Source organism: Colius striatus, chromosome 6 (assembly GCF_028858725.1).
Source record: "Colius striatus isolate bColStr4 chromosome 6, bColStr4.1.hap1, whole genome shotgun sequence".
Taxonomy (NCBI): Eukaryota; Metazoa; Chordata; class Aves; order Coliiformes; family Coliidae; genus Colius; species Colius striatus.
The window spans coordinates 40062082-40350439 of record NC_084764.1 but is presented as its reverse complement, the minus strand read 5'-3'; the positions used below and the strand labels follow the sequence as shown (position 1 = coordinate 40350439).

Sequence of the window (288358 nt, the reverse complement as noted above, 5' to 3'; positions counted from 1 at the left end):
TATGATTTTCACTAAAGCCAGGAGATTTTCCATCAGGAGAATTCCCAGTCGCAGTCTCAGACGCAGCAGCTGGTCCTTGCTTACAAGGTGGCTCACTCAAAGTAGCAGCTCTCAAACCACAGCATCTTCTTGCTCAGTGTGTAAGTGCCAAGTCAAAAGTGATTGGTTTAGAGGTGGAAAGTCAGATTCTAGCAGTGCTCACTGCTTTGCAGATGATGCCATACCATGGGAGTGGGGAACAGGAGCCTCTTCTCGTTTTGTACTGCCCAAGTGAATGAATGGTCAAAAATGTAGGGAGAAGGGATTTAATAGTGAAAAAAGAGGCAGCACTTAATGACACAAGTAGTTCCTGCCACTATGGCAGCTCAGACATCCATGGGCTTCAGTCAGGATCAGAGCCCTTCTGTGCCAGGCAGCATGCAGCTGCATATGCACATAACGTACATAAAACCAGCCCATGCCCCAAGCAATTGGCAGAGCATGTAAGACTATAATTAAGTGAAGCAAGAGAGGAAAAGGGAGGAAAGGCAAAGATAGCGTGTTATCTTCAGATTTCCTGGCTAGAATGAGACCACCCCATCCAGCCACCCCCATATCAAAACCTCTTGTCTCCCAGCATTTCTCCCTTCTTCATCCTCACATAGAGAGTGAAACCAGTGAGCCTGCTGAAGGCTGACACAGAGATCCTTTCCCCATCACATCACGCAAGGTGCTTGAGGCAGAGACAACAAATCCCAAGGTCTGAACCCAAATTTCATTCTGATTCTCTCTTTCCAACCTCCTCTGGAAAACATTTGAGACTTGGTATAGGTAATTTCTTCCTAGAAAAAAAACAACAAGGGCCTCAGGATGTGTCCCAGGGATGACAGAATCCTGTGACACCTAAAGGTGGGCAGATCCACTTCTCTGCCTTAAGCCCTATCTGCAGTTGTGCAGCTTTAACAGGATTGTTCACAGTTCCTTCTCAAGGCATACACTGTTAAGGGGAGCTGAGCTCACCTTTTGTTAATTGTATCACTGGAGGAAGGTCTCAGATATTAAGAAGAAAACAGCACACTTGCTGCCTCCACCTTCTTCTTAATTCCAATTGGATGCCTGCTTTTCTGCACTCAGCTGCTGCATGGGTAAGAGCAACTCTTGAAAAGGGACAAAAAGATGCTTGATCAGCTGAAAACCTTGGAGGCAGTAATTAGGAGGGCTGTAGGTTTATGCCTGCAGCAAGTGGTGGCAGTTCCACCCCAGGAGCCTAAGAGATGCCAAAACTGAGCCAACATAAAATCTGTCCAAGAGAGATGTATATCAGAGCAGCAGTTCCAGTGCAATCAGCTCCAAAGAGGCAAGTAGGGCAGGGACCAGGTCCAAAATCCCTTGCACAAGCACTCCACATGCTCTGCTGGGACTGACAGGCAGTGCCATGACCAGGCCCTGAGGATGTGTAATCTCTGGTGGGTTGCTGAATGTCTTACCTGTATAGACTCTTGTAAGATTTCATGGTAGTCATTTCTGCCCAGGAAGTGCTTGTGAGCTGGTAAAGTCAAGACTTGGGCTGGCAGGAGCCAGGGCATACAGTATCTAACAACATTACAACTGCAGCAAATGTGTGCAAATGTTAATGTGCTAGTCACTGTACATAGAATCATAGAATGATGAGGGTTGGAAGGAACCTTTAGAGATCATCCAGTCCAACTCCCCTGACAAAGCAGGGTCACCTAGATCAGGTCACACAGGAACATGTCCAGGCAGGTCTTGAAGACCTCCAAGGAAGGAGCCTCCACACCCTCCCTGGGCAGCCTGTGCCAGGGCTCTCTCACCTCAGCAGTGAAATAGTTTTCTCTTATGTTTAAATGGAACTTTGTGTTCCAGCTTCATCCCATCACCTCGTCCTGTTGCTAGATACAATAGAAATAGGGGAAGCCTCAACCTCCTGATACCTTCCATTTAGATATTTGTAACTATTAATGAGATCCCCCCTCATTCTCCTCTTTTCTAGACTAAACAGCCCCAGTTCCTGCAGCCTTTCCTCATATGAGAGATGTTCTAGCCCCCTGAGCGTCCTGGTGGCCCTGTGCTGGACTCTCTCCAGAATTTCTCTGTCCCTCTTGAGCTGGGAAGCCCAGAACTGGACACAGGTCTCCAGATGAGGCCTCACCAGATATTTAATACAAAAGTCTGAATATATAGGTTGTAAAGTTTCACACACGACAGTAAATATACAGAATACCACTGGAGTGCCCCTTAGATTGCTGAACTGTGGCAGCTCCACTGCGTTCCAGACATACTTGGAAGCGAGCTCAGGCAGGGATGTTTCCCTCCTTCTCTGCAGGATAGCCAGTCCTCCAGGAAGAGTTCAGAGAGAGGTACTCCTCACTGCAGGGAGAACAGCAGCACATCTTAAACCTACCTCTAAATAAACCCATCAGTCTCTCCAAAAAAAGGAGTTGGTTTTCTTTGGCAGCAGCTTCTGTTTCACACCCAGATACTTTCTGTGCCCACCCCAGCAGACTCAGCCCAGCCCAAAATCCATCAGGGTCTCTGACAGCAGCAAAACCTACAGAAGCCTTTCACTTCAAGATGCACAGAAAAATCCCTTCCTCTCTGCAATGCAAATCCCAGCTCTTTCCACATCTTTCACACTCTCTTCTCTCTGCTACTATCCTTGAGCTTAGCTGCCACCAAACTTGACTGATGAAAGGTGACAGCTCTATTCTATTAATTCCCCTAGAAAATGGGGGGAAAAAAGTCTTGCATGCTTTTCATTTCAAACACATTTCAGAGTTTCTCTGCATGCCGTGGCTGCTCTGCTGCACCAAACATGGCTGTTGAGTAGAGTGCTCCCCAGACTGGAAGATGCTCTTGTCAAACAAATGGCAGATTTTCACTTATTCCTAGTTTCGTATTATGCACACATGCAAGATTAAGTATGCTTGTGCTATCTTTGGCTGATCCAATATGATAGCTGCCCGCAGCTGCTCCAGTCTAATGGACCCAAGCTCTGCCTGCATGGCCTGAAAGGTCTGTTTGTAGAAGACAGCCCTTAGGCTATAGTGCTCCAGTACATGAACTCACACCAGAGACCTTGTCTCGTCAGAAAATTAACAAAAGCAAAAGCCACACATTTTCCCAAAGTAGGAAAGTTTTCTCTCCAAACCATCACATTGTACAAACTCAAATTAAAACACTTGCTATAATTGCATCTTCATTTTAATGACAGCCTGCTTCAATCCTCCCACTCCTCTGCCCATCGCACCATTATGGATGCTTCTTACAGCCTAAACACCATCTTGATATCAGCTAATTGCACCAATCCATGCAAAGCTTCAACATATGACTGAAATTCTCAACACTGTCATTTGATCTCATGTGTCTCAAGTCTGTTGAACTCCCTTTGACAAAACCTGTGCTCTGGCTTGCACCTCGCAAGGATCTGGACCAACGAAACCGTCTTGCCTCATAAAAACCTTATTTATTGACAACCTTCTCAATTTATTCAAGCCAAAGTCCATTGAAGGACACAGTTGTCTCTAGTGTCTTTAGGAGTTGGCCACACTACTTTTGCTTCCTAAGTGAGGCAGCTCACACGCCCCTACTTAGAGCTGGGTCTTTCTCTGAGAGCACCCTCAAACCTACAGCTGTCTTTTCAGCATCTTCTCCAAGTTTCCAACCAGGCCCTCTGTCTCCAGAACAAGCTCAACCCTGGCACAGGCAAAGCAAATGTCCCCAGGCCACCCAACTCATGTCAGGAAACTGGCCTGGGCAGACAGCTTTGTAATAAGCACGAATCAGTCGGAAGAGCTGAAAACACTTGACCGTGTACAAAGGAAAGAGCAAATCTCCCAGACTCCAGTCATAGCCCGAGGACTCAGGAGCGCAGCGGGTTCCAGCTGAGCCCCAGTGAACAGAAGGCAGCAGGATACGGAAACTTCCCTTGGCAGCCAGACATGCCTTTTACAAAAGCAGGGGAACTTATTACATTTTGCCACTCCTCAGTTTTGGGCCAGCTCCCAAAGCCTCTTTGTGCAGCGCAGGGCAGAGAAAGCCGACCACCCAGAGGAACAAAGGGCTGGGGGACAGCCCCAGCTTCAGGCAGCCGCCGCTCCCCTTGGCAGCAGCTTCTTCCCTAAAAACCCCTCCCCAGCCTTTTCCTTCAAGACTTTGTCTAAAATCCTCCACAGTTTGAGGGCTGCACGCCATTCAGTGACCTTGGAGCCAGCCCCTTCCTTTACATTACCCTGCTGCCCACAGCGGTAGGGAACGGCTTTGCAGCAGTTCCTGGGAAACTAAGAGGAAAGGCAGCGGGCGGTCAGACACGGCTCAGACACGCATCACCTCCCTGATACAGTTTTCTGGTGCAGTCCAGCCAGTGCTGCTCGATGCAGGGGAGGCAAAAGAGGGTTATTTTAAATTCTAACACAGAGTGATAGTTCTTCTTGCTACAAAGGGGAAAAGAGGAAGAAGGAAAGTCTCTTCTGCAGTAGTTTTGCAGGAGCCAAAGGGGAATCGCTCTTTACTAGCTCAAAAATACTTTGCTAGGAAGAGGAAGAGATGCACATTTTTAAAGTGATTAAAGTGGATGCACATACAAACATGCACATTTATCCATCACTGCTCCTTGGGGTGTTGCAGCCAGAAGTCCCACAGAGGGGTATATCCATTAAAACGGGCTGGTTTGGGGAGCTTCATGGACTCCCAAGCACACAGGAAAGTAGGGTTCACCGAAAAAGTGTGATGTCTCTCTCCATATCAGACCCCATCTCCTGCTTCACCTCCCCAGCACAGAAACATCTCCCTAAGCCTGCCCAAGAAGTCCTTTGAGTTTGTCAGTGAGGCCAAAAACCTAGAAAGGACAAAGGGAAATCATGAGGATGTTTTTACAGCAAGGAGACACCCTCCCAAGCAACTTCACACAATGGCCAACAAAGAGATCTCCTTCAACTGCCATCTGTGCCTGCTGACCTCAGAGGAGTCAGAAAATCCCAAAGCTTTTTTGGATGACAAACTGGAACATAACTGGAACATCTGCATCTGTCAAAGTCAGGCACAGGAGACAGCGTGGGTGAGCAGAGGACACGGAGGCACTTGGGGACAACTGCTTTATGCCGTGGCTCCAGCGCTAATGTACCAAGCAACTTGTGATAAATCACTTCTCCTTCCAGCTCACTGTGGCAGAGCTGTATGTGTCCAGTGTCTGCTGGAAGCTGAGCCTCACCTCAGCTGGGTTCTTCAGACCTCACTGGAACAAAACACACAATAATGCCTCCTATAAGGACAGGTGCTCACATGAATTTATTGGTTCAGGAAATTCTTCCGTGAGTGGGTTTAAGGAGGAGGAAGGTACCACACCATCACATCATCTGACCCCTTCACACAGCCCACCTCTGCCAGGCCACTGTAGCACCACCTGTACTCCTCAAGCCAAACCCAAAAACCATGAAAATAAGCTTCTTGGCTGCCAGAAGAGTAGGAGGCTAGTAAACTCTCCCACTGTGGCCTCTGTGACAGCATTTAGGAGGTTATTTCCCAACACCTGGGGAAATCTGGCTCTGCTGGGGTTGGGATTTTTGCACCTTGCTGCCCTCCTGCTCCAGGCCATGGAGCTACACAAGGCAGTGCTAACAGAAGGGTGAAGCTTTGCAGCCCTCTCTTTTTACCTCCCTGGGAAACCTGCACCTGATATATTCGGTGTTTCTATGGCATTAATCTGTATTACGAGCAGCGGTTCAGCTGCTGACTTGGACAAAGAAGTGGGGAAGACCAGGACTGTGGTTTCTTCCACAGCTGAGAGATCCCACGTGCCTGAGGAATTTCCCTCCTTTGCTCTGTTAGTAGCAGTAGAAATGAGTGATGGGGGCAAACCTGTTATCATATTACAGTGTGAAGCATCTGTGCTTTGCCACTGGATGAGAAATGGGAACACCTCTCCCTGACACCTCACGACCCGGCACAACGATACCGGCAGCTCCAGCGTGGAGGTGGCCAAGGAGAGGGTGTGCAGCATGGTTTGGGTTTCTTGCCAAGGGAGCTCAGGGACAATCCAGCATGGTGAAAAATCATCAGAAAGGCTGCACTTTGAACTCCCTCTGCTCTGTCTCTATCAACTCATTCCTCATCCAGCTGCTGCAAAAAGAAACTCCTGGAGTGCTCAGAGGTTATGTGCTGTGCTTTGGCTCTTTGCCAGTACAGTGAGGCTTTTTTTAAAGATTAAGGCCTTAAAACTCCTGCTAAGAACTGGATCCTACAACACAAGCCTTCATTGCTAGGGCTTAGCTGCCAAAACATTGCATCAGCTGTCACAATAGCCTGGCACCAACTAAAGAAACACTGCATCTTCTCCTTGTGCCCAGCTCAGGTCACAGATATCCAAGTCATCAGTGGCTGGAGCTGCTTGGAGACCTCAGGATGATACCAAAGTTTTGTCAAAACATCCAAGTCCCCTGAAACAAGACATATTTTATTCAAAGCCTCTCAAGTCTGATAAACACTAACTTGGTGCAAGGCAGAGGTTTCCAGTGGGTCAGCAATGAGAGCTGGGACCAGTCCGAAGGCAGGTGATGAATGCAGGCAATACTGCAGGGCCCTAGACAGCTGTGTAATGTCATTGCAATGTTGGCCACCATCCTGATAAGAAAGCTGCTTTCACTGAGCAGCTGCCTGGACTAGGGAGATCAACTTTGCCAGAAAACAAAGTATTTTACTTACCATCATAGTGAGATCAAGAGCAGACGTACAGAAACCAAAATCTCTGGCCAAACAGACTGCCTGGTTTCCAAGCAACTGTCTTCATGATCTCAGATCCAGCTTTCTACCTCCTGCCCCCTTGCACTCACCTCATCCTCACTAAGACATCTAACCTTCCCAAGGTTTTCTTTTCTTTTAGATTCCATGACACTCTTTTGTCTCGTTTTTTACTCATACCTCCCTCAATCTCTCTGAAGATGCTCCCCACCTTCCTTGTCCCCCGATGTGAGAGCCCTGTTGGGTTCTACCCTTGATGCTGCCTTCTTCCACTGCAACTTGCCCTCCAAGACCACTCCCATCTTGGACACAAGTGCAGCTCTTTCTGTCAAGGTGGCTCCTGGGTCAATCCTAACTTCAGACCTGCTCAAAGAAAGTCCTGCACTGTCTCTCAACTGTGAGCTTAGACCAAATCTCTGAGGCAGACTCTAGCCTCCCTCATCTTTCCATGCCAGACCCCAGTAAGGTCACCCTTCCAGGGCTATTTCCACCAATGGCTTTCCCCAGGACCAGCAGCTCCAAGCTAAACATTCCAGGTTCAGTTCAAACACCACCAATCAGGCATGATCTTTTCTGCCAAAAGTCTAACCAGATTCTCAGCTTCTCACTGCAGCATCATGCCTTCTGCCCCCCACAAACACAATCCTCACCCCTTCACAACCACTCTGAATGCAGATGCAGAGACCCACCACTCACAATTTGCACCTATATGCCCCTCAAAACTTCCCCCAGGGCACTGACTCTAACACAGGTCACTTGCTTTTCTTTTCCACCCACTCTCCCCACTACCTATTATCTCTGGACCAAGAGGCCACCTCTAGGAGCTCAGCCTACCATGCAATTTTCCACAGCCATGCTTTCAGATAGGCACTCTGATGCTTTCCACACCTTACTCTGCAAACTGGGCTGATCCTTCAGATTCCCCTTTGCCGCTGCAATACATCCAAAAACCTGGGCTCTTCATAAGCTTCTGCTAAGGTGCCACCACAGCCTGCTCTGCTGGTTGGTATCACAGCATTGCTTCCTTGTGTTGCCCCATCTGTTCCTACCTGCCTGCTGTTGCTAATCCTATATTTAGGCTGCAAACTCTGTTGGACAGGGCTTGGGTTTTGCTCTTTGTTAATACAACATCTGGCACCTTCAAGTCCTGAATATGTTAAGAGAAATGCCTGGTAATAGTAATAACCATAAAATATCTATCCAGACTAGTGAACTTCATTCAGGTTTTGAAAAAGCTTTAAAGGCACCTCAAATTTTGTCAGTTCCCCTTTCTTCTTAAAGCACTTTAGCCTGAACATGCTGCTGCTCCCTGTCGCTCTTGTCCCACTACAGCTTCTCAGAGCCCACCAGCATCAGCACTGGTACCACAGCACAAACTTGTCACACCCACCTGCACAGCACTCAAAGCACAGGCAAAGATCCTGTATCCTGTCAGCACTTCCTGAGTATCCAAGACATTTTCTACATGGGAATCCAGTCAGCTGCCTTGACCTGCTTGAGAAAGATATGCTTGTCCTACAGATAGAGTAAGGTTTTATAGGCTTTGATGGAGTGTGCCACTCATGAGGGTTTATGAGCCACAGCACCATGCTTCCACCACTGCCATCCCTGAGCGGGAAGTCATTTGGCAGCTACTTTAGCCTGTGTCCAAAACATTGCTACTAGTATTTATGATGCACAATGTGTTAGTACATAATGTCAGGCTTGTTTCAACACACACAAAATTGAGCAGAGGACAAACTCTAAACTGATCTTGTTTCACGCTGTCACTAGATCCAAGTTTGATTTCGACAAGCTGTTCAACTCAAAGACCAGAGGTAGCTCCTCATGCTGTTTTACGGACTCAGCCCAAATGGTTCCTGCTCCATATACTCATCATCAGACATTGTCAGTCTGGTCTCTGTAGCACCTACAGTGGTAGGAACTGTAGGATCAGTGGGGTGGGTGTTAGGGCTATGCTGTGTGGTGGAGTTTAGCCCTGTGCTGAAATCCATGCTCCCCATGGGAACAGGCTAGCAGGCACAGCAGCACAGAGCTGCACCAGGTGGAATATGTCCCTTGCTGACAGAGTCCTGGTGCTCAGTGCAAGCCAGTACTCCTGCTTCCAGCAGCAGACTAGTGTTGCTGTGCAGCCCTGCTCTCAACAGCCAAGTCATCCTGCTCAGAGGCACCTGGTGAGCTCCACTCATCTGATGCAGAAATGCCCTTGGCCAGCTACAGCTATGATCCTGCCTGGAAGGGCTTTACATGACATCAGCCAGACAAGAAGATTTGAGTTTGGGTCATTGCTGACTACTTGTTTTCTTTTTTCCCCACCCCAAATGCCTTTCCACCCTCCCTTTTCCAGTCCCAAAAACTGTCCCTCTCCCTCTCTCTGTGATTTGTAGTTCACCGCATAGCACACTCTTACCCACTCTTTAGTTCTCCTTTGCATCCCAGCTTGACATCTCCCAGATGTCTGACTATACTGTAACAACATATTCTCTTGTGAGTCTTGCCCTTGTTATCCTTGCCAAGGGCAGAGACTGTCTCAGCTCCAGATCTATTTGCACACTGATGGAACACAGTGTCAGGCTGCAACGCTTCTAGGTTTGTCAATAGAGAACTAATCCAGGTTTCCAGGCTTGGACTCTTTCACGCTCTCGCTCCTCACAGGGTACATGAAACATAACGGCCACAATCGCCTGGAGAAACACAAAGCAGGGAAACCATAGTCATGTGTGAGCAGGCCAGGGAGTGCTGGAGCTACCAGAATGGGTACACACCTTGCCAGGATCCTGACCTTATGTTGGAATGAAACCTATTTATCCAACTTCCTAACGACCACATTTCCACCAGAAAAACATCCAGGCATTAAAAATAGATTTACAAGTCAAAAAAACCCAAGTTTGTATTTCCTATGCAGGGTAGTTTCCTTTAGCTAAACAAGACTAAGGAAAAAGAGCTAAGAGAGTGCAAAGCTGAGCAGACAGCTAAAATAAATACCCCAGGGCAGAAACTGCTGTGCTTAGATGGGGATGTCTGCATCTGGTCATGAAATGCTCTATGAAGACAGCATAGACAACAGCCCAGTTTGTGGTGGGAACCAGACATCACACAAATTAGGACTCAGGACAGAATGGAGATGGGGCAGTCAATAAGTGCACAGCAGAAGGGAAAACCCACAGGGATGGTAACAGAAGCATGGACCAAGAAGAACCCTCAGCTGCTCCTATCTAGATGTCAATGAGTCAAAGGAGAATCATCAAGAGACAATCTCACTCAACAGAGGCAGTCAGACACCAGGAGTAGATCTCCGGTCAGTAACGATTATGCAAAGATACACAATGCTAGTTCAAAGGCCAACATGCCTGAAGGATAGAGGTATCTCTAGACCACAACAGGATGGCAGTAAAAGCTGTTCTTTTGGGGTGGCTGGCATACTGGCAAGCACTGAGTGCAGCAACTCAAGAAACACTTGCACAAAGCTAAATAAGTAAATTGATATTAGCAAAAGTCACAGTGGCCTGCCTGTAACTGAGGGAGAGGCATCCAAGTTGCAGAAGGGAAAAAACTTGAGAGAAGCAACCAGGGCAGTACAAATGCCATCTCCAGGTACATTTTGGAAATACTTCTACTAATAAGGAACCCATGTCATTGTACAAGAGAGTCTGTGTCATATCATAGAATGGTAGGGGTTGGAAGGGACCTTTAGAGATCATCCAGTCCAACCCACCTAACAACACAGGTCTCACCTAGATCAGGTCACACAGGAACGGGTCCAGGCAGGTTTTGAAAACCACCAGAGCAGGAGCCTCCACACCCTCCCTGGGCAGCCAGTGCCAGGGCTCCCTCAACAGTCAAATAGTTTTTCCTTATGTTTAAATGGAACTTCTCGTGTTGCAGCTTCATCCCATCACCCCTTGTCCTGTTGCTAGATACAATAAAGTGCTGCCCCAACCTCCTGACACCCACCATTTAGATATTTGTAACTATTAACGAGATCCCCCCTTCAGTCTCCTCTTCTCCAGACTAAACAGCCCCAGTTCCCACAGCCTTTCCTCATTAGGAAGATGCTCCATTCCCCTGATCATCTTGGTAACCCTGCACTGGTCTCTCTCCAGAAGTTCATCCCCCAGCACCCAACAGAATAGCAAAGGGCCTCCTATATAAGCACCAATTCTGCCCAGATCATTTTTAGCTCATGAAGTTGTTGCTGCTTCTGAGTCTGTACTTCAAAGCAGCCAGGACAAACAAAGTTCACTCAGATGTAAGTGAATAGAGGGTAAACTGCCTAGCAAGCCAAAAAATAAAGTCTAGGGAAAGGAAAATAATTTATGAGTTTTCTTTTAAAAGAAACTTGCATGGATGGAGGAAACAGCCTGGTATTGAGCTGAAGGGCAGCACCAGAGAAATGAAAGACTCTGGTAACAATGTCACCCAAGGAGAAACAGGAAAAAAAACTCTTCAGAGGAACGAGCTGGGGGGCAAATGAATATAAGGAAACAAAAGGAAAAAAGATTTCAGTGTTGAGGTGAGGGAGCCCTGGCCCAGGCTGCCCAGGGAAGGTGTGAAGGCTCCTGCTCTGGAGGTTTTCAAAACCCATCTGAATACGTTCCTATGTGACCCGATCTAGGTTGACCTGCTTCTGCAAGGGGGTTGGACGGTATGATCTCTAAAGGTCCCTTCCAACCCCCACCATTCTATGGCTCTATGAATCTATGGTGTCCCTGAAATGAGATTAGCAATTGATTATAAAAGAAAAAGGCCTTACTCTCCTCATATTTCCAGTCAAGAGGAGAGCATGCAACCAGCTCAGAAGAGACGGGCATGGCCAGACTCTGGGCCAGTAACAGGAGAGCCTGTACACATACAGCACATACACTGATTTCCATATCTGAGGAAAGCACATTGCTATATTTGATGGAATCCAAAATCTGACGATGGCAATTTGATGGGTGTGCAAAGAGAAGGCTCAGAGCATCACTTGGGTTTTGCAGTAAACAGGGAAAATGCAAAGGAAACACCATACAAAAGCCTCCAGCCACTGCTCAGAAACTGTGCACAGCTGGCAACATCGATTCTCCACCAGAGAACACTGAGATGAACCATTTTAAAATGTAGCTGACATACACCATCAGCTGTTCAGCTACTGTGAGGCCTTCTACAAACACATTAAGGCTGGACAAAGCGTATAAGGTAGAGTTCCAACCTCCCACTTGCACACAAAGACTCCACCCAAACCTCCACACTTCTGCCACATTCAGATAACATCTGCCTTCTACCAGGTTTTGTGTCTGTTTCTCCTTTTTGGTGGAAGTGTGGGGAAGTCCAGCCTGTCCCCACTGCTCTGAAGTTGGCTTTCAGAAACACAATAGCTTGGTCTTGGATCTCCTCAATGTATTGTAGCAATTCATCACCAGTGCTGTAAACCGTGTGAACAGACCTAGGTGTGCTGGGAGATGGGCAAATACAGAAGGAATAATTCTCAGGCTATGAAAGGAAAAGGGTTGGAAAGCTCCCAAAAAAAGGTCTCACCAGGTCAATACAGGAGGCTCAGCTCCGTGTCGCTGCGGGAGGAAGCGGCTTCGTGTTACTGGGAGGTGAGGTGTGTGAAAGTACAATAAAACGCCTCGGCTGCAGGACACTTTAGGTTACACTTGGACCTTTCATGTCACACCTCAATTAGTACGTCAGAAGTGACATTTGCGATGACAGTAATGCCACCGAGCTGCTGCAACAAAAGCACTGGGTTTTATTACACAAGGTTTTATGACACTTGCTTACAGAGACCTCTTTATGCCTGTCTAGCATTGGAGAATGGCCTTGCAGTGGACATAAACAACACCTTGTTCATCTCTCTGCCCTTCACACTGGCAGAAGGCTGCAAAGGGGCCCCGTAGCATAAACAAGAACTTGGTCCAACCTTTTGTCATAAAGGACTATGCAGTGTACATCACCACAGTAAATATTTTCTTCCATGAGCAACAAGATTGAGAGGACAGTTTCACAAGAAGCACAGTTTAAGCTTTAAGATGCTATGTCAGTTCTCTCATAGGGTCATCACAAAAATTTCCACCTTGTTGTGCAACTTTGTTGTATTAGTATTTTACTAACATTGCTGATGAATCCATACAGCACCTTCCAGACATGCAGCTGGATTTTCAGCTTAGGTACATTGACCTCTTCTTTTCCAGATGAATCTGTTTTTTTTCCAAAGAAAGGAAAAAATGTTAAACCCAACCAAAAAAGCCCAACAAATCAATGCTCTGTTCTTCCCTGAGCCTGGAGCATCTCAGATCTAGGTTAATGCAGAAAAATTAGCCATACTCACTCACAGATCATTTCTGCTTTCCCAGAAACTTCAGTGGGGGCCCAATATTCCACCACCAACCCCAAAATGCCCTTTCTAGGCAGCATGCTCTGTTTATGGGTAACAAATACAGCTACAAGCAGAGAGAATGTTTTCAGGGAGGCCCCAGTTCCCTCCAGGCGCTCAGCACCGCCGGCAGTGCGGGGTGCTGAGCGTCTGGCTGGCAGGCAGTGCCCTAAAAGCTGCAGGTTTGCACAAATGCTTGACAGTGTGTGGTCAGGAATTAGGTTAGCATTGATTCAGGCCGAGCTGGCAGGAGCATCCTTTGCTTTACCCATAGTCAAGGCCGGTCACATGAGGAACAGCTGGAGCGCACACAGAGCCTTCTTTAATTAAAGTGCTACTCGCCATTTTTCTGGCAGGGCTCCCAGAAAAGCAATAAAATGGCAGCAGAGAAAACAAATGCTACATAACACACTTCCACTCTCCTTTATGTTCCCAAGTCCCCCTTCTCCCTCAAGCATAATCTTCTTTCTTACTCTTTTTTCCTCTCTCTTGTTAATAATCATTCTTCATTTGTGACAAGCTAGGAAAGGAAAAGGTCAAGAGGGAAGAAAAAAGGGTCGGGAGAATTGAAGCAGCCATTCACTGCCATTCATGATTAAACATGTGGAACAATGTACCTGCTTATTAGGACATCTCCTGCTCCGAGAAAACATCTGCAGAGCACACACACCTTTTTAGGAGATGCATGTGCTGTAACACACGCCGGCACCTCGCGGGAACGTTTACAGCATCCACGTGTCAGTCGTTATGGAAACATTGTCTTCCCCCCCTCCCTCCCTGCTTTCTCTCTTGGATCTACTACTTAAACAAGCTTGGGATTGTCACCACACCAATAGCTGCTGTCATTTCCCAAATTAGCTGAAGTTTGTTGGGTTTTGCTTTGTGTTTCTCCAACCTCCGCCTCCCATCAGAGGAGTCTGAGGAGACGGTGCCCTGTCCTGTGGCACACAGCCCATTTCACAGACCAACTGGTTCCCAGCAAGAAACCTGTTGGTTGCTAATAATAACCAGGATGCTATTTTTGTTGTTGCTGATGTATTATTAGGCTCATTTCAGTACAAGGCATGGAAGGAAAGACACAGGCACACACAGAACAAAAAGTGTGGAACTAAAGACAGGTACACTTTGCTCCCATTATAGAGGAAACACATAATCATCTTCTGAATGAGAGCAAGGTTATTGGGGACACACGTGCTGAAACACAAAGGACATTTCACTCCAGGAAAGCACCTTGGAGCTGAGAGAAATCAGGAGCTGATTCAGTACATGCAGTAACTGCAGCTCAGTGGGACATGAGATCCAAAAGCCAACTCTCTCCTAATGCAAGGAAGACAGCTGGACCTAAATGAGAAACCAGTCCCAGATCCTCAACAGTGAAGCCCACAGCAGAGCTGATCTGACATAAGGAATGTTGGAGATGTGGATTTTAATTTTTCAGCTTGAGCCTATCTCCGTGTCTAAGATTTACAGTTTGACATGTTTATATTGAAACAAGATGGCTATAAATGCAGTATATTTCTCTCTCAGTAGAGTCTAAGGAGAAAAATGTTTAAAAGCACTCAGCAGGAGACTAGCACAGCTCCCAGTGAATTTAATTATAAACTCTCCCTGCTTTTACTCCAAGTAGTTTAGGCTGGGAGCAGTTAGGCTGCTTTTGAAAAGCCCGCTTTATTTGTGTAGAGCTGCAAATCTATATTTATATCAGCTGCGTGTGCATCATAAGAACACACACAAGAATGTATTTTTACTAGCGTGGATGAAGAATTTTCCATGCAGGACTTTTTCAATTTAAGGGATGAGGAAGAGAATGTGAAATTAATTTAGTACACAAGCAAAAAAACAGTAACTTTCACAAAACAAATTGATATTTTGAACACTCAGATGATTTTGCTTTAGCTCAGCTGGGACTGAGCAATCTCTTCTCCCAACTGCTGGCATGCCCACGTGTACTGTGGATAAAGGGAAGGACTTATTCTGCTCCACGGGCTGGGCTGTCTGGCCAGATCACATGCCCTATCATCCTTGTCTCATTACTGGTTTAAAAGCAGCCTGATATCATTCTGAATAAAAGCAACTCTGCTATTAACTTGTTGGGCAACAGTAGGAGTTTTATCAGATCTGTCAGATGATCCATGGCAGGGACAAGAACCTGTTGCAAAATTTTATCTGTGGCCATGTAATCCTATGTGATTATTCTTCCCCATTGTCTGAGCAGAGTTGTTTTGTCTCATAAGCATTTCTGGCCTTTCACTCTGCATGGAATGAACCAATTTTAAAAACAGAAAAAGGTTGGAGGCATAAAAGCTATTGTGGCTGCACAGAGCCCTTAATTATAACACTTCACCTTTGGAGAGAACTATTTTTCATTAACTGAACGAGTAATAGTGTATGGTGGTGATTAAGTTTAATGGAGCCGAGACCAAGGTAGGGAAGATAAAGTTACAACAGAGAATCCACTTTAAGTGCAAAACCAGCTTCTGTTTGGAGAACTGTTTGATGGAAAACTGCACTGCTTCTAACTAAATGAGGCTTAAATAGGTGTAATTTTATATGTATTAAAATTAAGAATCCTTTAGGTACCAACCATGCAAGTTTCCACGCAATTAACACTCCTGAGAAGCAGCAGAGAGCATACACCATAAACCAAATGTCACTTTTTCATTTTATAAACGAGACTAAACACATGCTTTTCCAATGGGGAAAGGAAATAAAGCCATCAATGAGCTAGTTTTAGCCAAAACAACTGAACAAACTTCAAAACCATTCACTCCAGTGAATTTTGTCTGTTCCAGACTAAGGGAAATGTTTTTCTTTCTGTCCCTGGTTTTCCAGCCTCTCTGCCTTAGTCCTACAGACCTTCCAGCTCCTTAGCCCTGTGGCTTACACACAAGGCTGTGTATTAATGCAGCCTTTTCGCATCTTTCACCTGCCCCTGCTCCCTGCATTTAACCCAGATGTTTATGCTGCGGAGGAAAAGGCAAATCCTGAAGTGGGAATTTCTCCACCACCTGTTAAATTGAAGTCAGCCTCCACGAGCGATCCCATCTCTCAAGCACCATGAAACACAGAAAAGGCTGTAACTTCTTTAACTATTGTCAGCAGACAGGGCAGAATAACAGAGTAAAAAAGGTGGGAAGATAATAAACAGGCACCATCTCACAAGGATGTCTTGAAGAGACAAATATCAGGCACGGAACAAAACACATCCCCTCTTAAGTGGCGTTTCTATATTTAACACCAAGTAAAATGTGATAATTTACACTGTCACAACATGTCTCTGAGAAACAGTCTCATTTTATTTGCAGTCAGCTAAAGTCTGGAACTCAAATTCTGACCTCCTTTCTAGTAGGAAAAAAAAAAAAGGGAGAGGAAAAATAAAACCCAAGGCAAACTAACATCTGGCAGAGCTGGGCATTTATTAGACTTTATAAAAGTCCACGCTTCTGTTAGACGTAAGATGGGCACGAAAGGGGCCCCCAAAGTGTTATTTCCCCATCAGTTTGAAACAAGTGGCTTATTCAGTAAGTTTTCAAAGAACAGAAGTAAATGGATTATCTCAAGGAGAAGTTAAACACAGAGAAACACACTGTAGCTTACTGTTGGGTTTAGCTGCCTGGTGGATGTGGAAGGAGGTGGGGGGAAATCTATAAAATCTATCATCATGGTGTCCAGCTGAGACTTTACACTTCTCAGGGAAACCTGAGCTGTGAAGCACTGACAGCTGCTTTTCTCCTGACTTGTGAAACCATCCACAGAAGGAAAGTGTTTTCTTAAGAAATTCTCCAAAGGCAGCGAGGAAGGGCCTGTTAAATCATCTGGCTCCTGATGCTGGGTAAGGAGCACAAGCTTTTTCCAGCCTAGTTGTGATGGTTGGGCACAACAAGGAGCAATTTGTGACTAACATAGCTGGATTGACAAAAGCCCCAGTCTGGGGAGAATCACACTTGGGCTTCTTTTCCTTCAACATGACCAAAACACAGGTTTCTCACTCAAGGCCAGGTCCTCCCCAGGTGTGCTCAACCACTTCCCCACTCCCAGCTTTATGAATATGGATCTGTTCCCAAAGTATGATCTAGTGTCCACTTCCCACCCTGACGTGGAACTCTTGTGATCTGCTTCAGTCACTGTGGCCAACACCTAAATCACACATGAAAAATAATGTTTTCTTCAGTTCATGGGGTCAAAAAAGCACTAGTGTTAGGTTGCAAATTTCAGTCAGCAAGAACCAGGAACTGAGAATGACCAGTAAGAAAAGGGATCATTTTTCTGCCTAATTTAGAAACAGCAAATCTGCTTTAAAGTTGGGCTTTTGTTACCACTGCTCTTGCTTACAAGATACCTTTTTCTGCTCATGCTGCCACCAATAAGGTGGAGATGGAGGAGGAGAGGTTTGAACTCCACACCTGGATGCAACCCTTCATCTCATACTCTGCTGCTGTTGCAAAGGAACAGGGGCAGCAACAATCACAGAATCACAGAATCTCAAGGGCTGGAAAGGATTTCGAAAGCTCACCGAGTCCAACCCCCCTGCCAGAGCAGGACCACCTAGATCAGGTCACACAAGAACTCATCCAGGTGGGTTTGAATGTCTCCAGAGGAGACTCCACAACCCATCTGGGCAGCCCCTTCCACTGCTCCCTCACACTGAAGAAACTCTTCCTTATATTTCTTCGGAACCTCTTATGTTCCAGCTCGTCCCTGTTGCCCCTTGTCCTATCATCAGACATAATTTCATGCATGTAGTGGGAAACTGCAGGTTTCAGACACACTCTTTGGAAAATAGCTGGTGTTTTTAAGGCAGGGAGTTCTCAGGTGGTGGAGAGACCAAGTCCAGCTGACCTCTGGCTCTGACCACAACACACGTGCCCCATACACGTGGGACAGCAACAGGGTGCTGAAGTCAAGCCCTTTCCTACCAGGACCCAGCAGCTCTGTGAACCAGCTGGAGTAATTAATTTTTCTTGTCTGCACTGAAGAAATTATGGCTGTCATTTGCCAAAAAAAGAAAAAGGCAGATCCTTAACAGAGAGATACATCAACTGGCTTGCAGATGGGCTGCGTTTCTGCTTGGCACAGCAGTACAACAGGCTGGAGGAGGCAGACCTGATCCAAGGAAGAGAATTTTTGTTGAAGCATACGGTAAAGCTGCTAAGAGATCCTGTTTCAGCCAACCTGAAACAGTTTGGGTTGCACTCACTGGGTACTCTTAAACGTATAAATAGTTTCAGGGCATTTGGCACCTTTCACAGATTGAGAGACACAGCTGATGTCTGTTCTGATGCAGCATCTCACGCATTAATCTCGGTTCAAATCCCATCCCTGTTGAATACAAGGTTTTTCTCCTCCAAAAATAGCCTAACCATCCAGCTATAGGGCACATCTGGGAGGGGGCACAGCAGGGTATCCCCACACATTGGGGCCTGAGCTTCCCTCCTGAGCCAGCCTGCCTCTTCCCCTCTCTGCCCACTCACATTTCACACAGACAGCAGGAGAAACAGAAAGCAGCCCACATCCACGGCATCCTCCTGGAGGCTCAAGGACTGAGACCCAAGTCTTCATCCCAGGTTATGTTCTCCTAAAGGAGAAGAGTGGGAGAAGAGAGGGTCATGGTGAGTATCGTACTTGTTCTGTGAGTCCAACCTTTCACTCTTATTTATAGGACTCATTTTGCATCAAACAAAGCATTCATTTAACCCTGAAACATCTTTTTACTTTCCCTTTGCAAACCTAGCACCAGTCAATTGGGGAACAATCTAGGTAATTGCAATAATTGCTCTAAGGTTGAGCTATTCACTCAACCTAAAGCAATTTATTCATTCAGCCTGTCCCCTTCACTCCAGAGTCCAGGTTTTACATCACCCATCAGGCGTGATACACAGCCCAGGGTGTCTGTACAGTGTCCTACCCCTTAGCAGACACACAGCCACCTTGCCCTATTTCAAGTCCCCTCAAAACAAATCCAAAGAAAAGGACCAAAACAGCATCCTTGCCTTATTCTGTCTGTAGCAGAGATGTGCCAGTTACCTAATGGCATCAAATTAACAAATGAACAGGTCTGGCAGGCCAATTAGCAGAGAGTGCATGCAATTTTCAAACAGGCTGCAATTGTCAGCTAATGACCTTGGAAGAAGCTCTCTTTTTTCTTTTCTTTTTTTCCTTTGCCTCCCTCATAAAAGTCCATGCTAGAACAGTTGAAAGCAGGTAAGTGTCACTTAGTCATGGAAGTGCACTGGCTGAAATTAATAAATAAATAACAGAGGACAAAATTAGGAGGCTGAGTTGGTGTAATTCAAGCAGCACCTCACTGCTTTGCCAGTCATTTAAGCAGGCTGGAGCTTTGTACCACACATATAGAGGTTTCTCTTTGAGAGCATTAGCTTCTCAGCTCCAAGTAATGCTTCTCACACGAGCTGCAGCCACCATGGGATGAGCTGTAAGCTGCTGTTTCCTTATGGACCCAGGTCATCCCAGTTGCACTGTGCTCTTTCCAGACTTACCAAGGGCTTTCATTAGTAAGAGACAGCTGCTGCCTTACACTGCTCAAGGAACGGCCCAGGGATCTGACCACTGCCATTCTTCCTGGCTTTAAACCAAACCAAAACACTGTGTGACACACAAGCAACTGTTCATCCCTCATCCAGGAGTAAAAAAACCCCATGTGCTACGCTTTAATGTCTCGCGGGAAATCATAGTACCAAACACAAAGTGAGAAGATAAATGTTTGCACACTAGAGCATCTTGTTTAGGACCACGGCTCCATGTAGTTTGGGTGTGTATCTTGTTATCTCATTTCTCCTGAAGCTGCAATCAGTCATGGACCAGTGAGAGAAATAACAGCCAATATCACACAAGCCCTCTGGGCTGAAGATGCAAGGCCAGGTTCTCACCTGGTCCAGGAAGCTCACTTCCTGGTCCAGGAAGCTGGCATGGCTCTGTTGAAGCCAACAAAGTCCCAGTGATTTGCATCATAGAAGAGGCATGACATGACTGTGAAGGGAAATCTCAAGTCCTTAGTCTCAATAATGTGGCAAGCAAGTGGGGGTAGGTTTCTAGTTTGTTTGGCATTCCCCAACCTCCTCTTCCAACAACTGGATTTCATGATTCCCAGAGAAGTTCCACAGGAGAGTTTAGAGAGGGAACAAAGTAGTCCAAGACAGTAAAACTAGAGCTAGTTAGTTTTCTTTTGTGCCCTGGATTTTGGCTTATCCCTTTGCAACAGTCCACATCCCTTTCCACACCAGCAATGTTCCAAGTTCTCTCCTATCTACCATTAATTCTGCCCACACCTGGAAAGGTCATGGTGGAGTCTCTGGTGGCAGCTCCCACAGGGCTTCCTCTTGCTTCCAGTTTAATAAAACTCCCAAGACCTGAATATCTTTGAGATCTCTGTCCTTCTGTCAGCTATGGTTGGAATCAACTGAGGGACTCACCCTTGTTAAAGGTCAAGGGGACGATAGATAGACTGTGGGCGGATAGCTCTTGCTATATGCCTTGTTCTTATAGGAAAGCAGGTTAAATATGGGGTGAAAGGGATTAAATTCTTTGAAAATGCTTCAGAACAGCCTAAGAAATATACAGCATATCAACAGCTCCTCATGGGAAGGAACAGATTAAAAGATTTTAACAGTAATTTGACTAGGAGGAAAAAGTTATGAATTACTTCTGGCTTGGATGCTCCTATGGGATCAGGCCAAAATGAGCCTGACAAAGCCTTTGTAATATCTCCTTACTATGAGGTACTAATAGCATCACCTGTCCTATAGCATCAGAACCACAGGTAATTGTGTAAATCAATAAAGTAGACAAGCATCTCTCATCTGAATCAGCTATTCTGTATGCTGTTTATTTGGTAGCACAATGACTCAGACACCTTGATTCTATTAATGAACCTGGTCCAAGACCTTAGCAAGCTCCTATGACTCACTTTTCTGCTACAAAATGGGGATATTAGCCTCAATCCAACTTCAGAAAGGGAGTCAAGGACTCTTCTGATAGCAACTGGGCTGGGGGTGCACAAGGTGTTGGAGGGGACATAGGTGGGACAGCTGACCCCAGCTGACCCCAGGGACATCTCATCTCATATGATGTCATGCTCTGCATACACAGCTGGGCGAACAAGGAGGAAGTGGGGAAAGTTTGAAGTGGTGGCATTTGTCTTTTCAAGTACCTGTTATAGGTGATGGAGTCCTGGTGATGGCTGAGCACCTGCCTGCTTGTGGGAGGTGAGGAATGAATTCCTTGTTTTGCTTTGCTTGCCTACACAGGTTTTGCTTTACCTATTAAACTGTCTTCGTCTCAACCCACGACTTTTCACACTTTGCTCTTCTGATTGTCTCTCCCATCCCACCAAGGAGAGTGAGTGAGTAGCTGTGTGGGGCTTGGTAACCAGCTGGGCTTAAACCATGGCAGGCTTCAAAACAGAAACTGATATTAAAAGGTTACTGTGAACTACCTCAAATCTCCTGCTGTCACACAGCCTTCAGTGTTAGCACTTTCTTGACTTGCTATTGCAATAAAATAATACTTCAGCACATCTCCACATACAGGTGCAGACAAGCCATCCTTTAGGCACTCTAAGAGCCACCAGAAGCAAAAAGAGCTCAAAATAAAGAGCAAAAATGAACCACTGTGCACCCTCTAACACTAGAGTTGCAGACACAGAGGTGTCTGATGTCCTGGGCTGGGGACTACTTCACTTTCCTCCTCCCCCAGCCTGCCCTGTTCCCTCTCTGGGGTTGGTGGGATGACACTACTCTGCTTCCCTTCTTTTATGGCAAAGTTGTCAAGGTAGTCATGAAATTTGCACAAGTATGATACAGTGTCACCAGTCCTGCTCACAGCCAAAGGATCAATCAACTTCACAAAGACTCTCCCAGCCTTGTTTTCTGTGATCTGTTTTGTGCTCTTTCCTACAGGCTCTATCCCCACATTGCATCAGGGAAGCTAAAGGGCAGAATCATTCAACTAAATATGAGCCAAGAAGATTCAGTAAGAGAGAAGACATTTTCTGCTGAGATAGGAAGTGAGATGATGAGCTGATAAGTACAAGAGATTTTATGTGTCTATGAATACATGGCGTTTATATGGCCTTATACCATAAGTATGAGTTAATAAACAAGATGTACTTATATGGCTATCTATCACATCCAGCTGGAGATAAGTACATTGTAATGACATAGCTATACATCCCATATATCCAGCTATAAATGCATTGCTTCTTTTGGCAATACACTCTGCTGTTTCTGAACAGAAGTGCATTTTCTCAGTATTTATTTGGCATACGAGCTCTGTGTGTGTGACTGACTACATTTCACCCCCTTTTCTCTTGAACACCTGCGTTTGTGTGCATGTGTTCATACCCCATGACTCAAACATGCTCAGCTCCTGCTGCCTCAAAGCTCACCTGCAGGTTTCTCCTAATATGTAGGGTTCAGAGCATGGCCAGATTGGTGCATAGCCTGAGGGATCATCACACCACAGAACCGAATACACTGATTTTTAGGCCAGGCCAGGCCATCACTTTGATATCACACTTAACAGAAGCTAGGGTAAGATAAAACCTAATAAAAAAAAAAATCATTCTGAAGTGGATCATCATATTTCAAAGGTTCTCAGAGACATCTATCTCAGACAGGAAAAAGAAGGGCATTTCACGTGGTTGTTGCAAGGTCAAAACCAACAGGAGAATCCCACCACCTTGGGGAATGAGCAATGTGGAGGCACTTACCTCACTGGGGGATTCCCTTTCTGCATTCTGACCTTGCATTCATGGAAAAAAAGAATGGAAAAAAGATAAAGGTAAGAAAAACCAAAGCTGATGCAGCCTATTGCTTCTCCTCCATAAAGTCAAAGCTCCCTTTGACTTTATCAAAGATGCAATGCCCCACTTCACAACCAGAGGCAATTTCACTAATTTCCCCCGGGCAAGAGAGCTCTCCTCTCTTTAGAAATGCAAACATGCAGTTGGGTGGCCCAGGTGCAGTCATCTCCTGTGCTCCAAAGGCATTAGCAAATGATTCAGCTACTAAACCATAAGCTGATCTTTTCTACCTGGGCAAGTGCCCTCAGCTTGAAGTCTTTCTGCATCCTTTGTCACAGGGACATGCAAATCACCGGCTCAACTCTTCTCAGGGCATGCACATATGTAAATGCAGGGTGCTCACAAAGGCCTCTTGATTGGGATCAGACCCAACTGAAATGGGTCACTTTGGGATGCAAATAGGCTTTAGGGGAACTGACACACCCGCTCCTCCTCCAGCTGTGAGAAATACTATGCTGTTCTGGTCAGCTTGAGAGGAATCTCTTGAACAGCAATGGGAAAGACACTGTCAGTGTGAGCACCTGCAGGAGGGTGTCCCCTCTAATTTCTTTGGCTATCTTTCATAAACAGCATTTGTCCTTCATTTACAGTGAAATCACTGGTTTGAACTTTTTAAAAGATAAAGTGCACTCGGGGTGTTCTGAAACATGTTTCAAACAGGTTTCCATTCCTCCCATCAGATGAAGGGCAGCAGTTTGCAAAAATGTCCTCATTTTCAGCTTTACTGCCTCGAAATCCCAAAACTTCTTAGCTCTAATTCTGAAATAAGAGTTTTAGATTAGATTTCAACAATATAATAGTGGGGTTAGTTTTGTTTTAAGAGCATTAGCCATGGGTTAAAACAACAAAAAGATCCCTTAAGCAAGAGCCTTCGGATTTATGTTTCGCACATCACCCCGTTTGTGCTGATGGAATAACTGATGAAGGGAAACTGTAAACTTGGGTATGCACATGAAAGCAGTGAGTTGCCCCAAGGACACCACTGCAACAGCCCTTCCTTTATACTGCCTTTGGCAGGAGGAGAAAATGTTTAAACCCATTAACCAATTCAAATAGGCAAAAGGAAGGGAAGTTACTTCCTTTAGAATCTATAATGCACTGTAAATCAAAGAAACTTTCTGTAAAATGTAGTAGACATGAGATAACAGATAAAAGACAAACCAAAAGAAACCCAACTTACTGCTGTAGAAAACAAAAGATGTTCAAACCCTGGTGTGTTAGATCCTTGTTCCCTGAGTGCAGGATTTTCCTTCAAAAAGAGAAGAGAGAGACATGTAGATCTGGTTTCTGTCTGCCTCAGTTCATCCAATGTGTACCCAAAAGATAACCAAGAGAGCTTGTCTTTAATATCTCAAGTAGCCGAAGCGATGTGGAAGACATTAGGGAAAAGAGCAGCCTTATTGGTCCACCTTTGATCTTTCACTCACAAGCTACACAAACAAAACGCTGCACATTAAAACTGGCTTGGGCTTTGAGTTTACTACGATAAAGCAGCAATGTTGAAGCACAGAGAGGACTGAAAAAAAGAGCAGGTGCTGGGTCAGAGGATGCAGAGCTCGACTGGTAACATTTGAAGATCGTTTTATACCAGACCCCAGCTGAGGTTTGCAGAACAATTTCACTGGAGGTACACATACCCTTTCATGGTATCCATCCAGCCACAGTTAATAGGTCTCCTGCATGGGCTGTAGGGCTCCATCTGCTAGTTTACAGTCCATGATACCCTTGAAAAACTTTGTAAGTGATTTTAAACATTGGAGAAAACCCTGAGCAGCATAGTTGCTTAGGGACTATCACCTTGTTCAGCCAGCTCTGCCCCAAGAGAGGTCACATCAGCCAGAAAAGTGGTGTAAGTAACTGTGGTTACTTACAAACCTGGTTTGTTTCCCTCAGCCCACCCTGCCAGGTTAGCATGTGTCTCAGCTTAGCTTTGATTGTCTTCACCTGCTTTTATCTGCCATGTGGGGACAAGGATCTGTGATTTAAATATCTGAGATGATCACTTCAAATTGTATATATCCCTGCTGAGAGCCTGAGACAGATGCCAAGGATACTGTTTGATAGTCAGTGACACCAAGGCTGACTCAGATTATGAGAGAAACCAGGTGCATAAAAGCTGGGAAGAGAAAAGAAATCCATTTGTTTTAGCTGAGAATCACAGTGTGATTTCCCCAGCCCCCACCTCTCTCCCCACTTATGATTTGCTCAGCATGGCTCAGTTGCCAGAGATTCTGGTCATGATGAAGGTTGAACCCTCCCAAGTGACACAGGACGTGTCAGTGCTGTAAAAGGTAAGGTAGTATCGACAAATTAGGCCCACTGCAGGGAGGTACTCAGCCTCCTTACAAACCTTTGCTCTTAATATCTCTTCAGCCCTCTATTCACTCACCTGGCTTCAATGGGCACAAGAAAAACCCAAGAGAGCTTAAAGTGAGCACAACACCTCACCCCTGGGGCTGTGCATCAAACAATGAGCAACTAAATATCTCCAATAGCTGCTCTGTAAGTGAGCATTGTCCCTTCACTGCATTAACTGACAGGCTCTAGTGGGAAAAATAGACTGTGCCAGGGTAAGTGAAGATGAGATCATGATGAATTAAGGTTGCATGAGTAACCCTGAGCCTGGCCTTCCGTAACACTGAGACCTGAACAACACTGTGAGCTGCGTGGGATTTCTGGGAAAGCAGCATTTAACAGCATACACTGAACAGGACAATAATCACAGTCATGTGGGTAAGGCAATTAAAACTAGAGTTTCAGAGTTTTTCTGCTAACTCCTTACTTTCTTTAAAAACAGACAGGAGTGTAGGACTTTCCCATGTTCCCACAGGTGCCACACAATTCCTCATCACAAATATTGCATTTCGACATGACATGGAACATAACAGCTAAGCCATGGGTCAAGCTGGACATCTGTGCTTCTTGGACAAAAGAATCATGCATTCACTGTGATTTCGTGGCTTCCTCATCTCCTTGATCTTCCTATCCTTGTCTCTGATTGTGGTCTTCTAAAAAACTGAAGATTTCTGCTTATAGGTGAAGGTTAGTTGGAAGTGTTATGCCATGGTCTTTGTGCCCCATGGGGGTGGAAGAAAGAGAACAGATGAAGAGTGTAGCTTGATTGGTTTAGGTCTAACAGTGTGAAATGCTTCCTAATGCTCAGGGCAGCAAAGCACCCATGAGAGCCCTTGGAGAAAAGGTCCTGGTTTCTCAGGTAAAACAGACACATCTTCCAGGAACAAATCAGGCTGAGGTGATCTCGCCAAGGGCCAAGGGAGTGGACAGAAGAGCTCCCATAGTTCCTTCTAGCCTTTGCTCCTGTGATTTGTGGCCACCACTAAGGCCTTAGGGTCAGAGATGTATTGCAGAAGTGAGGACATGGGTGGTTTTAACCTAGCTGAAAACATTACAAGATTGTAAGAATAGCCTTACTGGATTAGGCCATGAGTCTGTCTCACCTCATGTCCTGTCTCCAAAATCAGTCAGCCAACATCAGACGTGTAGGGAAGAGTAGAAGGATGGGGCAAGTGTATGGTAATACCTCATCAGAAAGCAATCCCGGCTCCCAAAACCTGCAATTTGAAAAATTCCCGAGACAAACCCAGTGTCATTCATGTTGATGAACTCCAATGGACTCTCTTCCAAGTGCTTCTCCATCCCTTTTGGAAATGCCTAGTGATGAGTTCCAGTGAAGCTATGAGTCATGAGACAAACCACTTGCTTTGGTGTACTTTGAACCTACACCGGTCTGGTGAAGTCTCGTGGTATTTTCTACAGAATTAGAGAGTAAAAAGGAGCTGGATGATGAATTATTCCTTATTAATCATCCCTGATATTGTAAGAATTCTGTCCCATCCTGAAGATCCCTCTCTAGCCAGGGGTAGGTCACAAGAAAGCCACTCCAAACCTCCCCTCATCTCTGCAGCGTTCTAGATCTGTGTATCTTTTTTGAGGTGGGTCTGGCCACAGCTGGAGGCAGTGATAGCATTGCAGAATGGCACTGCTGGTTTTGATTCTCTTCCTTATCAGCAATGATATGACAGGCTAGGCCAGGAAACAGTGCAGCTCCACCAGAATCAGCAGCCGGATTGTCAGCTTGATTTAAAACTTCTGCCACTGCATCTTTAAGGGTTTGCATTTCCAGCTTTAGCTAGATTAAATGATCACAGGAGGAGATCAGAGGTGCTCTGGGTGCTTTTAGAGCTTCTAATTCAATGAGAGTCGAACCCTGGGATGACTGTACCACAATCCAGCCCACAGCCCTTCCCAAATACAGCTCATTCAACCAGTGGGATTAAGACACACAGAAGCCTGTTGTCAACAGGACTTTTTGACTCAGAGTTTCAGCTCTGAAAAGCTATCTGGGAGCAGCAGGGTCAGTTGTTCATCACCTTTACCTTGCCTCAGGACTCAGGTTTCAATTCAACTCAGGTTTAGGATGGTAGGGGTTGGAAGGGACCTTTAGAGATTATCTCATTTACTCTCTCTGGGGACACCAAAAGGTCTTCCTTTACCAAAATGCACCTGAAAAAAGATAAATCAGTGAAATGACTGAGACAAAGCTAAACACAATGCACTTCTCCATAAGTTTACATTTTTCTAACAGCAGTCAAAAAGTCTAGTTCTACAAGGCCAAATTGTTTGACCACTCCTCCCTGCTCTCCAGGCTGTTAGAGCAATGCCTGTGCTAAGTGGAGTTTCACTTTGTTAACAGTATCCTTTCCTCATTCTTTTTTTTCCAGACCACTGCTCCTGTTCTTGGGGACATTTGGCATCTGTTTTATAATTTCACCATTATCTGATAGTAGGACTCAATGACCTTTCTAGACTTTAATTAAAGTTTCTTTCTTTTTAAATCATCTTCATCAAATTCATGTTTCCAAGCCACCTCTCTTGTGAATAATTTATCATTCTGACTGCAAGGAGATACATGACAGAAATATATTAATTACTTTTTATTTTATCCAGCTGATGAATTAATCTGTGATTTGGTATGAAAAGCATAGAAAATGTCTCCTGAAGTCTATATAGGTGTCGTGTTAGTAATTTTATGAGTCACTATACCGTTTTTACACTATTTGAGTTCTCCAATGCAAATGCAGGCTTTAGCAGTTCAAACTCAACATGTAACTCCCCCTCCTAGTTAAGCCTAGTTAAGCATTCACAGCATCTGGACTTTGCTACATCATGCACATAGCAGTGGGATTGCTTTTCTCTGCAGCATGCGCTTAAGATGGTAGAGAGGCGGTAACAAGGTCATTATCTATCCCAGATGGAGACATCAGGATGGGAGCAATGGGGATATGAACTCCAGGTAGGTGACCTGTAAGCATGGCTTGGGCCTGTTCTCCCTGCCTCTGGATTGTGGGGCTATCCAGACAGAGAGATGTTCCCCCTGATCCAGCCTGGGATTCCCTGGTGCTTGCAGTGGCCCCATTGGCCGGTGCCACTGATCTCTGCATGCAGGAGAAATACTTGGTGACAAGCTCCTTTCCTACTGTGGATTTCTTTGATGACTGTGAGCAAGACAGTCAGGCTGAGCTTTAGCATCTCTGCGTTGCTCCTTATCCATAAAACAGAGGAAGAAGAGGGGAACACGCTCCTCTGCGTTCCAGGAAGCTGAGGACAAACACATCAAACTCTGCCACGCTGTCATATGTTGTGTTTGTGCAGAGACATGCAAAATCACAGGCTTAGAAAGTCAGTCTCTTCTGAACAATCAGCAGGACAGGAGTGATTACATCTCCCCCTTTGCTAGCTTCAGAAAGAGACTCTTTCCTCCAGGCTGGGGAGGAAGGGAGGAACTACTGTTGTCCTCTTTTCTCCACTGAAGGCAACAGAGCCCCAGCGATGAACCTCAAGTGCAGATTGGGCTGCATCTGCTCACCAACAGTGGCTGTAAGGGCTGCTGCCAGGGTGCATCCCAGAGCACAGGCCTGTAAGTGCAAATGTCTACAAGAGCTGAAAGATGTTATTCAAATCAGGAACCACATTCCTTATTTAACCATCTGAGGTACAACGACCTCTTTCTCATGCTTGGAGAAGAGCATTACACGTAACTATTACAAAAGACTGTGCATTTAATATCTTGGTAAGATGATGTATGAGGTTTTACAAGACTATGGCCAGAGTGGAATCAAAGAAACAAGCAGCTTCATGTTCAGACTGTTAGTTAAATCATTAAAAAGAAATACTGCTCCATAAACCTCCAGGGAAAGCAAGAAGTGGGTAAGATGAGACCATCCCTCTCTAGTCCCAGAGTATGGTACCATGCACCCCATCTCTGCAAGCAATGGGGGGAGGACTCTAATGGACAGCACAGGCAGGTGTGGAGTGTTTTAACTTCAAGTGGCATCACATTTGTTCTGTGCCTTCCTCCTCTCCTAGATAAACCTCTTAGGCAAGAAAACTCCAGCTTCAGTTAACAGAGATTCCAGATCCATCTAAGGTAAAAAAAAGAAATAAAAACTGGGAAATTAAGTCCTGGATATTAAAAATGGGATCCTGGAACAGCATAGCAAATGACCAGCACACTGATACTCAACTCCTAGGCCTCTACATGCTAACTGAGCAAGCGCACAACTTGCCATGAAAGTTGCCATCACAGGAAAGGAAGAAGTAATTTTCATGTTGTCCAGCCTGCTGAGGAAAACTGTCTGGCATGGAGTACAGTGGGGAAGAGCATAATTGAATGATAGGGAGTTTGTAAAGCCCACTAGTTATTTGTAATGAGCAAAGGACAGCACAATGTGGCTAACACCCATGGAAAATCAATGCTTAGGTTGTCCTGAGCCTCACCACTGCACCTCTCTGCCTCAGGATGAGCTATGCTCAGGCAATCTGTCTCTCTGTTCAGATGTCCAGTACAACTATGCAGAGGATACCTCAGTTATGCATGAAATATGCATAAATTGATGCTTGAGGTGGGAGTTTTGGCACAGAAGGAGGGCTCTGGCTTCATGAATGGGCAAGGAGGGACAGGGCACAGAGCAAAGGCCACCTCTCCTCAAAGGCAGCGAGCCCATCAGGGTGGATGACAGCACAAGCAGGAGGGTAAGTGGAGGATTTCTGCATCATCTGGAAGCCAGACTGACACCAACTTCCAGTACAATAACCCTCAGAGACACTGCATGTCTTGAAAAATACAGAAATGAAACTTATCTTTAAACTCAGGAAGCAGAGACCTGTTTTTCATTAAAGCAGAGCAGGGAGCAGGATGCCTCTGTTCCTTGGTTTGCTGTAAACTATCCATGCTAATTGCTGAAGTGCTTCGTGCCTCAGTTTCCCCATCTTTGTGATTGAGAGGATGCTGTTTCACCCCTGAGAAACATTCCAGGAGTACAGACTGTCTTTAGGGATACAGTATCTTCTTAACACTTCTGGTACTCTAACCAGAGAGTGCTGTGCCTGTCCACCCGTCCATCCATCCCTCCGTCTGCAGGAAGCATGGCACACAGTCTGCTCAGACACCTTGTCTCTGTCCCCCCTGCTTTTGCATGCTGTGCCTCTCCAGAAACCCTTCAGCCACAGTTGTGCCACCGTTTCCACATTGCCCTACGTGTACCACAGGACAAAGCGATGCACAGAGCCTCAGCACTCTTTGAGACTATCAGCTGCTTTGAAAACAACCCTTTCCCCTCCCACGCTGGAGTCTGCTGCACATACCAGCACCTCAGGGAAATAACTCTGCTCCATTGCCTGCTGTTCACCTCCATGACCAATGATCCCACTGAGGGTTTCCTCCCACCAAGCAACTCTCCACTGGTTTTACGACACAGTCCAAACGAGCACGTTGCACTTTCCCCCTCCCCCCCACCACCTCTGGTTGGTGAAAGAGGAGTAATTGCATTTGTCACCTCTGATCATATACCCACAACCCACTGAAAGTGAGCCATTATTCTCATTTACAAACAGGTAGGTAATCTCTTCTCACATGCCCTTAAAAATCATTGTGCTATCAGAGCAGGCTGTGCAGATTAGCCGATACTGGGAGATTGTCTTCAGCAAAGCAGTAAAAGCCTTAAGTGCACTAGATTGGTTTTTGATTGACTTTTCGAGGAATAGTATATCAGAAGAATCCAAATAAGCTCTCCCTGTGGTATTTTAAGTGGATATAATGGTCAGAACTGACAGACAGTAATGAGCCTTGTAGACAGGGGCAACTGTATGTTATTTAATTTCCACTGAAGAAGATGTCTCAGCAAGGAAGCTCAGCTTTAAGACAACACACAAATACTCAACAGCCAGATTTTGTTTCCATTAATGCTGAAACACGGGGTGGTCCAGCTCCTTCTACAGCTTAAAATTTGGGGGCAAACATCTTAAATGTCACCAGTCAAGGAGTGTAAATAAAAAATGACTTCCTCTATGGAAAGGCTGAGCCAAAGCATCTCTTCTACAGCACCCCACTTCCTTGTATCTAATGTCTTTCACACAAACCGTTTCAAGCTGAAAATGTGAAATTGCTGATTAGTACCTGGGGAGTTTCAGCTTGGATGTGGGAGAATGAATCCCCTTTGCTTCAAATGTCAGACAGCAAGACACGGACACCCTGCAGCCAGAGGTGCTGTGGGGTGGGGTTTTTTTTGCTTTGAAGTTGTGAGACTAGAAGGAGAGTTTCTCAGAAAACATGGATTAATTACCCAGTCAGGCTCTCTGCACTGGGTCTCAAGAGGGTCTTCTTGGCTTTGCACTCTCCCCTGATTCAGAAGGATGACAAGAAAAATTTAAAATAACCCTTTAATGAAGATTCTTGATGACCCATGAACCATTTTCTAAAATAAATAGGGCCCGTTGGCTGCTTTCATCCACTCTAACCAAGATGTAAACAGGTGCTTGGTTCTGACTTCTGACATTGCTGTTGTCTAATAGTTTCTTCCTGACAGACAGAGACTGGATTTTATCCCTGCCAAGCTGGGTCAAACGGTGATGTAGGCAGAGCCAGCAGCACCACCCCATCCATACCCTGCCCAGATCTCTCCTGGGAAGGAAGCCAGGGCCTTGGCCACTCACTGCCTAGCCTATCACAGGCAAAGAGGTGTGCTCCTGCTCCCACCAACATTGGCACAATCACCAGCAGTGTTTTCATTGGGAAACAGCCCAGCAAACCCACCTCTCCCAGATTCCCTCCCAGCACCTCCTCCCACTGTCTGGCAGAAGCCGTTCACCATCCAGCTCCTTGCCTCTTGATGGAGGGCTGAAGTGGCAGGTAAAAACATTATAGTGCCTTTTTACCCCTATTTGCATACAATTGGAAGTAGTTCTAATGGATTTATGACCCTCCCTGCAGGGGCATAATGTCCTTCAGTTTGTACAGAGCTTGCAGAGGAACCTGTGGCTGCAAAATTTGGAGCTATTTTTAGTACTGTTTCCTATTTTTCCTGTTTTCGTCTTGATTATCACAGCAGTCATCATGTTGGTCTCTGCTGCTGCCTGCCTGCTTACTTGCCTGCCCTCTCTTGTGGCTTTTTAATTACAAGCAGCCAGTAACATTAAGTCCCTAAAAGATTTGGATAAAATGATCCTAAGACTTGAAAGCATGCCTTTATGAAGAGAAAAAACTTGGTACACCTCGGCCCTTCACTTATTGGTAAAGGCAGCAGTTGGTGGTACATGGTACATGTCCATTAGCCTGCCAAACCACAGGCATCCCACTCAGTAAATCTACTTTAGGTCTCTGCTATTTGGCCCTTGGATGGGGAGAGGACAGGGTGGGAGGTACAGCAGATAACAGGCTAAGGCAAAAGCTATAGGAATGTAGAAGGCATTCAATTCTGCTTGTTTAATGGGAGATTCAGGTGTTGCGGCTTTGTCTGCTTTCAAGGAAAAAAGAATGAGTTGCTCCTCAATCCATCTACTGCTGAAGCAGAAAGACTGATATTTGGAGATGCTGCTTGTATGCTGCAAGATGTATATCCACAGAGTCCTAGGTAAAATTTATGGACCTCTTTGGAAACAACAGCATGTGAGTACCCTGACAGCCTGTGCCTGGAGCTGCACACATGTACACGCTCTCCCAAGGCGATCTTCAGCCCACATGGCAGGACTGGATGGATGCTTTTCTGTGTCCCCAAGGGAAGGGAAAATGTGGTGTCAAGGAGCTCCTGTGGAGTTTAAAGCATCATTAACATGGCTCTGTAAAACTTACTTTTAGCATGTTGTGTTTTCAGCACAAGGACAGGAAGAATCCAGGGCTGGCCATCACTGCAGGGCAGGGCTGCTTCAGCAAGGACTGAAAATCATGCCCAGCTACAGCTGCTCTGAGGGGTTAGTAGCAAACATCCCAAGGTTTCAGCTGGTATTACAGGCAGAAGGCATCCCCTTGTGCTGTGTTTCTCAAAGACATGGTTTTGGTTCACATCTAAATACAATAAGGCTGCCTAAAAAGTGTGTTTCTAATCTCACAAAGCCATCATAATCTCTTCTTGCTCTTTAGGCGTTTTCCTTCATTTCTTTGATATTTTTTCAGATTTTGCAGCATTCTGCTCTCCACAGATGGTCTGAGACGTGCTGCCCATGCATGCTGGGGCTGCACTGGACACCTGTGACCTCTCCACCCTTCACATTCCCATCCTCCAACCCACACAAAAACCCAAATCATATTCACTTAACTTGGTATCAGAGGTGGCAGAGAGGCTTTCTCACTTCCCTTGTAGCTGGAGGATGTGACAGCTGGGAGATTTGACTCAGTCTCCATGAGTTAAATCTGATTTAGTGTGGTTAGATGTGAGCTGGATGGCCAGCATAGCCATCTCCAGATCTTGCCTTGACTATATGAGAAGATCTGAACGACAAAAGACTATTCAGTACATAAAGCCCCTCATTGTCCTGCCTGCTAATTACAATCCCAATATTCTAATATCTGCAACATCATGCAGAAACAAAAGCTCATATAGAAGCAGAATACATCATGGTGAGGTAGCTATGAAAATCTCCTTTCTAAGGCCATCTCCTGGTGCTTCCACTTCCCCTCCCAGGGTGATGAGAGCTCCTGCCTTCCCACAGGTGTTGCAGAAAAACTAACAGTTTGTAAGTTCATATTGTCCTGGTTTAGGCCCATCAGGGAACAAAAGACCACGATTGGCCTCAAGTACCAAAGACCTGAGGATTGCCAAAGGGCAGGGAGAACTTGATTGCTGGTCCAGGACAAAACAGACCAGGCTACTCAGCTTGGGGAAGAAAACAGAAAACAATTTAATGCAACACCAACTAAAGCATATCCATAAAACCCCAAAAGATAACCAAAACTCAGAGTCCTGATCCCAGTTGAACAGCCCAGGGAGGCAGGGAGTGGGGGTTTCAGTCAGTCTATTCCTGTTGGCTTCTGACATTTGTCTCTCCTAAGGACAGGTGGGCTCCTCCCTGCACGTCCGTGGGGTCCCTCACACACACAGCCCTGCACAGGCTGCTCCCACATGCATTTATCCCAAAGGCTGCAGCTCCTCTCTGCCTCTCGTGTGGGGAGAGAGAGAAATGTTGAGAGAGAAATGACAGAGAAGATGTGATAAGGGTCTATAAACTCACCAGTAATATGGAGAATGTGAGCAGGGAATTATGTCTCACTGCCTTCCACAGCACAAGAGTGAGGTGGCATCAAACTAGGGGGTAGCATGTTAAAAACAAGCAAAACAGAGGGATTTCTCAAAATAAAGCCCTCTGGACATTCCTTGCAGCATGGCCTCGAGCATTTGCCTGTCTTTGAGGTAAGAATGAACACATCTACAGGAAACAAATCTTCTGGAAATGGTTCAGTGTACAATCAGGCTTGAGAAGGCCCTCCGAAGAACACCAGTATGGACTGGGGGTTGTTGAGGAGAGTCATTATCCCATGTTTGCTCTGCTCTTCCCCCCTTCCCTGTTTGGCCAGGATCACAGTGTGCCAGCAGCCTGAAGGGTCCCATGTTCAGTCAAATCAAGCAATTCTAGAGAGTAGCCACTCCACTGCCAAGCTCATCTGGGGACACTTGCAACACAGAGACTCAAGGCATTGACTGACACCAAGAAGAGCATTCACATCTAAGTAATGTAATCAAGAAGTCTTTCCTCGTGTTCCAGTGGAACCTCCTGTGTTCCAGCTTGTGTCCATTACCCCTTGTCCTGTCACTGGGCACTACAGAAAAAAGACTGGCTCCATCATCTTAACACTCATCCTTTAAGTATTTATAAGCACTGATGAGTTCGCCCTCAGTGTTCTCTTCTCCAGACTAAACAGCCCCAGGTTCCACAGCCTTTCCTCATACGGAAGATATTCTTATCCCTTGATCATCTTGGTAGCCTTCCACTGGACTCTCTCCAGCGGTTCCCAGTCCTTCTTGAGCTGGGGAGCCTGGAACTGGACTCCGGATGAGGCGTTTCCAGAGCAGAGAAGGAAGAGAACTTCCCTCAATCTGCTGCCCACAGTCTTCTTGATACTCTCTAGGATCACACTTGTCTTCTTGGCCATGAGGGCATATTGTGGCTTATGATTAGTTTATTATCAACCAGGACTCCCAGATCTCTCTCTGCAGAGCTGCTCTCAGCAGCTGTCCTGGTGCATGGGGTTGTTCCTCCCCAGGTACAGGACTCTGCACTTGTCCTTGTTGAACCTCATGAGGTTCCTCTCTGCCCAACTCTCAAGCTGGTCAAGATCTTGACGACTGGCAGGACAGTCTTCCTGTGTGAGCCACTCCTCCCAGTTTCATATCTTTGACACAGAACACAAGTGATTTCACAAACCCCATCAGACAAATGGTCCAGAGTACACCTGTGGCTATGCCCTGGCCTAGATGAGGCCAGAAGCCATGCCAACGTGCCCCACCACACCACCTCATTGACTTCATTTTCAGCTGCAGATTCAAAGGAAAAATAGCATCAAGTGCTAAGACAGTACTTTCCATTTCCCACCGCTTTCTAATCAGCAACTAATTAATTCTCAATGCCCCTGTGAGGTAAATATATCTGTTTCATGCATTAATACATATATATATTATGTTTGATCTTTCCTTAACAAGTCCCCATAGGCTTGGAAATCCACACTGAAAACAGAGCAGGGGGGGAACAACAGCACCAGCTTTGAAATCCAAAAGATCTTCATTTGTATGTCAGATGGAAAGTAAAAAGAAAATAGTCTTTTGGCAGGTCTGTTCTCACTGAGGGATTGGTTTGCTTCAATTTGTATTTAATAAGTGTATCACCAACAAGTATTTAATGCATAATGTATAATATAACTAGCACTACACTAAATAATAACCTGTGACTTTAAACATTAATGACTGTTTGTGACTATTTCTTTGAAAGTTCAAGCTGCACAGAAAATATTTGTCAGCAGTAAAAATGAGCTCGGGAGAAATAAATAAAATACTGGTGCAATAAACTCAAGTCATGATGTGCCTATTTAAATGCATATATGCTTCTGTTTAATGAAGAACAGTGAGCATTGTTTTTGTGTAATGTTCTACTAATGTGTACACTACAATACAGTAATATTCAACATCTTTTCACTTCAGCTGCAGGAGAATTGCCACTCCAGTACAATATTTACAGCTGAAGGATGTGTTTGTAGCATCTCACTTTTTTAGCTTCTTGGGCTTTATGCAAAGATGAAAGAAACCCTTTCACCCACATGCAGACAGGAGACTTCACACCAAAGGAAATCTAGATGAGATAAATCTGATTGTTGCTGTTTTATTTAATTACAGTTTTTACATTTCCAGAAAGTGTGCACTAGGCTCATTCTCTTTCATAGAATCATAGAATGGGAGGGGTTGGAAGGGACCTTTAGAGGTCATCTAGCCCAATCGCCCTGCAGAAGCAGGTCCCACCTAGATCAGGTCACACAGTAACGCATCCAGGCGGGTTTGGAAACCTCCAGAGAAGGAGCCTCCACACCCTCCCTGGGCAGCCTGTGCCAGGGCTCCCTCACCTTAACAGCAAAATAGTTTTTCTTTATATTTAAATGGAACTTTTTGTGTTCCAGCTTCATCCTATTACCTCTTGTCCTGTCACTAGATGCAACAGAAAAAAGTGCTGCCCCAACCTCCTGACACCCACCATTTAGATATTTGTAGATATTAATGAGATCCCCCTCAAACTCCTCTTATCCTAATCTTCTCTTACCCTCCTTTACCCAAGGAGGCAACAGATTCCACAGAGACCTTTTGGACAGCAATGAACTGAGCTCTGGAAAGTATTTTCAAGGGTATGCTCAAGTCCAGTTTAAGTAATGTTTTAGTATACACTTAAGGATGGGAGCACATTTAAGTAGTATCCCAGCTAGGGCTGATTTGAATTAACTTCATAGCTGTTTCTGAGTCAGATCTTAAGCTTTTTTTATAAAAAAACACCTTTTTTTTCCATTTTAAATTAGACCCCACATCATACCCAGCTAGCAAAATAAGATACTCTGCTACAGCCTGAATGCCATGCAATACACAGACTTTTCACTCTGATCATTATGTAGGCCAGAGCCTAAAAGTTTGTCCCTCACAACATCTTTCAGTCCTTCTGTCGCTCAGAAAACTCACTGTCTCTGGGAAGCTGCCCCGAGTTGCCACTGGAGACCATCCTGAAGGACCCCCTGCGCTTCAAGCCAAAGTCACACTTGACAACACAAATGGCAGTTCACCCAAAGCTTTCATGTGGGGCACGGTGCCAGAGGCAAGACACCAAATTGGGTGCTCTGTGTAAAAACTTCAGCCAAAAATACTGAGGTGAAACAAGAATCTTCTAAAAACTGAAGTTTTCAAGATGGTCAGGTTTTATTAGCTTGGACTGAACTTCTTGGGTATGTTCCAAAGGAGAGGAAAAAAAAAGAGGAGTGCAATTCTTGGAAATTCAGGCATGAAATATATGGCTTTGTTTCAGACTTCTTAATGAAAAAATAACAAAGTTAAGTATCTGAGCAGTTAGACTTTATGTTCTAAGTAAACTCAAACATTTTGCTTAATATTTCACCTTGCAAAAATACTTTAAAAAAAAACCCACCCTAGTTTGAATTGATTTAACTTGAGCTTCCTTTTCAGTTTGATAATGAACAAAAAGAAACAAAGCTTTTGCACAGTTCTCTTGTGTTCAAATGGACATTCTATTTTGTTATGACCCCAAAAAAAGTTCTTTCACTCCTGGTGAAAGGAAGCATTGGCACCATTCACCTTGCCCAGCTCCTGTCAGGATATGGAATCTGGTTACAAGCAAGTGTCCCAAATGTCTTAAAAAGCCTTGGAAATTCTGCTTCCAACAAAAAGCTAAAAAGTGGTGAACAAATGCAGCTGATGCAGAGGTATTTCTCGGAGTTTGCTCAAAGCCTGGAGCAAAGGTCTCTGGAGCGTCTCGCTCAGATGATCAAGAGATGGCTTGCAGTGCAGCTGTGCTGTTTTACAGCTCTTCAAGGCAAAAATATCTCCATTTATGACCTGTCAATCTGCTCAAATAGGAACAGGTCAAGGACAAACTCATTTTGGTACGCAGAGGCCTTTACAAGTCACTCAAATTACAAACGCTACGAAAGTGCTGAGTTAACTTCTATGTTGGTAAGTGCAATTTTAATCCCTGGCACAGGCATTCTTGCAGCAGGCAGTTGTCAGGGTGGAGTCACAGTCAGGAAAAGATGGTTTCTGAGGCATTCAGATCTGTGCCACCGCTTTATTACACGAGAACCACTGATAGCTCTGAAGTATGGGCCACGTGCTGCTCTCTGTTATATTGGATGAAATCTGTAACCCAGAGGGTGCTAAATCTGGATTTACACTTGCTTCGAAAATAATGAGCCCGGCCTTTGCTCCTGCAAAGTGTCAGAAGGCACGTAACACTTGAGATGGACACTGCAGCATCCTCCATGACACTCCCCTCATCACAAGCACCCAACCAGCTTTCCAGCCAGTGTGTCAGAGAAAAACAACCCTGTGCCGACAAAAGAGCAGAAGCATTCCCAAAACATCAGCTACACAGTGGTTTAGTACGTTGCTGTGCTGATTTTAAAGAGGCCACTTCAAAGAGGTAGAGCGGACACTCTGTGCTTTTGACAAAGAGCTGTGCAACCTCCATCACCTGAACTTCAATTATCCAATTTCCCCAGTACCAGGAAAGGCAATGCATGTTAATTACAGAGAAAGTTATTTTAGTCCCTCAATCATTCAAATTTCGCCAGGCTTCTCATAAATTCAGAGAAGCCAAGGTTATGCTGCAGACATGGGTGTGTTCACATGTCAGCCTTACGTATCTAAAAAATTAAAGACTTGACAGCAATTTAGAAAATGAGTTCCTGGGGTTTTTTTTAAACACCAAGCAGATCAAAGCTTTGCTGCAATTTGGGGATGTGTTGTAATTGTTAACTATTTTAGAAGGGATCTCTCGGTCAGGCATTCAGTTGGAGCAATTACTTGCAAATGGAGAGGATCACTCTGTATCTTCCAGCCTCAGAACCAGCACAGAAATAGGTGGGTGATTTACTGAGGCAGGGGAAAAAAGCCCTCCTCGTTTGGAGTTGGGCTAATCTCAGAGCAAGACAGCTGAGGCAGGAAAAGCCATTTAAGTAATGTAGTGTTTAAAAGGCCTGGACTGACCTTCATTTCTGTCTATCTGCTTTCTTGCAGTGCTGCCTCTGAAGTGCTGTACAACATAAATAGCATCTGCCCTGGGATTTTTAGCCTGAGCTTAGCAGAAATGGCTCTGGTGGCTGTAATGCACCCTTTGCCAGTGATTAGTCACTGAAGTTTTTCAGTTCTGCTGCCATTTGGGGCACACGTTACACTTCTATTTATCCAGACATGATTAGGGAGGCGGCTGATGAGGAGTGACTGAGGGCACTCTCACTCAGCAAACCTGTGTGCCAGATAAAAATAGAAAGCACATAAAAAGGGAGGATGAGAACCGGCCCAGCAGAGAAGGCAGCTTTAGGACATGAAGTTTTCCTTCAGTCACCGAGTATGGTGGAGTTAAACCTGTCACCAGAGCAAAGTGATGAGACTGGCAGGGACTCTAATGACTTTCTTGCACCTCTCTGTAGCGTGGGAGCACAGATAGCTTCCCGGGACAGTTATGCAAGAAATCATTATTGCAGGGACTTGGACATTGCTGATATTCTCAGCCTCTTCTGCACTTTTCCTGCTGCAGTCGGTCTTTTTGGAAAAAAACCCTCAAAAAGCCTTTGGTGCTCCAGGATGTCAAGAAGCATCTGCAACCTCATGACTCCTTCTCAACATGACACCTCTCGCTCATGACTGCAGGAGCTCATCTCCAGAGTGGTCTCTGGCATTTCATGTGCCTTGGCATGATTTGGTGCTTCCCAAGAGCCAGATTGAGCCATGCAAAGCCTCATCCTTCCAGCACAAAGTGCACAGAGCTGGCTGGGGCTCCCTGCTCCAAGGCTGGCAGCCATCCTCAGCACACGAGCAGTTACTGACTGCTCTGTGTTAGCCTGGGAACATTCATCCCCATGCAGCCCAGCACAGGGGCCTCTCTCCCACCCCACAGCACTGGCTCATGTCCCATAGAAGCATTAGAGACTCTTCGGGTCAGGCAGAGAGCCCAGGACAGACAGCAATGCACAAGCACAGTCCCAGGCATACACAGCACACGTCACATGCTGCTCTTCCTCCTCAGAAGCAAGGCAGAAGCATGGCAGGGCTGCATCTCAGTAGGTCTTTGAGCCACCTCCCAAGCCAACCAGTCTTTTAGATGGAAGAAATACCAGTGTGGTTTCACATCACTGTGAAGCAAACTTCTATGCACAGCTCAAGCTGCAGCTGCTGCAGTTTTAGTAACACTTCTCCTCAGTTCATCGCCTCCCATCTGATTGCGTTTGCAGAATCATCTGTTCTCTGGCCTCTGAATGATGCGGTCACTGACTGGAGCTGGGGAACAACAAGGGTGATGCTCGCTCTTCCCTGGTGCTTTGCTGCACAAAATACTCCTGCAGCAAAGTAGGCAGAGGGGGAACATGGCTATGCCAGAGCAAGGGAGTAACACAGGGAGGGATGTTGAGATGGCCAGGGGCATGGCCACGCAGAGACATGGGCTTGGAGCAGGCACAGGAGCAGAGATGAGTTTCCAGAGGCACAAAGGGAGGCTGGTAAAACATCAAACCTGAACTGAAAGCAAAGCATAAACCAGACCAAATGCCAGGCAGGTGAACATCCTTCTTGGCTTTAATACTATACACTTTCTTAAAAACAAGCACACACTTAGACACTTTGTAACTGAGGGGCTGGGAGGTGGATGCGCTGCTTTCTTGCACAGGACAACCAGAACAACATCTCTTATTCCAGCAAATAGTTTGGGACATTTCCAAAGTCTGTCCGACCTTTTGGAGACCTTACAAAGTTTCTCAGAGCACTGGCAAGGGCAGATTGTATATTAAAGTCCAGCAATTCTTAACACATCCAGTAAGCTGACAGCACCTGATGGAGCAGAATCATCAGTCCTGACCGGACAGTGAAGTCATTCAGAAGCATTTAGCCTTAGGCACTCCCTTGTGACAGCAATTTGGGCACAAAGTGATTACAAGGTTTCTTCTCAAAGCATCAGGTGTTATATGGGGGAAAAAACCCAAACCACCGAATCACGAGACAGTTTCTTAATGCAAATCTAATCTGTCAAGCCTCTAACCCAAAGATCTAGAGAGCAAGAGACATCCATGATTCATATCTGACATACCAGGAGGTGGGAGCCTCCTGGAAAGCCTGGGATCCCTGCTATTTGCAGCTTTGTGCTTGAGTTCTCTTATGGCTCCTGCCTGGACTTAACACAGTTTTCCTAATATGCTCCACACAAGCTCATAGGCACCTCACATGAGCACGTACTGCCTGATGCCCTGCGTTTACCATCTCGGTCTCATGAACAGATGGATGAGTCAGGAGAATAGCAGCATCCTCAGGTTTCAGACAAGGTGTAGCCCCCCCTGGCAAGATGTGTTTTAGGCCTCCTGCACCTGGTATGTCAAGAAGGCAGCTCTGCTACAGCTGAGAGAGTGAAGATTCAGTAGTCCCCAGTTTTGGTGACAAATCCAAAGTTCCTCCTCCCCATCTGACCTCACAGCTCCAATTGCAAATGTGACCACTGAAATCATTCTGGGCTTCATTTGGTTTTTGTCTATGGTTAAAAGGGTGTATATCAATGAAGAGTATTTATAACCTGGATCATCTCAGGGACTCAGTATTCAGGGACTCAGTCATCACCAGGGCAGAGAAGAATATGACAATCTGGCCTTGATATGTCTGTATTTCTGTCACATCTAGATGTGAGCCAGTAGGCTCCACTGAGCCCCCAGAGCCCACAGAGACACAGAGTAAGCAGGAAGGGTTTGCAGAGGTAGTAGAGATACTGAGGAGTGTATAAACACTTTGAGTTTCCTTAAAACCAAAAAAAGCATGGTTCTCTGGTGTGAATGGAGGCCTGTCTGCTTCCTTCTGCTGAGACAGAAGTTCACATCTCTTTCTCTCTCTAAAAAGACCTGGAGCAATGTATGCCTCATGCAAAGTGAACTGTAATGAATGGGAGCCTGGTATTGACTTCAAAGGCTGAAACTTCCAGTCCTTAAATAAACAGAATATGAAATTAATACAGACAGAAAGAGCTCACCATTTGCAGCACATTTCCAAGGAGTGGTGTTTGTACCCCAAGACTGAGCAGAAATCCCAAGAAGATAGCAGGAAGAAGTTAATAAAGTTATTCCGTGCGATTTTTATCTGGTGTCAAGTGTCAGCCAGTTTGCCCATCTGGGATATTAATAATGCAAATAGTGCTAAAGGTTGCTTTGCTCAGAGTAAGCCACAGGAACTTATAGAGTTCATTAGACTCACATATTTCCTCTTCACCCGTTTAAACAAAGCGAGGGGATGCCGCGCCGTTTCCTTTCACACAAAACTGTTGGGCTTTGGCAAGGGTTTTACATTATTTAATTACCCCACTCAGATTTCACTGAATGGGGAATATTTTAGTGACAATAATGTCCCTCTCCTGCTGTGTATCAGAAGGTAGAAAATACAAAGCCCTGTCATGCAAATGCAGCCTCAGCAAACCGCCTAAGGTGGTCGGAAATCATCTTTTAGTCAGATTATTCTTCCTGCATTTGCCTGTGAATCTGAGGAAATGAAAAAGAGACAGAGTTTTTCACTCTGTCCAAAACCTGGAAAAAAAAGCCACCCCTCCATGTTTCAGCCTGACCCACTCTTGGTGCAGTATCCCACAAACCCCTGAAAATGCATCTTGCAATCATAGAATGGTAGGGGTTGGAAGGGACCTTTAGGGATCATCTAGTCCAACCCCCCTGCAGAAGCAGGTTGACCAGAAAGAAAAGCAACCAACACAACCCAACCCAAAACATGACAAGCAGCCAAAATCCCAATTCAGAGCCTAATGAGAAATATCCTTCTACCGATCATCAAAGTTCACAAGCAGACGTATTACTCACTGATTGATATATTATCCTCCCCTGCCAAGGCATCTGGGCACATCACAAAGGGGAAAACAGTACATTAATCTCTGTCAGAGGAAAATCAATGGGAATCAGGCACCTAATTCCCTTAGCTGCTTTGGGAAGTCCCGCCCTTTGTGCACTTATCATAAATCACATTTGCAATAAAATCTTTCTCAGCAGCTGGTCCTGGGGTGTGAGGACCCTGTGACATTGTCATGTTTCCCGAGGTCCATGGACGATGTTGCAAGAGGCTGTTATGGTTCTGTGCACTGAGAGTCAACTCCTCTATACCCAATCATCCCCGAGCAGGGAGGTACAAGAGGAAGTAAAATGAAGGTGACACCTCAAAATAAATATGGAATTGAGAATCAAACATTAATTCCACAGTCAGGTATCTGCTGGCTGAGTTATTCCCCTCTTCAAAGTGCTGTAGCTTCTGCCAGTGGTAGGAACATTTGTCAAAATCACATTTGTTATTTGGTTGGTACCGGTTCAGCAATTTAGATACATATCTATGAGCAATCACTTTCTCATTCATGGCTTGCCACATTCTGGGTAGCTTTTACATAAGAAAAGCTGATTAATTACAGGAATGGAAGGGTAACATCAACAGGGCTGAGCAAGATGGACAGCTGGCAGATTTGCCCACTGTGTGTTGTGGAGTTGGGTCCATACTGTTGCAGAACATTTTCCCTGCCCACAAGCTTCCCAAGTTCACTCCCAAATCCATGCCCAGTGATGAGCTGAGCAGATGCATGTCTCTCCATATTTTTCTGAGGTGCCACAGAGAATCATAGAATGGTAGGGGTTGGAAGGGACCTTTAGAGATCATCCAGTCCAATCCCCCTGCAGAAGCAGGTCAACCTAGACCAGGTCACACAGGAACCTCCAAGGAAGGAGCCTCCACACCCTCCCTGGCCAGCCTGGGCCAGGGCTCCCTCACCTCAACAGTAAAGTAGTTTTTTCTTATGTCTAAACGGAACTTTTTGTGTTCCAGCTTCCACCCTTGTCCTGTTGCTAGAGACAATAGAAAAAAGAGATGTCCCAACCTCCTGACATCCACCATTTATAAACTTGTAAATATTAATGAGATCTTCCCTCATCTCCTTCTCTAGAGAAGAGTTACACGTGGGACCAGGTTTCTGGAGGTGTCTGAAGAAAAGCTGGTGCTGCCTTCAGACAAAGAGGATACAAGTGGTCACCAATCTCCCTTTCCCACACCTCTGTGGCACTTAGTGTCCTAGAAAGCATCTCAAACCAAGCAGCACGAGTACAAAGTAGTTGCTCTGGGCCCAAGTGGGCCTTACAGCTATATCAGCCACACCTGTAGAACCCCAGCTGCCCTTGTTCCTGCTGAGATCCCTCCACCAGTAAAAACACAAGCAAAAGTTGCTTCCAGCCCTGCTTGTCCTTGCTGCCTGGACAAAGGAAATGTCAGTCTCCAGCATCCACTACTGAGAAGCACAGCCACTGTGGTGCTAAAAGCAAATGCATTCTCTCTTTTGTTCCTCAGGTGTTTTTATTAGTTGGGATTTTCTTTTTTTCTTCAAGAGACATTCACTCATGTTAAATTGTATAGAAATAATTTTCCTTTCACAGCACCGCCAAAGTCCCTCTCTGTCCCTAAGTCCCACCTCTATAAATCTGTTGGCTTCATGCCTATTAATTTTCTCCTTCAGAAATCAGCAGGAGGACAGGCAGAGACTATCCCCACAGAGCCAAGAGCACAACCAGGGGTGGGGAAGCACCCTAAGGCCCCAACTGCACCCATAAAATCACCCAAAGCATCAACACAGAGTGGCACTTCCTTATTTTATGCTCTAAAAGGTGTGATGTAAACACTTCCCAGCTGGGAACAAAAGGCAGGAGAGGATCAGGGGCAGGTGATTGCATTTAGGGCAGTGGAAGTAGAGCAGCTTTCTCCAATGCAGGGAGGAAACCTCTTTGTTCAGAGCTTATGCAATTGCAAATGCAGATTCAGATATACCCAAGGAGTTCACAGATCCGTGTCAGACTGGTTAAAGCAAAAGAGAACCCAAAGGATTCTCTGATGGGGGGGAAGTTTGATTACCATTTTATTTTAAAACATCCCTAACTTTTCAGAGAGGAGTTTCAAAAGTTTAAATAGAGTCCCTTACTATCAATGTTAGAGTAATTTAACATGCAATGTAACTTACATTTAAGTGTGTGTGGAAAAGAAACATCACGAAATACACAGCTCATCTGAAGTGAAATAAGATACCTGGATTTAGATCAAGCAAAATGTTTAGAACTGTGTGGGGATTATTTTTTTTCCCCTTCAGTGTTTTAGCTCAGCTGGCAAATCTAAACATCCATCATCACCCTGCTTATTCTTCCATCCTGTCTGAGCTCACAGATTATGCATCTCCACACGCAGATCAGAGGCAGTGGCTTCCCAGAAAGCCCACCTTCCAAACAGCACGACTAAATCAGCCTCAACAAACCCTACAAGAGCTGCCAAGGAGCAGAAAAAATACACAGAGAAAAATGAACTAGATCAAATCAGGGGCTGTGCATTCATTTGACAGGTTCTGTCCTCTGTAGTTAAAATAAACCTACTGTACCAGAGATGTTTTCGTTGTAGTGCACAAACATCAAGTGCTAAGAGCGTTTCAGTTTATTGCAAAGAGTCTGTTTCTCAGCAGCTGCTCCCAATTCGATCTCGTTTTTCTCTGATCTTGCTATTTTTGCATCTATCAGAGACTTTAGTCTCCTGCTATTTCTACAGCATCTTAAAACTCAGCTCTGACAAGCTTTGGGAAGCAGGACAGCCCCAAGAAAGCCCTGTCAGAGCAGGCCCTCCTCTTCCAAGCTGCTTTCCAGCAAAGCAGTTTGTTCGTGCTATAGCTGATATAACAAGGGTTTGCAGACATGTGAAAAAAAAAAAGTACATAATCACCCTGAAAGCAAATCCACCAGCTCACATACCTGCTCTGGTACAGTTCAGCAAATCCAGCTGGATAAGACAGAGACCAAGGTTCCCAGCTTTGCCTGTCCTGCTCCTCTCCCCGTGGCACAGATTCAGCACCACTCCACATAGATCTGTGCTCAGAAATGGAAGTGACAGCAGCAGCACACTGCTACAGCACTGTCTAGGGCTTAGGCAATGAATAACATGGTGCTCTCACCTCCTTGAGCTGGCAAAGCAGCATGTGCACTCCAGAGATGGGCAATGAAGCTGGTGAAGGGTCTGGAGAACAAGTCTGATGAGGAGCAGCTGAGGGAGCTGGGGGTGTTTAGCCTGGAGAAGGTTGAGAAGAGACATGATCACTCTCTATAGTTACCCAAAAGGAGGTTGTAGTGAGGTAGGGATCATGCTCTTCCCTCAAGGAACAAGTGACATGACAAAAGGAACTGGCCCTTAAATACTGCAGCTGGAACTGAGCATCCCAACTCAGTCAAGACTGAGCATCAGGCCCAGGTGGTGAGCAGTGACACCAGGCACCACCTGTTTTATGTGTTCCCCTGCTGTTGTTAGGGCTGTTTGTTCTTTCCTTGTACTGTTCTATTAAATTGCTCCTCTCTCAAGCCACAAAGCCTTACCTTTTCCTCCTGCTTGTCCTCTCCATCCCACAGAGGTGGAGAGCAGTGAGCAGCTGCATGGTTTGGCTGTTGTCAGCTGGGTTTAAACCACGACAGTCCTTTTTTTCTCTTTTACTATAAATACACTTAACAGTTTAGCAGAAAGACAAGCTGAATTTTAAGATTGTTCACATTTGAAAGTTGTGCTATGCTCTCTGCTAATGATAAGGAGCAGGTCCTGACAACGGAATTTGACATTGCAATTTTCATCAACAGATCTTTGAAGACTGGTTTTAAAGAGGGGTTAAAACAATCTTTAGATTTGCAAAGTTCTGAGAAGTCCATCTACTGCCCAAACTTTGGATTAAAGTCCTTATTTTTTTCCTTTACTTAGAGACAGGTATATACAGTGCTGTTGTAATAATGAAACAAATGTGAAATCTACTGTAAAGTTGCACAATACAGAAAACTCTTGCTCCATCTTCTACCACATAAATGTGTGACTCCACAGGTTAATAATGCTGCTTTGTTTTTTTTGTTAAGTTGGAATTATTCCATCACATCTAAGACCTCTCTTTAATTCCAAATCCTCCAGATTTTTCCACAGTTCTTCACGCTCTTTCTCTTTCTTCTTCTCACGCTGATGATGTGACTTGTAAGTGGCTGTCAGCTCGTCAAATATGGTACTGTTAATTTCCATAAATGCCTTCAACACATTGCAGGCTAAAGCCACAATAGCTGGATTCCAGTGTTCTTTAGAAATCCTATAAAGGCTGGAAAACATAATGGGAAGTATAACACTTGAATCCTTCTCTACCAAACTCATGATGTATTTGTTATCCCAATAGCACAGCACTCTTTCAGACACCTGAAAATGAAGACTAGACACACACTTGGCAATTTGTTTAAACAAAGGTTCCTGGATTTTGACAAATTGTGATGGTTCAATTATATCCAAGATTTCCTCCAGCTCTCCTAGGAACATGACCTCTTTCTGATTGCAGGTTTTTGGCCAGAATTTCATTAAACCTCTAATGACTGGTTCTGTGAGCGAGGGGTCTTTCTCCAGAAACTGTACTATGCAATGCTCCAGCTGTGCATGGAAGAGTGATAAACTCACTCCTGGCAGTATGTAAAGGGATCAGCACCTTCACCAGAAACTTTATGCTCTGCCTTAAGAGGTAAAGCAAACCCACTGACAATGCTTCCTAAAATTTCCAACAGTTCAGCTACACCATTGAAGTGTTCAGTTTCATAAACAAATCAGAGAAATACATTATTAATCTGGTTTTGGATAAATACTCTAAGACCTAGGAACTGGCCATAAATTCTGTGCAAGACTGCTTTTAGGTAGTCTCATTCTCAAGGGTCAAACAGCTGCAACACACATTTCTGATCTATGTACTTTTCAGCAATGCTGGGCTGAAATTCTTGGCTTTCCAAAAATCATATGAAAAACTCATACACAAACTGTAAATGAGGCCATGATGCCTCCAAGGTGGCCTCACCTTCTTGTGGATCAAATTCATCGCTGTCAGTAGGTGGGAGAGTTCTGAAGATATTGTAAGATACCATCCTAATTACTGCAGGGTAAGTCTGCTCTGTGAAACAGCCTCTGCTTATTGTAGTCCACCAGTTCATTAGGAGTGGAGCGCTTGTATTCTTTCACTTTAAGGTCTGAAAGCGTGTCCATGAAGTCAAAAATGACACAGCACTGTTGAAGTTTCTTTAGAAACAGTTCAGGCTGCTCTGAAGATGGAATGTGTTTTAGCAGAGGCAGGGGAGTTAACTCCTGCTGACTGGAGCCAGTCGCAGCTTAGCCCTCAGAGGCCTCACACAGCCGGTTATAGGCCCGATCCAGCACCATCCATTTTCAGGGGTAGTTGATTCAGCAGATGAGTTGTTACACACTCTTTAGAGGATTCCAATTTCAACAGCCACCACACTGCGGTTTAGATCAACCAACACCTTTTCTGGGCTCTAATGAGAATCAGCTTCAGGTGCCTTGACCCAGTGTTGGGTTACTCCTCAGCATCCACTGAGCATTCGCATTCCATGGCATAGCTCCACGCCAGAGACACAGCCCCCTTCCCTTACCCACTGAAAGTCTGAGGATAGGTTGAGATTGTTTTGGTCCCAAGACCTCCTAACCCTGTCCTGAGGCCACAGCCCACATATCAGGGTGCCTTTCAAAGTGAAATCATTCTATGATGTGTCTCTGGTACCCAGTAAGCGTTAAACCACCCCAGTCTTTTTTGGCGAGCCAGGCAGGAGATTTGGATTGTGAGGAGTTTGAGATACAGAGAGTAATTGGGAAAGGTAACAGGCAAAACGTGGACTGAATGATGTTAGAAAGTGGAATGACTGTGGAGAATTTTTATTGTTTTAATTTGTGGTGGTTGGAGACTGTGTTTGTGCTGTCCTCTCAGGAAAGGACTGTCATGGTTTAAACCCAACTGTCAACTACCAAACCATGCAGTTGCTCACTCCTCCCCACCTCAGCAAACCCAGGGCATCAGTGTTAGATTAGTGTTGGACTCAATGATCTTAAAGGTCTTTTCCAACCAAACAATTCTATGATTCTTTGATTCCTGGGAAAGGCAGACAACCCCACTTTGGATAGAGGCCCTTAATGTAAGTCGGGAAACTCCTGTTTCATTCATTGTAGCAACCCCCCTTTGCCCTCAGCCCTCACAGAGCCTGCAGCAGCGTGGGCAGGGAGAGCACGGGCTGAGATGTAACTGCTGTCAGGTTTGAACTGAAGCTGGGGACACATCTGTGAAACTGGATGGTGGCTTGGCAAACAGAATTAAGTAGATGTTATCACCTTCCCCACCCTGAGAGTGGCTTTCACAGCACATTAGCACTCACAACTTCTATCCTTGCCCAACATCTCACCTTGCCTTTGTTTGCTAGCTCAGCTGACAAGGTACTCTGGCACACATTGCACTGGAAATGCCATCAGAATAAATGCCAAATTGGTGCAAGTTCTTTTTATGGAGCCTTTTGCTCAGTCCCCATGAGAGGATCCATTCATCAATTGGCCGGTGTGACACTGCAATATGATGTGTGCTAGGAAGCAGTAGGTGGGAAAAGAACTGGCAGGGGAAAGGCCAGGAGCTCTAAAGGTTTAAGGAAAAAAATATGAGGTGAGATTTCAGCTGTTAGCACATAGCTTTATCTGTGTAAGTGCACTTGGCATCCAGCACGTGATAGGAGGGAGATGTGCTCATTGCATTCACAGGTCACCCTGCCAGACCTTGCCCCTCCTGGGCTGGCAGCCCAGGCAAAGCTCACATCTAACCCGCAGGCCGCAAGGGAGCTGAGTGCCAGAAACCCCGAGGGCTGGAGCCATCTCTGTTCCCATTCACCTGGTGTGCTGGGTCCAGTGGTGTCCAGATGCTGCTGCACAGGAGGGCAGCTCACTGAGAAACCTGCATCCACCATGGACTGAAAACTATTCAATTACACGCCAAGAATGATCATACAAATCAGTGCAATCCCATCCCTCTTCCCAGGACATTTTTCTGTTTGATTTGACTTCTCTGTTGATCTAACATTTCTTGGTTTCTAACCAGGAGAGGTTTTGCATCACTAGTGCTTGATTCAAACCACTGACAGAATCCAGCCCCAGAGGTGGGATGGGAAGGAGGGTGCTGCCTTTCAGAGGTGGAGGGCAGGGCTCAGGATCATTCATAAGGAGCAATCAGGAGCAGGATGGTCAGTGATGCTGGTGTGGACCTGATCAGCCATTACATTTCAGTCTTGTCCCCAGGGAAGGGATGATGAAGGGAACAGCCTTCATTTTGTTCTCTCAAGTAAACAGAAAATAAAACCAGGAAAGACTCCCTAGAATACCAACAAACTAGTTTTCAGCCTAGATTACTTCATGGTTAATTTATTCTTCTTGATTCTTATGCAACTTTGTTTTCTTTGCTTTTTCCTTTCCCTGGTGCTTGCCCCTTTGAAGTACTTATAGATTGAACTCAGATCCCCTCTTTGCCTTTGCTGGGTGAGAAAAGGCACATTCTTCCAAGCCTCTCGTAAGATAAATGCTCTGTTTTCTTACCAATCTGCTCATATTTCCACCTACATTATACAAGAGACCAGGACATGAGATCTAATGGCCAGAGGCACCAGGCCAGGGACAGCCTCACACAACCACCTCTTTTACCTTTTGGGCCGTACCTCACGGTGATTTCTCTTGCTCAGCATCCCACAGGACAGACATCCTTCCATGAATGGGATTCAGTCAATCTGTTCTCCCTAGTAACAAGCAATAGAACAAGAGGAAATGGCCTCAAGTTGCACTAGGGGAGGTTCAGGCTGGATGTGAGGAGGAATTTCTTTGCTCACAGAGCTGTCAGGCATTGTAAGGTGCTGCCCAAGGAGGTGCTGGAGTCACCGTCCCTGGAGGGGTTTCAGAGCCAGGTGGATGTTGCACTGAGGGAAATAGTCCAGTGGTTGATAGGGCTGGGACAAAGGCTGAACTCGATGAGCTTAAAGGTCTCTTCCAGCCAAAATGATTCTATTCCATGAGATCATTTCTGTCATGTGAGGTGACACCATTCCCACAATACAGCACCTGACTGGAAACACTTAAACCAGCACCAAAGCTGGGGAAGGGAAGATGCCCCAGACCCAGTGACGTGAGCAGGAACACCCAGCCCTCCTTCCTTCCAGCTGCAAATGCCTCTGTCCCTTGTGTAGGAATCAGAGCCTCCTACCAGGAAGCCCCAGGGGTTTGCACAAAGCTCCTGCACCCATCACTGCTGCTCTGGCTGTTCTGCTCACATCCCAGCAGCATGCAGCTCTGCAGCTCCCTCCCTGAGCATTTCATCTCCTCCTCTCTGTCAGGAGCACTTAGGGGGATTTCACGGCGATGAAGCTGCGCTGCGATCAGTGATGTTTGCCTGGGAAACAGCGAGCGGCAGAAATGGTCTAAATACTTTCAGGCCTCTGGCAGTTCACAGAGCAATACCCCAGGCAAAGAAAAAGATATCTTGATTAGAATAATTATAATTGTCTTTTCCTTCGTTCTTTCTACAGAAATTCCAGGCTAAATTATCATCTAATTTCAGAGAGCTCCATGACCGAGATTATCCGTGAGTCATTTGTAATTATGTGCCAGATTGTATTAAAGCATGAAAATACAAAGGTTTCTCATCAAATACCAAGGGAGGGAGAGAGAATCAAATTACACTGGAGCAAAATAACTGTTCCAGCCACTCTCTGATTCACAGCATCCAGCAAATGCAAAGAAACAAAAAACAGGAGAAAAAATTCTCATTTTAATAGTTGTGGAATTGTGAAAACTGACAAATCACAGGAAATTCCAGTTTAGGGCTGACATAGCATCGTCTTCCAGCGCTGCTCTGGAAAGCAGTGGAAGGAGCTTTAAGACTCTCCCATTCCAGCTCTGCACTAATTCCCACGGGAATTTCTACCGCAGCTTTGCCCTGGGCCTGAGTTGAGAGGTAAAAAGGGGATAAAAACTGCCCATTTAGAAAGGCAGCCCAAATCTATCCAAGCAAGTTCAGCTAGGAGCAGCAAACACGCTGTCTGCCTTCATCCACACCCTCACAATCAGCAGCAGGCAATGTCCCTGGACTTGTGCATCTCCCCAGCACGGCTCTCCTGGAGCAGGAGTCCCATTGCCAAACTGGGACTCTTCTCCCAAGGCAGCACAGCCATGGCCTCCAATCTGCAGCACCAAGTGATGAGCCCCAGGGCCAATCCTGGCATGCTGCATGTTGTATTTTAAACAGTGAGAGGGAGGCAAAGGTGAGAATGTTCCCTATGTGGAGGTGTGGGAAGGAGAGGAGCACTGGGAAAGGGGATGTGGGAAACAAAGTCATTGGTTGCAGGGGCAAAGCACAAGGCTGCATGTTAAGGAAGACCCAGATGACAGTCCTGACAAGGTTCTAAGATGTGTCCACTTCATAAACAAATGCACATGTGAATTTTAAATGAAATATTAACACTTTGGAACTCAGATGGGGCCATTTCTCTGTCCTGTTTTCCCCTACAAAAATCAGCATTATTGAGCAGTCATAAACAACAGGGAAATGTCTCAAACACTAACAGCCCTGTAAAAACAAACCACAAGATGCTGACGGCTCCTGACCCCACAGATTTCCATGCCTTTGGTTAATCTGGTTGCTGCTCCAGGACTCCTCCAGGTGCACTCACCTGCTGCATCCCAGGACAGCTCACACCTACCTCTGCTCTCCACAAACACACAGCAACTCAAACTCATCATCACACATGCAACACTTCCAGAGAGCTGTTTTGGGAGGGATTGAACTAATTTTGTCTGGTTTCCTTGGCTTTATTGATGGCCTCTCCCCAGCTTGCACTGAGAGCTCTGCCCCAGCTCACAGGGTCTCTGCATCACCCCCTAGCCGTGGGACAGTGCTGCACTGGGATTTGTGTCCCAGTGCCCAGCTCACAGGCTTGCCCAGCTCCCAAGAGACCAGCAAGAGAGTTACACAGATGCCCTAAATCACTCTTGGCTCACACAAGCCAGGTGAAAGTAAAATGTCAATAGCAGCATTTATTTACTCAGACCCTGTGAAACAAGGACAACCATCACAAGTGTTTGTAGAAGACAGGGGAAAAAGAAACAAGTTTGTACCCAGTATCCATATTGGGGCATGGGAAGCATCTCCCTCTCTCCTGGCCATACAGCTACCCTGTGCCTCGAGCCACCCCTGCCAGCTGACCCCTGGCACACCTCACTGTCCCACCTTTGAAACCTTCCAGAGGACCTGACAATTTTGTCTTCTGGTCAGAAACTCGTCCCATTCCTGTTGCCCAGGAGATGGCTTGTTGTTCTGCTCAACCAAAATAAGGAGAGCTTGCTGTCCATGGGATGCAAGTGTGCCCTAGAGCCTCATGCATCTGCCCAGCCCCTGAATGACTCCTTGCCCCAGGGAAAGACACAAATTCCCCTTTCCCTTCCCCCATTTCACTGGTGTGTCTCAAATGAACGAGATCCTTTAGGTGAAACTTCATTTGCACATGAGCTCTTCCATGCAGCATTTCTCTGATACGTGTCATTGGCACAAACATGTACATGGAGGCACGTGGGCAGCTGCTGAGTCCAGGTATGAGGGCAGCTGGTGCTGGGCCCTAATGAGCTCCTACCTTCCTTCCTCTTCTCTTTGAGTGCCTATCCTCAGTGAAACACCAGGTTCTCCCACTGCTGGAGATGCCCCATGATGGGTGTCAGTGCTGCAGACCACAAGCAGCTTGCAGGGACAGCAGCAGGCAGGAGTTTCATCTCCAGCTCCGTATGACACTGTAATCCCTGTGCAAAACAGGAGATGATGCAAAACATACTCTAGTTTATGGAGGGTGGAGAAAGTTCAGGGTCACCTTGACTCTGGGTCAAAAGAGCTCCAGAGGTGGTTGGAGCAGTCACTCCTGGAGGTATCAGAGCACCCTGGCGTTATTCCTGAAGGGCTTCTGAGGAGCCCAAGCCACAGCACAGGGACATAGGCACCACAGCTGTGGGCCAAGGGCAGGAGCTGATCTGTAGCATTCAGGATGTGGCTTAACTCAGCTCACATGCAGATTTCATCAATGGAGCCCAAATTAAACATGCACATGGGACATGACACAACTTCAGCAATAAAGCTGCAGTGTGGGAAACGCCAGAGAAAGAAGCTAACAGCAGCAATTAATGTGCAGGGCAATTAGGCCAGCTGCAATTTATTCAGCATGTGCTTCAGACATTTTAAATTGTCTTCATTCCTCACCAAGTTTTTGTGATGCCTGTAGCACGAGCATGTTTCAAATGCCAAATTTAGCTGCCATATGCATTGCTTAGCAGCCTCACAAACCCTCCCCTTGCCTATTGTGGAACAGCGAATAAACAAGTTATTAATCTCAGATATTTATGGTGCAACATTTTACAATGCCTGCTCAGCTTAGCTATATATTAAAAGCTCTTTTGTTTTGTTTTGTGGCACATGATGGCTGGTTAATAACAGAAGGGAGGCACACAAGCCTCTTGCTCTTTAGGACATTAAATGAAGGCTTAGACAGGTGGGAATGGGATTTCCTTAGCTCACCTTACTCCTGGTGCCTACAAGGCAGGCACTCTGTCCCAACAACTCACTAGCAGCTCCTCTATATTCAAAGGAAATAAACAGGTAGCTCAGGGAGTCACCAAGCAAAGATGATGGCTTCAAGTGAAGCAAAATGTTCCTAGAGAGCCTAGAGCTCTACAGAGTAGATGCCCAGATGTGTTTATGAGGGCATGGCTTGCACTGCAACACCTCAGAGCACAGAGTGGTGAATTTGGGGGTCAGTGGGATAAACAGGCCACAGTAAAGCTGTGTTGTCACAACAGAGCAAGGAGACGAGTCCTTTTACATTTTTACATGACCATAGAGAGGTGAGTCTGTTCCCAGAACAGCCTGGCCTGGAAACCTGCTCCTGTGCAATAACCTTTCTTCACTCACCCGAAATGACAGAGGCCCATCTTTCTCCTTGGCCACCACCCGAGTCACTGCTGCAATTTGAGAGGAGTTGGGTACTGCAGCCTCTGCAATTAGGAGCCTGGCAGAGCCAGCAGGAGTAGGCTGACATCCATTCTGCAAGAGCCACAACACTGTGGATGGCAATTTGCTACTCATCAGCCCTGGGACCACGAGAAGTGCATGTGCCAGGGCTGGAGAGATGTTCTCATCACACAGTACATCTGGCACTGGGGGCACAGATGCTTCTAGTCTGTCCCTGGCAAACCAGGGAATTGTTTTTCTATTGGCAAGCGTCCTTTCTTTCAGGATAGGCCTTCACAGAAATACCTGCTGTTGGGCAGAGAAAACAGCAGAACATGGCAAGTGTCTTTCTTACCAAAGAGTAGCCCAGGAGCTAATGGAGAGGACTGTAGGGGTGGGGACAAAGTCACAGTGGATGCCCCTTATTTGCTACTAAATGTTAGTATCGCAAAGCAGGGGAAAAGGTGAAGAGCTGGTGCTTCCTTTGGTACAGAGGCACCTTTGCTATGGAGAACCTGAGGGCAGTTCACCTCGGACTCCTTGCTGAGCTCCTCCTGAGCAGTGGGGCAGGGAAACACACAAGAAAGAGGCTTCTTTGTGTCAAGTCTTTGAAGCTCACAAGGCTTTTCACAGAAACTGTTAGGCTCCTAGGGGCTCACAAGTAGAGAAATTCTCCCCTGCTGGGTGTTAATGTCCCAGCAAACTTTCTTGGTTCCCTTTCTATGCAGTGGTGAAGGTATTTCTAACAAGTCCATCACTGTACCTCCTAGCTAGCTACATTACAGCATGCTATTTGCTGCTGCTGTGTGTAAGTGATCCAGCACACCCAATCTGGAGAGAAAAGGGAAGGCTTTCCTCAATGACCTGTGTAGTGCATATAAAAAAAGCCAAGGCTTTTCCAAACCTGAGGAATGGCTTTTGAGATTAGATCAGCTAGATCTAGAAAAACCAGAAGGACAAAGGTCTCCAATAGTGCAAAAAGCTGACACAGAAGCTTGGCCAGGTGTAACAGGGTCAGCAGTCCAGGAGAGGAACAAAGGGCTGGACAGACTAAGAAGGCAGCCAGGCAATTACTCATTTAGTAGGCATTTTCTGTTGCTTTTGTGAAGTATGATTCATCTCTTAATATGTGCAGGGACAGTCAATCTTCTTGCTGTGCAAATGAAACAACATACACTCCCCACTCCCTGCTCCCATGGGACCAAGATCCAGCCAAAACAAACCCTTGGAGGAAGAAGGCCTGAAAGTCAGCAACTGCTCACATAAAAACCCCACAAACAAGAACTCACATATTGAAAGGCATAAAAACTCTCTTTGTCATGGATTGGGTGTTCCAGATGTGAGTATATTCATTGTGAGATAGCTCACACCTTCAAAGAGCATAGCATTGGTTACTCAAGAGAGAAATACAAACCTGGAAGAACACTGAGGCCTTGAAAGTGGGGTTTTTTGAGAACAACCACGTTCCTGTCTGCTTTCACAGAATCACTGAATGGTGAGGGTTGGAAGGGACCTCTGGAGATCATCTAGTCCAATCTCCTGTTAAAGCAGGTTCCCCTCGATCACAAGGCACAGGAACATGTCCAGGTGGGTTTGGAAATGTCCAGTGAAGGAGACTCCACACCTTCTGGGCAGCCTGAGCCTCAAGTTCCAGTGAACTTCCCATGTTTCAGTCTGTGCCAGTTGCTCCTTGTCCTGTCACTGGACACTACAGAAAAAAAGACTGGCCCCATCCTCTTAACACCAGCCCTTTAGCTATTTATAAGCATTGATGAACTCCCCTCTCAACCTTCTCCAAGCTGAACAGCCTCAGTTCCCACAGCCTTTCCTCCTCAGAAAGATGTTCCAGTCCCCTCATCATTTTGGTGGCCCTGCCCTGGCCTCTCTCCAGCACTTCCCTGCCCCTCTTGAGCTGGGAAGCCCAGAACTGGACACAGGACTCCAGACGAGGCCTCAGCAAGGCAGAGTAGATGAGGAGGAGAACCTCCCTCGACCTGACAGACACACTCTTCTTAACACTTCCCAGGATGCCATTGGCCTTCATAGCCACGAGGGCACGTTGCTGGCTCATGTTTAATCTGTTATTAACCAGCACTCCCAGGTCCCTCTCCATGGAGCTGCTCTCCAGAAGGTCACTCCCAGCCTGTACTGTTGTATGAGGTACATTCAGCATAAGCATCTCAGAGAATTTTGCAAGGGTAGAAGAAGAAATCTAGGACTTGTAAGGCTGTCCTGCAGGGACAGGTACTCAGGACTCTACCATCTCAATTTTCTTATCCTCATATGCTGCTGATGCTGAAATCCAGAAAGAGACATGCAGAAGGAGCTGGCACGCTGCTGCCCTGCCTACAAGGGAGATGCCTATAAACTGCCCCAAAACCCCCTTGACTGTAGCAATGGAATGAGGCAAGTATACAAGAAATGTAATATTTCTCCTGAACTGCATCAAGTTAATGACATTTCCCTCTCCCTTTGCACCTCTGTAAATCACGGCGTGACTGTGGAACTCAGTGATGTTACACTGATGTAAAACCACTCTCAGAAGGGAACCAGTTAGCATAAATCATCCCCTTCGATTTCCTTCTACATAATCCGGTGCCAAGCTCCTCCAAAAACATGGAGAAAACATTCCCCAGATTTTTCTGAGGGCAGTAGGCTGTCTAAGCACAACTCTAAGTGTCTGCCATTAAAGTTTTCTTCACCTCATTAAAATGACTCGCAAAACCATCTGCTAGCTAATAAAGACTTTTTAAAGCTTTCATGTTGTGTTTTGTACTGAAACACACTGAGGTGAAAACAGGACATGTATTTAGAAAGACAGAACGACAATGATCTGCTGCTCTTTCACCAAAAGCCAATGATGTTCACTCCCATGGCTCACTAAAGAGACTGAAGGCTTCAGCCCTTTGAACATTTCTTGTACAAACACCCTAAATTCCTAAAAGCATCCACATTTTTATTCAGACTGCTTCCAGCCACTGCAGCATTGCTGCTATCACACTGTTTTCAAGTTAAAAAAGGCAGACTTCACTTTCATGTCTGCCTCCATTCCATTTTGTTAGCTTTTTACCCTTCAAATATTTATTAGAGATTGCAGGGATTCCAGTGGCTAATTTGGTTTCCTTCTACAGGCATTTTCCCTTTTCTCTGGTAGATGGGGTGACCACGAGGTAGGACTCCCATCCCTAGCACTGCATTAAATGCTAGCCCAGGATACAGCCCAAGGTTTTGATGAGTTGCCATCCAGAAGGCAAAACCCACCCCTGTCCCTAAAGCTCTCCTGCAGTATTCATTAAGAAACAGCTGTCACTCCTGCTTTCCAGTCAAACCGGACTGTCTGTGCCTTGCTCCCAGCTCAGCACTTTCTGACATGTTGCACCCTCAGACACAAGAACTCCTCTTCTCTACAGCTTCTTTACTGGCACTCCTGTATGCTGCTGTGGCTGAGACATTGCTGCCTTCTGCACTGATCTCACAGTATTTGCCACGCTGCCTAACACACAGCAACAGAAAACAGCATTTCCAGGAACTGTTTCACATCTTCCAAACAACCCCAGTGATTGGTATGTTACATAGAGAGGCAGACAACTTAGTTGCTAAGGGTCTATGTGTAAAGAAGGCTTAGCAGCACCACACCACTTTGCCAAAAGCCCTTGGTGGTTCTACATTCCCTCAGCACCCACGTGCATTTCCTTAAGCTACAAACAAGAAATTATACAAGAAACAAGAAATTATCTAGGTAAGGTCATCAGAGACAGAAAAGCAGCAAGAGTCAGAGCAAAGGCATGAGTGAAGCCCTGAGTGATGGCACTGCTGTCACACTGGGAAAAGGAGCTGCTGCTGTGATGTGCCAGTCTCTATGCCTGCTGAGCTGCAGAGCTGCGCAGGATCTGGCAGTCAGTGAGATACAATCATTAGCTGGAGGAGAGCAAGTTGGTTGTGGTGCCCATGTGAGCAGTTAAAGGTGATGAATAAAGGATGTCATAGGGAGCCATCTGAGATGGTTTTGCCACCCCTTTTTGCAGAATTAGGAATTAGGTGATAAGGGAAGGAATTTCAGGCCACAGCTTACCAGACCAGGTCCCCTTCACTGTGCTTGTGGCTTGTCCCTCTGCCTCTGATGTGGCACATCCCTGGCTCCAACACCTGATGTTTTCACACTCCAAGTTCCACCACAGTTCTCTGTCTGTGCTGCTTTTCCCCCCTTTTCTGTAACATTTAACTTCTCTGCTCTTCAGTAGTGATTGCTTACTCCTGCTGAGCACTGAGGACTCTGCTTAGAAGAAAGCTATAATCCTCAGCAAGATACTTGCAACTTCTGGCAATAGAGTGACTTAACGACATCTCCCACCCCTCCTCAAACCCCCCAAAAGCACTTTCTTGGATTGCAAGCTAATCTACGCTCCAATCAGCCTCAGATCTGCTCAAGAATTTATTCATAGCTAAGCTTGGCTGGGAAAGCAGGTTTGAAATGATCCTGGAAGAGCCACAGCCTTCCTTCCCAACCTCAGCTAAGTCTGTAATAGCCTTGTCTTCATCCTGCCTGCCTCTGAGGTGTCACAGATGGCCTCAATTGCTTATCACCTTCTGAGCATCATAAGTGCTGCAGTAGCCAAGGTGGATTAATGGATTGCTCGATGGGACCCCCAAACTGCACCGCAGTATTAGTACACTTGCTTTTCCCCACTTATGTGTGCAGCAGACTGGGATGAGAACAATCTCTTAAGTGATGCACCACCATCCCTCACCTGAGACATAGCCCCTTTCACACAAGTATTATACTCAGGAGCAGTGACAGCACCTGGGGTCTCTGCTGGGCTGCTTTACAAGGGTTGGCACAACCCCTCAGGATCAAGACCTTTTGTGTACCGAGTGACCAGGGGAGATCAGAAAGTCTACACTTGCATATGTGCCAAGAACACCAGCCAAAAGTACTTCAGATGGCATTTGATTAATGCAGCACAGCCAGCTCCTCTGAACCAATATAAACTATACAGGGAAGAGCAACAAGGTGAAAGATCCTTCATCATACCACAGGCAGCAAAATCCACTCAGACTCTTCCCCGTGGTGCCTGATGGTCTACAAAGAAAACACGATGATTCACATCACCCTGATTTGCTGTTGGAGACCTCAGAGCAGATGGCAGATCCTAGTGATTTAATACAGCGTGCAGCAGTATCAAACAATTTCCCAGTGGCCTTGTGTAAGAGTTTGCTTTAAAACACTGACTGGAGTTTTGAAACCATTCGCCTTAGCTGTGTTTTACCCTGTGTCAACCCATGAATCTTACTTTGCACTGTGCCAGAATGTATGTGTAGACTCTCCTTTGGTGAGCTCTCAGAGCATGGGCAGGAATGAAAGCAGATACAAGGGTTTAGCCTGTTTCCCAGACATGATGCTGCTCTGAAGAAGCACCATTCAATTACAACAGACCCTTATCAGAGTAGTCTATGACCACCTAGGAAGTTTTGGCAGCCAGAGTCATCCCTATGCAGAGCTAAGGGGGATGCACCACCCACTGCAGACTACAGCTGTATCACTGCTGAACTCCCCTTTTCTCATTCATTTTAAAATCAGCATAGGTAACTCCATTTTGCTGGTTAATTAGGCAAGACAATAAGTTGTGCTTGACAAAGAAGTGGCTTTGGGTAACATACCACAACATCACAAACTGGTTTCACCCCAGAGCACTTTGCTCCCTTCTTTCACTGCTGCTCCCACTTATAGAGACTGTTGCTATGGCACAGATCCTCAGCTGATGTAAAAGAGCAAAGCTCTTGCTGCCTGAGGCGAAGTCACAGGAACTGAACCAATTTACAGCAACTGGGAATACCTAGCATGGATATTTTCACATTACCTTCCCACTCACTTGTTTTTTAGGAACTTGAGATCCCTCACTGCCAGCAGACACCTGCTTAGGGCAAGGATAACACTCTTTGCATCGGGCCATCAGTCAAAAATGTTTGCTCTGAGACCCTTCTGTGTCCACAGGTGTTCAGTGAAGACCAGGATTAGCATCTCTGAAAGAACAGCGGACTTAGGAGACTCTCATCAAAAAGGAGGACAGGAGTTAAAGAACAGGGAAGGCTGCAGGACCTGGGACTGTTCAGCCTAGAGAAGACAGAGGGGCGATCTCATTAACACAAGTATTTAAAAGGTGTATGTCAGGAGGTTGGTGCATCACTTTTTTCTGCTGTATCCAGTGACAGGACAAGGGGTAATGGAAAGAAACTGCAACATAAAAAGTTCCACTTAAGCATAAGGAAAACCTACTTTCCTGTTAAGGTGAGGGAGCCCTGGCACAGGCTGCCCAGGGAGGGTGTGGAGGCTCCTTCCTTGGATGTCTTCAAAACCCACCTGGGCATGTTCCTGATGTGACCTGATCTAGATGGACCTGCTTTAGCGGGAAGTTGGGCTGCATGATCCCTAGAGATCCTTCCCAACCCCCACCATTCTGTGATCTCTGAACACTTGCCAGCTACACTACTTGCCAAGATGCTCAAGGATGGATGGCTGCACCAACCATGAGTGGCCAGCTTGAGTTGTGCAATCAGTGCTTTGGCCTATTCTTTGTCATGGTTACAAAAAGGCAGAGTTGAAACATGAGACTGTGGCTTTTTTTTTTTTTAAGAAAGAAAAACTCTTTTCAGATTCTTCTTGGGGAATGAGCAGCTATGGGCAGGGGCAGGAAACATCTGCAGCAAGCCAGAAACGCATCACCATGCCATGGGTCGGTAGTGCTGCCACCCACTAACCAGCTCAGGGCAGAGGTAGAAATCACACCCTGAAGCAAGCAAAGCAGAGGCATGTCAGAAACAGTGGCATGACCAAAGATTGCAATTCTTAATGCTGCTGTGAGACCAGTTTGATTTCCAGAGATGTGAATATATTCTTTGGTCCACTCCTATGCTCACTGCCAGGTACACAGCTCAATGTAAATCATTGCAAGGAAATATTCCCTCAACTTTCTGGCTTTCTTAATGCAGCTGGTTTTCCTTTTTTTAAAATCAAACTAAGGCCCTTAAAACCACTTTAAAAAATTAACTAATCTCCATTGTTTTTACTCAAGTCAAAGAAAGTGTTTGTAGTCCTGGCCCAGGCTGCCCAGGGAAGGTGTGGAGGCTTCTTCTCTGGAGGTTTCCAAACCCTCCTGGACACATTCCTCTGTGTGATCTGATCTAGGTGGGACCTGCTTGAGCAGGGGAGTTGGACTGGATAATCTCTAAAGGTCCCTTCCAAACTCTACCATTCTGTGATTCTGTGAAAGAGACCTTGCCAAGAGACCTCTGCTGCTGCCAAGATGCAACTTTTGCCTCTCTTTGCTTATAAATACCTTTTAGCTTTCCCACAGAAGAGCATTAAAGGACAGTTACCTGGTAAGGACAGCGTTGGTGCTTTTTCTTTTCATTGCTTTGTTGAACTTCCTTTAATTTGCTGTATTCTTCTGGTTTTGAAGAACTGAGAATCATAGAATCAGAGAAGCTTTACTAAAAGCACTAAGAGCAGTAAAAGAGCATTATTGTGGCAATTTTGCAATAGAAACAGGTAATACATCTGCCACCTTGGTGTCCGGTACAACGCCACTTACTGCCACCCACACAATGGCAAATGTTAAGATTCACGCTACAAACCATCAAATCCTCTGCCCCCAGAGTCATGTGGCAAGATGAGAGCTTCATTTTGCATTTTGATGCAATGTATTCACCTCCCTAATTTCCACGAAAACGTGGAAATTTCCATAAAAAAACCCAGACTACAACAAAGGAACTTCAGGAGTAAATTTGTTAGGCCATGAGTCGTGAATTTTCACCCAGCGTCATTTCTGTCGTGTGCTTAACCCCTTTCACTGAACAACCACCACTTACCAAGACCACTGCCTGTCCTGGTTTAGCAAGGAGCAGCTTTTGTTTGGTAACGGGGGAGTGGGTTGCAGTGAAGACCCGATAAAGAGATTCTGGACTCTCCCCCGGCTCCTGGGTTCAGACCCACCTGCAGCCCGGCTGGGCCAATCTGGCGCCTCTGCCAGCACTATTTAGGGATGGGAATTTGAAGTGCTGGCAGGAGGTGTCAGAGTGATACAAGATGGAGGCGACCACGCGGAACCCACAGTCAGACAAGGAGGAAGGAAGGAGGAGCTCCAGACCAGAGACCCCACTGAAAGCCATGGTGAGAACGCAGCTGTGCCCCTGCAACCCATGGAGGGCAATGGCAGGACTGAGAGCCACCAGCAGCTCCGTGTGAGTGCACCCGGACGGGCGAGGGACTGTGTGGGGAGGTGGCCATGGCACAGGCCGTGCTGGAGCCTGTGGGCCCAGAGCAGCCCCACACGAGAGGCAGAGAGGAGCTGCAGCCTTTGGGATAAATGCACGTGGGAGCAGCCCGTGCAGGGCTGTGTGTGTGTGAGGGACACCACGGACGTGCAGGGAGGACTGGTGCGGAGCCCACCTGCCCTGAGGAGAGACAAATGGCAGAAGCCATCAGGAACAGACTGACTGAAACTCCCATTCCCTGCCCCTCTGGGCCGGGCAGGCAGGGAGGAGATAATAAACACCCAGATCAGGGCTATGAGCCCGGGAAGAGGGAAGGAGTGGGCAGAAGGTGGTCTTAAAGGGCTGGTGGGACTCTTCATTGTTGTACCACTCTGTGTTGTTTTGTTTTGGTTATGTTTTGGGGTTTTATGGGTATGGTTTAGTTGGTGTTGCATTAAATTATTTTCTATTTTCTGTTTTCTTCCCTAAGCCGAGTAGCCTGGTCTGTTTTGTCCTGAACCTTAAGCAGCAATTAAGCTCTCCCTACCCTTTGGCAATCCTCAGGTCTTTGGTACTTGAGGCCAATCATGGTCTTTTGTTCCCTGATGGGCCTAAACCAGGACAGGGCCATAACTCCCCAGAAGGTAATTTGTAGCCATTCAAAAGTATCCCAAATACAAGGATCTTTTAATCCAGCTGTTGTCTCATCAGAGTATTTGTTTTCATTCCTTGTTCCTGTTTTATAATATCATGGGACTAGCATAAAGGTGATTTGAGCATGTTGCTTATAATGAAAACATGATGTCCTTCATAAAAATAAATTTGGGGTGTAACCAAGTAGCTTTTGCTTGGTAACAGTTGAGATAAGGACAGAGAGATCACTCAGCAATTAGCATCACAGGCAAAACAGACTCAGGGACAAAAAGGTTTGATTTATTAAGACCAGGGAGATGAGAAATAAAACCCTCTTAAAAACTCCTCCTGCCACCCCTCCTCTTCCTGGGACTCCCCTTCCACATCCAGTGGCACAGCAGATGAGGGATGGCGGTTACGGTCAGTTCGTTACAGATGGACTTTGCCGCTGCTTCTTCTCAGGGAGAGGCCTCCTCACACTTCCCACTGCTACACTGTGGGGTCGCTCCCACAGGAGACAGTCCTTCACAAACTTCTCCAGTGTGGATCCTTCCCAGGGCAGCAGCTCCTCACAAACTGCTCTGGCATGGGACTTCCCACAGGGGCAACTCCTCACACCCTCCCCCGGGGGGTCACCCATGGGGAGAACAGTCCTCCAGGGACAGACAGCTCCAACCTGGGTCCCTCCACGGGTTCACACGTCCTGATGGCAAACCTACTCTGGTGTGGGCTCCCCTCTCCCCACAGGCTCCCAGGTCCTGCCAGGAACTTGCTCCAGGGTGGGCTTCCCACAGAGTCACAGCTTCCTTCAGGCAGCCACCCGCTCCGGCATGGGGCCCTCCGCGGGCTGCGAGTGGGTCTCTGCTTCCTGGTGGCCTCCATGGGCTGCAGGGGTACAACCTGCTTCACCATGGTCCTCACCTCATATCGCAGGGGAGCCTTTTCAGGGCCTAAGCACCCTCCTCCCCGTCTGTCTCCACTGACCTTGGTGTCTGCAGAGGTATTTTCACATTCTCACTCCCTGTTGCTGCTGCGCTTCTGCAACCACACAACAGCTTCTTCTCCTTCTCAAATATGTTACTCACAGAGGTGTTACCTCAGTCACTACTTGGCCAGGCCTGGGTCCGGTGCAGGGCCCAGCTTAGAATTGACTGGCCCTAACCCTGTGAGCTACACAGGAAGCTTCTGGTAACTCTTTGATTAAAGAAGCCAATCCTGTAGCCCCGTGCCACCAAAAAACCTGGCCCAGGCAAAACCACTACATTATGTCTGAATTGGGAAATGCCTTATGAGCGAGTTGATAGTCTCAAGGCAGACTGTCATATATCTCACCTTGACCAGTAGCCAATAGTCACATGGAGAAAAAGCCAAGGGATCTTTTCACATACACACACACACCCCCTCCTTTAGACTGCAATATTGCCAAGGAAACCCAGTAGGTTTGCATTTGTTGAGAGAAGTGGCATTTCTACATGCTTTTCTGAGGGCTCTGCCATCTCCTGTTTCATTTCAGTAAACCATGGAGAAGGAAGAGGAGGAGGGGAGGGGAAAAGGGCGGAGAGGGCATGGTGATGACGTGGTACAGCGTCCTGTGACATCAGAGGGACGTGTCAAAAGGGAGGGCCTATAAAAGGGGCCCAGTGGGTACCACAGCCCCAGAATGCGCTGGGAGCAGCGAGTGTGCAGGCCCCAGTACGCTCTGGGACAGCAGCGAGTGTGCAGACCCCAGTACGTGCTTGGACAGCAGCGAGTGTGCAGACCCCAGTACGTGCTTGGACAGCAGCGAGTGTGCAGGCACCAGTACGTGCTGGGACAGGAACGAGTGTGCAGGCCCCAGTAAGCTCTGGGACACCAGCGAGTGTGCAGGCCCCAGTACGTGCTTGGACAGCAGTGAGTGTGCAGGCCCCAGTACGCTCTGGGACAGCAGCGAGTGTGCAGACCCCAGTACGTGCTTGGACAGCAGCGAGTGTGCAGACCCCAGTACGTGCTTGGACAGCAGCGAGTGTGCAGGCACCAGTACGCGCTGGGACATAGAACTGAGTGTGCAGGCACCAGTACGCGCTGGGACATAGAACTGAGTGTGCAGGCACCAGTACGTGCGTGGACAGCAGTGAGTGTGCAGGCCCCAATACGTGCTTGGACAGCAGTGAGTGTGCAGGCCCCAGTAAGCTCTGGGACAGCGGTGAGTGTGCAGGCACCAGTACGCTCTGTGACAGCGGCAAGTGTGCAGGCTCAGGAGGAGCTGTTCTGGGTGACGGCTTGGGGGCTTGTGAAGTAGAGGAGCCAGGAGCTGATCAGGATGGCCAGCGGAGACTTGCTCATCGGTATCTTGCAGCAGTGGCAGTTCTGGGCCTTTGCTGCAGACCTGGTCCTGCTCGTTTGGCTCTGCTGGCGGTTCAGGAAAAGGAGGCCTCAGCCAGGAAGCAGCAAGAAGCACAGCAACACAAGCCTTGAAGGGGAGAGGGATGACCAAGTGGAAACAAGAAGTTTTGCGGATGAGTACTCCTTGCCACTGCCAAACACAGAAGATATGTGCATAGTGGTGAATGAGCTGGTGTATGAACTTCTCCGCTACTGCCGAATCTTCTCCAGCAATACCTTCATGCCGCAGCTGCAGCCTGCTATGCAGGTAGGCTGCTTCCCAATAGGTCAGCATGACCATGGAGAAGACCGTGTCTATCACCTGCTTGTGCCCCTCAAGCCACCGCGTGGCCACTCCTTTTCGCTCATGCTGGACTGCAAAGGGAAGAAGCTGATGAGGAACTCCTTGGTGCGTGTGGATCTGAAGTGCATGTGCAGAAGGGAGGAGAAGCTGGGAGATGTGCTCTGCTTCCTCCACCAGCCTAAGCATAAGCTCGTGAACTGTCAGGACACTAGCCTCCTACAAACCCTCTGCACCGGCCCATACCTCGATGTGCAGAAAACTCTCTCCTGGTTCCAGGAGATGATGATAGCAGCTTGTGTTGTTGTGTCTCAGACTTCGTTGTGCAAGCTGCTAGTGCTGCCCTCTGCACACGTATGCAGGATCAAGATGATCAACTCCTCCATGAGATACTTCTTCATTGAACTGGTCCTGGTACTGCAGCAGGGCAACTCTGATGCATTTGTGACCCTACAGTAGCCCGAGGCTGGTGATAACGGCCGGCCGTACAGGGCGGACAAAGGGTGTCCGGGGTTTGGCTGGGCTAGGGTTAACTTATGTAGGAAGCTAGGGAGAGGTTGTCATGAGTTTGAGGCTGCAAGGTGCTCTGTTGCTGACTGAGCCTGAACGATGACATGGATAGGTCAGGGCAGCTGAGCCAGGCTGGGCAACGGGTATGCAAGCCCATCCTGACCTCATGGCCACTTTATAGGTTGGGGAGCTAGCGGGGAGGGGCTCTTCGGAAGAGCAGGGTTTTGTTTACAGTTATAACTGTTCATTTGTTGTTACAACTGTTTGTTCTTAACTTTTGTTGTTCTATTAAACTGTTCTTCTTTCAACCTACGTGGCTTTTTCTCCCATTCGCCTCCCGGTTCTGCCAGGAGGGGAAGGAGTGAGCAAGTGGCCTCCTAGCTCTTTGTTCCTGGCTGGCAAAACCACTACAGAGAGTCAAAGAGAGAGAGTAGGCTCGCTGAAGAGGCTGCTGTGGGAGACTGGAAGGAATACAACTCCCATTCCCTGCCCCTCTGGGCCATGCAGGGGAGGAGGAGATAAAAACACCAGGATCAGGGCTCTGAGCCTGGGAAGAGGGAAGGAGTGGGGACAAGGTGGTCTTAAAGGGCTGGTTGGACTCTTCATTATTGTACCATTCTGTGTTGTTTTATTTTGGTTATGTTTTGGAGGTTTATGGTTATGGTTTAGTTGGCGTTGCATTAAATTATTCCCTGTTTTCTTCCCCAAGCCCAGTAGCCTGGTCTGTTTGTCCTGGACCTTAAGCAGCAGTTAAGCTCTCCCTGCCCTTTGGCAATCCTCAGGTCTTTGGTACTTGAGGCCAATTGTGGTCTTTTGTTCCCTGATAGGCCTAAACCAGGACACTGCCAAATAACCAAAATACCAAATAACATGCTGTAACTCTTCTTCCACACGTGACCAGAGTGCAAAGTTACACCAGCCTCTTCTGCATCACACGGTGTGAACCTAAGAACGAGTGTGCTATGGTCTACTGGCGATAAATGAAGTTAATATAAAGCTTTGCAACACATTTCAGCCTTATTAACATCACTTCTCAGAACCTTAAAGCAAGCTTGTTTGATGCATACAGCTTGGAGGGTAGAATGGTTTTAGCTGTGAAAGCCTGGTGAGGTAGGGAAGAGAAAAATCACAGGGCAAAGCCAATTACTGTACAGTTCCAAAGAGTAGAAAACACGAGGCCAAGGTGGCCAGTACTTTGTAACAGCTTAGATGTTACAAGTGATAGAGCACCAGTGATGGACATCACTGGAGAGGTTCCAAACTGCCAGTGGAAAGGACTGGAACAGCACAAGCATCCCGATGTCAATGAGAGCAGAAGTGCACCTCTATGAGAGTATGGGAACCCAGTGACACGCTGCAGTGACACATCCTCCCTGCCTTCCCGAAACTAGTGTTAATTGCACTACTACATGCTAAAACTTCACAGTACACACACCTGAGGATGCAGTAGTAGCTCCACTTAACAGAAAATAATAAAAGGAGCAAATATCCACGAGCACCAAGAGAAGAAGTGGATTCTGGCTTCCAAACTGTGGTGACCAGATGTTGATAACATGACTTCTAATTCAGCACACACCTTATTTAGCAAGATACAACTTTCAGAAACAAGCACTGGAACAGTTCCACTAAACACACACACACACTATATACTGTTCCCACAGTCAGTTAATTACATAGCTCAGTGGAAAAACCTTGTTAATGTTATCCAATTTAAAGAAAGCATCTACATTTATCAGTGGAACAGTATCTTGTAAAACACACTTGCCTGATTAGACATGTCTTCCCTTTAAGAGACTAAGTAAAGCTCTGAGTTATAAATTTGGGCCACAATCAACCAATCATACACCAATCAAAAATGAAAGTTCCTGCGAATGAAGATGGAAGAATCAGAAATTCACAGGACAGCATCATAAAAGATGGGCTATGCAAGGGTTGTATATTTTATTTACAGCAAATATATTACAGTAAAAAAGCTTAACATGGCTTGTATTATGGTTGTGAAAGGATGATACGTGTGCTTACATCAAACTGGTTTAATTTCCTTGGCACTAACTAAACCAAATGCAAGGATTCAACACAAAAAATGAGAAACAGAACATTTATTAGGCAAATTGTACACTAACTGCACACATCTGTGACGTGTTTCAATGCAATCCAAAGAATACAAACAAGCCAACAGGATAGCAAGAACGTGGATACGTTTAACCCTCAAGACAAGGTTGTCTGGCACCATTTAAAAGTTGCTGTGTTGAACACAGCGACTTTAAAGACATGTCATACATGATTAAGACACTGTAAGTGCACTCACCACTGTGAGGAATCCCGTTTTCTCCTTATATCTTTCATTTTTTACTCCCACGATACAAGCATGTTAGAAGGCTGCACGGCAGACAAGCTGGATGCAACTGCTGGAGGGTTTTGCCTGTCAAGCAAAGTGACTTGCAGCAAGAGACATGCTTTATGTAACAAAACCTATGATATACAGTTTGTGTGGGGTTCAAATAAGATCTAAGAACAACAAATGCTGAAGCCTTATAAGCTCTCTTCATTACAACCAGAATCCTGAGAAAAGCAGCGTCCAAATTACTCCAAGTGACTTTAGGCTCACTCACATATAACAAAATTGTCCAGATACATCAACAGCAGTAAACAGAGTTAATGCAGTGTTAATCTTTTTACATTTTAATGACTAGCTATAAAAACAGAAACTAGCGTGTTCTAATCTGTTTACATTTCCTGAGCTTAGTTAAATTGAGAAGGAATGAACATTATAAAAATCCCAGTAAGTCACCAATAAATTAAAAATATACATAACCACTATAGCTTAAGAAGCTTTACAATGCTCAGAGTGAAGCCTGCCTCCTCTGCACCATGGCCTTTCCTGTACAGAAACCATGCCATTAACTCCACCAGCAATACTGAGATGCTCTGGAACTTTAGGCCTTTTTGGTTTCTGCTCTCCAAGTGCCCTTCCAGCAGACTGTGTGATAGCCTTTCCTGATCAAATCATACAAAAGCATCCAAAAACTGCAACCTTCTGCTTTCAGTGCAAGAAACACACCGTGCTGCTGAAATTCAAGCTCACTAGCAGCAGTTACTCGAGTGCACTCTCAGCTCCTGCACGTAACATCACTACATGGGCAGCAGGTTTAGCATCCTTTGGGGGAACAAACCAATGAAAAGCTACACAGAAGATGAAGGAAAGATCCTCAGCAATAAAGAATTCATCTTAGCAGTTTCTTTAAGAGCCAACATCTTGCATTTGAGCAAAGCACTCAACCTACATGAGTCATACACATGCTTATTTATGCATCTTTATTTCCTGCTTTTCCTTCATCACCTGCTTACTCTCTATACTTCCCACCTCCCCTCCCTCCTTTCACACCAACTGCACTGGAGCTGCAGTGGAAGATGATTCTTCACTGCCTTCTGTTGTCAATATCCTTCAAGAAATTGATCCACATAAAGAAGTATTTACTCAGTTTCAGAGAAACCAATGCTGCCCTGCAAATATGTTACTTGTCCTTAATGTTTGGGTAAGGAAATGTATACAACAACAGGGTCTTGTTCACCACACAGGCTGGAAATGTTCTCTTTCTGTTGGTTGTAGCATTAGGAGACAACTAATGCTTCTGTACTCCAATAATCAACAGGCACACTTCTTGTTTTCACTTGTCCTCCTACCTGTCCTTCAATCTGCTCCCTCTCAACAGCACATCTAAAAGCAGAGTCACATAAATAAGAGATGTGTAGCTTTCAGCCACACGTGCTTTTATACACAGTCTATTTTGCCGCTCTCCTTTTGTTCTGTGGAAGCATTACTCCCATTAATTTCATCCTCAAACTACAATCCACCAACAATAAAAATTGTATTCAAGTACAAACCCGAACGTTATTGCTGGGTTACGGGTCAATGTAAACTGACCAGACTCAACGCCAACCTCAGATTCACTTTACAAAAGTAAGGATTGTTCCACTACACTTGCTGACCACAGACAGCTTTTTGTCACGATCCACACAGCTCCAAGACTGAAGATTTGCTGAGGACAAAGCACAGTCCGTGTCCATTGGAAGGAAATGGAACTAATAGCCGTCATCGTCATCCACGTCACAGCCGTAATCTGAAACATACAAAGGCATATAAAAATGCATCCATATTCCAGGTAGATGGAGGATACAACAGAAGTGGTGCTGCTTTCAGGGTGTTTTCCTGCTGTGTAATCAGATGGTAAACCAGTCACCTCTTTTCTTAGGGCTAAATACAAAGTCCTTGCACATACTTCCTTCAGTGCAATACAATTACCTGTAACATGTGCATGCCTACAAATTTACACATGGGTATGTGCAAATATCTCTTCTCACTTGCCACTGGACCCTTACTTAGGACTGCTTGGCACAAGGATATGTGAAATACTTGGTTTAATTTCGAGGTTAAGGTGATCAAGCCTGATTGTCACAAGTAATTTGGAACGTAAGTGGCTGATAAGCAGCAGCATACATTTACAAGTCAGCACAGTTCTCACTAGACATGGACACTGGTTGGTTTCTATCTGTCATGGATTTTCAAGGTAAAACTGCAAGGATTCAGAGACAGCTCAGAGTTCCCATCAACATCAAAGGAGTCGTGCAAGGAATCCTGACCAACACATCTGACTCAGACCTCCCCTATCTACTCACTCCTAGAGGAACAACTCACAACTTGGCCCGGATTTTTTTTACCCCCGTTTTGTTTCTCCAACAACGCTGAGTGCAAAGACTGTGTGATGTGTGTGTCAGAAGGCAAGTCTGCCTGTTTGTAACACACCCATTTCCCTTCTGTGTGCCCCTGACTGCAATCATATTGTCTGTTGTGCAGTTGAACCTATGGATAACTGCTACATGTGAGCACTGAGTAAAGATCACCTTTAGACGCCAAACTCAGTACAGTGCCAACATTTCATCCCAAGAGTCAAGCAAATGCTTGGAAGAAGAATTAAGTGTAATGTACAATCATTTGTGTAGAATGGGTGAAGTTCACCATCTGTAATTCCTGCAGTTACTCTGAGCAGGCAGGTCTAAAACCCACGAAGAAAGCAGTAAGAAAAGAGACATTTGTTCTGCTGAACAGCTCTGCACACCTGCATTTGAATTCTGGGAATACTCCTTTCCTTTTCACTTATTTATTTGTTTGTTTAAACTCTGATTTTTTTCAGCTGTCGCCCAGACCAGACGGGGAGAGCAGCGGAATGTTCTCAGAATGGTTTATAAATAGTAACATTCACAAAGGAAAAAAGCTCAGTGACCTTTACTCTATTTTTGTGGGGGGGTTTATTAATAAACATAGACCCACCCTCCTCCATACGGGTGCCTTTTCTTGGGAACGTTATTCTAATAATAAATGCATGCAACAAACTGTTTTTCCTACAGTTCAGCAATTATTTTCCAAGGAAGAAATCAATTTAGAAGCGACAGACTCTTCTGTGAAATGCACACATATCGTCCATGAAAGTTCAATAAATAGTACTGGAAAGATTTTTGCAGTAAATAACAGTTCAGTGGGAAACTTATTCCCATCTTGCTTTTTCACAACCCACAATTAGCAGCACTCATTTAACAAATATTTGTGTGTGTTTTCAAAGCTTTAACTTCTAAGGGGAAGTTTTCAATAAAGGATAAATGTGAATGTGTCCAGCTAGGAAAAACCACAGCAGAGAGGATACTGCCTTTTCCTGCCAGCAAAGAAACCTAATTAAAGGAGTGGCTTTGCTGGGTAACCCAAAGAAATTAGCACACATCTGTGTACCATGCAGCACGCCGTACGCAATCAATGCAATTTCTGTACTTGGCAAAGAACCGTTTCTTCCAATCACTTTCCCCAGAAATGGAGTGTGATGACTGCTTTGTTTTGAGCTGGATAGCCACATCCCCAGGGCTCCAGAACAGCCTGGATGTGGCTGCAGCCCCAGCTGAGAAGGCAGGTAACAAGCCCCAGGAGCTGCTGATAGAGTGGTTACTGACTTCACAATTCCTCGGATCCATATTAATAAACCCAGTTCTGAAGAAGGCATAACAACAGTTTGTTCTTGAGAAGCCCTCTTAGACTAAAGCTTGAGATGCAAAGTTTTCTCAGGAGGAGTCTGCAAGAAGGTCAGGCTTCGGACAAGAGTGACTCCACACAGACCACAGGAATGGGCAGGAGCTCTGCACAGTTTGAGCTGCTGGGGGACAGGGACAAGCACAGGACCAGGGCAGTGATTGTCCACCTGTACAATGCTGGTGAGGCCACATCTCAAGTATGTGTGTTTAGTTTTGGGCTCTTCACTACAAGAAGGACATTGAGGTGCTGGAGCATGTCCAGAGACAGACAACAAAGCTGGTGAAGGGTCTGGAGAACAAGTCTGATGAGGAGTGGCTGAGGGTTGTTTAGTTTGGAGAAGAGAAGGCTGAGGGGAGACATGGTCACTCTGTACAACTACCTGACAGGAGGCTGTAGCAAGGTGGGATCAGTCTCTTCTCTTAAGTGATGAATGACAGGACAAGAGGGAATGGACTCGAGCTGCACCAAGGGAGGTTTAGATAGGACATTAGGAAGAACTTTTTCCCTGACAAGTTTGTTAGGCACTGGCCCAGGCTGCCCAGGGAGGTAGGTGGTGGAGTGCCCATCTCCAGAGATATTTGAAAGACACATAGCTGAGGTGCTGAGGGACATGGGTTAGTGATTGGCTTGGCAGTGTGAGCTTAGTGGTTGGATTAAATGATCTTAAAGGTCTTTTCCAACCAAAATGACTCTGTGATGATTCTATGAGCCCTGTCTGTCCTCAGCCCAGAAACAATGAACCCCACAGCACCAGCAGATGGTAATTTAGACAGTATCCCAGCTTACCGTTCCCTCCCATCAACTGTAAGGCGCTCATGCAGTGATCGTCGTCTTCTTCTACTTCTTCCTCTTCCATCTCTTCATCGGGGTTGTAAGCTACTGGACCACTTTCCACCAGCACAGCTGCTGGTTTTTCTAAGTCAGAGGCTTCTGCTTGTGCATTTGGGAAGGTAACCTGTGACAAAGAAGAGGGGACAGTAGAACACTTCAATATTGGCAGAAAAGTTTAGAATCTTCCAAACAATAGGGACGTGAAAGCTGGAAGCCTATGTCCAGTGCCAGAGGCTCAGCTATCCTAGCAGACATGTGAGTTGCTCAAAGAAATGTTGCCTGAACGAAAGTCAGTCACAAACTGACTTTCCATGAAGTCAGTTTTCACATAATCCACAGCCAAGTAGCTGAAATACCCAGAGACAGTAAGAGCAAAACAAGAATTCTCTTGCAAGCACAGGGTAAGAAGAAATTTGGGAGTGAAGGCTCCTCAGTAGAACTCTGCAGGAAAACTTACAACCTTTTCCTCATCGTGCTCAATTCACATTAGGCATATTGCACAGTAACAACATTATTGATGCCTTAATGATACCAAAAATGTACCCTTCAAATCAGAAAAATTCCAACATGCTTTACTTTTGACAGCTCTGGGTGGATTTATTTGGAGGCACAATAAGCTGTGGAACAAATAGCACACTTTAGACATCACTTAATGTGATGGCAGAGCACTAGGTTGATAGATAGATAGATACAGAGCACCTGTAACATTACCTATGAAATTCATCAGAATAATGATCTCCAAATACTAATTTGGGAACTGAACATTGACAGGACTTGTTCCATATATGCACCTCCCCAGCTGCTCCAAGGTTAAGCAGGACAGAGCAGGGAGGGAGACAAAAGGAAACACCTCAAAGAGACAGAGCTGAATTTGGAGAAGTGTTGCCCTCAGCTCACTAACGGTAACTCTGGGAAGGGGGCAGGAACCAGCAGTGTGCTCTGCTCCAGTACAGCCCAGGCTCTGGTCTCTCTGGAGCTCTCACCTCCATGGTGTGCTCAGTCTAGGGCTCCACCTCCCTTTCTCATCCAGGGAAGAAATATCAGAGGAGCTTTATCCCCACCAGCTTTCTAACAGGGCATTTTTCACTTCCATTCTGTACTTGGGCTATTTGGGGTTTGTACACTAGAGCCTGTGGCCCAAAAAGACATCCCATTAGTGGCAATTTGAAGAACATTAAAGATGAATCCTTAATGCTGCTTTGTCATGTGAGCAATTTCAAGAAGGGAACATTTTCTTGGTAAGGACAGTGGTGACGTGCTACTAACACTCATGGTCCAAAGGAGACCAGGAAACTCCAACTCTTCTGGTCCCTACCACAAGAAAAGTACCACAGTGGTTTAGGTTTTCAATTACAGTACACAACTATGTATTGCTGCATCTTCTCCAACTCCACTTGTAGGAAGTTCTGATTCAGTGTTGTAATTTATTCATTTATTGATATTTGCATGGGATGCCATAACTCCCAGAATCCCTGTAACTCCAGGCACTTCAGAGATAGGCCATAAGAGGAAATCCCTGTACCAGAAAGTTGATACAGTCTCATTATTCAAACATCAAAGCTGTTCCTGAACTTGTCAGACACCATCTCAGTCAACCCAAAGAATCTGCCTGAGTTTTTCAAAGTCACCTGAGGGTTTGCTCCAATAGTTCATTAATAAGGTAAAAGTATTTAGATATTCATTTCACTCAAGGAAAAGTTTCCATGATTTAATGCTCAAATCCATCACATTGTTTAGAGGAACTTCCCTCCAGTTTGTTTTACATTTCCTACCACTGCTTTTGCCTCTAGAGCCACCAAATTGAGTCCATCTAGGTTTTCAGTATTAGCAGAAATAGACACAACAGTTTGAGACAAATCAGCATCATAATATATATCAATTTATATGCCTAAAAGTATCCATCTGCTCTGAAAAAGTGGCTGAACAAAAAGGAGCTGCAATTGAGTCATTATTTTTTAAAATTGCACCACACTAATTAAAATGTGACCTTCTTCTAATTATCATGTCCACTTCCAGACTGCTGTACTTCTAAAAATGTGCAGAGTTTTCTAATGAGCACAGCACAAGAAGTGAAAATGTATTTCCCCAGGCAGGATATCAGACTGTTTCTGAAAATCAATGGGTTTTAGTTGGTTTCAAAATAAAACAGTCAAACAATGCCTTTTAATAGAACTTCCTGAATTCACTTCCAGACATCCTGGACTTGAGTCTGGCAGATGTCTTCATGTACGGATGGGCATTGTCAAAGCATGTTGAACTACCCAAGGTAACCGGTTCACTTTCAAAAGGGTGTGAGTGTCACAAACTCATGGGAAAAAGAAGGAAGAAAAATAACCTCTGGTGTATTAGGAACTGAATTTTTAGATATGCAGGAGACAGTTATTTTATCATACACCAAATGTATATGAGTACTCTGGAAACAGCACTGAGAGAAAGCAGTTGTTGCTGTGACTGATGATAACCATGGCAGGCAAAGCAGTGCACTAACCTGCCCAAGGAGGGTTTCTGGCAGTGGCCAGTTCCCAGCATTAACTTCTCTGAGGCACTATTCCATTTTCAAATTCAACAACCCACCAAAGCAAAGAGCAAGCCATGTTATACAGGGTGAGCTGTCACTCTGTGCTTCCTCATCAGTCTCTGGCTTTTTGCATCATCCCCCTCCTCCTCCTCCACGGGGATGGTCCAAGTGCTGAGATATAGACACCAGCTCTGCCCTCTCCTATTCCCCCCACCCACTTTGATAGCTACCTTTTTGGATGCTTGCAGGGAGTCTTCCCCTTTCTTGCTGTCTAACCAGGCATTATGAGGCTGTCCTAATGTTACTGATGGATAAGTGAGGTTAAATCTTGGTTAGAAAGTAGGCAGCCACCGCTTTGCAGTGCTTGCAGAAACCAGCTCCTGGTCTCATCAGAAAGACAAGACTCTCATTTCTTTTGACTGTGAGGGTGAGGGAGCCCTGGCACAGGCTGCCCAGAGGGGTTGTGGAGGCTCCTTCCTTGGAGGTCTTCAAAACCCGCCTGGACACGTTCCTATGCGACCTGATCTAGGTGACCCTGCTTCTGCAGGGGGGTTGGACTAGATGATCTCTAAAGGTCCCTTCCAACCCCTACCATTCTATGATTCTATGATATCTACCACGTAACCAGAGCTGGGCTGAGAAAGGCACATGGGAATCTCCAAACTCTAACTGTTGCACTGGACTTTACATACCTCTTCAATGGCAGCCTTTTTAGCAAGCTGTGTTGAAATCAAGGGTCTCAATCTGCAAAGGAAAGAAGAAATGGTGAAGGCCAGAAAAGTTACACCACACCCAAGAGTTTAATACAGAATATTCACTCTCCAAAGGGTGAAAGTACTTTGCTAGTGTCAGTTGTGCAAATACTTCTTTAAAGATACAAGATAAAAAGCCACAGACTCCACAATAATCAATAAACACACTCCCTTGTAAGCATCTGCCCCAGCTCAGGATAATAAGAAAATATGCCAGTCACAAGCATCAAAGTCACAGTATCAAAACCTCATATCAAACTGCAGTCACACCCCAATCCCAATGGTTTCTGAAACAGATGGTTTTGTCACATCCTAGAAAAGCCAAAAGGCAACTGAACTTTTGGAAGAATGCAGAGATGGTGAAACTGAGCAACACTAAAGTTCCCAGCCCCATTCTGCACCTGCTTCCCTCTCTTTGATGATTTGTGGAGGATACTAGTAGGATTTCACAGGCAGGATATCATAACCATCACAGGCAAAATTCTAACCTCCAGCTACAGAAATCATCACAAACAAGGGGACCCTGCATTCCTTGAAGGAGAAATGACAGAAAGTGAATATAAACATTTTAAGGACTTCTGCATCAGATATGCATATCTGGGGAGAAGAGATGGATCAGCTAAGAGTTAAATATTGCTCTTTCTGAAAACATTTTGTAGCCTTCCACTTAGTGATGCTTTCTGGTCTCTCTTCTTCATCTAGATGTACCTAATCACGAAGAGGATGACTTGCTTTCTACTGAAACACTGTTCAGACAGCTCCTCAAGTAAGTCTTTTAACTAAGTCTAGGCAAACAACTTAATGAATACCAATTTATGTCTCCAGAGATACAGTCTTTTATGATAAGCAGTATCTTTCCTCTCATTTTTCCATTAGTCATTCTTCCCTGTTAACACACAGATACCAGTTGTTTTCCTGCTTATTTATTTTTTTCAGGTAATCATTGGGAAGAAACAAAGCCCCAGAGAACAAGCAGGGGAGACTCACATCATCATCTCTGATGGAGAAGACAACATTAAAATACAAGATATCGGCTAAGCTCCAAAAAGGTTCAGAAATTGGTCATCTCTGAAATGCTTTGTGAGACCCAAAAGGCATTTTGGCAACCAAAGTAGTCCAAGGTGCCTCCCTACAGTAGATCTCAAAAGAATTCATGGGAATGCTTCAGGAACTGAAGGATCCAGAACACATTCTTCTGCTACAGATACTTCTTGTCATACTTCACAATTATCAAATTTCAAGAAAGAGATACCCTTGATCCACATCAACTATTTATTACTTATAAATCCTGTTGGACTTCTGGGCTTAGAGAGAATGTATTGGAAGGCATGGATGCACTTCTCCCTATGTACCTGGCCTTCTCTTTTTTTATCTAACCTGCACTGTAGACTTTTCACAGAATCACAGAACAGTTTGGGTTGAAAGGGACCTTTTAAGCTCATCTATTTCAACCCCACTGCAATGAGCAGGGGTATTTTCAACTGGATCAGGTTGCTCAGAGCCCCATCCAACCTGGCCTGGAATGTTTCCAGGGATGGGGCATCTGACACCTCTCTGGGTACTCTCATTGTAAAAAAAAATATTTCTTATTCCCTAAAATTTGAGGCTATGTAGCAGCTGCCAATCACTGTTTCCCAAAAGTCACCCTGTTTAGAAGCTTACAAACACACAAACGCAGCAATGTCAAAAGGTTACGTAGCTGAAGGGTGCTGATTACCAAACAGGCTGTACTTCATTGACATGACTGAAAAAAACCAACAAGGGTAAGAAATGAAGGACCTTTATTTCAAACCAGTAGTAGTGATTATTGCAATTAACATCCTACCAAAGATAGCACCTACTTCCTCCTGCTACCAAAAGACATCAGACCTCTTTGGAGCCCCCTGAAATTCCACCCAATCCCCCCCCCCAATTAGAATCAAGCTGTTGAGTAAGACTCACAAGGTAATCAGAAACTGCTGACATTTCTTATATTGCAAATTATACATGTGCTTATACAGTGCAGAAAACAATCACAGCTATAGGGAGCAAAGAGTAAACACTCCAGTTTCGTTTTAATTAAAATGGTCCCCTAATGAAAATAAAAAGATTCATGCTTATGAAAAGCTTATTTGCAAACTTCAGTGCTAAATCCAAGGGCCCTTCTACACCATGTATCAGCAGAGAGTGATTCTCACACCCAAGATGAAATTAAAGCTGCATTTCTGTTCCATGATAATTGCTCACAAAGTATATACATCTTCATTACTAGAAATACAGTGCTGCCATTCAAGTTGGGCAATACAGTTTCTCTCTCAGTACAACAGCTGATGGATCCAAAAGCAGTGGGTTGGGTTCTGCTCCTGCTCTGGCTGTTGGGCACCTGCTGCAGCACAGATCTGACGGGGTCTCTTGCTGTGTGGGCTAACAGCCCAGCTTGCTGTGCCTCAGGACCATGTGCTACACTAGCAATGAAAACTGAAGGAAGATAAAACCATGGCAAAGAGAGACAAAAACTTCTTGTGCCCCTGAAGTAATGTCTTTGAATAAAATCATATAAAAGTTATAAATGCACTGAAAAATAAGTTAATCTCTCTCCCTTGGCTCTCCTTATGCCTATGGAGAACCCTACTGCTACTGTACAAAACCATTTAGGAAGGTTTTATATCGAGGTTTTGTTTTCTTTCTTAAATGCCCTGGTGCCCTGACCTCCTTAAACCAGAGCAGCTGCTGCCACACCAGCCATATGGAGCCATAAATTACTGGCTGCCATGGCTACAGATACGGGCTCCTTCTGCTGTCTGGCTGCACCACAGAGGGAGGAAAAAAGTGTCTCCATGGAAGAGCATGACTGCTTTTGAGGCTGGGATAGGTTTGAGTATTAGTGATCAAAAAAGCACCTTGAAAAAGCCAAGTAACTGCAGTACTTATCCAATTTTTAACATGCATGACTCAACCTCATCTGTAAAAGAGGAGAGGGAGGGGGGATCTTATTAATATTTACAAGTATCTAAATGGTGGGTGGCAGGAGGTTGGGACATCCCTTTTTTCGATGGTATCCAGCAACAGGACAAGGGGTAATGGGATGAAGCTGCAACACAAAAAGTTCCATTTAAACATAAGGAAAAACTATTTGACTGTTGAGGTGAGGGAGCCCTGGCACAGGCTGCCCAGGGAGGGTGCGGAGGCTCCTTCTCTGGAGGTCTTCAAAACCCACCTGGGCACATTCCTGTGTGACCTGATCTAGGTGGGACCTGCTTCTGCAGGGGGGTTGGACTAGATGATCTCTAAAGGTCCCTTCCAACCTCCCTACCACTCTATGACTCGATGACTCTACGAAAACAAGCAACTTTCCAAACAGCAGCGTGATCCGTAAAAGGAAGGGGAAAAGAGATTTCACACAGCCCCAAGTATTATACCCACACTTCAAACCACTTCAGAAATTATGCAGATCTACAAATGCTCATGTCAGCCAACACACCTAACGCTGGAAGCAGATAATCTTGACACGTTTGCAAGAACAACTAATGGCACAGTACATGGCATCAGCGGCTGCTCCCTGCTGAATCTGCTCTGCGCTCACTGGAGACGTGCATGATAACATCTAGGTTTGTCCCTCAGCTTAACAATTTAAAAGAAGATTCAATATAATAGCTCCTGACAGGGCTGGAGATCACACAGCCTGAACTTTCAAAGTGAGCAAATGCTCTGAAAAACAAGCTGGCTGTGACAAACAACCGTTTTTGTTTTGCTTATTATTTAATAACAAAAGATTACACAGCGCAGTACATAAAATAGATCACTGCGTGGTAATCAAACCATTTCAGGCTGCTCACCCACCAAAATGGTTTATGGTACCATAACAATCTCCTCAGTGCAATCCTGCAAGGAATTTGGAAATTCACCTAAAGCTCTGTTTCTTACTGAATTTGAATCTAATCCACCCAAGGAGGGAACATCTTATTGCTGCTTACCGCCCGAACTCATTTCATACGCCAATGATCCCAGAATAGGGATGGAAAGCAGAGATACGACAGAGCCCAGAGCCACAGGCCTCCAGTGTAATTATGCAGGTCATCTGAGACAAATGCCATAAAACCTATATAACCATACCACAGGCCTTTCCTATGTTTGCCACTTCAGTGATAAGAAAAAGCTATCGAGAGATGACTCGGCAAGACACCAGTCAGGTTCTCCACACTGCCTGAGATCCCCTTCCCACCTGAGGCCAGATGGTTTTGCCTCAGGGATTCAGTTTACCAGACATCTGCATGAGAAGGAAGTTAATATAAATGTTTGCCCCAGCTAAGAGTGCCCTTTAATTAGGCACCATCAATGTTATCCTTCCCGGAAAGCTGGGAATTACCTCTCTGCAAGGGTTTAATGCTCTTGTTGGAAACACAGCAGCATCAGGAGATACTGACCCGCTGTTCTGCCATTAGGTCAGGACAAAGGGGTGACCCTCCTGGACTCAGCCCACTGCTCTTTTCCAGAGGGCAAAACAATCATGACCACGGTCTCAGAGCACTTTGGGGTTTGCACATCCAGCTGTGGATCTCACTATCTTCTACATCTTCTTGATGAGAGATGGGTGCTCACAAGAGCCATTCCCTCCCCTAGAGGGAAGGCCAAGGTGAAGGCCATGGTCACAGTTGGTTGTGACACCAATGAATGGCTGCATGATGCCCCGAGGACAGAGGCTGGGGTATAAGCGTGCGCTACAGCACACCAGAAGTCCAGAACCAAAGACAACATCATCCTCTGCAGAAAGACAAAGCATCTCACATGCTCACACCTTGAAACCTTGTGTGCCTGAATGTGAGGTAGGTAGGTATTCTTGGGTTTCTGAAGGCCAGACTGATGAGCTCTTCATCCAACTCAGCTCACCATCAGTGTGAAAACCCCAAGGAATCTCCCTGAATCACTCTCCCTAGTAGTAGGGCTGCAGAGACCCTATCCAACAACCAAAACACATCAGTAAGGGGCATGCTCGCATTGCAATGAGCTCAGCTCACACATGGTAAGGTCAGAGCAGCAGGCAGGGTCTGAACCCTCTTAGATACTACCAGCCACTTGAGCAGCAAGGCTAGAATGCGTTGAGCAGTGCCTGAGCCAGCTATTTCTAACTCTGCTCCACCAATTCCATCAAAGCAGTTGTTTTCCTCCTGTTTCCAAGCAAGCAACGCTACAGAAAGAACCATTTCAAGCGGAAAGAAAAGAGCAAAGTTAAAGCAACAACAAAAACTAGACTGAAATGAGAAATTCTTCCCACTTCTGATTCCCACTCAGTCCTCTTTCATGCTGGATCAGAGGAGCTTTGCTTTCATCAGCACGGCATCAGACAACACAGTGCTGAGAACATCTTCAGTGCTAATGAGATTGGCCTCTTCTAGCAAATGCCCAGGCTTAAGTATCTAGGGACAAAAGCTCCCAGGAGTAAACCAGCAAAAAATGAGAATCTCTATCATTCACTCAGGGATATATTTACCAGCGAGGAGCTACGCGCCTACGTCAGTCACCAATACGCTTTTGAAAAGCAGAGACTTTGCTAATGTATCATGAGCTAAACACCTATTCCAGGCTTTGCAGAGAGAGGCAGAGGCCATGATATCTGTCTTCAATCACTCAGCTCAGGGCAGGCAATATTTTTTCTGCATAGCTGCAGCACTCATCCCTTCAATTAGATACTGAAAAATAGCAGCTTGCTGTTCTTTCCACTGACTAAACCAAAAGATTTTCAACAGCAAAAATGAAAAGCATGAAACCTAAAGGCCACCTTCTTGGGACCAAATGAAATTATGCTACTGCAACAGACCCAAAACAATCTCTGCACATATCTGCTTCAAAAGGAAATTGTTGCAGACCATGGGAAATTACAATTGCTCCAGGACAAGAAAGGCTGACTGATCTAATATTTCTGGTCGACACACCTTCTTCCTGGGTTTGTCAATAAAGATACTGATGAGCTCATCTCTCCACAGGTCAGGAAAATACTAGTTCTAAATCTGTTTTTCCAGATTAAATGATGGCAGCAAGGCAAATCTGCACCTTGCTGGGAAAAGCTACTTAAAATAAGGAAGCTATGAAGTATTTTAATGAAGGTAAATGAGTAATCATGACAGTCTTAGTTAAGCGAGTCTAATGACAGTGTCACTTGTAAAACACGGGCGTGAGACAACTCATATAGTGACAATCCAAATTCGTTTACCTCTCTTTTGGACAGTTCTTTCAATGGGCAACAGTGCAGAATGCATCTGCTGAGGCACAAAGCACCATTATCCATAGGTAAGGCAAAGAGAATAAACTTTAAAATCGTGCTTGGAACACATTCCTTATGAGGAAAGGCTGCGGGAACTGGGGCTGTTTAGTCTGGAGAAGAGGAGACTGAGGGGGGATCTCGTTAATAGTTACAAATGTCTAAATGGTGGGTGTCAGGAGGTTGGGGCAGCACTTTTTCTGTTGTATCTAGTGACAAGACAATGGAAAAAAGCTGGAACACAAAAAGTTTCATTTCAACAAAAGGAAAAACTACTTTACTGTTGAGGTGAGGCACAGGCTGCCCAGGGAGGGTGTGGAGGCTCCTTCTCTGGAGATCTTCAAAACCCACCTGGACAAGCTCCTGCGTGACCTGCTTTAGCGGGGAAGGGGTTGGACCAGATGATCTCTAAAGGTCCTCTCCAATCCCTACCATCCTGTGATTTTATGATTCTATAGTAACAGAAATGACATTTTCAAAGTTGAATTGCACACTACCATCCCAACACCAGGACTGTGCTGCTGAAAAGTTCTCAGCGGTAGCGCTGCCATCTGTTTTGCGTGCAAACAGTATTTCTCTAGACTCAAGCAAGGAGGCTTATAGACACTTGCTTCTGGATAGGTGTTTTGCTCAACCTCAACCTCATACAAACAGCTAATGAGGCAAAAGATCAAAAGAAAACCATCTTAGTAACCTGTAATCTCCGAGAACAATCCACTGGGATTGTTATACCCAAAGGTGATTCTAGATTTATCGTTGGAGCTTCCCTGTTGACATTAGAAGGACAAAAATGATGCTAGGCAAAATACTAACCACTTCCACCACTCCTGACAGCTTATACCACCGTGCAAATTAAGTTTCTCTCATCTGATTACGCAGGCAAAACTAATATTTCAAAATTCAGGTAAGTATAGATTCATACAAGTTATCCATCAAGGAGTAAAGATGGATGACAGAGGGTTTTTTTCCTGGTCTATTATACATTAAAGAGCAATTTCACTGTCAGCCATCTGGAAATCAATGCATTCCAAGCTTTATTTTATGATTACCAACATTCCCCTTCGTAACTCATTTCTAATTATAAGCAATAAATCATTCCTTCTTGCCTGTAATTTATAACAGTCAATTAAGGCAAACCTCTTATTTAAATAGCAAATCTAGCTTTAAAACATCACATCTTTTGAGGTACACAGAGAACATCTAATCAAGCAGCTGAATGGTGGAACGATGATTTAACGTGGGGTTTGCAGCCACTGAAGAGACAAGTGTGGAAGAACTCGCTCTCTCCTATGGCCCATCTACACCAGGACTGGTTTAAGGCAGAAGATGTAGTTCATGTAGCAATACATGAGCCAACACACAACTCGGGGAAGTCTGGTGTCAAGAAATGAATACTGGTATCAGGAAGTGAATGAAGAGGTTGTAACAGGAGAAGGAGCCGTAGGTTGGTCTACTAAGCTCTGGACACTTTCTAATTTCATTTTAGGAACTAACAGTGAAAGAACACAGCCCTAAATTTCGTGCTTAAAACATCAGTAGTGGAGGATGTCAGACAACACCAAACAGGGTGGGTCCAGAAGTACTGGCAAGGGCACAGAGAAGTTTTTACTTTGATTTGTTCTTCGGTGTAGGTCTGAGTAACAGGCATCTGAGTGCTAACACAACAGCAAGGCTTCTTATAAATAGCTCTGCTGGGATTTGTCCGTTAGGAAAAAGAACTCACTCTTGTCAGAAAAGTATTTGATATAATTTTGGATATACAATTTATTACATGAGAAACTGATCTCAGGAACGTGGAAGTGGTTCCCACTGAGATTTTATTTGGTCATCACACAGCTCAAGTCTGTTCCAGCTTCACATTGTGTCATCTGGTAAGCGTTTACAGTAGGAATCAAGGGAACTGGACTTGGAAAAAATCCATCAGGACTGACCTAAATCTGATCTGACCTGAATAATCAAACTAAAGGCCAAATTCAGAAATGGCTAGACGGAAGCAATGAGAGGGAATTCATCAGCTGCAGAAGTTATCTCATGAGTTTCCTTTCCTCAGTCACACACAAGGGTTATGCACCCCACTTTTTTCTTCCCAAAGAGAGGTGGTGATGGAGGTTACATGAGCACACCCTTGTACCAAAGGCAGCAAAAGCCAAATGCTGCAGGCTCCACTGTGTTCCCTTTTCTTTTCAAACACCATTCATTCCTGAGAGAAAAGCACTGAGAAGCGAGGAATGGAAGATATCAACTAAATAAAAAACCCAAAGAGAATCACAGAATCTCAAGGGCTGGAAGGGACCTTGAAAGATCACCCAGTGCAACCCCCCTGCCAGAGCAGGACCACCTAGAGTAGGTCACACAGGAACTCGTCCAGGTGGGTTTTGAATGTCTCCAGAGAAGGAGACTCCATAATCCACCTGGGCAGCCCCTTCCAGTGCTCCCTCACCTCACACTTAAGAAAGTTCTCCTTGTGTTTCTTTGGAATCTCTTATGTTCTAGCCTCACCCTTGAAGGGCAGCAGTGTCAGTACCATCTGGCCTTTGCCATTCAGTTACCCAGAGTCATCCCAAGCAGCAGCCTTGGCCAGTGCAGCACATGGCACGTAGTGCTGCAATCACCACCCAGGTGTGGGTCATTACAACCATGGGTCACAGTCACAACCCATCTGCTCACCCAGGCTTTGCCTCTATTGCTGCTTCAGGGCCTAAAGGGGTTATATACTGCCAGTATCACTTTACGCCCAAGAGATAGAGCTGAAGAGGTACAGGTGCAGCATCATCTAAACATACACAGTGCATCTCTCCATAGATGGATCATTAGTTATGTAGTGATGTGTTCAGCAAAAAGTTCCATCCCTTTCAAGACCCCTAATCTTCTTTTTTTTTTTTAAATGAAAGGTCTAAGTATTATTTATTAGTCTTCTCAAAACACAAAGCTCAAAAACATCTTCACGTCTGCTTTACCCTCTCAGCAGCGAGACTGAAACACTCAGACCTCAAAAACTGCCAGTTTGGTGTTGGTGAAACTCAGGCAATATTTGGATGAGGATGCAACAACAAGAAAAAAAGCCTGTACAAAACTGTAAAGGGAGGGAGGAACAGATACTAAAGCCTATAAATGTAATTTTGAAAATAAGGCATCATTGTTACAATGCCTGTGGATGTGCATCTTCTTCATATAAAGTTTCAAAAGCTTTATATAAACTATACTTCTAAGCAAGTTTGTAATTAGCTAGGGGCAGGCTTGGCTCTAATTATAACCTAAAGAGACACACATTATGGAAATACTTAGGTAATGACCATAGCAATGCTCTGTTGATGGCTGAAGTCAGGCTGGCATGTGATTGCCCTGTAACCAGGGTTCCCTAACGAAGCCTGCAGGACCTGTCTGTCAGGTTTTCCTGCCAGCTCTGCCATACAGGGTAAGTCAGGCTTTTGCTGCCACTGGTGCTGTGTGCATCTGGCTTGTCTGCCCCTTACAAGTATGCTATGGGATACCTGTTCTCACCTCACCTCTACCAAAGGGACCAGGGAACCCCATTGAGAGAAATGGCATTGCACTATTACAGAAACAGGCAAGATCAGCCTGTATCCAGTGCATGAACACACTGTGAACACATCTACATTAATCCATACAGTGTTTTTCAAAGTTATAAATAAAGTTGATCCCATATTCCATTGCAAAACCTCAACAGGATGCTTTAATGGAAGAGTATCCTTTGGAGTCCAAGTTCCTGTAAAACTGCTAGCTCCCACAGCCCTCTCCCAACTCTGGATCCAACTTCTACCGACGTAAGAAAGGTCCAGAAAGCAAACTATATCCTTTAAATCTCACCATGAAAGCTGCTTGCATGGCAGTCTCTACTTGGGTGTAAGTATGCATGGAAAATAAAGTGCAAAACCAGTAGAAACCACTGGGGAAAATGGCTATTTACCATCAGGTATGACACCAGTTTAAAAGATGCATTGCTACACACTCTGGGTGCTTGCTCACACGTACTGTTATGTACCAGTGAATCACCGGACCGGGTCACAGAAGCCCTTTGTGTTATAAAAAGCCCATCTCCTTTGCAAAGCACTCAGCACAGATAAACAGACAAGTGTAAAAATGCAGCCACATTTTCTTAAGGAAAGAAACTTCCATATGGAAATGTGAAGAAGGGAAACAAAATTAATTGCCATTTTAAAATCTGTGCACAATATGTGCAACTCCTTTCAAGAAAGGAGGACACTTCTGATGAGGAAAGCAGACAGCACCATCTCCTCCAATGTCCTGGGTAAGCTCCACGTTGCATGCCTGTAATTAAGTTAGCTGTTGTAGGGGATCTTACATGTAAAGCAGAACTATTTAATAGTGGTTTGTCTTAATGCAGCATAATACTAGCGTTAAGATACATATACTGCAGGGGAGATGCCTCTTGCAGCCTCTCATGCTGGTTGAACTGGATCAATTAGGAGAACTCTCCAGGTGAAGCCCATGCTGCCCACAGTCAGTTGCATGGGGCCAGTGAACGGGGCAGCTCTGCTTGGGCCACCCGTCCCTAATTTGACTCAGTCAAAACAAGCCGAAGAGTCCTTTGCTAACTATTACCCTTTGAAATTGATGGAGTTTTCGAAATCAGTTAAAGAGCACTTGCAAAAGCAGGTCAACCAGCAGATCTGAGGGATGGTAAGAAGCAGTCGAGTTCAGCCGGGAAGGCTTTTCCCTGAACTTGGCTTACAGCCCTGCCCAGATGGCTCCTGATGCCTCCTCCTCACCAAGCCCTCACCTGGATGGGTGGAAGTTTGACCCCAGTCTTAAATACTCAGAAGGCCAAAACTTCTGTAACTGGGAATTAGTCACTACTTCTCAAATCAAAACACAGTAAAACCCGCGTGACAAGATCTGTTTAAAAATCTTTAATCCACCTCATTTTTTTTACTCATCCCTTCCAAGAAATTGTAGCCCTCGGTGCTTAGTTCTTTGGCCATCAAAATTCCAGCTTATGACAAAGGTCAGCACAAAAGCCAGGCAAGGAATTCCTATTGCTGAACAACATCCTCTCCTCTCTTTTGCAGTGGCTACAAAAGACACATGAAAGAGAATCACAGCAGCGATAAGGCTCTTTCTGAAAACTGCCAATGCACATCCTCAGCTCTGCGTACATGGAAATACTGAGAAACTCTAATGGCTGCAGTTGCCTTTCAGCACTGTGCTGCATCCTTGGACGTGTACAACTATGGATGAAATCAGGCCATCTGAGAAGGAGTCATCCATCCTGTGTGAGCTGTGTTCCTACCACAATTATTAAGATATGGACTGTGAACAGTAACTGAAGTTCAGCTGACCGTGAAATGTGCAAATGTGACAATAGATACTTATATGCTGTCTTATTGATATAAAATTCCTCCTCCCCACCCTACTATTTGTATTTTGTCACTGTATTCCGTCAAGTTCTTCAGACAGCTTTCGGCACGCCACAGATTTTAGCACAACTCTTGTGAGAATGAGTAAAACATACAACAAACACCAACCAAGTAAATGCTTCCTTCTTCCTTTGTACCTAGGCGAGCTTGCACTTGAACTCCATCGTGAAATAACAGTTGTACTGAACAGAGAAAGCAGTAAATTCCCAGTGTGGTTTAAATCCTTCCAAACACTAACCTATGTTGGAAGATCGATAAAAAAAGAAATATACTTTCAGGTTAATCTTTTGCTTTGAAAAACTTCTGAACTTTAACTCCTTGCATTAAAAATTCACAGAAATTAAACCAATGTTCCAAGCTACTTAAAGTTAAGTGCTAAGTGTTGTGAGAGTCGGTATGTACAGAGCTTTTCTAGGCTTTGTCCGCACACACCCCTCTCCAAAGAGAAGGGGCTCCCCGCCGTTACACAAAGAAGAAGCTGTTTGGGCCCAAGTCACAACTTCAAAGACCAATAGCACAAAATTTGCCAACTCACTTGGCCATTCAAGCAAATGTCAACTGAAACAAAAGCACACCGAGGAAAGTTGTTACCAAATGCCACGCTGGGGAAATAATGCAAATTTGTATCGACAGTCAACTTAGCTTCAACTGAGTCTAACGAGCAAGTTTGCTTTGTTCTTTATCATTGCCTGGCTCATTTTTGCTCTCTAATGGCATTTCTGAAGCATCAGTTAAGAAAAAACTCTTCAGTTGAAAAAAAACAGTGACACCTTCCCCTCCTTTTCGTTTTTTTTTTAAAGAAATATTAGTCTTGAATGCATTAAGTTTAGAATTCCTACATTCTGTCCTTGGTCAAAATATGTAGCAAATGCCTAAGAAGTGCTTGGCCCCAGTGAGACAACAGTCTGCACAGACTCACTTGTTACACGCCTGCCTTTCAGCTGTTTAATCTCCATACACTCTATTTCCTTCAGTGGCACTACAGCATCACTCCAGTTTGACTTAAGAGGGTTTTTTTGTGTGTGTGTATCATGAGAACATGAATATTTGGCAAGCCAACACTTGGGTTTTTAGCATGACACCACAGATCTCCAAGTTACTTTGCTCAGTTGGTTAGTAAAATGTTACAGCAAATAAACAGATGCATAAAGTAATTTTTCTTTCAATGCAATGTAAGTGCCAAACTGTAACGTAAACACTTTTCACTGAGCATATTTTCATGGAAGAAGCAAACTGTTTTAAAGCAACTGAATCAAATTTAAACACGTGCACTACAGACTTACATTTGGAGATCAATTTGGTAGCAATTTATGACCCTTTGAGGTGAACTTTCACAGTCTTTCTTAGAGCAAGAATGTATTAGCTCTGAAGCGTTACCTTTTGCCTGGTCTCAATGGGGAAATTACAGCTGGAGCTTCTCTAAGGTTCTTGTCACCTCTAGGCTTCTGATTATTAATACCTTATTTAAAAATCTTATTAGATGAACAAGAAAGCAGTATAAACCTCACAAACAAATTACATGCCTCTACCATGAACATGCTCTACACAAAGGTGATAAAAATCATTCCCAACACTGGCAAAACTCGATCCATCCAACACTGAACTCATTTATCATCTCTGCATCTTCCCACTGAATTATGATGGCCATGCAAGTAGCCCAGACATTCAACTTCCCCATCCATCTCACAGGACAAAAGCGAAAGACACACTTCAGCCCCGGCATACGAGTGATGAGGTGTTTTTATCAAATGGCAGCACCACACAGAGAGCCCTGGAGCAGATTGCTCTCATCTCTGGACCGAAGAAGCGTGGGGAAGTCATTGAGCGAGCGCTGTCGCTGTGGTTGCACCATAAGCTCCTGGCCCATCGCTCCTCCTGGCAGCACAAGTGTGTTTGGCAGAACCACTTTGGAACAGCCCTCCCTCACGTGCCATACCCGGATTCCTGTGGTACCTCCATGACTCCCATTAACAGCTGGCAGGATCTAACACCCATTATAGTTTAGACACAAAACCAGGCCTGGCTCCCAGGAGGTGCAGGGCACAGGCTCTCCAGGAGCTTGGGATCACTGAACTTTTTCCTGCAGACATCACCTCAATGACTTCTCCAAGAAAATGCAGTAGATGCTGATACTGACCCCTGACCCACCAAACCCTTCTCCATCCTCCTCTCAATTTAAAAGAGGATTCCATTGGACTCTCCCCAGCTTCAGCAACAGCATGACAGACCCAACAAACACTGATTGCTCCCAAACTCTGGTATCTACCCTAGGCAGAAAGTAAGTCCAGGTGTGTACCCTCTTACACAACCAGTCTTTTTGCAGAACAGCTTTTGCTTTCCTTTCATGTACCCATTTCAACATCACAGTTCAGATAAGATGATGCACAAGGCCCTTGCCTTTTTTAAAGGATAACAACATCACAGATTGAGTAGGTGTCTTTAGGAGCAAGAGTTAAAAGTTAGACTCTACATGTCAAACTGCACACAAAGTTGGCTGTAGTTCTGACATAAATAGCGTGCAAGCCTCACAGTTATTAAAAACAGATGAAACAAGTCCCAATTCTTTTTGAATAGAAGAACTACTGAAGAGACCTGGTGGAGTTCAGCACAGCAGGAGTTCAGTTTGTCTCTCACCACACATTTAAACACTTGAGGACTTTGCAATAAATGCTGAATTGAATTTACCATCAAAAGACAAAATCCATGTTCTATCTGCCAAAACCTTTAGCAGCCTAAACAGAAAATGTCACAATTCATTTTCAGCAATGGTACAGAAATAAAAAACAACATTTTAAGTCTCTAGGGGATACACAGATAGACAGACAGATAGACAGATAAAGACCGTGACAAACAGATGGATTTATTGCTATAGGTAATTCTTTATTCCCCCTACACAAAAATCAGGCTTCAAATGGATTGATACAGCTAAAGAGATTAAGAGAAAAAACAACTAATGAGTAATTTTATTTTTAAACTCCCTGGTCTGTCAGAAACATTGGCCTAGAGGTATAAAGAGAATTTTTTTTCTTCCTAAAGCACTACTGTTTTATTTGCATTAAGGTTAAAGAGCTTCCTCTCTCCTTGACTGGTGTCAGCTGTAATAAAAGAAAAACATTTGAAAGGAGAAAAAAAAACCCTCACCCCGAGCTATTACAAGTGCTGGTTTGGAGGCTCTTTTAGCCCCTCTCCACTTCTCTGACAAAGTCATAAATTACCTTTGGGCTCACTTTGCACCCACAGAAGTACTGCAGAGCCTCCCAAAATCCCAAGCCCCCTCGCACCTCGGCAGGCTACAGCTCTCACCAGCCAGGAGATGTATTTCTTGTGGGATGAGGCAGGGCTGGTGTCTTCACAGATTCCCTCTTTTCTCCGAATTTAGGATGGTTTTTAATACTCCTGATTTAAACAGTGCAATGAAATATAAAGGAAAGACAAGCCCATGTCCGTAAACTCTCAAGGCTGACTGCAAACGTTTCCCAAACACATGATATTGGCAAGCAGCGGCGGCTGCTGAGCTGATAAGCTGTCTGCTGTGCTTACAGACAAGCTCCCACGTCTAAAAAGACTGAGAAATAAGCGACTTTGTACTACTCCTGTAAGGGAATTAATGCTAATATTAGCCAAAGGAGTTTGAATAACTAGGTTCTGCACAATGCAGTCCTACTAAGCAGCATGCCAGACCACTTTCAAAATTACCCAGTAACCTGTTTGCAAATAACATTTTCAACATGAACAAGTGACCTGCATCCAGGGTCACAGTAAATCAGATTTTAGTTTCTCCTTCTGCTTGCTGTAAAAAAGAGAGGAGAATGCTCAGAGTAACTGTTCCTACTCTAAAAACGGCAAAATATCCATGAGAATGGCCAGCGGAGTGGGGAACTGATTAGATGGAGATTTGTTTCCTTAGGACTAAACTCATTTTTAACAGGGTCGACAGAAGCCACTGTGGAGAGAGGTCAAGACAACTCCCCTCAGCACCAGTGTTTCCCCTCAATCACAGGCAGGAGGTTTCGGCTGCCTCCCACCCAAGGAGCATGCGACAGCTCTGTTCACACAGGAGAAACAAACTGGCCACTGTGATTCACACATTTCTCCAAAGATGTTTTCAAACTTCTACTTGGGTTATCAGCTGGGAAAAAAAGAAAAGTCTGAGAGTGCTGGCTCCTATGCAGGGACATGAAACCGGGCCAACCTGTCATTCTCCTCTCTCACTCACTAGTGATCAGGACACACAGTACTCTCTGCTTTGACAAAGTCTAAGTTCACCTCCAGCTGTAGAGGACCCATGGGAGTGAGTAAATGTTCCACCATCACCATTTACCTCTTTCTTCAAGCCTTGAACAAACTCAGACATAATCTAACCGGATACAGCTCCAGAAAGAGACATGGATCTGTCACTTTGGTATTTGGGCCTCAACCTGTATTTTGACTATGCTGTCTCCAAACATGGCACTCAATCTTACCACCACCGAGACTTTCCTTCTGCCATCCAAATGAAATTATCCTCCTCCTGGGCTTCAGCCTTGTTCTGCCGTGCCATATGCTGCTTATCCCTTATCTAGGCTGCAAATGCTGGCTGGCTCACGTACGAGTAGGTACCACCATGCTGCAGAGAGCATTTCAGTGGCTCCTCCAGGTCACCACCATCTTGTTTCTCGTGGAAATCACCTTAATGACTCCAATTCTCTCATCTGCAGAAGAGAATGGTTCTCCAAGATGGGCTTAATGCCTCCCTAATCTGTCACGTGCTGCTTCTCCAATGCGTAGCCCAAATTGGTCTTTTCGTAGAGCCTCACATCTAATTCGCAGTCCACTATCTCTCCATCTCTTTCAGCTTTATGGCTTTTACAGCTTCTGCTCCCATGTATGTCTGCATTTCAGATTATATTTCTTTGGATGCATTAGCCTGGATTTTTTCCAAGATGCTCTTTTTTATTTCCTGCTCTCAGTTATATTTTTTTCCCTCAGTGGCACTGCTTTGCACGGCCCTTTTCAGTCGTCTGTTCTGTATGACTCACTTTATTGTCTCCTGCAGATTTCATTAGCACTGTTCTCCCTCTCATTATGAAGCAGGACTGAATTTCACACGTTGTTCGAGCTTTCCACAAAACATCTTCTTGCAAGTTAGCACCCTCCTCACTGTTTGCCTGGGCTGACTTGGTAGTCCTCGAAAGGACCGATCTGGGGGTAAGAGAATCTGCCTAAACAGACCAAGTTTCCTGAAGTGCTAGAGGAAAATGCTAATGGTGGTAGAAATGCAGGGTATGTTAACACCATCAGCTCCTGGAAGATTTTGGTTTTTCCGATGACCTGTTTTGTTAGGTATTTGAAGGTAACTCCTGCCAGGAACAGATGGTGTTCAAGCAGACAACTGGCAAGGGATCTAGAAGAGCGCACTGAGATGGTGGTGTGCATAAGTCTGGCCAGTTATCCAAAAACCTGTATGAATACAACAGGAGCTGCCAAAAGGCATTGTTTCTGAAGGAAAATGTAGTAAGTAGGGCAAAAAAACCCCGTGTCTGCGAGGAAATTTAGGAAACTTTGTGATACGAGGATGGTGCCTCGTCTATTAGCTCCATTTTTGAAGCATTTGTATCAAATAGTCTACAGATGGTTGGAAGTGAGCAATGCTTTGACACGTGCCCATATAAAAGAATATGATAATGATCTTTCACAGATGCGATGGCACAAATAAAATAGCGGACAAGAGAAGCACTCTTTTTGAGAAACACTTAAAAGGAAACAAATCTTAATCCTCCACAAAATGCCTTCAAGTGGCTGAATACATTTCCTCAGTTTTTACTCCAATATTATCTTACTTCAGACAAAAAAACCCCCAAGGATAACAGGGGAGACTTTCAAATGAATGGCACTAGACGTTATGGATGTGTTTCAGATAATCCCTGCTAACTGTCCAAAAACAATTCATTTTCAGAAATTGCACACTCCCTCAGCATAAACATTACTAATGATATCAAATAAAACCAGAAGGGATCCATCTCCTTTCTATATGCTAAATATTGCACAAGTAACTAACACCTATGTAACCTTAATGCTGCCTCAATTTCCAAGATGGAATACAACACTGAGAATAAATTGTTAGGAGATTACTCTTTAATGTCCTAATTATGTATTATTATGTATTAATGTCCTAATATGACCTGTCACTTTGACCTTCATGCAGACGGTTTTTTTAACACCTTCACTTGCTGCAATGTTTGTGTGAGTCTAAGTGCAAAGAGGAGCCCATTTAGGAAGAAGTCCCTTGTGCATTACGCCTCAACAAGCCACAAGGCTTGAAATATCCATGGAACCGTTTAAAATATTTACAGCCACCAAGGTCAAGCTCTGGAGAGCCTGGGCAGAAATCTATCACACTCTGAGAAACGGAAACACTTCTTTCAAACCTCCAGCCCTCAGAAAAGTATGTTTAACAAAGACTTAAAAGGACTGTTTTAAGCAAACTCTGCAGATAGATGAAAACTCACGTAGAATATGTTTTCTCTGTCCACAACTCATCTCTCTGCAGCACACAGATAACATTAATCTTTACAATGTCCCCTAAAAAAATCTAGATGGAAGGGGTCCTAACCACAAGATTTCATACCTTTATCCTGAATCACGGCATTTCTGATGAGCAGGGGATACTGCAGGAGGGAAGCCAGAGACAGTATTACAATTCCAGTGGCAAACACTGCAGCAGAAAAGCCCCAAAAAGCTGTTCACCAAAGATAGCCCTGATACACTATTACTCATCAGGTGACATAGGGCCAGGGCAGCTGCTGCATTTCAGATCGTGATGTAATTCATAGTACTGTCACAGGAGCCTCACTAAACGTCCTGAGGTTCCATCACCCCTTGTACGACAGCTTCATATTTCTCTCATATCAGTGCCTGTATCTACCATTTAATGCACAATCAGGCAACTCCACAATTTGGAACTTCATAATTCATTTAGAATTCCTTTTTTGCCCTTTAAGCATCCCTTCTTGGTACATAATCTTTAAATGATTTTGATTCGGGCACCTTAAGTACAGTCAAATGATTTTGATCATGACATTGCATTTTCATGATCAACTAATTTAGGGGAAAGTTCTAGTTTTCTGTAGGTAGCATTTTGAAAAAGGCTGCTTGCTCTTTTCCTCCCACAGCAACGTGTTCCTTCTCACACCAACCAACAACTGAACGCCTTGAAAGAGCTACAAAGCCCACACAATGATACTCACATAACCATTAACTAAATGTTTGCTGCAATCAAGGTAATAATTAAAAACCATTAAAAACAAGCCACGGGCTGAACCAGCATCGGTCTCAACCTTTTCAGGCAAAAAGGCCCATCACTAAAAGTGACAACTTTCTGGCACATGAGGAGACTGGCCAAAAAAAGGCCCCCAAGAAATCTTGTAATTTTTTTAACAAGATCCCAGTCTATCTCACAAGTGAGGTTTTCCACTGCCAGATGGTCGATAGGAATGCTAATGGAAAGAGTTGAAGCTGAAATAAATCTGCCACTTTTAATCAATCACAGACAACTGTGTCATCAATAAGCAACTCGTGTTATGACAAACTCCCTTTGGTTCACTACAAGCAAAGCTGATAGAACACATCGCACCTACATATTCATTGCCAATTATTGGGCAACCTTAACGCAAGCATTTTTGAGGGTTAAAGATTATTCTTACCCTAGCAATGTTGTGATTTTGGATTCACCTCAAAAACTGCTCAAAAGAACAACAGTTAGTAAATGTTAGAAGACATTCAGCTAGTAGCTCAGTTAGGAAAAAAACAAACCATCCAATCCCCCCAAAAACCCTCACATCTACAAGCTCTAGAAGTCCTATTAAATCAGGTACTAAGTAACAGAAATTCACTCCTTGTTTTCAAGTCTTTGCCTGCACACACAAGGTGCACTCTCTACTGTATGGGAAAGATCATTATAAAAAGATAACTATATGACATGCTGACAGTCCATCCATCTCTCTCTCACTCCACTTCGATCCCTCCAAATATCTGGGGACCATAAAATCCAAGAGGTAAAAGTAAAAAAAATAATCAAGTTCCTGTGCCTTTTTGTGAAAATCAGAAGTAGGAAGAGGAGACCTAGAAGAGTTCCCCCACCAAAAGGGAAAGAGTCGACCACATCTCACACAAGTATCAGCTGGCCAACAGCTACGTGCTTCAGACAGGAAAACCCATCTCTGCTTGTAGGAAAGGCTCACAGAGGAGAGCTGGGGCTCTCGCTCCAAGCAAGGAAAGGAATGACCAAGTGAGAGAAGATAGTGACTAGTAGAAAACTAAACCACTGCTTCCACTGCTCATGGCACGTGTTGCTTTACAACCACGTTTGTAACAGAGGCTTCCAAACCTGGCCTCTGTAAGAACTACGTATTTTTGCTTTCACTCTTGACCATCAGTGTTTCAAAGTACAATTGCAAAAACAAGACTCTACAGTTAGGCTGAGGAAATCTAATATTTTCCCAATTTAGAAGCAATATGGCATTGAGTGGCTTGAAAAAGAAAAAGAACAAAAGACAAAAGTTACTACAGCACAAGAACAAATAAGTCATCTTGAATCCACTTATGGAGACAAAGGAAAATATAATCAGCTTTGGCTTCATAATTTGTCTATCAGTACAGTAGCAAATACATTACTAAGGATGCTCCTCCCTCCTCACCAAATTACAAGATCCCAGTGTCTAAATTACAGAGACAACAAGCCAATGCAAAAAACCTTTCAGGCTGGTTTTGCAACTCTCACTGGGCAACATGATGCCAACGCAGCCACTCCTTTGCCTTCCCTTCATCACCCAACTGAGAGAGATGACTCCTTTGTAACACTGAGCATCAGAAGCGAAATAGTCACATTTTGCTCGGGTTTTTGCTTGTTTTTTTTCCTCTTGTTCTTTTTGGCCTCCATCCAAGTGTAAGAGTGCTGGACAGGATCACTGGAACAGCATGGCCACCCTTCAATATCATTTTGAAAGAGTATCGAACTGTATGTGCACACAGAGAACACTGTTGATCCATTTTATGAAATAATGAATGCCAGGATGAGTATCCCAATACCTTCAAAATTTAAAACCAGCAGTTTTTATTCCAGTAATAATACTCTGAAAGATAATACGTTACGGTTATTACAGACTGCTGCAGCATCATAGATTAGTCTCATAGTATTGATCTTCAGGAGACCAAATGGCAGATATGTGAATGTTCCCTACAGTTTAATCAGTGAACACCGTTCAATGTTTCTGAATTGTTTTGTCTCCATTTTCCTATTTAATACCTGGTTTTGGCTTTTGAAGTGCTAAGCAAAAGAAAAGCACAGTTATTTTTTTCCTTTTTCATGCAAAAGGAAAGATCTTGAGAAAGATTACAATCAAAACAATACCTAAGAGTCAAAGTTAGACAGAAAAACAATAAATAACACTGAGGTACACTTGATAAGAGTTGAATCACAGAATCATAAGGGTTGGAAGGGACCTTGAAAGATCACCCAGTCCAATCCCTGCCAGAGCAGGACCTCCTAGAGTAGGTCACACAGGAACCCATCCAGGTGGGTCTGGAATGTCTCCAGAGAAGGAGACTCCACAACTCATCTGGGCAGCCCCTTCCAGTGCTCCACCATCCTCATGGTAAAGAAAGTTTTCCTTGTGTTTCTTTGGAACCTCTTATGCTCCAGCTTGTACTCATTCCCATTAAACACAAAAGTGATGACCATCACAAATATCTCCCAAAAGAAAGGAAAATATTTGCAGCAATACCAATAGACAGCATGGTTAGTAATCTACTGGGGAAAGCTGGAGCCCAAATTGGCAAAAGTAGATTATTTTACCATTTCTTTCCAAAAGTGTGCACAAAGCCTGAGAACATCCATTCAGGAAACAATCTGCCTTTTTAGGGACCCAGTCTCACAATTCATCGCATTATACAGACCAAAATACACATTGCTCCAACGTTTGACAGACTGAACCAAAGTCCACTGAGGTCAGTGGGACAAAATCCAGCCCTAGGTATAATACAGTACAGAAAATCTTAAGGTGATACATTAACAGAAGACTTGAGTGACTGCAATCACCTACCTAAAGCACTCCTTATGTCATCTTAATGGCATTTCTGAAGCAGCTATGTTTAAATTCCTCTTTAAAAACTCACTTGAATATTAGTGCTTCTACAGCTTCTGGCTTTGATCCTTTGGTTATGGTGGTAAATTGAGAGTGTTTAAATCATTTCAGATTTACCCTATTAAGTGAATTTAACCTGGAAGCTGGCCAGGTGTCTCTGGATCTGTGCTGTGGAGCACAGTGCACAGGTGAGAGGAGCTCTGCTGTTAAGAGTTCTTTAATAAAAGATAATTCTTCCAATAAAAGTCTAAAAACCTTGATCAGCCTTTAAAAGTACTTGTCAGCAGAGCCTAATACGGCTGCCCCCAGCTCCACTATGTCTCCTGCAGTGTACACCCAGCAACCTGCCCAGCACAGGCAACAGCACCACAAACAAGAGGTCTTAGAACTGTGGTCTGTAGAGAGGTAGAGTATTAAAGGTCTTGATTACTGTGCTGGGAAAAGTCTTAGCTATTTCATTTGCTTTAGAATGGGTTTTAAAATGAAATCTGTAGATATTGAAATTGAAAAGAGAAGGAAAGTAATTTAGACAAAAATGCATCTGTTACTGTGGCTGGCCTCTTGCAAGCACTCTGCAAAACCCATCTTGAATCTGGACTTCCCTGAGTTGCAAATCCTATCAGCAAATGCTGAACCATAAACTTGAGTTTTCTAGTGTCTGGTCTTCACCAAAAAGTTAATATAATGCTGTGCTTAATACCTGCGAGCTACTGAAGTAGTAACAAAATAATGAATATATACGATACTGCAAGCCCCCTCAGTGCCCTGGATCTCAGGATTTCCTACTGCTTCATAATGTAAGAGCTCCTTGTGTTTTAAGGAGTAATTTTAAATTGCAACCCAAAGCTAATAGAAAACTACAGCGTAGTAATCATCGGATCTTGGAACTGTTCTCTGTCAACTCTCCTGATGAGATAGAAACAAATGCACAAAACCTGCATTTTCCTCCAACAGCCATTTAAAGAACTTTTGTAAAACTTGTGTTTAGATTTATACACACACACACATATAAATTATACACGTATACAAACCCAGAACCTGAAGATTACCATGTGCTGAAACACAAACTCTCAATGCAATTTAATGACATTTGTGTTTTCTGTAGCTGAACAAAACAGGAGTTATTTATCCACTCCTGGATAAAATGCAGGAAGCACCTGGAAAATGTTGATTCAGTAAAATCAGCAAATCTTCCAAACAAGTTTGGGCAAAGGAATCCTGGAGTTGGGTTTCCCATCCCTCCTGTTGAGAGCAGTGCATTGTTTTGGCAAGGCAGGCTTTGGGATCGTCAGCCTGACCTGCAGCCACAGCTGCATTGTTGGTGCCAGCGGGTGAAGGCTCCAGAGCAGGAGCAGGCTGCTGCCTTCCAATAAATCACTCTGAAACACAATAGGACTCTGGGAGACAACAGTGTCTACAATCTCTTTTGATGTTAAGGGGTTTTCTAATCTCTTCAGGTTAGACTAAGAGAGAGGCAGCCAGGGCTGGCAAAGGTCATCGAGATGAGGTTTATTTCTACAGAAACCTTTCCCTTCCCACTGAAAGCCCTCTCTAGCTACCCAGTCACCTGCTAGTAGATTAGTTTGCTTTACACAGAATTTATGATTTCCTATGGCTAACACACACTACATCTCCCACTGGACTCAGTTCACTGGTTGCAAAAGAATCCCAAACCACAGAGGTTTAAAATCCTTAATTAGCCCCTTCTTTGTCTTTTCTTCCCTTCCCTCTCTGGTTTTTGCTGTCTTTTGAGTTTTATTTTAAATAGAACAGAATTAAGTGTCATCATTTCATGCTTTTAGAGTTGGTGAACCAATATTTATTTTGAAATGTACCACAACCCTACCATTCTATGATTCTATGACAGTCTATCTGAGCCATACAAGATCAACGTATGTAATCCAGTTAAACCAAATTATTTCATTAACCCAATGCTTTGCTGGCAAAAAGGAGCAAGTATATTTTAAGAAATAACAGGGAAATGAAAATACAGATGCATGGATAAGAAGCAGATTTATTCCTACAGGGATTTAAGGAAATGTAAGGTATATGAACTCTGAACTTTTCCCATTATGACGATCAAGCTTTTTCAGCAAGCTTCTCTCTTATACTTTTGGAATATATATGTTCTGACTTAAAAAGAAATGATACAAATTCTGACAGTAAGGCACAATATTTTTTTTTACATTTCAGATTGCCCAAGGGCCAAAATCACATTTACACTGGATCACGTTGAAGGCAAGGGAAGCTCTTATTTGATCAATGCATTTAGAAGATTTGAACAGGTGTGGCAGAGGCCACATGACAAAACACATCAGCAAAAGGTAGGTTTCTTGCATTGACATATCACCAACAGACGTTAATGTTCCTAATCTCCTGAATGCTATCCAGAGGCACAAGGAGGAGGAGGAGGAAAAGATCCCAGAAGATACAGCCTGATGTAGGAATACTCAGAGAAAGGCCACAATAAGCATCCATCAGCAATATGAGCAACCTGAGCTGCTCTCCTACCCACCTTGTTCCAGAAACAACCTACACAAAAGAGTTAATCTTTTCTCTACTCTGTTCTCATCTTTTTTTTCCTGTAATGTTTCAAAAAGTATGAATAAAGTACAAACATGTTTATAACGTGCTCTATATGCACATCATTTTTTTTAAGCCAATATTGTTTGCACACAGTTCATTTGTCAGGAAAAAAACCCAAGATTCTAAACCACCGTCTATGAAGTAGAACCTTTAGGCACAGAATTAACCCTTAAATTGAGTTATTAAAACTCAAACTGGAAGGACCTATCTATGTCCAGGAGATGGGCAGAGGGCAATATTGCCTTGTCATATGTTTTAACCCATCTTGATTTCTGTCTTGCTTCTCTTCATCTAATAAGTTGATTCATTGTTGACTTTAATCTCTGCTATTACTGCATCATATGACTGATTGATTCAACTACATCTTTAATCTGATGATTGTCTCAGCCAGCTTCACTGACAACAGTTTCAGTAGGACTCCAAATTATTTTGTTTCTTTATTGCTGCATGATAAAATCACAGAATCCATGCAGATGTGTACAAAAAAGTGTACAAAGCCATTTTTCTATTAAAAGCACCACGTCACCACTCTAGGCAGGCAAAGGTAACCTTACAAAAGAAATATGCCAGCCACTTCATTCCACTTCCAAATTTGTATACGTGTCCTTCATACTTCACATCTCAAAACCACTCAGATTAAATTTGTTGGTAACTTCTTCAAAGAAGACAATGCTGTAAAGTAGCATATATTCCTCTCACATAAATCCCACATTTAAAATCATTTCTGAATTAAAGACACAACAGACTATTAAACACATGCCCACACTCCTATTCTGAACGGGGCCTGAGAGCGCTCTCAATGTCCAAGCATCTTCCAGTGCTCCAATTCAACAAGGTTGCACTCAACTTTGAGTATCAATACACATTTCAAATCCATTGCACGCTGTGGGCTATAATAGCCTCATTGTATTCTTTCCCTGGCAGCTATCACAGTCCTGCTTCAATGGAAAGATTTCAAATCGTCTGGTTTTTGACAGCTGCTGAGCCAAGTGATGTCTTAAAAGAGCACTCAGGGCGAGAGGTTCTCCACTTGAACATGTACTCGAGAGATGGACTGCAGGTCCTCAGATCCATACACACTATGCTCTGCTCTGTACTTTCCCATTTGTTCTCTATAGCAGCATAGGTTTCAAGTGTAAAACCCAGAGGGAGAGGAAAATGCACGTCAAGGTTCACTGTTTCCCCCCTTATGTCTTTCTGAGGGGTTTGTAGGAGAAAGATAAGGAGATGAGCTGCTTTAGAGCAGGTGGGGAAGTTTCCTTGGTTCCTGTATATCCTAAACACAGTAATGGGTTCGTTCAATCTATCGTTGTGTTGCACTGGAGGAAGGGGACAATGCAGGGCAGAAATTCCTCACTCACAATAAATTGGAAATTCAACAACAGAAGGAAAAGTTGAATTTGCTGCACATACCTTTCAAGATCACATTTAGAAGTTATCTCAGGATGTTTTATCCTATATTTAGCAACAACTACAGCAAGGTAAAATTGAAATCAGTCAGCACACCAGAAGCATCAGTGAGTAATGGAACAGCACTTACATAAATGACTAAGTTACAGTACACTGGTCAATTTAGAAATAATTATGTAGATGCTGTTAAATATTATGTGAACAAACAGTACTTCAAGTTTTGGAACAAATTGCTATAACTTTCCAATACTTTACCCAGCTGTGGTGAAAGAACTGCAGTCATAACCACATAATGACTGCCAGCTATCCAGTCTGGCAATGTGTGTAAACATCAAGAAACAAGAATCTTCATGTGACTGCTCTCCTAGTTTGGATATTAGTCTTGGTAAAATAACATATGCCATATTGGGGTGAGGAGAAGTTAACTTTTTGTTTGATTGGTTCCTTTTCCTTCGACATTTAACAAAACATTCGCTGCAGACTCAACTTCATTTGCAAATTTATAACACAGCAGAGATACGCTCCCTTTGGTTTATACTAAAATAATGAGCTGATACACACTGAACAAGCAGACCCTGCTGGACCAGGGTCAAAGCAAAACCAATGCAGAAACCAAACCATTTTCCACCCATGAAAACACGAAGAAATCAATCTATGGAAGAATCTACAGCCTGAGAAGGAGCATTTCTCAGCACTGAAGCACTCTCAGCCGTGAGGGCAGGACACGCACCTCTGGGGTTTGATAACAAGAGCCACAACACTTCCCATTGCTTTATTCCCTCCCACTCTCCTCGCCCCAAACATCACATATAACTGTTTTTGCTAACACGCTATTCAAGTTGAAGAGACTGCACATACATATTTATATGAAGCCTCCCATTAGACCCACTGAGTGTAATTTGGAAGAGAAAAGCTCGCAGAGCAGTTTCTTATAACCAACCTGAAAATGAGAACATAGATAAACAAGGCACTCACAGTCCAACTGTCACACAAGATTATCTTCGAGCCTAAAATTGCTCCTATTTGGTCTTAAAACACAAGGCAAAATTATATCAGATAAGTTAAAAAAGCAAAATCACTCTGCATTTTTGTGCTGCCCACCCGACCTCTCCTGGAATCCGACAAGGAGACGATTTTCTTGAGTAGGAGGCGGAAAAGCAATATCCAATTTATATTAAACAAACAAGAAGGCCGCTGTAAAAATAAGGAGACTCAACCAAGGTCTAGGCCAGGAGGTCGAGGCAGATCAATGCCTTTTTAGAAACTGAAGGCATTCTAACCATTTGGGGTCTATGCAACCAAGCAATGGGCTTGGCAGATGCTGGTTACTACAGAAACACTCGCACAGGCGCGTGTCCTCACCCGATCTTGAAGGGTTTATTTCTCGTTAAAGTCTAAATAAACGACAGCTTGGGAAGATTCCTTACAGTCCCAGCAGAACGTGTTCCCTTACCCTCACATTAAAGCAAATTTTGACAACTCTAAATGTCTCTACTATAAAATTTGAATGCTCCTAATGAATGATGCACAACCAAGAGATGATTTGCAGCACCACTGAACTTACAGAAATTGGTAGAGTTCACATTGAGGAGGCTTCTTTACATTATTTCTCTTTATTGTTAAGCTCTTCCAGAGACATTTTTCTGCAATTATATTTTACAGTGAAAATCCAGGTGGGTTAGTTGAGATACTAAAGTTCTGGCATTTTATTTCAGTTCTCAAAAACTAACTCCAGTACTCAAAAACTAAAGAATCCAAAACTGGGATTCTTAGGAAAGTTACTCCATTTGAACAACGTAAATAGCTAGAAAGCCTTTGTTTCTCTTAACTGACTGGCAGAATGGGAGTGAAAGGAGGAAGTGACTCAGTACCTCATCCCCTTCAGCAGGTAGGAAAGGATTTAGGGATGAAGGATGAAGGAATGAGCTTTTTGGTAACCTCATCCTCACAAACCGATGTTGCACGACAAGAAAGTGCAGAGCTGCTGGAGTAACTGCTGAAATGACTTGGGAGTCAGTGGCAGCCGTGGCTCCTGCACCAGCAGCCCAAACATGCCTGGACCTTGCAGGCTGTGGATGTGGGCTGGGCTGGGTGAGGGCACATGCTTCAGAGTTTAATGTAGCTGTATTTTCAGGGGTATCAAGTCTTGCAGATGTGAAAGAAAAATGCTATTGTTATTATCAAGGGGAACTGATCTTTGAAATAGCCTGAGTAATTGTAATAAATGCCAAATCCTAACAAACACCTGCCAGCCTCTACAAGGACAGGTTGAGAGAACTGTATTTTTCCTATAAAAATAGTTCCCTATCCTTCTGTCCTATCTCAGTGTCAAGAGAAACGAATCTGAGAGTAAAGGGAAAACCTGCCACACCATTTCTTGCCAGTGTGCTGGTTCCTGCCTCCCCGGTTTCTTGGTGGCATTTGCTTTACTCTGCATCTGCTCAATGTGCAGAAGAAATGCATTTTTCCTCCTATGCCGTCACTTAAAGAAGAAGGAAAAGCTGCTGGTCATCACATTTTAGTGTTCAGAAGTTAAAAACACATACTCACTGTAAAACATGTTGGGTCAGATACATTTCTTTCCAGTTCTTGCTTCTGACTTATCTCCTTATTACAAAAGGCTTCTTAGCTCATATGAACAGCAGTAACCTGCAGCATTAGCCAGGTTACAACATTACTACAGGCTTTACTAGATCAACTCCTCTAATCAACTGTGAACAAGTAAATGCATGTGTCAGCTCCTTTCAAGGTCATTCGGAAAGCTCCTCCCCGTACAGCTAACTTTAATAAGGAGATGCATGACTTGAAAAGCAGAACCTTGGAAGTCTTGAATTCATTTTTTCTTGGCTTTGTTTTTTGTAAATAAAATACTAAACATAATTTGTCTAAGCTTGTCCCTCTAAAAGTTACAAGACTGGAAAATACCAGTAAGATTTATTTTAAGTGGAGGTACTTATCAAATGTCACTGTTTTCCTGTTCAAAATGACTAATAATTTTGATTAACCTTTGATTTAAATGATTATATACCACAGCAAAGCACAAACATACATAAAATTACACTCAAAAGAAATTCACAAAGCACAGATCACATAAGAAAACAGTTATGTCAAAGTGGTTGGAGAATTTATTTACCACATGTATAATATTCAAACCAAAAGCTGACTCCACATGCTCAACAGGAAGGCTCCAACCACACATACATTCCTACCCAGGAATCACAGTTTAGTTAATCCTGCAGCCAACAAAAGACTGCTTCCAGAGGAAACGTCAAAAATATCAACCAAATAATAATTAAGCTATAGAAGAAACTCCTAAGTACAAGTATGCCCAGTATCTTCTCTAAGGAGTTCTATGCCAGGTGGGAAATTAGTGCTAGCACATTAGTCACACATAAAAAGAAAGCCTGAAGCAGCACAAGAAATAAAAGTTAATATCTCACTTTGAGTAAATATATATGAATTCCAAACCATGTAACAGACTTCAAAAGACAGAGAGAAGAACAGGATAGCAAAGGAAAATTACACAAAGTGCTTAAGACAATTCTGTAAAACAAAACTATATGGTGGGAAATTAAAGCACATAAAGCATAGCTAAAGCTCCCATCTCAAAGGGCCAATTTGTACAGGGAATGCATACCACCAAGCCAACGTGGAAAAGACTCTCTCAGAAGCTTTTGTATCTCACAAATGTGGGGAACTGTGTCTCTTCAGAAGGTCTGCCTCATCATGAATTGCTAACCTGTAGGACTCACTGCAGGCACCCATTGGCCCACCAGACCTCACTGCATCAATTGCAGTCAATGAACTTTTAAGATACCCGTTCCCAAATCTTTAAACCATTACTGCTGTGTCGCTTTTCCTAACAACAGAGGTTCTGAAACAACAACTGTTTTCTTGACACAGTGAATCAAGACTGCTTTAACCTTTATAATCACCCGAGTGTAACAGAGACAAAGGTTTTTCAGACATCTGGGAATATCTTGGATTATTCTAGTTGAGCTTTGTTCCACACCATTTTGGATTGATTTGGAATCTGGAAAACATGAGCTCCTCCCCTCCACAAATACTAGTTTCATAATGTAAAATAAACTAAAAATATAGTACATTAAAAAAAACACCCCACATTGGCTCTGGCTTTGTAAAAATAAATGATAAGCCATGGCCCATGTAGAAGAAACGTTCAAGACATTCAGAGTTGTAGCTGAGTCCAGAGCACCCAGCCAGGACTCAGCACACCACCTCCACCTTCACAAACAGTAAAATCATAAATTAAGGGCTTATCCTTCTCAGCATGCTTGGATGTGAGGGAAACAGGTGGTTTGAGGCTTCTTCCCTCCTTATTCCCCAGAAAAAAAGAAGTACCAATTTTGCTGGACATCTGCAATATCAAGAAGTGAAAAGAAAGTTTCCAGGTTGGGTACAATAAATAGCACTCCTTGCCTCCTCCTTCCCACAACTACCAAAAATAATCTGGCAAGGATGATGACATTGAAACAAACCACCTTACAGAGCAATATGCACATTCTGGACACCAAAAAGGGCCAACTCAAAACAAGGGTGGGAGCAGGGGGCAGTGGCTGGCAGCAGGGAGATGGCTCCATCTCTCCAGGCTCTCTCTGCAGTGTTGGCATCATCAGACTCCGCCAAAGCACCTACATCAGCACAAAAAGTGTGCAGGGCAGGGACTTGAGCAGTAGAACATGAGCCTGGTACTGTAAATGAATGGTTCACAATATCAGATCCCATGGCTCCAAAGTACAGGTGGGGCCACGCACCGACAGGTACTAGCAAAACGGATAGTCAATAAATAGAGGTGAGACCATGGACAGGATTTGGAGGTGAATTTCCAAATCTCATTAAATCTGAGATTGCTACCAAGGCTTGTGTCATATTCATGGCAGGCATGATTTGGTTTTCTATTATATATTCATATGCTTCCATTCAGAACAACCTTGTTTCACTGCAATGGATTCAGCTGTGCTTCACAGTCCTGCTTCATTTCTTCCAAGGCAAATTCTTCAAGAGATTAACCTGACACATTTACTCCCTCGATAATATATCCTGTCTTTTCTGATATCATTACCAATTTCAAGCACATAGCAATAAATAGGCTTAACATTTTCAAAATGCAGTGACTTGAAAGCTTTCTTGTTCCCACATTTTCTTAGTACAACACATTGTACTTCACAAGTAATGTTGTAAGATCCAGCTCAAGTAAATATAAAATAAATTACTAAGCTTCTGACCAAAAGCTTCTAGTCCTAAGTAAACCCCCTCTTTAGGGGCTCCAGTGCATGGCAGAACTCAAACTGGAATTCAGGTTTTAGGGAGCTCGAAGTAGCAATTGTTCTTTTCTAGGAGTTCAACATATTACTCATGCTTCATATGCACAGAAGACATTAGTGAAGATAAACTGTGCAACTGGTAATTGAAATTAAAGTTGCAACATCTATTATGGCAACATCCACTGTGCCATATCTTGAACACACAGAGAATGAAACAGCTTTTGTGTATGAAGCACCAATTGTGATACCCACTGGAACAAAAAATACATTAAGAGACATAATGAAATACAATTACACAACATAAAATTTCCTAAAATTACTTACATTGTCATTACCAGCCCTCTACCATCTTGACAGCTACGATAAGTAAAAGCTCAGTGTGATTCTGGGAGATGTTTCTGAGGAAAGAATGTTTTTGTCTAAAACTCAAAACGTTGCACAGTATTCATGGTAATGAAACCTGTCCAAAAATCCAGTTTGCTCCTGACAATATACATGTATCTAACATCTGCTCATCTCAATATCAGAAATCTGCATGATTTTTGGAAGAATTCCTTGAAGGTTCCTTCCTAACAAAACTTCAGAAAGTACCAAATGTTTCTGAGATTACAAAATTAGGAGTTTTATGAAATAATATTGGGAATACAAGTAACCACTAAGTGATTATAGTAGCAACAAAGCTGTATTAAAAGGGCCACCAACTGAAAGAATATCCAGTTTAAGCATGCTCGTGGGACCTTGCTCGGCATTCCAGCTCTCTGTAAATTTCTTGCAAATCAACAACTTTTTACAAGACTATAAAACTTGCTTATCATTATCACATCAGTAAACAAAAGCCTTTCTAATATTTTAACTGATTAACACTGCAACTGCTACTTTATGTCCTATTAAAAAAAGAACAAGCACCCAGAGATTGCACCACGTCTATCTGGAGTGACCATTTTCATTCAGAGATAATCTGAAATCCTCTATGGAGAAATAGCAGTGCAGAGCATTTTATAACAAGAGGCAATGAGAAAGACAGAGATGAAGATCAATGTCCCACTCTCAGGGTGTTGCAAACTGTATATGAAGATAATTTCTAAGACACATGACAAGCTTGGCTTCATCATCTGTCCAAACCTGGTGAGGTATGTAAAATCTTTGCTTGCAAAAGGAAAGCAATAAAGATGTTTATTTACCTTAAAAAAAATTATCTATTTTCCCAATTTTGTGTCTTTATAAGAGTGTGTTTTAATTTAACCACCAAGAATGAGTACTCCTTTCCTAGCCTGTAAAGCTCCTTGTAAAGCTCCTTCTAATCGGGACCAGCACTAAATCAGTAACTCTTTAAAGTCTGACTGTATCTCAGCTCGACTAAAGGACCAGATCAAAGCATGGTAATGCAAGGTGCTACTGCAGTCAGAGGCAGCTTACTAAATATTTAAGACAGAAAGATAAACATGCAGGACTGTAAATCACTACAAACCTAAACAGTTAGCAAGACCTCTTCAAATGCCTCCTGGATAAAGATACATTACATGCTTCATTCATTTTCTAGCAGGCAGTGTTAAAGGTTTTTATTATTATTAATTGCATATAAATTACCATGATTTTTGTATCACTGGAAAACTATTTAGCCATTCACCTCTCAGAGGAACAATGCTGAACAAAGGCAATGAATGCATGGCATACAAGAACAATGCAGAACACAGAAATTTATGCATGCCATTTAAAAGGCATGGCATTTAGACTACTAGCAAAAAAAAAAAGTCAAAAGTATGTCATAAATCTTTAATTGTAAGAGAAAAAAATAGTCCAAGCAATGGTTTGCCAAGTCCTTGATATTATTCAACACTGCCTGCTTCTGGAGTGCAAAATTTCCTTAACTGGCGTATCTGCATGTATCCCCAACCTCCTCTGAAGTGTTCTGCTGCAAAATTCATTGTATCCAAGATCTGCTAATCATCATCAGGAAACTCTGTTATGCATCTTAAGGACGTACTTTAGGCTCTCAAGAGGAAAAATAAACATATTTTATTAGCTGCTTTTGGAAAATACTGATTTGTATTTATTTAGAAACCTTTTCAAGTTGCACCACTGTTAAATTAAATATTTATGGCATGATTTTCCAAAGAGTTTAACACCTGTTAAGAGTCTAACACGCTGACTTCAACAGGAGCTCCAAGGGCCCAACATTTCTGTAAAACCTCAGAAGTGATAAAGCTCAGATGTGGCAAAGCAGCTCGAATGTGGATGCCACTGCTGAGCCCTGAAATGCAACCAGGATCCTGCTGGGTCTCTACCTCCCATCACAGCATTGCATTTCAGACAAGCAAATTAGCCAGATTTAACCAGAAATATGACTCTGTTGAATCCAAGTAAAGCATAGGCTAAATGCTGCTAGTTCCATCCTCAGTGCATCATCATTTTTCATCACTAGTGGTAAACTTAATGTGCCTGAGTCATTAGACATCACTTTAAGTAGCAACTTACAGGAGACTAAAATCCACAGTGAGTCAAGAACCAGAAAGCAAAACTGATGACATTAAGAGTGGGAAGTTAAATGAGGATGAAGCCATCTTGGTAAAATGCAGAATCAATAAGGTACATCAGAGACAGAAAAGATGTTTGGCTCACTCCAAAAACCTGTATCCCAGGGACAGTGGGCCCAGTGGCACGAGGTCTTCAATTTTGACTGAGAAGCCTAATGCTAAATAAAGCCAATGCCAAAACTGAAGACTGTGCCTCTGCCCTCGCTGTCAAATGAAAGCAAAATAAGGGGCTGAGTCTAATCAACATGATTTTCATGGAATCATAGAATGGTGGGCGTTGGAAGGGACCTTTAGAGATCATCCACTCCAACACCCCTGCTAAAGCAGGTCCCACCTAGATCAGGTCACACAGGAATGTGTCCAGGTGAGTGATGACGACCTCCAGAGGAGCCTCCACACCCTCCCTGGGCAGCCTGTGCCAGGGCTCCCTCACCTCAACAGTCAAATAGTTTTTCCTTATGTTTAAATGGAACTTTTTGTGTTCCAGCTTCATCTCATTTACCCCTCGTCCTGTCACCAGATACAACAGGAATAAGTGCTGCCCCAACCTCCTGACATCCCTTTAGATATTTGTAAATATTAATGAGATCCCCATTTTGCTCAGCTTGTGAGGGATGTGCACTTACTACCCCTTCCAGCTTCATATTTTTAGGTATCCTACATCTCCCTTTCTTGCATGAATCCATGATTTCTCTCACCTTGTGGTTGGCTGCCCTCCTGGCCTCCTTTACCCAGTTGCAACACATGTCAAAATCTGAACAACAGTGCAAAGACATCCTCTTACATTTCAGAATCAAACACCTAAATTTGCTTGTGACTTTTGGCCTACACTCCTGGAAGCGAAAGAAACTGTCTTTTAGGCAGTAAATAAATAGCTAAATAAATAACAACTAAGTAAGAAATTACTATACATAGACACAATTCAAATGATCATCCTACATGATTTCATAAACTGAAGACAAATAAAATAGTTGAACATTGCAGATAAGACACATCAATCTCCTTTTACACATTATAGCACACTACAAATCTGCCTGGCAAGTCAAATTTTTCACTCATTAAAATAGTAGCTATCATCACCCTATAAACCATTCGCAAATGCAGACCAGGAAACCAACAAGCATATTTACTGTAAAGCTTTATATTTATGTCACCAATTAACAACAAAACTTTGGAATAAAACTAAAATAAGAGCTAAACAAAACAGTTAGCTGTCAAAACAGATGGGAATTCTATTTTTCCAACCAAGCAAAAAGCCAAAGCTTTCGAACATTTAGTGTCGTGTCCAACTGATACAGACAGCTTAGAAAAGGAGGACAGTAAACGTCACGAGTATATGAAGAAAAGGCTGAGTCACATTTATGAATTTCCATTGATTTCTTTTTTGGCTTCAGGATGATTAACTCATAGCAAAGCAGACCTCTGATATGTGGACTATAAATAAGGCGCCACTGTGACACTGCAGGCAAAATAAATAAAAACAGAGCTCCGACATTATTTTAGCCTCAAACAAATGTTTCAGTCCCTACATTGTCTGGCTCAGAAAGATACATAGACAGTCTCACAGACAGAGATATAAATGAACAATTGCAGTACCTTTTTCCCACACTGTTTACAGGGTTGGCTATATTCCTACTGGCAATAGATTTCCTTCTTGACAGCTTCTTGGTGTTGGTGCTGTCATCAGTGCTGTCATCCTCTTTCTTTGGTGTGTTACTTCCTTTGCTGTTCAGGTCCCTTAGAACATTATAATTAATTTTACTTGAGATTTTCTTCTGTTCTAACATCTTTTCAATTGCCTCTCCTGCTGTGCTGGCTTGAATCGGCTCCCGCTTCTTTGCAGATTTCTTTGGCTTAATTAAAATATAAAATTAGTGATGTAGATACAAACAAAGTTTCCGTGAAGCAGAGGGCGAGTAGAGGCTCAGCAGCCCCGGCGCAGGTGCTGATGATGCGGGGCTAAGCCAGCGCTCCCTCTCCTGCCACTCAACCAGGACCCAAGGGGTCTCTTTTCCCTGAGGGATAAGTGCAAGCTTTGTGCCAAATGCCCACACAGTCTATTACAAATTCTTTACTTGGTATTTGTAACGCTGCCAGAGAAGAAACGTGGGCCATTTCTCACTCATGAAAAAAAGAAAAAGGAGTGAACTTCTCTTATAGGAACAGGGACCCTGATAGCATCAGCCAGTATAGAAATAAATTCCTCTGCTAATATTGCCTCTAAAGTTAGAGTCAAGCTGGGTCATGACTCCCCTAAGCACTGACAACTTCGTATTGAAACTGCAACGCTACTTTATGCCAAGTCCAAATGCAGCGTGGGAGAGCATCTGCCCAAATCCTCCTCCACGCTGAAAAAGGCCAAGAACATCGGCGGCAGCTTTCTCAGCGTGGACTGGCACGAACACCAATGGATGGGAAGCAGGATGCTGCAGACACACGAGCGCAGCAGCAACATCACCCGCAACTGCCCTTCCCAGGCGAACGCTGCAAGCTCAGCGCTGCGCCGCGGAGGCTGATGCTGTGCAGAGCCACACCAGAGAGGAATGACACTTCAGAACATTTCAAGCCAAGTGCCATGCCTGGCTAGGTACAAAAAGCAAAATAAAGAACCTCTGTTTCTCATTCAGCATTTTCCTTTTCAAAGGAAGGTTTTAACACCAAGCTCTGCAGGAGATTTATTTTTTAATGGATAATAGCCCCTCTGTTTACCTACATGGGTCAAGTGCTACCTTGAAATTGGAAAGCACTATATTAATCACGTTCTACTTGAGCTGTCAGAAACAATATGGAGTTAAAGAAAAACTCCTGTGTTGTCCGAACAAAAAAGTAGGTGTTTGGGCTACTTGGCGCTGCCAGCAAGTTATACAGTTTTGAAAATTGCTGGTAGATTGCCACGTCTGTGTAAGCCCAGGATGAATGAGAAACTCTGAAGCATAAAACAGTGTTTCATTGTCTGGTTTTGTTTTTATTGTTGAAATACCTAGGGGAAGTAGGAAACTCTGTCTTTCGCATTAACCGGGGGGGAAATAAAAAGGATATAGGATATACACACTAAAAACTAACATGGATTTTATCTGCATGTGGAAGATTTGACTTGTCACTTGCTCAATTACACAAAATACTAATGCTGTAAATCATGAATATACGGCCAATTAGGCTGCTTTAAACTGCTAAACACGGAGACAGGACGTGCCATTTGTTAACATAACTGTCAGGTTCTTTATGAAAGGTAGAACAAAATATTCCTTCAAGTGACTGCACAAGGATCTGTTCAGTTCTTCATAAAGAAATCATTATTGTAAGAGCAAAGAAAGCTACTACAGTTATGGCAAGTACAAACAAATTCCCCATGCACACGTTAAAAAACCCATAAATTAGGCAAGTCTTGAGACCTGTATTTAAATAAGCAAGCAATTAGGACAGCAATCATAAATGCAAAGAGCTTAGCTCTGACTTTACCATGCAAAGTTTTCTCAAAATGGTAATTTAAAATAAAAGTTTGGGCAAGAAAGTGTTTTACACATCACCTGAACAAATGATAGCCTTGTAATTCAATAACAGGTAGAGATACAATAGCTTTTGTGGTGACCATTATGCCCATAATACATCCTTCAGGGAGCTGATCACAAACGTAATGAATTTCCAGGACAAACAGACACAATCAGCACACAGTTTAATACCTTGTGTTCCTTATAAATCCCAAGTTCTTTCTCTTTTGCTATTCTTGCTTCCTTTTCTGAAAGATGACAAAAGGGTAACCAGCATGAAGATTACACAGACTGAATACTTCAGCAACGTTGGCCGAAAGGAAAATTTCAGTCCTATATACTTACCTTTCTGTTCCTTCAAGTAATCTGCGTTTTCTTTCATCCACAGCTCTGCTTTTATCTGAGCTTCTGTTTCATTAAGTATATACTAGAAGACAAAACAAGTTTATCTACTTTCAGAAATCAACTTGAAAACCATAGAGCAAAACTGAATTAGAAAACCACTGGCAAGGTCAGTTCACGTTCTGCTTTAAAAAAATACATTAATGAAAGAAAACATGCCTGAGATTTGACTATCAGAGAGCACTTCCAGTAACTTCTAAAGCTAGCAAAAAAACAAGGACATGTTTTCAAGAAACAGTGCTTAGTTTCTGAATTACCATGTGGTGACCAAACACCATCCAGGACTCATTGTACGTGGTCTGCAATTAGCCTGAGATAATCCTGGGGTTACCATCTTTTTTTCATGTGATGATGGGTATCATGACAATATGGTCATCTGCAAGTAATTCTGTGTGCTGATGGTGGTCTGTAATTCAAAACAGTACGGGAACCATTGCCCTGTGCTACCAAAACAGAAACGTGTCTTCTGGGTAGGTTTCTGCAAAGGCTTAGGCACAGTTACTGAGATTATTAGCTCATTGGCTACATCTATGTAAATGAAACCCGCTTGGACTGCTGCAGTTTTAGTCCTTCAGATTTTATAGAGCTGGGTTCAGTAATGACATCTAGGCTTTTTTCCAGTTAGCTCTGCTTAGTAACATCGTTAGTACAACTCTTCAGATGAATTATAGAAAGAAATAAATAGGCAGGTAGCAGGCAGGCTGATAGATTTCCTCTTCAATGACTTAAATGTAAAAAGACAACCAGCATTTAGCACAACTGTCCGTGAAACAAAAGTTATCTACAGCCAATGCTGTTTGGGACTGAAGAACTTCTGCAGAAAAGAGAAAACAAATTGGGTCATCCTTCCTGAACAAGACGCTTTATTTCTAAGCAGTGGACCCAAGTCATGTAAAACAAAGTTTAAGTACAAGAAAAACAATTTGAGATCTCTCCATCTTATGGGTTTGAGCGTTTGAGATTTTCTCCAGAGTACAGTGTACATACAGGATTTTATGAAAAAATAACTCCAGTCAAATTAAACTAATGGAAGGAGTCCTTCCTCCGAGGGCAAACAAGGGAAGCAAACAGCTGTGCAAGTCCAGGTTTATCAGACTGAATCTTCACTGTTTCATCTGCTTCTATTAAAAGGGGGCCATAACAGTAAAACTTGCTTCCTCCTAGCTCAGTTATTCATCCTTCTTACGCTTTTAGAGAGTTCATAATATCACGCTTACAATATTACACTCTACTGCCATGGACATAAACATGAGGTCATAAAAGCAGAGTTATGACCTCATCATAGAGCCAAGGAGGAGGAGGAGAAAATGTGGTTGTTCTTCCCCTGTGATTGTTTAAATTATGGACTGGCTATATTGAAAACCTTCAGCCTTCCTGCTCCCTCCGTGCCACGTCTGCTCGATTCACAAGGCCTTTCCTAAGGCCCACCTCACAGCTGAAGTTCAGTTGAGCCTTTTCCTTCTCCTTCAATCCCTCGCCAACAGTGTTCCATAGATCGGTAACCCTAAAAAACAGCCTCTCTCAGTGCTTCTGTACACCAAAAGCAGTTTTTAGCATAGCTGTTCTCTGTTCAAATTACACTTTAAAGCAGCACTGCAGCTGGAGAGGGCACGAGATTCAGAGTCAGGAGAGACGGACTTTGCTGCGTGTTCAAGCGTTGACTTCCTGGGTGGCTTTCAACAAGCTGCTTTCCAAAGCTGGCTGTCTGTCACATGCAGGCTAAATGGTAAAGGGTATCTCTTGCTGTCACACAAACCATAATAAATCCAGAAAATGTTACAGAAATCTTTGAAAGAACCCAGGGGCTGAACACACTCATTTCACAGTTTGGTTTCCATGGCAGCCTCTTATAGTGAATATAGATATATTAATTAAATAATGAATGTAGAGCTCCATCAAACTTTTAAAAGACATTCTAAAACATAACGATTCCAGCAAAGTAAGAGTGAGGAGTAGCAGTCTCATATGTATAACTTGGGCAAGGAGCACCAAATTCAAAGGCTCACATGAACATTAGTTTTGATCTCAGATCACTGACATTACTTGAACCTCTCTATAGATCAAGGTGAAGAGGCAGTGAGGACAGAGGATGAATCACGTTTTGTCTTTCTCAGCTATCCAAATGCAGAGACACCCAGGATAAGAGAGCACCTTACCCGATCTATTTCACTGTCGTCAATCCCACTCAGATCTAATTCACCATCTCCTGTATTCTCACCTACAGAAAAGAACACATTCTAATCAGGCAGATGTTTGTTCAAAATCTACAGCAATCCGAGTTCCACAGTTAAGTAGCACTCAACGAGATTCAACCCTTCAGAGATTTGCATCCTTCCACGATCATCCAGGAAGTTCAACGTGTTGCTGTTTTCAATATGGGGGCACACGCACACACAAATCCACCACATCAAATTCATTTAAAATTCAGGAATCAGCACGGTCTTCTTCAGTACTAAAAGTCTGTCAGGCACTTCCAGTTTCTTTTAATTCCCATTTTAATTTAGAGACACAAATGTTCAGCAGGAAGCTGAGAATCACAGAATCTTAAGGGTTGGAAGGGACCTCGAAAGATCATCCAGTGCAACCCCCCTGCCAGAGCAGGAGCACCTAGAGTAGGTCACACAGGAACTCGTCCAGTTGGGTTTGGAATGTCTCCAGAGAAGGAGACTCCACAAATCCAAGACGTTTTTCCTTGTATTTCTTTGGAATCTCTTATGTTCCAGCTTACACCCATTGCCCCTTGTCCTGTCATTGGACATCACTGAGAACAGCCTGGCTCCATCCTCCTGACACCCACCCTTCATGGATTTGTAAACATTAACGAGGTCACTCCTCAGCCTCCTCTTCTCCGAGCTAATAAAGAGCCCCAGCTCCCTCAGCCTTTCATCAGCAGGGAGATGCTCCACTCCATCATCTGTGTGTCCCTGTGCTGAACTCTCTCCAGCAGCTCCCTGTCCTTGAGCTGAGGGGCCCAGAGCTGGACACAATATTCCAGATGTGGTCTCACAAAGGCAGAGTACAGGGGGAGCAGAAACTCTTTCGACCCATCGCCCTCAGCCCTTCTCATACACTCCAGGGTGCCATTGGCCTTCTTGGCCATGAAGGCACATTGCTGGCTCACGCTCATCCTGCTGTCACCCAGGACCTCCAGGTGCCTTTACTCAACACTACTCTCTAAGAGTTCATTCCCCAACTTGTACTGAGGAACCCATTTTAAAAAGATAACCATTTTTCTTTCGCCATATCACAAATTTCTCTGTCAGAGCCTATAGGTAAGCAGCATGGACCACTGAAAAACACATCATGCCAACAGTCAAACCGTGGCTTTCTTCTTGATTCTGATCTATCCTCATTTGAAGCCCTTCCCTCATGCCAGTTTTCTAAGAAGATGTGTATTATTTTTTCTACCCATAAAATGTGAATTATTAAAACATTTCTAAATTTTAATATAACTTGTAAAAGCTCTGACAGGGTCTAGACAAACGTTAAACAATAATGACTTTGTGTAATTACAGTTTCACTGTAATTTTTCTACTTTTGTACTTATTAAGTCCCCTTCTGAAAACAATTTTTTAAATATTCTATCCATTATAAAGCGTAACAGCACAGAACTAATTTGGAACTGGGACAGTGTACAGCAGCAAAACCTGATTTTCCACATCACATTATTGTACAGTAGTAAGACACTATTAATGTAGTCCAGGTGGAGAAGAAAACTAATTGTTCTACAAAGACTTACAGTGGGGAATGAAGCAATCTTCTTGGTCATCTGCATTACCTCCAATCAAGACTAGGCAAGAGATGACCTAACCAGTTTAATTGCAGAAAAAAATAATAAACTAAGTTTCAACACTCTGAAATAATAAACCAAAATTGAAATGGTGCAGAACAGCTTGGCATCTTTACAGTTCCTGCTCCCCGGTCCGGGGGATGTGCCTGTCCACAAACCAAGACCTGGGAATGGTTTGATTTCCCCAGTCTGGTGCTTTCTCATGGAGCAGAGCTCTTGAGTGCTGTACCAGAGAAGGGGGAAGCAGCTGCAGCTCTTTCACACAACAGCAGGTTATGACAACGAGGAGTCTTGGGGCTTGAGGAGCACCAAAGGGTGAAGACAAGCAAAGGGAGGAATTACGAGCGTTCCCAGAAGATACAAATGATGCTCTGCCTGGTAAAACTCAAGTGTTTAAACCAGTTGCTTGAAGTATGTGAAAGCACAAGGTCGAGAATCCAATCAAAACAACTAGTCAGGAAAAAAGGCTGTGCTTTGTGAGGTGATGCAAAGGATCTGGCTGCTTCACTCAACAGACTTTTACCATTATCAGATACTGAGCACTTTCCACACCAAGTTATACATGGAATGGGTTTCACCCCAAAGAAAATGTCCTGTCACGGGAAGTTGTATAACACAGTGCTTTGAGTTTTTTTCTGGAATTGTCTCATAAATATAATATCAGCTTTACCAGTTCAGATAATCTGATGCTAATATGACTGAAAAGGCCTTAAGGAACCTTTCATATTGCTGTTACATTTAGAAATTAACTATACTTTAGTTCCAGGCACCAAATTAACTTTTCAACCTTCTTCCCCCAAAGTGCAAAATATCTTTTAATAATTATATAATTTTTCAGTACACATGCTTTTCTTCTGGTCTGATCTCTATAGAGTGCAGTAAGAGCAGAACTTTCTGCACCAGGGCCCCCATCTCCTCTCGTGCAGGCAGCCCGCTACCAGGCAGGCAAGGATGTGACCCATGGACATGGCAAAGTATGCTGTGGCTTGAGGCTGGAGAGGAAAAGCAAGTTGACAAAACATATCCCAGTGGCTTGCTGCCTCATTTTAAGGAAATTGCAATCATGCACAGCACAGAGAGGAATCACTGTGTGGTGCATCAGCCACAGGAGTCCAGGGTATGCTGCAAAACAGCACAACACCCATGCTGCTGGAACCGACACATAAACTTCCAGTGAGCAAAAGGCTCAAATATTCACTGAGGAAAGGAGTAAATACTGTAGTCGAGTGTCTGAGATGCCTTCCCAGGAGATTATCCACCTGGGTCCAAGAAATGTTTCATTATTCAAAATAAAATGGCATGACAGCAGACTGCAAGAGTGTGTCCAGGCCAGAATAACCCATCTCCTAGGTCAGAAGGCATTTGTACAGAAAACGGGACTTGAATTGGGCCTCCCATACTCTAGGTAAGTACTTTAGCTACTGAGTTGTAAGACAGAAATGGGGATGGCCTTCCCTTTGTTTCCTCAAGCTTTTGGAGGAAAAAAACCCAACTTTCCATTTGATTTATCTGAGTGAATAAAGGATTATTTATTTTCCCCCCATATACATTGCACCTGATGAACTGGAATGTCAAACATCTACACAGGCTTGGAATTAGGGACAACGAAAAAGAGAGTCAACCTCAAAAACCAGTAGTCAGTTCTGAAAGGAAGAGGTGACAGAACTACTCAAGTCACTGCTCAGCTTTATACTGAGTTGGATTCCAAAACTGTTTGCTGTAAAAACTGACACAGCATCTTAAGAACAATAAAATTACCCTGCTGAAATCAAGCTGCCACTGTTTTCATTTCATTAAACACCTCTCTCCTCCTATACCCTGCTATATTTTTGGATCTGAGGTTTAAAATTTAATGTCACAGTACAGTAGGTGACTGTTCCCTTATACAGCCCTAATATGCCAGACTGAAAACGATGACATTTCAGGCATTATGAACAATTTCACATGTCATTTTAAATAAAACTTGTTACTGAATTAAGTGCCAGTTTTTCTCATTGGATCAATTAGCAATGGGGACAGAAAACTCATTCTCCAACTGGTAAAAATTGCAGAGAAAAATCCAGAAGCAAGTTATATGTAATAAGCATTTCTTAGGCCCTGTAATGGCAGTCAAGGGAGTAATTGCAGGATATCCCTCTGCCTGCAAGTCGTCCTTTTTCCTGCCAAGGCGACAGGCGTTCATTAAATGCAAGGGGCTTTTCAGGAGAGGAGGTGCCTTCAAATCCCCTAGTTTAATGCTTCCACTGAGAGGAAAAAAAAAAGAAAGTGTTTTGTTAGGGAATGCCAATTCAAAACAGAATACATCTATTTTGATCTGAAAACTTCCACGGCAATCGTTTCCAACAGGAGTTGACCCTACCAGCCATAAATCTCCATCTGCTCCAGGTTATAGATCTCACTGCAGGCCACAGAAAATAAACCCTTCTCTTTTTTATATACCAGAAAGATCTTCCCAGCTGCTAAACTTTTCAAAACAATTTTTAAATGATCATTTTCTCTTTTATTAAAAAGGGTCGAAATGAAATGTTCAACGAAATAAAAACACAGATGTGGCCAACATCTGGTCCAACTTCTTAAAAGCTTATTTAAAAGCAGCAGCATCACGTGGCACGGCTCTTAGACATCATGGATTTTTTCCTGTTAAGAAAAACAACCACTTTACTGCAGGGCACAGGCAAAAAAAATGAGTTGGGCATTACAAACACACATCACACAGCCTCCCTTCCCTTGCCAAATCCAGTTTTTAAATGAAAGTACCATTGGGAAGAGTGTAGAGTGAGGCAGCAAGGTGCAGACTACTCACCTAATGTCTCCATGGCAAGCAAAGGAGGATGAGCACTTCCAGAGCTTTCCATCAAGGTCCCGAATCAACTATATTCATGTCACTTAGAACCATCAGCCAGTTTCCCCAATATTTAAAAATAAAGACCCCCAAAAGCCCTTTCTCTCCAGCCTTTTAACATCTTTCCAACCGACTCTAGTAGACGTGAGAGCTACAATCAGACACTGGGGATTAGGTTTGTAAACCTGTAGGATTATTTACTGTTCCTGTCATTACTAAATGTATGCTAAACCTTCTTTTAACACACCGTCTCCCCCTCTCCCTACCTCTGTGCAGCTAGTTAAATGCATACACATAGCACACTATTATGGGGATTTATTACAGAAGAATCATTCCAGCTGATATAGTTTAAAACCTCACATTTTTTTCAAAAGCCATGTGAAGAATGTGTTTTTTCTCTTTCTGTTACAGGAGGCAGCACTATTTATTGCTCTGCCCAGATAAGAGGATTTCCTTACAGACAGAAATGGAGGCTGAACACTTCCCAGGAAATCCTCTGGAGCAGATATAACAGAATGCACTTGGTGTTCTGGTCCCAGGCAGCAAATATACTCTCCATCACACCGTTTCATATCAGTCCAGGAGCCAAAAGAGTTTAAACAAAGAACCCTTCCACCTATTCAGCACAACAGCAGATGCTAAGCACCCCCAGCATTTAAGAAATACTTTGGGGCAAGAGGCACAATGAAATATTGAAAGAGTTGGGAGAGGCTTTTCCACTAACAAAAATCCTTAAGCAACAAACCAAACAACCTGAGGCCAGGGCATCAGAAACAGTGGGATTGATTGCTGTTCTCCAGGGAGGGATAAAAAGCAATGGAAGCTACAGAAAGCACATCAGGAGGAACCTGAAGGGGCAGAAACGCTTTTGCAGTTGAATCTGCTGAGCGGTGCCAGTGCTGCTCTGGGAGCTGCAAAGAGCACGAAGGGAAGGTGATAGCTTAGCATCAAAAAAGGCGCCACACAACTGCACTGGGATGTAATTGATCAGAGGGGACGAGAACCCATCTGGAGGGAAAGATAACTGATTCACTGTGGGGTGTGAAGAGAACGGTTGTTAAGCGTGAGTGACCGGGAGGGGAGCAGCAGCGGCGCAGGGCAGCGGCGTAGGGCAGACCAAGTGCTGTAGCGGTGAGGTAAGGAAGAGAAATGGATGTGAAAATGCTGCAGCAGCACAAGGTACAGCATACAAGGATTGATGGGTGCACGAATGAACTCCCCAAGTGTCAAGGTGTGAGCAGTGTCTGAGGGACTGTACAAGAGGGCACACTGCCAGTTCTATTAATATGAGGCTAGGAGCCTGTGGAGCAAGCCAAGAGGGTACCTTGGCAGTTTTAAGCTCTTGTCAATCTCATTGCTCTGTACAAGGAGTCTCTTTGTGCAATCCCAGCCTTTCCCACCATGCCCCCACTTCTGAGCACACACCCCACAGCTGCCAAGAGCTCGTGTTCCCCCTGGGTCACCTTCACTGATGTCACCATGTGCCATCATAACACAAATATGCCACAAAAACAAAACAAAAGGACAGGGCAAAATTAATTGCACTTACTGGCAAAATAAGCTCACAAAACACATAACGTGCATGCTCATGTTTCAGTGAAAAACAGGTTTGATTTTATTGTACCTGAAGCCACCCTGAAAATTACAGCCCACTCCTCCGTGGTGGCAATTCAACACCAGGATTTAGGACTGATGGTGTACGGAGCACACGAGGCCATGCATACAGCATAAAGACAAATGAAGTCTGTCACTTTATTATTTTCCTCTGCCAAGGTAAGGTTAAGGGGTCCTCTCCAGCCAAAGCCAAGTTTCCAGCCTGCTAGCTCCTTCAGAGAAAGCAAACATGCCATGCCACGCAGAGTGAGGCCTCTTCTGCCCATAAATGTTCAGTCCTGCCAAGGATGGATGGCAGCAGGCATTGCCGGCCGGCGCCGGGCTGCCCAGCAGCACCAGCATGCACAGCCCTGGCACTGCAAAGCACCCACCAGTCAACAGAGCATGGAGGCAAAGCACAAAAGAGTGTAGATGAAGAGTAAGGAGGGAAAACACTGTTGATGGAATAGAAGCAAAGAAATTCCACATATCTGCTACATATTCTACTGTGGCAGGTGAGAGAGAGCGGCTGCACAAGCTAAGTCAGTCCAAATATCAGGATGTACAAGCTCATCAGCTTCTTCACTGATTCCCCAGAGGCTGTGCTGCCATTCAGCGGGATCTCGACTGGCTTGAGAGTTGGGCAGAGAGAAACCTCATGAGGTTCAACAAGGACAAGTGCAGAGTCTTGCATCTGGGGAGAAAGAACCCCATGCACCTGTACAGGCTGGGGATTGACCTGCTGGAGAGCAGCTCTGCAGAGACCAGTGAGTCCTGATTGATAATAAACTAACCATGAGCCAGCAATGTGCCCTCGTGGCCAAGCAGCCAATGGCATCCTGGGATGCATCAAGAAGAGTGTGAGCAGCGGGTCCAGGGAGGTTCTACTCCCCATCTACTCTGCCCTGGTGAGGCCTCATCTGGAGTCCTGTGCCCAGTTCTGGGCTCCCCAGCTCAAGAGGAACAGAGAACTGTTGGAGAGAGTCCAGCGCAGGGCCACCAAGATGATCAGGGGACTGGAGCATCTTCCTTATGAGGAAAGGCTGCGGGAACTGGGGCCATTTAGTCTGAAGGAGACTGAGGGCGTATCTCATTAATATTTACAAGTATATAAATGTTGGATATCAGGAGGTTGGAGCATCACTTTTTTCTATTGTATCCAGTGACAGGACAAAGGGTGATGGGATGAAGCTGGAACAGAACAAGTTCCATTTAAACATAAGAAAAAACTATTTTACTGTGAGAATGATGGAGCCCTGGCACAGGCTGCCCAGGGAGGGTGTGGAGGCTCCTTCCTTGGAGGTCTTCAAGATCCACCTGGACACATTCCTGTGTGACCTAATCTAGGTGGAGCTGCTTCTGCAGGGGGGTTGGACTGAATGATATCTAAAGGTCCCTTCCAACCCCTACCATTCTATGATTCTATGATTTCCTACTCCTATCTGCTGAAAATAGGACTTTCTCACAGAGCAGAGAGGAACAAGAGCTAAGATCAGCCTCATGTGCTCACTGCAATCACATCATTGTAGGCAGTCAGAGGTTTTCCTACAGGATTTGCCCTTAACTTGGCACAGAACTACAACCCATCTTTATTAAGTGTCTGCATCTCTATTTTCCCACAGTGAGACTCAAGCTCCAGGCCCTATGCCTGTCCTGCAGAAGCTGACTGACACCCAACAGCCTTTGTGCATTATCTGTTGGTCACAGAACAATTATCCCATCACAGGAACAGACACTCAAATTTGTGTGCTTAATGATACGTGGGAATGAATTATCAGAAACGCTCTTCCTACAGTCAGTCATCTCTCACAGAACTTGTATTAGATAATTGTATTAAGGAAGAAAAATGAAATTTCAATTTTGGGGAAAAAAACCCATCCAATACCACCAACCCTTTTGCTTTTCTGGCTGCACATCCACACTGAAACAAATGTTGTTTCACCTCACAGCCCACGGAGGAGCTAACCAAACCACAGCCATACATTTTATATCCAGTTACAGGTTATGCCACTAGTCTAATAGACAATAGAAACTTCTTAACTCAAACACCAATTCATCAGAAAAACAGTTAATCATCGCATTCTTCCCAGAAATCCCCCTGCAATATGTGTGCTTTTTTAAAACAGGTAGTACAAAAATAGTCCAACAATAAACAATGCCATTCTGATTCTGAATACTCTTGTTTTGAGAGAGTTCAGCGCAAGGCCACAAAGATGATGGAGTGGAGCATCTCCCTTATGATGAAAGGCTGAGGGAGCTGGGGCTCTTCAGCTTGGAGGAGACTGAGGGGTGACCTCATTCATGTTTACAATTCATAAAGGGTGGCTGTCAGGAGGATGGAGCCAGGCTGTGCTCAGTGATGGCCAATGATAGTACAAGGGGCAATGGGTAAAGAAACACAAGGAAGAATTTCTTCAGTGTGAGGTGAGGGAGCACTGGAAGGGGCTGCCCAGATGGGCTGTGGAGTCTCCTTCTCTGGAGACATTCAAACCCACCTGGACGAGTTCCTGTGTGACCTACTCTAGGTGGTCCTGCTCTGGCAGGGGGGTTGGACTGGATGGTCTTTCAAGGTCCCTTCCAGCCCCTGAGATTCTGTGATTCTTTGAAAAGGTAAGCTTGTGATTATTGAACTACATAGCAATATAAAAAGTCCTTAAGAAAAAATCCTTTCAACCTCCCAAAATAAATGCAGCTGAAAGTTAAGCTTTTGAACTGAAGAACATCTTGACACTGTCCTCGAAATCAGCAGCAGATGTTACTCTTCTGGAACAACGTTCTGTCCTCCCAACACCTTTTGATAATACTGAAAAGAGCCTTTATGCAACCTACTTGATGTAACTCCTCGTTCTTTTTTAAGCACACAGCCCTGTTGCCATGATCAAGTTCTCAGAGGACGGCTGATCTCAACAACACAGCAAAAGCTCTTTTTTGCTGATGAAACTAATAACCATCAATGATCAACTTGACAACTGCTCACTCAGAAACATACTAATTGGCTACAAGAAATGACACTTCTCAGTTCCAAAGCCCAGAAATGGTATGAGCTCCTATGTACTGACACAAGCCTTCTCCAGCTCCTGACTTCTGCGTCCTGCAACACCAAGACCAATCACAGCTCTCCCATCGAAGGGACAACATTCTTACACCTCTGCATTCATCCATGTACTTACTCTCTCCTACCTCAGTAGTTATGAATCTAAAAGCTTTTAAATCAGAGAGCATAAAGACATTGCTCTTCTCCATCAGATGACCGATTCCCTGCTGTCTTTTCCTCCTTTGCCTTGCATGCTGTTCTTGGCATCTTTTCTCCCCTTTCCCTTCCCCCACCTTTCCTTCTTTTCGGTGCCTTCTGGCCTCTATTTTCTGCATTTAACAAAAAATAAAAATCTCTGCAGGGGTATCCAACAGTAACAGTTTATATAAAAGGAGAAGCCAGGGAGAAGAACTGACCAGCATCCTAATCAGTTCCCCTCTCCAAACCCCGCCAGCACAAAGTGCTGCCGTATCTCTTGCAGAGGGCGAGGGCCGTACAACGCCCTGGAGAGCTGACAGCAAAGGCGGCCGGGCTCAGATCAGTCTCCAGCTCGCCTTCTCTGTGCTGCCAGACCACTATGTAAAACAGTGAGAGCACTTTACACCCGAGCCAGCCGTAAAGGGAACAGCTGGTTTAACGTTTAAGTGCTGAAGCATCATTTCTGCAACTGCCGCTCGCCAGTTAAGTAGCCGGGTCTTGCTGTGGGTGCTAAATGCTCCGCTGCCCGTCCCTGCAAGCTCGGGATCCTTGCCTGGCCAGCACTCAGCAGCTTCAGCAGAAGGACATATGTTTTATTGGGAAGCAAATCTACTCCTCTAACGTGCTGCTCTTCCTGCACCAAATAAAAGAAGACGGGGAGCTCAGTGCTACAGAGGATTTAAAAGCAAACACTAGAATTTTGCTTGGATTGTTACATATAGTTTTGTAGCTACACACAGGAAAAACTTGAGGAGACTTGCAACACAGTATTTTACAGGCTGATTTGACTGATTGGAACTCAAAAGCAAAGCTAACTTTCCTAGGGCATTACTGAAAAGTCATGGTTGGCTCAGATAACAGGCCTAAAATTAGAACAGTTTTCCTTTAGCAAAAGTACAAATGTCTCAAGTGTCATGAGGAAGTGCAAACCAGAGCCCAGCCTAACTCCAATCCATCTCCTGCCACGCCAGAGTCACCACCCTTACTCCTGCACTCCCACCCCACAGCTCTCCACCTCTGGGACAGACACACAGGCCAGCGCTGGGTGTATAAAAGCCACAGTCTCACATCCCTGCTGACCTGGACTATGTCAGCTCTCCCGTTAATGGAGAAGTCTTTCTCTTGCTCCCAGCACGTGATCTGGACCAAAGGGCTACTCCAGGTTAAAAACAGCCTAGCAAAAATAACTCACCCAGATGAGTGAGAAAGAGGAACGAGTTGAACTTTCCACTGAAGAGTTTTCTGCTAATCATCCTTACCATCTCTCAGCAAAGGTGGGCTAATTCTACCCCCTGCTTTGAGGTCCAGAGCTCATCTATGGAAGACAGCACCAGACTACAGAAATACTTCAGCAGGCAATTATTAGCATTAAGACAACACCATAATATAGTGCATGAAATTACATACTCGAGTCTTTATTTAGAGGGGGAAAAAAATCAATTTGTATCCTGGCCATTCATGGCACCATCCAGGCAGGCTGAATGGTGAGAAGCTGTTAACTGAAAGAAAATTATCAGGTAAAAAAGGTATCATTTTGTAACTCGGCTTCTTCTTTCCTTCACTGTTAATGAGAAAAAGGAAGCATGGAATTACAGAGATGGGGAGAGGAAAGAGAAGGTAAAAGTTTATTCTTCGTCTTATTATTATTCACCATCTATTACTATAGTAGAATAACAGGCAGGAGTAAAATCTCCCCTGCAACCAGCAAAGCTTTGTAAATGAAGCAGTTAGGTGGGAATATGGCCCAAAGGGGATGAGTGACAGATTTGGAGCAGCTGCCCATCAGTGTTTCATGTAGCCAGCACTATGAGAGACATTGAGCAGAGAGAGATCACACACACATGAGATCCTGTCTCTGGCTCCCTGATCGGGACCATCAGTTGGGGTTTACAAATCTGGAGGTAGGAGAAATGGGTTTGAATTCTTCAAAGGTGGCAGCTACAGAAATGTGGATCTGTATTAGAAGCACCAGGCCATTGTGCAACAGATGGTCACAGACAGCACAGATCATGCTTTTGAATAAAAACTGCCATTGCTTCTTAAATGAAGTGTTATCTTTCTGTCTCTGACCATGCCTAATGGCTGAGAAACAGGTAGGTGGACAAGTACTTCTCTATCTTGCTCTGGACTCAAATAGAGCTCTCATAGGAACCCTGCCTCAGGGCCCAAGGCAGTTTTGTGTCCATTCAGGCAACTATATGAAGCAGTAAGTATCTCTGCCACCCAAAGTACAGGGATTGCCTGGATGGCTCCAGGTGACAGCAGAGCATGGCAAGCTCACTCGGTGATCTAGCCAAACCTCAGTGCAACCCTGCTGCAGACAGCACAGGTACCGTAGCAAACTCCTCAAGAGGACAGGCATGTCCAGGGGAAGCTTTGCTAAGGTGATAGGGATCAGGTGGTAATTGTCTTGTTCATAACTTCTACCTCTTCCTTCTCCTCTTCTTGTGATGGTCCTGCTTCAGTTTCTTCCTCCCCCCCCTTTGTAATTGGAGTTTCTTCTCTTTCTAAGCACGTTGACTTTCGCATCCAACATTTCTTCTTCTCTATAGGGGCAACTGATACTGGCAGAGGCTGTTTTCCCAATTTGGTTGCAGTACCTGCCCCCAGGGTTTGAGTAGCCATGCTGCCTGGTGCTGGGGTCTGAGTAGCCACAGTGTGTGTCATTGGGGCTGGGGTAGTTGCAGTGCCTGTCGGCCTATTTTTCTCCACTTCCCCCGAGGGTGCTGTCTAATGTTGAGCAGCGTTTGACAGATACTAGCCAGGGCCCAGCACAGTGCAGTCAGCTGTGCCTCTCTGGAATAGCTACAGCATTTTCAAGTACTCTATCACTCTATCAGGCTCATGTAGCTGTTCCAGGGTGAAGGTCCAGACCACTGGAGGTGAGAAGTTCTCTAGATACCTGCCCATATTCTCCCACATGCCATCCCACTCATTACTACGCAGCCTTGGGGCAGATCTTTGGGTGAGACTTTTAATAAATTTTACCACCTTAAGCAAGACATGAAGCATATTCAGGAGACAGAACAGTAACAGCAGGATAACTGGACTATTCCAAGAATATCCAAACCTCTCAAATGTTGTTTCAGTTAGCCAGAAGCAGAAAGAGGAAGTAAAAGAGTGGGAGAAAGTATCCCCCCACCCCTTGATTCTCCATAGGTTGGGTCAGATTACTAATGAATTCTGAAAGGAAAAGCCTAAGGTATGGGAGTGACCACAATGCTGTGTACAAATACCAGCTAAGCCTCATAATCAACGATATAATCACATCATAAGCCGAAAGAACCCAGTACAGCAACATTGTGATCTTCATGACTTTCCCTGAGGTGATAAACAGCACCACAGGGAACAACACGTAGAGAAGGTAAGAGTTCACATAAACCACCATGCAAACAGCTGTGCAAGCACTGGGATCAGTTGCATGGTCAATATAAGAAAACTGTACACCAAATCTCAAACACATTCTTTGTCAGATCTGTCCTTATCTCAACCCTTCGTGCCCCACGTTGGGCGCCAGGACATCCTCTGCACCCAAGTCTTTGTAACGGCAGAGAACCTTTTCCCGAGTGCACAGCAGACAGTGAGTGCTGAGGGATTATAACATTTTTGCCTGCAGCAGCTCTGAGGCCCCTGTGCCTTGGCATTTGGAGAGACTGAACTGTAAGCACAGCATAATTAGCATGTGTACTCCATATGCTTGAGATACATCATTAAAGGACTGGAATGCCCTCCGACACCACCACTTTCCAAAAGGAGAAAGTTGTGCAGAAGTTCCTGGAGAATAATTTGTCTTATTCACCAGGAACAGTGGGTAAAGGCACTTCCCATGCACAGGAGGTTTCGGTGGCGCTGGAGAAATAACCTTTTCCCAACAAAGCCCAGCAGTGTGATTCACCTATAAATAATGGAGCTGGTTTCAAAGCCAGTCTTTCAAGCTAATGGCTATCAGAAAGGCCAGCCATATGCTTGTACAACCTGTCATTCTGATTAATCTCAACATCTGACTTGTCATACGAAGTTTATATAGTAACAGGACTATACTTAAGATTTATTTTAGCTATGTTACATAGTGCTGATTTTACAGTTTCTCACCAACCTGCCAGTCTTCTCCAGGTCACAGGCACACAAAGGACCCTGTTTAAATGTTGATTAGATGCAGAGCGAAGCAAAGACTTTGGATTTTAGCAAAACTCAAAAAAAAAGTAGATTGTTAATACTTTTCAAAGAGAACATTGGAAAAGATAAGGTCCCACATCCACATGCAATTCATTCTTTATATAAATAAGTATCTTAGGCACTACTTAAGACGGTATTGCAGAGGCCAGAAGAAAGCCATAGAATCATAGAATGGTAGGGGTTGGAAAGGATCTTTAGATATCATCCAGTCCAACCCCCTTGTCAGGGCAGGACCACCAAGAGTAGGTCACATAGGAACTTGTCCAGGTGGGTTTGGAATGTCTCCAGAGAAGGAGACTCCACAACCCATCTGGGCAGCCTGTGCCAGTGCTCCGTCATCTTCACACTAAAGAAGTTTTTCCTCGTGTTTCCTTGAAACCTCTTCTGTTCCAGCTTGTACCTTGCCCCTTGTCCTATCATTGGCCATCACTGAGATCAGCCTGGCTCCCTCTTCATATTTGTAACCTTTAATGAGGTCACCCCTCAGTCTCCTCTTCTCCAATTAATATAATAGCAATTAATTCAGAAGAATAGCTACACGACACTGGAGGATTCCCTGTGTTTTCTGTCAAATAAATTTGTTAAGCAACGAAAAACCATAAAAAAACCATTCTTTATTTCTCTTTCTTTTCCACATTACCAGCATTGTAAACTCATGCTGATATTTGAAAGTCAGTCTGGGCTCTCCCTACTTATACATCCTTATTATCATAAACATTCCACTATTGGAAATTACTTTTCGTGATGCTTACGCCAAAAAGAAAATTGCTGTATTGCATCTGCAGAACCAAAAGTAGTAAAATGTAATAAACATCCATCTTTGTCAGTGGCTCTGCAAACTAATCTGTTCAGCACGTAGGTGCCATTTTTCCACAGTTGCTTTATTACTACATAATTATTGACGGATCAGCCAAGTGCTCTCTCAAGGAAGACTGCTCTTAAAAACGAGCTTGTTAAAAGTTTAAGTGTGAACCTTAGGATAAAAACCAGCAGCTTGATTTCATCTGATATAAACTTTTAAGGCGGGAGGAAAAAAAAAAAACTGGACAATTTCAAAAGAATGCTGTGTTTGAAGCAGGCATGAAATTGAAGCAGACAAGAAACTTTAATGTGACAGAAATAAAGAACTGGGGACATCTGTACCGAGAATAAGTTGTAAGTAGCAGGAGGAATTATCAATCTAGTGATGTGCCAGCTCTCTGCATTTCAATTACTTCACAGGCCATACCATAAAAATTGTTTGCAATGAAAGCAGTATGAAGAATCACGAGATACTATTGCTCCCAGTGATATTCTACCCAGTTTGTGTGTGTACACCGATTGTATCCTTTCAAGTACAATGCTGGTTCATATTAGTACCTGTTTAAATTACTTGCCCACAAACATCGCTCCATGTTCAAAACGCCTCACTATTAAATTTTCTGTTTCAAAGTACTTCAAGAGTTTTTTATCAAGCTTTCAAAGGCAAGAAAGTTTCATGTGAGCTTTCTGAAAGTCAAGACAAAGCAATAAACTTTAGATTTAAAAGAAGGCCTTTTGAGGAGAGAGTTCAGCCTACCTTTTTGAATTCCCTCCCCATCTTGTTAAACCAAATTTCTTCATTTTTCACGGATTTCTACATGTTGCATTTCTGGAGCTGAACTTGCAGCATCAACCTTACTCCCACTACAAACACCTTGCACTTAAAATTACCTTGAGCAACAAGTGTATCTGAAATTGCCCATTCCTCTTCACTGAGGGATCATAAAACCTCTTCAGAACTGAATCCTCAGTGCAAGCATGAATGCCACTCAGCCTCCAAAACACACACTCCTTGACACTGCAAAGACATGGTGCAAAGTGCTTCTCCAAGCCCAGCTAAACGGGGGAGCTGGTTGCCATCTCCAGCAACTCAGCCTCATGGCCCTTCCCTCGGTGGTGGGGATCACCTCCCTCCCTCCCACCTGCTGCTGGACAGGACGAGGCATCACTCCCAAACACACAGGTGTCAGAACGATCCTGTTATTTAAAAATGCCTGCACAAGTCTGTGCCATTTGGGACAGACCCAGGTGAAGGAGGCAAACACACATATGCCTATGTCAGCAGACAGGAGAGGGGTGAGCCAGTAACACGAGACACTTCTTCAGTCAGTAGCACCCACCACAGCACATCCCCACACACTCTCTCCACGTTAAAATTGGAGGCCCAGTTCAGTCAGTGCAGGATAAAACAGGGATTTTATGTTAGCCCTTGGGGAAGAACTTCTTGCAGGATCTTTGTGTTTGTTCTGCAGCAGCTACAGCACCATGAGGCACAGCCGTAGCATGAAAAGCCCACTCAGTGCAAAACCTCCCGCTTGAAGTGCAATGAGAGACTTTATGGAAAAGCAACTTCCCACTGAAGTATGTTTTGCTTAATGATAAACATTGGCAAAATACAATACCACCACTGGTACTGTAACGATTTCATGCCAGTATGGATGTTGCTGCATTTCAGTTCGTCACTTCTATGATAATGTGGATTTGCATTCTTTACCTTTAGCGGGAAATCAGTAAAAGCATTTCTTTAGGCATAGTTTCCAAAATCAGTCATTCACCTTGCTCCTACATAATTGTTAGCAACTTGGTCACAAAGCACTGTTTTACTTCCTTTCCATTTGTGAGCATACAGTGGCTTCTCCAACAAAACTGAATCAAACACAGCATTTAGGGATTGAATTTGCTACAAAATGGTACCCTTCCAGCCACTGTACAGCTGTTTACTTGTGGCTTCTTGCATTTATATCTATCTCAAGAGCATTTTTTCTTGCTCCAAATTTCTTTATTGGTACTACTTAACTGCATTATTTATTCTCTCTCATCTCACATTCCTTTCCTTACCTCTGCTACACAATTCTAGATCTTTCATCACAGAAAACAAGGTCTGCAATCTTAGATGTACACATATGTATCAATATGAAAGCTGAGCCTTACCTTAAGCTGCTGACTTTAAAAGTGAAAGAAACTATTTTCTGCTTCCTTTTAGCAAAACTTGGCTGAAAAAAAAAAATCCCTAGAGTCAAGTAATTTGCAACCTACCAGCATCTCCTCATCCATCTGCTTCAGACACTCTCAACCCAATACAGTCCACACAATCCTAGATAAAACATCCCAATGTTTGATATTAACAACCAAACCAAAGCTGGTGTCTTCTGCCAGTTTCTACGCCTTTGCATCAGTGTAAGTAACGAACGCCGAAAACTCTAAGTGCAGTTTATCTGTCCTGTGTCCAGTTCTGGGCTCCTCAGCTCAGGAGAGACAGGGAACTGCTGGAGAGAGGCCAGCACAGGGCCACCAAGATGATCAGGGGACTGGAGCATCTTCCTTATGAGGAAAGGCTGCGAGAACTGGGGCTGTTTAGTCTGGAGGAGACTGAGGGGGTATGTCACCAATATTTATAAGTATTTAAATGGTGGGTGTCAGGAGTTTGGGGCATCCCTTTTTTCTGTTTTATCCAGTGACAGGACAAGGGGTGATGGGATGAAGCTGGAACACAAAAAGTTCCACTTAAATATAAGAAAATACTATTTCACTGTTGAGGTGAGGGAGCCCTGGCCCAGGCTGCCCAGGGAGGGTGTGGAGGCTCCTTCCTTGGAGGTCTTCCAGACCGGCCTGGACACTTTCCTGTGTGACCTGATCTAGGTGGAGCTGCTTTGGCAGGGGGGTTGGACTGGATGATCTCCAAAGGTCCCTTCCAACTTTTATCCTTCTATGATTCTATTAATTGTTTCAGTCCTACTAAATGCTCTCTGATGAGTCCATATAAAAAGTAAACAAATTGAAACGCTAAAGACTACAGTAGCCTCATGTTGACAGGTCACTCGACTCCAGGTCAAAGCAGAACCTGTATATGGCTGCTTTGATTATAATTGCTTATAAGATAAAAAATAAATAGCAATTATCTCATTGTCACACAAGAAAAGAGAGCTAATAAAGGAACCAATCCTAAAGTAACACTGAAAAACAAATTATTTCAAAAGCAATCAGGAATAGTAAAATCCAGTTTCAAAGATTGGTTTTAATTGCACACAGTGTCAACGTTAATATTATCCCTCTACTGGATAATACGTCCATTTGAGTTATAGAGGCATTCAGCAAACCAAAAATGTCAAATTATAATTACACAAGGCTAACCTAATAAACTGTTGTTTTAATCAACAGTCTGTAGTGCCCATCTGAAATCCTTAATTACAAGGGTCATCTGGGCGAGTCGCAGCCCAAGCCACGCGTACACGCGTTTCTCTTGACTACGACGACAGTCCCATGGATTTCAGACCAACAAACAAACCAGATGAAGTGTGCAGGGGTGAAGTTAATCCTTAAGAGGATATAGGAATTAATTTTTCAAACTAAACTCGAAGCTACTCAACAGAAGCAAAACAACAATCTGCTACACGAAAATATTAAAAGCTTGCTGAGGCAGCACTCCATCTAAAGGGTTTACTTTGGTGGATTTTCAGTTCTCAGGTATTGCCTTTACCAGCTGAGCCTGGACCACAAGAAAATAAAGTACAAAATGGAGGATTATTGTCGCTTTTTGAGAAGATGCAAGACAAATGTGAAGCAGTCTGGATTCACCACAGCACTGAATGTGGATTTACTGCTCACCATACTAAGCCCAAAGTAGCTAAGCCTTGCAAATCTCTCTGCACTGTGTTTGCTTCTTCCAAGGGCATGTTTCATGGCTCCTTGACCTAGGTTAATAAGTCTTTATTCTCAGTAACAACTGAGACCATGAAGCCTCCCTGAACTGAACCCAGGCCTCGACTTCTGACATTTCAGACACTGTGATGAATTGCTCAAATAACACCCTCCTGAGTGGGCAGCTTTTCATGCAAATTTAACACCCTCTCCATAGCCTCCATGCATTTCACTTTCTGTAACTCTCTAATGAACAATTCCAGTTTTCAGTTGAGTTTTTTAGTGAAAGGCTTTTCTTCCTCTTTGGCAGAAGGGCAGGGCAGGAACGTCTGTTTCTTCTGCAAACTGGCCACCTAACCAAATAACTGTGAGCAGTAAATTCTGGCAAGTGCAGAAAAGGAAATACATAAATCTCATACTGGCAGGAAGTTATTCGGTTTTTTGGTTAGCCAGGTTTCCTGTGTGCCTGTAGGTGTCTGCATCATCACCCCCAACATCACCTCCCTCTGTCTTGTTTTAATTCACAGCCTATTTTAGACAAGATTTAGGAGCAGGGCAATGTTCCCCTGGATGGTTACATTTCCACAGCTTCCCTGAGAGTCGTCTCCCAAGAAAGATAGCAGCAACTACAAATGCTTCTGAAAGTACCAGCATCTTTTCAGATGCCAGGGAATGCAGACAGGAGAAAACCTTGAAAAGAAGTCTTAACAGAAGGAAAACCTCAGATTGGTGCCTACAAATGCCAAGACATCTAAGTCAATCATGAAATGCAACCCTCCTGTAGCATTTGGGGCATATCTTTCCATAATTCTGGTATTTAGGCACAGGAAAAGGACCATTCCTGATCATCAAATCATTTCGGCTGGAAAAGACCTTTAAAATAATGAAGTCAAACCACTAACCTCACACTGCCAAGCCCAACACAAACCCACATCCCTTAGCACCCTCACATATATGGCTTTTCAATATCTCCAGGGATGGTGACTCCAACACCCCCCTAAAGCCCCAGATGAGTTTCTTCTCCCTACTTGCCCAGCAATGTGCTCTTACATATTTCCACCTCCTTAAGCCTAAACCTAACTAGGGTACATGATGGCAGACGTGAAGTTCCCCTCAACATGAGGGAAAACAATACCTAAAAACCCACTTGGGCTGATTGCTTCTCACTCACAGGGAATATGTCCAAGTAAAGGTTTAAGAGATGAGTCTGCTCTGTTTGGCTCAGGAACCCAAATCTCCCTCTCCAGTACCTTCTCCCGAACGCAGAAGACGTTACTCTGGGGTAGTTCTTTTTGGCTAAGACTTCTGATAAAAACAACACACATTTTCCTATAAAGGGTGTCTGTATTAATAAAACTATCATTTGGAAAAGTCCTAAAACATCCACAAATGTTCTAAACATTTACTCACGTGATTCAGTTTATGCTTTCACTCAAGTTTATCTCCCTGATGGCTCTAACAAACTGCAGGCTTCTCTCCAAATCTCCTCTCTAGATTTGTTTGGAAATCTTTCAGCCAAACTACACAGTTAGCTTTCATCCCATAACCTTCCTAGTTACTAAGGCATGAATATGGAATGAATTTATAGCATTCCTATCCTCTAATGAAATGCAAAGATCCTCCACAAAAAAATGTGCACACAGATTTTGGAGCAACACATGCAATACTCATGTGTGAGTGACATACATAGTCAAGTAAGAAAATCATGTCATCTGTAATTCATACCCAAGACTTCAGGTACCAAAAAACAGCATTCAAAGCAGCTGGTGGTCTCCTATTACCATGCTGGTTGCAGCAAGCTCTTCACATCTCATTAACAGCATAATGAAGGCTCAATCAGGAATACAGTCTATCAAGACTGCCAAACACAGGCATACAGAGGCTAGATTAGAAAGATTAGCTTGCATCAAGGTTCTTATTGCTCAGATCTCAAAATTGGGGAAGAGCTCGCTCTGCCACAGAAAATATTTTCCAGGGAGCAAATGGTACATGGAGACGAAGATCAAACCCTCAAAGCAGTTGGAAAGCACCACACAAAGAAGGTGACACCATGCAGGTCATGCACACTGCTCCTTCCCACAGGTGGGGCTTAAAAACCACCAAAGCAACTGCAGTGCTGAGGTCAGAGCCAGAAGAAGAGTGATCAAGATGGGGACACACGTTTGCACTGATGACCAAGTGTACTTTGCATATGTAACACAATTAGAGCTAAACTCAGCAGCTTTATTTCTGGTGTATGCAGTAATTATGATTTAATAGGGCTTAGGGAGGCTCTAATTGCTGATTATTTCTTTTTGTATTGTTTTATAGGCACATATACATTTCTGTATTTTCAAACAGTCGGCACTGCTGCACTCAGACAAACTCTGAGGAAGAAAGGAGGATCTCAGCACACAGAGAGGGTTGTAGAATCATAGAATCATTTCGGCTGGAAGAGACCTTTAAGCTCATAGAGTCCAGCCCTGTCAACCACTGGACCATTTCCCTCAGTGCAACATCCACCCAGCTCTGAAACCCCTCCAGGGTCAGTGATTCCAGCCCCTCCCTGGGCAGCCCCTTCCAATGCCTGACAACATCTTCAGCAAAGAAATTCCTCCCCACATCCAGCCTGAACCTCCCCTGGCACACCTGGGTCACCATCCATCTGCTGATGGAGCAGCAACAGCGAGAGCCATGAGCCTGCCCTCGCCATGCTGCAATCCGAGCTGGGATCCCAGGCAAGGCAAACAACTCTCCTCGGCACATATGGCCACCAACAGCCATGCTGCAACCATTTTAAGCCATCAAACCCTTAAGCATCCATCCACAGTAGCTCAGATCCTGCTAGAAATGTGACGTGCTGCTGGCACTGGTCAGCTGCTGCTGCCAAAAATTGGGGGATCATACGCTTGTACTTGGGGAAACGGCCTAGTGGGTGATAGGGCTGGGACAAAGGCTGGACTGGATGACTTTAAGGGTCTCTTCCAGCTGAAAGGATTCTATGATTCTATGAGTTCTGCTTGCTGGGTGAGGGAACTGAATCTGCCCAAGGAGAGATCAGGGAAGCCCCAAGGCCAGGACAAAGTATGAAGTAGGAGCCGGCTGCTGCAGGGGATGAAAGCTAGAGGAAAAGAGTAAGACCCTGGAGGGTGAGCCCATATAACTTCATCTTTAGCCACTTTTCACGTGTCCCTTGAGAGAGAAGTCGAAAAGCACTGGTACACAGGGATGACAAGTATTCGATCAATGAGCACTGTCTGCATGGGGTCTTTAACACCCACAGAAATCAATGGCAACATCTCTGGACCTCAGCTCGTGTCAGATTATACCTGCTGCTGCAGCGGAGCAAGAAATGAGCAAACTATTAATTGTGAACAATCATCACCAAACCTTCCTCATTTATTCTTTGTGAAATTAGCAGTGAATGCAGTTAGCTGGGTGCCTAACCAAGCACAAGATGCTACATGCACAGTGCTTTCTCACTGCAAAAGCCGCTTACTTTCATGAGGACGTGCAGGAGCGTGTTCAGCACTCACTTCACATACATTATTTGAAACTACTGCCCTAAGTGACTGCATGTGAATTCTGATCCAAAACAAAAACTAAATCAGGTCTCAAACACCACCCAGATTATAAAAGGGTAGTTATATAAAGTCAGTCAGCAAGTTGCACCCTGTATTTTACCCTTATCTGTGTTACTGTCAGACCTTCCTCACCTTCAGCTCTGGTCAGAATGAAGTTTATGACTTTCGCTTTACGTGGCAAGAAGAGGTGAACTGGCATTGTACAGCCTAGCAGCATGACATGAGAAGGACAGGGTGACAGCCAGCAAATAATCAGAAGGAAGAAAACAACGAAAAAGATCATAAGGTATTTGAAGTGGAGCGTAAGGAACGTAAAAATAAATTGCAAGGGAAATTTGACACCATAATGTTATTTCATGAGAACAAAGTCTGTGATAGTCTCCTAAAGGAAGTAGTGCCTTGGTTTGAGGAACTGCAGAACCAGAAAGAGCACGGAGAGGATGCTGGGATGCTGCATGGCCAGGAAAATGGACACAACTGATGTACCCAACTTTCATCTTCGAAACTGAGATCCCACTATTACACACTTTTATCACGAAGAATAAGAAAGAAGCAGTTTGCAAAGACTGAAAGAGATTCCTTAAATATCACTGTAAATTTATATAATTCCTAAGAAAAAAAAACAGTGAAATGTAGTGTTTATTCTAAGCACTGCACTGCCTCAGACTCATTAGCCTGGTACCTTACATGCTGCCTTTGTAATGCAAATTTGCTAAAATACTATGCTTTCCAGAAAACCTCCATATAGACAAGCTCACACTGCTCAAATGCCAATTGTAAGTGAAGCAAAAATACATTAATTTTTTTCTTAATACTTAGGCTCTGTACCCAAGTCTTATCTGCATAAGCAGTTTGTGAGAGACCTTCTGCTGTTGCTGTAGCTACTGTTGCACAAAGGTGGAAGATTTCCCAAAGCAGCTGATGTAGGCAATTAGAAACTGCATTACCACATGCTTAAAGCCAAATGAAAAGCCTTTGTAGAAGGTACCTACAGCAGAGGGCTTTTTGAGGAAGAGAGATCATCACAGAAACGAGAGGAGATAGCGTTTAAGGAGGCTAAACACTTCACATCCTGCACCTGCGAGCTGAGCTCCTATTTAATCGCCACCTGCCCAACCATGCAGTGTATCACCATGAAAGTTTGCTGAGAATCCTCACCTCATAGCACCAGACATGCTGTTTCCAACTGTTGCACTGACTGCACGTAATACATCCATCCAACAACATCTGGAGCCCAGCAGGAGATTAAAAAGTCATCCCAACTAAGGTCTCCAGCCCAACCTGACCCAGATGGTACACACGGTGGAAGATGACTCAGGCTTGGAGAGGGCCAAGGGACGAGAAAGGTTCTTGGCTTATGACTTACACAGCTGTGGAGAAAGACCAAAACATTCCCTTAAGGGTGCAGTGTAATATTATGAGGACTCTCTCCTTTCTCCAACGCACTTAGGTGTTGAAACATGAAATAGCACAGCAAACTTGTGGCCAGATGAGATTCACAATATAAACTTCACTAAACTCAGTCCAAATACACAGGATACACGCAGGTAATTTTTTGATCATTTCCTCATTCCTCCACAGATACCAACTATGTTTGTTTTAACGTGATCTATGATTGTGCCATCTCAAATGAAACCCTCAGCAACTGCTCTCATCCTATATTTAGTTTCAAAAATTGATGGTTCTTTTTTAAGGGCCCAAAAACCTGGAAATTGTCTAATTTTCCACAGCCATACCAGTTGGCTCGATAGAAGAAGATACTACCTCCAGGTATAAATCTTTCCCAGATCTCCCAGAATTATGAGGCAGCAGTGATATCACTGCCTGAGGTTGTAAGAAACATCTGCACCGGTTTTCATCTGGGTTCAGAGCTAAGATCCAGAGGTAAGCAACAGGAGGCATCTTGACAAGAGGTTTTCTTTAGTCTACATATAACATGTCAACTGCAAGTCAGGTGTACTACCCAGCCTGTGTGCTAGACTTATTTCCCAATCATCCAAAACACATTGAGACTCCCTGCTCCTGAATCCAGATGACTTCCCAAAGGAAATCAGGACTTCAGGGGGATGACGAACACACAGACACTGTGATGCACCCACACTGTGTGACGTGAGCTCAGAGACTGAGAACTGCACCCCAGCAAGTCTACCCCACAGTACAAACATAAGTCAGTGTGACTTGGCATGAAACTTTATTAAAAGAAATTAGCAGAGTCACTAAAAGAAAGAAAAAAGTTTGGGGCAGGATCTATAATAAAAAGAAAACAAAACAGTAACTCCGCATATGAGCTTCAAAACATGTTCAAACACCTGCAGTGATTTCTCAGATGCAGTAAAACACAACAAACATACTGGAACTTGTTAGGTTTTGAAATTCAGTTCACTTGGCACTTTCTGCACTTTTGAGAGAAAACAAACAGCAAATGCAGACAAGCCATAGCATGAGCAGCCAGGCACTCTCCTGCCCACCTGCCCGAAGCCCAATTCAGAGGAACACACCTGGTTATACCAGCTTAGTTTCATCTTTAACCTCAGCCTGGCCATTAAAATGGTCAATATCAATGCCATCTGAGAAACGTCCATCACTGGGAACTCATTTTTACAGGTCATTGACTAGCCAGACAACAACAGCTTCTAGCCATTACTGACCTCTCTTTGACATGAACTGCTGATTTCCAGGAGAAAGACGAGCCACAAGCCATCCATTTTCTTAATTGTAATTGAAACAAAACCAAAACCACTCAGCTGTTCCTATATGACTTTGTTTGTACAAAATATAAACCTACCATCATCCTGCTACACTCCTGGAATGCAAACACTAACATAATAAGCCTCTCAATGCATTCAGTTCATCTATTAAGTCAGACAGCATCTTATTCTAGTAGGTGCTATTGAACGGGAATTAGCATCAGAACGGTTGGGGTAACAAAATGTTCTGCTGCATTCACCCCCAATGTAAGCTGAGAAACACATTTGGACAGGTGGGTCTTACAATGGAAAATTAAACTGTGATAAAGCAAAGAATGAAGTGTCCTTTAGATATCATAGAATGGTGGGGGTTGGAAGGGACCTTTGGAGATCATCTAGTCCAACCCCCCTGCAGAAGCAGGTCCCACCTAGATCAGGTCACACAGGAACGTGTCCAGGCCAGTCTGGAAGACCTCCAAGGAAGGAGACTCCACACCCTCCCTGGGCAACCTGTGCCAGGGCTCCCTCACCTCAACAGTCAAATAGTTATTTCTTATGCTTAAATGGAACTTTTTATGTTCCATTCTCAGAGTCATTAAGATGCAAAAATAATCTTCAAAAATGCCACCTCCATAAAGCTCAAGGACACATTAGAAAAAGCAAACAAACTTGCCCAGATGACTAGCTGTTTGCAGTACTATCTGCCTTGACGGCTCTGGCAAAATTGTCTTTCTTATTTGATTACTCTGGCTACCACTGTACTATACAGAGTTACAGATAGATCTGAGAGTTTTAAGAAAAGATGGAGAAAACCCACCAAAACAACCCACCAAAGTTTGTATCAAAGCAAAAAGTATACAATCAGTTATTTCCTCTTACAAATATATTAAATACTTGCCATTGGCAAAGATTCTGCACCATGTTTGACTTGTAAATGTCTCCTGGGAAAGTCTGCCTTGATCTAAAATTCTAAACTTTGGGGTTTAATTCTCAGTCACATTTCATAGAATCACAGAACGGTAGGGGGTTGGAAGGGATCTTTAGAGATCATCCAGTCCAACCCTCATGCTAAAGCAGGTCCACCTAGATCAGGTCACACATGAACATGTCCAGGCGGGTCTTGGAGACCTCCAAGGAGGGAGCCTCCACACCCTCTCTGGGCAGCCTGTGCCAGGGCTCCCTCACCTCACAGTAAAATAGCTTTTCCTTATGTTTAAATGGAACCTGTTGTGTTCCAACTTCATCCCATTATCCCTTATCCTGTTGCTAGATACAATAGAAAAAATGGATGTTCCAACCTCCTGACACCCACCATTTAGATACTTATAAACATTAATGAGATCTCCCTTCAGTCTCCTCCAAGACTAAACAGTCCCAGTTCCAGGAATCTGTTTCCTCCAAGTTCCTATTTGAGAGATTGTGTGGTTTGAAATATGCCCATCAGCCATCATACAGTTGCAAATCTACTGGACTAAGAGAGAGATTCTCAGTCTTCTGGAAAAAATTAGGCCCTCCAGACTTTCCTGCAGCTTCCCGAGGAGCAGATGTCAATGGCAAATATCCCCAGCCAAGACCACTGATCCCACCCACCCTCACAGCTCCTGCACCTCGACGTTACAGCAATCCGCAGCTTTGCTGCCACAGTAACCATCACGATACGTGGAAGCAACACAATAAACCCACAACTGGCTGCACGTGTCCAGTTTCCACTCTGAGCTGAACTGTCTCCTACTCACCAGGCTCTCGGTCCTTAGTGGATATGCACTCTTTTATGGACTCTGTTATGCCAAGGCTAGCTGCAGTGGGGAGAGGGCCAAGCAAAGATTCCAGTGCAGGTGGTCTTATGAGAGCTTCATTTCCATTTTTGCATTCCCCATCTTCATTTTTTTTTACTGCGCCCTTCTCTTGAAGTTCATTATAAAAGTCCTTGTTCAAGTGGTTAGCGGCTGCTTCCAGTTCTTCATCTTCTGCCTCCTCCTCACCAGCTATGCTAGAAGTATTATCTTCCATAGAATCTGTAAGGGAGGGAAAAAAAAACTAACAGACCATTGCAAACCATCTGTTACAGAAACTAAATAGATATAAGGGCTCACTTAAAGGAATAAAAGTCTTTAGAGAAAATCTGCAGAAGAAAAGCACAATATTTTAGTACAATGTATGAATACATGTGGAGCTTCCAGATGCTCCTCAAATTCATTACCTTGGCTATTAAAATGTATTTTTGTGAATACAGTCATCATTTAAAATAAAAGTATTGTGTTATCAAATTATAGCAGGTAAAAGGGTTTTGAGAGAGAAGCAAGCTACTTGCTACTATAATTACAAATGAAAAATAGACAGTTCAACCTGCACAAAGCCCTTCCCTACTGCTTAGTCAATTTGGGGATTCAATGACAGAAGGGTCTAGATATTCATCCACTGCCCTTTCAGTAATAAAAAAAAGAACATTCTCGGGTGCCAGTGCCAAGCTCATACTGCACCAGGGAAGAAGTCTGAAGTCATTAACAAACTGTCATGTAATGAACAATGTGGTTGTTTTGAAGACTGATACTTGAACCAATTGGCAGACAGAACCCCACTTCGATAGAGAACTTGTACTAGGCAAGCATACATATAGAATCCCAGAATCATCAAATCATTTAGGTTGGAAAGGACCTTTAAGATGATGGATCACATCTATTACCATAAAGCTCACACACTTAAGACAACCTACTGCTTAGGCAGTTACAGACTTACCATCTTTAGTGAAATTTGCAAATACACCTTTGGCTTTTGGTCTACTGTTTTCTAATTCAATCTCTATTTCATCCTGATAGCTGGATATTTCACCTGTGGTGATGAAACAAAAGCAAAAGGTCAGCAGTCATTGATGTAATTTGGAACAAACGAGTGACACGTTACACTAAACGCAACTTATACCTTCAAAATCTTCCAGCTTTTTTGATAACGCCTTCTCCAGCTGAAACGAAAATAAACAAAATAAACAGGATATTAGTAAAAAAAACCCCACAACTTTGTTCTGTTTGTGAAGAGTATACAAAGGCAGAGAACAGGGTACTTTAAAAGGAAGAAGCAAGTTTTGAATCCCCACTCAAACTTCTTTCTAATGTCAAACATACACAACAGACAAGTTTCAAAATACTGACCAATTTCAAATGCTATTTCGCTCATGTTCATACTTCAAAAGGAACCTTCACTCTGCCAAGCTGCAAATAAAGTCCCCATTCTTCAGACTCTATGGCTGTTCCTGCAGAGGTGAGCAAGCCCAAGGATAGTGCTGTAATTGCAGTGCCTGGGCCAGACAACAGCACACCGGCAATGGCAGAGTGAAACACTGACCTACAGCACGTGGCAGGCTCATGAGAACATCCTAAGGACACCTACAGACCTTGAAATGACAGTATATTTAGAACAGTAAAAGCTAAAACCTGAAAAACCAACAATGTAAGAACTGGCTATGAGAGAGATAAAATCTCATCTGGTGCCAGCTTTAATTCATGCTTTGTAAAGAAATTAAGCCACATGAGAACAAATCTCTGGAAGCAGGTGCTGTGCCACAACAAAAAATACCAGCAATCTCATTAAAGTAATTGGGTTATTGTTTTCACATGTGCTTAAAAGAAAGCTATATGTAATGGCACTTTCTCAGTGATATCACAGATACCACCATAAAAACAGTGCAGTTTCTGACCCACTCACAAAGCTTACACCTTTGCAACCCCAATCCTTGCTAGCCAGGGTGGAGGAGTGGATACAGCGTATAAAAGAGAAGTACAGACCTTAGGACAGCCATGCAAAAGCCTCATGCCACAAGCTCAGCTTAACTTGTAACATGAGAGCCTCCAGTTTTGTAAGGACAAAAAAGATTTGATGCTTCAGTAAAAGGTCAAAGCACAAGAGGGGAAACACACCCGCAGTAGGAAAGCAAGCGTAAAGGAGATGACAGTGCTCGGTGTAACTGCATCAGCTTGCAAACAGGGAAGTGTCTGGACAGAGTGTGCTGGCTCTCCCCTACATACAGCACTAAACATTGGCAACTTAGAAAACACAGCAGCTCAGCTGGTGCTCGTTTACTGGGCCACCCAGCTGCCCTCATCTGCACTAACAAGAGCAGTGACTGCACTTCCCACTGTGGCTGGCTGAGATGGCAGACATACCTTGATCCCTCATCAGAGGACGCTGAAAGCTACACTTGAAGCTACGCCTCTGATAGAGCACGTGTCTGGAGGACTGGGCAAAAATGATATTCAAGAAAAGGTTTTATTTTCCTTGTTAATTATCTTTTTTTAACTGGGAAGCTGTCCCTTTGCCAGTAAAACACAAAAGTATCCTTTAGTGCATGATGCACTAATGCCCAACTTTCTCTTAAGAACCTCAAAATAAAGGTAACAAGACCACGTAAAAGGCTGGTCAGTTAGGATTTAGTATTAACTGATACAAAAAGGAATGTACAGAGAGAGGAGGGAGGAGAGAAATAGAGCATCCAATTCAGAATTCACCTGCTGTATCTTCAATTTTTTTTGACCAGCTGTAAACGAAGGAGGATCACATTCTTCTTCCAAGTCAATCTTCATAAACTCATCTATGGTTAGCTGACTTGTTGGTGTATCTTCAAACTCTGTCAACCTACCAAAGTGCACAGTACATTACCATAACATCTTTTAACAAGTCCTTTAAAAGTAACAAAATTTGCCAAACTGCTAAGTTACAGAATAAACCTGTCATTCTTAGAAACTCTGGCTCAAATACAGACTATATTAAAACCAAAGTGATACTAATTGTATCTGCTGCAAAGAAAATATCTTTTTATACCAAAAACTAGCTTCTGGCTAGAGTATGTGACACACACTTTTTTTTGATGAACAAAAACTAAACAGAAACACCATGGCTCCTATGGTCAATTAAGTACAGCATGTATTTATAATATATACAAGACTGTCAAAACTAAGACCAGAAACGCTGCTCATTCCACCCACCTTGTTGCTTTTGTTATCAACAGCAACAACAAAACAAGTCCTCAGACTAAAATATCTGCTATCATAATTTAGGTGTATGCTCAAAAATATTCCTGATATGTTAGCATGATTCATTTATGCAAAGTAAATGTTAAAGGAACAGATCCTCATCAGACTAGAAGAAGGAGAAGAAGTAATTCTCCCAGGACACAAGGAAACAGTAGAAACATCAAGGGATCATCTGCACATTGCATAGATGGAATAGACAAATGCATGCAATTTTACAATAATATACATTGTATTTGTTTAATGTTCATATTTTAAAAGTTCCTACCTATGTGAGAGATAAGACTAGCTCCATGGGGAATGCTTCAGGGATTGAATCTTAACTGAGACCACACTGTCCTAACTTCGTCCACAAATTCCAGCATTTTATACAGGTGGTTGAGAATGAGCACATCCATTTTACAGATGGAGAAACTGAGACAAAAGGTTAAGTACAAAGCCAGGTCAGGAAATGTCTGGCAGAATGCTTTTCTGACAGAAAGTGCCCTTTTAATAACATCAACATTTTCCATGGGAAAACAGCAACGATGGGTCTGCAGCTGCTTCAATGGAACATTCCCACCTTCTAGAGGAAATAAAGCTGACAACAGCTTCCATCTGTAAAGCTAGGGAACTAAAACAGTGATTCAGTACTCCCAGTACAGGAGCTTTCAGCATTTCCCCCCAAAACCCATTTGGGCTTTGTCGTCTACCTTGGATGGCAACAAAACTGTCTTCACTTCCAAAGGAGTTTTCTCTAGGACAGAAATTCAGTTCCCAACCAACTCCTAGGTCTAAGAGAAGAGCAAAGGGACATACTCCTCCCCTATATCCTCCTCAGTAGCTGTATTTATGTTTTTTACAAACTGAGGAGTGAGACATGACAGCCCATACAGAAGGACGCAGCCATGGCCTAACACACAGCAGCTCGGGCTGTGAAATACACAGGGAGAGATGAGCACCTGTCCGTAAAACCAACAGCAAGCAGGATGCTGAGCCCAGGAACAGCTAAGCCGGCCAGAATGAGGACTGCTGAGCACAAGAAAGTCCCTGAAACCTAGTCTCAGTTTGGAGTTTAGGCATCTCCACTAAACCCCAAATTAGCCATGTATTTCAGAGTAACTGACAGCCCAAAACCTTCCCTCAGAGTGCTGGGAAGCAGCTCCCTCCTCCTCCCTTTGAGATCAAATTGGAAAGGAGAGGAGGATGTTGTTGGCAGCAGAAGCAGCACCCAGCTTTTAATTAACAGGCTGGAAATCTTTCTCAGTGTTAATGGGCTTCCAGTGTGCATTACCCACCTTCCAGGAAGGAGTCTCATCTACATCTCATGCTACAGGGAAAACCCAGCTAGGGCACTGTTATTTTTATTTTAATTCAGATTAATTTAATGCCAAATCCACACTTGACTCCAGGAGCAGGTACCTTCCCAGCCACCGTCATTAAACTACAGTCATCCATCTCTCCACATATGAATCATGCACTCACAGGTAGCCCAACTTCAGCGACTCTTTCTCCCAGCCAGCCTTGCCTTTTAAGATGTTACTCTCCTCCCACTGTAAAAAGCCAACATACGCTTTGGCAAAGACACCCAGTTTGTTTACTCCACACTTGCTCTGAGTTTGAGATGAGCAGCCAGATCCAGAGCCCAGCCAAAACGGCAACATCTCCAGGCATGCAGGGCAATGCAGAAAACTGCAGCAGCAAAACCAGTCACTCACAAAGCACAGCTGGGGACAAGATGGCCATGCTGGATTTCAGTGCCTAACCCTATGCATGCCTCCCTGCAGACACCTGAGGCTTCGTCTGTCCCACACCTTGTCCACTCACGTCACGTAGAGTCAACGTGCTGGCAGCTGGCATGAGCTTCGGTTCAAGTGCCAGCTTCAGTCCTGAGCTAAAATAGCAGCACAGATCTCTCCAAAGACCTTCAGTGCATCTGCACTAGGCCAGGCCAGAGCTACAGTCATGTTTGGTGGTGGTCCTAAGGAGCTCAAACCCACAGCATGGTTTGACCATCTGACCTGGCCACCAGCATCTAGTCCCTTTCTCTGTCCTGATTCAAGCCAAACAAGGCGAGGGCTGACCACCTGGCAGTCAGGGCTGCCAGTGTGATAGAGACACAGCCTGGTAGCAAGCTCAAACTCAGAGCAGGACATTACTCCACCTCTTGGCAGTCTTAACCACAAGGCTCTACCCTTCCTCCTGAAACGAAGAACCATCCCCGATGGTCAGGATCACAGCTTGAGCATCGTTCTCTGTGGGAGAGCGAGCTGTTCACTCAACATTTTCTCCTTTAACTTGATATAAATAAATACCTGCATTTGCCAACCACTTGCCTGCCTCAACATTTTATATTGGCTGATATCCTGTCTACATATTTTTAAACATTTCCTTAATTTTATCCAGTGTTTGGACACATGCCACTGAGGAAACAAAGTGATGCACGCAGCAGTCTACGCTGCATGAAACAAGGTAATATTAGTTTGGCAGATAACAAAAACTGATGCAACTTTAATTATAAAGCACAATAATCTCAGGGGTGAGGGAGTGCCCTCATGGAAAACAAATAAAATAGCTACAGGCTATTTTTAAAGTCCCACATAAAAATTATACCCAAGTTCATTCTGCACGTTTGTTAATCTAGAAAAATCTAATAGGAGTTGCCATTTCAAGTTATGCACAGAAGGAGGAAAATAAACAGATACAAATTAAGATATTATTTCCTTGGCACAAATTCAAAAGGGCTCTAAAAACTGAAATTTGGCAGACAAGTATTTTCTATTTATAGTCAAAGCAGAGGCAACCACCATGGCTCAGGCTAAGATTCAACTTCCAGTATAAACCCTCCTCTTACAGTTTCTCACAGTGAACTCTTTCAAGCAAATTCCTTTGGGAGAAAAGTTTTTCCAGAGCTTGGTGTCATCTGCCCCTAACCTCAGCCCTGTTTTTCAAAGAAAAATTTCCACGGCTTTTGTTCCATCCCTTTGCAGACAAAACCACACCTCAGTCTTCTAATAAAGCACTTTTGTGCACAAAACAGTAAAACGACTCTGTTCACACTTAATTTAGCTCCCAATAAGGGAAAATGGGTCAGTCATTTTGAAGCTAAGAGCAACAGGGTTTTTTTCACTTTGTTTTCTTTCAGAGATACTATCTAGTAGAGACTTATGAATTCAGTTTACAGCCAATGAGAATAAAACCAAACCCCTCCCATGTGCAGCTAGCTGCTGGGTTTTAATGTTTAATTGAAATTCTGCAGAAGTAGGGTAGACAAAGCACATAAAAGGACAAGGTCTTCTGGCATCCAATTCACAAATGCTTCAGAAGGTCAAGTTCAAGGCCCAAGAAGGACTTCTAAGCAGAGATCATTTAGGAAAAGCCATGGTGTCTTCCTACGTATACACAGTCAGCATCTATGTCTAGAAAGTAGGCAGCATAAAGCAGAGGTATCTTCTGCTGGACCTCTGTACAGAAGGGCAAACAAATTATTACTTCAGAGAGATCGGGTTTTTTAAAGAGTGAAAGTTAGCCTGAGCAGCCAGCCTTTAGGTTACCTGTTGTGAGAGGTACTTTTTTAAAGTACTTAAAAGATTTCATTAATGGATTGAAAAAACTTCTCAGGCAAATATTGGCGTATTGTGAGCAGAAATATGTGAAAAAATAAATCCATTATTGCAAGATAAGCTGGTGCTAGTAATCAAATTGCCCTGATTTTCCCAAATAAACAATATCATTAAAACCATAAATAATGATTTACATGATATCTACCATAACCTTAGTTGTCACATCCATTACAAACATTCTAGTGGCAGATCAGTCAATTTGACAACTCCAACATTTGCAGATTCTGTGAAACTTTTGTATCTTAGTGAAGAACCAAAACATTGCAGCATATCCCCACTGTTTTAATTTAGTATTCAGCAGTGCTGCACTCAAAGAGAAGTTCACAACTGGCACTGATGTGGTCAACCACCCCTACAAATGCAAGTCTATTGCATCATCCTCTCACCATTTTTTTCAGAGCCATGCAATGTTTATGGCATAAACTATTTATAGAAGCATGTAAACACACGTACCGTAAAAGTGATACTTTAATATAGTTATTAAATGCTTCCTACATGACATAAAAAGACAGTCTTCCAGTATCCACCAGTATGTAAATACATAGAAATGTCATCTTGCTATATGTAATCATTGTACATGTACATAATATGACATGTACTTGCAGCAATATAAAAAGGTATTTTTGGAGACTCTCTGAATAAGTATCTCATTACTACAGGTAAGGACAAAAATCAGAGGCGACCCAGTTACTGTGGGTTTACAACTTACCACCTGAGCTGTACTAAATTAGTCTATCTGTGCTCTCAGCCCAACACAACTGTAAAGTGAAATATTTTCACTTAAATAACTTCCATGGTGTACTACATTAATACCTTTCACCTCATTTTGCAATGGACTAAAAGCATACACACACTGAGTCATTTACTGCAAATTAATTGGTAACTGATAATGTATTGTGCTCATTTGCTGGCAACTCTCCGCTGTTAGTTTCTAAGCTAAAGATTTATTGCACTAAATAAAAGCATCCTTTAGATACTTGCTCATACCAAAACAAAGATTTAAGATTATCACAAACTCGTTAGCATAAATTTTAAAGCCATGATTCTGCAAATGCTTACACATGTGGTAACTTGGGTTAACACCTGTGCCCACCAATAAACCCCCCTAAGAGATTGTCCTGGCCAGTCCAGAGGCCTGCCAGACTAAACCACCTGAAATTTGTTGTTCGTAGGGTTTTTTTTTCCCCTTGGTTGGAGTGTTCACACCATGCTAATGAAACAAAATGCTTTAGCATTCCTTAAAATTTTGTTTCATTATCATGCTTCCTCCACTGTGGTCTGTCACAAATACTCTGTGATCTCCTGGAAAAGAAAAATACTGCACTGCTTAACTTCTTAACAGCCCCTTGGATGAGGAAAGTCAAACACAGAGAAAACTGTTTACAACATCTAAGTTCGAGTTCGTGCTAATACGTTACTTTTTGTTTCAGAAGTAACAGACACCAAATAATTTTGAAATGACATTTTAAAAATAAGTGTAAAGTACTAAAGTGTATTCAGGATCTAATTAATGTGTTAGCTTACAGCCAGCACAGAAGCTGGATTTGTAAAAAGGAACATTGCCTGTGAAATTGGATTCCTCACAAAGGAAACCTTTTTTCATTAAAACAGACAATCCAAGTTATAAAGGTATGTAATACCAACCCACATGGATCAAGTTGTTCTTTTCTTGCTATACTAGAAAGACTACTAGAAATCATCTATAAGCCACTTGAAATTATTTAACTGGAGACATAAAATCTTCTCAATTTACTTTCTTATCACAACAGTGGCCAGCAAAGGAGCTCCACAGCTGATGAGCTGGGATCAGAGCAGACACCACTACAAGCTCCTTTCCATGAAGTAACTTTGCCAGTGTTGTCAAAGCATCTCTCCATACCACGCTTCAACCAAGAGCACTTGCACAACTGTGATGTACTGAGCACCCTGGGTAAACTGCCCTCGTTTAATTCATCAGAGAGCTTTCACAGGATTTTAGCGTGGCTTTACTTGGATCACAGGTGAACAGAGACTCCTCTACACCTTTCCATTCAGTCCTGGCCTGTATATGGCTTTGATACTTTGGAAAACATAACCTCGCAGTCACCTTGCAGCTACACACACCCCTTCCCTTCCCATCCTGACTTCAGGCTCACGTACTGACTTGCTCCTTTGCTTTGCGTGCTCTCACAGTCATCTGCCTGACTTGAGACTGCACTGGGAACCTGGACATGAGACTTATGTGAGCCATAGATTGCAGAAATGAAAATAAGAAAAGCTGCAGGCAATACATTTATCTCTATCCATGAACCTTTAATTTTTCCAGAAAATAACCTATGCAGTCATTGAAAAAGCTGTAGCTGAGTCCTCAGGACATGAGCAAAGGATCCCATTTATGAAAGTCCCTGCAGCATCTCCAACTGGTAAATGGAGTTCCTCCATAGTAAGTCTTGTCTCCCTTCCCCAAAAATGCTATTTTGTCCTGAGAAAAAAACATTCACCTCAAAACTAAGCCCTTTATACCCATTCTGACCTTTCATTCCGATTCCTTCTAAATGAAGCTTTACTTAGTGTGAAGTTCATCACAAATAGGGTTTTTAACAGACAGCACTTTATGGAACTGAGGAGAAATATTTCCTTTATGTAAAAAGCAGCTCAGTTTAAAGACAGAGTAAGCCAAAGAAGTATAATGCAAGTGTTAACAAAGATAAGCTGATTTTCTCTAATAATTTCTATTGAAGAAGTGCCTAAGATCTTCCAACAGGCACACGGGCTGCACAGTATTGGATAATACACAATGGACAAATATCACAACAATTATCCCTACTGCAGATAAGATAGAACTTAATATGCAGAGAAAGTATGCAATATGTGAATAAACAGATGAAGGGGCAGAGTATGTAAAGGTTAAAAAGGCAGCAGTGAACACAGGTGCATTGAACACAGGCACAAATGTGAGAATTAAACTAAATAAAAGGGTTACATTTATTAAAAGTTCATTTCTGCTACCTCCACAGATGATTACATAGAAAATAACAATTTGACTAATTAGTTAATATTTGTACAGTACTTTGAATGTATAAAGTGATATATAAGTTAATATCATTTCAATTAGACTGGAAATGAGATAGAATTATCAGTGCATTCATTAATATTTAATACACTCACTCTCAGCAACAAGCTTTACATTTTAATTGTGTGCTTCAAAATATCAAGCTAGAAGGCCCTGTGAAGTAACTACAAAGTTTTCTTACCAAGATACCACCAAGAACTCCACACATGTTAAACACACACTGGTTTTTAACCAAACAGATGGTTAAATCAAGAACTCTTAATTCTAAGAGGAGTGGCCGTGTCCATCAACCATCCTTTGTCGCTTTTTCCTTGCAAAACAGATTCCTTTATGACAAAGTCATTCTTCATAGAATCATAGAATCATTTCAGCTGGAAGAGACCTTTAAGATCATCTAGTCCAGTCTTTCATAGAATCATAGAATGGTAGGGGTTGGAAGGGACCTTTAGAGATCGATAGGGCTGGCTTTGTCCCAGCCCTATCAAACACTAGACCAGGAAGCCAAGCAGGGCTTTCTTCAAACACACCGCTCCTGCGTCCTCAGCCAAGCCACTGATCAATATAGCCCCGTCCCCTCCAGGCTGCTGGGCTGTCCCCCCAGGGCAGGAAGGGAAGGCATTTTGGGTCAGTGTCATCCCTTCCCTCACAGATTTCTGCCATGGAAATCCATCATCACCAAAAGCAAATCCATCTTCCGATGGTCTGGGCTTTGCCAGGAGCCATGTAGGCAACTGGGAGCTAAATCAAACCAGCATTATCTGGACTCCTGTTTGGTTTGACTTCAAGAGTTGTCATGGCAAAGTCATCAGCAGTATGAGAGTAGCATCCAATATCACCTATTTAATGAGCATTTGCCCAACTACACTCATCATCTTCACAATGCAGCAGTAGCTCTTTATAATGCAGCAATAACTAAAAGGAAATGAAACTGTACATCAAACTGAACAGCAAAGAAATCTTTGAGAAAGTGAAACACCACCTTATTAATTTAGGCAACTTCTACTCAATGGCATTTTGAGGTGAATTCTTGAAAAAAGAGGGAAAAAAACTGGTGTGCAGAGTTATTCAAAGGGTTTTTTTTATTTGCCTTCGTTAAATACTATATAACATGCTCTTATTTGAAAAACATCAATCAAATCTATAGATCTGTGATAAATACAGTCATAATTATAGCTGCCTGAAAATACTTCAGCTGTCACATTTATGCTGTCAAAGTAAATAACGCTGTCATTTTCGTTGATATGTGTGACTTGAGTAAACATTTCAAAGCATGAATTTTGAAGTAAGATTTCTTCACTTGAAACAATTGCTCAAATTAATTTTCCTTCCAACTTTAATTTATTATGTTTATTTTCTCAGTAAGAACAAACTCCTTTAACTATTTAACCAATGCATCTTGAAGTAGATTGTGGGTACATATATCACCAGTCACAGAAAATGCACATCGAAACATAGAGAATCATGGAATCATTTTAGCTGGAAGAGACCTTTAAGCTCATAGAGTCCAGCCTTTGTCCCAGCCCTGTCAACCACTGGACCATTTCCCTCAGTGCAACATCCACCCGGCTCTGAAACCCCTCCAGGGACGGGGACTCCAGCATCTCCCTGGGCAGCCCCTTCCAATGCCTGACAGCCCCGTCAGCAAAGACATTCCTCCTCACATCCAGCCTGAACCTCCCCTGGTGCAACTTGAGGCCTCTTCCTCTTGTTCTATTGCTTGATACCAGGGAGAATAGACCAACCCCTGCCTGGCTACAACTTCCTTTCAGGTAGTTGTAGAGAGTGAGAAGGTCTCCCTGAGCCTTCTTTTCTCCAGGCTAAACAGCCCCAGATGCCTCAGCCCTTCCTCATCTGAGACGTGCTCCAAATCCTTTCCTAGCTGGGTAGCTCATCTCTGGATCCTCTCCAGCACCTCCATGTCCTTCTTGTAGAGAGGGGCCCAAAACCGGACCCAGGATTTGAGGTGCAGCTTCACCAAAGCCAAGTCCAGCTTCACCAAAGCCAAGTCCAAGGGAATGATGACCTCCCTGCTCCTGCTGACAACACTGTTCCTGATCCAGGCCAGGACGCCGCTGGCCTTCTTGACCACCTGGGCACGCTGCTGGCTCGTGTTCAGCTGCTGTCAATCAACGCTCCCAGGTCCTGAAAAAGGGGCATTTGTACTGCTTCATCTTTATAATTGTTCTACCTTGAAGCCCTTAGAACACCTTAAATTTCTCTCTATACCACCCATGCACAGCAGGGAAATAGAATCATTCCTGTTCCACACATGAAGATCTGGGGCAAAAATGTTTTTCACAATTGAGAACTGAAGATTATTAACAAGTGTTAGACTCAATTGGATGTACTTAAGCTGGTCTCAGCGAGGTTGAGGGAAAGAAACACCAGGGGAGCCTTCTAAGGATAGATCTTGGTGGAACAAGCTTCAGAGTATATTGGTGATGCAAAAATTTCCAACTGGGGCAACAGAAAGAATGGTACTTCACAGTTAGGTCATTTTTTACTGAACCTATGGGGAAAGAAAACACTATAACTTTTCAGAATTACAATGAGGGAAACTGGGTGACTGCTTACCTCATCAAAACATGCAAAACAGTACTAATCTTTAAAAATAAATGCCAAAGGTACTTGGGAAATTCTCACATTCTGCTCCTAATTCCACTTCAGATCCTTCAGTGAACTTATCACCCATCACTGCTGTGTTCTATGTATCAGAATCACAGAACATAGAATCATTACAGTTGGAAAGGACCTTTAAGATCACCAAGCCAAATCAGTACCTTCACACAATCAAGTCCACTACTAAGCCACGGCCCTCATCTAGACCTGTTTTAAACATCTGCAGGGATGGTGACTCCACCACCTCCCTGGGCAGCCTGTTCCAATACTTAATAACCCTCTCAGTGAGAAAGTTCTTCCTCACCTTCAATCTAAACCTCCCCTGGTGCAACTTGAGCCCATTTCCTCGTGTCCTATCATTCATTACTTGGGAGAAGAGACTGCCCTCCAGTTCACCACAGCCTCCTTTCAAGCAGTTGCAGAGAGTGATCATGTCTCCCCTCAGCCTCCTCTTCTCCAGACTAAACACCTCCTGCTCCTTCAGCTGCGCCTCATCAGACTTGTGCCCCAGATCCTCCATTGCTCCATTGTCTGTCTCTGGACATGCTCCAGCACCTCAGTGTCCTTCTTGTAGTGAGGGGCCCAAAACTGAACACAGTATTTGAGCTGTGGCCTCACCAGCACTGAGTACAGGGGAACAATCACTGTCCTGGTCCTGCTGATCACACTATTTCTGATACAAACCAGGATGCCATTGGCCTTCTTGGCCACCTGGGCACACTGCTTTGGCCACCTGAACACACTGCACACACAACACTCTCAAAAATGAACATTTCAGCAAAACATCTTGAAAAGTTCTGTTCAATAACAGCTAAACGACAGGACTTTTCTGCACTGTGTCTTGGACTGTACACCCTCAACTTTGAGAACCAATCAATCAATTATTTCTCCTAAGGACATGACAACACTGTTGACATTTCTGACCCAACATTTTTTTGCCTTCAACCCTTCACCTGTTAAACAGGCACAGTGCTCCTTACCACCTTGGCTGAGCATTTGAGGCCTTACATAAGAGGCAGGTGTTAGTACTTAAAAATGACCAGCTAAAACATGTCGTACCTATGTTATTCTCAGCACTTCTGAAAAGAACCTGGTTTTCTCCAATCTACATTCATTTTAGAGTACACCCTTTGTTTTTCAGTACTGTAAATGAAAGACAAAAGCAATAAAAAGGCACTGACCTTTTCCTTAATGTAGACTCACAAACCTTGACCACCCTGATGACCTCTTTAACAGTACGTCGAAAATCATGCATTCTTGCTGCCACTAGCAGTGCTAGAGGAGAAGCAAGGGAAGTCAATGTCAGAGAGAGGAAAATTTCCTGGAGAACAGCAGAAAACAGACAGATAACTATACCCTTTCTTCATCCCTGCCTTCAGCTAAAGAGCTGTAAATGCTTACGCTCAGCCACAACCCTGAAAAAAGGAGACGGACTTGACTTTACAAAGTTTGCTTCCTACCCAATAAAATTAGGCCAATTGCAACCTCATCCTGAAGAATTCTACGCTTTAACATTAATTAATGGCTCAAAATACAGCACAAGAACATCCCATTGATCACATCTTTTCAAAGTTATCAATTTTTTAGCACAATTTACTAGTCCTGAATAAAAAAACCTCCGTAAAACCCCTGAACCTGCCTAAGCTGTTATCTTCATCACTGTCAGCACTATCACTGCTTTGCTAGTGCCCAAGTGCTCTCCTGCAAGACCCTCTGTGCAACTAGTACTGGCAGGATTTCCATTATGATTCAGCACTAGCTCTGATTTGAAGCATCACCCCCACTCATCACGCAGCATCTCAGTGCGCAGAACAGCTTCAAGCACGCAGAGCTCTTCCTTTCAGACGAAACTAAACCAGAGCTCCACTTCAGGTAAGTGTTTTAAGTGCTCTAGTTCCCAATGAGAATGTCAGGGACTGAACTAAGACTTGGTCCTTCAAAGAACATGGGGCACACACATTTAGGCCAAGGAATCAAACTAATTCCGGGCCACAGTACACCACGTACACTGTATATTGCATGGATGGATGCAGGGGCCTCAGCATCACGTGCTTCCATCTACTGATCCACAGTTGCTGAATCAAATCACCTGCTCACATGGATACAGTCAACGCAGCAAATCAAAGACCAGGCTGGTCTCCATAGAGCCTATACTCAAACAATGTGCAATAAGCAAGTACTGGTAACAAAAAGAGGCTGGAAATCTCAAGCAAATTGTGCATTCCCTAGGATTTGAGCCCCACTGCTCATTCCAGCATGCACAGGTAAGATCCTTCAAATTAAATCAAGGGCATAGGTGAACTCTATGACTACACTCTTGGTTACTCTGACCTCACTGACTGCCTTTTAACCCAGCCCTCCCAAACCAGTAGGTTTTTTGTAGGTATCATGACAGCAGTGGATCTTGGAAAGAGATGAAGAAGGAGAGGAAAATAATTTCACAGGACGGGTCAAAGAGGGCATATCTTGCATAAGACTCTGTGTAAAGACACAAATCAAAGCGCTTACACTAACGGTGTCATTTTAGCTGACAAAAAAAACCCTTTTGGCAGTGAGAGCTTGCAGGGAGTGTGGGCGAGAAGAGCACCAGAAAGGAGGTTAAAAAATCCAAAATGTAAGATACAAAGGATCTGAGCAAGTAACGCAAGGGCAAGGGCAAAAATGAAGTTTGAGTTTCAGGAACTACTTTATAGAAGGTGTAGGTGCTTGACAGCATGAAACCCAGAAAGCATGGTACCACTGAGGAAATGAGAAAGTCCCCATCTGTTCCCAGCTCCCAGCCTCTTCCATCCAACCCACAGCCAGAGGGAAGAGACACAGGCAGTGCCTGACATACCTGCTCCACAGAGCCCAGAGGGCCGGCGGCCCGTGTGCATCCAGTCCCGCTTCATCCTCTGCAGCAGTCTGAGGGCCGTCATGGACACCTCGTGGTTCTTATCCCCAAACTCAAGCATGTGTGCAAAACGAGGAATATATAAACACGGATCTGCAACAGAAAGCAGTACAGTTACCTCTAATCCTAACTGTGGGTTTAGGAAACGCAGTCCTTGGGCAGCAGCGGCTGGCTTCCTTCACCTCTCAGCAAACAACACAGGCTGTGCTGCAAGGACAGATCCACTACTCACTAAGCTTTAAGAAGCACCTTTTTAGCTAAGCTAAAGCAAAATTGTTTCTTGCTTTATAGACAAGAGGCCTTTAAAGCACTACAGAAAGGGGTTTTACACATCTTTCAGGGTCGGAGGGCACACGCTGCCTCCCGACACAGAAGCGTTGTTACTGCTGTCAGTGAAATTATGCACAAAGCTAAGCATTTGCAAAAGCTTTTACAAGAATGAGGACAAGACTTAGACTCTAAACTTTTAAGATCTCCTGCAAAATAATACATAAGGTAACTTGCATGTCTCATCTCAAAACTAACCACAAACTAAACTTCAAAAAACCATTCTTTTCCTTAAAATCCCATAGCCCTAACAAAAGCCTCCTCACACCTTCAAAGTTAATTCCAGCTCCTTCCCAGACTCATACTCCAACAATACAGAACGCTGTTTGTTGCAGATCATAAGGCTCCATCAGCATAAATTGCTGGAACCCAATTATCGTCAATTGCGCTATGACAATTTACATTGGCCAAGGATCTGCCTCCAGATGTATAAACTTCTTTCAAGCGTTGGTGTTATCAGCTTCAAACTAACTGAAATGTCAGTACGGATTGTGCTTTGCCTAAACCAATTTATAATTTATCAAACAATCTTGTAACAGCTACACTTAACACATGTTTACTCTTATTTGAGGTATCAATTTCTCATTTCCTGCCAGCCTTTTATCACTGGACCGAAAATCCATGATGTACGGTAAATTGTTAACTATTAGTCTCAACTCAATTTCCTTAGCTGATCCCCTATGTGGGCACTTAAACTGATAAAGATGAAAATTCATCTCGAAACACTGGAACAATCTTACGGATTTACAATTAATCAAAGCAGTTTCATTTAGCACCAAGTCCTAACAATGATGCCCTGTTGCTACCCGTAATTACCAAGATCACACTGTATGTGATTACGCCTGTCAGCCCTGCAGAAGTATTTAAATGAAAGCATTTATCATGCAAGAACTTCTAAACACATCTCCCCCAAAACTGAAGAAAGGACAACAGTGCAGTCACCTCCCAAAACACAACCCTAAAAATCAAAGGTTTAGGAAAGATTAACAGATTCCTGTGACTCCTAAGTGCAGCTGCTCTGTACTTCCAACTCTGATTTTGTGAAACTGTACTCAAAAGAAATGACCGATTCTCTAATACAACAACAAAAAAACCTTTCAGAAGCGATAGTCTGAGGTTCAACAGACTTTCAAGACTTTGCTCTTCGCACTACAGAAACACGTGTGAATGTTACAAAGCACTGCCCAGTTTGCTTTTCCATCTCTTCTTTATCGGAACAAGGCCCAACTCCAGCTCCTCTGGCCATGGAAGCAGAGCAGAGCCAAGGCAATTCACAGCTTTCTCTTCTAGCTGAGTTTCAGGAGCTCTTCCACATTCATGCCCACAGGTCATTTGACAAAACATTGCACATCGTTAATTTAAATTCTGAAGCTATCCAACAGTCTGAAAATGAATACGTGGGTGGGTTTTAAGTGAAAAGCATTAAAGAGGCCATAAATGGCTAGAAAGTAATGCTACCAATACATAAATACAAGGCCAAAGTTAACCAAAACACACCCCCCCAAGGATGTAAACACAATACGAAAAAAATAAACCATTTCTTTGTAAGTTGTGAACTCAAACACCTTTATTGCTTCCACAGGGACTAAAGAAACAGGTATCAAGGAAAACATTCATTTACTTAAAAAAGGAGCACTTGTTTTTCTGAAGCCTTTCCCTTCTCTCCCTATCCCACTCATTTGGACTTTGGGAAGAACATAGGTAACAGAAAGTCATTAAAAGGAACACAGGAAAATAACCTCGGAAACTTTAAAAGGCTGATTTCCCCACCAAAACAGGTAACCGGGGCGGAAGGGCCGGGGAGAGGAGGGGAGCCGTGCCCCGCTGCCAGCCCACCGCGGCAGGGATGGGCTGGAAGAGCGCGGCCGAGGGGGCTCAGACCCCGCTGAAACACCCTCGACAAGCGGGCGGGGATTATGCCGGCGGGCCCGCACAGCCGGGAGAAGACAAAAAGCCCCGTAACTTCCCTCGACTTAAATAATTCCGCCGCGGCCGTGCGCCCAGAGCCCGCGGCCGCCCGCCCCGGCAGAGCAGCGGGGCGGCCCGGCTCCCCCCGCCCAGCTGCGCGGCGCGGCGGCGCCCCCGCCCGGGCCGGCCGGGAAGGGCGGTGCGCGGCCGGCCCCGGGAGCCCGCCCCGGGAGCCCGGCAGCTCGCGGGCCGCTCCGCCACGGCCCCCCCCCCCGCGCTGGTTGCGTCGCCACAGGCCGGGCCGGCAGCGAGCGCGGCGCTGCGCACGTACGCGCGGCCCTGGCGCGGGGCCCTGCGCCGCGGGTGCGGCGGCGCCCCCCAGCGGGCGCGGGGAAGCGGCAGCCGGCGGGGCGGGGGGCGGCTCCCCCTGCCGCGCCCCCGCGGTCCCCATTGGAGCGCGCGGCCGTGACGCGCGGCGCGGCGGCCGTCTATTAGGGCGGGAGGCGGAGGCAGGGCCCGGCAGAGCCGCGCCGAGCCCGGCCGTGTACCGTCGCATCCCGTTGCTGCTGCCGACGCCGCCGCGAGGGGAGCGCCCGGGGCAGCGCCGCCCGCCCGCCCGCCGCGCAGGAGCCGGGGCGCCCCGCGGGCAGCGACGCCCCCGCCGAGGGCGGGAGCAGCGCGGAGGAGCAGCGCCGTGCGGCGGCGGCCGCCGCGGGGAGAGCAGGAAAGTTGTTGCGAGCGGCAACCGGGGCCGCCCGGCAGCGGGACTGCAGAGAGCCGCCGCCGCCTGGCCTCGGCCCGGCCCGGCCCGGCGCGGCCGCCGCGGATGTGCCCCCGCCGGGCGGGGAAGGACGGAGGAGCGCGGTCGCTGGCGGCGGGGATCGGGCGGCTGGCTGCGCTTCACCCTCGCCGGGCTGCTGCACTCGGAGGATTTGTGGATTGACTCTCGCTCCTGACGCACCGCCTCGCCTGGATTTGTGGGGTTTTGTTACTGGATTTTGGCTGCTCTTTTTTTTCTTCTATTTTTGTTTTCTCTTTCCTCGGGGGAAGGAACTGCCTGCCAGCCCTTCTCGGGTTCCCCACTGCAATCGTGGCAGTGCCGCGGGGGCTGGGACCCCCCCGTCAAGCCAAGGTGAGCGCTGGCACTGATCCGGTACAGCATCATCCCTTTCTCCCCCGGAGAGGTGCGTCGGGCTTGCACGCAGAGAGCACTCGCACCACAAAAAAAGCCAAAAGCCGCCCCGCATCTAGAAGCGTACAAACCATCCGGCTAGTGGGACTCGCGTTTGGGATTTGTTAGTTCTCTTGCTCATGCCACTGCCCCATGGTTGCCTCAATGGCAGGATCATGAAGTGTTTGACTTTTTTTCTTCTGCTTCCAGAGACCTTAAAGAAGTCCAAAAAGAGTGTGAGGTCAAACGGCAAGGTGCCAGGATGCTATGAGATAGTGCCCCTGTCCCTGAAGAAGAAGATGGCTGCAGAACTTTACCCTGCCAGCACCAACACTAACATCGCAAACAGTAACGCCGCCGCCGCCACCGCTGCCAACAGCAAGAAGAACGCCCTGCAGCTCCAGCAGAACGCCCAGCCGCCCCCGCCGCCCCAGCTCCAGAACCTCAACAACAACAACTTGGAGAGTGCCAACTGGCAGTCCTTCCATCCCACCCTGCGGGAGAGGTAAGGGCCAGGCCCCGCCGGACCCTCCCCGGGTGGGCGGGAGACACGGAGAGGTGCCCGGCCCTAGCACCTGCGCCAAGGCCGGGCGTGAGGGCAGGGCCGGGATGGGATGGACCCTCGGGGGACGCCGGCGGGGCTGGGGCACCAGGTGAGAGGCTGCCCGTGGCTAACGGGGCTTCTCCCCCCACTCCCCTCGCTTGCAGGAACGCGCTGATGTTCAATAACGAACTCATGGCTGATGTTCACTTCATCGTGGGCCCGCCAGGGGCATCCAAGAAAGTTCCTGCCCATAAGGTTTGTGCAGATAATTTTTGGCTTTTTCCTACTGCTGTGCGTATCCCCTTTTCCACCCCTCCCACCCTGCCTGACAACTCAGTTCTCTTTTCCTTTTTTTTACTAATTACAGCTCTCATCTAATCCCAGAAGCAATTCACATATGCTGCAATTAAAGGGAACAGTCTAAGGCAGTCTTCTGCCTCCACTGCAGCTTTTAACTTTCCCTAAGCGTAGCTCTTATCGAAAGCCATCGCGTTCAGCTGTTACCCCTCCGTATTACTGAGGCTTCTCTCTCTTTATTTTCCAGTATGTTTTGGCAGTTGGGAGCTCTGTCTTCTACGCTATGTTTTACGGTGATCTCGCAGAGGTCAAATCTGAAATCCATATACCAGATGTGGAACCTGCAGCCTTTCTAATCCTATTAAAGTAAGTGGCCATTACGAGTCTACTAATTACATGAACAGAATCAAAGTAGCTTATAAAATATACATCTGCTAATTGGCATTGTGCAAGACGCACTTATTACTATTTACCTAATGTGCTGACAAATACTGAATGTCAGATTCACTGCCAACAAACATGACTACAGAGCAATCTTTCATGGCCTGCGTATTCTTTTTTTTTGCCCCCCTCCCCATCCAGATACATGTATAGTGATGAAATAGACCTGGAAGCAGACACGGTTCTGGCTACGCTGTACGCTGCCAAAAAGTACATCGTGCCGGCCTTAGCAAAGGCTTGCGTCAATTTTCTGGAGACCAGCTTAGAAGCGAAGAACGCTTGTGTCCTGCTGTCTCAGAGCAGGCTCTTCGAGGAGCCAGAGCTGACGCAGCGCTGCTGGGAAGTGATTGATGCTCAAGCAGAAATGGCACTGAAGTCAGAGGGCTTCTGTGAGATAGATCAACAAACACTAGAGATCATTGTAACCCGGGAGGCACTCAACACCAAGGAAGTGGTAGTTTTTGAGGCTGTTCTCAACTGGGCAGAGGCTGAATGCAAAAGGCAAGGGCTGCCGGTTACGCCACGCAACAAGAGGAATGTATTAGGAAAAGCTTTGTACTTGGTGCGGATTCCTACCATGACTTTGGAGGAGTTTGCCAACGGAGCTGCCCAGTCCGACATCCTCACCCTTGAGGAAACTCACAATATCTTCCTATGGTACACGGCTGCAAATAAACCCAAACTCGAGTTTCCGCTGACGAAACGGAAAGGACTCGTACCTCAGCGCTGCCATCGGTTTCAGTCGTCTGCCTACCGCAGCAATCAGTGGAGGTACCGAGGGCGATGTGACAGTATTCAGTTTGCCGTAGACAAACGGATATTTATAGCGGGACTGGGATTGTACGGGTCGAGCTGTGGCAAAGCTGAATACAGCGTCAAAATCGAACTGAAGCGCTTGGGAGTTGTCCTTGCTCAAAACCTGACAAAGTTTACCTCTGATGGCTCCAGTAATACTTTCTCCGTGTGGTTTGAGCATCCTGTGCAGGTTGAGCAAGACACGTTTTACAATGTAAGTGCTATTCTTGACGGTAACGAACTCAGTTACTTTGGGCAAGAGGGAATGACTGAAGTGCAGTGTGGGAAAGTGACGTTCCAGTTCCAGTGCTCCTCGGACAGTACGAATGGAACAGGAGTACAAGGAGGACAAATACCTGAGCTCATTTTCTATGCATGATGCATTTCACCTTGATTGTATTCCAGTACTGCAGTGATGCACATTGAAGGGATTTTTTTTCCAGTTTTGCTATGAACTCTGCAGCAGTATGGAACGTTACCCTACTTACTTATCTGCTACATCAGGCTATACAAATAAGTGAAGGAATGCTCTTGAATTTAATCTTATTTTATTTATTCATAAGCTATTTGACTTAATTATTAAGACTGCAACAAGCAGGAAAATGTTAAATTTTGCACGTACTGTGCATTTATTTTGTATATAGATAACTAACGTGCAGACTGCAGCTGACTTAAACAGAATGTTCTAAACTAGAGCAGTTTATGAATCTGTGAAATATAAAACATTTTTACTTGTCCCAACTCCTGTGTATTTGGTCATTGCTGATCTTAGGGCTTGTGTCTGTTAATTCATCTCCAGGGACAAGGGTGATGATACTGTAGTCTGTGCATCTACGCAGGGCATTAGCTATCACTGCAGATACGAAGGTTCCCTTGTCTGCTGCTGCCTATCCATCAGCAGCCTTTATTTGCCTTCATAAGAAAGGGAGCTGACACACACAAGCTCAGGGTTTTATGTGTGTTGTGTAAGCTGAAGCTACACTCATGGTCTGTCCAATCAAAGTTGATCAAAATCATCCTGTGGTTAGATTTGAAACCTTCTAATGCCCATTCACACGCATGAATGGGTTAACCTCCAGCCTGCCCAGAGAGCAGCACCACTGTCACTTGCACCTGTCAAACTGCACCCCACTTGAATGGCCAGAGTCGAAACATCCAGATGAGGCTTAATACACTGACAAGTTTCATCACAGATTTAGCCTAGAGCTGCAGTACTGGCAGCCACTATCTAAATACACACCCTCTCCTCAGAGTTAGGAGCAGACATTAGAGAAATGCTTGCAACACGGTCTTTAACTTCACTAAATTTCACTCATTAGAAATAAGCCATTTGGAACAAAGCTGCTGTGTCTTTTTTTTCCTTAAAACATAAGTCCCATCACTATCCTCAGTGATGTTTGAGCTAGTAACCTTAACTTTTCTCAAAGTAGATGTTCTTGAGTGTCTGACAATCTCTACAGCTAAGCCAATTAAAAACACTTATTTTTATAAGTCTCTCTTCTCATAATGACCTTAGGAAAGAACACTCAACCAGCCATCTAAACCAGTACCTCCACATTTCATTTCAAAGAGGTTTTCTATTCCTAAACTGAATTAATTTTCACTTTGAAACTAAGCTGCAATACAAATTCTGCCTGTTCTCTCAAAATAATGAAAAATAAGGCAACTGACTTACTAAAACCAGGAACTTTTAGCAGACATCAAGCCAGCACACAGGGATGGCTGATAGCTACACACTGCCACATACTATCTGGATGCCGTTATTTATGGTGATGCTCCATATATGAGCTGTGCATTCTCTTGCTGCAAAGGCAGGCAGTTTTGTGCCCAGCTGAGTACATCTGAAGGGGTGTGCACGTGGTAGTGTGAACACAAAGGCATATGATTCTCTCAGCACAGATTAAGGAGAGTGGGAGTGAGAGTGGGTAAAGATACAGGAAGACAATTCCTGCACAGAGGTGGGTAACAGTCACAAGACCTCGGTAAACACTCATAATTGGCAAGTATTCTGTTAGCTTAAAAGCTACAGCCTAGACAATAGCTTTTTTACCCTTTTGACAGGTTAAAACCCACCATCCCATCACTGCTAAAATTTCAGTGATGACTTAACTAATTTAAAAGTTCACATGCTTGAAAACAAATTGCTCCGTGTTTTCCATCCAGCCACTTCCCAAGCACTGAACACCTCAGCTAAGGTAACAGATAGTACATTTGGCAAATAGTTATCAAATGTTGCATCTCTGGAATTCAAGTGTGACAAGCCTGTGTGAGCTTGTAGACACACACAAATTTGTTACACATCAGCCTCTTGTCTTAGTATGGCCTGAACTACTTGGGGAAAGAGGAAAAGAGCATCTAGCTCCCAAAGAACTCTTACATGAAGGAGAAAAGGCTCTCATAGTCAGCAATGCTCTTCTGCTTGGATTGATTCCAGCTTCATTTTTAAGTTACCACTTTGGTACTTAGCATTTAATACTATGTATATATACACACATACAGATATATTCTTGTCAAGTAACAATACACCCAAATACATAAAAATACACCCAAATATATAAAAGTCAACCATAAAAAAAAAAAGTACCTATGGCTGGAGCATTTATGCAGAGTTCTCTGGCCAACAGAAGGAAAGTTTTTCCCAGCACATAGACATTCACCTATTAAAAGACAAAAAAACCCACATTATTTAAATCTTAAGCCACAAATGTTTTTAATAGAACATTTATATGGAAAGCCAGAAAAACTCCCAACTTTTGAAAATCTTAAATAACCTACTTTAAAAATTCGACTGAAGTAATATAAGTCATATTCATAGGTTCAGAATGATACTTGGTGCTTGTCAAAAGCTGCACAAATTAGCATTGTAAATCAAAGCATAAGTTTGTACTGAATAAAAATTAAAGCAGTTGTTCATTATGCTCTTCAGTGGGCTCTGTTCCTCCATAGTGCTTGGACAATTTTTCAGTTGTCACTTAACATCTTAAAGCATTAAGTACACTTAGATATAATATCAGTATATATAAAGTGTCATTTGTCTTGTAACTTAACAAAACCTGAGCAAATACTCACAAGTTAGTACAAATTTCAGCTCTGCATAATCATGTGAAATGGGATAATTAAGTATTGCACAAGCACACACCAAACTTTTCCAGCAAAGCAAGGAGTGGTGCTACACGCCCCAAGGGTAATTTGTCATTTCTTAGTGTTTGGACATTGCCCCAGATCACCCTACATTAAAGAAAGATAAATAAATTCAGAAAAGCCCTAAAGCACACCAAACCTGCTAAGGAGCCAGAGACAGAGCCCCGCTCCGCTCCTTCACTACTGCACCCAGGATGTAAACTGAAGAAAGGAGTGAGTTACTCTTCACACTGATTTGCAATTTATAGAATAGGCAACTACATTTGTGTTTTTAAAGTCTGAGGAAGTTCTCTTTCACTATCTTAAGATGTGTTTTTGTGGTCAGCAGGAAAGGCAGGATATACTTCAGTTCCCAATCATCCCCAAACATTCCCACGAAGCTCCATGAGCACCTTGCTCCCCCTCAAGGCATATGTAAAGGTCAAAGTACAAAAAACTCCATCCTCCTACACTCCAATCAAACAGATTTGGGGATTTCTGTTTTGTTTTAAGGACAGTATATACTGTATTGCTCTTATGTAACAGAACAGCCCCTCTCTTTCCTATACCAGGATAGTGAAGGTGTTTCCTAGCAGTCAGTAACACAAGTGAGTTGTTGATAAGGGCACAAGTCCACGAAAACAAAAAAACCCTGTTATTAAATATATTCTCTTGCAGTTTTACAAAAGAGCTTTACCAACATTAGTTTTAAAGCAAACTTTCATCCCAAATGTACAGAGGCTTCTACCACGCTAACACAAATAAATAAATGAATAGATTTAAGGGGGAAAACAAAACCTTGCCCAACCATATACTGACAGCTTCACCCAGCACTTCAAAAATGTTTCTTTACATTAAAAATGTTCTTATGGGGATTTTTTTTTCAAATTAAGAAAGAAAAAAAGTAAGTCAAATTGAGAACTTCACAGAAAGCCTCAGAACGATCATGTACCCTGAAAGTGCCTGTGCAATCGAGGGTGTATGATATGACTGTAATTCCTTCCTATTTAATTTATTTAGTTTAATATCTTCCATGCTGTGTCTGACCAATGGTTGGACTGGCCTAAAGGATACCATAGTCTTAAATTTAACTGTCTTTTTTTTCCCCTGAAATACCAGACAACATAGAAATACTATTCTATGAGAAGAAAGTAAAGAAAATATATCCTTTGAATTGTAAGTGTATTTCTTAGGAAGGAAGCTACCAAATTTTATACAGAAAAATAAGCACCTACTGAATCTGGCAATTCACACAGCAGTTGGATGTAACTTGCCATGAGCCAGAGACGGAACAGACATTACCACAGCAAAATATCTGCAGTGTTTCAGTTGGCTTTAGATGTCTAGATTTACTGCAAGCTTGGAATGGCTCATTTTGACCTTTTGTCTAAAAAATATTAACATAAGGAGCAGGGATTTGGCTGTAGTTTCAGCCTTCTAAGTTGGCCAACCAAGTTACTATAAATCTTAAACCTCATTACTTAGATCTTACTCTGCAAGGACAATTTAACTGCACAAATCAATAAAGTTACTTCAGTGGAGCCAAATACGTACGATGATTCTATCGGGGGCTTCACAAACGCATCTGCTTCTTTCATTTTAATCTAGAAGAAAAACCCACAACCAACTCAAATTCCAATAAGTATTTCTCCTTCTGGCTTTTTTTTTTCTTTTGTGACCATATCCAAACATTTGATGTTTGTCCCCATCAAACCATGTCACTCTCTATGAAACTCCTCCCAAGCAAACTTTCCATAAATGCAGCCATCAAAGAACAAATAAACATGAGGAGACATAAAGAAGCAGGGTTTTTTAGTGAAGTTCTAACAATTAAAGTGAGTGCAGAATTAAATCTAAATCAAAGACAAATGCATAATAAAAATCCTTAATGACTGTTTATCTTCCCTTTCCTTGGCCTAACTAAAAGTCTCTAGATCCATGGTCTATTTGAGAAGTAATGTACTTAAATCTAACTTGCTTTTCCAGTGGAACCCACATCATCAGTGGTTTATGACAACTTCAAGGTACAGGCAGTGCATTTATACAAATTAATAAATTCAAATAAAAATTGTACATCAGGGAATTTCTGTCGTTTGATCACAAGTGCATTTCTTTGCAGTTTCTGGTTACTATGAATGCAGAAAGAAAGGATAATATACAGTGGATTACGTGCTCTGTATGATTTCCCTCGTGAAGCTCACACAATTTTAATGCCAGGGTAAAGTTACAAAAGAATCAGAAATATTTAATTGTTTCCAGTTTTCCTGGCAAATCAGTAGGAAAAGAGAATTCAGGCCCTCTTGAATGATACAATTCTCATCTTTAAAAGTTACCAGATATTCACAGGTTCCAGGGCATTTCTCTTAAATGTGAAATTAAAGGTGACATAAAAAGTACACACAGAGATCTGTAATGGCATTGAACTGCTGAAACATGGTATTTAAGAACTTCTGGTTTTAGTGGAAGGAGGCCCCTTCACTACAATTTTATGCCACTGTCACTAGTTTCAACTATTTATCATGCAAACACACAGAGACACAGACACACATCCCGTGACAGATGAGATATGATATAGGCACATATAATAAGCATATAGATAGAGTCTTTCTTTACTCTCATCATTTGTATTGGGTTTTACACTCCATTAAGCTTAGAAAATTAAGATAATTCATTTAGAGCCTTACTTTAATTTCTAGTTCTTTCTTCATTAAGAACTTCTTATAAAAATTCGTATACTCCAATCCATCAAAAGCTTAATGCTCCAAATTTAGAACAATATGACATTTGCATTCATAAAAATCTAATTTTACATGAGTCCTTAGAATGGTGGATAAATAAAAATGCCCATCTAAAAGGGTATCTCAGACTTGAATTGGTACAGCTTTAAAGCTTCCAACATCAACTTGGGCTTCTTTTCCCCCTTCTTCATTTAAAAGAATCATTCTGAAAAACAGTATTACCCCAAACTCTCCCAAATCAAAGCTGTTAAAAGTGTAGCAGTTGTTTTAGACTTCCATAAGACTTGTGCTTTTGTTTGCGTATTTTCATCTGATATTAAAGTTTCCTAAGCATCTAATACAACAGAGAGTGGTGTCAACTTCTGTCACGGTAGATATTTTATGGTATCTACATACCCTCATTGTTTTACATTCAGTTTACATTTAACAGAGTAAGTTTACACAAACATAGGGGACCTACTACTGAGTTGCTTTTTTAAAAAACAAACAAGAATCTTCAGCAGGAAAACATCCTTCAGACACCAAAAAAATTGGCTTTACCCTTGAGTTTTTACATGATAATTAAGATACTCTTAGATGTCTTTTACAAATTGTTAATTTCTGCTCTTGTTATACACCACTTATATTAGTTAAAAGGGGCATTTGGAGAAGGAATGGCTTTCAATTATTCAGTTACATCTTTACAGAAAGATCCTTCCACTTGCTATGCTCTTTGCCCTTGACAGTATTTTTGAGAGACTCGGCCTTTTCATTTCACATCTGTCAGTCATCAGAAGCTGATTTCAAAGGGACGCTTCCATAGACACTCTTATCCTTTCATAATTTCCTTTTGCTTTCACATCATGCCTGATGTGTTCACAAACACCAACACACTTCCACTTTTAGAAATAACAACAAATACCTCACTTCCAGTGAAGAGGAATTCAGCTGTTTATCAGTTTAACACCTTCCAGAATTTTACACTCTCTTTGGGAAATAGGGAATCTCCCATTCACACAGTTACCAGGTCACTCCACCTTCTGGATGGTAATAAGAAATAAAGCTGCAATCGTTCAATTACTAAGTCCCAGAAGCTGATAAACAAATACTCTTTCACCATAAACACGTTTCAAAAAGGCTTTTCAAGATCATGATGCGGCATTCTGGAAAAAATATGACAAATGGTGATGGTGACTCAGGTATTTTGTCTTCTAAAAAGACAAAGACCAGGCGATTGGAATACGATGAGAACTCACACTGTGAAACATCCATGGCTGCTTGCCTAAATAATTAAGCAACCATGAAAAGCAAATGAGTTTTTAAGGAGAGTGTCTGTTGCTGGGGAAAGAGGCACCTGTGGTTATTTGATTCATTATTAACATTTCTAGTATAGTAATGCCTGAAGGTCCCAACCAGGTTGTTTAAATTAGCTCAATCAACATAGCAATTTGCATAGGGGCAATAAAGGCAAATGCAGTCAACATGTTAATAACTTTAAATGAACAAAGGGTATTAAAAACTGAACCAAAGGAATACAGTCTTTCAAAAATACTCTTTTACCCTTCTCCACACAATAAAATGAAACTTCTTATTTGTTGGATACGTATTGCAGGCATAATTTTACATTTATCCTCAAAAGACAATAAACAAGACTACAAGCATGTACCAAACACTGCCTGTCAGATAGCAATTCAAAAAGAGGCACAAATCAAAATTAAGCAGCTTCCTCTTGTGCTATGCTTTAAAGCATTGCCTTCAGTCTGGAGCCTCCAAAGGGAGAGTCTACTTTTGCTGACCCTGTATGTGGTAGCCCTAGCACTCTTCCTCCAGCACCACAGCAGTACAATAAACCATTATTATACCATTAGAGTATTTAGCTTGCAACAAGGACAGAGGAATCTGTAAGGCCAATGCTGCCCTTTGAAGAAATAAATAAAAGCAAGTGTCTAAAAATAACTCATAATAAAACTCCCTCTAGTCAAGAAAGTTCTGTTACTTGACTAGACAAATTGAAGATATAGATATAAGGTGTGCAAGTTGTGTTTTGAAGTGGAAGACAGACCACTAGACCAATCGAGTACTAGTTACTGATTTTCACTTCCTCACATCCTATTCCCCTATCTAGAACTGCAGCACATAGTTAAGCTGGAATGGATCTCAGTGGGTCATCAGCTTACCCCCTGCTAAAAGCAGGGTCAGCTACATGAACAGACCAGGTTGCTCACGATCTTAAAAACCTTGATGGACAGAGGCTTCAGAAGTGCTCTGAGCAACCTGTCTCAATGCTTGGCTGTCCTGATGGTGGAAAACCTTTTCTTGATACCAAAACATCTCTTTTTAATTAATTATGTCCATTGCTGCAAACTCTCCTGCTGTACAGTCCTTCAAAGAGCCTGGCTCTAACATCTTTTCTGTAAGCATCAGCCTTATTTAACAGCAGGACACACCACAAGGCACACTAAAAATTATATTCTACTAGGTTCAAATTGGAGATCAAAGCACCACTGACACCTCTTTCCCAAGTCTTTTACGACCATATTGCAAAGACCATGACACTGGAGATTACAAGAGGCGAAAAAAGAAACTGCCATTTCTGAGGATGACAAAGGCAATGTTCCACCACATCAAGATCAAAATTTGAGGCAAATAGTTTTGCAGGTGAAAGAAATGAGATGCTCGAAAAACAGATGAGCAAACCTAAACTGTTCAAAAGTTGAGCCAAGACTAGACAAGCTTTGCAACTCTTCTAAAACAAGCAAGGCCTGTCGCTTATATTGGACTAACAAAAAAAAGCAAACAAAAGGCCTGATTACAGACCTCTCTCAAGACTATATTTGCAAGTAAAATGCAGTATCTGGAAATGTAAGTAAGTACTTTCCCTGTCAGAGACTGATGACTGATCATCCTTCCAACTCAATCAACATGCAGCATGACTGCTCTGCACAAGGAGCCCGATTTGTAGCAGGGATCTGGACATTTTCAGTTCTTTTCAGATAACGCTTTAAAGCCTAAATGTACCAGAGGCATACTGAATCTGACAACACTTCCAACAAGAGGTTTCCAAGACATAGGACATATTTGATCTGAATGTGAAATAAGAGTAAAAATACCAAAGAAATTGCCTTTCAAATTTAAAAAGGGGGTTGGGAGGGGAAGAGGGACATTTTTGGCATTTTCCAAGCTGACAGCAATTTTGAAGCTCCAAAGACTATTATGAAATGTCGCATTTCTCCAGTGGAACAAGACAAACTCCCACATCTCAGTCATCAGCATAAGAGAAAAACCGATATGACTTCTTAGACTGTCATTAACAGTGGAAATTAGTCTCCTCTGTTGCTAAGTTTTAGCAGTACAATACTATTCTAAAAGCATATTACACTACAGGGGACAGCTTTTTAGGGGTTTTTTTTAATGGAGAATGGGAGACCGAATTCCCAAGGCAACTCAATAAAGACAGGAAGAGAAGTTGTACAAAAAGTACAGTACAGAGCCCAGGAGGCCACACTTAATGATTTCCCCCCCACACTCTTTTTTTTTTTAAAGCTAAACAAAAGAACAATAGAGAAAGAACACAAATCTAATAGGTCATTAAACAAATACTGAGTTGCAGATAACAGCAGATTCAAATCATCTTCATGTTACTCTTACTTTTAGCCACCTCCCTTCTTGTTAACTCTCCCAGCACTTGCAAGATACTGGTTGAAAGTCAGATGCAGACAGTGCCCTAAGTGGGATGCAGAGTGGCACAGCTAATATAGTTTCCAGCTGCAAAAGGAAGTGATGGATAGCCACAGGCTTTCATGTATCTTTTTTTGCTGCTAGCTGGAGCTTAAAAGCTTACTTTTTGTTTGGTTTTAGATGAAGCAAGTCATGAAAGACTGTTACACCTTTCCCCATCCACCTCCTCACCTCAAATGTACTGAAACCTATTTCAAAGTGTTCCATAATTCAGTCAGGACGTTTCATTTGGTAATTTCTTTTAAAAATTCCTGCATTCAAACGATTAGCAACCCTGCAAGTTGCTTCAGCTCCCACAGGAACTGAGCTGCATCAAACAGAAAATTCTGAAGAAACATCTCAAAATTCACTATTAGCATCTAAGCAGAGTTGGTGAAGGTCAGCGGTAGCTCAAGTTTTAGACTTTCATGTGTAATCATAGGATCATAGAATGGTAGGGGTTGGATGGGACCTTTAGAGATCATCCAGTCCAACCCCCCTGCAGAAGCAGGGTCACCTAGATCAGGTCACACAGGAACGTGTCCAGGCAGGTCTTGAAGACCTCCAAGGAAGGAGACTCCACAACCCCCCATGGGCAGCCTGTGCCAGGGCTCCCTCACCCTCACACTGAAATAGTTTTTTCTTAAACTAATTTCTGATATAAAATTGAAACCTTTCACATTTTACCAAGAAAAAACAGTTACCTGGACCAGTATGGCATCTTTTGGATAGATGAGCCAGAACAAGTTAAATATTTTGGAAAGGTAATACCACTGCTACTACTACTACTGCTAACAACCTTTCTTCTTTAATGACACTCACATCTCAAAGTCAGGATGGGAGAAAAAAAGAGGGTTACTTCAAGCCATTATAGGACAATCTAATGAATTAATTGCTTTTCCTTAGTAGCCATACAATCTGTGGGCAAAGGCTGACCTAAAGCACAATGTAAGTTTTCTGCCTGGGCCATGAAAGTTTTTGCCACTAAGGTTTGGTGGTTTTTTTGGTTTGCCGTTTGGGTTTTAGGGGTTTTGGTTTGTCTGTGGGTTTTCTTGTTGAGGTTTCTTTTAAACAAACTCAGGGTAAGGGAGAAATCAAGCTAGGACCTGAAAAGCTCGTTTATACATTCTCAAACAGGGCTTTCTGGCTAGCCACAGTTACCATGGCATTTAAGATTCCTGTTTGATCAGATTCACCTTAAAGAAGCTACAAAGTAAAGCACATCAGAAGTCTTCACACAGTTAAACACACACAGATCATGATAGTGAAACTGTCCATTTTTCCTGTTTACAGGGTTTATTATTTCCCTACTAATAATCTATTTCTGACTCTCCCATCTCTTCAGTTACCCCTCTTTAACCTTTTGGTCTTCATATGCCCCTTCTCAACACCTTTTCTGGCTGGAACGTACAGAGAGGAAAAGACAAATCATTCAATCTTTCTTGTTTGCTCCTGCTGACAGTACATATTTTTTCTCTTTTACAGATACAATACCACTTCTTCTTCTCCACACTGTGAGACTATTCTTCATATTACTGCGATCAATCTATTTCATAACAATCACCATGAAAAATTACCTGTGCTTAGAAGGAAATAAACTTCCCATTCTACAAATGCAGCATTTGCAGTAATTTGGTTATAAGTAATCAAAGCAATTCAGTAAAAGTTGAGAAAAGAGAAGAAAGTTACCAATTTTATGAATTTAAGGATTTGTGTGATTATTGCAGTTCCAGCAGATCGCTTCAAGCAATAAATAGGCTTCAGAGGGATGCCATTTACCAAGACAGCTGGGAGGACAAAAATAGATGCAACTAACCTACTCACATTGTATGTAAAACAGTTGTAACATGGAGAATGAGGGTAAGACAGCATATGTCAGTAGAGCTTTCTGTTTCCACATCCAGAGCAAGTACATATTTCTCTCAAAATACATGTTATAAAACACGAGTCTGTGATGCAGCAATCCATTTACACAGCGCTACCTACTACAAAAGTTATTTCTGTCTTCAACAACCTTTGTTTTAAAAACATGTAACATCTGACCCTGTGCTGTTGCAGTGACTCTGAATCCTGATGAAAGGATTGTAACAATCCTTCATATGTTAATTGGAGCATTCAAAGCAAAAAAATACTTCAGACATTGAATTTTATGGAACAATTTCTTCAGATTTGCCAACCCTCTGATTTTCCAATTCAGATTTTTTAGGGAGGAATTAAAACATGTCAAATAGCCCACACTGGCAGCTCTTTGCTTGCAATTAATCTTAAACTTTAACAATTCAACAGAAGTTTCAAATAAAAAAAAAAGGATACAATACCTGAAGAAGGTCACTGAGGTCAAGTAACATGTCTGTGAAGAAGTCAAGGAATATACACGCTTCTTGAATGTGACAGTGTTTCTTCATTTCATTAGCAACCCCAAAAAATGCAGAAATAAAACCAGGTTTAACTGTCAAAGAAACCAAATATGGACTAGGTACTTGGAGGTATGTCTTCTTTTAACAACTAGCATCCAGCTAACAGTTTAGCTCACCAAAAAGTCCTGCCAGCACCCACTGCATTTATTGCACAAGCTGTCTGTGTGGAGCGATGGTCTCAAAAAACATGCCAATACCTTTTTGTGACTTTCAATACTCATCATATACTGTAGTCTAAGAACAACTCGATAAGAAAAAACAACAGTGGCAAGACAGAACACTTGTATTACACTTGATTTAAGAATATAAAGGATTGTCAGTCTCCTATACCAGCTTAGGAGCCCAGGGTCCCAGAAAAACTGATGGAAGAATGAACTACGAAAACTGCAGTATTTTGTCCTCTTCTATGAGGATCTGTCCAAAGAGTTGGGAAGAGAAAGCTGCTTTGGCTAATCTCTTCTCTCACTGAGCAAATCAGCTGTTACCTTTGAGTTTTCACTCCATCATATCTTATGCTGCTCCTAAAATAATAGGTCACCATCTAGAACACATTACAGGTACATTTAGAACTCATCATAGGTAAAACCAAGCCAAAATCACTACAAGTTCTCAAGCTACAAGTTTTACTGAAAGTAGGGACACTTATGCGTAGTATTAACAGCACCTAAAAAGAAAAATAACCAAGCAGCATCAAGCTTAAGGTGCAAAGGTTGCCTTCTCACTGCTATCAAAGTAAACAACACATGCTGGATCTCCTTATCACACTCAGGTGTGGTTACAAGTTGTAAATGGGTTCCCGGTTTACCATGAAAAGGAGTGTCAAAGTAAAGTGTGTGGGAGAGAGAGAGGCAGGCAAAGAAAACATGTATGTGGGAGTGTACGTGCATTGGTGCAATGTGTTAAGGAACCCAGTATTAAACAAGCCATCCATGGATGTCAGTGTAGTTTGGTATATGGCAGTAACACAAGTATTAGCATATGCTCTTACAACTACACCAGAGTACTGTAATCCTAAATATTATTAGCCATGAAAGGAGAATAATTCAGATAACGTAATCAGTTTACACACTAACATTTGCCTCAGTAAGTATTTTTATCCTCTAGCATTTCTATCCTTAGCTTGCATTTGGAATTTTATGAATTTAGAACTCCAAATCTGTTATAAAATTCAATACATTATGTTAATATTATTTGGGGAAAGCTAATTTTAGCATTAAAAAGCACAGCATAGCTATTTAATTAGCCAAAAACTCAGCATGTCTCTGAAATAAATCCCAAATCCATTACAGATAGTACTATGCAAGACATTAAAGTAATCTTAAATATGCTAACAAAAACAATCTGTAAAATACACAGCTCAGATATCTTCACAGAGCAACACTGAATTCAATGCAACTTTCTGGTCAAAGTAGTAAGAAAGGAGAAACCGGAAAGACTTTCACAATCTATTTGCCAAGGAAACATCATAATTGTCAGCTCATCAAACAGATCCAGGAAGGAAACTACACCAATTTTATGCTTGAGGAATACTCTAGGTCTGAAAATATTCCTACCTTGTTACTGACCTGGTACTCTAGGCCTACCCTGAGACACCTTCACCACTGAGATAAACTAAAATTATCACTCATATCTGATAGATTCCATCACAATTTAGGAAAAAAACCCAAAAAAATTTAAAAGCCAGCAAGAGAAAAGCAGCTCATAGATTACCAAGGCACCAAACCAAGCAACTGAGTGGTCCTGGAGTCTGCCTGCCATCCCTTGGGAAAGAGGAGTCAGAGAGCATCAGTGCCAAACACTAATTCAGATCTTAAATGTGCTACTTTTCTAACCTAGACAGTTCAGTTACAGACATGAAATCTCTATATTAAAGTATTCTTCATCCTCCTCAAACCATTAAAAACACTTTGGGGGAAGATCTAAATTTAATAACACATTAAAAGTGCTGAGGCTTTATTACTGTAAAACAAAACAGAACCTTTTTGTCCAAGTAAGAAGAAGCAGAGCATTGCATGGGCTTATAAGACAGAAGATTAGAGCTAAGAAAACAAAGTTCACTTGCGAGGTTCAAGCAACTCTGAAGCAATTCAGAGCTAAACTATAGGTACTTTAATGTACAGTTGCTTTGCTTCTTACGAGAAGTTAGTTCAAGTGTCCACTGAAAACGTAAGCAAAGGTCACAGTAAAAATGTGGCATTTCTGGATTTCATTTAAGGTAGCCCCTAGCAATCTCTCTCCCTGATTAGACATGTAGCTGCTACAGTGAAGCAAAAGCAAAGGGGAAATTTGAGTCATGCAGTAGCAATGGGTTGGCCTTCACTATGAATACTGTGAGCACAATTATCAGCAGGAAGTAGTTGTAAAAACAGGCAGTTGTTTTCAAACTCCTTTTCAGAGTTGGAACCCTTCAGGAGAACATACAAGAACAGCTGAAAGCAGCAGATAATAGTTAATATGTATTCAAAAATTATACAGTCATAAGACAAATGTTTTCTTTGAGACTGAAAGAAACAATGATGATTTTATATATAGAGACTGCTAGCACATGGAAAAGTTCTCAAAGGGATAGAAAGCTACTGATATTGTAGATATCCACATACAAAATAACTGGACATAAACACAAGGGGAATTAGGTTATAAATGCATCCAATTAAAAAAAAAGTGAAAGAGAGAGAAAAAGAAACAAGTGTTAACAGTTTCTTTGCTGTCATTCTCTAAGCTAATTTCGCCAAGGTATGCAATTGACTGTCCATCACTATAAACTTTTAAATCAAAATGAGATGAGGCTAAAGACTTTACTTCAAAAGATTTAATTCAAGAGAATCCTTTGACCAACATGATGCAAGAGGTCAGACTGAGTGGCCAGAAGGCTGCCTTTCTGCCTTTATAATCTAGTAATCCTCAGACAATGTGAGAGCACCGTGAATCACAGCAATAGTGATCTTCTTTTCAGCACCAGAGGAAAGAAAAGTTGCCGATCAAATGAACAGTATCGGAAACCTAAAATCCAAAATACCAAAGCAAGCATGCATTTGTCCTTCAGACAGACCTACATTTTACGTATTCCAGCAATCCTAAAGTATTTATATGCACCAAAACCCCCCTGGTTTTCAGTATTAACATTTACCAGGAGGTTAAACTGCCATTTGCCAAAGTTACACACAGAGGTGCAGGAATAAATTGTGGAAGATGCTTTTAAATTAACAACTATTGCTTACAATAGTATTGTTACCCCTCCTAATCTTTTTTCTTTTGTTTAAACAATAAATCTTCATTTTACTGTTTGACAATCTACACGAATCAGGAAACCTCCAGACAGACCATTTCATGTCACACAGCTGCATCAAAATTCTCCCGCTAAGTAGCACATCCTATCTGGGAGGTACAGGCACAAAAGACAAAGAGTCTAGTATTTATTGTAATTAGATTAGTTTCTGTTAAGTTATCCTCAGAACATTTTCTTTAGTTATTTTGACAAGCTTACTACAAAGTCAGTCATACTACAGGAAGAGGACTATTGCCATGGAATCATGACTGCAAGTCACTCAGCAGAAATCTAGACAACTCTAAGAGCTGTGCTGTCCACTAATGAAGCATTACACCTTTTTGCAGTTGAAACTCAAATGCTTTCTGTGTCTCACACAAACTAAAACTGAATCCATTTAATGTATAAAATATTTAAACATAAAGTCACTCTCTCGACTCAAGAACAGCAAAGCAGCCAGCTGCAAACAAAAAGCAAAGCTTAATAGGAAATATGACTGAAAAGCAAAAGACAATTTCTGAATATTTAACCAAATTTTTCTCAAGTTCTAAACAGAATTAAGTATTTATGATTTGAATGTTACAATGTTCAATGATTCTGTATAAGCTACTTAAGAGACGGGAACCTTCCAGAAGCACTTAAAATAGCAAACACATGGAGATAAGACAAAAGGGAGAGTGGACATAGAAGTGGAGTAATACCAGGGTGAAAAACTAGTAACAGCATTTCCTTGGCCGGCCCTGAACTCAATTTTCTACCTTTGAGTTCAACACACAATTCACAAACACCCTTTTCCATATTTCCATACATGAGTGATTTCTGATTACGACTTATCACGATTATCTCCGCTGCTTTACAAACTTTCACCATTTTAATTAGCAATTCATTAACACTGACTGACAGCACTAATTGTTCAAAGTAAACATTTCTCTTCTCAATAACACTGAACTAAAATGATTAGAAAATAATAACCAAACCCAATTCTTTTGTAGAAAACTCATTTGTGACGACTCTAATAGAAGCTTTGCCTTGAGGCTGAAATTCTACACGTCCAATTTCGAAAGTTTAAGTTTGCAATTTTGTATGTGCAAAGAAGTCCACATAGCACAGACTGCACTCATATACACAAATAAAAACAGCATTTAACAAATCAAGCTGGTAAGTAACAAACATCATTTGCATAAACACATCTATAGTAATGTTTAGATTAATGTATGACAAGAATTGCATTTTTTGGTCCATGAAGGTTTTTCTCCTTCTCTGCAGATAGCTGCATATCTATATTTCATAAGACTCTATTTTTCTATAGTCTGTATTCTAAAATACTCAAGGACAAAAAGCAGTGTCACACTCCTTCCCCAAGGAAATTAGGATGTTTCTCTAGCGGTTTCAGCACATGCAAGCCCTTGTCTTCACTGCTAAGGCAGAGTTAACAGCAGTAATTCAGCATCATACAACCACCTAGTCAGATTATTACAAAGAGGCAGGCATTTCGGCATGCATTCAGCCTGGCTGATTTCATGGTGTTATCTGCAAGGGTTAGAAGTGTTTCTTTCCAGCTACCCCAAGGTCTGAGTTAGCCTCTGACACCAGTTCTCCCTTTTTGTGACTGTAGACAAAATCTAGGGCAACCGGGCTGCTGACTGGCGCCACAGCCAGTTAGACTGGATGGATCCAGTGCCTGTGAGCTACATTAACCTTCAGACTCCCCAATGCACCTCACAGTTCAGTCTTTACTAAATTAATACTGTAGCTTTTCTCAATAATTGTCTTCAGAGTCATTCTCATTTAGAAGAACGGTTTCCAAAGCATGCCAGGCTGCCTGAATATGCAGTGAGCATTCAGCTCTTTTGAAAACGCTGCCCTTAGAGAACGTGGTCTTCAAAGCATTTTGGCTAGGCCGTTATTCCCACTGACTTCAAGTACATAACCTGCTTTGGGGAATATTGCAAAGTATTTTCATAATTGTATGTAAATTTATAACACAGTGCAACACAATAAAAAAACCCAACCCAAACCCAGAAACGTTTCTTGTCCCAAAACGCTCATACAGTCAACTCACTGTATTCAGAATATCAGATGGATATAATATGCAAAGAATAGCCACACTAAGCTACTGTAAGACAATCTAGTAAATAGGTTTACTTGGGAAAAGAAAATTCAGGCATGGAATGAAAATGTAAACGTGAATTTAACAGTTTTGAGAGACATGAGGTTAATCTTCAACCCGGACAATGCGACCGTGTATAAATAGGAGTTGGCTATATTCAAACAACAAAGAGTCTCCAAACAAGAGAGATCTCATTCCCTGAACAGTAAATTGAACAAATGCTGGTAAGAGAAAACAAGAGAGGTTGTTAGGAGAGGCAAAGTTTAAGGAAAAACTTAAAAGAAGAGCAGGGCTGGCAGACAAGAATGGGAGAGAGGCACTAGGAAAGGAGCAAAGATCAAGCTGCAAGGGGAAAAAACAAAAATACATAGTAAAATCCCTGCTGAAAAGATTCCCATGTCTGAAAAGAGTTCAAACACATAAGCAGGTATGAAACTGCATAAATAAATAAATAAAGATTCTGACTCTTGCACTGATAGTGAAAGAAAAGTTTCACAAAACTCAGAGGTGCAGATTTGGAAGAACAATTCAGAGATGACAATGGGGTACTGAGCACAGAAGGAACGTACGGGTTCTGAAACGTCAAGGAGCTGCCTGAGACACAGAAGGGGCAGAAACCAGATGCAGAGAAAAATCCCCCACAGAGGTGGCAAAGGAAAACCAGCACTGACACGAGCCTGACATTGATTTTTGGACAAGTCCAAATGTAAGAGTTTGGAAAGGTGCAAAAAAGAAAAGAAAAAGAAATGCAAACAAAATAGAACAATCTCAGCCAGTCTGCCCCCAGACTGGTTGGATTATGGCCCATTACCACCCCCTTCCCTGGGCTGCAACTGCTGCAGCAACATGGAAAACCAGCCTAGTGAACTGACTGAAATCAATCTTTTTTCTTCCTCTTTTTAATTTTTTGCCTGTTTTCAGCTGGGTTAACTCCCCAGTTCCCACGTAACTGCACAGACACCTGGGCTGATAGAAGGCCAGGGATGCACTGGGGGAGGGCTGAGCAGACAAGGGCAAAGCAAGATGACTTCTTTCTGAAGCTGTGCCAGCTCACACTGGCTTAAAGCATTCATCAGAACCAGAGCTTGAGACAATCTCTCAGTCACCCATCCCACCTTCTCAAATTTCTCTTTAAAGTAAGACTGTTTGCAGAGTTCTCCCCAGCTTGCTCCAAAACACAAAGACCTACCTTATCTGAAAGGGAAACCTTAAAACAAATAAGGAGTAAAAGCCTGCAGAATAAATGCTTTATAGTAAACCAAAAACCTTATAAAGCTGATAACACCTTCCTTGTTTTATGTCCACACACAGTTCCTGTGCAAAAGTTCACTCACAGCAAACACCCTGCTTTTTTTTTGAAAAGCAGCATTACAGTGATCAATTAAACCAGAACAAAAGCAAATTCTGTAGATATAGAATGTTTTACATTTTCCATGCTAGAAGCCAAGCATTACATCTTTGCTTTCATACCCATACTGAGCCTAGTGCACTGGTGTTAAGCGCTCCTCAGAGAATTATCTCCACAGACATTTGCTGGGCAGGGAGTGCAGCAGCTGCTGCACCCAGACTGGGCCATGGCTGAGCTTGCACAGGAACTCAGGCACTGCTTTCCTGCCAGTAGGAGTGAACTTGATTTATCCATGCATAGGCATTAGGTAATATCTTACACATAAAACAGTGCCACTCGTTTAGCAGAAAATTTCTGACACTAGAGCCTTTGTTTTAAGAAAAACACCACAGCTCCAAAAAAAATGAGTTGCATCCCTGCCACTCCGAGGCTGCTGACTCCATAATGGCCTTTGGTGGCATGTACAACAAGCACATGTGTTAAATTTCCCCATTCTCAAAAGCCTCTAAGAGAATCATATCAGCTTATGTCATGTTACACAATGATAGAATAAACTCTTCCCCATCAGATACCTGTAGGCACATCGCTAGAGAAACCTCTTTCATTACTTGAACTGGATACTTACCGCCATGCACCAAAGGGAGCCCTTGTACTCGGAGAGTGGACAGGTCAGGAATGTCCTTCCCCTAGTGGTGTATTCCTGTGGATCATGAAACCTCACCTTGGCAGGCAGAGGAAAATCTCCCCCACATCTCCAGCATCTGCAAACACCAGGCGTAATGGCTTCATGGATGTGACCGGCCCTCTCCTGGGCATGGACTGAGCAACGCTTTCACAAATGCTAACAAAATGTTAATTACTACTCTTGCAGTACCAAATCAAGTTGGATTAAAGACACTACAGTAACTCAGGATAACTTCCTCAATCACCTGGTTTTGTTACAGAACTTAAATGCAGCATGGAGCTGAAAACAGGGTGTTCAGGACCGGTTCATCAGCGGTGCTTGGGAAGCAGGACAGGCCAACACTTTTACACCAGCTGAACTCCTCAAAGCTGTCTGGTTTAGTCATTTGCAATACAATAAACAGGAAAAGTTGGAGCTGAACTGATGTGCTGCACTGATGGGTTGAAAAAGTCTCAACTCATGCTTTCACTTTAGGTAATGCCTATATTAATATATAAAAGATTTCTCCATATTCACTGTAGAAAAAAAACCTCCATAAGTTATAACAGCAGCAAGGTACACGGGATTTTCATTTTACCTTTAATAAAGACAGCTACATTTTCTAAACTGGGTTTGCCTTATGGTTCATAAGTAGCAGCTTGTCCCAAATGAGTTACTTATAAAGCATTTTACCAAATTTAGAGTAATTCATCTTGCACAGGCAATGCTCTAGAGTACCACTGCAAGAGAGTTAAAAGGTGGTTTATTTAGCAGAATGGGAGTACAAAACTCGCCTTATCACCTTGGACAGTTGTCCAAGTAACTTGGGATATGGTGACAGACAGAAGCAACTGAGTTAGCATGTTTGAATTTACCAACCTGTGGATAAGAAACAATCATGTTTTCTCCTTCACAACAATGCACAAAGGAGAGGTTACCTTTAGCTGTCACTGGTAGGGTGAGAAGATACCTTCACTTCCCGAGAGCCCAACTGAAGACAGAAAGACAGACAGAAGAACTGCAATAGCTCTTCTAACTTTGAAACTATCAAATATCAATTTTAAACACCTTTCAGGGCTAGACAGAAGTGATACATCACACTTCAAAATGGATGCCATTCTCAACATGACACATTCTCCTTCAAGGACATAATATACTGGACTTTAGTGTACACATTTATGTCCTGAAAATTTGCCCCAATAAAAAGATTCAACTTGGTCCTTGAACAAGTATAATACAGCAGGTGGAAGGAGGAGTTTATATGGCGTGGAAGAAAGACAACACATCTGAGATTTTTAAGGTAGCTAACTTTTCAGAGTTCAATTACAGGACTAAATCTTTGAGATTATCTATTAGCAAGGAAAATAGTCACAGGTATTTGATATACTGTGCATTTTATCTACATGAAAGGATGGGAAATAAATGCTTCCCTTTTGGAATCAGTTTTTCACCAGAAACTGAAAGGTATGGCCCAGAGGGACTCTAGGCTGTGCCTCAGGACACTGGGTTTCTGTTTCCATTTTTGCCACTGCCCCACAAAACAAAAATCATCCTTTTCTATTGTGTTTTTATGATGAAGACAATTGTTTCCCCTTCCTCAGTAAAATCCTCTGAATTCTTCCGATTATCTTACTATTATGATACATATTTTGACTTTGGGGTTCCCAAGTCTCTCCAAAGGGTCCAAGAAATAAGCTTTCAAATGTATTTCAGCTGCAATTTCCCAGTAGGCAAATAACTTTATGGTCAACAATTATTTTTCAGATGATCTCCCTGCCTTTGAAAGACTCAAGCTACTCCCTGTCTTAATGCAACACCCTGATCTAACTAGTGGGCTTACAATACGCAAATACAGACACATTTGTCCCCCTGTCCAAAATGTGCAAAAAGGGCTTAAGAGCTAAGTGACATCCTGAGCTCCTTATAACAAAAATATATGCAATGCATATCACAGATTCAGTCCTTCCTTTCAAGTATGCCAGTCTTAATTTTCATGCTTTATTATCCCAAACACATAGCTAATAAGCTCCTATACCAGCTTTAAAACCAGTTTAATGTTTAATTTTATTTTGCACCAATTTGCATTAAAATTACTTTGTAAATACACGTTATCTGTTCTTAAGAGTTAAAAAAGATGAAGTGTCAAGTCCTCCATTCTCAGTTACTCATCTTTATAAAGAGATCTTGAAAGAGCAAAAGGAAAAACCTCTATTGGGACCAGTCTTTTGGGGGAAGTGGAGGGAGGAGGGGGCTGGACTACATGTACTGAACATGTTCATACATCCTACTGAAAAGTCAGGTCTTCAGTAAGCAATCTGCTGCAACTCTCCACTTGTCACAGATGCTGTCATTCTGTTGGCACTACTGCCAATATTTGCTTAAGTAGGAACTCCCAAGGAATAGCAAGACAATGCTGCACAGCATCAGCTAGCGAACACACTAAAGTTAATTTACTTGCAAATGGCATTTGTTCTTAAAAGTTAATGACCTTCATTCAATGGTTTTAATTGAGATGGAAAACGAGGAATATTTTCCTGAAGTGTCATTTTAAACTTTTTCCCCTGACTTATCTTCTTTTGAATGCCATAGCAATGGCAAGCACTTATCTCAAGTCTCTCTTACAGCACAGAGACTGCTCTTTCATTATCAGTTTTTAAGAAGCTGTAAACTTATCTCAGCTGCAGGAATTCTTCATGAGAGAAAGAAAGAAAAAATATCAGTAATGATGTACATATCATCTGCCTCTGGGAAATAAAAACTGCCAGTGATATGCTGGGAAAGATCTCCTTAGACTCCTTTCACACAGCCTTGCAGCAGTTGTATTGTAACCTAGCAGTGTAATTTGAAATAACATTCTACAGCTCGCTGATGGCAAGCTCCTAAAATACAGCTCTGCTCCAAACAACAACCAAGAATGCTATTGTGGGTCTCATGTTTACAGCTGCTCACTGACTGTGTCGTATTTGCAAAGCTTTCAAGAAGAAGGATAACTTTTTTCCTCATCACTCGAGACTTACAAACTCAGCCGAGGATTCTCATCACAAGCTCAGTACAACAGCAGAGCCACTAAAACTGCAGAACTCTATCTTCTTCATAATTTTAGCCAAAATTTCCAAGGGATTTAGTCAATAATATTGGAAAAGTATATGCCAGGGCCTTACCAAAAAAAAAAAACCAGGAGAATGTAGAACAGGACTCCTACGTTGTGGGAGGCAACAGTATAGGGTATAGATGCACAGGAGACAAATATATCTACATTGTATCACTGCCTTGATGAGCAAGTCATTTTGCTTCCCTTCTGTGCCTTAGTTTCTTCAATCAGAAGATGAGGATTTTAATACTGATCTCCTCCACAAAATGCTATAAATTCTATACCAGGGACTCTCAGCTAGGAGGAATCAAACTAGAGTTACAGTCCTGGTGCCAGGACTGTTTAAGTATGAGGTCAATATAATCATATATAACAAACACAATGGTAGAAAAAGTAAAGAAACACACAGAAACAAATATGAGAGAAAGAAGCTAAACTACATATACACACCCTTCCAATTCACCTACAAAACCTCCCACTTGTGTGCCCCACAATTCTTGCCTTTCACATTGCACAGCAACAACAACTTCAAAAGGAGAACTGTCAGGGTTCAGGCCTGACTACCTTCTCAGCTTTTAATCTCCCTTATGGAAGCAAATCTGGGTTTTCTGCAAGTCAGGAAGAGGCTTTAGTCACCAGCCCTAGACAAAAAAAAAAGCAAACAAAACCAAACCACCAAGAATCAACCAACAAACTAAAAAGAATCAACGAGCACCTGTCATTGTGTCATCCCTCAGAAGACAGATCACTCGGGACTCTGAGCAAAGAGAAATTCTCCATACAGAGCACCAGCCAAACACTTAAACCCTGAGCGGCAAGACAGTTCAGCTGCACCCCTGAGCAAACTGTAACCTATCCATCAGCTTTACGAGGCATCCGAAGCAACACAGGCTTCAGGGGAAACTGGCACCACAGTGGATGCATCTTATCTTGACACCAGCAAAGCTGCAGATGTGGTCTGCCATGGTGTTCTTAAAGCCAAATGGTTGAGACATCACAGTTTGGCTAGCTGGCCTACAAGGTAAGCATAAAATTGGCTGGGCTGCCAAGTTTGAAGAGCTGTGATTAACAGTTTAAAGTGAAACTAGCAGACAGTTACTGCAGGCTTCCCTGGGGGCAACACTGACTTGACTAGGAGTGAGACAGGGCAGGAGGCACCCTAGGCAAGAATGCAGATGACACCAAGCTGGGGGAGTAGAAGGTGGGGCTGCTGTTCAGAGGGATCTTAGTAAGTTGGAAAACTAGGCTGACAGGAGCTGCATCTGTCTTTGAACTTCCTGAAAAGCCTCACACCTGAAACAGAGTAATCCCTTGCTATGATACACACTGAAGCCACCAGCGAAGGAACAGCTTGCACAAAGAGGAGATGAAGATCCCTTCATCTCCTGGATGGACAAGCTGAGCAGGAGTCAGCAGCATGCTCTCACGTCAAGAGAGGCCAAACGCGTACTAAGGTGTATTAGCAGAAGTAAAAGGGCACCCAGCGGTTGGGGGAAGTGGTTATTCACCTCTATTCACTACCTACAAGGCTGCATCTGGAAAGTCACGTTCAGGTCGAGGTTCTTAAGTACAACACCAGTACTCTGGAGTGATCACAGCAATGGAGATGGCTGAAGGGATGTGTTACACAAGGAAAAGCTGAGAAAACTGGACTGGTTCAGCCCAGTCCAGAGAAGAAAAGGCTTTAGGAGAGATCTAATGCTGTTTTAGCTACTTAATGAGGGGGTATAGAGAATATTAAAGGTAAATTCTTCTCAGACACACAGAGACAGAACAAAAGGCAGCAGATGCAAGCTGCAGCAAGAGAAAATCTGACCAGATATTATGAAAAAAATAAACCTTTGCCATTAGGGTAGTAAAATCCAGAGACAGCAGGATGTCCATTGACACAAACACTCAACCAGAGTAAGCCTTCAGCAACCTACTGAGGATGTGAGTGAGGAACTGAAGAAATGACCTCCAGATGCCCCTTCCAATCTGAATTACTCTACAATCCCACATAGGCCACAGATATTCTAGGTGGTTTCCTGCATATTCCAACACCTTCAGGTATTTTCCTATTCAGACCACATCCCTGACCGCTAGAGAGCTAGTGGAAAATGTTCTGTGCTCTTTCCTCCCATCCTAGAACCTGTCAGCAGGAAGGACTGATGTGATGAAGCACTTAGGTCAAGCTACGTTTTCTTGCAGCTTCTTTTTTTGATGCTGTCCTGATGCTCTGAATACTCTCAGCCAATGATCTCCTGATTGTGCTCCCAACTTCTCCAGTTGCTCAAGGAGGAAAGTGACCAGTTCACAGCTCTGCAGGGAAAACTGCCAACATTATCAGCAAAAAACAAGGACTGGAGCATTCTCTTGTTGCATCACTGAACAATTATGAGAAACAGTTGGGACACTGAAGCCACTGAAGTTGCTTTCTTCTGCCACAGTAAGAGCTTAAAGTCTAGGTGGAAGATAATAAATATTAAACTGTACATTGATGGAAATATTTTTCAGCTGAAAAATTATAATCTGAATATGTGCCGGAAATAATTATTGGCAATGATCTGGGTCCTCCAGATGTGACAAGAATGCAGCGATTTAGGAGGCCCTTTGAGACAGCAGCACAGATGCAGTGCATCTGTTGCATTCTCTAGAAGACCGATCCTTTAAGGACCAGAAATTTTCAGACAGAAAAGAAAATTCAACTTAGATTCTGCAGAAGTTAACAAAACTCATGTGGGAAAACCAAACTTCTAGCTCCAGCTAAGTACAGAACAGAGGGTTCTCTGATTTCAGGCTCCAACTGAGACACAGCAGCTAAAACCTCAAGATGTTTCTTTGAAAGAAGACTTCTTCAGTAATGAATTACAATTATTTTACATTACTTTCTTCATTTCCCTGGAGATCAAGGATGGTCTGCCAGTGGTTTCAATGGCAAACTTCAAAAAAAATATTCTCAAGTCAGACAGCCCAGCTCTTTTGCCTAACAGGAAAAGTCACAGAAAAGCATCTATAATCTCATAACCTTTGGAGCTGAATAGGCAGAACTTCATTACTCTGAAGCCATGGCTTCATTACGGGGAAAAAAAACCCCAAAGTGTATTTTTAACGCAAGTTAGCTAGAAGGGGACAAAATCTTTGCAAAACAAGGACACTGTGGTGCTCCCAGGATCTAGCAAGTTCAGGTAATCTCTTGATTTTTCTGCTAACTCGAAACACCAGCTCTTTGTTTGCCCTAGAATTGTGCCACACATTGCAGTACCTGAAATGACAATAACAACTTTGTTTCACCTTGGAAACTGCAAGGCCAAAAGGCTCTCTGTAAGCACAATAAAAAGTTTAAAGGACCAATTACAGAAGGGAAAATACTGTAAAACAGATAAGGTGAGAAACTCTCCTGACAATAAGGCAGAGGCGGTGTTTGGAGTTCTGGTTTTTATGCAAAAAAAAAGACTTTCACATGTCAGTAAGTACATGTCATGTTGCTGAATATGTATTTTTATGTATTGTATTATGTATTTTTACCACACAGTTTTCTCTTCATAGTAAAAAGATTATAGCATATTATGAGTTAGACACAATTTTTTCATCCCCACTAAAAGGATTTCTTTTTCAGTCTGTAAATCTTCCCCCCTTTCAAAACTTGCTTTCAATTAGGAGTAGTTCATATACAGTAACATAAAATATCTTGTTCACCTTTCTTCCCTGCTTACCAGTACAAAATGAATCCGAGCACTCTGATTTCTACTCCCTGTCAAGGCATAAGCTAAGGCTTTATTTTTGGCAGACAAGCTGCTCCTTCACTGAAGAAACAGTTATGTATCTCCATTTAAAAATACTGATTAGTAAATCTCATAGCACTTTACCAACAGATGCAGTCAAAACAACACCGAGACTACCGTGTTTCTCCCAAACTGGAAGGATGTTGAAAACTTATATGATTCACTTACAGCTGATATAAAGATGAGAGCCCCATAATTTATGTTTTATTGTCAAATGTTTAAAGGATTAAATCTAAATAAAATACACAATACATAAGCTTCAAAGCACACATTATCTCCAACATCTTATTTCCAATTACCAAGTCAAAATAAAGAAAGCGTAGGGAACATTTGGCTTCCAAAACAGAGCTCTGGAAGAAATCAGGATTTTGGTTGGTTTGTGTCTCTTTTAAGGCTGCTGTTTTCCTAAACTGCTGAAATGGGATAAAATTGAAAGTTTATTCGCTCTCTCTCCAAAGGGGGAAAAATAGCAGACATACCACCATGTGATTGAGTATTACATCATCCACACTTACAACAATACTAAGCCAATCTGGCAGTTAAACTTAAAAAACATTTTCTATTGCCTTTGAGGAAGGACATGGACTTGCCATAAAGGCAGGCTAACAGTGAAAAGGTTAGAAAAGGCTCAGCTCTCCCTTTCACTTCGTATGAGATGCTGAGAATCTTTCCTGAGAAGCACTTCCAGTATGAAGTATGTGTATGAAGACTGTCACGCAAAAAAATCCTAGTGACAAACACCTGAAGGAATAAGACAGCTCTGGAGAAGTTTTTAGTGATTTTTAAAAGGCTTATACTTTATTAGGATGTGTTAAACCATTATCAGGACCACCTTCAAGATATTTAGAATCACAGAATAAACTCTGTTTATCCAAATGAAGTTTGAAAGGTAATATTCTTCCTCTGATATACCTCCACTGTGTTCTTAAAACATCAAAAAGTGCAAGACAAAAAAGGCTGCGTAAGACTTAAGAATACAATGGAAGTGGATATCATTTTAGAAGATGTCAAGCTGAAATAATATTTGCAGATAGCAAGCACATAAATGCTTATATGTCTCAACACACTGGCTTTTATTAACCCTATTTTGCATTACTGATCCTAATTAAACCACTTAATAATATGAATTTATCTTCCAAGGCATCATTCTTACAACATTAAAATGCAAATACGCAATCTCCTAAATCATTTTAATGAAGAAGAGCATTTAATTTTCTAATTGACTTCTAAAGTATTAAATTGCAGAAAAAATAGTGATGACTACAACCAGAAATATTTTTCAGTGACCGGATCAAAAATATCAACCAGAATTGATCATGTTTCTATGATTCTATGTTTGCTACCAGGATTTACTTAAACAAAGCACCTGGTAACATGTTTTTTCTTCGCCTCTCTTGTCCTTTTTTTCTTTTCTTAACGGGGGGGGGGGGTGGGCACGCAGGGAAGGAAGGGGAAGCATCTCCTCCACATCCCACACCACATCCAGCATATCCTCTGACAAAAGCAAGAATGTGCTACACAATGACTGGCTCTACCACACTGTTTTTCATTTAGCTGGTGTTTGCAACATATTAGCTCCCATCAGGTCAAAACACCACCCAGTTACAAAGCTGCTTTTGCTGACATCAGCACCAAAATTCTGATGCAGAGATAAAACTTCTGAATTAAGCAGAAAGCCAACCTAATCATTTCCTCCTTCAAACAAGCTTTAAGAAGATTGTTAAATATTTATTTTCACAAGCATGCAAGGATTGCTGAAGGTCACAGACATGAGAGGTGTGATCCCCTTCCTTATCGTCCCTCCTTTGTATTTATTTCACTGGAAAGAGGCCTCTCTGCCATCACGTTTCCCTCCCCTCATCCATCACTCAGAACTTGTCCTGCTTTCATTCCCCTCATTAGTTCCCATGTCTCTGCCACCACGTTTCAAAGCATCACCCCCTCTCAGTGCTGCTGGCAAGCGAGGGCTGTGCTTCTTATTTTTACCCTGCTATTACTGATACCTCTCTGCAGCTCTTGCTCCCTGCTTCTGTTCCTTTCCTTGCTGTGCCTTTACCGTGAGAATGTCCCACCAGAAACATTCACAAACCCCAAACTGAAATCTAATTACTAAGAGGACAGACCATGTAATCAATCTGTTTAATTATTATTTTTATGCATGCAATAACCGGCCACTATTACATGCATTAAAAAATCTGCCCGATGCTTCTGCTCTAAGTTATTTCTGTGTTACACAAGGCCAGACATGGCAAGGGAGCACAGGTCTGCCAAACAATAAACACTTCTTCTACCTGCCCATAATGACATTCACACCCACAGTGTCAAAGGCTTCAGTGGACCTAATCCAAAAGCCTACACAGTTCAGCCTTTCAAAGAGGGACCGTGTTGCCTGTTTCTTCTCCCGAGACAAAAAAGGCAAAGGATCTCCAAAATTAAAACAATCTAGGGGCAACAGCTCTACTGAGCACAAATCCCATGGTTTTCAGCAGGTTTAAGTATCACAAGCTTTGAAACAGAACTGTCCAGAGAGAGATTTGAAACACGCTGCTCTGTAAAGCAAAAAAGCACCTCTGTGCTCAAATTTCAGAATAGGATTATTTCAATATTCATTACTCAAAATTTCCCTTAAATGAGGAAAATTAACAACAAAGACATCAAAACCAGCCAAAATCTGTAATCTTGATAGGCCATCTTGTGACCCTGCACCCCTCTCTGTGTCTGCAGGTACTTTGTTTAATGCTGCATTATGGAAAAGTTGACAATTTGAGCCACCTGCTGAGTACCAACATCCTGAGGGGAAAAAAGTTGGTTACACAAAAGCTGGGGAGAATTTCGTCAGCGAATTCAATGGAGCAGGATCAGGTCTCCCCTTTCCAGCATCAGAGGTCAAATACTATTTTATCCTCAGTTAGTAACAAGTTAACAGAATAGCAGATTTCCAGAGTGTGCAGTTCTTAAACAAAACATTAGCCTGAACACACATCCATACACACAAAATTACAGTCCTCGTGCTTCTCTTGGATGATATATTTAGAAATCCTATTAGCTGGAGAGATCAACATTCTTATCTGAATTTCCAGGATGCTGTAACATGCAAAATTAGAGCAGCTCTTTTAAGTGGGTCAATTATCACTACTGCACTTACAGCAGCTTTTCCCCTCCCTCCCTGCAGCATCCATAATGGGCATTTAACAGAAGGATTTAAACAGTAAAATGTGGAGTTGACACACACCATAATGTAAAGTTGCTTTCCCCTTTTATATTTGCAAAATCTTAAAGGAACAAAGAAAATCACCCAAGTACAGAATCTCCACATTAAAATTACAGTCTCTGTGTGGAAAGCTTCCATGACTTTCAGAGTCAGGGCACCCTCAAGGATAATGCTAGTCAGCAAGCACACTCACCATTTTCCTTCCACATTCGAGTCATGCACAAGTAAGGTTTATGGCTTCTCCCTGTCACATCCCCCGAGGGACAAGAGGAAAACCTGAGGGCTACCACTCATCTCCCCAGCCCTGTCCCCCAGGTGCAGGGCTGTATCACCAGTTTGAAAGGCTCGAGGTTATTTTCCTCCCAAGAGGCAATTCTTTTTAAAAGACACTGCAAATCACCAGATACAAGTGGAACAATTCAAGTGCCTAGCATCATTTCAGGTACTACAAAGGTATCTATAGAGGGCTGACAGATATGACACAGGAACTAGGGAGACACAGGCTCTTCTGCAGTACAGGTGGAGGCCAGGCAAGATCCCTGAGAGTCACACAGCACCAATTCCTCCTGTCCACAAGCACAGGGCAGCAGTCAGGAGCAGCCCTTGCACTCACGGCACGCGGTGGGGAAGACACTAGAGCCACACAACAGAGCGTCCAACGTCAATGAGCACATGGAGAGGAAGATTTTACTTCCCCACCAACAGGAAACATGAAACACCTCATTCTCATATTTCTTTATATGGAGAAAAAAAAAATGTGAGGCAGTACTGCAAGTGAAAAATCATATGATCTTCCTTTGCTCCACGGAAAAAGAGACTGGATATGCTGGCTTCAGGTCACGAGCCCTGCTGTTGAAAACCAGCAGCTCCAATCCTGGCTGGAGGAAAGAGTGATGAGGAGAAATTAGGGCACAGAAATTAAATAGCTATTGCTGTCCCTGCCCTCTTCCAGCATTTTCTCATATGGTACCAAGTAGGAATGATTACAGAAGCCAAACATTACCAAACACCATGAACTATTTGGAAATAGACAGTCACATGAGGTAACAACAGCCACACTCTATTTTCCATTAATAGATGAAACTCTCCCAGCTGAAATCCATCCACTCAGAAGTATACCAATTTTAAACCTTCCATTTTGAAATGAAGCAGACAAGGCTTTTCCAAGACTTCAAGTCCAAGCAAATGCTTCATTAGGAAGCATTTCTTTACCAAGAGTGCGGTCAAACACTGGAACAGGCTTCCTGGAGAGGTGGCTAATGCCCCAAGCCTGTCGGTGTTGAAGAGGAGTTTGAACAATTTTCTTAACAACATGCTTTAACTTTTTGGTCAGCCCTGAAGTGGTCAGGCAGTTGGGCTGGATGATCATTGTAGGTCCCTTCCAACTGAAAATGCTCTGTCCAGCTTTCATTGAACAAAGACCTTAGTGTCCTTTATCACAAAAACACGTGTACAAAATCCAGTGAAATTTAAATAAATTTGGTGTTGTAAATATATGTATTTAATTGTGCAATTTAAAATACTTTTTTAATCTCTCGTGTCCTTGTCAGGCTCAACGCTTGAACAAAAGACATTCTGAATGCAACTGTATTTAATCAGAAGTGAAAGGTCAGTTACTAAAAAGAAAGTCCTTAAACAAAGAGAAATGGAAACTGGATTTATTAACTTCCCTAACTAGAACTCTAAAATTTTGTTGATTAAAGCCTAATTTAAAAAGTTAACTTTTTAATTGGGAACACTAAGGTCTGCTGGCTCCAGGAAGTTTTAGCAGAGGTCAAAAGATTGCTGGAGATCTAATTTTTCATTTCTAATAAAAAAGGAAGTCTTGCCCTTTCCCTTGCAAAGATAGACCTTGAAGTGTTAGTAGAGAAACAAAGAATTTATCCATCAAAAGCTCTCATGGCAAGGTTATACAAAGCTTCCCAAGACAGTGTGGAAGCCAACAGAGCCTGCTAATGCTCAAAAGGAAATTAGCTGAACTTCTCTTGCAAAGACCAACAAGGCAGAAAGGCTCAGAGGCTGCTGCCTAATCTAGGATTAAAAAGACCAGTTCCTTACTCCATCACAGATTTTCTGGGTAACTGTGAATGTGTCACTTAGCCTCAGTTCTGCACCTGGAAATGAAGATAAATACTCTCAACTTCCCTTACTGTGACATGAAAATAAACACAGTATACCAGAGAGAATTCAAATAGCTTGGCAATGAAGTACAAGTACTGTAGACAAATAAGAAACAACAAAGTGCTGCCCCATTCAGTGAGGAGATGCCCTTTTTGGTTTTTTCCAAATCCTTCTTGCCTGCTGGGATCCTGCAACGCCATCATGATCTTCCCACAAACAAAGGAGAGGTTCATGGGGCAGAGGAAGCAGGACAGGAGAGTGCCTTATGATTTCCCACCCAGTGCGCGTTTACACGTAGACACCAAGGCACCAGACTTGCTCCTATCAGCCTTCTGCTCCCAACACTCGAATTAGAAAGTCAGTAGAAAGGTTGTTCTGCACACAGTCCAGAAGAGAGGCCTCACTTGGCTGCCTTTGACTAATCCCAGGAGGACCCCATCTATTTCCTCTGACTCCATACCAAGCTGCAGAAGATCACCTGAATAACTTGGACAATCCTAAATCTCAGGAGGCTGCCCCAGCCTCGGGTGGCGGGAAGGGCTGAGAGAGCCCCCTGGCATGAAGACTGATCACCTTTACTGGAGGGAGAAAAACCTGCCCTGAACTTACTCCAAAGGCAAATAGAGTGATATTTACACAAGATAGCTGGTGAGGGAACTTTGTAAAGGCTCTTCTCATGTGGAAAAGGTTTTATTGACTATGCTTTAACAAGACAGGATTTGTTTTACAACCAAGGGTGCATTTTCCAGAGAGCTTCAAAGGAAAAGAATAAATAAATAAATAAAAGTTAAAAGTGGAAGGGTGGTGGTGGCATAAAAGACATTCACCATGTAAAATGTTGCTGTAAATAAAACCCATGTGGTAGCGCTGGAAAATATTACAAACAAAATAGTGGAGAGTTGTACAGTTTTTCTAACAGTTGTGTACAGTAAAAAGGATTACAAACAGAATGAAACGTTCCTTGATTAAAACAAACTGATATCATCCCACCTGGAAAATCCTGTCCAGGCTCTCATTGTTCCTGAGTGACCCAAGGGCAGCCCCCGGTTACAGCCCAGCCCGTAAGTCACTCAAAACCCCTGCCTGGCTCTTCCCAAGTTCTCTCTCTTGGGAACAGCAAGACCAGCTAAAGAGCCCTTTGTTTCCATTCAAACATATGTAGGGGTGGAAAAGCTGTTCAAAACATTAAAGAGAAACAACTGAAGACTGTTACTATTCCAAGAAACAAATTAAGAGCCAGAGCCTGAAATGCCCAGAGCACTGGCAGTGCCAGATGAAGTCAGATGTCACTGGAAACACTCTCCATCCTCCTGCCCCTGGGAGGGGGACAAACAGTTCCATCAAATCTGAGGATTTACAAAGCACTGTCTCCCTCCAGGTGTATTTTTTGCATTGTACCTTTACTTCTGACACTGATAATACAGACACATTTTATAAACAGGATAATAAATTAAAGTTTTATAGGTAGAGCTCATCAAAAGGATGAAACATCTCCCAAATTGAGTTAACAGCTAGTAAACCATCTTCCCTTTAAAACATTAACACTGACAAATATTATAAGCAAGGCAAATTAAAAGCTACATCAACATTGCTGCTTTGTGGGGTTTTGTGTCAAATAAACTAATAAAACCCATAAACTGATGTAAAATAAATTCAGATCTCAAATAACACATTAAGCTTTCTAAAGAAATATAAATAAAAGCTGCACCTCAGATAAACTTTTACGTTCACTTTAAGTTCTAGAACTTTTTTTTTCCAGATTAAAAAATGTATGTTACTGGAATATTTTGCATTTTTGCATTAATTAAACCATGCATAAAAATGAAGGAGAACTTAATGTTTTCCTGTTTCAGGCTGAGGTTTATTCAGGCATAATTCAGACTACACCAGGAGACTTGGCTACAATTTCCCTCACATTTTCACAGAGGCTGGCCGGCGACATGTACATTATGAAAACAGAAGAATAAGCAGATATCCATGTCAGATAGATACATTCCACTCCCTCAAACTGAACTCAGTACAGACACAATTAAAGCCTATTTTCTTTCTCCAAGCGCTTCCCACTCCTTTGGTTTTGCCACTGGAGAGAATATAGCAGTTCTTACTACTTTAGCCCCTGACTACATCCCACTGTCATCTCCCCAGGTCACGTCCATACTTTATTCCTCATACCATAACTTTGGTATATATGTTGTCTTCTATTTCAGAGACTTATCTGTTCCTAGCTAATGTTTTTTGCCTCAACAATTCCTGAGTCACTCCACCAGTTAATTTGGGCCACCCAAAACCAAGGCACTGTCTCTGAGCTCTGGGGACATTGTTGCCCCTCACCACTTCTTCCACTCTTCCCCTCTACAACACATTCACCAATCTTCAGTCTTTAACTTCCGTTTCCAAATTCCTCCCAAACCTCTTCTGAAGGGTTCTATAACCAGCACAATCACAATGAACACATTAAGCTCAGTGTATCTACTTAGCAGCGTGTATAAATCTTGAAGTGTTGTTACAAATACTGTATGTCCTTTCCACAGTATGATACACCATGTATCTCCTCTTTGCATGCTATCCTCTGCTGGCTTCTCCAGAAGACCAGCTGCAAGCTTAATGCCCTGAACATGCATTTTCATTCTTCTTAAAGGACAGCCACTCTCTCCACCTGCTCTTGGTCTCCCTGGACCAAAGGCCCAGGGAACACACTTGCCTCTTGTAGCACGTTTCTGTATTGCTAGGTCTAGGCCACAAACAAATATAACACACTGATAATGATCATAATTAATCTTTGGAGGCTTGAATGTATTTTACAAAGGTCATCAATATGCACCAGTGGCTCTAAGATTTTTAAGCTTGTAAAGAAAGGAGAAGATATAAGAAAAAGAACTTAAATTTCAGTGTTCATAACCCATAATTTATTTGGAGTTTGTTTTTCAAACTACACTGGACTTTAAATAGTAAAAAAAAAAGCAAACCAAAAGACCACCAAAAACACAAACAGCAGAACACAGGCAGAAGCTGAACTCACTCTCCCACACTTAAATTCTTAATACCAACTACAAAATTAAGTTAATCTAATGGATTTTAAAGAATCAAAGCCCAACACTACAAAAAATGACCCATACAGTCATGCACTACCACTCCTCGATTCCCAGGTGGCACAGTAACCATGCAAATGGAGTTCTTTGTGATACTGACAAGATAGAGTCCATCTTTGTAGTCTTATTCATACTTTATTCCTAGTATTTTATCTGAAGTATAACACAGGATATAATCTCCATTTAACAAAATAAAAGTTGGTAAATTAATTTAGGTCTTCATGAAGTCCCAACCAGACCAGTAAGTACACCTTTCACTCATAACTGAGATCCATGCTGTAATATTTTAAAGGATATAAAACAAGCAAAGCATTTTAGTTTTTGCTAGACAAGTTAGCCACACTTGTTGCACAGATGGTTGCTTTACAACAACATACCTATTTGCCTCTTACAGCTTATACTGCTTCCAATGCTTTTTTTATCACTACTAGTAGGGAAAAACGGATTTGCAAGTTATGGATAGGCTATCATTCAGGAGTATCAAATAACAGCTGTAAGTGAATTACTTTAAAAATGTGACACAGGCATAAAAACATATTGGTAATGCTTTTAAATCAACACTGTCTTTTTGGTAATCATAGAATCATCATAGAATGGTAGGGGTTGGAAGGGACCTTTAGAGATCATCCAGTCCAACCCCCCTGCAGAAGCAGGTTCCCCCTAGATCAGGTCACACAGGAACATGTCCAGGTGGGTTTTGAAGAGTCCCAGAGGAGGAGCCTCCACACTCCCTCTGGGCAGCCTGGGCCAGGCCTCCCTCACCTCAACACTGAAATAGTCTTTTCTTACGTTTAAATGGAACATTTTGTGTGTCAGCTTCATCTCATTACCCCTTGTCCTGTTGCTAGATACCCGATGCTAGAAAATTATGAGAAAGAAGAAATTCAGAGTTATTGATGGAGACAAAGTGACATTTATAGCCCCTTGCAAATACTAAATACTGTACATTTAGAAAGGGAAAAATTTTACTTGAACCACAGGAAAAAGCTCCCATTCACTTCACTATATCAACTCAACAGTGACAAAGTTAGCTCCTAAACACTTACCTTTCCAAATTTTGAAACAAGGCCTAACTGGGATAGTTGACTTTCTGTCTTTTGATTTCATTTTTTAATTGTGAAAGGATACGAGGAGTTCCTTCTGTCCTACACACCAGGTAGAGACAGGCAGCAATTACATGGGTCATCTTTCTCCCCCGAGTCAGGTGCTTGCTCACCGCCATCTTGAAAAAATTGAAGGCAGTATCCAGACAATGTTGATTGAGTTGGAGCTGATTTCCCAAGTGGTGAATCTGACGTTTCCCTAGAAAAATTAACAAGGAGAAGAATAAAAGAAAAGCTTAACAACTTTGGGTTGCCTTTTTTTTAAAAAGACAAAAGGGAAAGGGTGTATTTTAGACTTTGACTCTGTGTAAAATATAATAACCTCATGTTTCAGGAACTATATATCCTCAGTTGCTCAGGACAAAAAAGAAGGAAAAAAAAGAAGCCTCATTTTGGACTGCCAGAATTGAGATTAAAACGATCAATGAGCCCTGAAAAACAAAGCCACAAAGACCAGCCCCAGAGAGGATCCGAAACAGCCAGGGTTTCTCAGACAAAAGATTATGCCCCTCTCTCTTAACATTGTTTGAAAATTTGCACTTGGTTAGCTGCAGCAATGAACTCCTGACAACCAGAGGTCGTGGTGTGTTTGACACTAGCATGCAAACAGAGCAGACATTTTGCTGCTGCTCTCCAAGATGCTATGAAGTTTGCAGTTCCTCTGGCCACAACTGAAGCCCGCAAGGAAAGCATCTCAGCTCTGGGCTTGGCCATGATCACCACTGACAGGAGGTACTTCCTTCCTCTGAACAGCTTTGCACCCAAGCAGCTTTCATTTAAGGCTTGGCTGCTAGACTGAGGAGATTAGTTTGTGGCTACAGGAAAACAAATGTGCCTTCGCCCTTAAATAAAACAAACCAAAACAAAGTGTGTTTCGGAAGAGTCATGGCAGGAAGTGGTACAGCTGCTGGGACAGATGTGGGAAGTGAGGTCTGGTTTGGCCTCACAGCTCCAGCTTTGGAAGATCATGCTGAAAAGATGGCTCAAGAAAAAGATGGAGGAAGTCATGAGGAAAACAGAGCACTGAAGTTCCTCAGCGCATGGGGTCAGATGGCACATCAAGAAAAATCCTTTAATTCAATGTGCTGGGCAGATGTTTCCAGTACGTGTATTTACAGGAAAAGCTCATCTATTCCCTTCAGAGATGTCATGAGTAGGTTTGCTGAAGGAGGTATGATGCCTGCCATGCACCTCAGCCACCACTGCTCACAGAAAGTGATGGTGAGCGCACAGTGCTTACCAGAACACCACCTGCACCTGCACAGCCTGCACATCTTGATTTTATGCAAATCCCTACACCTCATCACTAATAACACTGTACAAATGCTTAACCCCTGAACAACCTCCTGTCAAAGACGTTGCTTCAATTCAGCTTTAATAAAAAGTGACTCCAGACACACAGCCAGGGTCAGCAAGACTCCAGTCAAACAGGAGCTGCCACAATGTGACAGCTGCTCTTTCCTGCACAAGTGGCAATTACTGCCCTCACCAATGAGATCTCCTTCAAGGCAAGTTGGTCAACCAGCTTTGTAACACATTTGGATGAAGAAGTAAGGACAGAAGACAGATATGTCACCTTCCACAGGAGGCGTGGGTACAATAAGCTGCTCAAGAGTAATCCAAAGCCCATTAAGTGAATAGTTTTTCCACTGCCATCAGCAGGCCCTTGACTGATGCTCATCAGCCTCAGTCTCTCAAACACAAACACTGCATCTTCCTAAAATTAAGACGCTAACTAGAGTTCTTCCTTCCCCAAATTTTATTTTATGTTCCCCAATTTACACTGAGGTGGGCTCAAGGCCTTTAATGGCTCTAAGAAAATATCAGTTTGTTCTCATCTGGAGGGGGTGGGGAATAAATAAATAAATTTACCTACCCTTAAGTATTAAAATTAATTTTTGCAGTGGCAGCACAGCCACTTCCCTGATTGCTCCCCTCCCCAAGCAAGTCCACTGCAGAGGCCAGCATGGATCAGGGGGCTGTGGAAAGCCACCTCTTTCTATCATCTGAGCTTTCTATTGATCTGGTTGTAGTCTGCCATGTGTGGCTGCTGAGACAAAGACATCATGCAAAGATAAAACCATTTAAAAAACAAGTAAATGAATAGGCATGTCCATGCCCATGTACCTCTCCCTCAGCTGCAGGGAAATAAAGACTGCAGTCATTGCAGCAGTGTTCCCTTTCAGATGGTCCAATTCTATGTCCTCAAAGCCACAAAGGCAGCTGATGACAAAAACCTGTTTCAGTAGTTTTAAATGTTGTCTGAATTTTTATTTTAATTAAAGCTTTTGTAAAAATACAAAGAGGACAGTGGCTCCTATGCCAGGGAAGAGCCCCACACACTCCTGAACGCTTCTTTGGGCTAAAGCTTGAACTGGTATGCAGAAACTGGTATGCAAGGCGCAGTTGGCTCCTCAACAAGGCTGGTGCAGGCCACCAAGCACGAAGAGGTGATCAAGAAGCTTCTTGTGCTACCAGCATGGCAGCAGATGATGTGGTCCTGGGCTCACACCAGAGAACAGTCCAAATGAACTGGAGATGCACAGTAAGAACAGGACAGGCATCCACGAGACTCCTCCCCCAGCTCTTCCCTGACCTGTTGCCATTATGAGGTGATTCTTCTCCCAAGAACGCTACTCTCATTCAGAGATACTCTTCACCTCAGGGGGCACTTCAGAAACAAAGAAGATACCAGAAGAGAAAAGACATAATATGGAGGAAGACCTTTGAAATTTGTTTCTTTCATGAGCAATTTTTCCACACGAAGTTGGTCCCATCCCCAAGCTCCTATTAATATTCCCTCAGTATTTAACCTTTTCTTAGTTTCAAATGCTGAAATATAATTCATCATAGTCCATCCTAGGTAAACAGTATGCTCATTTCAGTAACATACAGTGGTTTAGCTGAGCTCTTCACCCAGCATCAATATTTTAAAATGCAATTACTTTAGAGGTAACCAGTCATTGTCTAATGGCAAATACCAAAGAGATTTAAGAGCGCTGAAAGGTACTCATCCACTTAGAAAATGTTATTTCTTTGAACGTTTTACTCAACCTTCAGTAGGCCAGTAAACACTTTAATTCTGTGTGCTAGTACTCCCTCAAGCTGCTTTGTAATATTATGTCAGTCATACAGTTTTTTGAAAAATAAGACAACTGTCACAGTGCTGTTGATCCCCAGTATGAACAACTCAACACAGGACAAGAGGCATCTTAGAAATTATGTGCATCTTGATGACTAACTTGGTTCTGTCCTTATCTGTTATGAGAGAGAAAGAAATGTACTGCTTATAGCATCATCTAAGATAAACGTTTACATTCTGTAACCAGTCCCCTATTTACAAAAGAAAGATCAAAAGCTTTGTTGTTCCCCACCACCCCCATCCCTTGAACTTAACATGACAACAAAATTCTATTTTTCTTGTATCTTATGTAACACTAACAAAAAAAAAATACAGTTAGCATTAGCAATCATGCTTCTAGATTTCTCCACAGAGAACACCAGATAACTTATACTCCTTCTAGTTGCCTCAAAGGATCAAGAAGCATCTCCAGTCAGAAGGTAAGAAAAGGCAGATGGAGGTGTTTAAGCGATAGTTGGATATTGCACTTAGGGAAATGGTCTAGTGGTTGATAGGGCTGGGACAAAGGCTGGACTCGATGAGCTTAAATGTCTCTTCCAGCTGAAAAGATTCTATGATTCTATATGGCTATTGCCCCAGTGCTGCAGTACAGTACCAAACTGTTGCACAGTGCCCTCATCCCAGTCAGATAACAAACAGAAGTACGTGAATTTGTGACTTTCTTTTCTGCCAATTTCACCAATCTGACAGTTCCAGAAATGAAAAACATGTCTCAATAATATTTTATTTAACTACAAATACAGCAATTTAATCTGTTGGTATCTGAAGAGCAGATGTTCATACTTAGAGAAATGGGGCATAAGAAAATGACTGATCAAAATAAATTCTCTATCCAGTGTTCCAGTTATTGTTGACAAACATCAACAGAGACCAAATACCCATTCATACTGCCAGTCCTCAACGTGGTAAGTCCTCATAACTGTGCAATGGAAGCCACAAACCTCGCTAAGCATTCAGATCAGTCTGGCATGAGTGATTGCTCAAGGAGCAACATGGTCAGTGCAGGGAGGTGCCGCAGTGCAGCTGCAAGCTACGGGGCTGGGAAGAGGAGCCATTCCCTCCAGCAAACCTACAAGACTGCATTATATCTATCAGCCCCTGAACATAGTCCCACTACCACTGCTCCTCGCTAGCTGGGTGGCATTTTACAACTTTCTATTTGCTGTTTAATTCCTGCCTCTATCATTTGCTCTAGACCAGCAGTGTGGCTTCCATCAGCCCTAAAGGCTGACTAACACCCCTTCCTCCAGTTTGACCATATGGTCCCAGCATGCAGTGAGCTGGTCCAGCTACCTTATGATCTCAGCCAAAACAGTGGGGACATGCAATATTACAGTGCAATTTATTAGCAATCTGCTTAACTGTAGTCACCACGTTACAGACTCAAATGAACTGAACTGCTCTACTGGACAGAAAAGAACCATCATATCTTTAAAACCTGCCATGTTCTAGGTTATAAAACAAAACTCAAGACAACAGCTTCCTGGCTTTCTTATCCATTTTAACCAACAGAAGAGGGTTTTTTAAATGTTTGAGCGGGACACTACTAAAAAAACCTTAGTTACTATTACCTCAGTACTAAAAAGAAGTATCATCATGTGATACAGCATTGCAATTTTTTCCCTACATTGCAAAATATTCAGGGGTGAAACAAGTCTCTTAGTAGGCACGTGTTTTATTAATAACTTGCAATAAGAGTTGCTTCTTTGGGGCCTTACAGGTTTTTGACAGATCCTGTGATTCTTTTTTTTAAGTCAAATGAAATAAAACCTTTAAGGTCAATGCTTATAACTTCATGCTACCCCTGTAACTCAGTGAAGACATTAAAGTGGTGTCTGAGTATCTTCGGCAAAAGGACAAAGAACAGTGTCTTTTTAGAGAGACAGGACAAGCTCATCAGCAAGGTTACAGAAATCCTCCCCCTTCCATCACCAGTAAAACAGTACAATTATTCTCCTTTAAAAGAGCAAAAGGACAAAAGTTTAGAATGCTACAAAAATTTTGTGACATCTAAGACACACAGCAGACAGGTCACATGTATTTCTCAAAGGTCCACCATACCACTGAGGTGGAGGTGGAGGCTGGGGGGAAGAGAGAGAGGGGAGAAAAGCTTACATTTCTGTAAGCAACACACAAAATCAAGTTCCCAGGCTACTGAGTAGTAAAGTTTATCACGCTCCTGAATCTGCAGCTAAAAACAAAAGCTCCTTTTCAGTTTTAAGTTCCACTCAACAGTAAAAAAAGTGTTTCTACCCATGTACTCCTGGCATGCTGAAAGAAACACCATCATCTTCTCAACCGATGCCAACCTCAATGCTTTGAACTGGCACATAAGACCTGAACTGACAAGTGCAGATAGGACTGCTGAGTGCTACCATCCTTTTATTTCACAATTTTTCTGTTCTTTTGATAAACAGTGATTATTACAAAACAAAGCGTGGGCTAGAAATCACTGTCACAAAAATAGATTTGCAGAAAACCTTGCTAATATTAAATGCTTACACAAGAGGCAGCTGATAGCAAAACTGCAGCTTAAGTTATAATAGGAGCAAAGTAGAAAAAGGGGGGCAATCAGACCCATTCTTTACAAGCAATTTTCTGTCTTTTACGATCTCTTTACTACGGAAACATCTTGTTCTCTTCCCCTATTCAAGAGGAATCATACCTTTTTTTCTGGATCCCTTAAAAGTCAGTAATGTCAAGCAGCTACAGCTATGTATAACTCATGTTCTGCCTGCTCATCTGCAACCTTCCCCTCAGACTGATGGAGACTGTAACACTGCTATTTCAAAGCAGCTCTTTTCAGTACAAAGCATAAGTTTCCAGGGAAATAACAGGCAGTATACAGCCAGAGTATAAATCAATTGTTATTATGATGCTAAACTGCATCATCAAAATCCAGGCATACAGATTTTGCCCCTTATCTCGAGCAATTTGCTCAAGGGGCTCTGGAAACCAGCATTACCTGAGTCAGGCAATGGAGTCATGTTAACAGCATTAATCCTGGTTTTTCTGCAAAAAGGATTGTTATGGTAACAAACACTAGATTCTATTGAAGGAAACATTTTGGATGGGTTTTTCTTGGGCATTCATTGCCAGAATTTGAATTACTTTACTGACTGAATTTTATGTGCTGATTTCATTGTGCATTTGGGTTTTCATTCCTTTTCTTTCTTTGAAAGGGCTCCGCAAAAGAACTCCCCCAAAAAAGGGAAAACAAGAACAGGTTTTATGTGTGGGCATCCCTGCATGCTTTGTCATATCTTTGCATTTCAGCAAGTCCAAGCTCAAAGCCTGGATGAACTTCCTGCTCTTTGCTCCATGCCAGGCTTCCATGTTACTTGTATTACAAATAAGTAAAACAAACAAACAAAGCCACAACAGGGAAAGTCCAGGAATATCAGAAGGGCTCCTCTTATGAAGGCTGGTCCCAGAAGCCTAATCAAGGGTACAGTCTCATGATCAAAGGCAAAAAAAAAAGCCATTTGAAGCCCAAACAATGGGGAGGAGGCAGGGAGGAAACAGAGGCGATGGATCACACCGAGCATTTCCAGCAACACACACAATACCATGAGGGAAAAGCAGCTTTATCTCTGCAAGCCTGCAATGAAAAAGGCCAATGAACAGTAAAAGTAGCAGCACAGTAGGACATTACAGCAGTGCTGATGCAGCACAATAAGAACTTTATTCTATTAAGGATAGCCAAGAGTTATTTCCAGTAATGCCTAATTACTCATGAGGAAAGAGATGAGCATGCTGGCCTCATGCCCATGCTCTGCCTAACTTCAGCCTAGCCCCAAATCCCCACTTTGGTACCATATAGTTGTGAGTACCCCTCACATCCCCAGACACATGGTCTTCCACACAAGAACTCCCCAGTTCTTCCAGAGGATGTGTTGGTCTTAGGGCTGAGCAACCTGGAGTCCGTGCATGCTTGGCCCCACTCTGATTGATGCATCTTGGTGGCCGTGTCATCTGGCAGATCTGCTTTGGGGACTGCCCAGGAGGACAGTCTGTCATCTCACAGAGTAAAACAGTTCCTGGGCCTTTCTCTGTGATAGCACAACTGTTTGTGGGCATGCACAGAAAACCAAACTGGTAAATTGATCCTTGTGAAATTAAAAATACTTAATCCCAAGCTGTTCACTGAAGGACTGATGCCTCCAATTTAGCTTCTTAAGGGCCAGAACCAGACTATCTCAGCACAGAGACCTGTATTCAATTTCTCTGCTCACTGACAATAATCCAACCCATTCATTTTGACTCCCACGAGATCACCCCAACTACCAGCTGCAGCTCTCCACCTCCTCCATCCCATCTCCTCTGGTAAAGCACTTACATTGCACGGCAAATGTTCAGTCTCTCATTCATTCATTCAGCTAAAGAGAACTAGTATGCATCTTGAAGATTAATGTTTTAACAATCCAGACAGCGGTCACTACTCCAGCCACTTCTTAAATATCTGATACTAAGCTTCTTTTCTTTCACTGAGAAAATCTGCTGTTAACATCTCTTCCCAGTACTTCTGTACCTCTTGAAGTATTCACTCCCTCAGAACTGGCCCTTGTATTCCATTAATGCCAAGGCAGGCCCACAGAATTTCCCCCATATCCCATCCCTCAAGCTCTTTTTCCAGTCCCTGATTATATGATACCACTCCCACACAGGCAGCTTCTTCACATACACAGCAACTGGCCATTTGAACTGACTTGCCTTACCCACTCTGAAAAATTTGGCATTGTAAATCATTTCTCCGACTTTTTGCATTTTGTTCCTGGAATTCTGCTTCCCTCACAGGTGGTACTTCTACTGCTGTCATTTCATTCCCATTATCCATCTAACTGCTACCCTGGCTTCAGTAACAACAGGCTAGAAGCCATATGGTTTCTTCATGGGCTGCCATTAACCTACAGCTAATCTTGTCCCATCATCCTTAGGCAGTGGCTTGCTTTAACCTTTTTAAATTTGTTTCTTTTTAATACAGCTAAAACACATCATGCTTATGAAATCCATACACAATTTCACTTCCAGTGTCAAGATTTGGAAAACCACTGCCAATGCTGACATGGAAAAAAAAAAAACCCAACCCCAGTCTGTTGATTCACTTGCATCTGAAGGTATTGGATTACAACTGTTTTAAGTCAAGCTAAGGCCCAAGCTGTTGCGTTGCAGCAAAAAGCATTCCCATTTCTGGCATGATATTTACATGGACACATACTGATATAGATGAGGAAACTTGCTCTTCTGAAAATCAGCCCCATTTAGGCCAATTCCCTCATATAACTCAATGAGCAGCTTCCCAAGCCCTAACAGTGGAAGAATGTGTCTGGGGTGAGGAGAAACTGTCAGCAGCAGCCTACATGTGGATCAAAAGTAAATGTGAGATTGCAGCCTAAATGGGTCAAAGAGAAAAGTACACACCATCCCTACCCTTCCTCCTGCTTCCCTGCTACTGCTCCCAGCCCTCACCACTTCTCTCATAAAAGTGAGTTTACACAAAAATCTGACTTTCACAGTTGAAACAAATGCTAACACAGTTGTTAGCTGTCTGTGTATTAGAATGCTGGTAGCTTAATTCTGGAAGCTGGAAATAAATGGTAGTTTAATTCTGGAAGTAAGTAAATATGAACATTTTTTATCCAAAAGTTTTGTCAACTGAATTTTTTACTCATGTAAGATTTGCAGCTGTTTCAAAGTCAAAACTATGAGCACATGTATGATTAATGTAGTATAACTTTTACCTGTATGACATTAAGGGAATTAGAAAGAAAAATTTAAGATCCCAAGAACTTTTAGGTAGCAGCAGTTTTTGAGCATGCTAGACTTCCTTCTCAAAGCACCATCAGTTTTGCTTTGTTTTAATCTTCCTCTGTTTTGTTTGGACACTGATTTATTTTTTTTTTAATTACATTTTAAATGACAGTTATTCTTAGAGATTTTTCTGTATCTACATACATGTAAAGCTTTTTCCCCACACTTATCAATTACCAATTGTTACACTTGTCACAACAAGAAATGAAACATTCCTGCTGTCACACAGCGTTACTGCTGATCCAAGCACTGCCTTCAACCGTCCAAAGTCATTTCTACATCTCTGCAAGAAAAAAGATTCGCTCGTGACATAATCTGACAGTTTTGAAAAGATCACTTTTTAAAAGTTTTTTAAAAACATAATTCTAGCATTAGGAGAGAGCTCAGAGCTTGTTTCATACCTACAAAACAAACAGCATTTTACTAACAAGCATCTGTCATCCATCTACAGAGCTAGAAAAATTCAAGAATACAGCACAATAAGAAAAAAAACACCAACACCCTGTTTCCTCCTAATAAAAGTTACTAAAAATTTTTAAAGCAAAATAAAAAGGAAGACTACACAGAAAAAGATCCGTTGCTGCAATGGAAAACTTTACAGATGTGAACAGCATATAAATCAGTGCAGCGTTATCTGCTCGCTGACAGCAAGTTCTAGTGACTTCCCTGCAGATCAGGGCTTTTGGAAAGCTAAGAAGAGTGAAAACTGACAGGAGATATTTTTCAGAGTCCTGCAGACACCAGGGAAGCAGACAAGATCCCTGGGAATCAAGGTGCTTTGCATGGATGAGGAGAACATAGGAGCGGAAGTTATACTCTAGCCAAAATTGCCACTGAGGCCAAGGGACAGAGGCAAGAGCAGAAGGAATTTGAGTTACCACAGCTGAACAATTATCACTTCTCATCTGCACTGCAGCAACTATTAGCAAAGGTCACATCTACTAAGGTTGTTTACAAAAAAAAATTAGAAAATAAAAATACATCTTCCTGTTCAATCTACCTTCCCTGCTGCAAAAGCCTGAGCAGCCTTTCCCTTTTCCTGCCAAGAGGCTCCTGCACATCTCTGTGAACCCTCCCTACTTTCCATGTCCACCTTGAACACTTACTTTTTATAACACATCTGAGGATTTACCTGTCCTCAGACACACGCAGAATAATTTTCCTCCCTTAGAGTTCAACCCTGCTGCTCTGCATGTCAGTTCTATCAAAATACAACTGCTAGTGGTAAATTATTTCCCCCTCCATCATGCACTGGAGCAGGCAGGAAAGACTTTACTGGCAGAGACTAATACACCACTTCACTCTCCACCTGCATATGACATAAGGTTGCTGTTGCTTCTTGAGGACTGAAAAAGACCTAAGCACCCAAAGCTACTCTCAGGTTCTGGTTCTGGGGTTGTTCTTTTTTTCTTTCGTCCCTTCTTCCTCCCCTAATTCTATCTGCAAATATAATAAAAGGTGTTCTTTCCCCATCCAGACCTTACCCAACTGATGGTCAAAGAAGATGTATGACACAGTGATTCCAAATGAAGAACTTCATAAATATCAATTAACTGGTAAATCGTCTCAAAAAATGGAAATACAGTGAGAAAGCATCAAGGGAAAAAGGATGCAGAGAGAAAAAGTCAAGGAGGGTGAAGAAAAAGAGGTAGTTATTAAAGATATAAAAGATATAAGAGATAAAACATGATCTAAAAATGGAAGTAAAAAGACAGAAGTGAAATCAAGCTGGGAAAGGCATAGAGGCATTACAAAACCAAGAAATATCCTATTAGGTTAATATCCATTTAAGATATTTTTATGTGACGCTGACAAGAACGGTCAAATATTTCTTCCTTTATACATAAGGGATAAGAAACCTGGCAGTTAGGTCAGAGAGCATCAATCTTCATCCAGGCTGCAGCTGAAGAACAAAATTCTGCCCTTAGTTTGTCCCTGCCAGCTGTGTCCATTAGCTACAGATAAAACACAGTACCAATCCAAGGAGGCTGCTCTCCTTTACAACTACAAATGGTCTACTTTACACCAGAGCTACAATTGCCCCGGTAATTTTATCTGTGTTCTGCCCATAGATGATGGAAGAAGTTAAAGCTTCAGCCCTAACTTTTCCATTTCCTTCCCTTTTAAACCAAAAATAAGTGAAGGTTGCCACAAATCTCAGCTAAACAATATAATGAATCAGCGAAGCTATTTATCAAGCCAGTCTCTTGTGCTATCTACTTCAACTTTGAGTTGAAAGGAGATTTATGTTTAAAGAGAGAAAGCACAATATTTCAGGAATAGCTTTATATTTCTTTAAACAACAATATTTATAAAAGTCCAATGTACAAGCTGTTCCAGTGAAGAAAATACAATGCCATCTATGTATTTCTACAGAGTCAAGGTGGAAATACTTAGACAATATTTGGCATATTTGCAAAATATCTATCTGTATGTTTGTGATCCCTTCCATTTCTTATGAAGCTACTCTATATATACACGACGTCATCAGCAGCTCTTCTGGGACTTGGTTCTGCTCCTCAGGAACTCTGATCACCCTAGAATTAAAGACGGAGAGCATGGCAGGAGGATAGAGAGGAGGTATTTAGAGACCCAGAGACTGAGCTTACAACCTTCATCAAATTACCCAATAGGATTTGTCAGAAGAAGAGCAGAATCACTATAAGTTTAAGCTGTAAATAGATGTACGTGTGAGCTCATGCCTAAGGACTAATAAGGTGAAATTAAAGGAAAATGTAAGCACCATGTTAATGGGAACTTACAACAAAACTCATTGGTCCTCAGAATAGTTTCCCAAGGGAGCTGGTGGAAACTCCCCATATTGGAACATATGAACCCAGAAAGGGCAAAACACAAGAAAAATGCATGATATGGAGTGATCCCATATGACAAAAATGGGCTAAGATGACTTATTTGGTTAAAGTAAGGTCCTATGTTTTGCAAAGCCATAAGCTTAAGAGAGAGGTTGCTTTTCATAACAGTATCATTCTGTACTCTGAGTGTTTAGAATGGGGAAAAACTATCCCCCCACCTATTCCACCACAAATAGCTGTCTCTGCTGACTTTACAAGAGCCTTGCAGCTTGCTCACAGTTTGGCAGCAGCAAAATACAGCCTCAGTGTCAATCAGATAGATGAACCTGACCTGTACAGTAAAGATCCACCTACTCAATTTCCCACCTCTTAATTATTTTTCCCTGTAGTCCACCGCTCCACCCTAAATTAAACACTGTATTCAACAACAGATTCCAGAAAAAATCCTCAACACGTGTTCATGTACCAAAGTCTAAGACATTTTACCCATAACCAAACCTTTAGATACCAACTTCTTTGCAATTCTATTTGAACCACTTGACTCCAGTGTACCAGTCCTTAGCAGTTAAGAAAAATCTGGGCTAAGTACAATTACATTTTTCTGTTCTTTATGTGCTAAACCTCAAAGATCAATTACAATAGGGTTCTTTTTTTTCTGTGCAGTATGACTCCAAGATAGGATGTGAGATCATCCATTAAACATACATATCCAAGACTAGATGCATTATTAATTCATTTTCCCCTAGGTAATATGGCATGGTGAAAAATAGCTACCAGAGAACATACTGACTAAAGACTTAAACAGAAATCAGTGGATTTATGTGATGATTGCTATGCAGCAACCTAACGGATCTCATTAAAGGAGACAGATTCTTCTCCCCTGATACCGTCACTGCTCCTACAGAGTAAATGCTGACGTTCAACACAAGGAATATTGATTGCAACATACCGCAGTCGTGAGACAGAGTGATCTGCATGTGATGTTGCCTGAGTCTGACTACAGATAGGTTTGAACTTTACAGCATTTTTCAGGTTAGTGACAGTGTTTGGGAACTATATATTTTTTTAAATAAGCTGGCTATAAAACACTACTTGCCTCAGAGTTTCAATTTAGCAGGTGCTGTAAACACCAAAATGAGTTTTTACTGTTGTCCTCTGACTTTTTGGAGCTGTAATCAAGGAAGCTGCCGTAAGGAATCGCTTAATATCAGCATCATCTAACTAACATATTGCTTCTGTAGAGTCCATAGAGTAAATTCTATTTACTGACCTCTTTTAAGAGTCACAAAGTAAACAAACATGTCAATCAACTGCCTGCCTCAGACCTTTTTATGCTACAAGCAGCTCCTCAAAGAAGGCTTCAGAGGTTCTACTGCTACATTAATCAACCTCAAGAACCACACTTTTCCTCTGCAAAACAATTGTAATTTAACCCTACCTCTCTTTTATATTTTACTCTAGGGTGTTAGGAAAAACATATAAGCAGATAAATTCTGCATAGCTTTGTGCAATCTGACTTCATGTTCACATATCCATGGCCCGGGCAGCTACAATAGCAACAGAGCACACTGAAGTTAACATTTCTGTATGGCCAAACATCATCCTGCTACCTTATTATACAACTAGTAGCAGTGCTGCTTTGTTTAATCCAGTTTTAATTATCATAAGCATTCAGCTCTTATCAAAAGCCATGTTCCTATCAATGGGAAGCTGAACTTGTCATAAGCAAACATTTCCAAGAGCTTCAAGTTAGTTGTGGATTTAGTTTCTGAAAACTGTGCCTCTGACATTCTGAAATCACAACACTCAGACTTCAACACCTTGTTGTTCCAAGTGGCTGTTATTATGTTGTCTCTCTCTTACGCTTTCTACAGGCTAAATCAGGAATGGATATCTGACATAAGGATCCTTCTTCTTAGCTTAATAGCGAGTGAGTGCATCTGGAGAAGACAGCAAGCCACACATGATTCTCCACATTGAAGCAGAGGCAGGTGGCAGTCCCTCCCTTCTGCTGTGAGATGTAGAGGAGACAAATCAAATGTACTCTTTCAAGAATTTCATTTTTGTTTCCATGTCAGCACTTACACTCCTTTATGCTCAGTTTTATCTTCTGTCAAAGATTTCCTAGGATTATATTTGGAATTTAATATTCACTGTCACCCACAACTTGACTTTCCTGACATGACAAATCAATGTTTCTCAGAAACAAAAAACCTCAAAGGTTTTTTTCTCTGTGTCAAAAGATCATGATCAGCATCAAGTTTCCTTTTCTTCTTAAAGCTGGTATCAAACACTGCAATCTTCTTAGAATGAAATTTGCTGTAAAAGTCAGACCAAAAAGTAAAAAGCAAAATTGGAGAGAAACAAAACTACCAACACATACAACAGAAAACTGTCTAGTCAATGGCAGAAAGAGCATGTGAAGACCACTGTAATCCTTCAAAAATATCATTATTTCTTTTCTTAGTTCTCTAGGACCTGAAACAGTGTGTAAACTACCCTCGAGGAGACCACCTGCCATCAATGCACGGCAGATTCACCACAGACGAGAATGAAAAGAGACAGAAGTATGTTTATGATCCACAGGATGTCTAACAACTTTATTTTGACCAAAGCTACAGATACTCATTCGCTCTCAAGAAAAAAGCTGGCAGTAAGCAAGAGTTAACTTTCAGTATAGGGCCAGCTGGAATAACACAGACCACTCAGACAACAAACGTCACCTCACAAGCACCCTGGATTTGTTCCAAAAATCACTTGAAAAGTGGTATTCTTTCTTGACATGCTCAAGGACTGATTCAACTTGCACCAGAAGCAGTACTTTCTGGGTTTTTTTTTTCCCTCAGTGCATGTTAGGAACCATAGTTTCTAAATCTACTTTGAGATGATTTTGAATAGTCAGTCTCAAGATACAAATTTTCCCACAGTATCACTAAGCAAGCTTGTAACATTATTTTCCTTGTATTTAAGCTTAAAATTAAAGTTTCTCTGCAGCTAAAAATGTCAGATTATTTCCACACCTCCCACCTTCCAAAAGACAGAAGCCTTTAGAAATCTTTATAATTTTTTAAGGTGGAAAAGCACTCTATTTGCAAAGCTATTCCCTCACATTAGTATTGCTATGAAATCACAAGATTTCAGCTGACATTCAATAACTTCATAACTTCCCTGAGCTCACAGAGCTTTCACAGGCAGGGAAGTAAGCAAATATAACACCTGCTTGGATCTGGATGAGGCTCAGAATAATAAGGTACCTCCTCCAAAACTTTCTCCATTTATGGATGCTGATTTGCTGATGATAGGCAATAGTTGTGCTCACCCTTAGAAACAAGGATGGATTCGGACTAAGAAATACTGAGGATTCATCTCACATTTAAAATGGAGGCTAGCAGCTAGAGAAGAGTCAATGATAAACTAAGAGCTATTACTGCTTTACTGGTTTTTTTTTCATATAAACTCTGCTTTCCTCTCTTCACAGCAAACTTAAGGTAAGAAGGAAAGAACACACAAAAATCTCAGCCTGAAGACTAGGTACAACTGGAGCAGCTGGGGCTGTACTTTTCATCTTTTTTGTTGTTTTTTTCTTCTATGAGCATTTTCCTAATCTTTTAGTAATGAGAAGAAATCTACTTTCTTCTTTTACAACAAATCAAGTAAAATATCAGAGGATGACATCACCAGAGACAGTTAAAAGGGGAAATCTGACATCCCACATCCACTGAACCACCAGTCATTGTACCAGCTCTCAGTGCTCTTCAAATTTTGTGCCAAGACACAAACCAAGTAAGAAAGAGAAAAGGAATCAGTTTTCTACAGGCATCAGCAAGAGCAAGGAAAAGAAGCGAGACAAGCACTGGCAAGAAGTACAGCAGCAAGCCTGGAGAGCTGTTAATCAGTAACTTGCAACTCGCCTGATTTGTCTAAGATACTACAAAGAGTTTGGAAACAGAAGTTTACAGCTGTCTGTGTGCACCCCCAAAACATGCAGTATACATATTCCATGAGCAAAGACATCCATTCAGAAAGTATCTTTTACCATGTGAAAGGATTTTGATGCATATGTGTGAGTTTGCATGTATATGCACAAACACCCAAGGGAAGCAGAAACACTTTTCTGTGCTACCTCAGGAGAGTGTGGCTGGAGACCTCTGCAGTGTTAATATCTCTTTTGGGCAAGAAAATATTTTGCTTTCTAAAAAGGAAGAACATCAAAGATAGCTGTGTCATACATCAATTTCGCAAGGACAGGAAACAAGCGTCCTTTAGGTTCAGTACTCTAAGACCTGACCCCATGACCAGTATCTGGAGAGCAACCTATCCTCAGAAATTGATCCTAAACGGACTACAAAGCAAAGTACAAACTACAGAACCTTATACAGCTCCCTTTGTGGCAATACTAAGTTCATGATTCCTACTGTAAAAACACATGGAAATGGTTCCCTTAATATTGATTTATAAAAGCAATCAAATAGCATATCTAAGGCACAATATACATTCTATTCATATATATTCCCGCTAAGGAATTAGAAGAACATGTCTAATTCCTGTACACAAAGCCAACTCTGTGCAAACTCCCAGAAACTGGAACCATGATTCTAATCTGTTTTATTGATATTATACATTCCATAATATACTACCCAAGAGTATTACCAATCAACTGGGTGCTTTTAGACCACATAAAGCAAGAATATGCATATTTCTTTTAAAAATCCCATTCCTAACTGATTTTGCTTAAAAAAATAATTATATGCTTATTAGCATAATATATTTTCTTAGGGAGTCACACATTTGAATATAATTAGTCACTGGGTTTGTTGCATTCAGTGATAATGACCTCTCTTTAAGATTCATGCTTGATTTTTTTTATCCACTTTGGGTTGACAATGTAGGAATCCCTTGAACTGATTTTAAACATCTAAGCAATTAATTACCTTTTCACTTAACCTGTGATGTGTTTGTTTGGGACAACTTTGTTATAACAGTAGGAAAGATTTAAATCCACACAATTCAAGCCAGACTTCTAGATACATACTTGGGATCTCAAACAATAAACACAGCTCCCACTGACCTCCAAAGTGGATCTAAACATCAAAGCTCAAAACTTGGTTTTAAAGCATGCTGAACTGCAGCCTGGGTTTGAGGAGAACACACCATACTTCTGTTTCTACTTTGTGTAATTTGTTTACCATCTCTATTAGAAAACAAAGTTTAAAAAACCCCCACAACAGTATGCAGGCAACAATTAAATTAGTTTTTCAAGTGTTGCACTTTCTATGTAGGAAATCAGTCTAAAACGACAACAATAATAATGCCTTCAGGAGAGGTGTGCATCTCATAACTCTTTCCCCCTCTTGTAATTACTTAAACTACATTTCTACCTATATGGTTGACAGTACTTAGGTTTATTCTAAACAGAATAGTACATAGTCATCTTTATTGTCCAAAATGATTCCATTAGTTGCACAGAAAAGGACAGAAAGATCTTCATCTAAAAGAATAGTTTACAGTTTTAAATCCATGATTTTCCATTTCACAGTGTATCCATAAATAGCCAGTTTTGCAAACCCTTGGGGAAAAAAAAAAAACTTTCTTTACAACCCTAATTACTGTACAACTGTTAAGGGGAAAAATAACTTATAAAGTTTTGTCTGAATAAAAGGAAGAGCATTACTTTTATTGAAGATGTTAAAAAGAGGCTGTGTATTAGGAGCCTGGATTTTTTTAAGAGCCTCTTTCCAAAGCAAGTTGGAGTTCTTGCCCTTCAAAACTCACAAGGTTTTATTTAACATCATTCATGAAACAGGTTATGTTCAACTTATGAGAAGATATCGCTCTTCAGCCTTGCACCTTTGATAAAACATGCATGTTATCCTCTTTCATTACTTAACACAAGCCTTCATAAACTCATCACCCAAGACAGAATCACATAGGCTACAGCCTAGATACGGTCCCACTGCATCCAATCTCCTAAATTAACCCATAAACCATTTTTACACCAGAGATGGTCATAAACTATGTGTGGGAAATTCCACTCTGAGCAGCTAGCAGAACAGCAAACCCAAAACTTTCAGGAAAAGCTCTGCTTCAAAGACATGATTAAAGAAAGAAATTCTTGCCGCTCCTCCCATGAAATTACAGTTGAATAACATGACAATGGCAGGATTGAAACTTAATTTGAAACAGCGTTTTAAGGCGAGTGTAACAGCTCCACCTGGTGATCTGCACTCTAGAGTATCTGTGAGAGCCACAGAGTTAAGGCATAGCAATCAGCAGAGGAGGTTTTAATTCTGATTGTGTATAATTTGGCCTTGCTCTCATTGACAAATACATGCAGTTAGTACCAGTAAATATTATCATGTTATGACTCTGCCACAGAGTGAATCGAACTCCTCAGAGGTTGCTAGCATCAGCCAACTGCTACTGGTAAGTGGTGAAAGTTCTTCATGAAGCAACAGCAAGTCCAGTAAAATTCAGTAATTGGCTCAAACGTCTTAATATACTAGGTTAATGCACTGTTTGTTTAGAGGTTTGGTTTATAGTTCACACAGATGGAAAGGCTACCTCGGAATTAGAAACAGTTGAGCCTAGGTTATTAAAATCACTTGAAAACTGGATGTCATGTACACTGTATATTCTGAATTGATTCATTTATAAACAGAATTAGCATTTTGGTCCTAATGCATTTGGTCCTACTGCTGTTCCAGATATGTGGCACAGAACATCTAATACATGTTGCTGGAAAAATCCTTAGGGATCCTGAAATGAAAAAGTACTCCCCAAAGACGTCACAAGCAACAAGAATTCTATTAGAGATGAGCATTTCTTCTTCATCACTCCTTTTTAAGTTGTGACTAAATTAGCACAGCCTGCGCAATCCAGGGTGTGTGCTGGGAGGAGGGAGAGGGAGAAAACGGAAGATATAAAGGCCTGAGGCACTTCAAGCAGAGAGCATCCATCTGCTAGCAGCAGTCAATGAACAGAACATTTCTAAAAAGCTTCCCACTCTATATTAAGTCAAGCCAAAAGAACAGAAAACACCTACCTCCACTCTGACTGTGCAGGACTGAACGTAACAGGATGGTGGGTTATAAATATACATTTTAAAAAAATTAAAACCATGAGAGAGAAGCTCACAAATCAGTCCTGCATTCAGCCTCTCCTGCTGCAAAAGAGGTTTAAGAGGCTCCTGCTCATCTCTACATCATCCATTCCTTCCCTCCACACCTCCACTCCTCATGAGGAGGAGTGAAACAATCAAAGGAAAATAGGGGGAAAAAAAGAAAAGTGTGTTTGGTTTTCATTTTGCTTGTGAAACCCAGATCTTTTCTCTGTCCCAGCAAATAAATGCATTGCCAAAGCTAAGGCCCAGTATATTTGCATGAGGGAAATGGAAAAGGGCAGCTGAGGGATGGGGAAGAGCTGGAATCAAACTGGCTCTGCTGTTAGAGAAGCTTATCGTGGAACTGGACTCCAAAGCTGCAGCTCTATTAGATGAAGGCCTCTGATGGCAATATCACTTGAAGGAGTTCCTGACCTTCTACACATCTCATTCCACCCACACACTGCAGCATGTTAGCTCTTTGGGCTGACACAACTACCTACTGGGAGCACAAATCCCAACACAGCAATCATCCAGGTTAAAAATAACTTGCATGTGTGTGCAGAGCTGTTCTTGTCAGACCAAGGTTTGGTTTTGAGTTTTCTGTTGGCTTCTTTTTTTGAGCAGGGCATTGACAGAGGTCAGTCAGATGATGAATTTGCTGGTGTGGCTATATTGGACACAGGACCCTCTCACTGAACACCCATTTCATACCTGGTACAAAACACTGTAGTTTCTATTCATTCCTATTTAATACCTACATTTACACCTGGATCTCTCACCAGTGGATTTGCCTGGGAAAGGCTGCTGTAGCAATGACATTGAGCAGCAGCCAAAGACTTTGACAGAGTGACTTCTTGTCATGGTTTGACATGATAGCCTTTTCTGGTAAGGGGGAAGGGGCTGTAAAGATGGCAAGTGACGGTGGCGTGGGGCCTGGAGCGGGCTGGGGCCGATGGACGCAGGGCAGCCAGTGACCTGCCAGGATGGCGGTGCTGGGGGCCTACTGTGAGGGCAACAGCTCCATCGCCCAGGCCTGGGTTCAGCAAGGCTTCCAGCCCTGCTGCTTCTTCACGCTGGTGCCAGCCGTGCTGCTGAGCGTCTGCTTGCTGCTGGGTGCCCTGCCGTAGGCCTGCTACCTCCGCTTTGGCCGTGCCATGGAGTCCAAGTACATACCCCGCTCCTGCCTCTACCAGGGCCAGGTCTTACTGTCCCTGCTCCTGGCCCTGCAGCCCTTTGGTGGGCTGCTGTGGCAAGCAGAGGGGCTGGGACAGCTCTACAGGTACATGTTGCTGCACACCTGCCTCTGGGCCTTTAATGATGTGAATTGCTGCCCCTGGACTGGGGCCAGCTTTATCAAAGTGAGTCTCTGCCCCTGATACGGGCTCATTATCAAAATGAGTCTTTACCGCTGATGCTGGGTCTTTAAAGAAATGAAAATAAATCTCAGCTTCACCAGTTCTCTCCATAGAATGCAGGGGAGTCTCTGCTCCAGCACACCTCCTCCTCTCTTTCATCACTGACCTTGGAGTCCGCATGGTTGTTTCTCTCACTGTTCCTACTCCTTGCACCACCACCAGCCAGAAGAAGAAGAAGAAAGGGGCAGAAGAAGGAAGAAGATGGAGGAAGAAACCTCCTATTCCGGCTTCTTAAAAAGTGAGGCAGGTCTGGCTCAGAGCTGGGGAGAGTTGCGAGCAACTTAACAGAAGCCATCTTTACAGCCCCCTCCCCCTTACCAGAAAAGGCTGTCATGTCAAACCATGACACTTCTGCAATGCCAGTGCTCCTCCATCTGGGAGGACACATCATGTAACTGGGAAGGCAACAAGGACAATCAAAGCTACACATGCACTTCTGCACAAGGAATGAAGTGATAATGTCGTGAAGAAGCAGCACCATGTGCACTGCTCTGCTACTGCTCCCTCAGCCACCTCTCAATACCTATGAAAGATACTGTGCCTGATGTGCACAGGCAGGTGCTGCTACAGCCCTATAACAGGGATACAATGTGCCTGCACATCCTTTCAGACACACTTGAGCTGATGCCACCTGTATCCCACACCAACAGACCCAGACTGTAATGGTGGCTCCCATAAGAAGTTGCTCAAAACTTACCCTGGCTCTGAGGCAGACCTATCGCTGGGCTGAGTCAATTGGGCACCTCCATGATCACTTATTAAGAAGCAGATGGAAGAGGGAGGGTTGTTCTTGTTGGGATGTGGTGGAAGGAGTTGGAGGGTGAGGAAAGCTTGGCACAGGCTGCCCAGGGAGAGTGTGGAGTCTGCTTCCTTGGAGGTCTTCAAGACCCACCTGGACACATTCCTGTGCAATCTGATCGAGATGGACCTGCTTCTGCAGGCGGGTTGGACTAGGTGATCTCTAAAGGTCCCTTCCAACCCTTACCATTCTATGATTCTATGACAATACCTATCTTGTGCCCAGTGGCAAACTGCAGGTGAAATAGTACACACATCTCTGCAAGAACACAAGCAAATAAATCATAGTCTTCCTTATAAAAAGTTTATATAGCAACTGATTTTCTTCTGTCATTTCTTAATCCTACAGAAGGTCCATGGGTTTAATGCTGTGGCCATTATTTAAGAAAAAGTCATCTTCAAAGAGAACTGCAATACCTCCACCAGCAAATCACACTTGCAGACCCTCAGGCTCAGGGAAAGCTTTCCCACACTTGTCACATCACCAGCTCTCCAATTTACTTGATAGGGCAAAAAAAGAAGGCACTTTAAACATATGAAAAAGGAACTAGGTGCTACCAGAGAACTACTTGGAACTTAAACCAAAGCTATGGCACCTGGAAAATATTTCAACCTTGTCTAACAACATTGCAAAGCTAAAATGGATTAATTCAGAAGCTTGTTAGAAGAGGCAGATTATTAGCACAGAATTTTATAGACATTACTAGAGGGGGAGGAAGGAGGAGAGAGCGTTGTCTATTTTCTGCCACACAGTACAAGAAGGAAGATAGACCTATTAATATCCAAGTTCATTTCCTTGTAAATGGTACTGTAAAAAGTCAATGTTTTAAAAAACATTAGCCTGCTAGGTAAACTGTCTTTAAGTAAAAGATTGCTCTCAAGAGAAATGATAGGTTCCAATTACCTACACAAGACTGTAGGGAGATAAATCTCCGTCAGTGAATTCCACAAACACAATACATATGGTCCTACTCTATGTCATGTAGAAACTGTCAGAGTTAACAAGGAGATATTTTAAGATACAAGAGGACAAGACTTTAATATCCAAGCAAGAAATTTCAGAAGTATGCAGAATTTTAGAAGGTATTTCTTCCTTTATTTGTCAAAATGAAGCAGAGATTTGTGCTTCCCTGGCATAACAGTTTTCTTATCCACAGCCAAAAACTAAGAGATAGAGCAGAAACAGGAGAGGAGACTGAGGAAAAGAATGATGAAGGATGCCTTTAACTCCAGAATCACAAACAGGCCTTATTTGAACTCACAAATATTTTTTTATTATTCCTTAAGACATCTGTTAATTCATTTGATTAAGACTTTGATATTTTTTTCCTTTAATTTTTTCAACTTCAAGAACATGCTTTGAAATTAAAAGTAACAACAGAGATTGTCCTGAGTCCACACACTGGCTGAACCAGCCTCCAACGACCTGTAGAAGTGTTTTCTATTTTTTCCCTTTTCTGGCCAAGAAAACACAGGAGTGGAATAAGGAAGACCAGCAAAGCTTCATTCATTTATTTCACTTAGGTGGGATGCTATGCTCAAAGTTTTTCATTGTCCACCAGTCTCTTCACAAAACGTTACCACTACATTACATCCAGCAGATTCTCTACTCTTAAGAGATCAAAAACCCTCTTCCCTAGAAACATAACAGATCTCATTAAAGGAGACACAGATATGAATTACCAGAGCCTGCATCAAAGCAAAGGACCAGAAAAGCCTGTACCTACTGACACTCAAGCATTCTTTGAAAGCACAGGGTCCAGCAAGCTGGAACAAAACACAACAGCCTAGTAACACCAGGAAGTTCCCTATTGAACTGCTATGTGATAAGTAACAATGATCCCAAATGTGAAAGGGCAAACAGGTTGGGAAAACAATATTCCTTTTAAAATTCTTTCACAAAGATTTTAAGGTACTAAAGTTTTAACATCCCAAGTCACAAGCTTCCTGCTTTCCCGGCTCAGGAGGATGTTCTGATCAGAGAGGAAGGGGAATGGAAGGGCACTTGTGCAAGATATAAGTATCTGAGTGTTATAGCTAATACACATCCATGCTTTAGCAGGTGCTGGAAAGGATGGATCTGCAAGACAGGAGGAGGGAAAGACGTGAGTGGCTTCAAAGAGAGGAAGCTTGAGCTTGTCAACATGCATAAGGGCAGAGCAGTAGGATGTAATTCAGCAGATCAGTTTCGACCATATCAAGCCTGTGTCAACAAAGAGATACACAAACACAGACACGAAAGCCTAGGATTCATCACCCTTATCTGCAGAGATGAGCATCTGAGCTTAGTCAACCTAGACTCTTGAGTGAAGAGAAACAGACACTTAAGAGAATGAGTCATTTGACTTCCTTTCGGATTAAATTAATCACAGCCTAAATCTGCCTGCCTCTATGCAGAGACCCTGAATGGAGTTCAGGATGACAAGCTCACACAGACATCTAAACTTTGCCACCCCAGCTCAAGTCATGACATGGGACTACATTGAAGAGGTATGTTGAAAATTAACAAGTTTACCAACGGAAAAGGTTACACTTGAAACAAGAAGAAACCAAACAGCAAAATACACACCCCTGCCCTGTAAAAACACATCAGATAATGCCAAAAGGAGAAGAGGCTCCTTATCGTCCTTCAATGAGAGACGGAGAAAGTTAAGTCAAATGGAAAGATGAAGGAAATGAATGAGACAGAAGCTGTTAACGATAACAAGGGGCCCATATGCGTCAATGTAGTAGACAGACAAAAGACAGTAAAACTGATGCAATAGTTTGGCTGGAAGAGGAAGTCTTTAAGAGCCTTAGAGTAAAGAAATTTAGGAGACTACAAAATAAAACCAGACAAAGAGAATTTTAAGCAATGGTTAGCTTAAAACACAGCAAGAGAAAATGGGAAGATTAAGATTAAAGACAAGAGATGGGAATTGATACAGGAGGATGAGTCAAAGAAAATATTTCATCCAGTAAAGGAAACTGGATGAATTAAAAATGTATGTACAGCTTCAGAACTACAAATTCACTGGGAAGCGAGAGATACATGGTGGAACAGCTCACATGACCAGAACCACAAGATGGATGGTTAAAGGCTCTACAACAAGGACTTATGGGGAAGGTGACAGAGGACTCATTTTACATAAAGGAACAGCTTGAATGTGTCAAGCTCTGCTGAAGAACAAGTGACAGGCCAATCACGAGTTAATGAGTCTGTGTAAGAGGGCCAAAGGAAATGATCATCTGCTATAGAACACCTGATCTTAAGGACAAAGCCTTCTTCAGACAACAAAATGATGTCCTGCTTCACATGGTCAACCCTAATGACCCCAGAATATGCTGGAAGGAAATCAAAGTGAGGCACAAGCAACACTGTGACCTCTAGACCGTGAAGTACTGTGATACGCCTACCATTCCCTAGAAAGGAAGAAGTGATGGAGAATGTAAAGTTTGGTAGCAAGCTTGCCTACAGCAACTCTGAGGTGATAAAGTTTAAGGTTGTGAGGGGTATAAGGAAGATGGGTAGCACAGTGACAACCTTGGATTTCCGAAGGCAGGCTTCAGTTTGTCTGGAGAAGTGGTAAGCAGGACCAAAGGTACCACCATGAATGCCAAAGAGGCCAGAAGTCTGGCCAGTCTTCAAGCACACTCTCCCCAAAGCACAAGGATAGCTCATATGGATGTGCAGGAAGTTGGGCAGGTAGGACTCATGGTAGTTTGGTTTTATATCAGCTCATGTGTCTACTTGGCCTTATGTTACAATGTCTGTTTTCCAGTCCCATGGGTCTCTCTGTGAGTTTGGAGGAAATGAAGCATTAGTCATGGTAAAGAGAGACTGAACAAGGGCTCACTTAAGTAAAATGTACATATACAAGTCAATTGGACTGGATAGGACACATCTGAGGATGTTGAAGGCGCTGGAAAAAAAGAGGCATTTTTACCATCTTCAAAAATTTGTTCAAATCAGGGGAGGTTCTCTATGACTAGAGGGCAGCAAGCATCAGGCTTTTCTTCTAGAAGGGTCAGTAGGATACCAGAGGCAAGTCTGACTCTCCTCAGCCTGTTGGAAGGCTATGGAACAAATCTTCTGGACCAGACACACAAGAGGTAAGAAGGTTACTGTGAACTGCCAGCAAAGATTTAATGAGGGCAGATCACGCCTGACTGCAATAAAAGCTACACTGCAGTCAAGGTAAACAGTAACCACTGCTCTTCCCCCATCCCATTTTATCATTATCCCTTGGTACTCTGGCAGCTAAATAGAGAGGACACAGACCACACAGGTGAACTGCAACTTGGGTGAAAAACTGTCCCGATGCAAAGGGTAGTGGTCAACACTTTAACCATCAGATTTAGAAGTGGGATTGATACCAAGGTCAACACCGTTTAATGCCTTTGTTAAGAACATGGACAATGGAATATGAGGTTCCCTTTGCCAGTCTGCAGACAATATCACACTGGGACAGTAGTCAATACACTGATGGGCACAGACGCTATTCAGAGGAATCCTAAGATGCTGCAGAAATGAGCTGACAGAAACCTCATCAAGTTCAACAAGGCAAATGCCATTTTTGTGTTTTGCACCTGGGACACACAAACTGCAGGACAACAGCCAGGGAGCAACTTTGCAGAAAAGGATCTAGATTCCTCATGGACAAAAAGATGAACAAGACTGAGCAGCACTTAATTGTACTGATGAAGGCTTGGATCACAGGATCTCAAGGGCTGGAAGGCACCTCAAAAGATCATCCAGTGCAATCCCCCTGCCAGAGCAGGACCACCTACAGTAGATCACACAGGAACTTATCCAGGTGGGTTCTGAATGTCTTCAGAAAAGGAGACTCCACAGCCCATCTGAGCAGCCTGTTCCAGTGCTCCCTCATCCTCACACTGAAGAAATTTTTCCTTGTGTTTCTTTGGAACCTCTTATGTTCCAGCTTATACGCATTGCCCCTTGTCCTATCATTGGACATCACTGAGAACAGCCTGGCTCCATCCTCCTGACATCCATCCCTTATGTATTTGTAAACATTAATAAGATAACCCCTCAGTCTCCTCTTCGAGCTAAATAAAGAGCCCCAGCTCCCTCAGCCTTTCATCGTAAGGGAGATGCTCCACTCCATCATCTTTGTGGCCCTGTGCTGAACTCTTTCCAGGCAGCTCCCTGTCCTTCTTGAACCAAGGGGCCCAGAACTGGACACAATATTCCAGATGTGGTCTCACGAGGGCAGAGTAGAGGGGGAGGAGAACCTCTCTCAACCTACTGCCCACACCCCTTCTAATACACCATAGGATGCCAAGCTCCATCTGGAGCTCAATTATTAAGACTGCACCCAGCAGGTCAAGACAAGTGATTGTTATGCTGTGTGCAGCGCTTGTCAAACTATATTGAGAGTACTTTGTCCAGTTCAGAACTCATCTGCACAGGACAAGGCACCGACCGACATACTGGAGCAAGTCCAGCGGAGAGCTGATAAGATGATTAGGAGACTGGAGCACATGGCATGAACCTGAGAGCTCCATTTCCTCAGCCTTAAGACAGAAAGCTCAGAAGGAGGTTCTACTGGTGTCTTCAGACACTCAGTAGTAGGCTACAAAGACAATGGAGCCAGAAACATCAGATGCACAGCAAAAAGGCAGGAGGTGAGAGTCACATTTCATCAAACTAAGTTGTAACTAGATAAAAGGAAAAAAAAAATCTTCACATTGAGGGTGGTCAAATGTTAGAGAACAAATTGTCCAGGGAGACTGTATCATATCCTTTTTTGGGGATACCAAAGCTCAGCTGCACTAGGTCCTGAGCAGCTTAATGAAACTTTAAAGTCACCACTTTGTGGACCTCGGAGGTCCCTTCCACTTTAAATTATTCTAGCATTCTACTATCCTCTCCTCCTTTGTTGCTTTACTTTTGTTAAACACCACTATCTGTTCCTCTTCTTTGTATGCTTCTGTTCTTCACACATATAATGTATTGTCCCACTCTAATTCATCCTGTATGGTTCTGGCAGGAAGTACATAATCACTTGTAATAAACCAGCTATGAAATTAGCTTTGACAACAAAGTTTAAAGAATTAAGCAAATAGTTTAAATGTAAACAGTAAAGAATGCATTAGAGAACATCTTCAGAAACACATTAAAATACTCTTCCCATTTAGCATTAAAATACTCTTAGCTATGTTTCGAGGGATAAACACACATTCATTTAAAGAAATTATTAGAAACACAGCACAACAGTTTAAAAATTGGATTAAGCTGGATGCAGCTGCAATCTTTAAACTTAGTTTAAACCAAATTTGAATATCTGCAACTGAAGCTTTCAAGTTATAATCATGCCATTGACCTTCCTCCCCCTCTCCCTTTTCTTTTTTTGGCCACTAAAGACTATTGAAAGTATCAGAGCTCCAAGTCAAGAACAACTCCCTTGTAACTACATCGCTGATTTGGACGTAATGACAGCAGATTGCCTGCAAGGAAACAAGAATAAAACGACTATTTAGAGAGATTATGTAATGCAGCACAGAGCTGTAAAATGGGATTTAAAGAGACAAGTAACCACCAAAATTGGGCAATAACGTAGCAATTCGAAGATAGTCAGGCAACAGGGGAAGAAGACTTGTTGAAGGGTCCCTTCTTTGAGACAGTATATTACTCGTAGTTCTTCTTTCCCACAAAAAACAGTGCTTTAGAACATACTTTAAAAGTATGTTGAAACATCTTTTCATGTCATCTCATAGGTGTGCCCTTTCTCACTACAAAAATGAGCTCTGTATGAATAGGTAAGTCTTTTGTGGACCTCAGCTTGTTGAGCTTCCAGAGTTTAGCATGCTCAATTAGCACAGTACCACACACTGAAAAATCAAACTGATTATGCACAAACACAACAGTATTAGGTCTTTCCTGCATAAATATTTCAGCAAGTGTAAACAACACTCCAGTTTCCATAAGCAGACAATTCCCAAACGAACACCCACAAACATCAGCTGGTTCAGCAAAGGCAGGCAGAGACTATGAACTACCATGCACCACCGCATCAGAAACAGCGACGAAACATACAGCAAAGGCATGTGTGATAAGGGAGACTAGTTCCGTGTATTAGACATTCTTACACGAATCTGCAAGCTATAAAACCTTCAGGGTTTGCCTGTGGCTTTGTTTAGAGCGCAAATATATATATATATGTATATATATATATATATATATATATACACACACACACATATACACACACATACATCCAATGCAGAAGATTTTGTAGAAGAGCATAGAATTGTTGGGCAGTTCAGAAATTTTACTTCTTCATTTGCCCACTCTAAAATGAAGGAAAAGAAAAAAAGAGAACCTTAGGTATTCTAATGAAAAACTTTTTTTTTTCATCTAATTCTAAACATCTTTTCATTAAAAGCCTCAAAAAAACAGCAGCATCATCTGTTCATCCAACCCCAGCTGCTTTGCTAGTGATTAAATAAAGAGACAGTGAGCCCAGATCACCTCCCCTGAAGAGACAGACATTACTGTAAGGAAGAATTTGGCCTGAAGTCCTTGGGGGAGGGAAGGGAAAGCAGGAGGAGGTTGTTTTTGAAAAAGCAGCAAGTCCTTGCTCCATTGCTGGACTTTCCCTCACATCATGTCAAGCCTGCAGGTTGCTGGCAAGTGGAGCAGGCACAGCGCGAGATCTGCCAGCGCTCCCAGACCACACACACATGCTCTCAGTTGCTTTCAAATACACAGGGGACAACCTCCAGAGCAATCTGGGCTCCAACACCCATCCTTGCTCTCCAGATTTTTGGTTCTTCTCTTTGGCAACAGCCTGTATAGAGCATGATAGAGGAGAAAAATTGTGTGCTTACACCAGGGAAGGTAGCAGACAGCCTTGACGCAAGAGCCATCAGCAAGTTGGAGGAACAGGCCTTCTGAAGCCTGCTCACAAGCTGTGCCGCACCAGCATCCTGACAGGAGCTAATTTCAGCAGTTCATTTGCAACTCAGTTAACTTTGGAAACACAAATGTAGTAGCACCAGCAAATAAATAAATAAGTAGCTCAGCATTTTTTTCTGATCAGGCAAGCGCAGTGCTCCCAGAATAACTGCTCGTCCTTAATACAGTCAAGTAACAGTGTACTTCAGTGTCACCCAGTGAACCACCTCGTACTTTTCCTTTAAAATACATACAGTAAGTTCAATGACTTTGATACACTTTCACATCTAAACACAATGGGTATTAACATAATTTCACTCCCTCCCCCACCCCAAAAGCCATGATCATGGGTGCAGAGTGACAGAGTGAGATTTCCTAAGCTCACTGCCATAACTCAATTTGCAATTAAAAACCATGTAAAGCTAAAAAGTGGGATTAAATGCAGCAGACAATTAGCTCATTATACAGCAGCAGAAAGAAAAGCCTTTCAAACACCAATTGCTCCACCTGAAATATCAGCTGCTGTTGTCATGCCTAGGACTGAGCAAGAACATCACTTAGCTCATTGAAAAGAACTTTCCCAGAGACAGATTGGCAGCATGACAAATGCAGGTTGGCTACAGAAATGAAAGACCAAATACTTTCTTCTTATATAAAGAATAGCCACAAAAAAGGGGAAAAAAACTCATAAAAAGAGCCTCAGACATGTATAGGTAAAAAGATAGATTACTTTTCTGTTTCAAAACTGTTTGGGAGATAATTTCATTTAAAGCAACTCTTATTTCTTGTATATGACGTTGATAGACTTTATGCAAGTAAAAAAATCATTGTGCATGTTTTTAGGGGGGGGCTGCACACACAAAAGCTGCGAGGAAAGAAGATGCTCAGACATATTAACCAGCAAGTATTCTTCCAAGAACAAAACCATGTTTAGATTCCAGAGAAACACCTCACTATCTTTAACTGTGATTACTTTTCAACATAACTGAAATGGCTTTTGAAGGGCTCAAACACTCCAAGAAGCAATAGGACAGGATTTTCTCCCCTCAGCACTTTACTTTTCTACAATTAAAGACAGGAAATTGGGCAGTTCTTATGCAAAACAAGCCAATTTATTTTTTAAATGCCTGTGCAAAATTTCAGTGTTGATTAAAGTTCTTTCATCCAAAGACAAACTTCACTAACTGCAAGAAGTACTCTAGCCGGTTCATTTCACTGCTTATACAGGTTACACTTTATACAAGCATTTTTTAAAGCTAGTAAGATACCAATTGACTCTGAAACCAGCTCACAAAGTGCAAGTTTTACTCTGCCAACAAGCAGGGCTCAATACTGTTCAGTACAAACAGATGAATAAAACATTCTGTCTATAAAACAACCTGAATAATGCTGAATAAAGCAATCTGGCAATCTGGCTATATTTCAATAATACAGATCAATCTTAACCTTTCTATATAGATATAATATCAAATCAATTTTATCCTTTGTATACCTATACAGGCATAATATCAGGTGACATTTTCTGTGTTTGAGTTGCAAGTATAAGACTTTAATTTAGGAAAATATCTTTATCCAAAGTTTCCCCCCAAAATGAGTAAAATCCATCTACATCCCTTGGTTAACTGTCAGCTTCTGAGTCTTTAATATGCCAGTCCATCAGCTGTCATCTCCAAGAGTCATGAGACAAGAGTATTAATTAGCCAAAAAATGACAACTCTTCTCCATTGATATGAGTAACAGCAATCGAAACTGGAACATCATTCTCTTTTTGGAATAAAAGCCAGTTTTATTCACTCTCTTTAAAAGAGAGTGTAGATTATATAGATCTAAATTAAAATATTTTTATTACATGCTGTGCATTTATTTAAATATATCTGGACACTAAAACCTTTTTTTCCGTTTTCTCCCTGCCTGTTCAACAGTCACATTTTAAGCTCATGATTACTATGAAGTGCCCAGGAATACAAGCATTATCTCACACTTAAACTGCATCAAAATAAAAGCATTCAAACAATTAAATATACATTAGGAGTTTCAAGAACCCTGAAAACTCATAAACTAAAAAGCCACAACAGGTTAACAGGCAATAAAAAGGCACAATGGTCACGTCAACCTTGAAACAGCCCTTTTAAACCATGATAGTATTGTCAGGTGCCATTACTGTTTGTCAGCCAGCTAGCTGACCTCATTAATCAGGTACAACAACCAAATGAAAGCACCATGTAAAATCAGCACTAGGTAGACTTGCTACTGAGCAATAAGTGACCTGCCAAGGTTTTGAGGTCACATTCAGATCTAAAAACTACATTGTAATCAATCATATTCATTTTTAAAATTCATATGAAGAACACTAAAGCTTGCAAGTACCATTCTGCAGAGTTTGTGCTCGTGACTCTTTTCCCAGATTGGCATGGAATCCTCCTCCTAAAGTCGGTGTTTTGCCTGCACCTATTAGGGAAAAAAACACACAGAAAATGCAATAATTCAATTAAAACATTAAATGGAAACTTATTGTGCCACTATATTCAGTGTCTGTATAATTTTTAGGAACATGAAAACCAAATTGATAAAATATTTTTCAAAGTAAATGATGAAACAATTCCTTAGTGAATGTTTTTTTGGACCGAAAAATATTCAGTACAGAATTTTAGTAGCTAATTACTGGCACCACAGAACATAAAACATGTTTAGCATTCAATAAGGACTGCGTTGGCTACTACATACATAACAGTTCAAAATTACTTCAGTTTAACATCAGGCACATACAGTGACACTTAAGGCTACACAAGCTGCAAGTCTGGAACTGTTACTTTTACACTCTAAAAGGTTGGAGACTAAAATAAGTCTGAGTTGTAAATCAGCATAAACCAGAGGCTGGTTTATGCATCTGTGCCAGTGCTGAGGAGCCTGAATGCAGAGTCCTCTGGGAGTCAATGCAACTACTCATGCAAACCAATCTTGCAGAACAGGGAATTAAACTACCAAGGACAGAAATAGTCTCCCACTAAAGCAGGAAGGGTTTATTTAAAAAAAAAAAAAAAACAAACAAAACCAATCAAGCTACCTCAAACAGGATATTCTAATCTATCAGCTTAACAGCAAGACCAACAAGCTAAATTGCACAGGATTTAAAACAAGTAATTTGTTAGTAATTGGACTTCTACTTAATTCAAGTAGTCTGCTCTTCAGAACAGGGGAAAAAGTCATCTTGCTGCCTATGATGCCTACAGTTTTTCCTCAAGTTCTTGTATGTATGTTTTCCTCATCTTACATCAGTTCTCTAGAACTAGAATGGCTTTGAGATAAACATACAGAGAAGTAAGCATCACTTGAAAGCAGTTCAGGACATTTCTCATACACATCTGAGTAAGGTACTTCCCCAGCAGATACAAATGATGAGAAACTGTAACCTAAATTTTTCACTCTTACTAGATTTTCTTACCTAGTCTCCTCCCAGCCTCACTTAAGGTACATCTCTGTTGAGACCAAACAGAAGAGCCAATATTGCTGCAGAATTATTGTCCATAAGCCTTCAAAGTTTAAATTTTCCACACAACCCTTAAGTTTCCAGTGCTATCCACAACAGAAACCAAATTTACCTTCACTTTGTTAACAGAACCTTTCAGCACACAAGAACCAGAAGCTCTCACATAAATGCCCCACAGCTTAAGTACTTCAGCTCAACATCCTAATGAGAAATATTCAATAGTGACCTTCCTCAGTGGATACCGAGGCAACTCTCCCCACTCTCTATTTGCTCCAGAGTATTACAGATAACAATGTCTCCTTTCCATTCTTACAGGTACAGTCTCATATTTCCACAAATGCTCCAAAACAAACCAGTGAGGAAAAACAGTTAACACTTAACACTTTTCATGAACATTTAATAAGAATGATTTACCTGGAAATAATAAAGTGTATCAATAATGACACTAGTTTTATGTTCCTTTCCTTCAACAGCAAATCTAACTTCAAAAATTCTGCCTCCTGCCTTGTTTTTTTGTATTATTTTAAGGTTTGCTTTACCACAGATTGCCTCACCTGACTGATTTGCAGCAGGAAAGCACACACTCAAGCACTTGTGGAAGAGGCCACAAATAGCAGGGCAAGAGGAGGAACAAACAGCAGGGAAGGCTGGGGGCAGGAGGCACATCCAGCGCTTGGGTCAAAGGCACCATTGCCACCTCTTGTGCACAAAGGCTCCACTTTTCAATCCCCTCCATCTTTGAATAAGCCAAAACTGAATCCTCTTGGATTATCATTGTTAAAACAGTCTTATCACTCTTCTTCCCTATTACTACTAAAAAGTTGCACAAAAACAATCTTACAGCGGTGATAAACAATACTATTAACAAAACCATTCAACTTACTGAGAAGCTGAAATCCTGAAAGAAGATGAACAAATTAAGCTGAGATTTCACTGGGTTTACTCTTTGAGATTCTTTTTCATCAGACATCAACATATAACATTGTACATAAAAGTCATTTCTCTCCAAGCTATAGTCTGCAGCAGATACTAGCGGAGCTATCTGAAAGACAAATTCTGCTATCGGAATTGATGTGCTCATTTCTCAGTGAGTTAACAGGAAAGACTGGATCTCTAATTAGCATTTGGCTTTGAAAACTGACAGAAGACTAGTCTGTTGAGCACTTACATCCTCAGAACTGCAAACTAATGTTGCCATTGACTATGAAGTCTCACCATCAGCTTTAATCTTTACAAGCAGAACGCAAACCAAACTCATTAACGTAATGGTTCAGCTGGGTAATAAAAAGATAAACTCCTAAAAAAAGAAAACTGTGAAATCATCAAATTCATTTAAAGACAAAAACTCCTACAAAGCTTGTCATTTAAAAAGTACAAAGGAAAGGAACAGCAATCGCTAGGCACAACCAAATTAACATCCCAGCTTAACTGGAATTTTTACATTTTTTGACCTTTTCCGTTTTCCCTCTACAACTTCAAAAGTGAATCAAACAGGCTTTTTTGGGTTTTCACATTCAGCTTTCAAGATATACAAAATTACATCCAAGAAGTATTTGGCATCTTCAAACACTGCCTGCCAAATCTTCAACATTAACACTAACATTTTCTTAAGCCAACTCAAATATCCTCCTTCATGAGGTGATGCCTCCAAAGCTACCTTGTCACTCTGGTTATTTTTAGAAACTAACTATGGTTCTCAGCTTTGCATAACTGAAGCCTCTTTTTCTCTTCAAGTTAGCTTTGGACATTCACACTAAATATTGGACAACAGAGGGTGTGGAGAGACGTGTTGGCTCAAAAGCACAGCTACTCAATACTTTTGTGGTCCTCCCTGTGAGCTACAGTGCCCTGAGACATCAAAAGAAGAAAATAGAAGATATGGAAGGTTATATACTGGGAAACTCGAGGATACTTGCTTAAAGATTATGCAGATCCACACTCGGTCCTCCATTAGTCAGGGGCTGAACTACAGTGACTGTCTCTCAGGCAGCCAAGAGCGGTGGTCCATCCCCACATCTGCTTCTTGCAGCAGTCTGGAGCACAGTGTGCAGGGTCAGACCAAGGCACCTTGGCTGTTTCTGTCTTGCTTCACCAACTAACGAATGAGGTCACATCACGCTGCTTCTCTATAAAAATAACCTTACTCAACCAGTAGAAGGAGACAGCAAAGCTTGAAGTTTCTAGTAACCTTGAGCAGCAACAAAAAGAGGATAGACAGCAGGAACCACACTTATCGCATCCCTCCATACAGAGGGGACAAAGAGCAGCCACTCAGGCATCTGCAGCTTAAAGGGCACTTTTCCAAGAGCTAGTGACATGCCGAGTTCCAGATTCAACACCTGGAGAAGAAACAGATTCAGTCTCAGCATTATGAATTTTGTTTCCTCTACATAAACGAGCAAGTGAAAACAGGGAATGAAGCTGCTTGTAACTTGAACTGAAGCGTATCTGCTATATGATACGACCAAACCTATCAAAATCTTTCCCTGAGAAATTTAAACCAAAAAACACCAGCCCTTTCTTCAGGACAGGGCAGGTTAAAAAACGTCTTCACTTTAAAACCCACATATTTACAGCATGAAATCTAGATCTGGTAAAGAATGCAGACTGCATCACACCAACAGTTTCATAAGCAGCATAGACTAGAGAAACTAATATAAAAAAAAAATAATGAGCTTCCTACTTAAGTTAGACCATAAAAGTCAAAGGGACACTAAGTAAATGTCCCACTACAATTCATTTCTGAACACACTACAGAGGTCTGTAGCCAAAATCATTCTTTTCTCAGGTATCTTTACAGGCAAGTTAACAGATCTGCATGCACCACAGCCTGATGAAGTGGTACTGCTGAACAAACATACATAGACAAACTTTTCACCTACCCCATCATAACTAGCTAGCTATGGGCTTATTTTCCTAACTGCCAACCACAGAGGCAAATGTACAGTTGCATGCACCACGTCTGCATTTAGAGCTGCACAAGTCCATAAAATGAGTTCAAGTTACATGCACGATTCAGGTTTTCTACAACTCACAGCAGTGTGTGCTGCAGTGCTTCAAGCAAGCGTTTGTTGCCATCACAAGGAGTACACATAAAAAGATTCAATGTCAGGAAAAAGAACCCCACTATATCCTGAACTCTGATGCAAGATTGCCACCTGGAGGATTTCAGAAGAGAAGCAAAAACCGATTCAGTTCATCTCACTAAAACAGAGAATAACTACTTCTTGTATGAAGTACATGCAAGTTTCCCCTCTTCCTTCCCAACATAACATGATTATGATTTAGTTTTGCTATGAGAAAACACAGAACAACATATAATAGGTGAATACTCCAGGATTTCCCAAAAAGGTCTCTGAATTCAGCATATTCATACTTTGTTCTGTGTTACAAATTACATCACGATCACTCTGCATCATTTAAAACTAACTGTGAGCTAGTGTCATGTCTAGAAACTCAGACCACAAGTAGTGGGAACTTTTGCTGTTATTATCAATTTCATTTTTCAGTACCCAAGTGTTGTGTGTGCATTATTAGAGGAACACACTTCGAGACTGTCCAAGGCTGGACTGCAAGAAACATTTTATGTCATTTTATTTGGTCTATCAATATATTCTACATGGAAACCAATTAACAACCACCAAATGAAAACAAAACTCCTACTCCTCCTAGTTTTGTAATACTGAAAAACACAGAAGAATCCCTTATTGTGTGTAACAACTGACCAGACAAAAACACAGAATCTGACACAAACAGACTTCATCCTCTTTACCAACTCACTAGCACTTACTGTGACAGTAGTTGTCCATCTTGCCAAGTTCCAGAGGAAAAAAGGCACAGAAGATTAATGGCTAGTAAGCTTAGCTTAAATTTTATTGAAGTTCTTCCTCCTGGTAACCAGTCCCTCTCTTCTTTCCAGTTTGCTGACCACAACTTTCCATTTCCATAAACCCCAAAAACCTGAAATACTTTGATCCATGTAAACACCAGTCAGTCATGACACTTGAGGTCAATGTAGCTCACACTCCTAGATGCAAAACCATCATGAAGTCTTTAAGGATAAAATAGTAGATACAAAACCTTTCAGTAAGCTTCCATAGGCACACCTGAAAAGCTGGCATACCACAGCTGTTCGGTCTTGCACAGACACACCAGTGATGTACATACCCCTGAGACCTCAAAGGCATGCTAGGTCGTGTGGGGCAAGAATTCCACTTCTGTGGTCAGCCTATAATCACTCCATAACTGTCCTACTGAGGTAGCATCCTGTAGGTCTTATCTGGAGTTAAGAAATGCCCCTAGTTCTACCAACTTGTCTCCTCTGTCCCACAGTCCTGACACCTCAGAACACAGAGGCTGCATTTCATTATGCCATCCTCCATCTTTAATCCTGGATTTCCCAGAGGAAAAAGCACACACTGCAGTGCTGCCCGTCCCTCTCCTCTCTCTGCCCTGAGTGAGGGCAGAGGTCACACAAACCTAAGTTCAAACAAATCTGAGAGGGGGACAAAAGTCTCAAAACCGTAACTTTTCTGTCAGCTGCTTGGGGAAGATCAATTAAAATGTTACTAGAGATGTGACCCCAAACCCTTGTAGCAAGCCAGAGGCAGCCACAGCCCAGGGCATCGGGTACCTTTGTGGATCCAGGGATGGGTTGAGGCCAGGCAGGATGTCAGCCTGCAGGTGGAAGTCAGGATCAGGCCAAGCAAGGGGAACCAGGATCAGACACATCCCCAGGATGGCCATGCAGGGCTATAGAGACAGGCTGAAGCCAGGGAGAACAAGGGCCTGGCTCAGTGGGACTCACTGCCAGGCAGGGCTGTGGGGAGATGGAGACTACCCTGATATGGCATCAGTGGGACAGGGGCTGACATCCCCAGGAATCTGTGGGCAGGGCTGGGGAAACCCCAGGGAGCAGTTAATCAGAGACAGCAAGGGCCAGCAGTGCCTGGCAAAGCAGGTAGCTCTTCTGACACCAGACCACACAAAGAAATCACTGACATTTCTGAAGGGCAAGTGTCCAGAATGCATTATGATAAGAAGCTTATCAGATGTTATTTTTTTCCAACTTACTACCAAGCATTTAAAGGTAATTTCTGGAACAGAAGCAGCTGAGGTTCCCAAGACACTGTCTGTTTCAGGATCACAAGCTCAGTACACCTTGCAATGCCCATTTCTTGTGCTGCACTCTCTCAGCTGCCTTCCAGCTTGCCACTGCATTGCCTGCACATCAGATCTCTCAGGTGGAACTATTTACTTCTCCTTTGATTAGTGTCAGATTGAAGCTCTAGAATTCCACTTTCTCAGGTTCCTTAAACAAAAACCTGATGAGAGATCTGGACTATCAGTTTTTGCTCTACATTGAGCTTTTCTCCACTCCCCTCTCTTCAGTTTTGTTCTCAGTTTTTCTCCTGTCAGCCTCAGGGAAAATACTTGTGGAAACAGTTTCTCCCAACAACCACAAGACAGGTGACTCCCACTCAGACACAATGAAAAAGTGATTAGAAAATTCTCTGCCTTTAAACACAGTACACAACTCACAACTTGCCCTTCTGCAAAAGCTGCTGCCATAAAAGCCCTGCAGGCTGGAGAAGGTTTCGGTGGAGCAATTACAGTATAAAGGATAGAAAGAAACTCATTCTCAGACTGTGTATCACTGTATACTGTGTGCTGGGATCTCTTCAATTGTTATGACCCATAGGATTCTGTTGAGAATTTAGGTATGAAGGAAAAAAAAAAAGAAACAAAGCAAGATGCATTAATTAGCAGAATGAGGAATTTAAATTCAATTGTTCCCCAAATCCATGACAAGAAGTCACAGAAAACAACCTCTTTTGGCTAGTTTGTGACAGTCTGAACTGGCTATCAATTATAATACAGATTGTTGTTCAAAACTCAGAAAGGAAAAGTACATGCCTTCAAACACTGTGCAAATAACACAGTTCCCTGGAACTCAAATGTGCATGACAACCCTTTCCCACTACTATCTGCAGACTTTTCCAGAGTCAAATCAGTCAAGCTTAGAAATGTATTTCCACACATGGCCTTCACAATCTTCAACAGAATAAAATGCCTCAAGCTGGACTCTTAACCTGGTTGTGATCACTTGCAACCGAACTAGGAGTTATAACTTAACTGAACCAATACAAAGGCTATCAAAGTTTTCATTAACTTGTGCTTTGTGAGCTTTCCTACTAGAAATGAATACAAAGATACACAGCCCTCTTCTACAGCACAAAAAGGGTGTCTTCTTGTTAGTGACTTCTAACATTCCCCTCCCCACTCTGTTGTTTTTTGTACTGTGAATGAACAGGGAGCTCAGTGTTTTTACAGAGCTATCCTTTAAGATCTAGGGATCTCCTTCCTGAATTACACTAGCCAGTCCAGATGCTACCATCCATCCCATATGTGGAAGAAAGGAACAATCCTAACTCTCACAGCAACTTTCAATCCCATCTGTTATCCTACTACCCAGCTAGTAAGAGCAACAGGTCTTTCTACAGTCTTTACTGTCCCAAATAATTAAATATTGCCAGCAATTGTCATTAACTCACCAGTCACCTGCTTTCCAGATCAGCAGCCCAGGTTCTATAGAACTCCACTGGCACCTCCTTCAGAACACATTTATTTCTAGTCTACATTTCTTATCATTTGAGCAGATACTCTGCTCTAAAGGACTTTCCCTTACCATTAACAGCTCAGATTGTTTAAAAGTTTCTGGTGAAGAAGTTTGCCAACTTCCTTTTGCAAATTTAACAGAGTGTTTTGCCCACTTACTGACTTCTTCAGCAAACTCCAAAAGATCTGCAAGGCAGACCTTCACTTTGCCAAAAACATTCTTCTCGCTTATTTACTTACTCCTCCATTTCGTCCTTTGCTGCTTCTGCCCTTTTCCCCAACAGACTTAACTAGCCTGCACTTCCCTGAAATTCACTACAGTAGCAAAGCAACATCTCTCACTTGTATCCACAAGTAGCACAAGTCACACTCACTTCAGATCTCACTTGTAGCACAAGCTCACACTTTCTCAACACACCAATGCTCAGTCCTTACAACTGGCAAAACAATGGAGAGAAACAGACTCACACACCTGCACTGGCTATACCAAACTTTGTGAAAGGCATCAGTGCTGAGGCTGTGGCTTCCTACAGTAGGCACACTGACAGCTAAATGTATGTACTACATGGGAAAACTTAGCTGTGATCTCACATCACCTTCCAACCCTGAGGAGACAGAAAGCAGCATTTCACATGTATTATTGTGATGTTCTCAGGCTTAGTAGTAAGGACTTGGCATGATCTAGACAAGCCACTTTGTATTAATATAGAGAAGTGCAGTCTCTTCCTCCTTTAGCAAACAAATGCAAGATTCTGAAACCTTAACACTTAGCTTGGCAAAAGAAATGGTTTTGCTAGATGTACCAATGAGAAGTCAGTAACAGTACCACAATGCTTGCCATTCCCTTCTGCTTCTTTATGATGAATATGGAAATAAATTGTGAACAAAAGCATCTACAACTATTTGACATATATTTACAACTATTTGACATATATTAGCACACAAATAGAAGCTATCATGGAATCCTGTTGAACGGGAGCTCTGAACTTTTAGCATAAACATCAAAAGCCTCATTGGGCTCCAAACTCTGCAAAAGAGAGCCTGGCAGCTCCCACACCTTGCAAAACCTGGACAGCAGTCACTGAGTCATCCAGCCCTACCGATCAAGAGTCTCCAAAGTAGTAGCCTGGGCACCTCTGACACCTCAAACACTCCACACATTAGGGCTGTCCATGAACATCAGACCACAGTCCAAGGAGCCTTAGCCCAAGGTATTCCATACATAGGGGGAGCCTCAGAGCCATGGACTGAAAGAGGCTACAAAGATGACAGGAAAAGTTGTTAAAAACAGCTTACTTTGATGACAACTTGTTTGCATAAGAAAAAGCCACTGAGCACTGTAGCTTACACAAAATGTTGCTTTCAGCAAGTACATGTTTTCTGACTTAAAAGAAATATACATTCCACTAGAAATTCTGCAGCCTACATGACACTCAGATAGAAATTCTGTCTTGCTTACAGTCCCAAGGATTTAAATCAATGTCATACAACATAATGGACAAGCATACATCATGGTACTTCACACTGTTACTTCACCACAAGTACACCTTTTCAGACTAGCTTGCAACACTTAGTTTAAGTCCTGCAAAATAAACCCAAAACATTCACATCAGAAGCATCTGTTTGGAACATAAAGAATTATACCAGCATACACCACTCATACCCAAATTGCTTTAAAATATTTACTGTGTTAAACAGGGTTTGCACTTGTCCTTTTAATAACTTAGTGCCACGGTTCAATCTCAGCCAGCAGCTAAACACCACACAGACACTCGCTCACACTCTCCCCATGTCCCCCAGCCCAGTGGGATGGGGAGGAGAACTGAAAACCTGTAAAACTCACTGGCTGAGATAAGAACCATTTAGCAATTGAAATTAAAAAACAGTAATTAAAAAATAAACAGTAATAAAAAGGAAGATGACAAGAAAGTGAAATAAAACCCAAGACAGACAGGCGTTGTACAGTGCAGTTGCTCACCACCTGCTAACCAATGCTTGGAAAGTACCTCAAACAGCGATTCACCAGAGAGCTCCCCCCCAGTTTATATGCTGGACACGATGTCAGATGGCCAGTTTGGGTCAGCCATCCTGGCTGTGTCCCCTCACAGCTTCTTGTGCCCCTCTAGACTTCTTGCTAAAAAAATTCTTCACTGTGCTTAGCAACAACTAAAACATGGGTGTGTTATCAGTGTTACCCTCATTCTAAATACAAAATGCAACATTGCACCAGCAACTAGGAAGAAAATTAACTCTGTCCCTGATGAAACCAGGACACTTAGCACATCTACAAACAGCATTGCTTTGAAAGTCCCATTCTGTTGTTACCAAAAAGAAGACTTCACCAAAACACATTAATGCACATGGGGACTTGCCAGAAGATCACAGGATGAGCACACAGGGAACCCCTGCACCCACATCTTGTGCCAGACAGATAAAGCCACCATCAGCATGCTAGAATGTGTTTTCACTCTTACATACCCACCCATCCTCACAATGCTTATCTGTCTTCACTGGTGCTAGAATTCTTTTTCAGAGTAACATATGACAGGTAGCTAACTATGTAAGATCATGAAATTAACGCACTATCCATCAAAAACGATTAGTCAACAGCAGCACATCAGCACTTGCACAAGTGGGGAAAAGTCCCTTAAAGGAACTTAGGAAACTACTGTACAAGTCATTCACTCATTACAAGAAAATGCCTTAGTATGGTGCACTTCTTTCTTTCCCTTGTGATGTTTTTTGGTAGGATAAAGGCATTCTAAAATGAGTTCTTGCTTGCATGCCATTTGTCCTGCATAATTTTGAGTGGAAGGGAGAAAAAGCAGCACAAGCCTTTAAAATGCAACCTCCACATCACTTCAGGACAGAGTGAAGGACAGAAGAGAGGTTCATGAGCTATTATAAAAAGAAAAAAAGTAATGCCAGCACCTTGAGCTGGAAGACATAAACTCCCTAAGCTCCAATATGCAGATCTCTTCACCAAAACTCCTCCTTCTTCCCCACAGCCATACAGTCTATTCAGTCCTCTCTTGTTTTACTGCTAAGTTCCTTTCTATGCTTTCTATCATGTATCCACCCCACACCATGGAGAGCACCAGTCCCTCATGCACTTGCTCTTGTCACACACTAAGTATCTCTCTCATCATGGAGAGATTTTTCCTCATCTCCTCCTCATCCCGTTTCTGTCCTGCCTTGCACATCACACTGTCTTTCTTCCCCATGCACTGTCCCCCACTTTGTGCAGCACTAGCTCCTACAGGCACCATCTCTGCCCTTCCTTTGCACACTGTTACATACATTCTGTTCCCCCTGACCCTATGCACAGTACACTGACACTGCATCCTCTTTGCACAGCATCCTTTACCTCACTGTCCTTACTCCCAGTATCTGCTCTCCCATGCACCATCCCTATATCCCTACCCTCCATGACAGCACTCCCCGTGCACCATCCTTCCCCTCCAGACCCCTTACAGCACCCTCACACAACATCCATTGTCCCCCACCACTCTCTCCCCTGACCCCCAACACCCTCTCTCTGTATATCATCCCCTATTCTACTCATACCTTCTCCCCACATACTGTCCCTTGTCCCATCAGCACCCATATCCCCGACACTGTCCTCCCAGCACCCTCTCCCCCCACACTGTACCCACAGAACCCTCTCCCCCATACACTGTCCCCTGTCTTTCCCAGCACTGGTTCCCCACACACTGTCCCTCGTCCCTCAGCATCCTTTCCCTACATAGTCCCTATTCCCTCCAGCACCATCTCGGCACACACACCGTCCTTCCTCTCGCCCCAGCACAGTCTCCCCACACACTGTGCACTCAGCATCCCCTCAGCACCCGGTCTCCGCAGCAGCCCTGCCCCACACCGCCCCGCACACCGCGGCCCGGCGCACGTGCGCCCGCCCGGGCCCGGCGCCACTCACCGTCCAGCGACACGAACTGCCCCACGGCCGAGGAGCCGCCGCCGCTGTTCTCCACGAACTGCACCTCGGAAACGATGATGTTGTCCTCCAGCACCGAGCCGCAGCCCGTGCACACCGCGTCCCCGCGCGCCGCGTCCACCTCGATCTCCGAGCAGCCGCAGGCAGCGCACACCCGCCCGCCCGGCATCTTGCCCAGCGCCCGGGGCCGGGCCCCCGGCCGGCCCAACCGCCGCCTCCCCGCAGCTACCCACCGTCCGCCCGCCCGGCGCGGCGCGGCCCGGCCTCGGCGAAGGCCTCGTTCGCCGGGACCGGCACGGGGAGGAGCGCGGCGGTAGCCGCCCCCCGCTCTCGCGAGACTTCAGCCGCCGCTCCCCGCCCGCCCGTCACGGCCGGCGGCGGGGCGGAGCGCGGAGCCGCGTCCTCCTGCGCCGGCGCCGGCGTTGGTGTCCGGCCGCCCGGGGGAAGCACCTCGCCGGGGCTCGGCGCACACCAGCACCCCGGGCTCCCCTTCTGCGCCCCCAAATAAGCGACCGCGAGCCACGCCCGGCCCCCAGCGCTCCGAACGCGACCGTGCCGCGTCAGTGAACGCCGCAGCGGGGCCCAGAGGCCTGGAGCGGCCGAAGGCCGGGCGGGTTGCGGCCCGCAGAGCCCCGCGCCCCCCGCTTGGGGCCGGGCGGCCATTGCTGCCGCGGCTGGGCAGCGGTGCGAAGGCGCCGGTGTCCGTTTGGGCTGCTGCTGAGAGAACGTGCTGCCCGAGTCACATCCAGGGGGAAGCAGGGGTGGCCCTGGCGCTGCTTGTTGAGGCGCCCCGCACTCAGGAGGGGTATTCTGTTCGATTTCCTCCGTTGTGAGCTGCTGCGCAGCCGGCCGTGAGCCTCTGCCAGCACCAGGCAGTGCCCTTCGACATTTGCAGTTCCGCACATCTCAGCCCACAGTGTTTCAGGCTCAGTGATATGTGTTGTGTTTAAGGGCAGGGCATGAGGATTCCCCCAAAATTTTCAGAGAGATCATTCATTTCACCATAAGCTTCTTACCTAACCTTTCTGCTTATCGTTGCCCTTCCAATTTGAGTTTGATATATAAGAGCTAACAAATGAAGTTTGCACTGTGAATGAGCAATATGTTATTTTTGACACCCTGCAAAGCCTACAATGATTAAAAACCATGTAAAAACACAGTGTACAGTGAAAAACGTGAGCCTCGTTCTCTCATCTTTTAGTATGCCGATTCCTATGTGCCCTGGAAATAAGATTGAATTTCAAAAGTGCTACATATGTTGTGCTTAAAAAATTGATTCAGTCATCAATCAAATCTAATGAATCATTTTGTAATACGTAGATAAACGTATCCATTTCAAGTCTAGTGCTTTGTAACTCAGTTATTAGTTACTGAATCAAAGAACTTGTTTTTCATCCAAGTTCAGCACTCAGCCCTGGTGGTAAATTAGCATGGTGTGCTGCAGATGTGAAGGAAACAGCAGAATAGGTACAGTAGCTGGATGTTTGTATTCACTTCCATCTGTCAGCTTTCAAAATACACAAGACAGGTAAGGCAGAAACAGAAGCTCTCACTCTTTTTACAAACTCTGCTGTCTTCCACCAAGTAGCTCAGATACAGCCAAGTATCACATAAAGATCTCCATGAAGTGACCAGATACATGGTATAAAATGACCTGCTGCAGCACATTGGGGCACATAGTAAAGCTTTCTTTTTCCCTCCAAAAAGCTGAGCATCTCATAGACATGACATCATGTCTTTTACCTAAAAACTTGCAGGTTCTGGTCTTATGAAAAAGGAAAATAGCAACATCATAATGGAGACTGTGCCTCTTTATACACAGTCTGGCTTCTTTCTTACTGTCTTTTTTATTCTGTTCTCAGACATGTATTTATGAAAACATGAACTTTTGGTTTCTTCAGATTCCTTCTGCCTCTGGAGTTTATTTCCTTCCTGAAGTTCCTCCTGCAGCTTGTGAGCTCATGAGTGCCACGGCAGCCAAGCGTGATCTCACAAAATTATGCATTGTGGGGGTAATGTCAGGGGCAGATCCTATCCCCAATGGACAAATATTTTTAGCAATAACAACATGATTCAATAATTAATTTTCCTCTCTCAGCAAAGTCCCTTGAATATCAGAATATCTTAATTAAGACAACCTACACCAGCTCTTGTGTCACATGCCATGCCTCTGAGAGAGGCCAGCATGAACGTAACAAGTCCTACATCAAGCACTTTTGAAACACTTTTCCATTAAAAAGTTTCTTCTTAACTCACTTAGGTAGAGAGTAATGTCGTCCTGATCCACGAGGACTCAGGTTTTACATCTCTTCCGGAATGATTGTTGTTCTGGTTGGTTTAGGCATTATGAGCCTTTTCTCGGAGTCCCAAACAAGTTTGGAGTTGTTCACTTTGAATATGAGCAGCAGAGGGCCCTAGTGAGAGTATAACGTACAGCTGCTGTGCTTGAAAAAACCCCAAAAGCTCGTTTAATGTAAAACTGAATAAGGAAGTGTGGTCTAGCTTTTATCTTCTTACAGGCTGAGGTTAGTGCTGATGAAACAAAATAGTCCTTAAGACTGAAGTCCTTTGCCTCCTACTCATGAAAGCTTTCTTATACAATCCCCCTAAATATTTCAAACATTTCTGTACAATTGTTTTTTACCAGCCAAAATATAAGTCATTCTTCACCTCTGTAAGATCTTTTGTCTTTTCTGCTTGCAAGAGGGTTAACCCAAATCTTTTTGTGCAATAACATTCAGCCTGCTGAATTAATAACCCAGAACTCAGTTCACTTAGGCTAACAAAAATAACCTGTCAGTAAGTTGCCTGAAGCCTGAATCACAGTGAGAATTGATCAATTAAAAACCAGCATTGACAAAACCCTATTCCCTGCAATATTTTTCGCTTTTGGTTAGGGCAAGGAAAGAACCTGGTTTCCGTCTCACCTACGCTCGTATTTCATACTTCCTATTTTCACTCCTAAGGGTGATAGAAAGCACTGATCATGATCTTTGTTAGCCCAGAACAACCAGTTTCCTTCCTGCTGTGTCTCCAGGATCCCCCAGTATATCCCACCCATGGGTGTGTGAGTTTCACAATCAATTGTTGAGGTTTCAAAGTGAGGAACTGTTCTCATTTACTTGAAAATTTGATTTATGGGGGTTTTCTACTGCTCCTACAACAGTAAGAACAATGCAAGTGGGCTGTACAAATCCAGACTGGAGCGTGAGGGAATCCCACTCGGCCAATGCTGAACAGCACAGTAGGGAATATACTACAGCAAGCTGATGACACATTACCCCACTTCCACAAGAGAAGGATCCTATGCTACAAACATAATTACTTGAAGCGGGTGTTTAAGTATCATGTGACATAAAAGCCAGAGACTCCCTGGCTTTTTGGTCATAGCTCAACCTTCTGGGCACGGAGCCTCCCAACACACCAGCCCACGTGGGAAATATTTTCAGTTAGAGGCACAAAGTTTAATCCCTGGATTTTATCAGCTGCTGTGTTCACCCATAGTGCTCTGGTATTTCAGCTGGGATTGCTCCCTTTAAAATCAGGCCTAAGTGTGTTGACAAAGTCCCTCAAGAAGAGTGAATGAAGGCCTCATCTGGAGTCCTATGTTCAGTTCTGGGCTCCCCAGCTCAAACTGCTGGAGAGAGTCCAGCACAGGGCCACCAATTTGATCAAGGGACTGGTGCATCTTTCTTATGAGGAAAGGCTGCAGGACCTGGGGCTGTTTAGTCTGGAGAAGACTGAGGGGGGATCTCATTAACAGTTAAATATCTAAATGGTGGGTGTCAGGAGGTTGGGGCAGCACTTTTTTTCTGTTTTATCTAGTGACAGGACAGGGGGTAATGGAAAGAAGCTGGAACACAAAAAACTCCATTTAAACATAAGGAAAAACTATTTGACTGTTGAGGTGAGGGAGCCCTGGCCCAGGCTGCCCAGGGAGGGTGTGGAGGCTCCGTCTCTGGGGGTCTTCAAACCCACCTGGACACATTCCTGGGTGACGTGATCTAGGTGGGACCTGCTTTAGCATGGACACTGGACTGGATGATCTCTAAAGGTCCCTTCCAACCCTCACCACTCTATGATGATTCTATGAAAACACAAGCACAGGAAGATTTCTTTCAGTTTGGACTGTCCAAGATAAACTATAAATAAACTATGCAAATGGATTCTTTTCAGGTGAAGTCATAAGCATATTAAACAGAGGGGGAAACAAAGGATTTCGAAACGAATTAACCTTATAAGGTGATATCAAGTGAATACTGGTTTTTTTTTTGGCCTGTGTCAGTCCAAATGCGTTTGACGACACCAGTGATGAACACGAGGGGGCAGGCAAGGAAAATGAAATCGTCGAGGAGCTGCAAGGCTCCCGCAGGTTACGCTCATTTGCTGTCTGTTTGCTTTTATGTTTTGGAGGGGTTTCGGTCTGCGTCTTTTCTGATTATTTCCTGATCTTGTTTTCGTGACGTTCATCAAGAAATGGTAATTAAAGAAGCTTTGGGGAAAATATTTCCGAGACGAGAAGTTTTTAGTATTTATTATATCATGTGGTAAACCAGCTTTGCAAAGGGCTGGACTTATCCCTGTGCAATCACATCGCTGCTGTTCAGAGACAGGACTTTGCAGCTGAGCCATCATCCCATAGTAAGTGACAGAGATCCCGCAGCTTTCCCAGTTACCTTCCCTGGATCGTACCTGGTACAGTTCTTAGCACAGGAGGGCAGCAGGAGGCACAAACACTGTGGCTTAGAGAATCCACCAAGAAATTGGCCAAGTCCAAGGGTATTGAGTCCAAAGGTCCAGAAGCCCCCAGCAGCATCAGCAGATTGCTGGAAGCTGTGAGCAATATTGCTGCCCTGCTGTTTGGTTGTGCCCCTGCCAGCACACTGTTTGAAGATACACAGCTGATCAGAGAGTGCTTTTAAGAAGGATGTAAGGAGGGTAAAAATAGATATACCCTCCTACTGTTTAGCAATCTGTGGGTTAACTGTTTCTTTAGCTGAAGGCTCATGCTCACTAGCAGGCTTTTTAATCTGTTTAATCCATTTTCTTAATCTCTGTATGCTTTCAAGAGCCACAAGATCCGGTGATTAGTAGTTGAATAGCAAGTGAAAAGGTTTCAAAATGGCCTAAACATTTCAGTCCTAATCCTGACTTCTTGTGCTGTAAGGAGTGGTGAATAGTTGCTCCCATGTCAGTCGGGATTTTTGACACCTGTTTTCCAGCTTGTCTCGATCAGGATTACTTCACAAGAGCCATGCTTCCTCCAGATAAGTAGTGCAATGCTAATTGGCCACAGTCTGAACCTAAATTAATCAGTTTGGGGCAATCATTTGACAGGAAACCATTTTTAAGGAAGCATTGGTTATATTCTGCACTGAATAACTAAAGGCCTCTGTCACCTGGGGATGTAAGCACAGGCAAATATCCCTGTGAAAACACAACCCTGCTTGTCTGCAGCTCTTGTATTCTGAGATTTGTTCCTTTAAACATTAGAGAATTCATCACTCACCATTAGAGAACCATTCCTGTCAGATAATTGCCTACTTAAGGAACTGTGTATCTAGAACTGAAATGAGGAAATGCCTGGTTTTAAGGGCCATTTTGGTGGGCACACTTGATGAGGGGATACTTTGGTGCAATGTATTTTCTATGGAGACTAAAAATGAGGCTTTTTCTAGATGTGTAAGGGATGTTACACTGGATGGATCTGCTCACTCAAATGCAGAAGAGAACTGCACATCTTACTGATTGTTTCCATTTTTTCCCAAATTTGGAATTGCAAGCCAGAAGTTCAGACCAGCAAGTAGGAAGCTGTAGAAGCACATCAAAAAGTAAATCAAAAGGGAATCTCCTTTGAAAAAGTAGTTGCACAACAGTGGATTAACTGCTTAGCATCGAGGTAAAGCCAATGCAGTTAAAAGTAATGCTATAAATCACATCTGTGAAGTGCTTGAGAGAGTGATGGCCATTTACAAATTATACCTAACAAGTCAGAAATAGGATTAGGAGAAAAGATACCCTCTTAAACAGCAGTTTGATAGCTACATGAAAGCAGGATGTTAAAAATCCTGCTGTCACCAAGTGGTATTAATAGTCCAAACCCTCTTTATTGGCATTTCATAGGCAGAAGTCTGCCATAATCAGAATGACTGTGCTAGCATCAAAGAAGAAGATGCCAGTCAAGTTTTACTTAAGACCATGAAATGCCTGTGTGTCAACATAGAGTCAAAAGTGTGTGTTTGTGTATGATAATGTCACAAGTCCTTTGGCCATCAAGGACCCCCTTCAGACTGAAGCCTGTGAGATGAGAGAACTTTGTTGCAGCTACACGGGAGCCTCTGCCTTTACCAGCAGGGATGAGAGGCTGGAAGCAGGGTAAGGAACACAGTGTCCTCCTTCACACAGCCCGTTAGCATCAGGAAAAGCCATGATGAAGCAAGCAGCTTGGATAAGTGTGAGCTGGCCTGTGGGTGAAGCAGGTTCCCTCCTGTTTGGGTCATAAAAGCACTGGCACACGCTACCCAGGGAGCTTGTGGAGTCTCCTGCTCTGGAGGTTTTCAACATGTTCACCTGGACGTGTTCCTGTGTGACCTGAATTAGGTGACCCTGCTTTGGCAGGGGGGTTGGGCTGTATGATCTCTAAAGGTCCCTTCCTACCCCCACCATTCTATGATTCTGTGAAAAGACATCAAAGAATTATCCTTTCAATGAGCTGTGTGTCACTGTCTGGTTTTCTACAGAGAGAATCCCGATACCTCGAATATGCCAAAGTTAAACCATGCTAAAGAAATAGTGAATCCTACAAGTTGTTTTCCACTATCTAAAGCTATGAGCAAGTTAATTAAAAAACAGCACTAGACTTTAGGGAAGCGACAGTACAATCCTTTCCTGTTGCTGGAGAATTTTCAAGGAGTTGGCAGATTTCCTAGTTTGAATTAGTTGAATAAATGAGATGACTAACATTTTTCAGAGGGCAGCCATAAAAAAAATGCTTGGAGTAAATCAAACTATTTCTGGAGTAAATCAAACTGTTTCATACCAACAATTTGAGTTAGCTTAAAGTGAGAAAGAACGGAAAAGAAAGGAAAAGAAAGGAAAAGAAAGGAAAAGAAAGGAAAAGAAAGGAAAAGAAAGGAAAAGAAAGGAAAAGAAAGGAAAAGAAAGGAAAAGAAAGGAAAAGAAAGGAAAAGAAAGGAAATCACTTTAAGAAAGTAACTATTTTCATTAAATGGGAAAGTATCAAGAGGGAAAAAATTGCAACAGTTTTCAGAACAAGACATCTATAATCAGTTTAGGTGTCAGTGAGTGCATCAATTTTTAATGTCTTTTTCAAAAATCATTTCAGAGGAAAAACTTAGTGCCATGCCAACCACATCTTTCCATCTCCACTGTCACCCAAAGGCAGGAAATCTCCTTTAGTCCTCCAGATACAAAACAGATTCCCTCCACAAAGAAGTAAATCTTCCCAGTTCTTCACAAAAAGAAGGTCAGAGTAGTAAAGCAAAGGAGGAATGTTGTATCCATGGCTGTGACAATCTCTGCTTTACCCATAAAGGGTCAGGATCATCTCTGTCTTCCACGTTGTACAGTGCAGTCTCTCAGATGGGAACTGGGAGCTACAGCACTGATGGTCTGAGTGAGGGACTGGTCTGGAAATTACAACTACTCCAGGAGGAACAGTTGGTTCACATCTCTCAGCTCTGATTAAAGGTGCTGCAGATTCACTGTACCACCTGTCACCATTTTTTAGTTCTTCTTCCCCATCTTAAGAGATAAACAAGTGGGGAGCAGGGGGAGGGTAGTAAATGAGAATTGGTAATCTGATATAACAATATGCCAGTAAGATCTGGAGCCTTTGACTTGCCCTGCCATTGTCTGTGCTTCAATCAGTCAGCTCACACCAAGATTATAAAAAATCCTGACCCAGGAGTTTACAGGATGAAGCCCAAATTGAACAGAACAGTCAGCAGATGATGCATTCCACCGAACAATGAGGTCTTCAGCCCCCTTTTCAGCCAGTTTTCACTACATGAATTATGTTTGTATCATATTGCTGAGAATGACACAAAAGCATTATTTTTGAGATGAGTACAGGAGACAACAATGTTGTCAATAATGCCTGTTGTTAATAGAGTGTATCTATTAGTAGCAGCATGAGAAGCATTTCAGAAAGATCTGAGCATGTTCAACACCCATAGGCATGGAGTATTTCTGAAAGTGTTAAGCTTTACTACATGATTTCCTTTGGAAATTAAAGCAGAAGAGGATGTTCCTGCATGATATTTTACATGCATATAGCCTCTACTGAAAGGTGCTTAATGTATCACAGAATCTTAAGGGTTGGAAGGGACCTCGAAAGATCATCCCAGTCCAACTCCCCTGCCAGAGCAGCACCACCTAGAATGGATCACATAGGAACTCGTCCAGCTGGGTTTGGAATGTCTCCAGAGAAGGAGTCTCAACACCCCATCTGGATATGATGTGAGTAGAAAGGATGTCAAAAAAAGAGTAAAATTATAGTGTTGGCTTTTCTAACAAATATCCTGTTTTCCCTTCATAGTCTATTTCATGCTAAACAGTAAGACTAGAACTTTCTTCCTAATAAAGACTTGAGTTATTACTGTGACTTCTCACTCGTGCTACAGAAATACTATCCAGATGACCAAAGATTTTGTAATCAAGCAAGCTGCAACAAATATCCAGCTGAAACAGCAATTTAGCGGGCTCAGAGCAAAACCCAAACTATTTTTGTGGCACATAAGGCTATGTGAAGAGCCTTTCCCAATATACACTGTGACTAATAATCATCAGCCCATACAACAACGTACAACAACGACATTTGAGCCACTCCCTTTGTGGCACTCACCTTTCATTTGCAATCATCATGTCTGCTAAAAGCAGGATGAGAAATTGCAGTTAAAAAGTGAGATTTTTATCAGCTTTCCCCAGACAGAACCAGGTGTGGAAAAATGAGAAAAAGGAAACTTCCTCTCATAGTTTAAGGGATAAATGAGCAACTCATGAACATTCTAATTTCATAAGTGCATGTATCCTGCTCACAAGTATTCCTTTGAATAACAGGATTGAAAGGTTGTGGTGATTTAGTTTTGGTTGGGTTTAGTTAGGATTTTGGGCTTTTTTTCCCAAAGAGTAAATCCCACAATTACAGTTTACAAATCAGTTTAAAAAAAGTGTTGTCCACATATAGAGCTTGAGCTGGGAAATCACAAGGAAAATGTGCTTTTTCCACCCCAGAAATAAAATCCTAACCAGCTGAAAAGAACTGTTTTACACCATCACTAGCCTGGTTTGACAATTCTCTTGAAAAACCTGTGAACCTTGAGCAGCACTGCTGAAATCCTGTGTTTATGCTGCAGCATACCTGGGAGTTGGGACAGGGCTGAGTAACTGGCTTCAGATATGTATTCCCCACATCAACAGAGCTTCATCAAACAAATCCAATCCATCAAATCCCATGACTTGGAGGTGAGACATTCTCAGCCAAACTCCTGTGCAAGTGAGCCCATAGCACAGGTACCCATGGTACCTCAGTGTGGTCTGGTTCCTTCTTACATGACTGCCCTCCTTCATCAGGATCTGTGGGAAGGTTCTCTCACCTCTGTGGGGTCTCAGAGAGAAAACAATGTTAGGGATGTACCATCCAGCTCTGTGAAATTCCACTGAGTAGCTCATACATTGTTTTCAGCCCATCCTTTGCCAATTAGGATGTTAGCAGAGATAGAACCCTCCAGCTGGGGAATTATCTGGGGCAAACTTCGTCAAAACAGGAATCTTAAATGACTACTTCAGGGTTCTTCGAGGCCAGCAGGCCAGAACAAGTAAATATTGACTATCTCAGCATCCCAACAACTATTAGAAATACTCAGAGATATTTCAATCATGATTACTAATTAAAAGTAAGGAAATGAGTTTCAGGTGCTGCGTTAATCAACAGGTGCTAAAGGAATATGACCTTCCTCAGAGGCAAAGTCTGGCATGACAGCCAGTTTTTTCCATGACACGTATTAGAAAGCACAGAAACACAGCCAGCAAGATGATTTCCTTGCTTCAGGATTCAGCATTTTGACAACTGAGTCACTGATACATGCTTCAGATATCCCTATGCTAAAACTAGAGTAGAAGTCATTTGTATAAAATCCACTGTTGCTCCATAAGCTGCCTGTGATAGCTTTTTCTGAACACTGACACAGAGAATGTCTGGTATGTTCAGACTGATGTAAGAAGTCTGGATTTTATATTCACGGCCCCAGTTTATCAGCAGATAAATGTCATGAGAATGAACTTGTCTGAGCAGTGACTTCAAGAATTAAGGAAAGTTCAGAAACACAAAGAAGTGTGCTGGTCTGTGAGCCAAAGAAGCAAGATCTCATCAGAAGCTTATGCTTCCACCACTTTAGTAAAGGCAAAATGTGTTTTCATCAGTCTGCATCTGAGTACACACTAAAGAGGTCATGACAGAAAATGCTACATGTGGAAGGAGAAATGTTCTTTAGTACAAGCATGGAGAAGTGTAGGAAAGGGCTGTTATGGGTGTTCTAATGACTAAGGGTCTGGGATTCAGGAAAGCTGGATATAATTGCTAGCTCTGACACAGGCTTTCTTTATGACCATGAGCTCCCCAGCAGATGTTGCTGGCCCCAAGTTACCTAGCTGTATGGAGATATGGTTAATTAAAGCCCTTTACTCCTTTTTCAGTTGGCTCCCTCATATTGTTACATAAACATAGACCAAGAGAGGATTTCTTTGACCATGAAGAAAGGGAACGATGCAGTGGAAGAATCCACTCAAAGATCAATGTTACTTCATGCAAGGAATAAGCAAAGCACAGGTTTGGGAAGCTTTGGGGCTGAAGGAGAGGCTTCATCCACACAGATGGCATGGTGCTGAGCAGATGTAACAGAGATTGCTGTTGAGCTATAAGGACCATGAGCACTGAGGGGAGGAAAGACTTGCCTGGGAGGAAGGCACAGGTTTTACCAGGCAAAGCCATGGCTGTCAACTTGGCGTTGTGGCTGGGAAAGTACAGAGGGCAAGGAGAGAAGGGTGAAGTTTTTAAGAGATCTTACATAAAGGGATACTGATGAATGGAGAAGCCTACAGATCTTTCAGCGAACAGCCTGAATATTACAGTAAGGGATATCTAAGTTGCGCTACTTGTAACTGGCATAGTCAATTTTCTTCATAGTAGCTGCTACAGGGCTACAGTTTGGATTTGTGATGGAAACAGTGTTGATAACACAGGGATGTTTTCATTACTGCTGAGCAGCACTTACAGAGAGTCAAGGACTCTTCTGATAGTGAGTGGGCTGGGGATGCACAAGGAGCTGGAGGGGACACAACTGGGACAGCTGACCCTAACTGACCCCAGGGATATCCCACATCATATGGCATCATGCTCAGCATATACAACTGGGGGAAGAAGGAAGGGGAGGGATGTTGGGAGTGATGGGATTTGCCTTCCTAAGTAACTGTTAGATGTGATGGAGCCTTGCAGTCCTGGGGATGGCTGAACACCTGCCTGCCATGGGAATGAATTTCTCATTTTGCTTTTTCCTTATCTATTAAGTTGTCTTTCTCTCAACTCGTGAATCCTCTCACTTTTTTGGTTCTCTCCCCCATCCCACCACGGAGGGAGTGAGTAAGTGTTTGCATGGTACATAGCTGCCATCTGGGATTAAACCAAAGCAAAATATACAGCCAGGTCCTCAGGCCTGAGAGAGAGTTGTCAGACTAGCCTTTTCCATCATGACTGCAAAAGAATTATCCTTGTAGCCAGGATAGCTAAAGCCTTGTACTGATGCTGTTACATCAGCCAAACAGCCTTTGTTGCTCAACGTCCCTCCATGTAGGCAGCTGAAATCAGACCTACTGCTGAACGCACTTGTGGATATAAGCTCTGCTTCTGTTTGGAGGGTTTGCCAAAACAGATATACTGGCAAAGCACCTAAGGCTGTCAAAGCCAAAGTCATCTACTTTTTTCTTCAAATCAGTGGTACACCAATTTGCACTAGAGAAACAGCTGGCTCTGAAACCAAAATAGCTCATTAGTAAAGGGCATATTCCAAGGCTTGAATCATCTTTAGCAAAGGAAAGGGGCTCAGTGTCAGTGAGTTTGACAGGGGACATGAGAAAAGCTAACTGACCTTTACAGGGAACCAAGACTTAATCCTCAAAAAGCCCTGAGGTATCACTCTTGTCAGTGCCAGGGAATTTGTGTCCCTCTGAACAGGCAGGCACACTTACCAACAGAGCATGCAGATCCAGATGCTATGTGTGCCTTGAATATTGCATAATATTATCAAACAGGATTTTTTAAAACCCATAAAATGCCCTGCTCAAACAAATGCAGCTTCTCTCCTCAGAGGTCATCCAAAATGCCAGCTCATTCCTTTGATGGAGATACTAACTATTAGTTATGTAGAGTATGTAGGATCTGCTCTCTCCCTATATCACCTCTTTGCTGAATAGAGTCAAATGGCATCTTGTTGGACACATTTCATTTCCCTTTTGCCAAACTGGAATACCATCACTAGAGCATGAATTGAGTGAGCTGAGGAATTTACTAAGCATGGGATACCTCAGGAGGTAACTATAAGAAGCTCAGTGCTAACAGCTTTGCCTTGTAAGGATGAAAAGCTCTTGACATTCGTAGATCTCCAAGTCTCCTATAAACCCACTGGATTCCTTGTAAAACATTTTTAATTGTCTTGACAAAACCACTTAGCCTTTGTGGGAATGCATTTGTGACTCGCCTTTTTGAGCTCCATCTCCCTCTTCCTGTTCCTTTTCCAGGTGACAGCAAGCCAAGAGTTACTGAGTTCTCCGTGATCAGCTGCCGTCACCACCAGACAGTCTATGGCTGACAGGGGCCAGCTCCCATGTTTTGCTCACACTACCAATGCCAGTGCATTGAGAATTAGTGATGTGCTTGTGGAGGGCGCTATAGTTGTGTGAGTATAAATAAACACAGCGCTTCTAAAAGACATTCAAGGATAAAGAGCAAAGGTACTGCATTTTGTGAGACCAAAATAACTCTGTGCTGTATGCTGAAAGTACCTTCCACTGCCTGTCGTATACCTGTGGTTACCAGCCAGGGCCTTGGCTTTCCCCTGGCAGGCACAAAGCATGTGTGACTTCAAAACCCATGGTGCTCCTCTCCTCTCCTCTCCTCTCCTCTCCTCTCCTCTCCTCTCCTCTCCTCTCCTCTCCTCTCCTCTCCTCTCCTCTCCTCTCCTCTCCTCTCCTCTCCTCTCCTCCAAGGTAGTGACACTGAGAAACTGGGACCACTGGCAAGCACATTGTGAGTTACAGTGCTCCATCTGTAACATCTACTGACATCCTCAAAGCTATGAAGACCCCAGGCAAAATGCCAGACCTTGTATAGACTCTTTTATCTCTCTCCCTCCCTTGTAGGCATGTGGGTCTCTTCTTGTCCCTCCTTCAGGGCCCCATTTGGGGGCTTCAGCCATGCTCTGTACCCCCACAGGAAGTTTACAGATGGCACAAATGAACTAAACCACAGAAATGGCTGGTCTCTTTCAGAAACAGAAGCATGATAGAAGGATAAGTTGAATGGCATATTTTACCTGGATTCTATCTCACCAGTTTGGGTGAGAATGTCTGTACTTGGGTGCTTGGGAAGGTGAGGAGAGAGAAAAATGTGACCAGTCCAAAATGCCCATGTTTTGTTGCCACTGTGGCATGAGTGAGAGACAGGGGTCACTTCTGCAAATGGAACCAATTAAATACCAGCTTGAGCCTAGACAAATGGGTACTGAAAGAGCCACACTCCTGGCAAGTGAGAGCTTGGCTTGGATGATACCTCAGGTGAGAACGTGGAACAACAGAAAAATATTCTGTCAAAAACCAATATACAGACAAATTTCTGATCTTCAGTATAACTGACAAAGATCCACCTCTGGAATTCCTTGGAAAGGTGGAGCGTTGGGAGAAGGTAGAACATTCCTTGGAAAGGTAGAAAGCTTTGGCACTAATAGCAGTGTTTGTAAATATCCTCTTGACACTTGAATTCTGTTCTTTCATGCTACAAAGTTACTATTCCACTGCTGCTTTTGTTTCTTTGCTTATTCTATTTTAAACCAGAACGTTATTGAGAAATCCCAAACTCAGAGCCAATTGGTCTGTTTTCCCTCACTCAATAATGTTTGCTTTCCTGGCTACAGTGATGTTTATTTTGAAAGGAATCTTTCAGTGATCTTTGCTTTAAAAAAAAGATGAATTCAAAAAATCCCCAGACAATTCTTATCCTGTAGCACTTATTGTGTTACATGTAACACTTATTGTGTTACATGCAAGCCCATTTCAGCAGTGTGACTTGGTTTTCAAGCTAGATTCCCCAGTTTTTACCTGCCTTCTCTGCTTTGCTGATAACTTCCCACTCAGGGCTGTACATCAGTTTTCCTTTCTTTAAAGGGAATGTCCCCTCTTGAGTGGTGTTTGAGCTACAACAGTCAAGTGTTTTAGAAAAGGGCTAAAACTAAAGTAGAGTAAAGTTCTACTCAAGCCAAATGGAAAGATTGTATATGGGACTGGCATTTGGACTCTCATCAGCCAATAGTTCAGACTCAAGGACTGCTGTTCCAAGCAAAGATATAAATTGCCTACTTAATTGCTAATAGGCACATGCAACTTTGTCCTGCTTAAAGTTCAATCCTTACTGCAAAGTTAAGCTCAATTCTTGTAAGGTTTTGCTCCCCAAGATTTCATCATCCACAGAGAGGCTTCAGAAACTCTCTGGGTTTTGCTTCAGGGTATTCATGGCTCTGTGTGGTCAGTCAGCAGGGGACAGTGTCTTGTTTGTCAAGATACACAGTCTGATGCTACAGGCCTGGAAAATCTGCTCATGGTTCCAACCAGAAGTCTCCAAAGGATTAAGTAACGTCCAAGGCAGCTCTTCTGAAATAGTGTTGAAATGAAGAATGTTAACATGTCCAAAACACTGATGAAACCTAAATTAAACCTGAAGTACTTACAGTAGCCCTTCTGTGGGTGTGAACCTGCTGAAGCAGCAGCTGTGCAATGTCTGAAGCAGCAGCTCAGGGACAAGGCAAAAGCATAAGAAAGCCAAGGTCTTCTAGGGGTGTGCTTGCACTGTGCACTGGAAGTGTGCATGATGCAAGCTTGTGGGATAGCTACCAAGAGCTATGAAGATACAGTAGCATAGGTTCTAGCCCACCCTACAAACCTGAATACGTGCCCAGGGATCTCAGAGAGCTTGTCTGCTGGTGACTAATCCATGGCAAGACCTTCACCACACTCTACTGCTGCTGTAACCTATGCCAGCTTGATGAAACAAGAGCAGATCCACTATCAGCAGCCACAATTCCTCACATTGATGTTAACACAGTCTGAGAGAGGTCTCAGCCTGCCTGAGATGCTCGGAGAATGAACTGGAAAGGGCTTATGAAGTCTTTGGAAAATGTGACACCAACACCTTGAGCACTGGAAGGTTCAGGACAGGAAGCCCTGGAGCACCTACAGCACACCTAAAGGGTGACAGATTGGAGTGGAGGAGCCCTGCTAATCTTCCCAACCATGGGTGAGAGCCTTTCCTGGCAGCTGCAGTCTCTGTACCACCACCATTACCTTCTCCTCTAGACTTCCATGGCTCATGGGACATTTGGGGATTGTGTGGCACTTAGGCCATGCTACATTCAACGTTGCACAATTTAAGGCACCCCTTTCCAGGAGATCTTCTGTTTATATTCAGATGCTTACTAAGAATCATAGAGAAAATTACATTGGAAAGGACTTTTGCAGGACTCTCATGCAGTCTTTTGCTTAAGGTTTCTCAAGGCCTCATCTAGCTGGGTTTTTGAGTGCCTCTAAGAACAGGAATTGCACACCTTTTCTGCACAACTTGCTTTAGTGCCTGACAGCCCTCAGTTTGCTTTCTTATGCCTAGCTGGACTGCATCCCACCTGGTCCCTTGGATTTGTATATGTCCAGTTTACTTAAGTGATCCCAGCTCACTCTCTTCACCCCCTCTTTTCCAAACTCTGCCATTGGACATAGATGCCTAGAAACAGACTCTGCCAGTAAAGACTGAGGCAAACGAAATGTTGAGAACCTCAGACTTTATCATCAGATCACCTGCGCTATTCAGCAGTGGACTCACGTTTTCTCAGGTCTTCCTTTCACCACTAATGTACCTGTAGAAGCCCTTCCTGTTGCTCTTTGCGTCACCACCAGTTATCAACTGCAGCCCAGCTTTGTCTTTCTTAATCCCTTCCCTGTGTGCCTGTGTTCTACATTGCTCCTTGATGGCCTGTCTCTTCTTCCCCCATTAACATTTTCCTTTCATGTCTGAGTTCAGTCAGTATTTCTCTGTACACCTAAGCTGGCCTCATGCACTCCCTGCTTAGCCTCCTGTGTAAAAAGCATGGGCCATTCTTGGGCTTTGAGGAGATGGTCCTTGAACATCACCTAACCCTCTGTGTTCCCTTACTCTTCACAGCAATATCCCAAGGGAAGATGCTTGCTAGTTCCCTGAAAAAGCCAAAGACTGTTCTCCTGAGCCCAGGGTCATTGTTCTGCTACTCACCTATCTCTGTTTTCTCATGATCTTAAGTTTTACCACCTCTTAGTCTCTCCAAGGCTGACATTGACCATTATAAACCCCACCAGTTCTTCCTTATTTGTAGGTAGAAAATCGATCAGAGCATCTCCCTACTCAGCCTGTCCAGCACCTGTGTCAAGAAATCATCCCTGAGTCACTCCAGAAATCTGGATCATCCTTTCCTGCCAAGTAGATTTCAGGTTAGTCAGTATATCCTATAAAAGCCAGGGCTTAAAACTGTGACGCCTCTTCCACTTGTCTAGAGAAGCCTTCATCTGTTTTGTCTTCTTGACCAGGTGATCTGTAGCAGATCTGTAGCCTACCACGATGTTACCTGTGTTGGCCCATAAGCTCCTGACCAGCCCATCACATAGTCTATCTCAGAACAACGTGCATCTGAGCTGCTCCTCTCTGTACAGAGCAGAACCCTCTTTGCACATATCACCTTCCTCCTAGAAAGCATGTATCCATCCATCACAGCACTTCAGTTGCTAGAGCTCTTATAGCTTCTAAGTACAAAGGAGCAATGGGTGGGTCAATTTTCTGCCTGTTCAGGTCTGTAATACTGTGTCTCCAATCCAATCAAAGCAGAGATTTAGGCACTGCCTTGAGACGATCTGCTATGAACACCTAAATTAGATGGTGCACCTTCTTCTCCTGATTATTACACTGAAAAAATGCTAATAACAGCCTTGGGGCAAGTCTTTAATCTACAGTCCCCAGACATCCCATTATAGACAGAAATATGTCATGCATACTCTTCCAGGTTCTGTAGAAAGAAGAGCTATCTTCTTCTAATGTGATAGAGACAAATGAACAATGGAAGCCCACTCTCAAAGGTCTGGTTTCCATGGAAGGACTTCACAGTCAGGGACTTCCTTGCTTGCCCAGAAAAGGTCATGGTTGATGTGCTTATGTTGGCTTGATATAGGAGAGAGAAAAGCAAGGAGCCTTGTAAAGGAGGAACCTTCTGAGGTCAGACCTTCTCAGGACCAGCAGACTTGCAAGTATGTATCCAGAAACTACTTGTGTTTGCATGCAGGGAAAGGGGAAAACCTGATCTAGGTGAACCTGCTTCTGCAGGGGGGTTGGACTAGATGATCTCTAAAGGTCCCTTCCAACCCCTACCATTCCATGATTCTATCCTTCTGTAAGTAAACAAGATTACAGAGAGAAATACAGTACATTCTTATTATCCGTTTCTCTTCCAAATAGAAATTCTGTAACAGGTGACTGCATGCTTACAGCCTGTTCTTTGAACCTATAAATGCTCTCTCTCACGTGGAAGAACAACTAGGGTACTAACATCTTTACATTCAGCAAATTGCAGTTTGGTTTCTTTGCTTCAAGATGCAAAAAGCTCACTGCAAACATTTACAATTTAGAGCCATGGGAGCTGTAACTAATACATGGTGTTTCCAGTGCAGTTTGTTTACAGGACAAAGACTTTAGTCCCAGCCAGAGCAGGAACACACATCACCAACATTTGGAAGCCTTGCTTAAGGAAATCCAGACTGACAACCACTCTTCCTACTGCAAATCACTGCCCAGTCCACCTTCCAGTTTGGCTGCTGCTCTCTTTCCCCCAGCACACCTGCAGGTAAAAAGACACCACAAGCAACAAATCCGTCCCCAGATGAGGAGCAAGTGAGGTGATGCTGCCAGTACAAAGGAGCTGCTATTGGGCCTCCTTGGCTGGAAGGACTGTTCGTTGGTTGGTAGGTAATTGCAGCTTTGAGTTTAGAGGGCGAGGGAGACAAGCCACAGAACAAACAGGAGCAATGGGCATCTTCAGAGCTCTGTCAAGGATCCCTGGAGTGTTTTTTGTCTGAGAGGGGAAAGAAGATGCACTAAAAAGTATTAGAGAGAGAGGGCGCTGGAAGGATCAGGAAACATGATGGTGTCTTCCAGTATTGCAGCACCCATAAGTTCCCATTTGGCTAGCAGGGACAAAGAGGCACATTCCTGAAAGCGTATAGAAGTGTTAGTCCTTTGGTCTCCTTGGAGCTTAACACTCTAAAATGCCTGTGCAAGTCCAAGTAAAAACAGAAAAAACCTGTTATTTGCTGACGAAATGCTGCTTTGGCCTGTCTCTCTTGCACAAAAAAAAAATGGGCAGGGTCAGACTGCCTCAGTTTTCTGTGTATATCAGGCACTGGCCTCTAATAGGGCAAGAAGAACAGGACTAAACCAGAGGGACCAGAGACAAAAAACCTGCAAGACGTTCAGGTCTTGCCATGCCAGCTCCCAGAGAGCTTCCTGTAGCACTGGTACCATGTGAGTGCTGTCTTCACAAGTTACTGCTTCAAACTTACCCAGAATGGACTTGAGCTTACTTTGCTTCTTTCCATATCTCACAACATCCAACTACACATTATGGTCACCCCACATCTAGCTGGTTCCCCGTGCCACACTGCTGTCTCTCTCCCAGCTGCAAAGCATGAAACCCCCAAGGGCAGAGTTTCCTTGATTAATCATCAGGCAGGGGTTTTTTTCTCCCTGTCTCTTTTTCCATTCCTGAGTTGTGATGTTTCCTGCCAACTTTCTGCTTGGCATGAATTTCTACAACAGAGCAATATAACTTCTGAAAATAGACACTTACACTGGAAAGCCTGACACACCCTATATGGAGCCTATGGGTGGCAGAACCATAACCAAAAGCCAGTCAAGACACTAGGCCATGCTAGTAGCATTCAATTAAGGCTCTGAGCACAGCAGCCCTAAGAGAAGAAAGTAAATGGGAACTCTATAAAAGCTGTTGCTCAGAAGCCCTGGGGCTCTTTCCATCACTGAGACACATTTGAGTTTGCACTCTTCATGTTCACCCCAGCTTGGGTAAGTGATTCCAATGTAGCTGGCACATTCAGAACCCCTTTAAAAAGAAAAAAATCATGAAAAGGCCAAACTGCCATGATTTCCTGATAGGAAACTGCATGCAAAGCTTGTGGGGAAAAAGCCAGTAGTCGTGGGATACAAGTCTGAACCCTACCTGTCATTAACAAGGGTGGGTTTTTCAGGGTAAAATTCTCCTGGGCCAAATAACAGGAGACTGATAAATAAAGCTTGTCAACTGCCCTTTCTGACTCACTCTCTCCTACTGGAAGAATGACTCACTGTCATGTGTGAAAGCCTGCCAGGTCTTGCTTACATGCTTAAACAAGCATGGGCTGTCTGTGTTAGACATAGATTACCTCAGAAAAAGCAAACACTTAACGCTGAGAAGGCAGCCCTGGAAAGGACTCTGCTGACTAAAGGATCTGAACTTCAAGGTATTTCTCAATCCTTTCTGGAAAGTTCAAGGTTGTTGTTAGATTACCACAGAAAGCTTAGACCCAAAGCCATGGCTGAGGGCTTGGCTGAGGATCACAGTGTTTTAAACCAGGCCTTGCTAGGACCATCAGATTTTACCAGGTAACTCTTGCAGAGTGAGCCAGGCGGCATGTTTTAGCTGCAGACAGAGGTAATGCACGGTCTGGAGCCCAAGGAAAACAGCATGCCAAAAGCAGTCACTTGTTGCTCACTATTTCATGGTGACAAAGTAGCCCTGTGGGACTACTCCTCTTGAGGACACTGTGAAGAACCTGCCTTGAATCTGGCAAGGGGGAAACACAGCATGTTGACCATCATCTCTCAGGATGAGTAGCTTACTGAGTGCTTTTGATCAGCTGCAGCGACACAGGCCTTGTAGGTAAGTGACAGTGCACAAAGAGCTTGTTCGTGTCCAGGAGCTTTGCTGCACATGTGAGTGTGTGCTCCAGCCTTGGCTCTTCTCCTCTCATCCTGGGCCCACCACAAGCCAAGTGTGCAACTGTGAAACCTCTGCCCCAGGCACTGCAGGGACTGTTCACAAATCCCAGTTGTTAGCACATGTCACAGCCTACATGGCCCTGCAGGACTGGCGGCAGAGGAACCGAAAAGTTTCTCCCCAGACCACGAGAAGGAAGCTGTGCTGTAGCTTCCCTTAGCTGCAGATATTAGCCAACATCTTGCTGCATCATTTGGTACAAAAACCATGCTGCTGCAAGGCAATGATACCACAACTACCTGTTACCTCTTCAGCCAGGTATGCATTGTCCAGGAGTCACCCGTGAAGCTGGGAAAGACAGTTGCATATGCTTTGGACCAGTCAAGCTCTCAGAAAACCTGCAACTGAAGTACTGTCTCAAAGTCACTACTTTTCAGATCATATGAGCACTAACCTGCCTGCTCACGAGGAATGCATAACCTAGAAAGGTTTCTTTTGAATAGATAGTGTACCATTCCATATCATGGATATGAGGAAGGCATAGAAGTCTCACACATAGATCTAAATACATCTTTTTTCTCTCTTCCCCTTTGGGAGGGCCCATGTGTTTTCCATCCCATAAAATTTCTAAGAGGTTACTTTAAAATAGTTTTGCTCTGTACCAGAACAGATGTGTATGACAAGCTTGAGAGAGAAACTGCAGGCCACAACAGCCTCAGACAATGGCAAAGGACTCACCTGACACGTGGAAAACAAGCTGGGGACACAGGGCTACTTAGGCATGAATATAACATGTGCCAGTGTCAGTGAAGAGACTAAATAACAGCTGTGAATCTGCATCACAAGTGTCTGTCAGAAAGGGAGTGCAGGGCCACCCTATGTAAGTCATCTAGTCCCTGAACTATTGGCTGCTCCAGAAGAAGTGGATTTCTCATCATAATTGTGCGGCCAAACTTCATCTTTTTAAAAACTGAGCCACACATTGCAAGGGAAAATTGTATCATATTCATCCAGCATAGAGCTATTTCACTGAGAACCTTTCCAACCAGCACTAAAGTGTCAAATTCCTCCTTTTAACAATGAAGATGATATTACCTCTCTGCTTTTCTTCCCCTGTTTAATCATCCATCTTTTTTTTCGCCTTGATTGACAAAGACAGGATTTCCTCCTTAATCTTCCCCCTGATGCTAGTGATTGGCACATAAAGATAGTCTTACAGGTAGAATGATTGTCATGGTTTGACATGACAGCCTTTTCTGGTAAGGGAGAAGGGGCTGTAAAGATGGTTCCTGTAAGAAGTTGCTTGAAACTCTCCCCAGCTCTGAGCCAGACCCACTGCTGGGGCTGAGCCAATTAGACACCACCACGATCACTTTTTAAGAAGAAGCTAGAAGAGGAGGCTTCTTCCTCCATCTTCCTCCTGTTTCTTTCTTCTTCTGGCTGGTGGTGGTGCAAGGAGTGGGAACAGTGAGAGAAACAACCATGCAGACTCCAAGGTCAGTGATGAAAGAGAGGAGGAGGTGTGCTAGAACAGTCTCCCCTGCATTCTGTGGAGTTAACTGGTGAAGCTGAGATTTATTTTCATTTCTTTAAAGACCTCACATCAGCGGTAGAGACTCATTTTGATAATGAGCCCGCATCAGGGGCAGAGACTCATTTTGCTAAAGCTGGCCCCGGACCAGGGGCAGTGATTCACTTCATTAAAGGCCCCAAGCCAGGAACAGTGACTATGGCTGGAAGAGGCCATGTCCTGTGGGGAGGACCCAACCACTTCACTGCAGACCCTGAGACAGGGGCAGTGATTTTCTTCTTTAAAACTATGGCTGGAAGAGGCCGTGTCCCAAAGGAGGGGCCCTTTATCACTATGGCAGGAGCAGGCCGTGTCTCGAGAAAGGGACCCAATATCCACAGCTGTGACTGTGGGGAGGAACCCACGACAAAGCAGCTCATTAAACTTATGCCCAGAAGGGGCCTTGTCCAGAGAGAGGGACCCTGCAACTGCAGAAACTGCAACCGTGGTGAAGAATCCACACCAGAGATATTCACCAAGGACTGTGTCCCGTGTGAGGGACCCTGTATCGGCAGAAGCCGCAGCTGCTGGGAACAACCCACACCAGAGAAGTTTGTTAAGGACTGTGTTCCGGGGGAGGAACCCTGTGTTGGAGCAGGGGAAGAATGCCAGGAGTCATCCTCATCTGAGAAGACAGAAGCAGCAGAGCCCATCTGTGAGAGACTGACCACATCCCCCATTCCCTGCCCCCCTGAGCCGTTGAGGGGGGAGGAGGTAGAGATATCGGGAGCAGTGAGCTGGGCCCGGGAAGAAAGGAGGGATGGGGGAGGGAGATCTAAAATGCTGGTTGTAATTTTCTCATCATCCTACTCCCTTTTTGGTTTCATTCTGTTCTGTTTCTTGTAGAATAAACTTTCCTACTTTCCTCTCTAAGTCGAGTACTGGAGTCTGTTTTGCCCAGAACTATAATTGGCAGCGAGCCCTCCCTGCCCTTGTCTCAATCCACAACAACCTGGCTTATCTTTTTACTCCCATTTCGCTGGGGCCTCTGCCATCCTAACGAGGGTGGGGGTGGATGGGGGCACCGAGCGAGAGACTGTCGTGGTGCTGCTGGGCTGGCTGGGCCAAACCACGACAGTGATGCCATTTCTTACCGTAAATTCATTTTGTTTCAAAATACTGACAGCACAGCTGCAGATTTTAAGCTTGGGTATCTAAGATGTGTTTTCCCAGTCATGTAATATCAGTGACAAAAACAAACAAACCAATAAATATACTGTTAAAAAGATGACACGAAAGACTTGGTAGGTACTTTAAATAACAGCATTTGTCTTTGCTAGTAAAGATTCCAGAGTAACTCCCTTTAAAAGCAAAATGCCAACAACTTTTGGACTGTAGTAAGTCATGTCTCCTCGTTGCTTTGATAACCCTTTAGGAAATTGAGTTTGGCATGAAAATTAATAATTCTATTAATCTTCAGATGTTAAAGCAGGTCCCAAAATAAGTCAGTGAAATAATCTGCCCAGAAATGGTGCAACGAAAGCATTAAGATGAAGCAAAAATAGTTCATGACAGAACCAGGAATTCCAGTGCAGGTCTCCAGTCACCCGATCAGGGCCCTAGTGTGCTAAACCACCTCACCTCTGACAAATGAGTCAGGCTTCTTAAGCTGCAGTTTCAGAGGGTTTTACTCAGTAATGTGAAACTCAACACAGATATCGCTTCTGCTAGTTTCTCTGATTACGGTCATCTTCTGCCATTGCTTTGGAGAGCACAGTGCTCTGTCTACTGAGCCGGTTTGGGGGGCGTCTCAGAGGTGGCAAGCTGAAGTCATTTGTCAGGATGGAGAAACTACTCCTAATTTTTCCTCCTTCTTGCTCTTCTTTGTTCTCCATCATCCCATCACACATGCTTGTAAGAGATTTTAACTCACTACGAGGAGCTCCAATGATGCCAATCCTGTTAGAAAACGTTGTGTTAATCTGCTTGACACAATGAAGCAAAGGAAAACAGGAGAAAGTGGGACAGATTTGTACTGTTTCCTAGGTCAACCAGCAAGGAACATTTTTTAGCAGAGAATATCTGCTCTCCTCTGCAAGGCCTGTCCTGGTATCCCTCACATACAAATTACATGGCTCTGTGCACCAGCTATTAAGCCAAGATGCTCAGGATGCACCCAGCTTCCAAAGCATGCCCAAAACCATTGCAGGTGCATTTGTGGCAAACTTCACACTCTCAAGAAGTACCAGATTTGCTGGTGGTGTGTTGTGTCCAAAGGTTTTACATGTTCAGTGCTGTAGCATTCATTAGATTGTCAGAACTCTGAAGACCCAGACAAATTAAGGCAATGCTCAAATTCTGAATTCCAGGCAGTAAAAAAAAAAAGACTTATAGGGAAAGTGTTATAGGGAGCCTTATACACACATCAACAGAGCAAAACTGATTTACAGTGGTCGTGTTTAAAAGAGTAATTACATTAAAAAGTGCTGTAGGAATGCTGCTATTAACCATGGCTGGATGGGAAATGGAATTTCTCCTTTATGGTTTATCCAGGCCTGCAAGATTTTGGTTTTATGGTGAATCAGAAGAAAAGGTTCTGTTATATTTTAAAAGTGCTATGCATTCAAAAAATCACCTTTTTTGACATAAACTATATCAGAACACTATTAAAAACTAAAGGTCAGGAAGAAATAAGACATTGGAACGAATCAGGTGAGAGAGAAAATATAAACATCCTATTTTGATTTTGAGAAGTTTTGATTAATTTCTGTTGAAATTTATGTTAAAGCCTATATCCTTTCCCCAGAAAGCTTGTGAGTTGTAGCAAAGCACTACGAGGGGCAGTAGCTGCTTTGCCATCAGTTAACTAAGAGTACTACCTCTGTAAGTTTCAGGGTCTCTCAGGACATACACTCCTGTTCCTCTTGGACTCCTGTGTAGACCAAATCCTCAATCCAGTGAGGGAAAGCTTGCTGTCCAACACCCTTCCTCATAGCACTACTTATGCAGAGATATAGCCCCTTACTTGGTAGAGAACAATTCTGACAAGTCTGGCAGGTTGTCACGTGTGCAAGGTTGAGGGTGTCTGCCCTGGGAGAGGTACTGAGCCCTGTCCTTCGGTAAGGGCAGCAGCGTGCTGAGCAGTGGTGAGCGCTGGTGAATCATGCTGTGTATGGAAGGATGCTTGACACGGGCTTTTCTTGAAAGAAAACAAATGCAGGTGTTACCTCAGTGTGTTCAGACAGGTTGTGCTCCCCAGGGACCCACCAGTGTTTCAAATGAGTACCTGAGATAGGGCAATCGTGCTGTGTTTGCATCAGCAGGCTGGTCTCTGGGTTTCTGCGAGCCCACATTGCCCCTGTCTCTTAAGGCAGGATTGAACATGTCAGAGCAAAGCAGCCTGCCAATTTCTTCCTGAATCTCCTGGAAGTGCTTCTTCCTGAACACAAGCCAAGCCATGTAGGTGCAGAAATTGTAGAAGCCCTGAAATGAAAACACAGATCCCCTTTTAAGTGGGAAAAGGCCCGGAGTCCCACTGCACTGCAGAGTGCAGGTCAGCGTGGCTCCATTAAAATGCCAGCAACCATTTGGCATCAAACTTTCCCATGCATGTTAAAGGTATGCAGACAGATGAGGCTAGAAACAGACTGAGCTGAGACAGATTGCATCTTGCTTAATGCTGACCAATTTGGCTTGGTCTTGCTGCTAGAATCTAAGGAGATAACCTGAGATCACCACCCAGTTTCCCTCAATAATCAATGGAAAGAGACTGGTGGGATAAATCATTCTGTGGGGGTTCCTACCACACACATCTATCTCAAGAGGCATCTTCATTGTCTGGCTGAGCTTGTCTTTTCTGCAGTGCCAAAGGGCATGGTCTGACTGGACAGCTATTGTTTGGGCAGCTGCAGGTAAACAAGATGATCCCCACCCTGAATGATGGTATTATGATCTCAGAAAATATTGCTACCAAATGTGGATTCTTTGCATCTCACCTCTACATGTCTGACTGAAAACCCCAAATCTAGCTTTTTACTCCAATTTAACATTTGTGACCCCTGACATAAGCTGAATCAACTCCCAGCAGATGGAACCTCTACTATGTCTATTCTTGAAAAGATGGCATTGCCGGGACTGCTGTGTTTCCTTGGAATTGTATCCACAGTTCCTCTCTTTCAAGGAAAGGCTTTCCAGTTTATGAAGTCCAATATATCATTTGGGCCCAGCTGTTTTGTATTAATTAGCTGAAGCCCTGCTACATAGTGAGTCTCACAAATGGCTGATGGAGGTGCATGCTGCAGGCCAGAGGAGCTCATTGGCATCTAGAAGTGTTGCCAAGGCCAATGGAAATAAAGGAAGGCTGTAAAATTTCTTACCTACAGAGATAAAACTACGAGAGGAAATCTATAGACCAGACTTCCCAGAGGGACCTCAGGCTGTGGTGGGAACTGCCTGTGGTCTGGGAGCCACAGAAGGAACGAAACTCCCCAGCTGAGAGCTCCAAGGGGAAAAAGTGTGGGCTGAAGGGCAAAGAGATTATATTTTACAGGGACATCTAGGCCCTAGAGGTAAATTTCTATTCTAGGTACTCTGCCCTATGAGTAAACTACCAGGGTAACCAAAACAGAAAGGATCATTTGAATATGCAAGAGAGGGACGTGCTCTGGGCTGACACAGTCACACTCTCCATTTCTCTTGTGTCTTTCTTACCTCAAAGAAGCTCCGATCTTTCTGCAGCGATGTTTTTCTCCTAAGGCAGTGAACAAGAGCACAAAATTAATAGCAGCCATCATCCTTTCAGTTCTCTGAACAGAGCATTGAATATGACTCATGGGGCTATGCCAAACTGGCATTTCACCAGGGTAATAAAGTTATTGCTGGTAGATACTCATTACTAGCATGTGAAGACCTACTGTCCAAGAGAAAGGCAGGACTTCTGCATTGCCTCAGAAGGAGAAAATGCAAAATACTGTATGGCTCAGTTAATTAAATCTGACAGAGAACAAAGCTGGATGTGATGAGCAGGCAAGGCTCCCCTGCTATGCCATCTAGACTGAGCTCTCTGCATGAGCTGCTCAAAAGTGGTCAGCGCCAATCTAACCCAGTTCCCACTGAAGTCAATAAAAAAACCTCTTCCTCACATCACTGGAAGCACAACAAGCAGAGTTACCAAGGGCACCAAGCCAGGCCAATGTTCAGACAATAAACTTGAAAACCAGGAGCACCTCCAAGAAGACATGTAAAACATGCCCAAGAATGATAAAGAGCCTTTGTTAAAGAAGCAGCAATTTGTCCAGTGGAAGCCTCAGAGATGCTCCCGTCACTCACTTGAGCCTCAGGATTGTCACACAAAACCAAATGATTGTCCATCACAGAAATGGCCACTAAAGCAGAGGGTGATGCACGTAGCCCAGGAAACATCTTCTCCTGGAGATGGCACAACTCATCCTCATGGAAATGAAAGCAATTTCTCCCTTCTAGCCTACAGATCCCCACAGATCTGGCTTGGTCCTGTCAGATGCACAGGAAAGCCTCTCTCAGAGTCAACTCATTGACTCTGTGTCACTTATCTTCCTGATACCACTCAGTGTCTCCCTACCTGGCTCCCATCAGCCATCATCCTGCTGACACTTCATGTATTGTGCAAGAGAAAAGAAGCTTGACTGTGCAAGTATGGCATGGCCAAAAGCAAAGCACGGCAAAGCAGAGATCACAGAACAACTCTGATATCTTTGATTCCTTATGAATTCTGATAAAGCATGGTATTCTGTCTTCAGAGCACCAGAGCAGAGAAACCTGAAGTGACCTCCACCTTCTTAAAACTGAATATGAAACCCAGCTTCAAGTTTTAACATCATACAGCTTGTGCACTGTCTTAGAACTAGTCTATAGTCTAGCAAAGAAACCTATGCAGAGGCCAACAACAGAAAATAATGATAATAATTAGAGTCAAATCAGGCCAGGGGTCTCCACCCATCTATCTCCTGCTGCTTTCTTCCTTCAGGTGAGCTATTAAGCTAAGAAATCTGCTTGAAGTAAAGTTTCCTAAAGTAAGTGTTGAACTAGGAGGCACCTCCCATGTCTAGGGCACAGTAGCTAATTATCTAGGAAAATACAGAGAGGGTCAGGAAAACATTAAACTTGCAAGAAGCTTCAGGACAGGACTTGTGAGAAGTGTGAGACAGTGAGCAAAAAGGAGCATGCCTTCTACTGACTTCTCAGAGCTGTGAGGGGGATGGGATGAGTTCATGCATGAAAGAGAGGACAGTACAGCCAAGGGCAGGCGGTGCAGTAAGTGTGGGGTTTGGATGCAAGATGATAGTGGCTTCAGACACGTACAAGAACTACTGTTGTGCATTGGGGAACAAGAGGAAGAAATGGCTTCCAGTGCCATTTAACAGCTCTCTCCACTGCAGCTGTGACTTTGCCCGTGGATCAAGCCAGCTTCAAGGATCAGTAAGGGCTGGCTCGACCGTGTGTGTGCCACCGACACACGCACTTGTGGGAACACGCTGTATTTTTCCCATTGTGACAGACGCCCAGAAGGAAACTGGCACCACAAAAAGGTTGCACAGCCCTCGTCAACTTAAAAGGAGAAAGCCAGACACACCTATTCCTTCCTCAGCGTTGGAGGCACAAAAGGACTGATGCTAACACACGTAAATAACAGGTCTGGTGGAGCGCTCTCAAATGTCAGTCTGGGATAGTATCAAGATAGGGGTTTAATGCTGCATTCTTACAAATTGTGTACATAGTTGGGATGAAGATGTTCTCCACCTAAGCCTCCCCTTCTTCAAAATTTGAGAGAAAACCTTCACATGAGCAATCAATAATTTCATAGGAACACCTACACACTTGGCAGGTCTGAAAGGGAAAGCAGTTTACCAACAGTGTAAGATCTCATTACAGTGTCACTATGGTGAATTAGCTGCAACACCATCATGAACCCATAGTTGGGTTATAAGAAAATACAGTAAAACTGAGGGAGGTACATTATCAATAGTTTCTCAATGTAAACATTGTTCAGGTTTAAAACAAAACTCAACAAAAGTAACCTTCCCTGCAATTTCTGTTTTGATATGGAAAGGAATTTTCCCATCCAAATCTGTGTGTGCTCAAAAAATTCCAAACCGTCTTTTACACTGAAGAGTGTTAACCACTTCTGTCCCTTAGCTCTTGTATTTGGCAGCTCATATAATGGTCTGGGAGGACCCAGATAACATTTAGGGCTCTACTGAGTCATCCTGGAAAAGATTACATTTATATAATTGCAGTTTGGTATGGGAAGTGCCCTATATTATAACAGGCTCAGCATTAGCTTAACTCTGTAGTCAGCTACCGCCACCCTGCTCTGAGTAACTCGGTGAGGTCTCTCTCTGCATACAGAACCTTACATCATGATGGGTTCTTTGCCACCAGAGCTCTTGCTTGTCTCAGTCCTGCACAGTCCCATCCAGCAGACAATACGACTGAGAGAAGACGCAGCAGAGCTAACTAGCTAGGTACAGGACAAGCTATTTTATCCAGCTGCATCCAGTTCTTGGATGCAAGCTGCTTTCTGCAGTAAGTTACTCCAGCTGAATCTCCTAAGCACAGACATTAGGGCTAACCAACAGAAACAATGCAGCCCTGTCGTGACCCTCCCTGTCCAACCAGCTCAGTGGTTAGGAGGATGTCTCTGCTCAGCAGGAATCTGGCAGAGAAGGCTGCTCCCAGGAGTGCCTGGTGAAATACCAATGTGCTAAGATGCAGAGGGAACACATTCTTAATTCTTAAGGTCCAGCACCATGTGGAATGGGGCACATTAAAACGACAACCCTTTCGGGGCTGCCATTTCAGTTCCCATTTAACACCATCATTTCACAGGTTACCTTCGTTTCTTGATTAGAAGGAAAATCAGGTTCCTCCACTCCAACTGGGAGCAAGGCTGCCTGGAACTGTGAATGTTTGTGACTCCTCTGGGGCACTGGCAGCAGTTTCACATCAACTAACTGGAAAAATTTGCCTGAAACTGCTCTGAGGAGATCCCATGGAACTGGGGTGCTGGGTGGGAACTGACAACTCCTTTCTACTGCCAGGGAAGAGAAACATTCTGCAGGAACATACTTGGCTGAGGAAGGAGTCCCTAACACTAGCACGGTGTATGTTCTCTCTGTCATTATGTTCTCTTTCCACTGAAACATTTTTGCCAGACGGGGTTAAACCACAACACTTTCATCTCCCATTAAAACTCCCCTTTTCTTGTCCTCACCATTCCTTTGGTTTCTCTGCCTTTTCAAACACCTTCCCACCCTCTCCTACCTTCCTCAGTTTCTTTCCTAATACACACTATGGGTTTCTCTCCCCTTTCAATTCATTGTTGGGACCATCACAGATAAAGAGCAGTTGGTCACTACTCTGAAAAAGCCATGCATCATCTTACCCACTCAGTGGCAGGAGTCCTGCACTTCCAACGACCAAGCACAACCTCCAGCTCTCTCTAATCCATTCACTGGCTGCCCTTCAGGAACATGGGGCTCCTTCCCTTGTTAAAATAGTCTTATGCTATCTCAGACTTGTCATAAGAGGAAAAGTATGTACGGATCAGTACCAACCAGCAGATACATAAGCATCTGCTCTCAAGATTTAGCTAAGTGGAAGTGGCAGGGGTAAGATCCAGGGCCAGCACTGCTTTTCATCCTCCTGACTTTCATCTTGAACCCTTTAAAGTTTCCTGCTCTGTATATGCAATCACAGAATGGCAGCGGTTGGAAGGGACCTTCAGAGATCATCTATTCCACTCTCCCTGCCAAAGCAGGTCCACATATCTAGCAAGGCTTCCAAGTATCAGGGCTAGAGCTTTCCAGTTTGGTATCCAGAGCTCTGCTGCAACTCATTGTAGCCAAATTAGCAGGCAAGAGCTGACCAGAAACACTTTTGGGGCTGGTTATGAGATGAAATGAGACAGAGCTGAAGGGGGATCAGAACATGTCTCTATCTCATGGTCCCTTAGCCCTCTGTGACTCCTTGGCTCACAAGACATTTATTATCCTGGGCATCCACTTGTGTCACTCAGCAGAAGCTTTGGCCCTGGGCTGCTGTGGCCCTAGACATAGCAAGAGTTCCCAGAAGGGATGGGCTTACTTCCCACTAGGCATGTGGTGCTGCTGTGCCACGTGTCCTCCGAGGATAAGTTTAGAGTACGCCTTTGCAAGGTGAATCCTGGCCGTTGATAACTTCGCCAATACATCAGCCATTTCTTTCTTCTCTACATATATCATAGTCCTGCTTAAAACAAAAAGGAAAAAGGTTTTCAGGGAAGGTGCTCTGGACAGAAGGGATGCTAGAAAGAGCACCTGTTCCTGCAATGTAAGCCTGTATTTTCAGGCACATAAACCAACGGGCTGCGTGACACCACAGCCAGAGGACCCCTCTGTAGCAAGGCTCAGATGTTTGCAGCACAGCTTGGCAATGCCAGTGAGGCCACAAAGCCTGGGGCTTGGCCCCAGACAGTCTCTCTTGCCCCACACAGCTTAAGAGCTGCATGCCCACAGCCCATTGCATTGCTGTCTTTGATCCTGCCTGGCTTATGAACCCTTTCTGCAGCCTCTGCATAAAAGCCTCGGAGGTGCATTTAGGCATCTCTGGGTGCAGGCTCTACCATGAAGTGGCCTGGAGCAGTGGGCCTGGCTCATTCAGAAACAGTACTTACTCCTCTTCAAAAAGGCACATGAAGCATTTTTGGGACTGCCTCTAAACTGGAATGCAAGCCTGTATTTTAAACCAATTCAGATCAAACACTAAGGAAATGCCAAGCCAAAGAGCTTTCTGTTTCCTCTGCTTCCCCTGTAATCCAGCCAGCTGTCTCACAGTGGCTGAGAGCACTGCTGGCCAAAAAATTGCCAGTCTCCTTTGACACTCAGGAAAGCTGGTTTTATCTGTCCTATCCTTCGTGGCCTCCAGCTCTAGTGCTTCCTACACAACCCACCTTTAATAAATTAGGACAATTACTCTGGGCTCCTCAAGGATAATTGCTAATAAAATTCAGCAGTTTCTCCCCAAAAGACATGAAAGGGCAAAGGGCTGGAAGCAGAAACAGACAGAAACTGAAGGGGAAAGAGAATGCAGGATGGAAATAATAGCCCTTGTTCCATTCATGTCTCATCCACCACTGCTGAGTTTTTGTTCTGAGAGTCACATATTTCAGAGGTGAATACTCTCAAGCTGTCTCCAGAAGGGGAGCTTTGGAAAGCTGGCTGGTTGGTTTTGAAGTTGGTTAACAGATCTTCCCAAACCTAGAAAAAGCCAGGAAAGCTCAGGGTTGGATTTACAAAGCACCAGCATGGCATCAACAAAAGGGAAAGTCGCAAGAAGTCAGAGATGTCCAGATTAATCCTGACCTTCTCTGAATAAGAACCTCTGACTAGATTTGCTTTTCCAAAGAAAGTTTAATTCACAGAGGCAATGATTTCTGAAGCCAGGACAGTCTTAGATGTTCTCTTGAACCACCCTGGACGCCGATACTTCTACACAGTTTAGGTTCAAGACCACTGAAGGTCCATCCAGACCATCAGGCCTGGCTCCCTGAGGACAAAAGCAGACCCAACAGATGAGTTAGGCATTTGAGAGGCAGCCCAAATGGCAAGAACCCCAAACCCCACCAATTAGGAGCAGGAATAACCAGTGTTGCTTTCTGTCTTATGAGGTTATCACACAGGGTCTACAAGAAGAGCAGCTTGAGGACTGTACAGCCATTGGATGTGCCTGTCCTGTAGGAACGTCAGGCTGATTAAGGCCTAGGCAGGTCACCAAGGCCTGTCTCCAATTATTCAGTCTGTCAGGTTAACTGGGAGCGAATTATAGGTATCACTAAAGAGGAATGTGAAATGGTGCTGGCATGTCTTGCCTCCAGTCTGTCTCTACTTCTGGGACATAACCAGTACTGCACAGGAAAGAAAAAAAGCCTCTGAAACCAAACTGTATCTTGGAAGAAGGGGGAAATTTTCTTCCTGAACAGGCCACTAGCAAAAGCCCCGAGCATGGGGCTTTCACATCCTCTCAAATACATCAGCATATCACAAACCCAAGGAGTCTTACCACCAGTGTAATTTTCTGTCCTTATCATTCTGTTACGTAGTTATAAAATCCCTTTCACAACCTCACAGAGCTCCACCTTCAGAACAAAAGTCATGTTCTTGCCTGCCCCCACTACTTCCTAGTGAAAGACCATTCCAGAACTTTAATCCACAGGAGGGAAAAGACAGTCCTTGCTACATCTGATTTGAAATACAGCACATACAAAGCTTGGAACTAGACCAGATCTTGAACAGGGAAAGAAGGTGCAATATCAGAAAGCTCATCACACTGTGATTAATATCTCCCTGCTCCTCCAAGTCAGCTAAAACAATTAAGGATTAACTTCAACACTGAATAAAAACCTAAAATTGCCTTTCGTCATTTTATTTCCCTCCCTCGCATTTGTACTTCTGTAGATCAATATCCTGAACTCCCACTTCCATGTGGTGCCTCTTCCTTAAGCTTCTCTGATGTTAACACTGCATGTAGGTAATCCTGACAAATGAGCCACTTCCCTTCAGGGGAGGTAACGTATCTAAACAAACAGCACTGTAGAAACAGAGAGTCAGTATGTGTTTCCCACCAAGTGGCAGGACTCACTTTGGGAGCACTGCATGGCAGAACATACTGAAAAGTCTCTCCTAGCAGGGTTTACCCAGTGCTCACAGCTCATATCTATTAACCAAAGCCCCCCTTGATCCAGGAAGCATAACTCTATATTGTAATAGATCCAAACTCCTCTTTGTTTCAGTCTGTTTCTGTATTTGTCACACCAGTAGATGATATGAGGCATATCGAGGTGTCATCACCCATGGAGAGGCCTCCTTGTCCTTCACCAGCCAAAAGCAAAGGGAACATTTTGCAAATTGCAGCCCAGAGCATCTCAGCTGAATCTGTGACCTTTGAAACGACGCTGATGGTTTTCTTTATTTAGTAATTATTCCTTGCACAATGAAACAGCTGTCATCCACGGATGTAGATCAAATCAGTTCCTTAAGGCCAGCAATCTTCCAACAGTCTTTTCTTCAGTCCAAATAAATCAACCCCTCTTTATATCAAGGCTTCATGAATTGTGGAGTAAGTAAACATTAAGTGTTTTAAGAAAGTGGTCAGTTAATTCTCAGAGACTATTATACACTCTAGAGAAATCACTGAAGTTTTTGCTGTCATGGTTTGTACCTCTGAAGTGCTTTCTCTCAAGGCATATAACCCTCTAACACAGCAGCTCCCAGCCTCTTCCTCTGGCATCCCCATTTCCACTCTGCAAGGTAGAAAGCGTGGTCACACACCCTTACTTGGGAACTGCTTTCCTAGCATATCTCCCTCATGTTGTAACATGTTTCTGACACCTAAGAGTCATCTGAACCTGCTTTGCAAAGTATTTAGAAATGAAGTTTTAAAGAGATGTGATCCACAGCACAAAGTAACACCCGGGAGACTCAGTTGTGGCTGTTTGCTGCTCTGTATTGTAAGATGAAATGACTGGGTGCTAATGGTAGTACTGAAAAATGGCATTAAGGGAGGTAATTCAATCCAGGGCGCTCAGATAGATTCAATGTTGGTGGTGGTAGTGATGATTTATTGCAAAATTACCTTAAGAAGCCAAATTATTCAGCTTCTCAATTGCAGCAGGACTGGATCCAGCTACCATCTTAAAAGGGAGACTATGGTGATGCCATGCCACGTGAACAACAGTGCCCACCACTCAGGGCAAGGCTGGGGCAAAGCAGGGTTCAAACCCCCCCAAAAAATCTGTCTCTCTACATAGTCTGAGAAGTCTAAGTCCTGGAGAACACAGAGGACAAGGGGATAGGAGACATAAAGACCAAGAGGGTTTTCTCTTTCCATATATAGACTGAGCCAGTGTAGCAAAAAGCCCTTGCTCATATGCAGAATCCCACTGATTCTGACACAAAGCACTCCCCTGTCATTCCAGATTTGCTGGGGCAAGCTCTGCATATGCACACCCCTAAAGTCTTGTACTCACGATTTCAAGGATCTGTATTTCTTTTCCAGGGCATCTTTTTCCAGGTAAAAAGACAGGTAGAAGAACAGAGCCATGAGGAACTCATCTAGTTGCTCATTCCTAAATCGGAAGTAGAAAGGTCACTGTGGAGTCTGCAGATTTGCAGATATAAACACCACTAGACCATTATGGAAAAGAACAAAGTCTCTGCTCCAGGGCCTGCATTATACCAAATATTAGCACTATGGCTTAGACCTATTCGTAGCAAGCACCTGTACTCCACACTAAGAGGAAGATGCTGAAGAGTGAGTTGAGTTGGATATTACCAGAGACACTTCCAAGAAGCAGGTTTTCTGCACTGAACGTGCTGGAAGATTAGCATTCACATGCCAAGGAAAAGGGGGACAACTTGGACATCTCTCCCCTTCTGAAAGAACAGTACAGCTAAGGCTCAAGAAGGTATCTACAGATACCTTCCTAAGTCCAAGGCAGTGCAGCCACTGTCTGGCCCTGGTGATGTCAGGGCACAGGAAGGCAGCCCAGATCTCCAGCTGTGTTAGCGCTGCTGGTGCACACAGTGTTGCAGATGTGCTGCTTAACATGGAATTCAGCTTGGAGTAAAACTATAGTATTCTTCAGATATTTAATCCCAAGTTCTTGGCTTCCTTTATGTAACAGAGTGGAAGGCTTTCAAACAGCTAATAGAACCATTAGTCTCTCAAGAACATCATGCATTTGGTGTTATTTCCCACTGAACCTCACAGATGAGAGATTTTAAACCTCTGATGTTTTATATTGTACTTCTTAGACACCCTGGTCCCCTCCACTACACATGCATAATTCTTGAAACAAACTCTAAATGACATACCTCATCACTGCTGCAAATGATAACATGTGACGTGACACATTGGCCTCTTTCAAACGCAAAGCGGCATCTGAAAACATACAGAGGAGAAAAACAAGACTCAATGTCAGTAGAAAGAGCTTTCAAAGTTGTATGGGTGATGTCTTGCTGATATAAAATACCAGCAATTACTCACATTTGACATCATCCAACGTCACATAGTCATGCTGTTCCCACTTGGGTGGCTCATGCAAGTTTGCTTCCTTGTCACCCAGCGTTATATCCTGGAAGATGCTAGTGGGTCACCAATACATAACATTAAGGACACAGTGTTAATGGCAGTCTGAGAATAATAAGATTACCTAGCTGGCATGTACTCTCTCCATTGCACCCAGTTTCAAAGGGATATGCAGAAAAAATGTGTTTGTCAGGTATCCTGAACTGACTTTCAACTACTATAACTACAGAACAGGCTGGGGATGTTGAGAGAAATAGGACACTTCACCTCTAAGGTTACATCTGAAGTTGTTCTTTCAGTTGCTAACATAAATTGCAACTGTATTATTTAGATCAAAGAGGTTTTAAGTAATGGATGAAAGTCAGCTGTACCATGCTGTGAATATATAAAATTATTAATAATAATAACACTTTGAATAATAATCTTTGAAGTGCCTTACACAGATGAATTAATTACCTCACAATACTCTTTAGAGTAGATGAAAATTATTACCTCGTTCTGAGCGATCTGGAAACAGCAACAAAGATGCTGAATGACTTTGGTAAAGTCATACCAGGCTAGTGCCTGAGCTAGCATTCAACACTAGGCATGTCTGGCTCTGTTTTTATGTTCAGGCCACTCATCCACCCTCTTGAAATGACAGCTGCCTTCCCATTTCACATTATTTGTTCAGACACGATCCTCAGACAATGCATAAAAATATTCCCACCTAAAAGATCTTGTTTGGTTTTGAGCTAGGTTAGTCAACTTGAAATACCTCTTTAATGTCTCATCACACAATTCGTGGGATTTAATACTTTTTCTTTCCTTCAGTTTTTCCTCATCTGCTGGACTGGAGCTGAAATATAGAGTATGGGCATGCAGTGGTATGAGTTGAAATCTCTAGCAGGAGTTCAAAGAGGTCAACATCCCATGTTACAAAGGCATATCTGTTTTGGCCTCTAATTGATGCTAAGAAAACACCTGGGTTGTGGTGAGGTCAACATGAGACATTGCTTTCACGAACACAAAAGCAAAGAGTGAAGGGGTTTCCCTGGTCCTCCTGGTCTTTCTCCTGCCACTGTATGTACTCCGAGCAATCAGTGTCCCTAGTGGCTTTAGGAAGACTTTAAATGTAAACCAACAGGTTCCAGAGCTTTTCTTTGGGATGGCTGAGGGCAGAGACAGGCAGAGGTCACCAGGGAGCTCACGCCTCTCCCTGGAGAGCTACCAGGCAGAGTCAGCAGCGTTCCCAAGCCCCACACTGAAGTTGGCCAGAGCTGCTGAGACACAGACCATGAAAGGCACCTGCAGCAGCCTTGTGACCAGGAGAGAGGTGAGTAGCGTGGCTCCACCATGCCAAAGGCTTGGAAAATGCCCAGTAGGGCAGGAGGCAGAGGCGGGCAGCATGCAACCGACCCACCGCCAACATGCTCCACACACTCTCTGCCCTACACTCCAGAGAGCAGGGAGGATGTCCTTTGAGTGTTGGGTTTTTTTGCTTCAGTTGTTTAAATGGCCTGATAAAGCTTTAATTCCCAACTGTCATGGACATTCAAAGCAGTTACATGCACCTTATCCCCTGCAGAGCTGTGGTTTCCCTAAAGATCTGCAGTCCTCCAGTGCTCATCACTGCACAGGGTCATATCTAGCACCAGCAACAGGGAACATCAGTCTGCAGACCTCCACCTATAGTCACCTGGGGTGGTGTTTGGCCCTTGTATCCAGCACTGCTGCTCCAGTACATGGGGCGCGTTTCTGACACATGGCAGTACTTGCCACACACTTTTAGCCTTCCCTCTGTAATGGGTTCAGCTTGAGAGCAGTATGGAATAAATGCTTGTTTCTAGTTTGCTCCAGTTCTCCACCATGATGCCACAGAGAAGCAGTTTAGGAATTCCAGTCTCAAAGGAAAAAAGAAATGTAGCATCAATTTGTCTTGTGGTTGATGTTTGGGTAAAATGATATTTTAACCTACGTGGAACTGCAGAATTGAGGCCTAGACCTGCATAATTTGAAATGAAACATCATTCTTTTACCTTTCAAATTCAAGGGTGTTAGTATCATCTTTCCAGTACCACACTCCTCGAGTTAGTCTCACCTTCTGCAAGAAAACAGCACAATAAACTATTTACAACGTGAGCACTGTACACATGGGCCACTGCCTATCTTCCTTCAGTCTGCTTCTCACCCACATGTTATTCGTGTGTGAGTTATTTGAACAGAAGTTCTCTGAGATTAAAGGTTGCCAGTGTAAGGAAGAAAAAAGTGCATCTGTCCTTTCAGGTTATGAATAAATAATTGAAAGTTTGCTAAGGAACACCAGTTCTTTGATTGTCAGTGGATCAATAAGGAAATGTAATGAGAAATACAGAATAAAGAAAAAAATAAGGAATAAAGAAATGTACTGAGAAATGTAATGCAGCCACGTATTTAACAACATATTGCTTTTATTTGGCGTGTTTTTCATAGAATCACAGAATGGTAGGAGTTGGAAGGGACCTCTAGAGATCATCTAGTCCAACCCCCCTGCAGAAGCAGGGTCACCTAGATCAGGTCACATAGGAACATGTCTAGGTGGGTCTTGAAGACCTCCAAGGAAGGAGCCTCCACAACCCCTCTGGGCAGCCTGTGCCAGGGCTCCCTCACCTCACAGTGAAATAGTTTTTTCTTATGTTTAAGTGGAACTTTTTGTGTTCCAGCTTCATCCCATTACCCCTTGTCCTGTTGCTAGCTACTATAGAAAAAAGGGATGTCCCAACCTCCTGACACCCACCATTTAGATATTTGTAAATGTTAATAAGATCTCCCCTCAGTCTCCTCTTCTCCGGACTAAACAGCCCCAGTTCCTGCAGCCTTTCCTCATATGAAAGACTGAAGACTAAGTTCCAGGAGAAAGAAAATCTTTGTTTAAAAATGGAATATGTTATGCACTTTCCTGATATTCTGAGAACTTTAACACTAGACAGACCCTTCAAGGGGCACTGGACAAAACTACCTACAGCATTTTACAGTATGTGTAATTTTTTTAAAATTCATTTAAAAAAGAAATCCCTTGAAATTAGTAAGATCTATTAGTCCTTTCTTAACTAACAAAAGAGACTTGCAAAACCTTAACTATTATTTGGTCACCTTTAAAGCAAAATGAGTCTTATTGCTCAAATCCTTCTGCCTACAAATTTAAACTGAGTGAAAGTTTAGGGCTTACTTATGACTTTTTGCCAGGTATTGTTCAGCCAGCCACAAGGCTCTCACCAATTCTTGCTCAATCTAATTTGGTAGTAGAGTACTGGACACAGGACATCAGCATAATTCCACACCAGCAGCCTGTGCAATGGTTGGACTACAGAGATTAAAATTAGGAAATCATGGCTTTAATCCTTTGACAAAAAGTGGTTACTTCACCTTGACTGTTATAGTCTTTGGTTCCAGCTTTCTAACACTGGTTAACAACTCTCAGATGAAAGGGACATGCAAAGGCTGTACCTTTACCTCACACACAAGCGATTATGAACCATGACAAAAAACCAGAAAAGGTGGTAGTACAGCATAGCAAGGCAAAGCAATGCATCACATGAAGGAGAAAACACCGCTCCTTTGTCTTCAAAATACATGCCAGCTGCTACTCACTAATACAAATGGCTGAACGACTGTCCCCAGCCACTGTGTTCCCTGTCTGGGGCAGCGAGACAGGTCCCTGCCCTGCCCAGCCCAACCCATGGAGATGTGCTCCAGAGCCAACTGCAAACAGCAGCAACAAGCTGGAGCTGGGAAAGGTAAGGAGACTCACCGGTAGCATGCTGCTTGCCTGGGACACTGCCAGGAGTGAAGAGCCGCACTGTTTACAGTAGTATCCTGGTAACAGTGTGCTGTCCCCTAGAAACCACAGAATCCAACACTGCCCCTGGACTTGTCTCTCTGCTCTGCTCCTTCCCAGCTCTGATCAATAGTTTCCCTGGGTACCATTTTAGCCCAAACAGGGAAATTAAAGGCTTTCCATGTGGTAATACCTCCACAGTCAGTCATTTGAGCCTACTGTGTGACAGTCAGGAGCTGCAGAGGTTTTCCTGGTTACTGGCCCAGGCCTGGCAGCTGCACCTAGGCCCTCCGACATGGGCACTGATGTCCCTGCAGCATTCTGAATGCTAAACATACTTTATCTTGGGCCTGTACAAGGTGTAAAAGTATATCTACCAGGTCACAAGTCTGTGACGTGACCTAGGCCCCTGTGAGAGCAATCAGCTCTAGATTTGCAAGTTGCCTCTGTAAATAATTCCCGTATGCTAAGACAAGGCCACTTCAGGCCCTGATTTTGAGGGAAGGGCTTTGATCCTTGGGATACCGTGAAGCATTTCTTTTTGCAAGCAGACAATCTCTCATACTAGTCATTCAGTGCCTGGTACTGCTGAGATCACACCCAAGCCTGGTACAAGTTGTATTTACAAAGGCACTTTTTGCCAATTAAGTCGAGTCTCCATGAAGGGCAAGGTTTCACATCACAGCTAAGCCACCCTAATAGACAGTTGTTGACAGAAGAGACATTCTCATCACAGGTTTGGTTTTTTTTTGTGTCTATTATCTGTCCCCACTGTAAGGTGGGTCCCTAAACTGTCAAAATTAGGGATCCAACAAAAATAAACAAGGAGCTTTCTGTTGACTTAGTGTTTCACATCAGTTCATGCTGGAGTCAGAGAAGGGCCAGTGGAGATGCAGATAAAGATACCGGGAAGGGCCACACCTCTCAATAGTTGAGGTTAGCTGTAAGGTAAAAACCAGACACAATCTAGGAAAACTTTTGCTAGTACAGCTGCACTAGGCCAGCATGTACTTTGAAGAAATGAAAATGCCTAACCTAAGACTTTTAAACAGGTCAGTTCAGTAAGAGAGAAAGAACACTTCCTGTACTTTCAGCTCTTAAAGATGTCAGGAGGTTGGGGCATCCCTTTTTTTCTATAGTATCTAGCAACAGGACGAGGGGTGATGGGATGAAGCTGGAACACAAACAATTCCATTTAAACATAAGAAAAAGCTATTTCACTGTGAGGGTGAGGGAGCCCTGGCACAGGCTGCCCCTGTGGGTGTGGAGGCTCCTTCTTGAAGGTCTTGAAGACCTGCCTGGACATGTTCCTATGTGACCTGATCTAGGTGGACCTGCTTCTGCAGGGGGGTTGGACTGGATGATCTCTAGAGGTCCCTTCCAACTCCTACCATTCTATGATTCTATGATCATTCATTTTCACAGTCCTTTCTAAGTAGGGAAAATACTCCTGAAAACAACATGGAGACGTTCATGATGAGACAGAAGAACAAATGGACAATACAATGTGGGGAAAGAAAATTTCCAGAAAACAACCTGTTCCTAACTGCCCCCCATTTCCACAGCTTTCCAAACACTCCATATTTTCTCCTGTAGGTACTTTTTAAAGTTAGTCTATACATGCAAACACGATCAGTCCGTGGATAGGTAAGCAAGAATCTCGAATCAGCCTGAAAATTCAGCTCTGGCTGTGTTCTCTACAGCCATCTCCTTTTTTTCCTTTCTGGTTTTTTTTTTTTGGACAATCGTTTTGTGTACATTTTGTTTCCAGTTGCTATTGCAGGCTGCCAAGTACATATCCCTGACTTGGCAGCCAAGCTGCATATTTAAGAGGATGAGAGAAGGAGGTTTGAAAGCAACCTCAGATCTCATCTGTGGCAGCCAGGCAGCACTGTAGAAGCAGATTCCACATCAAGAGAAAGGGGGAGGTAAGGAACTGATAGCTCATCCACTCATTTTTACAGAGGAGGGCATTCATCATCCTCGGGTGACCATCAGCCCATCTTGGCTGCAGCTAAAGCCATGCCAAAAGAACCAGCAAAAGTAAAGGATACGTTGCAGATACTCACGGCTACCTCTGTGAGTGTCGTGGTGCAGGAGATGGGGAGACAAGCCTTCAGCTGTACTAGAGCTGGGAGAAAACTGGCACCAAAAGCTCAGATGGGGAGAAACAGAACTACCTACAGGGAAAACAACTGTAAACATGAAGCCCAGGACTGAGAGCTGAAGACAGAGCTGGCTAGGCTGGGAGGGAAGGCCTCAGTGCAGTAGAGAGGTGAACTGAGGGGAAATGAAGACAGATTCAGAAGGAGTTTGTGGAGAGTGGGAGAGAATTGGTTCTGGCTGAGCACAGGGGCCAGCACACACAACAGTGTTGGGGAAACCCCGAGACTGACCAAGTTACCAGGGCAGGAAACGTGATACCCAGGTGTAGCACCATACTATCCTTAACCAAGTCCTTGCTGGATATAGCTCAGCCCAAGTAGCTCATGAGTTACAGCTGCAGAGGTGAGCACCAAACATCCCACCTGTGCTGACAGACCAAGTCAGTATCAGTCTGGAAAAAAAACAGGAGAAAGCCTGATGTTGTGTAGCAAAGGAGATTAGCGTCAGTTGGATCCCTGTTTCAGCTGTTGCAAGAGTTGGAAGCTATAAAATGATTAAGCCAGAGATTATAAGAAGTGACATTAAGGCATAATTGTTGAAGCAGTTGAAGGCTACGTGGGAAACTGATTTCCACATGGGCTTCAGTCACAGAATGCCAGGCAAATCACTCCAACCCGCATTCACCCCTAATGACCGTGATTTGCATGCTCTTTTCTTTCTGAAGGAACAACCTGGCTTCACACGGAAGTCTGAAACGAAGGACTTGGGATCCACAGCTGTGACCAAAGCCAACAGGAACTCTACTTTGAACAGCCAAGAAGTGTGTAATTCTAAGCTATCTGAAAAAAAACCCAGCTCCTTGGCACTTCCAGTGGAAGGCCCCATAACAGACAGATGGTGTTTGGCTTTTACTGATTTGTTTTGTCACCTGCTTTCTGTAGGAATTACACACATCTCGGGGTGAAAACTAAATGGGTGATCCTGTGAGGCACTCAAGATGTGCTGGTGATGAGCTCCACAGGCAATATCCTAAGTGATAATTCTTATCCAGAGCTGTGGCTGGGCAGCACACAGTAAATGAGGTGTACACCAAACTGGATATACCACTTTCTTAGACCATATGCTGCCCACCGTGTGCACTGACTGAGGCAGGTGCCTCACAAAAGAAAACAAAATGAAAATCCGTATTGCTGTGTAATTGAAAACTGGGTTATGAGGCATAAGCACAAAGAAAGCAAGAAATAGGCTTCCTCTAATCATTGTAATTCTGAACAACTGTCCTTGCAGCCTTAATAGGCTTCGTTTAATGTTGTTTCTTGTGTTCATGCATCCATGTGCGTTCCAGAAGCTGGAAACACTCAGTAGCATGTGTATGTATCCATTCTTTAGGTATATCCAACGTTTAATTTGGATATCACACCCAGACAACAAACACATGCGTAAACTCAAGAAAAATATCACTCATTCACCGACCAGTCATTCCCCTCTTCTCTGCTTTTTGTTTCTTCCTGTTGTGCCAAGCCTCTGTCTTCCATACCCACTGTATTCATTTCCTTCCCTTTTCCCAGGGGCAGTTTCTTTTCCCAGGGTCAGCCCTGGTTTCTCTGGGAATACCAGACTCCATGTGTGTGCACCACTGTTTGCATTAGACACACAGGCACAGAACTCAATTTCACAGCAGCTAATACTTAGTCCGTGACTATACCATTTACCTGCCAAGTACTTCTGCTTGCTCATTAAAAACAGGATCATGCTATATGAGTGGAATAAACAATGTCCTCAGGCGTAATACTATGAACGACGGTGTAGCTTTTCACTTCAGATTTGTGCCAAACTGAAGCACCTAATTCCTTGTTTTCAGCAGTTGGCCTTGTTTTCACCTATCAACAGTGCTGCGTTTCAGTCCCACTCCTCCGATCATCCACAGCAAAGGGCAGTTTGACAGCTGCACTCTAACTTCTGGAGAGAGACACAGTATCCACCTCACAGCCGTGTCTTCCTGGACACCAGCACCAGCCTTGCCCCAGATTCAGAGCCCTGTGGCCTGGCTACCTGCCACATTCAGTGGCTACTACATCCACAGAGGCAAAGTGGCTAAAGGTGTTTGACCGGCAAAGACAGGACGAGCTTCTGAGTCCTGAGCAAAGGTGTGAGGGAAGTCAGGAGGCAATGCTTGCTTAGCACCAGTTATGAGAACCCAGGCTGCTTTTGGAGAGCCAGAAAAACCAGCTGCACATTCTTGTACTGAAATCCTCATGCAATTACTCCCTCTGCGTGCTTTTATCAGATGAGATTATTGAACATTAGCAGTTGTCAGCTATTTTCATGCAGCTAGGCATTTGCCTTGCTGCTCCCAACAATCAACCTTTTGTTATTAACGTGCCTTTAACAGAAAGGAACAAGTATTTAAAGGTACCTTTTGAAAAATGTCACAGCCTAGTTTCTAGTTCTTCTGTAGGGTACAACCATCTCCCTGCTGTAGAATTAGGGAAACAAAAACAAAGTGAATATTTAATATAGGTCTACTACAGACATGATATTTTCTGTTCAATTCTGCAAGCTTTGAAGGCTGTGGCTGCAGAGAACTCATACTTTTTAGTTTCTTACAAAGACTTTTCAGCTTATCAGAATCTTTAGTTGTCTTCCACTCATAGTGCCAGGGATAGGACTAAGGGCTGTCCAGCACCAGCTGTCTTTAACCCAGCTGTGTTAGTACCTGTTGTGAATGAGGGCTGCAGCAGGAACAAAAAGGAGTCTGACAAATGAGAAATAAATATGGGTTTGAAATAAGAATCTTCATCTTTTGAGACACAGCCTGGGAGAAAAAAAACCACAACCACCAAAACTGCTTTCAGCTATGATGTGATTGCTAGACTGTCAGTTCAACCATGCAACTGCTTGTACAGGGACTGACAGAAAATATTTCATGGTGCTTGCCAGTGAACAGCAAGGCCAACCAAGACCCCTAAACCCATGGGGTTTTCTATAGAGTCCTGCCTGAAATATCCTGCCTGAAAATCAGCACTTCTGGAAGTGGTTTTGTCTCCTTAATCCTATTCAAAATAGAGTTTTAACTGCTGACCTGCAATCATTTGGAGCAGTGACATTTTGAACTATGTCAACAGATAGGGTACAGGTGCTGCTAACAGCTACCTCATGCTTCTTGGTCCAGGATGCAACAGCAATCTGTCAGCTTTGGCACAGGCCAACATGCAAAAACCAGTTCCTGAATGATGGGAGAGAGTGATGGAAAAGGAACAAAAATTTCCTGTACTGCTCTTGATTTTCCTTAAGACTACAAAAAATGTGGCGGCTCTTAATTTATTCCCTCTGTAAAGTTCCTGGCTGGAGCTGCTATTGGGATGACAAGAGGAACCAGCTTGTCTGTGTCTCCACCCTACTGATGCAGGAGAGAGTAAAGGCAAATGGGTCATGCAAGGGTGGATCAGGGGTTTTAAATACTG

The 288358-nt window shown here is 43.3% G+C and overlaps 3 protein-coding genes and 1 pseudogene across 4 annotated transcripts; 1 reads left to right on the top strand and 3 right to left on the bottom strand.

Moving 5' to 3' along the window:
• Positions 1-47190: 47190 nt before the first annotated feature.
• Positions 47191-48635, bottom strand: LOC104562435 (serine/threonine-protein phosphatase 2A 56 kDa regulatory subunit epsilon isoform-like; annotated as a pseudogene).
• A 20859-nt stretch (positions 48636-69494) lies between these two features.
• Positions 69495-243308, bottom strand: BRF1 (BRF1 RNA polymerase III transcription initiation factor subunit). The gene is made up of 18 exons (XM_061998945.1): positions 243017-243308; positions 231345-231425; positions 200022-200195; positions 176132-176163; positions 166844-166916; positions 158720-158869; positions 157065-157158; positions 146089-146215; positions 144509-144548; positions 144326-144418; positions 143326-143604; positions 117204-117265; positions 114991-115072; positions 114838-114893; positions 112754-113010; positions 77528-77579; positions 74273-74441; positions 69495-71531 (listed from the first exon to the last, which is right to left on the bottom strand). The coding sequence occupies exons 1-18, from the start codon at positions 243201-243203 to the stop codon at positions 71494-71496; spliced, it is 2046 nt and encodes a 681-aa protein (XP_061854929.1). The 5' UTR covers positions 243204-243308; the 3' UTR covers positions 69495-71493.
• BTBD6 (BTB domain containing 6) lies at positions 161528-165000 on the top strand. 2 transcript variants are annotated; one of them, XM_061998947.1, is made up of 5 exons: positions 161531-162143; positions 162393-162687; positions 162891-162981; positions 163271-163389; positions 163606-165000. In XM_061998947.1, exons 2-5 carry the CDS (start codon positions 162482-162484, stop codon positions 164636-164638), a joined length of 1449 nt encoding a protein of 482 aa, XP_061854931.1. In that variant the 5' UTR covers positions 161531-162143; positions 162393-162481; the 3' UTR covers positions 164639-165000. The 2 variants fall into 2 exon arrangements, with proteins under 2 accessions (XP_061854930.1, XP_061854931.1); XM_061998946.1 differs by having other exon boundaries at positions 161528-162687.
• A 23274-nt stretch (positions 243309-266582) lies between the features above and the next one.
• PPP1R36 (protein phosphatase 1 regulatory subunit 36) lies at positions 266583-282770 on the bottom strand. The gene is made up of 11 exons (XM_061998837.1): positions 282762-282770; positions 281011-281075; positions 279750-279830; positions 278951-279048; positions 278779-278845; positions 277932-278030; positions 274013-274153; positions 269600-269639; positions 268176-268372; positions 267915-268088; positions 266583-266848 (listed from the first exon to the last, which is right to left on the bottom strand). Exons 1-11 carry the CDS (start codon positions 282768-282770, stop codon positions 266617-266619), a joined length of 1203 nt encoding a protein of 400 aa, XP_061854821.1. The 3' UTR covers positions 266583-266616.
• Positions 282771-288358: the final 5588 nt, after the last annotated feature.

What these genes read in the sequence shown, in the direction of transcription:
- BRF1 (XM_061998945.1), bottom strand. Translation starts at nt 243,203, where the DNA reads ATGCCGGGCGGGCGGGTGTGCGCTGCCTGCGGCTGCTCGGAGATCGAG. An exon ending in TAGGACAGAAGGAACTCCTC is followed by an intron (nt 176,164 to 200,021) that starts GTATCCTTTCAC and finishes ACTTCTTCACAG; the next exon opens with ACATGTTACTTGACCTCAGT. An exon ending in CACTAAGGACCGAGAGCCTG is followed by an intron (nt 117,266 to 143,325) that starts GTGAGTAGGAGA and finishes TCTTTTCTGTAG; the next exon opens with GTGAGAATACAGGAGATGGT.
- PPP1R36 (XM_061998837.1), bottom strand. An exon ending in TGTGATGAGACATTAAAGAG is followed by an intron (nt 279,049 to 279,749) that starts GTATTTCAAGTT and finishes GTGACCCACTAG; the next exon opens with CATCTTCCAGGATATAACGC. An exon ending in AAGATCGGAGCTTCTTTGAG is followed by an intron (nt 268,373 to 269,599) that starts GTAAGAAAGACA and finishes TTTTCATTTCAG; the next exon opens with GGCTTCTACAATTTCTGCAC.
- BTBD6 (XM_061998946.1), top strand. Translation starts at nt 162,323, where the DNA reads ATGCCACTGCCCCATGGTTGCCTCAATGGCAGGATCATGAAGTGTTTG. An exon ending in CATCCCACCCTGCGGGAGAG is followed by an intron (nt 162,688 to 162,890) that starts GTAAGGGCCAGG and finishes CCTCGCTTGCAG; the next exon opens with GAACGCGCTGATGTTCAATA. An exon ending in AGAAAGTTCCTGCCCATAAG is followed by an intron (nt 162,982 to 163,270) that starts GTTTGTGCAGAT and finishes TTTATTTTCCAG; the next exon opens with TATGTTTTGGCAGTTGGGAG.